This window comes from Schistocerca serialis, chromosome 12 (assembly GCF_023864345.2).
Source record: "Schistocerca serialis cubense isolate TAMUIC-IGC-003099 chromosome 12, iqSchSeri2.2, whole genome shotgun sequence".
Taxonomy (NCBI): Eukaryota; Metazoa; Arthropoda; class Insecta; order Orthoptera; family Acrididae; genus Schistocerca; species Schistocerca serialis.
The window spans coordinates 154,381,726-154,670,083 of record NC_064649.1 but is presented as its reverse complement, the minus strand read 5'-3'; the positions used below and the strand labels follow the sequence as shown (position 1 = coordinate 154,670,083).

The 288,358-nt window shown below is 43.3% G+C and overlaps 1 protein-coding gene across 1 annotated transcript; it reads left to right on the top strand.

Moving 5' to 3' along the window:
• The first annotated feature begins 85,192 nt into the window (after window positions 1-85,192).
• Window positions 85,193-212,979, top strand: LOC126428013 (uncharacterized). Its single transcript, XM_050089895.1, has 3 exons — window positions 85,193-85,259; window positions 94,406-94,821; window positions 212,764-212,979. The coding sequence occupies exons 1-3, from the start codon at window positions 85,193-85,195 to the stop codon at window positions 212,977-212,979; spliced, it is 699 nt and encodes a 232-aa protein (XP_049945852.1).
• The last annotated feature ends 75,379 nt before the right edge of the window (window positions 212,980-288,358 follow it).

Genomic DNA, 288,358 nt, shown 5'->3' with positions numbered 1-288,358 from the left:
CAGACAAAGCAGCAACTCCCCATACAAAGATCTGCACACATCAACAAAAGATTTACAAAGAAAATACATTCATTTTAAACAACTACCACTTCTTGCAGATGCAATCTAAGAACAATGACCAGGAAGACTGTATGAAGTGATGCTGCTCCATGATAACAGCCTCTATCATTCTGCTAGACTGACAAAAAATATTGTACAGGAGTTTATTTTAGAAGTCATTCCAGACCAATCTGGTTCACTTAATCCTGTGCACTCACTCAGATTATCACCTTTTTTGCTCTCTGCATAACAACCTTTGAGAAACTTACTTCCTTTCTTTCTGGATGAAAAGGCACTGTGAACATGGATTGGTGAGTTCTTTGCCTAAAAACCACACAATTTCTAGTCACAGAGTAGTAAAGTTGCCCCAGTTTTGGCAGACTGTTGTAAATAGTGAAGAAAAACACATTACTGGTGACTGAAATCTCTTATGTGTGTGTCTTGTGTTTATCAAAATTGGAAAAATGATATGAACATATACACCAACCCAGTAGTTGCTTTCTTACTGCCATGACTTTCATCAAGTTCACCATACACACTATCATTTTCTCTCTAACAGATGTAAGTGAATGTCAAGCTCAACACACGCAACATGTTAACAGTTCAATTTGGAGACTGTAAGATGCAGAAGTCCTAATCACATACGGAGGACAAGAAAAAAATCACACAATGAGATCTACACATTGGACTGAAAAACGTGGAGCACTTCAAATGGCCTAAGAGCATACCAGAATTGTGTTTCCAGAAGTCCCTGCACGAGTTTCAGTCCCCCTGCTGTCATGCACAAATGGAAATTGCATCTTTCATTCTGATATCGAAACTCCTGCTTTCTACACATTAGTTTGTGTGGTGTTTGTTTCCTTTTCTTTTGTTTTGTATTTGGGTGCAAAAGCAACTATAATGATATGCGCCCATATCAGAACTATACAACATGAAGACTAAGAGAGGAGGTAGAAATGACTACACTCTATTCACAATCGATGGAACAGAAGAATGCTAAAACAAAGATGTGGAGAAAAGTGTATAAAGTATGCCATAGAGTAATGGAGGTCCTGAAATAAAAATTACATGGTCTTCGCCATAATGCTTTTATGGATAAAAAGTAACACGCAGTCAACAGCTCGCTTGTCGTTCGCTAAAACGGGCGATAATTCCGATGGAAAACTCAAACAGGCACACAAACTATTAAAAAAAAAACTCCATTCTGCCAGGAAATGCCTGACATTTTAACATTGCACCCAATGTCCACAACATGCTGGGGGAGCGCCACTTAACAAATGGCAAAGGCTGAAAAGGCAGTGCAAAATACGCAGCCTAGATAAAATGACCTCATGAAGGGAGGGCTGACAGGAGTTTGTCCAAGCCACAGGGAGAATCTTAATAACCCAGAGCTTATTCCATTGAGTACCGAGCGAGGTGGCGCAGTGGTTAGACACTGGACTCGCATTCGGGAGGACGACGGTTCAATCCTGCGTCCGGCCATCCTGATTTAGGTTTTCCGTGATTTCCCTAAATCACTTCATGCAAATGCAGGGATGGTTTCTCTAAAAGGGCACGGCCGACTTCCTTCCGCATCCTTCCCTAATCCAATGAGACCGATGACCATGCTGTCTGGTCTCCTTCCCCAAACCAACCAACCATTATTCCATTGAATGGAGAACCAGTGAAGCTAAAGTGACACCACCTCCTGACAGATGGCAACACAGTAATCATTAGAGGGAATTTATGAACCAATGGGCTGAGGTAAAATCACTGCAGCCTTGGCACCAGTATCAGTAGCTTTGTTTCCTGCCACACTGACATGGGCGTGAACCCACACAAACATCTGAGGGGCTCTATCACGAGTGATCAAGTGACAGTTTTCCTGGAACGATTGCACTAAGGGATGGGTGGTGTACAGCCCACAGAGGCTTTGAAGGGTGCCGACAGTGTCTGACACATCTAAAAAGCCTGTGTCGCCAAATGTATTCAGTGGCCTGATACAGGGTGAAAAGCTACACTGTAAATACTGAGCAGTGCACCAGAAGCCAATAACTAAAGACGTTGGCACCAATGACAATGGTGTACCCAACACCATGGTCAATCCGAGAACCATCAGTATACACAAAGGTACAGTCACTGAGGAAGGAATACTTGGGAACACTATCTTCAGGAATAAAGGTGATTGACAAGAGAGAGGACACTTGGGCCTTGAAAACTCAGTCTTTGGAAAATTCCTCAAGGAAATAGTTCAGGCTGCCATGGAAGTCACCTGTGTAGAGAGTGCACAGGATACCAGTCACGGAGCAGGTGTCGTAGGTTTTCTCCAAATCATAAAACATGGTCATAATCTGGGATTTCTGCAGGAAACCATTCATAACACGGGTGGACATAGTGACGAGATGGTGATTTGCAGAACAGCGTCCTCGATATCCACACTGTGCAGTGGTTAGTAAATTGCGAGACTCGAGCCAACATACCACCCAGGCATAAATCATATGCTGCATCACCTTGCAAACAAATCTGGCAAGAGAAATTGGGTGATAACTAGAAAGAATGCGTTTGTCCTTACCGGGCTTAGGTATGGGTATGACAATGGCTTCCCACCAGTGACTGGGAAACGTGCATTCTGGTTGTCCACAAGAGAGTATTGCTCTCTCATATCATAGGCAGTACTGTGCCTCACAATTCAGAGAAGGGAAGGGTATCACTAGAGCCACCTCCATTCATTTCTGATGGAAGAAGGCCGGGTGACAGTGGGAAGAGCTTGAAATTTCCGCAAAATGATGACCTAAGGTGTTTGACATGCATTGTATAGACGAAGAGCAGGGAACAGAACGTTCTGCGGTGATACGGATAATGTTTGTAAGATATTCGACCTGGCATCACAATTGGGGAAATGTTGGTCATTGTAAGGACAATCACGATGAGGATAAAGGTCAAGGGGTTTCACCTCAGTGCTCTGGTGGCACGGAGGCTGGCCAGGTGAAGGTAGTACATGATGACACCATCGAAGAGTATCTCCGAGTCAGTTTAGGAGAAGACCGTTTGCCTTTGTTGGATTTCTTGAGCCTTTCCAGTTGGCAGAGGAAGTGTTAGATGTTGGTTGACTGAAAGGAGATAGGAAGTCTTCATGGGAGTATTTCATCTGTCCTTTCCAGCAGGTCGGTTGTGTATCTGGTGACTTCTCCCATTGTGGCGAGGGTTTGATGGCTTGTTGCACAGCTGGACAAGGGGCTGGTGATACTACCATGACAATGGGAGATTTCACAATCTCTGAGATGTATTTGAGGTCACATGTCTGCATGGCCATGTCCTTCATGGAGCAAGATGAAGCAAGAACCACATTATAAGTGCCTGACAGTAGGACACAGGGTTTTTAACTAGCCAGTAACTTGCGAGTGACCGGGTATGGAACTTTTTCCTTTACCCAGATCTCCTAGACAGCTGCTCATCAAAACATAACAGATAATTACGACAGGAGGTGGCATGATAACCATTGCAGTAGATGCAGCAGCAAGGTGGTGGCAGACAATAGGTCTGGTTACCTTCCCTACATCAAGTTACACAGTTGGCCGCTTGTCAACAAGACTATAAAGTGTATCTAAAAACAAAGATGATGTGACTTACTGAACGAAAGTGCTGGCAGGTCGATAGACACACAAACAAACACAAACACACACAAAAAATTCAAGCTTTCGCAACAAACTGTTGCCTCATCAGGAAAGAGGGAAGGAGAGGGAAAGACGAAAGGATGTGGGTTTTAAGGGAGAGGGTAAGGAGTCATTCCAATCCCGGGAGTGGAAAGACTTACCTTGGGGGGAAAAAAGGATGGGTACGCACACACACACACACACACACACACACACACACACACACACACACACACACACACACACACACACGCACGCGTCAATCCACACATATACAGACACAAGCAGACATCTCACAAGCAGACATATTTAAAAACAAAGAGTTTGGGCAGAGATGTCAGTCGAGGCGGAAGTGAAGAGAACAAGGAGATAGCCTCGACTGACATCTCTGCCCAAACTCTTTGTCTTTAAATATGTCTGCTTTTGAGATGTCTGCGTGTGGATGGACGTGTGTGTGTGTGTGTGTGTGTGTGTGTGTGTGTGTGTGTGTGTGTGTGTGCGTGCGCGAGTGTATACCCATCCTTTTTTCTCCCTAAGGTAAGTCTTTCCGCTCCCGGGATTGGAATGACTCCTTACCCTCTCCCTTAAAACCCACATCCTTTCGGCTTTGCCTCTCCTTCCCTCTTTCCTGATGAGGCAACAGTTTGTTACGAAAGCTTGAATTTTGTGTTTGTGTTTGTTTGTGTGTCTATCGACCTGCCAGCGCTTTTGTTCGGTAAGTCACATTATCTTTGCTTTTAGATATATTTTTCCCATGTGGAATGTTTCCCTCTATTATATAGCCTATAAAGTGTGGTTGAAATGATGACACTGGGAGCAGCACTTCAGGTTCATAATCTACAGTCAGACTGTGATAACTTCATAGCCTGCTTTGATCCTGGACAGATTCTCCCACTGTAACAAAGATGGGAAAAATAGTGCTTGTGGGCACTAAGGAGGCATCTACCTTTTTTTGTCACCCAATGGACTGCAATGCCACCCTGATCAGACATACATTTGGATTTAGGCCTCTGTTAGACTGTTGAGCAGCACTGTGATGCAGCTGGGAGGGTCTTTGAATTGGGAGCTTCATTCCATCTATGTTTGGTAGACGTGGACTGCAAAGATGATAATTGGCTCACTTTGAGGAAATCTCCCATGACTGCCAGCATGTCTGATGGCTTGCTCCTTCCAACTGGGTGCCCCTTTCAAATGGGCACACAGCAGCCTTAGGTGATTGGTCCCTGTGCCAGGTGCTTGGGGCATGTGACTTAGGAGTGAACAATCAGCAATTTAGGAAGGTAGCAGTTCAGGCAATCGCCCCTCTCTGGGCCTGGCCTGCACCAGGTGGTACATGCAAACATTACCGGTTGGCCCAAGGCTGGGAATTACATGTTACCCCGTCACCTACAACATTTTAGATGCATTGACTGGCCTTCGCGTGGACAAAGGGAGGAAGAAGGAAAAAGAGGAGCCTCAAATATTGAAGAGGGGGAAGGATAGGAGAAGGTGAACGAAGGAAGGAAAATAGGCATGAAAACCAGTGGTGAGACTGTTTGTATGTCAGCTATGGACAGTGTGCAACATTCCCAAAAAAAACACCAGACATGTTCTCCAAGGAAAGGGAAAAATGATACTAACATGATAGACATGCAGCACGAAAGGGAAAAGATGCTGCAAAGGCTGGGAGCCTGTGGTAGCCAAGCATGAACCCACCAAAGAGCGGCGAGTCCCCTGGAGGTTGTGAGCTCAAGGTTGAAGTGTAAGGTGGGCATTATGTTGTGAGCAGAGAGTACTGTTAATGGATGTGATAGGAGTTGTTAGTAAACAAAATGCACAGCACACATCTTCAGCATTGGCGGTGTTGTGATATTTTTAGTGCAATACAGATACTGAGCTAATCTGGCATGAAAGCAAATGGAATGCAATAACTCTGAAATGAGTTACTGGAGAGCGCAGACCCCTTATGCCAAAATACTGAAAAGGTAACCCTAAATAACCTCTGAAAGCTGGTTGGCGGAGGACTGTTTCACTGTACATGTGGAGTGCTGCTGGATCTGTCTTACGACAGATTTAAACTGGAGTCAGTCTGTCTGTCCTGTTCTGACTATCTTTCTTCATCTGTTTCTATGCACATCTTCTCCTATGTCGTCCATCACTTCAATTCTTTGTTATAGACAATTCCCACACAGTATACATCAGAGGAATACTACTAACTGAAGAAGTGAAATTGATGGATGGATGGATCAGTGAATAACTGCTGATGAGATGCAAGACAGTCAGAGTGGCAGCAGCTCTAACAGATGCAAGAGCTGGGAGACCCCGATGCTGTACATTAGCCACCCTTCCTTTCGCTGCCCCATTCAGCCACTGATTGATACAGGTGCGGTATGGTACATATGCGTGTTCGTGGGCTCAACCACAGGTGCTCAACCATATGAAAAAAATGTGGAAGTCGGGAGATGCTTAAAAACTGTCAATTAAAACATAACTGACAAGAAGAAAACTAGGAGTCACAGGGGTGTATGTGGCTGGCTGACCATTTACAATATACACTGAAAAAGTATTTATAGGTGAGAGGTCCTTGAGGAGCAGAAGTTGGTCATATAGTAATTTAATAAAGCAAGTCAATTTTGTAACTCCCCATGAAGGCTCTACAAGTTATTCATCCAAAGAATGATGAAGTCAGATTTTATTTGGGGGGGGGGTTTATGAAACAGTCTGGCTTCCAAGTATTCCGTAACCCCCTTGATGTTCACATGGATGTTTAAATCGTAATTCTTGTGTTCAAAGCGGTTTCTGGATGTTACAGTAAAATAGTCTGGGTATTACTGAGCTAACGAATAACATGGGGATTCTAGTAGCAGTCACAAGACATTTGTGTCGCAGGACCAACAGCAACAAAAGAAACTGGATTCTGATCAAATGGCTGTTAACTTAGTGGGGAATGGAAAATGCAATATTTTAAAGCTGCCACAATGTCCCTCGGATGACACTTTTGGTTGGCTAAGTCAGAGAAGGAGGCAGCAACAATGAAATTAGCATGTTGAACTATGTTACCAGCGAATCTCCACCTAATGTAATGTAATTAACTGTCAGAGATAAAGTTTATCTCATGCGAAAAGTACGATGCCCACAGTAGAGAGTTAAGGTAACTTCATTATGTTGCCATACAATGTGTTTAATTTATTTATTTATGAATATTTTCTTTTATGATAAATAATGGATTTGTTTGAGATGTTAAATGTTGTATATTTATATATATTTATTTATAAGTGTCTTTGGAGAGTATTAAGGTCAGAAGACCAAAGAATCTGGAATGCAGGAATGTCTGCAACTTCCGGGCACATGTTGGCTTGCCCGCCACTTCTTTGTCGGTATTGGAGGGAGATGGACGTGTTTAAGTGACCAGTACAGTATAATGCATTTTTAGAGTATCAATGTTCGTAGTGAAAATATTGTAGTGACTAAACAAAAAGTACGAATAAATATTATTTTTAGCCGAAAGTAATTCGTATCCGGTAGTGTTTATTTCAAACAAGAAGAAAACCCAGACCATGCTTGTTAGAGTAATGATTTTGCAGACAAAACTTCGAAAACCCCTAGACAAACGAGATCTGCAGTGTGTAATCTTTCAGCAGCTACTAATAAATAAGCCTTGCTGAATTTGTGCTGGAACTACTCGTACTATTCTCAATTACATACACGTGGTGCGAATGTGGTCCTACCACAATATACCGCGAAAGATTTCACATTATTCAGTTATCAAGAAACGAGATAGGTAACAACCAATACAATATGGTGGCGTCGTCCGGGATTATTGAAAATGTTACCGAAATAAACTACCACCAAGATTGCGAAGAAAACGACAGAATTCGTACATCCTGGCTGAAAATGTTAAAGGAAGTCGAATGCTGATACCTTCAAGACAAAGGAAGTCGAATGCTGATACCTTCAAGACAACGGGATGCAGTTACTGGAGCAAGAATAACGGCGCAATAAGTCACGAAAGAAGAAAAAAGTGTAAAGTGTTGTGCAACCAAAAAAGCAATATTCATATAAGTGTAGTGTTTCAGTGTTGTGAATTCCATCACGCACCAATCAACAAAGAAGACCTTATAAGAAAATAAGTAAACTGTGAGTAAAATAGTTTAGTATCCTTTAGAAAAGATAAATTTGTTGTGTTTTGTTTATTCCTGTGTAAAAAGATGACTATTGTAAAAGAGGAAAGTATTGACGACGGTGTCGCCAACGCTAGTACAGATGTAAATTTATCATACGAAACTGAATGCAACAGTAATAGTCCGAATCCTGTAGACAAAGTTGAAACTCATACGGAAAGACAGAATGAAGTTAAAGACATGCTATCAAAAATAATGAATTATATGGAGGGAAAATTTAAGGCAATTGATGACACTAACAGACAAAACGGACAGTGGTTAGGAAATATTAAAGACAGACTCGATGCTAATGAGATTCGTTTGGATCAAATGGAGCAAAACAATGCTGCTCAGTTAGACCAGACTCTTAAGCTCATGAGTGATAAATTTGAAAAACAGTTCAAAGAATATGAAAAGAAAAATGACGATCACTTTCAAAAAGTAGAAGCAAAAATTTCCAGTTTGAGTCGTAATATGGTCAAGATCACGGGTAAGGTCAATTATGTCAGGAGAAAAGTTAAAAATGTAGATGCAAAAGTAAAAAATCTGAAAACTGAAGTTAGTACAGGTAGAGAGAAAATCCATAATGCGTTTAAAGTTGTGCATTCAGATATCAAACATGTAGAAGAAACAGTATCTGAGCGTATTTCTCTTGTAGACGATAAATTGTTAAAGTAGAAAGCAAATTTGAACAAAAGATAGGAATTATTACTGAAAAAATAGATGTAAATAATCAGATAAACAAAAATGAAGTTAAGAGTTTAGAAAGTAGTATTAATGACATCACTAAGAAACTTGAAAGTGTTAGTAGCAATATGGTCACCAATAGTTTGCCGAACAATATTGGCACTTTGTGGTACAATATTCCAGTAAAAAACTTTTCAGATGAGAGCAGTATGCATCCGGTAGATTTCCTGCAGCATTGCAAGGATAACTTTTTTCCAAATATGAATGATAATTTGAAAATTAAATTTGTGAAAAGATTTCTAGAAGGTGAAGCATTGTCATGGACTAATCATTATTGTACTGAGGGAATGTCTTTTGCAGAGTTCGAGGAGAGGTTCTTAAGTAAATTCTGGTCAGAGACAGAACAAGCAAGAATAAAAAGCGAATTCTTGAATGGACCTGTTTATAAACATGAATTTGGTAGCATGAAGCAATTTTGCAGAAATCAGTTAAGGAAACTCACTCACCTAAGCAAACCTTTTGACGAACTCACTCAAATTGATGCCCTTAAAAGGAGGCTACCGTGTGAACTACAGTGGGAGTTAGCTTATGGCCCAGATGACACAATTGATCAGTTTTTGAAATATGTTGACAAATTAGACAGAATTATTGAGAAAACAGGTAAACCACCACACCATAGTCAAAACCATTTTCAAAAGACAGGGCATACAAATTGGGGAAACACACATGATAAAAAGGAACCACACAGTTTTGGAAGTAGTGATTCTCATCAGAGAAATCACCAGCACAACTTCAAGGGATCACAAGGACACAATTACCATTACAAGGGTCAATATGGAAATAGTCATAATCAATTTGGTAACAGGCACTTTGGAAATAAACCAAAGGTGTGGAATAGTCATAATGGTAAGGGGAGAACTGAACAAGAGTTAAAAAACTGAATAGGGCTCCATTGGCGGTCCGCAAGGTAGGAGCTACTTATACACAAATGGAAAGGGCCAACCCAAACTGTCTAACTAAACAGAAAGATACCTGTGACTTTATGAGTAATTATTTTAAAGAGACGTGTTATCCCATTAATGTAGTATCTGTTACAAATAATATATGTCATACAAATAAACCAGAAACAAAACGTAAGTTATTTAAAGACACTGATTGCTTAGAAAACTGTGAAGAAGTAAACTTAGATTCATTCTATGAGTGGGCTGAGAGGAGCACCTTGCTGGAAAATAGTTGTTCAAATGATCAAAGTGTATTAGGAATTAGAGAACTTATAGAAGAGTCTGGTGGGCTAGGAATGAAAAGAGCACCTAGTAAGGATGATTTAAATGTGTATCTGCATACTGAAGGTAAGAGTGCAGAGGATAAAGATGATAATTTTTGTGATGTTGATTGGGAAGAAAAGGAGATTGAGGGTAGTAGTGAAGGTAGATGTTTTATTGGTGTAAGTGAGGAGTTGGAAGCTTTAGGGATTACGAATATAAAAGAGGATAGTAATGAAATTAGCGAGGTACACATGAATACAGTTGACAATTTGAATGATAAGGATGCCAGAATTTCAGCCAATGAGTTATTTGATCTTGATACATGGAAGAAAAATGAGAAGGAATTGACAGCAGGTAATCTTAACAGCATTAGGGGAGTAGACGATGAAATGTCAGATAGTGAGCAATTTTTGTTTAACTTATGGATTAACAGTAGTTCCATTAAGGATGATGAAAATTTCAGAACGGTAACACTTGATATATATGTGAAACTTTGTATCCAGACTGGTGGCATAGAATTAAGTATCACATTGCACAAATGTTAAGAGAGAAATATAAAGGAGAGATACACAATAGCACAAATGAATGCAGTTGGATTAATGAAATATTCAGAAATAGTAATCAGGCCAAAGAAAATGCAATTAGGGTAATAACAGCATATAACTCTGGTAGTAATGATACAGGTAAGGATACTGGAAAGGGATATGGATTCAGTGAAATTGAAGATGACTTATTACATGAGAATATTAACAAAAAATTTGACTTTGATGTAAGCAGTCCGTTTATTGATGTGCAGATAGGATCATGGAAAGGAAAGTGTTTAGTGGACACAGGAAGTCAAGTATCTGGGATATCAGAATCATCAAGTAAAAAACTGAAAACTAATAAGGATTATGTCGAGTTACCTGTGGTAGGAATTAAAATAAGAGGTGCTACTGGGAACCACAGTAAATCAATAAGGAGTCAGGCTTTTATTACTTTTGAAATTGAAGGAGTATCATGGTCACATGGGTGTCTTGTCATCCCTGATCTCTCAGAGGATTTTATCCTAGGCATGTCTTGGATAACAAAAGTAAGTGCAGCATTTGATTGGGCAGGGCAGAAATTAATGATGACTCTACCAAGTGGTGAAGTCATCACTACGAAACTTCTTCAATCAAATTTGTTTTGTATAAGTAAGACTGTGAACAGTATTGAAGTTGCAAAAGAAGGTAAGTACATTGAAAGCCATGTCACAGATTTTGATACAGACGAGATAGAGTTTGAAAAGTTGGTAAATGAAAAAGTAGCTGAAGCTAGAGAACTAACTGAGAACCAAAAACAAGATTTGAAATTATTTTTGTGGGAATATAGTGATGTATTTAGCAATATACCAGGTAAAGTAATTGGATACCAATGTACTTTACAGTTGAAGCCACATGAACCTTTCTTTACAAAACCATACAGTATTCCAATCTCAAAAAGGATAGCAGTGGAGAAAGAATTGCAAAAGATGGAAGTGTGTGAAATCATTGAGAGGAGTATAAGCCCTTATAATAATCCCTTAGTCACTGTAAATAAACCTAATGGACAAGTCAGACTAGTACTAGATTCCAGACAGTTAAACAAATGTTTATACAGAGAAACTGACCACCCAGAGAACATCGATGAGTTGTTATATAAATTTAAAAATATCCAAATTATGTCAAGCCTTGACCTAACTTCAGGTTTTCATCAAGTACCTCTTGCAATTAGTTCCAGAAAGTACACTGCTTTCTTATACAATGGGAGATGTTACCAGTATTGTGGAGTGCCTTTCGGATTAAACTCATCAGTCGCCGAATTTATAAGGGCACTAGACTATGTACTTGGCCAAGAAGTTGTGTCAGAATTAACCATTTATGTAGATGATATATTAGTTTCAAATCAAAGTTGGGAGGATCATTTGAAGTTATTGAAAAAGGTGTGTGTGAAACTCAGAAGAGGTGGTATGACATTTAAACTGGAAAAATGTAAATTTGGTGTGTCAGAACTCAAATTTTTAGGTCATGTCATTACTAAGGAAGGGATAAGTGCAGATCCGGAGAAAATAAAATCTATCGTAAACTTTCCATCTCCTAGAAACCGGAAACAATTAAAGTCTTTCTACGGACTCTGTGGATTCTATCGAAAATATGTAAATGGACAATGCCTTAATGTAACATGTTTAAGCAACTTACTTAGAAAAAATACTCCATGGAATTGGTCTGAAGAGTGCCAGAAAGCATTTGATAAAATTAAGAATGAACTTTGTAAGAACAGTCATTTACACAGACCAGATTTTAGTTTGCCATTTTGTCTTCACACTGACAGTAGTGATTATGGACTAGGAGCAGAACTATTTCAGGAGAAAATTGTGAATGAAAAAAATCTTCATTGTACAATTGCATTTGCCAGCAGAATGTTACTTAAACATGAGAGAACGTACACTGTCACAGAAAAAGAATTACTCGCAGTACACTGGGCGTTTACAAAATTTAAAACATACCTGTTAGGACACAAGATAAAAGTCTATTCTGACCACAAAGCTTTAAGTTACTTGCAGGAGTGTAGACTATATCACAGTAGATCAACCAGGTGGGCAATGTTCATGCAACAGTTTGATTACGAAATTGTGTATATTAAGGGATCAGAAAATGTAGTAGCTGATGCTTTATCCAGGTTACCAGTAGGAGGAGATCAGGAAATGTTTGATCAAGAGGAAGAAAAGGAATTTAAAATAAGATACATGAAGGGATCCAGGATGAAAAGCTCATAAAGACACTTTGCAATAACATCAGGAGGGGACAGAATAACGATCCTAATTGGAAATTGGTTAAGGACTGTTTAGGCAAAAGAGGGTATGATAAACTTGACAAGTACTATAAGGTCTTTAAGGGAACACTCTTTAGAAGAACAGATGTGGACTCTGACAATTGGAAGCTATGTTGGCCAGAGTGTGAGGCAGACAAATTAATAAAGTACACCCATGAGAGTTATGGTCACTGTGGAATACAGAAATGTGGAAAAAAGTTACAAGAAAATATCTACTTTTATAACATGGTAAAGAAGGTGAGGAACGAAATATCAACATGTGACAAATGTCAAAGAGTAAAAGTAAGCAACAGAACATGTCAGGGAGAAATGCAGAACATCATTCCAGACAAACCATTAGATTTAGTAGCTGTAGACTTTTATGGACCTTTACCTAAAAGCAAAGGTGGCCATTGTTTTATATTCGTCATGGTTGATGTATTTTCCAAACTAATTAAACTTTATTCTGTGCGAAAAGCTACAAGTAAAGAGATCATTGCAAAAATTGAGAGAGATTACTCCAAGAGTGTAGGGAAACCTAAAGCTATACTATCGGATAACGGTTCACAATTTGTTTCAAAAAACTGGAAAGCATTCATGGAAAAAACTAACACAAAACATATCTTGATATACGTGTATAACCCATCTTCAAACCCAGCAGAAAGGTACATGAGAGAAATAGGGAGACTTTGTAGGACATATTGTAGTCACAAACATCCTAGTTGGTCCGACCATGTAAACAACTTCGAGGATATCATGAACAGCTTGCAGCATAGCTCTACTGGGTTTTTTCCATATGAAATTATGTTTCATCTCAGACCAGCAAATCTTATTTCTGAATTAATAGACTTTCCACAATGTAGCTTAATATCAATGAAAGAACGTGAAGAGATTGTAAAGAAAACCATGAAGAAACTAGGTGAAGCTAGGAAAAACAGACATGATAGGAAAATAAAGGCTACCACATTCAGAGTAGGTGACCATGTCTTAGTGAAATCCCACGAACGATCAAAGTTACTAACAGCAGAACTCAAGAAGTTCTTTGACATTTACATTGGGCCATTTGAGATTACTGAGAACCCCCATCCAAATGCGTACCGATTAGTATATCCCAAGTCGAGAAAGCTGTTTGGTCTTAGGAATGTTGTTTCTTTGAAGCCGTATATTGAGAAAAGAGCAAACAGCCTAAAAACATGCCTTTATCTGGAAAGAATTTTACTGGAAGGAAAAAAAAAAGAAAGAAATGCAGTCACCACACTATGCCATGTAACACATCTCATGCAAAATGATGTTGTATCTAGACTGATTGTCACATAATTCTATTATAAGATTAGATGTCATGATTCCTATGTGTTTTTTTTTAAGTAATTTTACAGTATTTAATGAATTGCAAAATATGTAAACTTGATAAATAAGAGATTTTATTTTACTGATGATGCTAGGAGACAAGACATGTCACCCACCCTCACAGTTTGAGAATAGCAAATCTCATAAATTTTGAAATCTTGTTCATTCACTTAAATAGACCATAATGCTTAAAAAATGTATAGTTAATAGAATATATTTTCTTGTATATGCAAGTGTGCTTTTGTTTTACATCATGTTCACCATAACTGTTTTTATTCAGCTCTGTTTATAACACAACACAGATAATTTGTTGGCTTATTTGGTCTCTTAATTTTGATATCACATAATTTACAAGGCTCATGAGAGAATAGTGTTGTTGAATTGAAATACTTTTGCAACCTCACTGATGATATAGGAGTTGGTACTATGTTTGTTCTAATATGAGAAAATGTTTTAACTTTAGTATTATTTTATAGTAAATTTCTGGGCTACAAATTGACATATGTATGTATGTAATCTATGTTGTGAGACAAAGGAGGAAGTCAAGGGTTGATGAAAGAATAAACAGTTTACTACAGTTGTGATAAAAAGTTGTATACAAGACAATGATGCAATTTCTGTATCGGACTGACAAGTGGACCAAGGTACACTTGTAAGTCCTGGTGGGCTATTGTAATGTAATTAACTGTCAGAGATCAAGTTTATCTCATGCGAAAAGAACGATGCCCACAGTAGAGAGTTAAGGTAACTTCATTATGTTGCCATACAATGTGTTTAATTTATTTATTTATGAATATTTTCTTTTATGATAAATAATGGATTTGTTTGAGATGTTAAATGTTGTATATTTATATATATTTATTTATAAGTGTCTTTGGAGTGTATTAAGGTCAGAAGACCAAAGAATCTGGAATGCAGGAATGTCTGCAACTTCCGGGCACATGTTGGCTTGCCCGCCACATCTTTGTCGGTATTGGAGGGAGATGGACGTGTTTAAGTGACCAGTACAGTATAATGCATTTTTAGAGTATCAATGTTCGTAGTCAAAATATTGTAGTGACTAAACAAAAAGTACGAATAAATATTGTTTTTAGCCGAAAGTAATTCAAATCCGGTAGTGTTTATTTCAAACAAGAAGAAAACCCAGACCATGCTTGTTAGAGTAATGATTTTGCAGACAAAACTTCGAAAACCCCTAGACAAACGAGATCTGCAGTGTGTAATCTTTCAGCAGCTACTCATAAATAAGCCTTGCTGAAATTGTGCTGGAACTACTCGTACTATTCTCAATTACATACACGTGGTGCGAATGTGGTCCTACCACAATATACCGCGAAAGATTCCACATCATTCAGTTATCAAGAAACGAGATAGGTAACAACCAGTACACTAAGCATTGAGGCTCTTATCCACAAGTAGGATTCATCATGTTCACTTAGTTAGACTCCCTTCTCACTGCACCTGTAGGATCCAGCCACTGGATAAAATGTTTATGGGACTGATGAAGACCTATTACAGTGAAGAAATGTGGCAATGACTGATGATGCAATATAACACTAGGACCGTACCAACTAATGTTGCAAAACTCTGGTCAAGCCTATATGAAAGTTCAGGATTACTTATTCCTGATTTGTAATAGGTGCTTCTGGATGCCATGGCGAACAGAGGTTTTTGCCAGTTGCAGATGGTGGCTCATGTTGGTACTGGCACTGATCTGATCCAAAGCAACACACACAGTGCATCTGCTATTTGGTGGCTAGCTGATATGGTAAAGATTGCCTGTCTTGCTATTTGAAGGTGGAGCTCACTATCAATAGCATTATGACAGAATTGACCACGGTCCTTTGAAACATACCACCAATTCAGCTCCGAGTGCGGGACTGTCGTAGCCCCTGACACGGTCGGCAGATTCTCTGACTTGCGCCTTACGGTGGTGTGTTTCCTGGGTTATGCTTAATATGTCAGGAGACCACTACACACAGGAGGTGCCTACTCGGATAGTGGGGGCTGCGTTGTGGTGAATGGCTGTCTTACTATATTAGAGGGTCTCAGTAAGCTACAGAATGGCTGACAGTTTAAAAGAGTGCAGGGCAAATACAGGATGAAGGTAGTTTTAGATGCAGTTGGTATTGTAACTGTAAATTATTGTAGCTGTGTTGGGAAAGATCCAGAACACCAATCGCTAATAGAAAGCACTGAAGCTTACATACCTTGTTTTACCAACCACCTGAATGAGTTGCTGAACAGCTCAAAGAAGAGCTTAGCCATTCCAAATAGGTACCCCAGTCATATAAACACAGTTGATGATGACTTCAATCTAGCCTCCATATGTCGGCTAAAATACATGTCGCAAGTCGATTTTAGGTATGTCATCGGACATCATACCAAAAGCTTTCTCAGAGAAGTATTTACAGCAATAATTATTAGTGCAGGTGCCCACATTAATTGTAAATTATTGCAAAAGCATTGTTGACTACTTAGCAACAAATAATAATGAGCAAATAGGGAGCATTACGATGGATACACGGGCTAGTGTCCACACGCTCATTGTAGCGAGACTAAATGTTGTAAGATCCATACACACAAAAATAAACGTAAAGTATACATATAGAAACGCAGTTAAAAATGCACTTGGCACCTTTTTTAGAGGCAGCCTGAACTCCATCCAATCTGACTATGTAGGCCTAGACCAGAGATCATGGATACAAATAAATTGAACCAGTGGCAGTTGAGAGCTATGTACAAAATAAATTAATAAGAGGTCCCACATAGTACACAAAACAGATTCGAACACTATTACAGAAGCTATGAAGAAATGAATGCCAAATGTAAAACTATGTAAAATCCCAGTGTGAGAGGCTTTTAGTAGGTTCCACAATGAAACTGGCCTTAAAACTAGAAGAATCAATAGAGATCTTGGTCGTATGTAAAGTACAACAACACCAACAAGGAATCAATACCTTCACTGTGCGATAACAATAGTGATGTTACTGATGAAGTGAGACTAAAGCTGAGTTACAGAAAGCATAGTTTGCTTTGCTGAAAGAATTTCAAAAACCAAGAATATATTCCAGTATTCAAATCAAGAATGAATGCGAACATGACTAACTTGGTAGCAGGTTTTCTCCATGTTGAGAAGCAGCTTACATTACTTAATAAAGAATGCTTCTGGTCAGGATTGTATGCCACTCAGGTTTGTTTCAGAGTATGCTTATACAATAACTCCATAATTAGACGAATGGAAAAACTGGTAGAAGCCGACGTCGGGGAATATCAGTTTGGATTCCGTAGAAATATTGGAACAAGTGAGGCAATACTGACCTTACGACTTATCTTAGAAGAAAGATTAAGGAAACACAAACCTACGTTTCTAGCATTTGTAGACTTTGAGAAAGCTTTTGACAATGTTGACAGGAATACTCTCTTTCAAATTCTAAAGGTAGCAGGGGTAAAACACTGGGAGCGAAAGGCTATTTACAATTTGTACAGAAACCAGATAGCAGTTATTAGAGTCGAGGTACATGAAAGGGAAGCAATGGTTGGGAAGGGAGTGAGACAGGGTTGTAGCCTCTCCCTAATGTTATTCAATCGGTATATTGAGAAAGCAGTCAAGGAAACAAAAGAAAAATTCGGAGTAGGTATTAAAATCCATGGAGAAGAAATAAAAATGTTGAGGTTCGCCGATGGCATTGTAATTCTGTCAGACACATCAAAGGACCTGGAAGAGCAGCTGAACGGAATGGATAGTGTCTTGAAAGGGGGATATAAGATGAACATCAACGAAAGCAAAACGAGGATAATGGAATGTAGTCGAATTAAGTCAGGTGATGCTGAGGGAATTAGATTAGGAAATGAGACACAAAGTAGTGAAAGAGTTTTGCTATTTGGGGAGCAAAATAACTGACGATGGCTGAAGTAGAGAGGATATAAAATGTAGACTAGCAATGGCAAGAAGAGAAATTTGTTAACATCGAGTATAGATTTAAGTGTCATGAAGTTGTTTCTGAATGTATTTGTATGGAGTGTAGCCATGTATGGAAGTGAAACATGGACGACAAATAGTTTGGACAGGAAGAGAATAGAAGCTTTCGAAATGTGGTGCTACACAAGAATGCTGAAGATTAGATGGGTAGATCACGTAACTAATGAATAGGTATTGAATAGAATTGGGGAGAAGAGGAGTTTGTGGCACAACTTGACGAGAAGAAGGGACTGTTGGTAGGACATGTTCTGTGGCATCAAGGGATCACAAATTTAGCTTTGGAGTGCAGCGTGGAGGGTAAAAATTGTAGAGGGAGACCAAGAGATGAATACACTAAGCAGATTCAGAAGGATTTAGGTTGCAGTAGGCACTGGGAGATGAAAAAGCTTGCACAGTATAAGGTAGCATGGAGAGCTGCATCAAACCAGACTCAAGACTGAAAACAACAACAACAACAACAACAACACACCCATTTGCTCCGGGAAAACAATCTGTTGATACACAGTCAGCATGGATTCAGAAAATGTTTTTCTCATTAAACAAGGCAACACATCCACACTTTAGTTCCACAATGTAACAATTGAGACTGACAGGGGGATCCAAAGTGGTGTCATATTTTTAGGCTTCCAGACGGCTTTCGACACTATTCCTTAGACACAACTAATAAAATTGCATAGTTATGTGTCAAATCTTAGTTATGCACTGGTTTCATGATTTCCTGTCAGAAAGGTCATAGGCCATAATAATTTATGGTGAGCCACTGGACTGTTATAGGCCCTCTGCTGTTCCTGATCTACACAAATGATTTAGGAAACAATCTGAGCAGTCCTCTTAGATTGTTAGCAGATGATGCTTTCATTTACCATCTAGCACAGTCGTCAGATGATCAATACAAATTGCAAAATGATTTATACAAGATATTTGTATGGTGTGAAGAGTGGCAATTGTCTCTCAATAAGGAGAAATGAGAACATCCACAAGAGTACAAGGGGATACCTGCTAAATTTCGGTTTCACAATATCTCAATCTAAAGGCTATCAATTAAGCTTAATTCCTAGAAATTACAATTTCAGACAAATTAAATTGGAATGATCATATAGGCATTGTTGTGAGAAAACCTAACCAACGACTGCAATTTATTGACAGTACACTTTGAGAGAACCACAGGTCTACAAGGAAGAGTGCATATAATCAAGATTGTCCGTCATTTGAAGTATTGCTGTGCTTTACGAGATCTGCATCAGATATTATTGACAGACTAAAACAATCAGTTCATAGCAGGGCCACTCAATTAGTATTATCCTGAACTAGGGGGAGACAGTGTCATGGATATAATAAGCGAATTTGTGTGGCGATCATTAAAACCAAGGTCTTCTTCATTGCAGTGAGATCTTCTGATGAAACTTCAATCACCAGTTTTCTCCTAGTGTGAAAATATTTTGTTGGCACCAACCTACATTGGTTGAAATGATGATGCCCACCACCACCACCACCACCACCACCACCACCACCACCACCAATTAAAGTAGAACTCACATGGTGTGACTAAAGTGTTCATTTTTCCCCATGCTGTCCGTGAGTGGAACAGAAAAGATAGCTTGAAGGTCAGTCAACGAACCCTCTGCCACGCACTTTATTCTGAATAGCAGATTAGTCATGTGGATGTAGATGGTGTCAAGCATCACAGTACCGATACTGTGTTTGAACATTAATGGCTTGTTTCTCCTACTCATCCAAATCCACTTACATTTTTTACATGTGGAACAAGCTGCCGTTCATCATACTAAATAGAAATTCAGTCCAAGTCAACATGTATCCTCCAAGAGTTCCTAAATGATGATACGTTCCTGTGTATTACAGTGTCATTAGCAGATGGTACTCTAGGTAAAGTGACCAAAAGGCAAAGCAGCTGAACATAATGCATGTAAGTGTAGATGAACATAAAGTTATCTTATTTGCTGAGGGTTTGATAGTTCTAATAAAAGTTGAAAACAATGAGAAGCTGCAACAGGTTGTTAACTGCTCCAGGAGTCAGATCAGCAGTCTGGCAGACCACATCCACCAATAAGACTGTGGCTTATGTGGGTTCTTCTGTTGTGTACTAACATTTACTGCAATTGTGTTTTCCTTAAGGGTAATAAATTGGAGAGTAGGCCTGTTACAAAATGCAGCGGTGTTTGACTGTGAGAGGCTATAAAAGTGCTTCCCACACGTACACTTATTACGTTTAATCCACCACAGAAAATCTTGTTCCTAGAGACTGCATCCTTGGTGACAGAACTCAGCAATTCACATGTGTGGCACTAAACTAAAGAATTATGTGCAGTGCCACTGCTGCAGAGAGATTCTGTATATGCTGCTGTAAAAATTTTCAACCTCCTTCCCATGGAGCTGAAAACCTTCTGTAGTTTTCTCATATTGCTCAGTTTTGAATAGTTATTTACTAATCCATAACTGTATTTTTAATGACTATTGTACAATGTGTTTATAAACTACTTATCCAACATAAGATATACCAAACAAGTTTTATTAACCTTTTGTCAGTTATGAAAGTATTTGAGGGGGCAATGCAGCTTCACATGTGCATGTGTCAACCTAAACGGACCCTACATGTGGTCTCTGTGTGTTACTAAAGAACCGACACAACTAGCTAACCTTACTACATGAGAAGTACATACCACTCAGGGAAGGAATGACTCATCATCACATCAAAAGCTCTTTACCAGGGCCTAACATCTACAGAAGTGAGACCAAGTATTAAAACATGTCAACTCAACAATGAAGGCATTAGTTGAACCAACCAAATTCTAGGGAAGATACTGTTTAAGCATGTTATCAACATGGTTGTCCAACAGCAAAGCCATACTAATAATGGAGATCAGCAACATACAAGAGGAACGTGGCTAGCAAGCATCAATGTGCAGTAGTGCGTGTGACAAGAAATATCTGTAGAGGTTGTAGGTGAGCAGCTGTAAATTGTGTAAAAGACAAAATTCACCGGAAATCCTCAGACTGTGACAAAGGATGAAAAGGAATAAATAAAGAGCTTCTACCACACAAAATTAATGCAGCATTAGACAAAATAGAGACTAACATTGACAATGCACCTCAAATAACCGCAGATAATGGAACTTTCAGGACAATCAAAAATGGGCACAGGGTGTTCACCTTGGTTGGGTTCAAACAGTTCAAACATTTCAGAAACATTAAACCAAACAGGGCAAAGTAGACATGTGTGTTAGCCAGATGTAATGTTAAGCAAATATCTGGGTCATTTGTTTAACAAAAATTTATTCCAATTCTGAAGAATTTAAATCACCTTCATAAACAAATTTTGGTTTTGTGAAAGAAAAGCAGGATTGAAAATAAAATACTTCCAACATATGCCAGAGAGAGTGCAAAACCAATGGCCAGATATTCCAAAGCTGAAGTCCTAATGCTGAAGCTGTAATATGTGAAGTTATGATACAGTAAACTAAATGAATTTTGGAAGTTGGCCACTCAGAAACTGAAATTGTCAGAAATGAGTCAGAACACAACCTAGTGCAAACCTGTCACGGTAGTGAGTTAGGGTTTATAGAGGAAGGAGAAATGGAAACATGAATACATTTTAATGCTTTTCATGCGAGGAAGATGGGAGCTATTACAGAACATCTACATCCTTGCATTTTGAATATTTCCTGTTGATCATTTCCATATTGCCATTGCTGTAAACAATCAATGCAATCCCACCAAAGGCCAGGCACTATTAAATTTCAGAATTCAGGAGAGTATGTACAAGCAGAGTGTATTCATTTGAGAACTAAACTGATGTCAAGTGATCCTAAGAGTTGGCTGATTCTGAATAGCTTTGTAAATGCATTCTCTTGCACTTCCTGCCACTAGTCAGACAGAAATGAACAGAAGAGGAGATAGTTTCAGGATTCATCAAGGGAGACAATTAGGGTGCTCCATTCATAAATATGAGCTTGGGAACTACATCTTCAAGTAAGTCTGATGAAATGCTGGTCTGCAGGAGAATAATAATGATTAAGATGCTGTGACTAGTACTCAAAATATGATTCAATCATTAGTGGACATGCCTGAAGGTAAATGGGAGGAACAGGTAAAAATAAAAGCGTGTTATGTCGATCTGTTCTAAAAACACCTGGTCCGATCAGATGATGCGCTTGTGAAACTCCAGTTAAGAATCATGGGTCATTCCATAGCAAATTTACCCAGTATCCTTGCCCTAGAAAGTAGTAGTTAATAAGGCAATTAAGAATATGTAGGAGAATCAGATAATTTACAACTCAGGTAGGGAAGGTTCTACTCCAATCCCCACTGTAACAAAAGAAGATGGCAGTGTGCATTTACTAACTGATGCTTATGGAGAAATGATTCAGTTTACTGTACAATGTGACCAACTGGAAGATGAAGGCATAGCAGGCAGAACACAGGCTTTCTGTGAAGTGGAAGGTATTACCAGTTTAAAAGAATGGCCTTTGGTCTGTCAGTATCATCAGTGGCCTTTATGACAGAACTTAATGAATTTCAAAGAGAATAATTATTGACACACTTAGTCCGCAGCTCGTGGTCGTGCAGTAGCGTTCTCGCTTCCCACGCTCGGGTTCCCGGGTTCGATTCCCGGCGGGGTCAGGGATTTTCTCTGCCTCGTGATGATTGGGTGTTCTGTGATGTCCTTAGGTTAGTTAGGTATAAGTAGTTCAAAGTTCTAGGGGACTGATGACCATAGATGTTAAGTCCCATAGTGCTCAGAGCCATTCGAACCATTGACACACTTAACATTATGTAGGCAGTATACAAATTAGTACTGCCTTTAGAAAGCACATTTAGACATTCTATGCCATGTAATTGAAGTGTTTAGTGGAGCAAGAGTCACATTAAAGATGGATAAATAAGAATTTACCAACTTGCAAAACAATTTCCCTGGGCATGTAATTTCTTTGTGTGGAATCGTATCTGATCTGATGAAAATGAAACCAGTGAGAAATTTTCCTGCACAAATATGCTGTAGACAACTGAAAAATCTCTCATTTCATGCAATTTCTATCACAGTATTCATCCTTGATTTTTTTTATCTTCACAAGTCCATCTCCATCTGGAAATGGAATAAGGAATATCAAGAAGCATTTGAGTTAATTAAAAACCAGCTGCATGAGGCACCAGTACTTCATCATCCTGATTTAAGAAGAAATTTCTGCATCGGTACTGATTCCATTTATTCCTACTGGTTGCTTAGTACATTTAATCCACCACAGGAAATGAATATGAGTATAGCAATCTCTCTAAATAGGCACATTAAAAGTATTTAGAAACATTCTAGAGCAATACTCCAGCTCTTTGCCTTCTATCCAATCGTAAAGTTACTGAATCACAGTAATAGAGAGGAACAGTGAAAGAATGGAAGTGTGCAAACATGTCTAACTTCCCCTACATTTCAAGTCAATGGGAGTAAACTGCTAAATCAAACCTACTGCAGCTCACTATCTTGGTAATGACCCGATCAGATCCCCCAACATAATTACAAGTAAATCATGGAGGAACAACTTATGGAAACAGCTGTCTCATGCTTTTGATGGTATTTGTGGGTCTTTGGATTGTGGTAGTCCACACTCACATGCTCCGAGTCCTGTATCCACTAACAGAAGTTCATATCCAAACAACAACAGTTAACAGACACTTTGTATACTTGGTCCCCTGTATTGCAGTGATCAGTATCAGAAGAAGAATGGAACATGTGTTTAAGTAAAGATATGACATAGGAGAATGAAGAACCTTCCACAGCTGTGAACTGCTTCTAACTTTAGCCATAAATTAATGGATTGAGTTAATGATTTATGACCACCCAACAACCATGTACACAAACAAGATCTACACTAATCAATGTTCATGTACCCAAAATTCTTACACATTAAGTAAGAAATGTGCATGGAGTGGACATGCATGGACACATGCATCTGACGGAGAAAAATCTGTAGCCAATGGCTAGTGTAATAAAAAACAGAGAAGAGCCCCAATGAAGATGCACTATATTGATAACAGGGCTTTTTTGACATAATAAGTCACTTTACAATCAGACAGTATTGCGAAACTAACTTTCTATGCACAGGATACACATAACGAATGACATCACTTATTAAACTAATGTTATTCCAGTAACTGACCTTCAAGTTAACTCTTACACTGTGGTACTGGAGATTCAGTTGTATATCCAGGAACCCAGTACCAGTCGCAAGTTGCCTAATTAAAGCCTTCCAGGAACTACAAAAATATTTTGCTTAATTATTGATGGACTTTAACACAACAAGACATTTTTAATGTTAGATTATACGTCTTAGCGAGTAGATATTGGCCAGTAGTACAGTGGGAAACTGTGTGCTTGTCACGGCAGTGTAACATTATTTGTTGAGTATTTCAGGATGAGTGCACTTACAGACTTCTGATGACTTCAAGCATGTAAGGAAGAAAACGTCAAGCAAATGTTTGCAATTTTGCTTTAAGTGAAACATTGAGCTCATTAACTTATTTGCAAACCAGTCAGACGATTAAACTCTTGTGTATGAAAGGGCATCAGAGTCTGTGAACAATTGGCAATTTGTTGATACCTGGATGGTAAGGTACTCAATTTTCACATATGAACAACAGGAACATGCAAATGTCACTATAATTTGTGTACATATGATTATCACAACAGGGATGATATTATGAATACAAAGACATTATTGCAGTAACCTGTGAACCACAAAAAAGTTTGTTGTAACAGAGTAAGTGTGCCATATATACATTCTTGCTGACAGCACATGCACTCAGAATATATTTATGAACGAACTATTGTAATATTACCTGTTGTGTTTCAGTCACATTCTACACCACTGTAATACTGAATTTAAAAGCGAAACATGGAAGTCGATAACTGACAACTCCAAACTGAGGTAATATTACTACAAAAGATATCTAAACTGAGAATCGTATGGACTTCACCAAATAATGATGTTTTTGTATTATTGCATATTTATATTGATTAGGTACGACTAAAGCAAAGCTTCTTAAATGCAAGATTTTTGTGACTATTGAGCCTCAGTAAGGCTACACTCAACACATGCCATCCACCTGCTCACTAATAATTCCAGAGTGTTTCACAATTCCTATTACAGAGAGGTTCTAGAGCAAACTTTATCCACCAGGTTTCATTAATGAACCCATGCCTGGAAACATACAAAGTCCCTTCTATAACTCTTATACACCTGTAATAGGAATTCTGACATGCCCTGGGTACAGCAAGAGGAATGTGTGGCAGTTTTACAACAGATTGCATATTTTACATTAAATGTATGTAACACCAATGAAAATATCCCCGAAGCATATGGCATTTAAGACTAAATAAATAAATGACCAAAATAGCGACTTTACCATTTCTATTATCCATTTAATTCTGAAGTTATGCGATCCTGCCTAACTACACCAGGTCTCACTGGATGTGTCTTAAACCATCTGGAAGGGAATTCCACATCTGAAGTGCTAGGTTAACACTGGAAACTTGCACAATATTTATTTTAAGCTGGCTCCTTCCACACCAGACAATAGTGATATCCACAACCACTTAACATCACTTTCTGACCAATATGAAGTGCTGTGAGTAGCTACAGTGTCAACACGTGATGGAGAATCCACAACTTGTAGTTGACGTAATACATCTGTGCTCTGGCTTTTATAATGCTGATGCACATTTTTGGGAAGATGAGGCATGTCAATGGCTGGAAAAAGTGTGATGCTCAGCAAGTAGGGCTTCTGATGTGAGACAGTTTGGTACCTTCCCCAAGTGATAGGCTGCAGGTAAAGGTACTTCAGGAATCTGACAATGCTAGCTGGACCTTGTGTCATCTTCCTGTTAGCAGCCTTGGAGAACATTCACCCATGATGACAATTATCTGTCTCGCAGTAATGGACCCCAAAATACAAATGATAGGAGCAGAGCAGACATCCACGAGGTCTGGGATGAGAGACATCACTCTGAACATAGTACCTTCTTGCTAAACAGGTTCCCAGATGCTACTCTCTTGTGAGGAGATACAGCAGTACCTCATACTTTCAACACTGCTCCATCACAAAGTCCGGTCCTCATTTCTATTTCAGTCTTCTCCAAACATCTGGCACCTCCAAATTACTTGTGTGTCCATCAGGGATGTCCAGTCTTTTGCACAATTTCACGGAAATTTAATAATGCTCCACCACGGCATGGTCATCACTCTGTTCTGATACAAGTATTGCTAAAGATTTCTCCAGACACTTTGAGGAGATACAATCTAGCATCACAACTGCTTCCTCTTCATCTTGTTCTTGTTCTTCAATACATGAGCATGTCCTCCTTCCATCAGAGAGAAGATTAAATAAAGAAAATGAAAGACACCCTCTGGCCTCGCAACCTAATACCATTGGGGTCGAAAAGATCAAGAGTTGGTCGAGTGAGACCGACAGGAAAGAAAACAGAATATGTCTGACACAAGTAAGTGGAAGTAATGTCAGACATTTCTAGAAAGGTGATAGTGAGACACATATGATTGTTCTGTTTATGGCAAGTGGTATTTGACCATATTTAAAACCAAAGATCATGTCAAATTTAATACTGTGAGATTTACATGTTTATGCTGAGCCAATAAGTTGACAATACCACATTTTCTAACATCGCATGTACATTAATTGGTCATGGTACAATTAACAATGGGTAAATATACAGAAGTGCAACATTAAATTATTCAAAAATGTAACAGCACTTTATGCACTGATGTATGCTGTTAGATATTCCTTCCAAGTAACTGGTACCTTGCTGATATTAAATTGTTTGAAATTTTATTTTTACAACACAGACACATTAATGAAATTTAACATCTAACAAACATCTGTAGTCAGTACAGGCTACACCTCAGCTAACATTAAATAATAAGTGTTAAAAGGAATTTCTTAGCACTTATTACAATTGAAATAACTATGCAGCTTGTTTGAGCTGGTCATAATACACAAAATAGTATGTCCTACATTACTAAATTGGAACATTGGACTGTCTAAAATGCTCAATTAATTGTATGAGGGATATACAGTAAGTAATGCAACAATTTTTCAGAAAGCAGGTTGGTTCTATTCAGGATTCCGTAACACCATATTCTTTCCTATCATCTTTGATACAAAACCTGAGTTTTCAACATAATTTCTGTTCAATTTGATGGCCTTATGCCACCTTTCTGGGAGGCCTTGTATACTTGTGTGACATCAATCTACTGATTGACATTGGTGCCATCTTGTTGCTTCAACAACTACCCTATCATCCACACACTGCTTTCTGTAGAGAGCGTCCTTCAATGGATAGTTCTTCCTTGTCCACACAACAGTCTGGATATCGCGCCTTCTGGCTTTCTTTTCTTTGTCCCAATGAAGTATGTGTGCTCCTCTAAAGTGCACAGACTTGGTGCAGTGTTGCTATGCCATGGAGAAGGAAAAGTTCATTTCAATTTCTGTGGTGGTCTACATGCTGAAGTCATTTTTCAACTTCCTGATGGTAGTGCAGAACACTACATTATGATGGAGGTAAGCACAAAGAATAACAACTTCAAAATTTCAGACCACCACCATGACTTCATTGGTTGAGGATGCAGCTTTGAACTTTTTCTTCAGAGGAGGTGATGTGGCACTACTCTGTGGATTGCTGTTTTGTTTCTCAGTTCAAAGTGTTTCACCGTCTGACAAATTCAACAAAAATTATCACTATAACCCTCCTAATGCACAGTCTGTTTGGCACAGATGGTTGTTCGTTGGTCTTTACCATCTCTAGTTTGCCGGAACAGAGCATGGAACATCTTTGATTACCCTAACTGGTGGACAACTGTGTCTGCACTAACAACAGACATGTCCAGCTGAGAAACAAGGTGTTCCATCCATTGTTATTGCCAGATCACCATCAGAGTGTTCGCATGTTCAAACACTGCAGAGTCGCAACTGTCTGCGAATGGCACACACCTTTATTCCACTACCAGGTCTCTGAAGATATTCTGCAAGTGCCTATGAATAACTGTGATGGTCTGCTTTTGCACTGAAAACTCAACAGGTCCCTGCTTGGAACATACCTCTGTTACAGACAATTTTTAAGGCACAATTAGTGCTGCCACTTAATGGAACTTTGTGGAATATTCCTACTTCAGCCCCTATAGTTTCATCATATCCAAAGATGTTTCGTGCACATTTTTTTGAACTGGAATAGAAACATGAATAGAAATATGTTCCATTACTTAGTGAATGCCCCTCCTACATTGGGTTACAAATGCAGACTGTCATTATATAGAAAAGCATCATACAGAAATATCAAAGTTGAGAGAAACTAGAATTTTAGGAAAACATACTGCTATTGTGGTAATAGTATGAACGTGCGCAGATAACAATTTAACCAACACAAAATATGGTAATTGCCTGTATACACAGGTTACCTAACACATGGTAAATAGAACATTCCACAAATTCCTCTGAGTTTCTAAATTATGCTAAAGTAAGTTTTCTATGAATAAATAACATTTAAAAACTAATAACAATCATATTTACAATGTCATTAACAAACTTCCATACCTTCTTGACCAGCAGTTATTGCAGCTACATTTAACAATTTTGATTATATGCACGTCCACAGCCTCCAAATATGATAATCATTTTGTAAAAGAAAACATCGTCCACTGTAGACTGTACTGAAAAATATGCACCATGTTCCATGAAATGTGATATACAGAGAATGCACAGCCCACACACACAGGCACACATGAACAACAGTATGTTCTGTATCAAATACAAAGGAAGGAGCAGTACAGTATGTGAAAATATCCATACCTAGTATAATTTAAGAATGAAGATCCTGTCCTTTCACCTCAGAACCATACTGGATCATGTGTAAACTACAACTAATCGAATCTACCAGTAACATCAACACACAGAATGAGGGATTAATCAGCTCTTCCAATTTCCACCACAGACACATTAAAAAACAATATACAAGTCTTCCGATACTGTATGCCAAGGCACATTACATAGTTTTCTGTTGTGCCAATTAGTGCCAGTTGAATCTTACATTCTAAAATAGACCAAAATGGTATAAATACTGTTACTGGAATGTTAGCAACAACTATATGCAGTGAGACGACTGATAATATCCAGTCACTCACAATTGCCATCTCATACTTTACTATACTAATATGATGCATATTTTATAATACTAAAGTGCTCTGTCAATCTTGAAAGATTGCTGCTTAGTAGAAATGTATGTACATCATGAACTGCTTTTTCAAGTTTTAATGCATGTATCCTTGTAGCAGACTACTAACATTCTGATTATTAGGACAATGGCACAATACATTTTAGCAAACACGTGTATCCATTAATTATCTGTGAAGTACAGTTAGAAGAGAAACCTATAACTTAAATTTCTAATAATACTTAGTAATCATTTAGGATATATACTATTGTTTCATCTGCATAAGAGAATTTCAGGCATGAGTGATGAGCCACATTATTGTAAAAATATGCTCAAATTATGATGCACAACAAGTATCTTCCATATAAAACATACTCAGTACGTTTAAGGAATCAAACTACAATGTATATAACAACTTCATACTTCTGACTGCTTTGCAAATGCACAAGTATGTTCTGACATTTAGCATTTAGGAGAGGTTTGAAATTATGTTTGAAGTTTTTGGAAATCACGAAGTGCTCTCATTATGAAACATTGGATATTTACAGTATGTATAAATAGCGCAACTCGAGCAACACTGCTGCAAGATGTGCATGGACAGTTTCTGGCTGTAATACTCGTCCTACAGGGTTAAACTTTTGTTGCAACATATAAGTACTAAATTATGGCAGGGGTTTAAATTCACTCTACATTTGTATTAAATACTGAAAATCAAAGAAAGCACTTATATAGGCTACATGCAACTGGTACTGTGTGTCATGAACCGGATAAGTCATCTAGTTGTACAGCCAGAACAGAGTTTGGGTAAAGAAACACCTTCTGTCCTTCCGAGTCCTTCAGCGTATCTGATTTATGGTAAGATCTGAATGCAGTAGTGAATGGTGTATAGTGGAAATTTACCATGTTTACATATAACAGAATATCTGTCAAACACAGTCTCCAATAACATTTCACAAAACTTCTGTAACAGGTTCATTAACTCCCTTCCTGCCAATATAAACATGTTAAATTTTATGCAATTTACATGAACTCACAAAAAGCCAGACAAAACACCCAGTGACACTGAATAACCAGCATATTATCAGTTGATACCATCTAGTTATTGGGCATTGACATCCACTGCAAATCATGCAAGTAATGTCACATTTATCAGACTGAGCAGAGAGTCAGATCAGCAGCTTCTGTTCTCTCATTCTGGATGAGGAAGGGGTCACACAGGTAGCTTATTCTGCTTCTGTTCTAGGAAAGATACTCTTTATCCATGTTATCAACATGGTTGTCCAACAATGAAGTCATACAAATAATAGAGATCAGCTATGTGCAAGAAAAAAGTGACTAGAAAGTGATGTCATAGTTACAAAGTACCACTGTAACTAATGAAGGGAGCAGTACCCATACATCTTTGAATCTAATATCCCCGACAACATTAATGTACAGTAGCACACATGGCAAAAAATGTCAATAGAGGTTGTGGGTGAGTGGTGGTGGATTTCAATTTCTCCAGTACACACTAAGAAGTCATACACTATGAGGAAGTGTCGATGGAATAAATAGAGGGCTTCTACTGCACAACATTAATGCAGCATTAAGCAAAGTAGAGACTAACATTGATAATGCAACTCAAATAATTGTATATAACGCAACTTTCAGGACAATCAGAAAAGGCCACAGGATGTATGCCATGGTTGGGTTCAAACAGTTCATACATTTATTTCAGAGACATTAAACGAAACAGGGCAAAATAGACACATGCATTAGCCACATGTAATGTTAAGCACATATCTGGGTCATTTGTGTAACCAAAAATTACTCCAAAGGTGAAGAATTTTAAGCCACATTCTTAAACAAATTTTGGTTTTGTGAAAAGCAACAGGACTAAAAACCAAAAATTCCAATATATGCCGGAGAAAGAGTGCAAAAACAATGGCTAGAATTTCCACAAGTCCAAGTCATAATATGAGAAGTCGTGATTCAGCAAACTAAATAAAGTTTTGGAAATGGATCACTCCAAAACTGAAGTAGTTGGAAATGGATCAGAAGTCACAATGAACACTACCAAGTGCAAACTTTCCACTGAAGTGAAAGAAGATTTATAGAGGGAGGAAACACAGCATCATAAACACATTTTAATGCCTTTTGTGGAGGTCCAAATATGCTGAATTATGGATGTAACAGCCATTTTGTTGGGCAGAATGGGAATTATTATGGAAAACCTACCTCATTGCATTTTCGGTATTTCCTGTTAATATATTGCCATTGCTGTAAACAAAGTAAACCCATTAAGGATACTGGGTTCTTTTAATTGGTGGAAAAACCTAAATTTTTTAATGACTTTATTAAATTCTATAGTCTTTCCCAATTACCTTGATATATGTACATTATAGGGTTTCAAATGAAAAATGACCTACATATAGCAAATTTTAAAGTTATGGACACGTATGCCACCACACCCCCTTTATTTCTGTTGCAAAAAACAGTATTATTTTAGGAAGAACAGTGGACTTTCTGTTTCCAGTGACTATTCGTATGATACATTGTATATGTTAGTAACAGCGCAGGTTTCTAGTGTCTGTAAATGATTATCTTTGTTAGTATTTACCACTGTTCTGCTGAAACAGTTCACCCACGTGTTACTGAATGTCTGTTGCCCAAGTGCTACATATATGACAAAGCAAGCCACACTGTTGAAAGTAACTTGTGTATCATTTCTTTGGGGAGAAATTCCCACCAGTGATTAAAATTTTTTGTTAACAATGATGCTGTCTGTAGTGGATTTGTTGTTGGTGATGAGGGCATTTTTTCTTCCTTGATAAAGGAAGTGGGGAAATGTAAGCAGTGTGATGGTGTAGGCTGTCTGGAAATAACTGAACAACAAGGTAGCAGGAAGGGTTTAGCATCAAAAGTAGCTGTTCTGTGTACATCCTCCAATAAATAACCTCAAAAATGACTTTGAACATTGTGCATAATACATATGGTGTGAATCTAAAGTTTGTGCCTGCATGTGTGCAATACAAAATGGGAAAAGGCTACTCAAACATTTTGTGGTTTGATGGACTTTCCTCTTCCTCAAACTAGGTTCAACAAGTACATAAAAATACTTTTAGGTGCCTTGACAGTTGCGCCTAAGGCATCTACAAAATGTGCAGTTAAAGAAACTGTAAATATTAGTGGAACCAGGGACATTGCCATGTCCCATCAAGTGCAACAGCAATGTCAAGGACATGGTTTCTTGAATGGTGTTTTAAGTGGTACTTCTCTGGAGAATGGAAAAGTTGTTGATGATGAGTGCTTATCTAAGAACTGCCACACCTATGATGGTAACACTGAAGTATGTATTGAACATCAGTGTTCTAAGAATTATGGTGGTTACAGTGGTGGTACGGAGTGTTATGGAGCTCTAAAAAATATTTCAGAGGTCGGTGCCCACTTATAAGGTTACATATACGAAGTACCTAGGCGGTGGGGACTCTAAAGCTTTCAACAAAATTAATGACTTCAGTGTCTATGGTGACACCTTAGTAACAAAACTGGAGTGTTGTGGAAATATGCAAAAGAGGATGGGTGCTGGATTGAGGAAGCTATGATGAGAAATGAAAGGAAAGTTGCTATCGGATGGAAAATCTCTGTCTGGCCAAAGCAGATTGACAGAAACTGAAATAGACCTTCATTCAGAGGTGCATGTCATCTAATGGTCAGTCCATAACAACTCTGAAGATGTTACAGCAATGAGAAAAGCAGTATGGGCTACCTACTTTTATGAGTTGCCCACAGATGACCACCCTGTTCACGAACTTTACCCTAGAGGAGCAGATTCTTGGTGTGGTTGCAATAAAGCAAAACAAAAAAAAAAAAAACAAAAAAAACAAAAAAAATGAAAAAAAATTTCAAATATATTATTATAAGCATTTTCTTCCTGAGCCTGTTATGAATAAAATAAAACCAATTTTTAGAGATGTGAGTGACCTTGTTTTGCTTAGTAAATGTCTTTATGGGGGCACTCAGAATAAAAATGAAAGTTTCAACCATTGCATATGGGAAAGATCACGCAACAATGTTTTTCTAAGACTAAATACATTAAAAATGGTGTACTAGATGCAGTGATATGTTTCAATGATGGAGTGATAGGAAGGTTGGAAGCTCTGAGAAATGTAGGCATAAAATGTGGATCTAATATGGAAGATCAATTGCTTGTGTGTGACGGACAATGGGTGCATGAAGCTGAAAGATTCAGCTCTTGAAGTTACCTAAGAAGCAAGAAGTGCTAAAAGGAGGGCCAAGAGGGAGCTTGAAGATGAAGAAATGCTGCAGGGTGAAGAATATGCTTCAGCAATGTTCTGAGGCACGATTTAATTGGACTCATCTTCATTCACAATTTCCCACAACCTGTATTTTTCAGATTTCAGGTACAAATATTTCCTGAAGTTATATACCATTGCTCTAATATTTTTCTTTAACTTGTAATAGTCAATAGTTAGGTAGTAGGTATAAGGTATATTGCAGAATCAACTAAATTATAGAAAATGTAACATTTTTATTAGGATAAAAATTGTAAAGGTTGAAATGTAAGATACAATGTTTTCATACTTGTAATATACATAATAGGTGGAATTAAATAGGTCTAGCACCTCAGCCATAATATCATGCATATCTGGTAAAAATTTGGTCTCCTTCAAATGTGCAACATTGGATTAAAATGGCATGTCAATTTGAGGAAGCATTTTGGGAAAAAAGCGTTGCATCAATTTCTATGTAATCTTTTTGAGTAACCCTAAGCAGGTTCAAAAATATTGAAAATACTTCTAATTTATTTACAAAGTGTGCTGCATTATCTGATATCAACAACAAAAAATCTGTGAAACATATACAATATAAACAGTGCCTGAAAGAAATAGGTGTTGATTTTCACATAATATGGAGCCAGAAAAGTACCCTGTATAATTGAAGACCAGGCACTGTTAAAATTCAGAATTCAGGAAAGTATGTGTGAGCAGAGGGTATTCAATTTTGGATCACTTAATATCAGTTTCTTTCTCAGAATTGACCGATTCTGAATAGCTTTGTAAATGCATTCCCCTACACTTCATTTCTGTCTGACTAGTGGAGGGAACAGAAGAGAAGAGTGTTTCAGGATTCAACAAGGGAGACGATTAGGGAGCTGCAATCATTAATATGAGCTTATTCATTTTTGACAAAAGGGGGAACTGCAACTTTAAGTAAGTCTGAGGAAGATGCTGAGTTCCAGGAGAATAATATTGATGAAGATGCTCTGACTAATCCTCACAGTATGATTCAAACATTAGTGGACATGCCTCTAGCCAAATGGAAGAAACAGGTAAAAATATTAAGGTGTTATGTCTATGTATTTTAAAAACACCTGGTCTGATCAGATGTTGCACTTGTAAAACTGTAGTTAAGAATCATGAGTCATTCCATAGCATACTGTATCCAGTACCCTTGCCCTAGAAAGCAGTAGTTAAAGTAATTAAGGGGCACTCGGAATAAGAATGAAAGTTGGAGAATCAGGTAATTTAACACTCAGATAGTGAATGTTCTAATCCGATCCACACTGTAGCACAAAGGGATGGCAGTGTGAATTTACTAACTGATGCTCATGGTGCAGTGATGTGGTTTACTGTGCAATGTGACCAACTGGAAGATGAAGGTATAGCTGGAAAAACACAGGCTTTCTGTTGAATGGAACATGTTACGTGTTTAAACGAATACCCTTCAGTCTGTCAGGATCATCAGTGGCCTTTATGACAGAACTCACAGACGTTCTAAGAGAAGAATTGACACACTCAGCATTATGTAGGTCATATTCTAATTAGTGCTGCCTTTAGGGAGAACATTTAGACACACTGTGCTATGTAATTTAAGCATTTAGTGGAGCATGAGTCACATTAAAGATGGATAAAAAAGAATTCGCCAAGTCACAAAACAAATTCCTTGGGCACATTTCTTTGTGCAGGATCATATCTGATCTGACAAAAATAGAACCAGAGGGAAAATTTCCTGCGCCAAAATACTGTAGACAACTGAAAGTCACACAGTATATGTAATTTCTATCACAGTTTTCAACCTCGAAGTTGTTCATCTTCACAAGTCGATATTCCTTATTCCATTTCCAAATGGAGATCAAGAAGCATTTAAGTTAATTAAAAAACCAGCTGTGTGAGGCACCGATACTTCATCATTCTAATTTAAGCAAAATTTCTACATTGGTTCTGATTTTGTTTATTTTTCCCTTGGTGCAGGAAAGTGTGAGGGTAACTGAGTCATTGAAAATTTCACTGTAGCATTCACAATTGGTGTACTCACAAACTCAATCACTCACTGGGAGACGTAGTACATAGTTACTGGAAGAGATGCACTTTCCATGGCAAAGTTTTGCTGTTACTGGGATGTCATATTGTCACATATAATAAAACACTTTGATTCTTACTAAATTGGTGACTACTATCCAGCAGACCAAACCAATTGAGAGTTAGATGTTGAAGGTTGTGATTTTTAAATTCAGTGTATAACAGTACAACAAAAATAATATCTCAGCAAAACCAAGTGATAATTCCTGTTGAGAGAAATTTAGGAGGTGAGCATCTTAGAGAAAATTTTGTATGTAATACCAGATGGGAGTAGGTGGTGGTTGAAATTCTTAAGAGGAATAATAAAAATATGGTGATCCTGATGCAGAAAATGGTTTTAATGGAAGCATTAGTTTCTTGTTGGGGAAAAAAAAGAAAGAAAAAAGGGGAAAAAAAGAAAAAAGGAAAAAAATAAAAAAATGAAAAAAAAAGAAAAAAGGGAAAAAAAGAAAAAAGGAAAAAAAAGAAGAAGGAAAAAAAAGAAAAAGAAAGCAAAAAAATTGTGCTCAATGATGGTAGAAGAGCAGGAGCTTTCAAAATGTAGCTGAACATTTTACAACAACTGCATTCACAATCACCCCCCCCCCCCCCCCAAAACGACGAAGTGTGGGAGCTTAATTAGCAAAAGTAAACCACAAAAAGTTTAGCTCTCACCTCCTCCTTTTATTTTGAAACCTGGAAGAAGTAGTAGCATTTATTTCCCATCTCTATCGTGTTTGACCTGTGTCACTACCGTGTTCAGGTCACTGGCAGTACCTCCATTATTTACAGAATTTAACCTGTTTTTGCTTTTGTATTCATTCAAACAGCAATTTGTGGATTAACATTTACAAGAAAGATAAATGAATAAAACAAGAGAAGAGTAAAAATGATCTATAGAGCAGCTATCACATTTTCAGTTCATGCAGAATATAAAATGTAATATGTACCTACAAATAATGGAGATACAAAAAGGTATCAGATTATATAATGGTAAGACAGAGATTTAGGAACCAGGTTTTAAATTGTAAGACATTTCCAGGGGCAGATGTGGATTCTGACCACAATCTATTGGTTATGAACTGCAGATTGAAACTGAAGAAACTACAAAAAGGTGGGAATTTAAGGAGATAGGACCTGGATAAACTGACTAAACCAGAGGTTGTACAGAGTTTCAGGAAGAGCATAAGGGAACAATTGACAGGAATGAGGGAAGGAAATACAGTAGAAGAAGAATGGGTAGCTTTGAGGGATGAAATAGTGAAAGCAGCAGAGGACCAAGTAGGTAAAAAGACGAAGGCTAGTAGAAATCCATGGATAACAGAAGAAATATTGAATTTAATTGATGAAAGGAGAAAATATAAAAATGCAGTAAATGAAGCAGGCAAAAAGGAATACAAACGTCTCATAAATGATATTGACAGGAAGTGCAAAATGGCTAAGAAGGGATGGCTAGTGGACAAATGTAAGGATGTAGAGGGTTATCTCACTAGGGGTAAGATAGATACTGCCTACAGGGAAATTAGAGAGACCTTTGGAGAAAGGAGAACCACTTGCATGAATATCAAGAGCTCAGATGGAAACCCAGTTCTAAGCAAAGAAGGGAAAGCAGAAAGGTGGAAGGAGTATATAGAGGGTCTATACAAGGGCGATGTACTTGAGGGCATTATTATGGAAATGGAAGAGGATGTAGATGAAGATGAAATGGGAGATATGATACTGCGTGAAGAGTTTGACAGAGCACTGAAAGATTTAAGTTGAAACAAGGACCCGTGAGTAGACAAAATTCCATTAGAACTACTGACAGTCTTGGGAGAGCCAGTCCTTACAAAACTCTACCATCTGGTGAGCAAGATGTATGAGACAGGCGAAATTCCCTCAGACTTCTAGATGAATATAATAATTCCAATCCCAAAGAAAGCAGACATCGACAGATGTGAAAATTACCGAACTCTCAGTTTAATTCGTCACAGCTGCAAATTACTAATGTGAATTCTTTACAAACAAATGGAAAAACTGATAGAAGCTGACCTCGATGAAGATCAGTTTGGATTCCGTAGAAATGTTGGAACATGTGAGGCAATACTGACCCTACGACTTATCTTAGAAGAAAGTTGAAAGAAAGGATAACCTACGTTTCGAGCATTTGTAGACTTAGAGAAAGCTTTTGATAATGTTGACTGGAATTCTCTCTTTCTAATTCTGAAGGTGGCAGGGGTAAAATACTGGGAGCGAAAGGCTATTTACAATTAGTACAGAAAGCAGATGGCAGATATAAGAGTCGAGGGGTATAAAAGGGAAGCAGTGGTTGGGAAGGGAGTGAGACGGGGTTGTAGCCTATCCCCGATGTTATTCAATCTGTATATTGAGCAAGCAATAAAGGAAACAAAAGAAAAGTTCAGAGTAGGTATTAAAATCCATGGAAAAGAAATAAAAACTTTGACAGAATTACAATGTCATCGGCGAACATCAGGGACAGCAAAAGGCTTGGAAGAGCAGTTGAACAGAATGGACAGTGTCTTGAAAGGAGGGTGTAAGATGAACATCAACAAAAGCAAAACGAGGATAATGGAACGTAGTCTAATTAAGTCGGGTGATGCTGAGGGAATTAGATTAGGAAATGAGACACTTAAAGTAGTTAAGGAGTTTTGCTATTTGGGGAGCAAAATAACTGATGATGGTCGAAGTAGAGAGGATATAAAATGTAGACTAGCAATGGCAAGGGAAGAGTTTCTGAAGAAGAGAAATTTGTTAACATCGAGTATAGATTTAAGTGTCAGGAAGTCGTTTCTGAAAGTATTTGTATGGAGTGTTGCCACATATGGAAGTGAAATGTGGGCGATAAATAGTTTGGACAAGTAGATAATAGAAGCTTTCAAAACGTGGTGCTACAGAAGAATGCTGAAGATTAGATTGGTAGATCACATAACTAATGAGGAGGTATTGAATAGAATTGGGGAGAAGAGGAGCTTGTGGCACAACTTGACTAGAAGAAGGGATCGGTTGGTAGGACATGTTCTGAGGCATCAAGGGATCACCAATTTAGTACTGGAGGGCAGCGTGGAGGGTAAAAACCGTAGAGGGAGACCAAGAGATGAATAGACTAAGCAGATTAAGAAGGATGTAGGTTGCAGTAAATATTTGGGAGATGATGAAGATTGCACAGGATAGAGTAGCATGGAGAGCTGCATCAAACCAATCTCAGGACTGCAGACAACAACAACAACAACAACAACAACAACAACAACAACAACTAATGGTGTTCAGTTACTACTATCTGAACAACTGTGTTCTTCACATTTGCGATATTTGAAAATCCATATAAAATTTGGAATGGTGGTCAGGCATGCGCTAACTGTGGATGAAGGATGTCATTGACAAGATAGTTGAGGAGGGAGCAGGTCGAGCATGTGTCGTCGTCTTTTGGTCACTGTTCTTGCCTGGGTAATGCATTAAGAGCCTCAGCGTATGATGCGTCATCTGTGTGCTGAAGTGGTCAGTGCATCGGTTTTGGAACTTGGTAATGTATATTCATTCTGAATACTGATTTTTGGTACTGAATAGCAATTCAGCAATAACTATTAAAAGTGATTAATTTTTCCTGTCAACATTGTGGCACACAGCACAAGGACACTAGCATATGTTCAATGCTGCCTGTACACGCTCTGCTTCTTCTGACTGCACTGCTATTTCAAATCACATTTATTACACTAACTATAATATTAACCTCTGTAGTTGTCAGTACATCCCTATCCTAATAGCCTGTTACCATATCATCCGGTTTAATATTTGACATTTATTGGTGTTTTGCAATTTAGTCATTGACTTTCCCTTGTGATTCTCATATTTCTTTAGGGCACAATGGAAGGTTACGCAACCAGACACCTACGTTAGTAGTGAAAACACTAAAGCAACATAATTTACTCGAGTGGAACTATATAGTTCCAGAGGCCTCAAACACCAATGATATATACATGGAGACTCAAAAGAATGAAAATTAATTGTGAAAGGCAGGATTTGAACCCAAGCCCCCTGCTCATTAGGCAGATGTGCTAACCACTATAGTTAATAAGATGGCAAAGTGGTTTTGCATAACCTCACCAATTATCCTGCATGCTTCACTCGTCAATCTGAACTCCGATTCATGCCACAGCCCACTCAGTATTCCCCAAAAACTAACAGCACTTCATAGAGTCTCAGTATGTAGGTTGTTACTATAAAACCACTGGAGAACACATACACTTCATTTGCTTATTTTCGCTTTACAATTTTGTTACTATGAACAAAAGCATTAGGTTGCACAGTAACCTGACAAATGCCAATAGATGAATGAGATATGGACAACAGGTCCCACAGCTGCTGGTTCCTTGTCAGATCCTACTGCTGCAGCAGGTAAGTCCTCTAATGCTCCAGTACTTTAATTACTTTAAAGAGTAGTAAAAGGAGTGACCTCAGGAGAATTCTACCCCATGATGATGCCAGGGGTGCCAGATCCCCCCATGCCATCAGACTCAGAACCCAATTTAATCAACATTCTTCTAGTTCAATTGATAGAGGTGGAACAAAATTTTGGTCATCAACAGAGGATAGTACAGTGGTAGCAAGCAATGATGGGTGCCGTAATGAACAACACGACTCCCAACATTATGACGAGCTCCTCTGAGTACGATCATTTTCAGAGGCAAAATATTCGTCGTACAATTCGATAGCTCACAAAAAACTTGCAGGTAAAAGACTTCAATGGCTCTCTTGTACCCTACCTGTCACAATATTAGGGTTGATATGCAGCTCCTCAGAAGTGGAATTGTGTATCAGCATGTGGCCTCTTCCTTATATGTCCTGTCATGTGTTACTTTCGACCTACTGATTACAACCAGTGTAAGCTGATACCAAACAACATCACACTCAGAAATTTCCAACAATCTGATTTTTTAGAAGTCTTGCCCATTTCCTCAGATACATGGTTCCAAAGAAATAATAGTTTCCGACAATCCATGTAGTCCTGCACAACTGGTTATCACATATTTGACTAAGTTACTTGTAAGTCTAAGACACATGATATCAGAAAACCATTGCATGGGTGATATTTAAGCATTCCATACCCTTCTACAAGAACCAGAATTTGTTAAATTTTTTTCCTGACTGATAACATCGAGTAGCTATGGAGGGCACTCAAATGTCTTGCTTCAGCGATACAGACCAAATAACTGAATTTCACTCGGTTATGATATTTATATACCATCCAACTGCCACACGCATTGGCTCTTGTACCCCCACAAAGGAATAAAAGCAATTATGTCAGTTAAGTTCAGCAAAAACAGCCATTACTAGCAGAGATCAGTGGCATATAATGATAAGATTGTTAAGGTTACATTCATGACCCCAGGAAATAATCATTCGAGAGAAAGTCTCTCCCAACAGTGACAAGCCAAGTGGTAATTGGCAACAGTGAGGACAGAGGGCAGAGATAATGAATAACTAGTTTCGCTCTTTTAGTGATACTGCATATGGTAGGTGCGAGAAAGATGGCATCTGGCCAAATCAATTACAACCAATAATGAAATTTAAGAGAACAATTGTGAGGGAGGAGGAAAGGTTGAATGTGAATTACTTTGAACTACATGTGGCAATGACCTAAGTTAGCAGCAACTTTTCTCACTATTGCACTCCTTACCCAACACACAATTTTAAGGGTAGATTATTTAAGTGAACATGAAGCCCTAATCAATTTCAGCGGTTCAAAAATAAAGCTCACAGTAAACGGTATCTGTGTGTTGTTAAAGAAAGCTGCATCAAACCATACTTTCGACTGAAGACAACATGGACAAAATCTGGAAACTGTGTTTTGTGACAAGATATCTCAATTATGGTCAGATTAAAATTAGGACAGCTTACATTTGTCACTTTCTGCTGCACAGCTATCACATTGTCAGCCTCCTGCTGCTCATTTATGGGCTGCACACAAAGATAGTGTGACACTTCACAAAGGCTGTTAATGTGTAACAAGAGCAATTTTCAAAATAGGCTCACGCATCTTAGGCTCATGGGCAGAAATTTGTATGTCGGTGCATGTACCTTGTAAGTAAATTTTTGAATGTCTCACCTACAGTTAAGGCACATTATACAAGCAAGCTATTGCAAAGATAATATTTAAGCATTTCAAAGGTTTCTACTAAAACTGGAGTATTACAACTTGAATTTTTGATCGTGATTCTTCCGTCACTGATGGATGCTAGAGGTGTTGCCACAGCCATACAGACCAAGTAACTGGAAATCAAAGACGAAGATTTCTAAATGAGTACGATTCAGAGATCAGTAGCCTCAGATGCCAAAAATGCACAATGACAACAATTATGGCAGTAGCTTCAGTAGAAATGGCTATGAGTAGAAAAAAATTGTCGATATTGGATCTGCAGGATGAGGAAATAATCCTATGGGAGACAGTACCTCACAACAACAAAAGCAGCAACACCAATGACAACAATTACAAAGATGGTGACACAGGTGATAGTTGAGTCAACAGTCAGTGTAGAACACATGATGATGATGATTTGTTTGTGTTGTGCTCAACTGGGCAGTTATCAGTGCCTGTACAAATCCTTAAATTTACTCAATCCAATCTCACCACTTTCATGAATGATGATGAAATGATGAAAACTATACAAACACAGTCCACATGTGGAGAAAATACCCAACCGGCCCAGGAATCGAACCCAGGACCCTGTAATCCAGAGGAAGCACCATTAGCCACTAGACGGGTTAAACAGAGCAGACTTTGTAGCAATCACTTTTTACATCATGATGATATATGGGGATGGTTTCTGATACACGTTGTTTCATTTTGTATACATCTACACCTACATACATACTCTGCAAGCCACGGTGTAGCGCATGGTTGAAAGTATCCCGTAACTCTAGTAGTCGTAACTATTTCTGTTCAACTTGGAAACAGAGGGAGGGGAAAACAATTATCTGAATTGCTCCATCCAAGCCCTAATTTCTCTCTATCTTACGTGAAATGTACGTTGCCAACAGTAGGATCGTTGTGGAGTCGGCTTCAAATAGTGGTTCTCTACATTTTTTCAACAGTGCTCCTAAAAAAGAAAGTTCCCTTTCTTCCAGGGAGTCTCATTTAACTTCCCAATCTCTATAATACTCACATGTTGTTCAAACCTATGGGCAAAATATCTTGCAGCATGCTTCTGAATCTTTCTTTAATCTGACTTTGTACAGAACCCGCAAAGTCATTCACCCTTTTATTATTTTTTTAGGTGAGGTCTTGCTGTTTTGCATGAAGTGGTGTTCAGCAATATCATGTGTCAAGATGAGAAACCTCACTATTTCAATCACAAAAAAAAATTGACGATTGAATTGTGGGAAGGAGAAAAATTCAGTGCTAATTAGGTTGGCCCAGACATACCGAGGACATAAGCTGTCACACACACACAGTTGTAGGAGAAGATCTTTAAAATTAACACCAAGCAGTATTGAATTTCAGTGGTGCAAAAACAGAGCTGAGTGTAAATGGAATTTTTGTGTTATTAAGAGCAGCTGCATCAAACACGTATTTGCACTGAAGCCCACAACAAGAAAATGGTTTGAAAACTGTGTTTTGGGAAAAGATATCGGAACAGATTGACTGATGTTTCTCACTCCATCTAGATCATGAACTGAACTAGGATTCTTTGAAGGGGGTACAGGTGAGATCGGAATGTCATCCGGTTGAAAGTTCTTCAGATTCAGGCAGACTGTAACTTGTTTATATTTTGTGATTCCAACGTCATGAGAAAGGAAGGTAGAGAAAGAACCGGCACTAAAAGGATGCAACGTATTGGCGGAGGCATCGAATTCCTTTGCCATGCAGTGCAACACTTTACAAATCCATCCAAAATTAAATGCCAACCTGGGACCCTCATAGATTTCTCGCATTTACCACTGGAGGGCATACCAGTAGGCTGGCACTGTGATGTTCATGAAATGTTTTCACTGTATCAAATATGAACAGCCATCAGTTGTATATTGGAATGACAATCATGAAAATTTCTGCCGGACCAGATTTCTCCTTATTGCACAAGGTAGTCTTACCATTATGCTATCGAAGCACAATTCATGGGCAAACCCAGACTTCAACTTATTGTCAACCATGTGTCTTCAACTCTCACTCTTACATTCACTAGGTACACTCCTGTATGGGTGAAATATTGTGATTGAAATGCACATTTTGATTCAAATGTCACTTACCTGGTGTCAGGGGAGAGACATGCTCTGTGTTGTTAAGAAGTACAGTCCAATGTTCCTTCGGACAGGCATGCATGTCCAAAGCAACAGTGCATCATACTTCTGAGCATCACTAGCACTGCGTTACCCCACTCCAGTGTTCAGATTGCCACGCTTCACACACTGTATAAGGAACCACAGATAATTGCAATTACTATACAGGTATGACTAGCAGCTTTATTCTGACTTCAATCAAGGCTGTCAAAGAATGTGCAACAATTTTTGTAGCTGTGACATAAAATATGGGTGTAAAAAGTATTCAGGTATGTGTTGATACAAATACAACAGTTTTTTAACCAAGACCACAGGCTTTTTGTTCAGTGTCACATCTGTGAAAGTTGTTGCAGAGCTATTTCACAGATAAAGGTATTGTGCTATGTAATGGACTGAAATTAAGAAGTTTCTGTACCATGTTCTTCATAACTAATCAAAAGAGTGGCCTAACATTAATAAACTGCATTACTGAGGTACAACTTTAGTCTAACTGGTTGAGCATGGCAGGATGTAAGGATGAAATCATGCCTATTTTCATGATGAATAGTCCAGTCCTTGAAGTACATTCTATGCAAACACACTAAGGGTTACTCTACTGGTGTCATTAATGACATACTTTATGTGCTGAACTACAGAATCCTGAAAGATAAAGGTTCACCTCTGTGCAACAGATTTGGAAACTGTATTACAATTCAGGAGAATACTATAAAAATTACTGTATGTCATATATTGAGAACATATCGACTGGTACATTGTTAAGCTGAAGGCTATTGGAAGTCAGCTTTGGAACTAGAGGATAGGAAATCAGACACAAAGCAGATAGCAGGCAGAGTGACAGTATTTAGAATACCAGAGGTAGATAGTATTGCCTCCAAATAGCAGGCACTAACAGTCCCAGGGTAGAATCTTCAGTTCAGAAAATTAAATGGCAACTCCATTCACTGCCTAAATGCTGCTGAACAGTGTCACTTTAGAAATAAGTGTCCAAGGAATAGAAAAGCAACTGGAATCACTCAATAGAGGAAAGTCCACTGGACCTGACGGGATACCAATTCGATTCTACACAGAGTACGCGAAAGAACTTGCCCCCCTTCTAACAGCCGTGTACCGCAAGTCTCTAGAGGAACGGAGGGTTCCAAATGATTGGAAAAGAGCACAGATAGTCCCAGTCTTCAAGAAGGGTCGTCGAGCAGATGCACAAAACTATAGACCTATATCTCTGACGTCGATCTCTTGTAGAATTTTAGAACATGTTTTTTGCTCGAGTATCATGTCATTTCTGGAAACCCAGAATCTACTATGTAGGAATCAACATGGATTCCGGAAACAGCGATCGTGTGAGACCCAACTCGCTTTATTTGTTCATGAGACCCAGAAAATATTAGATACAGGCTCCCAGGTAGATGCTATTTTTCTTGACTTCCGGAAGGCGTTCGATACAGTTCCGCACTGTCACCTGATAAACAAAGTAAGAGCCTACGGAATATCAGACCAGCTGTGTGGCTGGATTGAAGAGTTTTTAGCAAACAGAACACAGCATGTTGTTATCAATGGAGAGACGTCTACAGACGTTAAAGTAACCTCTGGCGTGCCACAGGGGAGTGTTATGGGACCATTGCTTTTCACAATATATATAAATGACCTAGTAGATAGTGTCGGAAGTTCCATGCGGCTTTTCGCGGATGATGCTGTAGTATACAGAGAAGTTGCAGCATTAGAAAATTGTAGCGAAATGCAGGAAGATCTGCAGCAGATAGTCACTTGGTGCAGGGAGTGGCAACTGACCCTTAACATTGACAAATGTAATGTATTGCGAATACATAGAAAGAAGGATCCTTTACTGTATGATTATATGATAGCGGAACAAATACTGGTAGCAGTTACTTCTGTAAAATATCTGGGAGTATGCGTGCGGAACGATTTGAAGTGGAATGATCATATAAAATTAATTGTTGGTAAGGCGGGTACCAGGTTGAGATTCATCGGGAGAGTGCTTAGAAAATGTAGTCCATCAACAAAGGAGGTGGCTTACAAAACACTCGTTCGACCTATACTTGAGTATTGCTCATCAGTGTGGGATCCGTACCAGATCGGTCTGACGGAGGAGATAGAGAAGATCCAAAGAAGAGCGGCGCATTTCGTCACAGGGTAATTTGGTAACCGTGATAGCGTTACGGAGATGTTTAATAAACTCAAGTGGCAGACTCTGCAAGAGAGGCGCTCTGCATCGCGGTGTAGCTTGCTCACCAGGTTTTGAGAGGGTGCGTTTCTGGATGAGGTATCGAATATATTGCTTCCCCCTACTTATACCTCCCGAGGAGATCACGAATGTAAAATTAGAGAGATTAGAGCGCGCACGGAGGCTTTCAGACAGTCGTTCTTCCCGCGAACCATACGCGACTGGAACAGAAAAGGGAGGTAATGACAGTGGCACGAAAAGTGCCCTCCACCACACACCGTTGGGTGGCTTGCGGAGTATCAGTATAGATGTAGATAGATAGATGTAGAAGATGGCTGCCCACACACCCACCCACTTACCGCCCACAAACACATAAAATGTCTTATTATGGGCAAGTATCAAGCCTGCTGCCTATGCTAACTGCAATTTAGTTTGTTTACACAGGTTAGAATCTGATGAGAAAGGGGAACAGTGCTGCAACATCACTCCCCACTCATGAGATGCCTCAGGGTAGTGCCAGGTGACATAGAACATGGTTGTTGCTAGTCGTAATACGAAGTGCAGTGACCTTCAGCATTCATTGCTACAAAACTTGGAGTTAATTTAATGGCCTACACAATAGGAGAAGAGAAACGATACAAAGTTGCTAGCCCAAGACACCAGGGAAGTACAAAGCCACAATGCACAATGCATGTGGTATGGGTGGATTGGTTGGCGAACTACAGATAAGGAGAATTAGTGTGCTGCCACTATCCCTTAAAAACCCATATTTTTTATTCAGGGCAAGTTTTCGATCTGACCATTGGGGCCCCAACTCCTTGTCATTTATAGCCAGCCTCTACTTCTACATTACCCCAGCAGATTGCCACAACTCTGGATCTCTTATTATATTGGCCACAGTAGTGGAGAGGAGATGGTCCACTTCACATACAAGTGGTGGAAACTAGGGTCTCCATACCTGTACTGAGGGATTGCCAATCAACACTTACGTTTACTGGAATAATTTTTCTCTTGTTTTTCAAGCACGTGAATTGTCTCAATTATGAACCTTGCATGAATGCCAGGATTCTTGGCTTATCCCAAGCAGACGATATCAAGTACTGATACTGCCTGGTCTCTATCATGACCTCTCTCTCCAGACATTGGAAACCTTTCATATGCACACTAACACACAGTGGAAATTACAATGGGTTTATTACTGAAGTTTAATGAGAATCAATCATATAACAAAGTAATTTCCACTGGAAAAACATCATATGCTGCCAGCTGACCCAATCTAACACTTCTACAAGCATAGTTGATAATGCACTGCCACTAAGTCTTATTTTTTCATCCTATGCAGTACCAGTTCATTCAACACAAGATGGTATGTGCAAACTTGCAACCAGTGAGATCTGAACTTATGCATATTTGACAGAGTTGTCAAGTCCTAATGGTCTGTCTTATATCTATGATGTGCATCTTAGGTGGCTTTCCGTACCTTCACTTCTGCAAGATACCAAACGGCAACCCTCCAGAATTATGGAGGGGTACAAAGTTTAACAGAAATTATCATTGTTCAGAGCCAATAACTCCACTGACACTATGATCTCAAATAATAAGGAGAACAAGGCTACATTATCACATCTCCTCCACACGGATCAGCCAAACAGTACAGGTACAAGGCTATAGACATTTTCAATACTGAAGTTGAACAACAGTTGCATTACCCCATATTTGGTTCTTAATAACTAATACCTCGAACAGATACTTCTCTGAAAATGCACCTGCTCTGGTGAGAGAATTTTTTTTTACCACCCAGTCTCACAAGCTATTAAAAAGATTTCTCTAATGAAATTTTTGTGTTTTTCAAGCTTTTTGGCACTACTATTGCAGATATGATAGTATCCCTTACTACCAAATATACTGACAACCTTGAAAAAAAGTAAAAATGTACAAGAGATTGTATAGCCATGGATAGTCATGAAATTATGCCAATATTTGGCATTTTGCATTTGACAAGTATAGAGAAAGGTCAGCATGTAAATGCAAAAGAATTTCGCGAGTCAGGCAGTACACATATGAATATCCTGAATGCCATAATGAGCTACGAGACATTTCTGCTTGTAATACATTGTATGAGATTTGGTGACATTTCCACTCCAAATGAAAGGAAAAAATTTGACAGCATAATTGACTGCAAAGGAATGTGGACATTTTCTGACAGCAACCTGAAGTGATTCTATAATCCTGCTGATTATGTTACAGTCCATGAAATGTTGACTGTTTAGAGGCTGCTACTCCTGGACCCTATATATACACCACACAAACCCACAAAATATTCAATTAAAATATGTGCCATGAGTGACTGAAAAAAGTTTCATACCAGTAATATTGAAGTATATGTAGGAAAGCAGCTAGATGGACCATTTCTAGTAACAAACAGCCCAGCAATAATTGTAGGAAGGCTTGTCAGTGACATCAAAGATACACACAGAAATGTCATCATTGACAATTGTCACACAAACTGCCAGTAGTGGAGGACACGGAGAAAAAATTGACCATTCTAAGCACTCTTCACAAGAAGGAAAGGGAGATACCTCTTGAATCTTGCATCTAAGAGACCAACCCGTGGAGTTTCAAAATGTTGCTTCCAAGCTAATAAATTCATTTTTTGTACCCAACCAAGAAGTAACTGTTTGCTGATACTTCTATCTACAATGCATGACATGGATGATATCAACCCCAAAACAGGGAAGCCAATTATCATTATTTTTTTACATTCACACTGAAGGAGGAGTGGATACTGTAGATAAAATGATTACAGGTTATTCTGTTTCCAAAATCAGAAAAAGTTGGCCTATGGTGTTATTTTATAGTAATCTAAACATATCAGGGATAAATTGCCAAATTTTGTATTCACTTTCAAAACCAATAGGAACCATAAAAATTTGATGTAATTTCCTGAAGAATTTAGCATTTCCATTAACAAATGAACACTTAAAAAATAGATTAGAAATCATATCACTCAGGAGTAAAATTCGGAGTAGGTATTAAAATCCATGGAGAAGAAATAAAAACTTTGAGGTTCGCCGATGACACTGTAATTCTGTCAGAGACAGCAAAGGACTTGGGAGAACAGTTGAACGGAATGGACAGTGTCTTGAAAGGAGGATATAAGATGAACATCAACAAAAGCAAAACGAGGATAATGGAATGTAGTCGAATTAAGTGGGGTGATGCTGAGGGAATTACATTAGGAAATGAGGCACTTACAGTAGTAAAGGAGTTTTGATATTTGAGGAGACAAATAACTGTTGATGGTCAAAGTAGAGAGGATATAAAATGTAGACTAGCAACGGCAAGGAAAGTGTTTCTGAAGAAGAGAAATTTGTTAACATTGAGTATGGATTTAAGTGTCAGGCAGTCATTTCTGAAAGTATTTGTATGGAGTGTAGCCATGTATGGAAGTGAAACATGAACGATAAATAATTTGGACAAGAAGAGAATAGAAGCTCTCAAAATGTTGTGCTACAGAAGAATGCTGAAGATTAGATGGGTAGATCACGTAACCAATGAATAGGTATTGAATAGAATTGGGCAGAAGAGGAGTTTGTGGCACAACTTGACAAGAAGAAGGGACTGGTTGGTAGGACATGTTCTGAGGCATCAAGGGATCACCAATTTAGTACTGGAGGGCAGCGTGGAGGGTAAAAACCGTAGAGGGAGACCAAGAGATGTATAGACTAAGCAGATTAAGAAGGATGTAGGTTGCAGTAAGTACTGGGAGATGATGAAGATTGCACAGGATAGAGTAGCATGGAGAGCTGCATCAAACCAGTCTCAGGACTGAAGGCCACAACAACAACAACAACAACAACAACAACAACAACAACAACGACAACGACGACAATCCTTTCAAATTAGGTTTTGACTTTAAGTTTTGGGAACTATTTATTAATAGAATGTATTATTTCCTTTGAAATTTTCATCCTAGTGGAAGGATGATTGTTGTATCTTCATTTCTACGAAAATGTACTCTTTGTGCCTCCTACCAGCAACGTGTGAACCCATTTGTTTAACTACTGTTGCATTTTTAGCAGTTACATGGAAGAATGATTTAGCCAACAAGATTGCAAAGCATACTCAATGTCAAGAAATAAAGAAATTCAAAAGCAGATTTCCATATCCACTCTGTGAGGAAATATACTGAAGATGCACATATATTCCATCAAAAATAGCTAGTATGGAATTTTCCCTTACAAATGAGAAAATATGAAAATCCAGTGCAAAAGAGAACAGTGCCAATATGAGCAATTTACGTACAATGCATTTAAATCTTGCAGTCCAAACACAGATTTCTGAGCAGGAACAGAAATACACGAGAACACAGATCATGTGGTGAAACCATATACGATTTCATTTCGTATGATACAGAATCTGAAGTCTGTAGAAACCCTTACACTGCTGCACCTCCACCACCACTATTGCTCATTAGAGTAGTGCACTGTTCACTTGCTCTGTGTCCCGTACAGAAGCCACTGATCTCAATCCTGCACCTCTACTGCCTGCAGCTGAAACAGAGATGTCCTTGGCAGGCAAATGTTTCTCATGTAGCTACCTACCTCATACTTATGCTGACACGTCCTTACTCACTAACTAGACCATTTCTAACAGCCACGCATTTTATTGGGTCCAGAGTTAGAAAACAAGTGTAACCAAGTATAACTTTCAAACACTCAGTTTGTGTGAATGTTTCTTCTTGTATCTTACCTACGAATGTGGTACCTCTACCACTTGTCTGGCACCAGCAATTTACTATAGCCACCTCGGAAAAACTAGGGGCTACATTGATGGTTCACGTTCCACCATCACAGGTGCTACCCACGATGGTTTATATCATACGACGACTCTGCTGAAGAAGTGAAACATGAAAACTGGCTACACCAACACCTCATTGCATTCAGGATAATTGACACATAAACTTAAGGGTTTGTTGGGGATTCCTGCCATGTGTCCAACAGTAGTTGTGCTTTAAATGAACTGGCCTCACACATTTGATGAAACGTGTAGTTTGTCATCACCTTATAGCCACAAGCGCATTCAAATCACTGTCACTTGGGTAGAGTTTTACCAGTAACGCAGGCAGTCACATCAGTCTTATCAGGATTAGTTAGCAGAGCTGAAGGGTTTTAGGGCCGTAAGTGTCACTTTGTTCCTAAAAGCTCCACAGAATCTAACGCAGACTTTGCAGTTGATGATATGATCATCTGCCTAGTGCCGAATAAGGATGTTCATCAGAGAACCCCTTGAAGTGAAGATCTGTCTTCAGAAAAAATTTTAATACTGGTCATTCTCTAAGTCCCCCATGCAGTAGCCTACCAAATCAAAGAACCAGGCAACGTCACCATCATTTACAGTGAACAACTTCTGCACATGGCACAAGATGATGAAGACATTGCTGCTCAAGCTGGGAAGCCTAGCTGAGATGGATAAACCCAATGATGATGCTGACAAGGAAACCGTGTGGCACTTGCAACAAATCCCTCTCACTTTGTGTGGCGTGAGGAGGCTGCTTGCCCCCCAGATGGTGAGAGTTGTGGGACAACAAAAACTACATGGCTTCAATTTGTCACACCCAGCCTTCCTCAATATGACTGGACCTTGACATTCATTCCATTTCATTATTGTCTACAGGTTAGAATGAACTTTTTATTTAAGTGTTGGCACTGAAGAAACCGTTATCTCCAAAAGTGAACAGCATATCAACTGTTTCACTCCTCTGCTCTCAGACTCTCACACAGATCAGCTCCCTCCGTCAGCAACCATCAAATGCCATGTGCTAAACTACAAACGAGCAGCATACTACAATTCTCACTCTGTTTCTGTCCACCACAGCTCATATGGTTGAACGGACTGCAGATGTGTATTTGGTTATTAATGAAACTGACACCAAAAATTTGTTTGGGTTCCATGCTTTTGTTACTTTTGAATTTTCTGTAAATTAAAATATGTATCTTTTGTCAGATCTGGTTCCTTATCAAGACCTAGATTAATTGTGTTCTGAATTTTTGGATTTGTTTTCTGTGGGATTATGGTGTGTGAACAACTTCACAGCACAAATCAATGTAATAATTTGGCTTGACTGCATTTTTTTCATGTCCTTACATGAGTGAGTACAACTGAATCTCTTGAGTCACCAGGCATAATTCAGTTGCTTTAGACAAGTGAGTGGGCTACATGATTATTTATTTATTTAATGATAAAAAAAAAAATAAACAGGTGTGTCACCTCCAACTTTGTGGAGACATGAAATTTATCACAGTCATGTTATCGGCACATATCAGCTCGTGGCAGAAGGTGAGTTACTTGCAAAATTTCACTAATCCTTTTCCCAAACTGACTGGGGTATGGTCTCCCTCCAGGTTCCATTAAAAGACCAGACACTGCAGCTTTCCAGTTCACAGTACCACTCTCATGGAGGAGGCCAGCAACTGTGCATCTCTGCACACACGACTTTCACTCCTACTCAGCAGTCCACACAAAATGCGAACTGTTGACACCTGTCATGACCGCTTCAAAACTATGGATGTGTCAACTTTAGTGCACCACAGAGGTGTTGGCATCTGGTCACTTTTCCCCCCGAAGCAATGAGAGTTTGTAGTAACATACACACTACTGTACCTTTGCCATCACTAATGTTCAGTGTGTTGGTATGTGTGCTGATTTGGGTAGCATGCTGTTCAGCTGTTGTGTGCCCCCACCCGAGAACCCTGACCTCTGTCCAACACCTTTATCACATGCAGACAAAAGCCTAGTGCATGGCATGTAGGAGCTCCAACTGGAAAACTTGTTTATGGTCTCTAAACACAAAGAAAATACATTCATTTTAAACAACTACCACTTCTTGCAGATGCAATCGAAGAACAATGACCAGGAAGACCGTATGAAGTGATGCTGCTCCATGATAACAGCCTCTATCATTCTGCTAGACTGACAAAAAATATTGTACAGGAGTTTATTTTAGAAGTCATTCCAGACCAATCTGGTTCACTTAATCCTGTGCACTCAGATTATCACCTTTTTTGCTCTCTGCATAACAACCTTTGAGAAACTTACTTCCTTTCTTTCTGGATGAAAAGGCACTGTGAACATGGATTGGTGAGTTCTTTGCCTCAAAAGCACACGATTTCTAGTCACAGAGTAGTAAAGTTGCCCCAGTTTTGGCAGACTGTTGTAAATAGTGAAGAAAAACACATTACTGGTGACTGAAATCTCTTATGTGTGTGTCTTGTGTTTATCAAAATTGGAAAAATGATATGAACATATACACCAACCCAGTAGTTGCTTTCTTACTGCCATGACTTTCATCAAGTTCACCATACACACTATCATTTTCTCTCTAACAGATGTAAGTGAATGTCAAGCTCAACACACGCAACATGTTAACAGTTCAATTTGGAGACTGTAAGATGCAGAAGTCCTTATCACATACGGAGGACAAGAAAAAAAATCACACAATGAGATCTACACATTGGACTGAAAAACGTGGAGCACTTCAAATGGCCTAAGAGCATACCAGAATTGTGTTTCCAGAAGTCCCTGCACGAGTTTCAGTCCCCCTGCTGTCATGCACAAATGGAAATTGCATCTTTCATTCTGATTTCGAAACTCCTTCTTTCTACACATTAGTTTGTGTGGTGTTTGTTTCCTTTTCTTTTGTTTTGTATTTAAGTGCGAAAGCAACTATAATGATATGTGCCCATATCAGAACTATACAACATGAAGACTAAGAGAGGAGGTAGAAATGACTACACTCTATTCACAATCGATGGAACAGAAGAATGCTAAAACAAAGATGTGGAGAAAAGTGTATAAAGTATGCCATAGAGTAATGGAGGTCCTGAAATAAAAATTACATGGTCTTCGCCATAATGCTTTTATGGATAAAAAGTAACACGCAGTCAACAGCTCGCTTGTCGTTCGCTAAAACGGGCGATAATTCCGATGGAAAACTCAAACAGGCACACAAACTATTAAAAAAAAAAAACACCATTCTGCCAGGAAATGCCTGACATTTTAACATTGCACCCAATGTCCACAACATGCTGGGGGAGCGCCACTTAACAAATGGCAAAGGCTGAAAAGACAGTGCAAAATACGCAGCCTAGATAAAATGACCTCATGAAGGGAGGGCTGACAGGAGTTTGTCCAAGCCACAGGGAGAATCTTAATAACCCAGAGCTTATTCCATTGAGTACCGAGCGAGGTGGCGCAGTGGTTAGACACTGGACTCGCATTAGGGAGGATGACGGTTCAATCCTGCGTCCGGACATCCTGATTTAGGTTTTCCGTGATTTTCCTAAATCACTTCAGGCAAATGCCGGGATGGTTTCTCTAAAAGGGCACGGCCGACTTCCTTCCCCATCCTTCCCTAATCCGATGAGACCGATGACCATGCTGTCTGGTCTCCTTCCCCAAACCAACCAACCATTATTCCATTGAATGGAGAACCAGTGAAGCTAAAGTGACACCACCTCCTGACAGATGGCAACACAGTAATCATTAGAGGGAATTTATGAACCAATGGGCTGAGGTAAAATTACTGCAGCCTTGGCACCAGTATCAGTAGCTTTGTTTCCTGCCACACTGACATGGGCGTGAACCCACACAAACATCTGAGGAGCTCTATCACGAGTGATCAAGTGACAGTTTTCCTGGAACGATTGCACTAAGGGATGGGTGGTGTACAGCCCACAGAGGCTTTGAAGGGTGCCGACAGTGTCTGACACATCTAAAAAGCCTGTGTCGCCAAATGTATTCAGTGGCCTGATACAGGGTGAAAAGCTACGCTGTAAATACTGAGCAGTGCACCAGAAGCCAATATATAAAGACGTTGGCACCAATGACAATGGTGTACCCAACACCATGGTCAATCCGAGAACCATCAGTATACACGAAGGTACAGTCACTGAGGAAGGAATACTTGGGAACACAATCTTCAGGAATAAAGGTGATTGACAAGGGAGAGGACACTTGGGCCTTGAAAACTCAGTCTTTGAAAAATTCCTCAAGGAAATAGCTCAGGCTGCCATGGAAGTCACCTGTGTAGAGAGTGCACAGGATACCACTCACGGAGCAGGTGTCGTAGGTTTTCTCCAAATCATAAAACATGGTCATAATCTGGGATTTCTGCAGGAAACCATTCATAACACGGGTGGACATAGTGACGAGATGGTGATTTGCAGAACAGCGTCCTCGATATCCACACTGTGCAGTGGTTAGTAAATTGCGAGACTCGAGCCAACATACCACCCAGGCATAAATCATATGCTGCATCACCTTGCAAACAAATCTGGCAAGAGAAATTGGGTGATAACTAGAAAGAATGCGTTTGTCCTTACCGGGCTTAGGTATGGGTATGACAATGGCTTCCCACCAGTGACTGGGAAACGTGCATTCTGGTTGTCCACAAGAGAGTATTGTTCTCTCATCTCTCATAGGCAGTACTGTGCCTCACAATTCAGAGAAGGGAAGGGTATCACTAGAGCCACCTCCATTCATTTCTGATGGAAGAAGGCCGGGTGACAGTGGGAAGAGCTTGAAATTTCCGCAAAATGATGACCTAAGGTGTTTGACATGCATTGTATAGACGAAGAGCAGGGAACAGAACGTTCTGCGGTGATACGGATAATGTTTGTAAGATATTCTACCTGGCATCACAATTGGGGAAATGTTGGTCATTGTAAGGACAATCACGATGAGGATAAAGGTCAAGGGGTTTCACCTCAGTGCTCTGGTGGCACGGAGGCTGGCTAGGTGAAGGTAGTACACGATGACACCATCGAAGAGTATCTCCGAGTCAGTTTAGGAGAAGACCGTTTGCCTTTGTTGGATTTCTTGAGCCTTTCCAGTTGGCAGAGGAAGTGTTAGATGTTGGTTGACTGAAAGGAGATAGGAAGTCTTCATGGGAGTATTTCATCTGTCCTTTCCAGCAGGTCGGTTGCGTATCTGGTGACTTCTCCCATTGTGGCGAGGGTTTGATGGCTTGTTGCACAGCTGGACAAGGGGATGGTGATACTACCATGACAATGGGAGATTTCACAATCTCTGAGATGTATTTGAGGTCACATGTCTGCATGGCCATGTCCTTCATGGAGCAAGATGAAGCAAGAACCACATTATAAGTGCCTGACAGTAGGACACAGGGTTTTTAACTAGCCAGTAACTTGCGAGTGACCGGGTAAGGAACTTTTTCCTTTACCCTGATCTCCTAGACAGCTGCTCATCAAAACATAACAGATAATTACGACAGGAGGTGGCATGATAACCATTGCAGTAGATGCAGCAGCAAGGTGGTGGCAGACAATAGGTCTGGTTAGCTTCCCTACATCAAGTTACACAGTTGGCCGCTTGTCAACAAGACTATAAAGTGTATCTAAAAACAAAGATGATGTGACTTACTGAACGAAAGCGCTGGCAGGTCGATAGACACACAAACAAACACAAACACACACAAAAAATTCAAGCTTTCGCAACAAACTGTTGCCTCATCAGGAAAGAGGGAAGGAGAGGGAAAGACGAAAGGATGTGGGTTTTAAGGGAGAGGGTAAGGAGTCATTCCAGTCCCGGGAGCGGAAAGACTTACCTTGGGGAGAAAAAAGGATGGGTACACACACGCACACACGCACACACGCACACACGCACACACGCACACATGTCAATCCACACATATACAGACACAAGCAGACATCTCACAAGCAGACATATTTAAAGACAAAGAGTTTGGGCAGAGATGTCAGTCGAGGCGGAAGTGAAGAGAACAAGGAGATAGCCTCGACTGACATCTCTGCCCAAACTCTTTGTCTTTAAATATGTCTGCTTGTGAGATGTCTGCTTGTGTCTGTATATGTGTGGATGGACGTGTGTGTGTGTGTGTGTGTGTGTGTGTGTGTGTGTGTGTGTGTGTGTGTGTGTGCGCGAGAGTGTATACCCATCCTTTTCTCCCCCCTAAGGTAAGTCTTTCCGCTCCCGGGATTGGAATGACTCCTTACCCTCTCCCTTAAAACCCACATCCTTTCGTCTTTCCCTCTCCTTCCCTCTTTCCTGATGAGGCAACAGTTTGTTGCGAAAGCTTGAATTTTGTGTTTGTGTGTCTATCGACCTGCCAGCGCTTTCGTTCGGTAAGTCACATTATCTTTGTTTTTAGATATATTTTTCCCACGTGGAATGTTTCCCTCTATTATATAGCCTATAAAGTGTGGTTGAAATGATGACACTGGGAGCAGCACTTCAGGTTCATAATGTACAGTCAGACTGTGATAACTTCATAGCCTGCTTTGATCCTGGACAGATTCTCCCACTGTAACAAAGATGAGAAAAATAGTGCTTGTGGGCACTAAGGAGGTATCTACCTTTTTTTGTCACCCAATGGACTGCAATGCCACCCTGATCAGACATACATTTGGATTTAGGCCTCTGTTAGACTGTTGAGCAGCACTGTGATGCAGCTGGGAGGGTCTTTGAATTGGGAGCTTCATTCCATCTATGTTTGGTAGACGTGGACTGCAAAGATGATAATTGGCTCACTTCGAGGAAATCTCCCATGACTGCCAGCATGTCTGATGGCTTGCTCCTTCCAACTGGGTGCCCCTTTCAAATGGGCACACAGCAGCCTTAGGTGATTGGTCCCTGTGCCAGGTGCTTGGGGCATGTGACTTAGGAGTGAACAATCAGCAATTTAGGAAGGTAGCAGTTCAGGCAATCGCCCCTCTCTGGGCCTGGCCTGCACCAGGTGGTACATGCAAACATTACCGGTTGGCCCAAGGCTGGGAATTACATGTTACCCCGTCACCTACAACATTTTAGATGCATTGACTGGCCTTCGCGTGGACAAAGGGAGGAAGAAGGAAAAAGAGGAGCCTCAAATATTGAAGAGGGGGAAGGATAGGAGAAGGTGAACGAAGGAAGGAAAATAGGCATGAAAACCAGTGGTGAGACTGTTTGTATGTCAGCTATGGACAGTGTGCAACATTCCCAAAAAAAACACCAGACATGTTCTCCAAGGAAAGGGAAAAATGATACTAACATGATAGACATGCAGCACGAAAGGGAAAAGATGCTGCAAAGGCTGGGAGCCTGTGGTAGCCAAGCATGAACCCACCAAAGAGCGGCGAGTCCCCTGGAGGTTGTGAGCTCAAGGTTGAAGTGTAAGGTGGGCATTATGTTGTGAGCAGAGAGTACTGTTAATGGATGTGATAGGAGTTGTTAGTAAACAAAATGCACAGCACACATCTTCAGCATTGGCGGTGTTGTGATATTTTTAGTGCAATACAGATACTGAGCTAATCTGGCATGAAAGCAAATGGAATGCAATAACTCTGAAATGAGTTACTGGAGAGCGCAGACCCCTTATGCCAAAATACTGAAAAGGTAACCCTAAATAACCTCTGAAAGCTGGTTGGCGGAGGACTGTTTCACTGTACATGTGGAGTGCTGCTGGATCTGTCTTACAACAGATTTAAACTGGAGTCAGTCTGTCTGTCCTGTTCTGACTATCTTTCTTCATCTGTTTCTATGCACATCTTCTCCTATGTCGTCCATCACTCCAATTCTTTGTTATAGACAATTCCCACACAGTATACATCAGAGGAATACTACTAACTGAAGAAGTGAAATTGATGGATGGATGGATCAGTGAATAACTGCTGATGAGATGCAAGACAGTCAGAGTGGCAGCAGCTCTAACAGATGCAAGATCTGGAAGACCCCGATGCTGTACATTAGCCACTCTTCCTTTCGCTGCCCCATTCAGCCACTGATTGATACAGGTGCGGTATGGTACATATGCGTGTTCGTGGGCTCAACCACAGGTGCTCAACCAAATGAAAAAAATGTGGAAGTCGGGAGATGTTTAAAAACTGTCAATTAAAACATAACTGACAAGAAGAAAACTAGGAGTCACAGGGGTGTATGTGGCTGGCTGACCATTTACAATATACACTGAAAAAGTATTTATAGGTGAGAGGTCCTTGAGGAGCAGAAGTTGGTCATATAGTAATTTAATAAAGCAAGTCAATTTTGTAACTCCCCATGAAGGCTCTACAAGTTATTCATCCAAAGAATGATGAAGTCAGATTTTATTTGAGGGGGGGGGGGGGGGGGGGGTTTATGAAACAGTCTGGCTTCCAAGTATTCCATAACCCCCTTGATGTTCACATGGATGTTTAAATCTTAATTCTTGTGTTCAAAGCGGTTTCTGGATGTTACAGTAAAATAGTCTGGGTATTACTGAGCTAACGAATAACATGGGGATTCTAGTAGCAGTCACAAGACATTTGTGTCGCAGGACCAACAGCAACAAAAGAAACTGGATTCTGATCAAATGGCTGTTAACTTAGTGGCGAATGGAAAATGCAATATTTTAAAGCTGCCACAATGTCCCTCGGATGACACTTTTGGTTGGCTAAGTCAGAGAAGGAGGCAGCAACAATGAAATTAGCATGTTGAACTGTGTTACCAGTGAATCTCCACCTAACCATTGAGGCTCTTATCCGCAAGTAGGATTCATCATGTTCACTTAGTTAGACTCCCTTCTCACTGCACCTGTAGGATCCAGCCACTGGATAAAATGTTTATGGGACTGATGAAGACCTATTACAGTGAAGAAATGTGGCAATGACTGAGGATGCAATATAACACTAGGACCGGACCAACTAATGTTGCAAAACTCTGGTCAAGCCTATATGAAAGTTCAGGATTACTTATTCCTGATTTGGAATAGGTGCTTCTGGATGCCATGGCGAACAGAGGTTTTAGCCAGTTGCAGATGGTGGCTCATGTTGGTACTAACACTGATCTGATCCAAAGCAACACACACAGTGCATCTGCTTTTTGGTGGCTAGCTGATATGGTAAAGATTGCCTGTCTTGCTATTTGAAGGTGGAGCCCACTATCAATAGCATTATGACAGAATTGACCACGGTCCTTTGAAACATACCACCAATTCAGCTCCGAGTGCGGGACTGTCGTAGCCCCTGACACGGTCGGCAGATTCTCTGACTTGCGCCTTACGGTGGTGTGTTTCCTGGGTTATGCTTAATATGTCAGGGGACCACTACACACAGGAGGTGCCTACTCGGATAGTGGGGGCTGCGTTGTGGTGAATGGCTGTCTTACTATATTAGAGGGTCTCAGTAAGCTACAGAATGGTTGACAGTTTAAAGGAGTGCAGGGCAAATACAGGATGAAGGTAGTTTTAGATGCAGTTGGTATTGTAACTGTAAATTATTGTAGCTGTGTTGGGAAAGATCCAGAACACCAATCGCTAATAGAAAGCACTGAAGCTTACATACCTTGTTTTACCAACCACCTGAATGAGTTGCTGAACAGCTCAAAGAAGAGCTTAGCCATTCCAAATAGGTACCCCACTCATATAAACACAGTTGATGATGACTTCAATCTAGCCTCCATATGTCGGCTAAAATACATGTCGCAAGTCGATTTTAGGTATGTCATCTGACATCATACCAAAAGCTTTCTCAGAGAAGTATTTACAGCAATAATTATTAGTGCAGGTGCCCACATTAATTGTAAATTATTGCAGAAGCATTGTTGACTACTTAGCAACAAATAATAATGAGCAAATAGGGAGCATTACGATGGATACACGGGCTAGTGTCCACACGCTCATTGTAGCGAGACTAAATGTTGTAAGATCCATACACACAAAAATAAACGTAAAGTATACATATAGAAACGCAGTTAAAAATGCACTTGGCACCTTTTTTAGAGGCAGCCTGAACTCCATCCGATCTGACTATGTAGGCCTAGACCAGAGATCATGGATACAAATAAATGGAACCAGTGGCAGGTGAGAGCTATGTACAAAATAAATTAATAAGAGGTCCCACATAGTACACAAAACAGATTCGAACACTATTACAGAAGCTATGAAGAAATGAATGCCAAATGTAAAACTATGTAAAATCCCAGTGCGAGAGGCTTTTCGTAGGTTCCACAATGAAACTGGCCTTAAAACTAGAAGAATCAATAGAGATCTTGGTCGTATGTAAAGTACAACAATACCAACAAGGAATCAATACCTTCACTGTGCGATAACAATAGTGATGTTACTGATGAAGTGAGACTAAAGCTGAGTTACAGAAAGCATAGTTTGCTTTGCTGAAAGAATTTCAAAAACCAAGAATATATTCCAGTATTCAAATCAAGAATGAATGCGAACATGACTAACATGGTAGCAGGTTTTCTCCATGTTGAGAAGCAGCTTACATTACTTAATAAAGAATGCTTCTGGTCGGGATTGTATGCCACTCAGGTTTGTTTCAGAGTATGCTTATACAATAAATCCATAATTAGACGAATGGAAAAACTTGTAGAAGCCGACGTCGGGGAAGATCAGTTTGGATTCCGTAGAAATATTGGAACACGTGAGGCAATACTGACCTTACGACTTATCTTAGAAGAAAGATTAAGGAAACACAAACCTACATTTCTAGAATTTGTAGACTTCGAGAAAGCTTGACAATGTTGACAGGAATACTCTCTTTCAAATTCTAAAGGTGGCAAGGGTAAAATACTGGGAGCGAAAGGCTATTTACAATTTGTACAGAAACCAGATAGCAGTTATTAGAGTCGAGGTACATGAAAGGGAAGCAATGGTTGGGAAGGGAGTGAGACAGGGTTGTAGCCTCTCCCTAATGTTATTCAATTGGTATATTGAGAAAGCAGTCAAGGAAACAAAAGAAAAATTCGGAGTAGGTATTAAAATCCATGGAGAAGAAATTAAAATGTTGAGGTTCGCCGATGACATTGTAATTCTGTCAGACACATCAAAGGACCTGGAAGAGCAGCTGAACGGAATGGACAGTGTCTTGAAAGGGGGATATAAGATGAACATCAACGAAAGCAAAACGAGGATAATGGAATGTAGTTGAATTAAGTCAGGGGATGCTGAGCGAATTAGATTAGGAAATGAGACACAAAGTAGTGAAAGAGTTTTGCTATTTGGGGAGCAAAATAACTGATGATGGCCGAAGTAGAGAAGATATAAAATGTAGACTGGCAATGGCAAGAAGAGAAATTTGTTAACATCGAGTATAGATTTAAGTGTCATGAAGTTGTTTCTGAAAGTATTTGTATGGAGTGTAGCCATGTATGGAAGTGAAACATGGACGATAAATAGTTTGGACAGGAAGAGAATAGAAGCCTTCGAAATGTGGTGCTACAGAAGAATGCTGAAGATTAGATGGGTAGATCACGTAACTAATGAATAGGTATTGAATAGAATTGGGGAGAAGAGGAGTTTGTGGCACAACTTGACGAGAAGAAGGGACTGTTGGTAGGACATGTTCTGTGGCATCAAGGGATCACAAATTTAGCTTTGGAGTGCAGCGTGGAGGGTAAAAATTGTAGAGGGAGACCAAGAGATGAATACACTAAGCAGATTCAGAAGGATATAGGTTGCAGTAGGCACTGGGAGATGAAAAAGCTTGCACAGTATAAGGTAGCATGGAGAGCTGCATCAAACCAGACTCAAGACTGAAGACAATAACAACAACAACAACAACAACAACAACACACCCATTTGCTCCGGGAAAACAATCTGTTGATACACAGTCAGCATGGATTCAGAAAATGTTTTTCTCGTTAAACAAGGCAACACATCCACACTTTAGTTCCACAATGTAACAATTGAGACCGACAGTGGGATCCAAAGTGGTGTTATATTTTTAGGCTTCCAGACAGCTTTCGACACTATTCCTTAGACACAACTAATAAAATTGCATAGATGTGTGTCATATCTTAGTTATGCACTGGTTTCATGATTTCCTGTCAGAAAGGTCATAGGCCATAATAATTTATGGTGAGCCACTGGACTGTTATAGGCCCTCTGCTGTTCCTGATCTACACAAATGATTCAGGAAACAATCTGAGCAGTCCTCTTAGATTGTTAGCAGATGATGCTTTCATTTACCATCTAGCACAGTCGTCAGATGATCAATACAAATTGCAAAATGATTTATACAAGATATTTGTATGGTGTGAAGAGTGGCAATTGTCTCTCAATAAGGAGAAATGAGAACATCCACAGCAGTACAAGGGGATACCTGCTAAATTTCGGTTTCACAATATCTCAATCTAAAGGCTATCAATTAAGCTTAATACCTAGAAATTACAATTTCAGACAAATTAAATTGGAATGATCATATAGGCATTGTTGTGAGAAAACCTAACCAACGACTGCAATTTATTGACAGTACACTTTGAGAGAACCACAGGTCTACAAGGAAGAGTGCATATAATCAAGATTGTCCGTCATTTGAAGTATTGCTGTGCTTTATGAGATCTGCATCAGATATTATTGACAGACTAAAACAATCAGTTCATAGCAGGGCAACTCAATTAGTATTATCCTGAACTAGGGGGAGACAGTGTCATGGATAGAATAAGCGAATTTGTGTGGCGATCATTAAAACCAAGGTCTTCTTCATTGCAGTGAGATCTTCTGATGAAACTTCAATCACCAGTTTTCTCCTAGTGTGAAAATATTTTGTTGGCACCAACCTACATAGGTTGAAATGATGATGCCCACCACCACCACCACCACCACCACCACCACCACCACCACCACCAATTAAAGTAGAACTCACATGGTGTGACTAAAGTGTTCATTTTTCCCCATGCTGTCCGTGGGTGGAACAGAAAAGGTAGCTTGATGGTCAGTCAACGAACCCTCTGCCACGCACTTTATTCTGAATAGCAGATTAGTCATGTGGATGTAGATGGTGTCAAGCATCACAGTACTGATACTGTGTTTGAACATTAATGGCTTGTTTCTCCTACTCATCCAAATCCACTTACATTTTTTACATGTGGAACAAGCTGCCGTTCATCATACTAAATAGAAATTCAGTCCAAGTCAACATGTATCCTCCAAGAGTTCCTAAATGATGATACGTTTCTGTGTATTACAGCGTCATTAGCAGATGGTACTCTAGGTAAAGTGACCAAAAGGCAAAGCAGCTGAACATAATGCATGTAAGTGTAGATGAACATAAAGTTATCTTATTTGCTGAGGGTTTGATAGTTCTAATAAAAGCTGAAAACAACGAGAAGCTGCAACAGGTTGTTAACTGCTCCACGAGTCAGATCAGCAGTCTGGCAGACCACATCCACCAATAAGACTGTGGCTTATGTGGGTTATTCTGTTGTGTACTAACATTTACTGCAATTGTGTTTTCCTTAAGGGTGATAAATTGGAGAGTAGGCCTGTTACAAAACGCAGCGGTGTTTGACTGTGAGAGGCTATAAAAGTGCTTCCCACAGGTACACTTATTACGTTTAATCCAGCACAGAAAATCTTGTTCCTAGAGACTGCATCCTTGGTGACAGAACTCAGCAATTCACATGTGTGGCACTAAACTAAAGAATTATGTGCAGTGCCACTGCTGCAGAGAGATTCTATATATGCTGCTGTAAAAATTTTCAACCTCCTTCCCATGGAGCTGAAAACCTTCTGTAGTTTTCTCATATTGCTCAGTTTTGAATAGTTATTTACTATTCCATAACTGTATCTTTAATGACTGTTGTACAATGTGTTTATAAACTACTTATCCAACATAAGATATACCTAACAAGTTTTATTAACCTTTTGTCAGTTATGAAAGTATTTGAGGGGGCAATGCAGCTTCACATGTGCACGTGTCAACCTAAACGGACCCTACACGATGTCTCTGCGTGTTACTAAAAACCCGACACAACTAGCTAACCTTACTACATGAGAAGTACATACCAGTCAGGGAAGGAATGACTCATCATCACATCAAAAGCTCTTTACCAGGGTCTAACATCTACAGAAGTGAGACCAAGTATTAAAACATGTCAACTCAACAATGAAGGCATTAGTTGAACCAACCAAATTCTAGGGAAGATACTGTTTAAGCATGTTATCAACATGGTTGTCCAACAGCAAAGCCATACTAATCATGGAGATCAGCTACATACAAGAGGAACGTGGCTGGCAAGCATCAATGTGCAGTAGTGCGTGTGACAAGAAATATCTGTAGAGGTTGTAGGTGAGCAGCTGTGCATTGCGTAAAAGACAAAATTCACCGGAAATCCTCAGACTGTGACAAAGGATGAAAAGGAATAAATAAAGAGCTTCTACTACACAAAATTAATGCAGCATTAGACAAAATAGAGACTAACATTGACAATGCACCTCAAATAACCGCAGATAATGGAACTTTCAGGACAATCAAAAATGGGCACAGGGTGTTCACCTTGGTTGGGTTCAAACAGTTCAAACATTTCAGAAACATTAAACCAAACAGGGCAAAGTAGACATGTGTGTTAGCCAGATGTAATGTTGAGCAAATATCTGGGTCATTTGTTTAACAAAAATTTATTCCAATTCTGAAGAATTTAAATCACCTTCATAAACAAATTTTGGTTTTGTGGAAAAAAAAGCAGGATTGAAAATAAAATACTTCCAACATATGCCAGAGAGAGTGCAAAACCAATGGCCAGATATTCCGAAGCTGAAGTCCTAATGCTGAATCTGTAATATGTGAAGTTATGATACAGTAAACTAAATGAATTTTGGAAGTTGGCCACTCAGAAACTGAAATTGTCAGAAATGAGTCAGAACACAACCTAGTGCAAACCTGTCACTGTAGTGAGTTAGGGTTTATAGAGGAAGGAGAAATGGAAACATGAATACATTTTAATGCTTTTCATGCGAGGAAGATGGGAGCTATTACAGAACATCTACATCCTTGCATTTTGAATATTTCCTGTTGATCATTTCCATATTGCCATTGCTGTAAACAATCAAAGCAATCCCACCGAAGGCCAGGCACTATTAAATTTCAGAATTCAGGAGAGTATGTACAAGCAGAGTGTATTCATTTTAGGATCACTTGACATCAGTTTAGTTCTCAGAGTTGGCTGATTCTGAATAGCTTTGTAAATGCATTCTCTTGCACTTCCTTCCACTAGTCAGACAGAAATGAACAGAAGAGGAGATAGTTTCAGGATTCATCAAGGGAGACAATTAGGGTGCTCCATTCATAAATATGAGCTTGGGAACTACATCTTCAAGTAAGTCTGATGAAATGCTGGTCTGCAGGAGAATAATAATGATTAAGATGCTGTGACTAGTACTCAAAATATGATTCAATCATTAGTGGACATGCCTGAAGTTAAATGGGAGGAACAGGTAAAAATAAAAGCGTGTTATGTCGATCTGTTCTAAAAACACCTGGTCCGATCAGATGATGCGCTTGTGAAACTCCAGTTAAGAATCATGGGTCATTCCATAGCAAATTTACCCAGTATCCTTGCCCTAGAAAGTAGTAGTTAATAAAGCAATTAAGAATATGTAGGAGAATCAGATAATTGATAACTCAGGTAGGGAAGGTTCTACTCCAATCCCCACTGTAACAAAAGAAGATGGCAGTGTGGATTTACTAACTGATGCTCATGGAGAAATGATTCAGTTTACTGTACAATGTGACCAACTGGAAGATGAAGGCATAGCAGGCAGAACACAGGCTTTCTGTGAAGTGGAAGGTATTACCAGTTTAAAAGAATGGCCTTTGGTCTGTCAGTATCATCAGTGGCCTTTATGACAGAACTTAATGAATTTCAAAGAGAATAATTATTGACACACTTAGTCCGCAGCTCGTGGTCGTGCGGTAGCGTTCTCGCTTCCCACGCCCGGGTTCCCGGGTTCGATTCCCGGTGGGGTCAGGGATTTTCTCTGCCTCGTGATGACTGGGTGTTCTGTGATGTCCTTAGGTTAGTTAGGTATAAGTAGTTCTAAGTTCTAGGGGACTGATGACCATAGATGTTAAGTCCCATAGTGCTCAGAGCCATTCGAACCATTGACACACTTAACATTATGTAGGCAGTATACAAATTAGTACTGCCTTTAGAAAGCACATTTAGACATTCTATGCCATGTAATTGAAGTGTTTAGTGGAGCAAGAGTCACATTAAGGATGGATAAATAAGAATTTACCAACTTGCAAAACAATTTCCCTGGGCATGTAATTTCTTTGTGTGGAATCGTATCTGATCTGATGAAAATGAAACCAGTGAGAAATTTTCCTGCACAAATATGCTGTAGACAACTGAAAAATCTCTCATTTCATGCAATTTCTATCACAGTATTCATCCTTGATTTTTTTATCTTCACAAGTCCATCTCCATCTGGAAATGGAATAAGGAATATCAAGAAGCATTTGAGTTAATTAAAAACCAGCTGCATGAGGCACCAGTACTTCATCATCCTGATTTATGAAGAAATTTCTACATCGGTACTGATTCCATTTATTCCTACTGGTTGCTTAGTACATTTAATCCACCACAGGAAATGAATATGAGTATAGCAATCTCTCTAAATAGGCACATTAAAAGTATTTAGAAACATTCTAGAGCAATACTCCAGCTCTTTGCCTTCTATCCAATCGTAAAGTTACTGAATCACAGTAATAGAGAGGAACAGTGAAAGAATGGAAGTGTGCAAACATGTCTAACTTCCCCTACATTGCAAGTCAATGGGAGTAAACTGCTAAATCAAACCTACTGCAGCTCACTATCTTGGTAATGACCCAATCAGATCCCCCAACATCAATACAAGTAAATCACGGAGGAACAACTTATGGAAACAGCTGTCTCATGCTTTTGATGGTATTTGTGGGTCTTTGGATTGTGGTAGTCCACACTCACATGCTCCGAGTCCTGTATCCACTAACAGAAGTTCATATTCAAACAACAACCGTTAACAGACACTTTGTATACTTGGTCCCCTGTATTGCAGTGAGCAGTATCAGAAGAAGAATGGAACATGTGTTTAAGTAAAGATATGACATAGGAGAATGAAGAACCTTCCACAGCTGGGAACTGCTTCTAACTTTAGCCATAAATTAATGGATTGAGTTAATGATTTATGACCACCCAACAACCATGTACACAAACAAGATCTACACTAATCAACGTTCATGTACCCAAAATTCTTACACATTAAGTAAGAAATGTGCATGGAGTGGACATGCATGGACACATGCATCTGATGGAGAAAAATCTGTAGCCAATGGCTAGTGTAATAAAAAACAGAGAAGAGCCCCAATGAAGATGCACTATATTGATAACAAGGCTTTTTTGACATAATAAGTCACTTTACAATCAGACAGTATTGCGAAACTAACTTTCTATGCACAGGATACACATAACGAATGACATCACTTATCAAACTAATGTTATTCCAGTAACTGACCTTCAAGTTAACTCTTACACTGTGGTACTGGAGATTCAGTTGTATATCCAGGAACCCAGTACCAGTCGCAAGTTGCCTAATTAAAGCCTTCCAGGAACTACAAAAATATTTTGCTTAATTATTGATGGACTTTAACACAACAAGACATTTTTAATGTTAGATTATATGTCTTAGCGAGTAGATATTGGCCAGTAGTACAGTGGGAAACTGTGTGCTTGTCAAGGCAGTGTAACATTATTTGTTGAGTATTTCAGGATGAGTGCACTTACAGACTTCTGATGACTTCAAGCATGTAAGGAAGAAAACGTCAAGCAAATGTTTGCAATTTTGCTTTAAGTGAAACATTGAGCTCATTAACTTATTTGCAAACCAGTCAGAAGATTAAACTCTTGTGTATGAAAGGGCATCAGAGTCTGTGAACAATTGGCAATTTGTTGATACCTGGATGGTAAGGTACTAAATTTTCACATATGAACAACAGGAACATGCAAATATCACTACAATTTGTGTACATATGATTATCACAACAGGGATGATATTATGAATACAAAGACATTATTGCAGTAACTTGTGAACCACAAAAAAGTTTGTTGTAACAGAGTAAGTGTGCCATATATACATTCTTGCTGACAGCACATGCACTCAGAATATATTTATGAACGAACTATTGTAATATTACCTGTTGTGTTTCAGTCACATTCTACACCACTGTAATACTGAATTTAAAAGGGAAACACGGAAGTCGATAACTGACAACTCCAAACTGAGGTAATACTACTACAAAAGATATCTAAACTGAGAATCGTATGGACTTCACCAAATAATGATGTTTTTGTATTATTGCATATTTATATTGATTAGGTACGACTAAAGCAAAGCTTCTTAAATGCAAGATTTTTGTGACTATTGAGCCTCAGTAAGGCTACACTCAACACATGCCATCCACCTGCTCACTAATAATTCCAGAGTGTTTCACAATTCCTATTACAGAGAGGTTCTAGAGCAAACTTTATCCACCAGGTTTCATTAATGAACCCATGCCTGGAAACATACAAAGTCCCTTCTATAACTCTTATACACCTGTAATAGGAATTCTGACATGCCCTGGGTACAGCAAGAGGAATGTGTGGCAGTTTTACAACAGATTGCATATTTTACATTAAATGTATGTAACACCAATGAAAATATCCCCGAAGCATATGGCATTTAAGACTAAATAAATAAATGACCAAAATAGCGACTTTACCATTTCTATTATCCATTTAATTCTGAAGTTATGCGATCCTGCCTAACTACACCAGGTCTCACTGGATGTGTCTTAAACCATCTGGAAGGGAATTCCACATCTGAAGTGCTAGGTTAACACTGGAAACTTGCACAATATTTATTTTAAGCTGGCTCCTTCCACACCAGACAATAGTGATATCCACAACCACTTAACATCACTTTCTGACCAATATGAAGTGCTGTGAGTAGCTACAGTGTCAACACGTGATGGAGAATCCACAACTTGTAGTTGACGTAATACATCTGTGCTCTGGCTTTTATAATGCTGATGCACATTTTTGGGAAGATGAGGCATGTCAATGGCTGGAAAAAGTGTGATGCTCAGCAAGTAGGGCTTCTGATGTGAGACAGTTTGGTACCTTCCCCAAGTGATAGGCTGCAGGTAAAGGTACTTCAGGAATCTGACAATGCTAGCTGGACCTTGTGTCATCTTCCTGTTAGCAGCCTTGGAGAACATTCACCCATGATGACAATTATCTGTCTCGCAGTAATGGACCCCAAAATACAAATGATAGGAGCAGAGCAGACATCCACGAGGTCTGGGATGAGAGACATCACTCTGAACATAGTACCTTCTTGCTAAACAGGTTCCCAGATGCTACTCTCTTGTGAGGAGATACAGCAGTACCTCATACTTTCAACACTGCTCCATCACAAAGTCCGGTCCTCATTTCTATTTCAGTCTTCTCCAAACATCTGGCACCTCCAAATTACTTGTGTGTCCATCAGGGATGTCCAGTCTTTTGCACAATTTCACGGAAATTTAATAATGCTCCACCACGGCATGGTCATCACTCTGTTCTGATACAAGTATTGCTAAAGATTTCTCCAGACACTTTGAGGAGATACAATCTAGCATCACAACTGCTTCCTCTTCATCTTGTTCTTGTTCTTCAATACATGAGCATGTCCTCCTTCCATCAGAGAGAAGATTAAATAAAGAAAATGAAAGACACCCTCTGGCCTCGCAACCTAATACCATTGGGGTCGAAAAGATCAAGAGTTGGTCGAGTGAGACCGACAGGAAAGAAAACAGAATATGTCTGACACAAGTAAGTGGAAGTAATGTCAGACATTTCTAGAAAGGTGATAGTGAGACACATATGATTGTTCTGTTTATGGCAAGTGGTATTTGACCATATTTAAAACCAAAGATCATGTCAAATTTAATACTGTGAGATTTACATGTTTATGCTGAGCCAATAAGTTGACAATACCACATTTTCTAACATCGCATGTACATTAATTGGTCATGGTACAATTAACAATGGGTAAATATACAGAAGTGCAACATTAAATTATTCAAAAATGTAACAGCACTTTATGCACTGATGTATGCTGTTAGATATTCCTTCCAAGTAACTGGTACCTTGCTGATATTAAATTGTTTGAAATTTTATTTTTACAACACAGACATGTTAATGAAATTTAACATCTAACAAGCATCTGTAGTCAGTACAGGCTACACCTCAGCTACCATTAAATAATAAGTGTTAAAAGGAATTTCTTAGCACCTATTACAATTGAAATAACTATGCAGCTTGTTTGAGCTGATCATAATACACAAAATAGTATGTCCTACATTACTAAATTGGAACATTGGACTGTCTAAAATGCTCAATTAATTGTATGAGGGATATACAGTAAGTAATGCAACAATTGTTCAGAAAGCAGGTTGGTTCTATTCAGGATTCCGTAACACCATATTATTTCCCATCATCTTTGATACAAAACCTGAGTTTTCAACATAATTTCTGTTCAATTTGATGGCCTTATGCCACCTTTCTGGGAGGCCTTGTATACCTGTGCAACACCAATCTACTGATTGACATTGGTGCCATCTTGTTGCTTCAACAACTACCCTATCATCCACACACTGCTTTCTGTAGAGAGCGTCCTTCAATGGATAGTTCTTCCTTGTCCACACAACAGTCTGGATATCGCACCTTCTGGCTTTCTTTTCTTTGTCCCAATGAAGTATGTGTGCTCCTCTAAAGTGCGCAGACTTGGTGCAGTGTTGCTATGCCATGGAGAAGGAAAAGTTCATTTCAATTTCTGTGGTGATCTACATGCTGAAGTCATTTTTCAACTTCCTGATGGTAGTGCAGAACACTACATTATGATGGAGGTAAGCACAAAGAACAACAACTTCAAAATTTCAGACCACCACCATGACTTCATTGATTGAGGATGCAGCTTTGAACTTTTTCTTCAGAGGAGGTGATGTGGCACTACTCTGTGGATTGCTGTTTTGTTTCTCAGTTCAAAGTGTTTCACCGTCTGACAAATTCAACAAAAATTATCACTATAACCCTCCTAATGCACAGTCTGTTTGGCACAGATGGTCGTTCGTTGGCCTTTCTTATCTCTAGTTTGCCGGAACAGAGCAAGGCACATCTTTGATTACCCTAACTGGTGGACAACTGTGTCTGCACTAACAACAGACATGTCCAGCTGAGAAACAAGGTGTTCCATCCATTGTTATTGGCAGATCACCATCAGAGTGTTCGCATGTTCCGACATTGCAGAGTCACAACTGTCTGCGAATGGCACACACCTTTTTTCCACTACCAGGTCTCTGAAGATATTCTGCAAGTGCCTATGAATAACTGTGATGGTCTGCTTTTGCACTGAAAACTCAACAGGTCCTTGCTTGGAACATACCTCTGTTACAGACAATTTTTAAGGCACAATTAGTGCTGCCACTTAATGGAACTTTGTGGAATATTCCTACTTTAGCCCCTATAGTTTCATCATATCCAAAGATGTTTCGTGCACATTGTTTTGAACTGGAATAGAAACATGAATAGAAATATGTTCCATTACTTAGTGAATGCCCCTCCTACATAGGGTTACAAATGCAGACTGTCATTATATAGAAAAGCATCATACAGAAATATCAAAGTTGAGAGAAACTAGAATTTTAGGAAAACATACTGCTATTGTGGTAATGGTATGAACGTGCGCAGATAACAATTTAACCAACACAAAATATGGTAATTGCCTGTATACACAGGTTACCTAACACATGGTAAATATAACATTCCACAAATTCCTCTGAGTTTCTAAATTATGCTAAAGTAAGTTTTCTATGAATAAATAAAATTTAAAAATTAATAACAATCATATTTACAATGTCATTAACAAACTTCCATACCTTCTTGACCAGCAGTTATTGTAGCTACATTTAACAAGTTTGATTGTATGCACGTCCGCAGCCTCCAAATATGATAATCATTTTGTAAAAGAAAACATCGTCCACTGTAGACTGTACTGAAAAATATGCACCATGTTCCATGAAATGTGATACACAGATAATGAACAGCCCACACACACAGGCACACATGAACAACAGTATGTTCTGTATCAAATACAAAGGAAGGAGCAGTACAGTATGTGAAAATATCCATACCTAGTATAATTTAAGAATGAAGATCCTGTCCTTTCACCTCAGAACCATACTGGATCATGTGTAAACTACAACTAATCGAATCTACCAGTAACATCAACACACAGAATGAGGGATTAATCAGCTCTTCCAATTTCCACCACAGACACATTAAAAAACAATATACAAGTCTTCCGATACTGTATGCCAAGGGACATTACATAGTTTTCTGTTGTGCCAATTAGTGTCAGTTGAATCTTACATTCTAAAATAGACCAAAATGGTATAAATACTGTTACTGGAATGTTAGCAACAACTATATGCAGTGAGACGACTGATAATATCCAGTCACTCACAATTGCCATCTCATACTTTACTATACTAATATGATGCATATTTTATAATACTAAAGTGCTCTGTCAATCTTGAAAGATTGCTGCTTAGTAGAAATGTATGTACATCATGAACTGCTTTTTCAAGTTTTAATGCATGTATCCTTGTAACAGACTACTAACATTCTGATTATTAGGACAATGGCACAATACATTTCAGCAAATACGTGTATCCATTAATTATCTGTGAAGTACAGTTAGAAGAGAAACCTATAACTGAAATTTCTAATAATACTTAGTAATCATTTAGGATATATACTATTGTTACATCTGCATACGAGAATTTCAGGCATGAGTGACGAGCCACATTATTGTAAAAATATGCTCAAATTATGATGCACAACAAGTATCTTCCATATAAAACATACTCAGTATGTTTAAGGAATCAAACTACAATGTATATAACAACTTCATACTTCTGACTGCTTTGCAAATGCACAAGTATGTTCTGACATTTAGCATTTAGGAGAGGTTTGAAATTATGTTTGAAGTTCTTGGAAATCACGAAGTGCTCTCATTATGAAACATTGGATATTTACAGTATGTATAAATAGCGCAACTCGAGCAACACCGCTGCAAGACGTGCATGCACAGTTTCTGACTGTAATACTCGTCCTACAGGGTTAAACTTTTGTTGCAACATATAAGTACTAAATTATGGCAGGAATTTAAATTCACTCTACATTTGTATTAAATACTGAAAATCAAAGAAAGCACTTATATAGGCTACATGCAACTGGTACTGTGTATCATGAACCTGGTAAGTCATCTAGTAGTACAGCCGGAACAGAGTTTGGGTAAAGAAACACCTTCTGTCCTTCTGAGTCCTTCAGCGTCTCTGAGTTATGCTAAGATCTGAATGCCGTAGTGAATGGTGTATAGTGGAAATTTACCATGTTTACAGATGACAGAATATCTGTCAAACACAGTCTCCAATAACATTTCACAAAACTTCTGTAACAGGTTCATTAACTCCCTTCCTGCCAATATAAACATGTTAAATTTTATGCAATTTACATGAACTCACAAAAAGCCAGACAAAACACCCAGTGACACTGAATAACCAGCATATTATCAGTTGATACCATCTAGTTATTGGGCATTGACATCCACTGCAAATCATGCAAGTAATGTCACATTTATCAGACTGAGCAGAGAGTCAGATCAGCAGCTTCTGTTCTCTCATTCTGGATGAGGAAGGGGTCACACAGGTAGCTTATTCTGCTTCTGTTCTAGGAAAGATACTCTTTATCCATGTTATCAACATGGTTGTCCAACAATGAAGTCATACAAATAATGGAGATCAGCTATGTGCAAGAAGAAAGTGACTAATGTACAGTAGCACACATGGCAAAAAATGTCAATAGAGGTTGTGGGTGAGTGGTAGTGTGTACTGGAGAAAATGAAATCCACCAAGAAGTCATACACTATGAGGAAGTGTCGATGGAATAAACAGATGGCTTCTACTGCACAACATTAATGCAGCTTTAAGCAAAGTAGAGACTAACATTGATAATGCAACTCAAATAATTGTATATAACGCAACTTTCAGGACAATCAAAAAAGGCCACAGGATGTATGCCATGGTTGGGTTCAAACAGTTCATACATTTATTTCAGAGACATTAAACGAAACAGGGCAAAATAGACACATGCATTAGCCACATGTAATGTTAAGCACATATCTGGGTCATTTGTGTAACCAAAAATTATTCCAAAGGTGAAGAATTTTAAGCCACATTCTTAAACAAATTTTGGTTTTGTGAAAAGCAACAGGACTAAAACCAAAAATTCCAACATATGCCGGAGAAAGAGTGCAAAAACAATGGCTAGAATTTCCACAAGTCCAAGTCATAATACGAGAAGTCGTGATTCAGCAAACTAAATAAAGTTTTGGAAATGGATCACTCCAAAACTGAAGTAACTGGAAATGGATCAGAAGCCACAATGAACACTACCAAGTGCAAACTTTCCACTGAAGTTAAAGAAGATTTATAGAGGGAGGAAACACAGCATCATAAATACATTTTAATGCCTTTTGTGGAGGTCCAAATATGCTGAATTATGGATGTAACAGCCATTTTGTTGGGCAGAATGGGAATTATTATGGAAAATCTACCTCATTGCATTTTCGGTATTTCCTGTTAATATATTGCCATTGCTGTAAACAATCAAAGTAAACCCATTAAGGATACTGGGTTCTTTTAATTGGTGGAAAAACCTAAATTTTTTAATGACTTTATTAAATTCTATAGTCTTTCCCAATTACATTGATATATGTACATTATAGGGTTTCAAATGAAAAATGACCTACATATAGCAAATTTTAAAGTTATGGACACGTATGCCACCTCACCCCCTTTATTTCTGTTGCAAAAAACAGTATTATTTTAGGAAGAACAGTGGACTTTCTGTTTCCAGTGACTATTCGTATGATACATTGTATATGTTAGTAACAGCGCAGGTTTCTAGTGTCTGTAAATGATTATCTTTGTTAGTATTTACCACTGTTCTGCTGAAACAGTTCACCCACGTGTTACTGAATGTCTGTTGCCCAAGTGCTACATATATGACAAAGCAAGCCACACTGTTGAAAGTAACTTATGTATCATTTCTTTGGGGAGAAATTCCCACCAGTGATTAAAATGTTTTGTTAACAATGATGCTGTCTGTAGTGGATTTGTTGTTGGTGATGAGGGCATTTTTTCTTCTTTGATAAAGGAAGTGGGGAAATGTAAGCAGTGTGATGGTGTAGGCTGTCTGGAAATAACTGAACAACAAGGTAGCAGGAAGGGTTTAGCATCAAAAGTAGCTGTTCTGTGTACATCCTCCAATAAATAACCTCAAAAATGACTTTGAACATTGTGCATAATACATATGGTGTGAATCTAAAGTTAGTGCCTGCATGTGTGCAATACAAAATGGGAAAAGGCTACTCAAACATTTTGTGGTTTGATGGACCTTCCTCTTCCTCAAACTAGGTTCAACAAGTACATAAAAATACTTTTAGGTGCCTTGACAGTTGCGCCTAAGGCATCTACAAAATGTGCAGTTAAAGAAACTGTAAATATTAGTGGAACCAGGGACATTGCCATGTCCCATCAAGTGCAACAGCAATGTCAAGGACATGGTTTCTTGAATGGTGTTTTAAGTGGTACTTCTCTGGAGAATGGAAAAGTTGTTGATGATGAGTGCTTATCTAAGAACTGCCACACCTGTGATGGTAACACTGAAGTATGTATTGAACATCAGTGTTCTAAGAATTATGGTGGTTACAGTGGTGGTACGGAGTGTGATGGAGCTCTAAAAAATATTTCAGAGGTCGGTGCCCACTTATAAGATTACATATACGAAGTACCTAGGCGATGGGGACTCTAAAGCTTTCAACAAAATTAATGACTTCAGTGTCTATGGTGACACCTTAGTAACAAAACTGGAGTGTTGTGGAAATATGCAAAAGAGGATGGGTGCTAGATTGAGGAAGCTATGATGAGAAACAAAAGGAAAGTTGCTATCGGATGGAAAATCTCTGTCTGGCCAAAGCAGATTGACAGAAACTGAAATAGACCTTCATTCAGAGGTGCATGTCATCTAATGGTCAGTCCATAACAACTCTGAAGATGTTACAGCAATGAGAAAAGCAGTATGGGCTACCTACTTTTATGAGTTGTCCACAGATGACCACCCTGTTCACGGACTTTGCCCTAGAGCAGCAGATTCTTGGTGTGGTTACAATAAGCCAAAAAAAAAAAAATAAAAATAAAAAAAAATAAAAATAAAAATAAAAATAAATTTTTTCAAACATATTGTTATAAGCATTCATTTTCTTCCTGAGCCTGTTATGAATAAAATAAAACCAATATTTAGAGATGTGAGTGACCTTGTTTTGCTTAGCAAATGTCTTCATGGGGGCACTCAGAATAGAAATGAAAGTTTCAACCATTGCATATGGGAAAGATTACGCAACAATGTTTTTCTAAGACTAAATACATTAAAAATGGTGTACTAGATGCAGTGATATGTTTCAATGATGGAGTGATAGGAAGGTTGGAAGCTCTGAGAAATTTAGGCATAAAATGTGGATCTAATATGGAAGATCAATTGCTTGTGTGTGACGGACAATGGGTGCATGAAGCTGAAAGATTCAGCTCTTGAAGTTACCTAAGAAGCAAGAAGTGCTAAAAGGAGGGCCAAGAGGGAGCTTGAAGATGAACAAATGCTGCAGGGTGAAGAATATGCTTCAGCAATGTTCTGAGGCACGATTTAATTGGACTCATCTTCATTCACAATTTCCCACAACCTGTATTTTTCAGATTTCAGGTACAAATATTTCCTGAAGTTATATACCATTGCTCTAATATTTTTCTTTAACTTGTAATAGTCGATAGTTGGGTAGTAGGTGTAAGGTATATTGCAGAATCAACTAAATTATAGAAAATGTAACATTTTTATTAGGATAAAAATTGTAAAGGTTAAAATGTAAGATACAAAGTTTTCATACTTGTAATATACATAATAGGTGGAATAAAGTAGGTCTAGCACCTCAGCCATAATATCATGCATATCTGGTAAAAATTTGGTCTCCTTCAAATGTGCAACATTGGATTAAAATGGCATGTCAATTTGAGGAAGCATTTTGGCAAAAAAGTGTTGCATCAATTTCTATGTAATCTTTTTGAGTAACCCTAAGCAGGTTCAAAAATATTGAAAATACTTCTAACTTATTTAGAAAGTGTGCTGCATTATCTGATATCAACAACAAAAAATCTGTGAAACATATACAATATAAACAGTGCCTGAAAGAAATAGGTGTTGATTTTCACATAATATGGAATCGGAAAAGTACCCTGTATAATTGAACACTAGGCACTGTTAAAATTCAGAATTCAGGAAAGTATGTGTGAGCAGAGGGTATTCATTTTTGGATCACTTAATATCAGTTTCTTTCTCAGAATTGACCGATTCTGAATAGCTTTGTAAATGCATTCCCCTACACTTCATTTCTGTCTGACTAGTGGAGGGAACAGAAGAGAAGAGTGTTTCAGGATTCAACAAGGGAGACGATTAGGGAGCTGCAATCATTAATATGAGCTTATTCATTTTTGACAAAAGGGGGAACTGCAACTTTAAGTAAGTCTGAGGAAGATGCTGAGTTCCAGGAGAATAATATTGATGAAGATGCTCTGACTAATCCTCACAGTATGATTCAAACATTAGTGGACATGCCTCTAGCCAAATGGAAGAAACAGGTAAAAATATTAAGGTGTTACGTCTATGTATTTTAAAAACACCTGGTCTGATCAGATGTTGCACTTGTAAAACTGTAGTTAAGAATCATGAGTCATTCCATAGCATACTGTATCCAGTATCCTTGCCCTAGAAAGCAGTAGTTAAAGTAATTAAGGGGCACTCAGAATAAAAATGAAAGTTGGAGAATCAGGTAATTTAACACTCAAATAGTGAATGTTCTAATCCGATCCACACTGTAGCACAAAGGGATGGCAGTGTGAATTTACTAACTGATGCTCATGGTGCAGTGATGTGGTTTACTGTGCAATGTGACCAACTGGAAGATGAAGGTATAGCTGGACAAACACAGGCTTTCTGTTGAATGGAACATGTTACGTGTTTAAACGAATACCCTTCAGTCTGTCAGGATCATCAGTGGCCTTTATGACAGAACTCACAGAAGTTCTAACAGAAGAATTGACACACTCAGCATTATGTAGGTCATATTCTAATTGGTGCTGCCTTTAGGGAGAACATTTAGACACACTGTGCTATGTAATTTAAGCATTTAGTGGAGCATGAGTCACATTAAAGATGGATAAAAAAGAATTCGCCAAGTCACAAAACAATTTCCTTGGGCACATTTCTCTGTGCAGGATCATATCTGATCTGACAAAAATAGAACCAGAGGGAAAATTTCCTGCGCCAAAATACTGTAGACAACTGAAAGTCACACAGTATATGTAATTTCTATCACTGTTTTCAACCTCAAAGTTGTTCATCTTCACAAGTCGATAGTCCTTATTCCATTTCCAAATGGAGATCAAGAAGCATTTAAGTTAATTAAAAAACCAGCTGTGTGAGGCACCGATACTTCATCATTCTAATTTAAGCAAAATTTCTACATTGGTTCTGATTTTGTTTATTTTACCCTTGGTGCAGGAAAGTGTGAGGGTAAATGAGTCATTGAAAATTTCACTGTAGCATTCACAATTAGTGTACTCACAAACTCAATCACTCACTGGGAGACGTAGTACATAGTTACTGGAAGAGATGCACTTTCCATGGCAAAGTTTTGCTGTTACTGGGATGTCATATTGTCACATGTAATAAAACACTTTGATTCTTACTAAATTGGTGACTACTATCCAGCAGACCAAACAAATTGAGAGTTAGAATTTGAAGGTTGTGTTTTTTAAATTCAGTGTATACCAGTACAACAAAAATAATATCTCAGCAAAACCAAGTGATAATTCTTGTTGAGAGAAATTTAGGAGGTGAGCATCTTAGAGAAAATTTTGTATGTAATACCAGATGGGAGTAGGTGGTGGTTGAAATTCTTAAGAGGAATAATAAAAATATGGTGATCCTGATGCAGAAAATAGTTTTAATGGAAGCATTATTTTCTTGTTGGGGAGAAAAAAAAGAAAAAAGGAAAAAAAAGAAAAACAAAAGAAAAAAGAAAAAAAAAGAAAAAAAGAAAAAAAAAGAAAAAGGAAAAAAAGAAAAAAGAAAGCAAAAAAAAATTGTGCTCAATGATGGTAGAAGAGCAGGAGCTTTCAAAATGTGGCTGAACATTTTACATCAACTGCATTCACAATCACCCCCCCCCCCCCCCCCCAAATGACGAAGTGTGGGAGCCTAATTAGCAAACGTAAACCACAAAAAGTTTAGCTCTCACCTCCTCCTCTTATTTTGAAACCTGGAAGAAGTAGTAGCATTTATTTCCCACCTCTATGGTGTTGACCTGTGTCACTACCGTGTTCAGGTCACTGGCAGTACCTCCATTATTTACAGAATTTAGCCTGTTTTTGCTTTTATATTCATTCAAACAGCAATTTGTGGATTAACATTTACAAGAAAGATAAATGAATAAAACAAGAGAAGAGTAAAAATGATCTATAGAGCAGCTATCACATTTTCTGTTCATGCAGAATATAAAACATAATATGTACCTACAAAGAACGGAGATACAAAAAGGTATCAGATTATACACTCCTGGAAATTGAAATAAGAACACCGTGAATTCATTGTCCCAGGAAGGGGAAACTTTACTGACACATTCCTGGGGTCAGATACATCACATGATCACACTGTCAGAACCACAGGCACATAGGCACAGGCAACAGAGCATGCACAATGTCGGCACTAGTACAGTGTATATCCACCTTTCGCAGCAATGCAGGCTGCTATTCTCCCATGGAGACGATCGTAGAGATGCTGGATGTAGTTCTGTGGAACGGCTTGCCATGCCATTTCCACCTGGCGCCTCAGTTGGACCAGCGTTCGTGCTGGACGTGCAGACCGCGTGAGACGACGCTTCATCCAGTCCCAAACATGCTCAATGGGGGACAGATCCGGAGATCTTGCTGGCCAGGGTAGTTGATTACACATTCTAGAGCACGTTGGGTGGCACGGGATACATGCGGACGTGCATTGTCCTGTTGGAACAGCAAGTTCCCTTGCCGGTCTAGGAATGGTAGAACGATGGGTTCGATGACGGTTTGGATGTACCGTGCACTATTCAGTGTCCCCTCGACGATCACCAGTGGTGTATGGCCAGTGTAGGAGATCGCTCCCCACACCATGATGCCGGGTGTTGGCCCTGTGTGCCTCAGTCGTATGCAGTCCTGATTGTGGCGCTCACCTGCACGGCGCCAAACACGCATACGACCATCATTGGCACCAAGGCAGAAGCGACTCTCATCGCTGAAGACGACACGTCTCCATTCGTCCCTCCATTCACGCCTGTCGCGACACCACTGGAGGCGGGCTGCACGATGTTGGGGCGTGAGCGGAAGACGGCCTAACGGTGTGCGGGACCGTAGCCCAGCTTCATGGAGACAGTTGCGAATGGTCCTCGCCGATACCCCAGGAGCAACAGTGTCCCTAATTTGCTGGGAAGTGGCGGTGCGGTCCCCTACGGCACTGCGTAGGATCCTACGGGCTTGGCGTGCATCCGTGCGTCACTGCGGTCCGGTCCCAGGTCGAGGGCACGTGCACCTTCCGCCGACCACTGGCGACAACATCGATGTACTGTGGAGACCTCACGCCCCACGTGTTTAGCAATTCGGCGGTACGTCCACCCGGCCTCCCGCATGCCCACTATACGCCCTCGCTCAAAGTCCGTCAACTGCACATACGGTTCACGTCCACGCTGTCGCGGCATGCTACCAGTGTTAAAGACTGCGATGGAGCTCCGTACGCCACGGCAAACTGGCTGACACTGACGGCGGCGGTGCACAAATGCTGCGCAGATAGCGCCATTCGACGGCCAACACCGCGGTTCCTGGTGTGTCCGCTGTGCCGTGCGTGTGATCATTGCTTGTACAGCCCTCTCGCAGAGTCCGGAGCAAGTATGGTGAGTCTGACACACTGGTGTCAGTGTGTTCTTTTTTCCATTTCCAGGAGTGTATAATGGTAAGACAGATATTTAGGACCCAGGTTTTATATTGTAAGACATTTCCAGGGGGCAGATGTGGACTCTAACCACAATCTATTGGTTATGAACTGCAGATTGAAACTGAAGAAACTGCAAAAAGGTGGGAATTTAGGGAGATAGGACCTGTATAAACTGACTAAACCAGAGGTTGTACAGAGTTTCAGGGAGAGCATAAGGGAACAATTGACAGGAATGGGGGAAGGAAATACAGTAGAAGAAGAATGGGTAGCTTTGAGGGATGAAATAGTGAAAGCAGCAGAGGATCAAGTAGGTAAAATGACGAGGGCTAGTAGAAATCCATGGATAACAGAAGAAATATTGAATTTAATTGATGAAAGGAGAAAATATAAAAATGCAGTAAATGAAGCAGGCAAAAAGGAATACAAACGTCTCATAAATGATATTGACAGGAAGTGCAAAATGGCTAAGAAGGGAGGGCTAGTGGGCAAATGTAAGGATGTAGAGGCTTATCTCACTAGGGGTAAGATAGGTACTGCCTACAGGGAAATTATAGAGATCTTTGAAGAAAGGAAAACCACTTGCATGAATATCAAGAGCTCAGATGGAAACCCAGTTCTAAGCAAAGAAGGGAAAGCAGAAAGGTGGAAGGAGTATATAGAGGGTCTATACAAGGGCGATGTACTTCAGGGCTTTATTATGGAAATGGAAGAGGATGTAGATGAAGATGAAATGGGAGATATGATACTGCGTGAAGAGTTTGACAGAGCACTGAAAGATTTAAGTTGAAACAAGGCCCCGTGAGTAGACAAAATTCCATTAGAACTACTGACAGTCTTGGGAGAGCCAGTCCTTACGAAACTCTACCATCTGGTGAGCAAGATGTATGAGACAGGCGAAATTCCCTCAGACTTCTAGATGAATATAATAATTCCAATCCCAAAGAAAGCAGACATCGACAGATGTGAAAATTACCGAACTCTCAGTTTAATTCGTCACAGCTGCAAATTACTAATGTGAATTCTTTACAAACAAATGGAAAAACTGATAGAAGCTGACCTCGATGAAGATCAGTTTGGATTCCGTAGAAATGTTGGAACATGTGAGGCAATACTGACCCTACGAATTATCTTAGAAGAAAGTTTAAAGAAAGGATAACCTACATTTCGAGCATTTGTAGACTTAGAGAAAGCTTTTGATACTGTTGACTGGAATTCTCTCTTTCTAATTCTGAAGGTGGCAGGGGTAAAATACTGGGAGCGAAAGGCTATTTACAATTAGTACAGAAAGCAGATGGCAGATATAAGAGTCGAGGGGTATAAAAGGGAGTGAGACAGGGTTGTAGCCTATCCCCGATGTTATTCAATCTGTATATTGAGCAAGCAATAAAGGAAACAAAAGAAAAGTTCAGAGTAGGTATTAAAATCCATGGAGAAGAAATAAAAACTCTGACAGAATTAAAATGTCATCTGCGAACATCAGGGACAGCAAAAGACTTGGAAGAGCAGTTGAACAGAATGGACAGTGTCTTGAAAGGAGGATATAAGATGAACATCAACAAAAGCAAAACGAGAATAATGGAATGTAGTCGAATTAAGTGGGGTGATGCTGAGGGAATTACATTAGGAAATGAGACACTTAAAGTAGTAAAGGAGTTTTCTATTTGGGGAGCAAAATAACTGATGAAGGTCGAAGTAGAGAGGATATAAAATGTAGACTAGCAATGGCAAGGGAAGAGTTTCTGAAGAGAAATTTGTTAACATCAAGTATAGATTTAAGTGTCAGGAAGTCGTTTCTGAAAGTATTTGTATGGAGTGTTGGCACATATGGAAGTGACATGTGGGCGATAAATAGTTTGGACAAGTAGATAATAGAATCTTTCGAAACATGGTGCTACAGAAGAATGCTGAAGATTAGATCGGTAGATCACATAACTAATGAGGAGGTATTGAATAGAATTGGGGAGAAGAGGAGCTTGTGGTACAACTTGACTAGAAGAAGGGATCGGTTGGTAGGACATGTTCTGAGACATCGAGGGATCACCAATTTAGTATGGGAGGACAGCGTGGAGGGTAAAAACTGTAGAGGGAGACCAAGAGATGAATACACTACGCAGATTCAGAAGAAGCTTGCACAGGATAGAGTAGCATGGAGAGCTGCATCAAACCAATCTCAGGAATGCAGACAAGAACAACAACAACAACAACAACAACGACAACAACAACTAATGGTGTTCAGTTACTACTATCTGAACAACTGTGTTCTTCACATTTGCAATATTTGAAAATCCATATGAAATTTGGAATGGTGGTCAGGCATGCGCTAACTGTGGATGAAGGATGTCATTGACAAGATAGTTGAGGAGGGAGCAGGTCGAGCATGTGTCGTCGTCTTTTGGTCGCTGTTCTTGCCTGGGTAATGCATTAAGAGCTTCAGCGTATGATGTGTCATCTGTGAGCTGAAGTGGTCAGTGCATCGTTTTGGAACTTGGTAATGTATATTCATTCTGAATACTGATTTTTGGTACTGAATAGGAATTCAGCAATAACTATTAAAAGTGATTAATTTTTCCTGTCAACGTTGTGGCACACAGCACAAGGACACTGGCATATGTTCAATGCTGCCTGTACACGCTCTGCTTCTTCTGACTGCACTGCTATTTCAAATCACATTTATTACACTAACTATAATATTAACCTCTGTAGTTGTCAGTACATCCCTCTCCTAATAGCCTGTTACCATATCATCCGGTTTAATATTTGACATTTATTGGTGTTTTGCAATTTAGTCATTGACTTTCCCTTGTGATTCTCATATTTCTTTAGGGCACAATGGAAGGTTACGCAACCAGACACCTACGTTAGTAGTGAAAACACTAAACCAACATAATTTACTCGAGTGGAACTATATAGTTCCAGAGGCCTCAAACACCAATGATATATACATGGAGACTCAAAAGAATGAAAATTAATTGTGAAAGGCAGGATCTGAACCCAAGGCCCCTGCTCATTAGGCAGATGTGCTAACCACTATAGTTAATAAGATGGCAAAGTGGTTTTGCATAACCTCACCAATTATCCTGCATGCTTCACTCGTCAATCTGAACTGCGATTCATGCCACAGCCCACTCAGTATTCCCCAAAAACTAACAGCACTTCATAGAGTCTCAGTATGTAGGTTGTTACTATAAAACCACTGGAGAACACTTACATTTTATTTGCTTATTTTCGCTTTACAATTTTGTTACTATGAACAAAAGCATTAGGTTGCACAGTAACCTGACAAATGCCAATAGATGAATGAGATATGGACAACAGGTCCCACAGCTGCTGGTTCCTTGTCAGATCCTACTGCTGCAGCAAGTAAGTCCTCTAATGCTCCAGTACTTTAATTACTTTAAAGAGTAGTAAAAGGAGTGACCTCAGGAGAATTCTACCCCATGATGATGCCAGGGGTGCCAGATCCCCCCATGCCATCAGACTCAGAACCCAATTTAATCAACATTCTTCTAGTTCAATTGATAGAGGTGGAACAAAATTCTGGTCATCAACAGAGGATAGTACAGTGGTAGCAAGCAATGATGGGTGCTGTAATGAACAACACGACTCCCAACATTACGACGAGCTCCTCTGAGTACGATCATTTTCAGAGGCAAAATATTCGTCGCACAATTTGATAGATCACAAAAAACTTGCAGGTAAAAGACTTCAATGGCTCTTGTGCCCTACCTGTCACAATATTAAGGTTGATGTGCAGCTCCTCAGATGTGGAATTGTGTATCAGCATGTGGCCTCTTCCTTATATATCCTGTCATGTGTTACTTTTGACCTACTGATTACAACCAGTGTAAGCTGATACCAAACAACATCACACTCAGAAATTTCCAACAATCTGAATTTTTAGAAGTCTTGCCCATTTCCTCAGATACATGGTTCCAAAGAAATAATAGTTACTGACAATCCATGTAGTCCTGCACAACTGGTTATCACATATTTGACTAAGTTACTTGTAAGTCTAAGACACATGATATCAGAATACCATTGCATGGGTGATATTTAAGCATTCCATACCCTTCTACAAGAACCAGAATTTGTTAAATTTGTTTCCTGACTGATAACATCGAGTAGCTATGGAGGGCACTCAAATGTCTTGCTTCAGCCATACAGACCAAATAACTGAATTTCACTCGGTTATGATATTTATATACCATCTAACTGCCACACGCATTGGCTCTTGTACCCCCACAAAGGAATAAAAGCAATTATGTCAGTTAAGTTCAGCAAAAACAGCCATTACTAGCAGAGATCAGTGGCATATAATGATAAGATTGTTAAGGTTACATTCATGACCCCAGGAAATAATCATTCGAGAGAAAGTCTCTCCCAACAGTGACAAGCCAAGTGGTAATTGGCAACAGTGAGGACAGAGGGCAGAGATAATGAATAACTAGTTTCGCTCTTTTAGTGATATTGCATATGGTAGGTGCGACAAAGATGGATTCTGGCCAAATCAATTACAACCAATAATGAAATTTAAGAGAACAATTGTGAGGGAGGAGGAAAGGTTGAATGTGAATTAGGTTGAATGTGAATTACTTTGAACTACATGTGGCAATGACCTAAGTTAGCAGCAACTTTTCTCACTATTGCACTCCTTACCCAACACACAATTTTAAGGGTAGATTATTTAAGTGAACAAGAAGCCCTAATCAATTTCAGCGGTTCAAAAATAAAGCTCACAGTAAACGGTATCTGCGTGTTGTTAAAGAAACCTGCATCAAACCATACTTTCGACTGAAGACAACATGGACAAAATCTGGAAACTGTGTTTTGTGACAAGATATCTCAATTATGGTCAGATTAAAATTAGGACAGCTTACATTTGTCACTTTCTGCTGCACTGCTGTCACATTGTCAGCCTGCTGCTGCTCATTTATGGGCTGCACACAAAGATAGTGTGACACTTCACAAAGGCTGTTAATGTGTAACAAGAGCAATTTTCAAAATAGGCTCACGCATCTTAGGCTCATGGGCAGAAATTTGTATGTCGGTGCATGTACCTTGTAAGTAAATTTTTGAATGTCTCACCTACAGTTAAGGCACATTATACAAGCAAGCTATTGCAAAGGTAATATTTAAGCATTTCAAAGGTTTCTACTAAAACTGGAGTATTACAACTTGAATTTTTGATCGTGATTCTTCTGTCACTGATGGAAGCTAGAGGTGTTGCCACAGCCATACAGACCAAGTAACTGGAAATCAAAGACAAAGATTTCTAAATGAGTACGATTCAGAGATCAGTAGCCTCAGATGCCAAAAATGCACAATGACAACAATTATGGCAGTAGCTTCAGTAGAAATGGCTATGAGTAGAAAAAAATTGTCGATATTGGATCTGCAGGATGAGGAAATAATCCTATGGGTGACAGTACCTCACAACAACAAAAGCAGCAACACCAATGACAACAATTACAAAGATGATGACACAGGTGATAGTTGAGTCAACAGTCAGTGTAGAACACATGATGATGATGATTTGTTTGTGTTGTGATCAACTGGGCAGTTATCAGTGCCTGTACAAATCCTTAAATTTACTCAATCCAATCTCACCACTTTCATGAATGATGATGAAATGATGAAAACTATACAAACACAGTCCACATGTGGAGAAAATACCCAACCGGCCCAGGAATCAAACCCAGGACCCTGTAATCCAGAGGAAGCACCATTAGCCACTAGACAGGTTAAACAGAGCAGACTTTGTAGCAATCACTTTTTACATCATGATGATATATGGGGATGGTATCTGATACACGTTGTTTCATTTTGTATACATCTACACCTACATACATACTCTGCAAGCCACGGTGTAGCGCATGGTTGAAAGTATCCCGTAACTCTAGTAGTCGTAACTATTTCTGTTCAACTTGGAAACAGAGCAAGGGGAAAACAATTATCTGAATTGCTCCATTCAAGCCCTAATTTCTCTCTATCTTATGTGAAATGTACGTTGCCAACAGTAGGATCGTTGTGCAGTCAGCTTCAAATAGTGGTTCTCTAAATTTTTTCAACAGTGCTCCTAAAAAAGAAAGTTCCCTTTCTTCCAGGGAGTCTCATTTAACTTCCCGATCTCCATAATACTCACATGTTGTTCAAACCTATGGGTAAAATATCTTGCAGCATGCTTCTGAATCTTTCTTTAATCTGACTTTGTACAGAACCCGCAAAGTCATTCACCCTTTTATTATTTTTTTAGGTGAGGTCTTGCTGTTTTGCATGAAGTGGTGTTCAGCAATATCATGTGTCAAGATGAGAAACCTCACTATTTCAATCACAAAAAGTAATTGACGTTTGAATTGTGGGAAGGAGAAAAATTCAGTGCTAATTAGCTTGGCCCAGACATACCGAGGACATAAGCTGTCACACACACACAGTTGTAGGAGAAGATCTTTAAAATTAACACCAAGCAGTATTGAATTTCAGTGGTGCAAAAACAGAGCTGAGTGTAAATGGAATTTTTGTGTTATTAAGAGCAGCTGCATCAAACACGTATTTGCACTGAAGCCCACAACAAGAAAATGGTTTGAAAACTGTGTTTTGGGAAAAGATATCGGAACAGATTGACTGATGTTTCTCACTCCATCTAGATCATGAACTGAACTAGGATTCTTTGAAGGGGGTACAGGCGAGATCGGAATGTCATCAGGTTGAAAGTTCTTCAGATTCAGGCAGACTGTAACTTTTTTATATTTTGGGATTCCAACGTCACGAGAAAGGGAGGTAGAGAAAGAACCGGCACTAAAAGGATGCAACGTATTGGCGGAGGCATCGAATTCCTTTGCCATGCAGTGCAACACTTTGCAAATCCATCCAAAATTAAATGCCAACCTGGGACCCTCATAGATTTCTCACATTTACCACTGGAGGGCATACCAGTAGGCTGGCATGTGATGTTCATGAAATGTTTTCACTGTGTCAAATATCAACAGCCATCAGTTGTATAATGGAATGACAATCACGAAAATTTCTGCTGGACCAGGACTCTCAGCCAGATTTCTCCTTATTGCACAAGGTAGTCTTACCATTATGCTATCGAAGCACAATTCATGGGCCAACCCAGACTTCCACTGATTGTCAACCATGTGTCTTCAACTCTCACTCTTACATTCACTAGGTACACTCCTGTATGGGTGAAATATTGTGATTGAAATGCACATTTTGATTCAAATGTCACTTACCTGGTGTCAGGGGAGAGACATGCTCTGTGTTGTTAAGAAGTACAGTCCAATGTTCCTTCGGACAGGCATGCATGTCCAAAGCAACAGTGCATCATACTTCTGAGCATCACTAGCACTGCGTTACCCCACTCCAGTGTTCAGATTGCCACGCTTCACACACTGTATAAGGAACCACAGATAATTGCAATTACTATACAGGTATGACTAGCAGCTTCATTCTGACTTCAATCAAGGCTGTCAAAGAATGTGCAACAATTTTTGTAGCTGTGACATAAAATATTGGTGTAAAAAGTATTCAGGTATGTGTTGATAGAAATACAACAATTTTTTAACCAAGACCAGAGGCTTTTTGTTCAATGTCACATCTGTGAAAGTTGTTGCAGAGCTATTTCACAGATAAAGGTATCGTGCTATGTAATGGACTGAAATTAAGAAGTTTCTGTACCATGTTCTTCATAACTAATCAAAAGAGTGGCCTAACATTAATAAACTGCATTACTGAGGTAAAACTTTAGTCTAACTGGCTGAGCAAGGCAGGATGTAAGGATTAAATCATGCCTATTTTCATGATGAATAGTCCAGTCCTTGAAGTACATTCTATGCAAACACACTAAGGGTTACTCTACTGGAGTCATTAATGACATACTTGATGTTATATCCTAGCCAGTAATGCCACCTGAGCCCGCTGCCAAAAGGTTGGCAGCATCAAAGTCCGGACGCCGTCCGCATAAGCAGCGCCAGCGATACAGGAAATCGCCGCAAGTCTGCGCGCGCCACCGCTGGCTTCTGGTTTCTTAAGCGCTGGAGTCGCGAGCGCTAGGACAGTTCTGTATTCGCCGCTCAGTTGTATACTCGCCACCGAATTGTGTACTTGCTAGTCAGTTGTGTGTTCATCGCAGCAGAGTTGTTGTTGGTCGTCAGCCGACGCTGACCTAGCCGCTCCGACTCGAACTAGACAGATTTCTGTAGACACGGAGTTCACTACTGTGTTTCTGTATCTTCGTTAATAAAGATAAGTACCGACTTTTATTTAATCAGAGTGTTTGGGTTTTCATCTTTCTGTTCACTGTTCCAGCGGACCGGTCGGCCCACTATTAAAAGTGTGGCGGTGACTTCGTAAGCCGTTTCTACAGCGAATTGTTTGTCGCTACGAACGCCGCCACAAAACTGGCGACGAGGGCTTCCGAACTCGTGTGCAGGGCTGGTTCAACTTGTTTCTGGTTATACTAATTATAGCGATAAAATTTTGGGGGCTGGTTTAATTTGTGTTCACTATGTCTGCCGAATTACAACAGTTGATCTTGTTACAGAGTCAGCAAATACAAAGTCTGGTGGAAGCAATCGCCAAACAAGTGGCTAATCCTCCAACACAAAAGGAACAAGCACAGGCAGCACCACCTTTCCGTGCTTTTGATGCATCAAGAGAAGAATGGCGAGAATATTTCGCGCAGTTGCAGGCGCACATGACAGTCTACAAAATCACGGGTACTGAGCGGCAGCTTTATTTAATTTCCACTGCAGGCGTGGAAGTCTATCGACTGCTTTGTAAGTTGTTCCCGGAATCCAAGCCAGAAGCTTTAGACTATGACGTTGTTGTTAACAAACTTGCTGAGTATTTCGAGTCGCGAGTTCATGTGGCAGCAGCCAGATTCAAGTTCTTCAGATTAAAGAAACTGCCACATCAATCTAATAAACAGTGGTTAACAGATTTACGGGGCCTCACCCGTCAGTGCCGATTTAATTGTGTGTGTGGAGCTTCCTACAGTGATGTCATGTTACGAGACGCTATTACTCAAAACATTGCAGATTGTCGTATTCGTGCTGCTATCTTAAAGTTGCCTGACCCGTCATTAGAGACTGTGATGAACATCATTGAAGCCCAAGATACTTTTGACTATGCTGAGTGTGAGTTAGATCAGCCATGTATTTCTCAAATTGCCTGTGCTAAGCAAGGTATGTCACGCCCGCGGCCCCACCGGCAGAGTCAGACTGTAAACACTAGCCGGCCGCGTCATGTTAAACACATTCGTCAGCCGCGTGTGCAAAATGATAGAGTTAAGTCTTGCCCTAAGTGTGTTCTTGCTCATCCTCGTGAACGTTGCCCGTTGAGAAACGCGGTTTGTCACTTTTGTCAAAGGAAAGGACACATCCAGACTGTTTGTTTGCGTAAACGCAAGAACAATTCTAGTGCTGCCCAGTCCATGGATATTCATGTTCTTCAAAGCCAGCCCGCCCAGAATGTCGCGTTTAAAGACTCTTCCACGGTTCGTGTGGGTAATAAACTTGTTCGCAATAAGCCACACACCCAGCCCTCTGCTATGCGACCCAGGCGTAATTCAAACGCTGTAAAAAGTAATGTACAGACTGCAAGTGAAGCGGGAGTAGTTGTTCCACCCGCCCAACCCACGAGTTGTCGTAAGCAGCGAACACGCACTAAACGCGCTGATTTTGTGTCTTCCGCCTCCACTGCACCGATCCAGAGACAGTGTAATAAACTATTTGTGAAGCTACGCATCCAGGATAAGACCTTCAATTTTCAATTAGACACTGGTGCGTCTGTGACTCTCATAAATAGTGCTACGTATGCGGCTATCGGCCGCCCTAAACTTTCAGCGGCAAAACATTCTTTGGCTACTTATAGTGGAGAATAAATTCCTGTGTTAGGTGTATGTAGCGTGGCAGCCACATTCCGTGGCAATACAAAAACAGTTTCATTCACAGTGCTCCGCGCTACAGACAGTGTAAACATTTTCGGATTAGACTGTTTTGACTTGTTTGGCCTGTCTATCCAAGACAATGTGTTGCAAATTAATTCTGTTGTTGTTCCTCAAGACAGCATAACCGATTTGTGTAAACAATACAGTGACATATTTAAAGACGAACTAGGTTGTGCTGCGAACTTTGCCGCTCATATTACGTTAAAAGATAATGCTCAGCCTCGATTTTAAGATAATACTCAGCCTCGATTTTTTCGTGCTCGTTCGTGCTCGTCCAGTGCCTCACGCCCTCCGGGCACCTGTAGCAGACGAACTTCGTCGTTGGCAAAACAACGGTATTATTCAACCCGTTTCAGCGAGCCAGTGGGCTTCTCCCTTAGTTCTTTCCTTTGCCTAGACCGGACGAGCTGATGGATAAGTTAGGGGAAGCTCGTTTCTTTTCCAAAATTGATCTCCGTGAAGTGGTTGTGCGTCAGCTCCAGCTGTTTTTCAACGTTTTTCAGCGTTTTTTGTCACAACTTCTGGCTAATGTGCCATCGTGTTGCAACTATTTAGACGATATTGTTGTGTCCGGTCGGACGCCTGCTGAACATTTCCGTAATTTGGAGTGTCTGTTTACAGTGTTGTCTCAGGCAGGCCTACGTTGCAACATCGATAAATGTTCATTTTTCCTTACGGAGATGGAGTATCTGGGACATGTTATTAATGCTAAAGGCATTCATCCCTCCCAGTCACATTTAGCAGCTATTCGTGATTTGCCCGCCCCTCGCAATCTGCAGGAATTGCAAGCAGTTCTTGGCAAATTGACATATTATATTAGGTTTATACCTAATGCCTCACAGATTGCTGCACCGTTGCATCGTCTCCGCCGTAAGAATGTTCCGTTTGTGTGGTCAGCTGATTGCCAATCAGCCTTTCAGCAGCTTAAGGAGGCTTTATTGAATGATCGTTGTCTGGTCCATTACGACCCTAACAAGCCTCTGGTGTTAGCTTGTGATGCCTCTTCTTTCGGCCTCGGTGCTGTGTTGCCTCACCGAGTCGGTAACACCGAACGTCCTATTACGTTCGCATCTAAATTGCTAAACAAAGCTCAGTGTAATTATAGCCAATTGGACAAGGAAGCGTTGGCTATTGTGTTCGGTGTCACAAAATTCCATCACTACCTCTATGGTAGACCATTCTATTTAGTAACAGATCACAAGCCCCTGACGTCACTGTTTCATCCGTCTAAACCAGTTCCTCAGTGGACAGCTCAGAGACTACAACGTTGGGCTCTTTTGTTATCACAATACTAGTATGAGATACTGTATCGCCCTACAGCTCAGCATGCAAACGCTGACGCGCTTTCTAGATTGATGATTGCTGCGGATGATGTCTTTGATTCCTCTGACGACTCTTGCCATCAGATTGACGACGATGAGCATCAATCCCTCCGGGATTTTCCGATTGATTATCGTCAGGTGGCACGTGAGACAGCTACGGATACTCATCTGAGTTTACTATGACGTTTTGTTCAACGTGGTTGGCCGTCCAAGGCAAACGACATATCGGATCCTGTGGTTCGTCGCTATTATCCGCAACGTCATCTGTTGTCTGTTTCGCACGGAGTTTTGCTGTTACGCACCGAGAATGACCAGCTTCGTGTAGTGGTTCCCCAAGTGCTCCAATCCAAGGTCCTCGACTTGTTGCATCAAGGTCATTGGGGAGTGGCCCGCACCAAGCAGCTTGCCTGCCGTCATTGTACATGGATCGGCATTGATAAGCAGATTACGCAGATGTCTACAGATTGTTCGACGTGTGCCGAACACCAAGCTGCTCCGCCTCAACGCTATTTTGAGTGGGCACGCCCTGCCGGTCCCTGGCAGCGAGTACATATTGATTTCGCTGGTCCATATTGGAATTCTCGTTGGCTCATCGTGATAGATGCATTTAGTAATTTTCCGTTTGTTGTGCCCATGCAGTCTACAACGTCTGCACAAACTATACGGGCGTTGACTTCAATTTTTTGTATTGAGGGTCTTCCAGAAGTTTTAGTGTCTGACAATGGTCCACAATTTACCTCTGCTGAATTTGAAAGTTTTTGTTCTGCCAATGGCATTCGCCACGTTCTTACTCCGCCGTTCCACCCTCAATCAAATGGTGCAGCGGAACGTTTTGTACGCACATTCAAGGATCATATGGACCGCCTTCGTGCTACGCACTCTCGTCAGCAGGCCCTCATCACGTTCCTGTCGTCGTACCGGACCACGCCACGCGACGCGACGGCCCTTCGCCTGCGGAGCTTCTCCACGGCCGTCGTCATCGCACCCTACTACAGTTGTTGCACCCCCCGGATCGACCCGCCGCTTCTGAGCATCACACGCGTTTTCAGCGCAACGACGCCTTTTTTTCAGAGTTTATCACGGTCGCCGTCGTTGGGAACGTGGTACCGTGATAAGTGTCCAGGGTCGCGGTTTTTATTCTGTTCAAGGTGCTACTGGGGTGCACAGGAGGCATCAGAACCAGTTGCGCCGCGCTGGCCGCCCGGATTCTGCCGCTCGTTCTTTGTCCACAGATTTGGTCCGCGGCGGGTTCCAGCCGCGCCTTCCGACTTCGCTGCCGCCCCCAGGGCAGCAGCAGCAGCCGTCGCCACTACCACGCCGACAGCCCGTCCCGTTGATGCCTTCCGCGCAGCTTCATCCGGGAGCGCCCCCGGTGCTCGCTCCGGCGCCTGCGGTCCCTCTTCAGTCGCCACCGCCTTCGGAGCTGATGGACGTCGACCCCTCAATTGGGCCGCCTTCCCAAGCAGTGGCTGTGCAGCCCATCCTGCAGCCGCTTTCCTTGGGCACCCCCAAGGAGTCTAACACCACAGCACCTTGTCCGGCGCCCACTCAGCAGCCGTCGACGCAGCGTCAGGAGACGCTGCCTCTCTTCGTGGGTCCCGACACCCCGTCGCGTCCAGTACCAGAAGCTGCGCCCGTGGTCACAGGCGTGCACCCTGACCTCGGTTTTCGGTCGGTGTTTCCCGAGGCCCCGCGCAGCCAATGCAGGGGTGCGGACCGGGGACTGCCACCGACAACAGTCTCCGCCCCGGTCTCTTCTGCTACGCCTGCAACCAGACCCCTCCCCCGCCGTCGACGCTCGCCACGTCATTATTCAACGACGGTGCGGCGATTTGGGGGGGAGGAGTGTTATATCCTAGCCAGTAATGCCACCCGAGCCCGCTGCCAAAAGGTTGGCAGCATCAAAGTCCGGACGCCGTCCGCATAAGCAGCGCCAGCGAGACAGGAAATCGCCACAGGTCTGTGCGCGCCACTGCTGGCTTCTGGTTTCTTAAGCGCTGGAGTCGCGAGCGCTAGGACAGTTCTGTATTCGCCGCTCAGTTGTATACACGCCACCGAATTGTGTACTTGCTAGTCAGTTGTGTGTTCATCGCAGCAGAGTAGTTGTTTGTCGTCAGCCGACGCTGACCTAGCCGCTCCGACTCGCACTAGACAGATTTCTGTAGACACGGAGTTCACTACTGTGTTTCTGTATCTTCGTTAATAAAGATAAGTACCGACTTTTATTTAATCAGAGTGTTTGGGTTTACATCTTTCTGTTCACTGTTCCAGCGGACCGGTCGGCCCGCTATTAAAAGTGTGGCGGTGACTTCGTAAGCCGTTTCTACAGCGAATTGTTTGTCGCTACGAACGCCGCCACAAAACTTTATGTGCTGAACTACAGAATCCCGAAAGATAAAGGTTCACCTCTATGCAACAGATTTGGAATCTGTATTACAATTCAGGAGAATACTATAAAAATTACTGTATGTCATATATTGAGAACATATCGACTGGTACATTGTTAAGCTGAAGGCTATTGGAAGTCAGCTTTGGAACTAGAGGATAGGAAATCAGACACAAAGCAGATAGCAGGCAGAGTGACAGTATTTAGAATACCAGAGGTAGATAGTATTGCCTCCAAATAGCAGGCACTAACAGTCCCAGGGTAGAATCTTCAGTTCAGAAAATTAAATGGCAGCTCCATCCACTGCCTAAATGCTGCTGAACAGTGTCACTTTAGAAGATGGCTGCCCACACACCCACCCACAAACACATAAAATGTCTTATTATGGGCAAGTATCAAGCCTGCTGCCTATGCTAACTGCAATTTAGTTTGTTTACACAGGTTAGAATCTGATGAGAAAGGGGAACAGTGCTGCAACATCACTCCCCACTCATGAGTTGCCTCAGGGTAGTGCCAGGTGACATAGAACATGGTTGTTGCTAGTCGTAATACGAAGTGCAGTGACCTTCAGCATTCGTTGCTACAAAACTTGGAGTTAATTTAATGGCCAGATCGTCACAACCTACACAATAGGAGAAGAGAAACGATACAAAGTTGCTAGCCCGAGACACCAGGGAAGTGCGAAGCCACAATGCACATTGCATGTGGTATGAGTGGATTGGTTGGCGAACTACAGATAAGGAGAATTAGTGTGCTGCCACTATCCCTTAAAAACCCATATTTTTTATTCAGGGCAAGTTTTCGATCTGACCATTGGGGCCCCAACTCCTTGTCATTTATAGCCAGCCTCTACTTCTACATTGCCCCAGCAGATTGCCACAACTCTGGATCTCTTATTATATTGGCCACAGTAGTGGAGAGGAGATGGTCCACTTCACATACAAGTGGTGGAAAGTAGGGTCTCCATACCTGTACTGAGGGATTGCCAATCAACACGTTTACTGGAATAATTTTTCTCTTGTTTTTCAAGCACGTGAATTGTCTCAATTATGAACCTTGCAAGAATGCCAGGATTCTTGGCTTATCCCAAGCAGACGATATCAAGTACTGATACTGCCTGGTCTCTATCATGACCCCTCTCTCCAGATATTGGAAACCTTTCATATGCACACTAACACACAGTGGAAATAACAACGGGTTTATTACTGAAGTTAAATGAGAATCAATCATATAACAAAGTAATTTCCACTAGAAAAACATCATATGCTGCCAGCTGACCCAATCTAACACTTCTACAAGCATAGTTAATAATGCACTGCCACTAAGTCTTATTTTTTCATCCTATGCAGTACCAGTTCATTCAACACAAGATGGTATGTGCAAACTTGCAACCAGTGAGATCTGAACTTATGCATATTTGACAGAGTTGTCAAGTCCTAATGGTCTGTCTTATATCTATGATGTGCATCTTAGGTGGCTTTCCGTACCTTCACTTCTGCAAGATACCAAACGGCAACCCTCCAGAATTATGGAGGGGTACAAAGTTTAACAGAAATTATCATTGTTCAGAGCCAATAACTCCACTGACACTATGATCTCAAATAATAAGGAGAACAAGGCTACATTATCACATCTCCTCCACACGGATCAGCCAAACAGTACAGGTACAAGGCTGTAGTCATTTCAAATACTGAAGTTGAACAACAGTTGCATTACCCCATATTTGGTTCTTAATAACTAATACCTGGAACAGATACTTCTCTGAAAATGCACCTGTTCTGGTGAGAGAATTTTTTTTTTTTTACCACCCAGTCTCACAAGCTATTAAAAAGATTTCTCTAATGAAATTTTTGTGTTTTTCAAGCTTTTTGGCACTAATATTGCAGATATGATAGTATCCCTTACTACCAAATATACTGACAACCTTGAAAAAAAGTAAAAATGTACAAGAGATTGTATAGCCATGGATAGTCATGAAATTATGCCAATATTTGGCATTTTGCATTTGACAAGTATAGAGAAAGGTCAGCATGTAAATGCAAAAGAATTTCGCGAGTCAGGCAGTACACATATGAATATCCTGAATGCCATAATGAGCTACGAGACATTTCTTCTTGTAATACATTGTATGAGATTTGATGACATTTCCACTCCAAATGAAAGGAAAAAACTTGACAGCATAATTGACTGCAAAGGAATGTGGACATTTTCTGACAGAAACCTGAAGTGATTCTATAATCCTGCTGATTATGTTACAGTCCATGAAATGTTGACTCTGTTTAGAGGCTGCTACTCCTGGACCCTATATATACACCACACAAACCCACAAAATATTCAATTAAAATATGTGCCATGAGTGACTGAAAAAAGTTTTATACCAGTAATATTGAAGTATATGTAGGAAAGCAGCTAGATGGACTATTTCTAGTATCTAACAGCCCAACAACAATTGTAGGAAGGCTTGTCAGTGACATCAAAGGTACACACAGAAATGTCATTAACAATTGGTACACAAGCTGCCAGTAGTGGATGATACGTTTGAGAAAAAATTGACAATTCTAGGCACTCTACACAAGGAGGAAAGGGAGATACCTCTTGAATTTTGCATCTAAGAGACCAACTTATGGAGTTTCAAAATTTTGCTTCCAAGCTAATAAATTTCTTATTTGTACCCAACGAAAATCAATTGTTCGCTGACACTCCCATCCACAATGTATGATATAGATTATATCGACCCCAAAACAGGGAAGCCAATTATCATTATTGATTACATTCACACTGAAGGAGTAGTGGATACCGTAGATAAAATGATTACAGGTTATTCTGTTTCCAAAATCAGAAAGGGTTGGCCTATGGTGTTATTATATAGTATGCTAAACCTATCCGGGATAAATTGGAGAATTTTGTATCCACTTTCAAAACCAAAAGGAACCGTAAAAATTTGATGTAATTTCCTGAAGAATTTAGCATTTGCATTGACAAATGAACTCTTTGCAAAATAAATAGAAAATCATATCACTGAGGACCAATGTCCTAATTTTTTTTTAGAAGGTAACTCCCTTCAGAAGTTGTCATTGACAAACCAGTGAAGATGATGAATGGGCATTACTGTGTGTGTGGAAGGAAAATCAAGGCAACTCCTTGATTAAGGTTTCTATGAAGTGCAGTAAGTTTACTTGTCAAGCACATTTAACTGCAGAGCCTTTGTGTGTCCATTTCACGAAATGAGACTGCCTGGATGTGTTGTGTCAGTTGTGCAACGACACTCTTGTCAGCGGTCATATGAATATTGTCACACCCATTGCATGGTTGGTTGGTTGGTTGGGGGAAGGGACGGAACAATGAGGTCATTGGTCCCACTGGATTAGCCAATGATGGGGAAGAAAATCAGCCATACCCAATCAGAGGAACCATCCCAACATTTACCTGAAGTGTTTTAGGGCAATCACGGAAAACCTAAATCAGGATGGCTGGATGCAGGTTTGAACCATCATCTCCTGAATGTGAGTCCAGTACACTGACCATTGCATCACCTCACTCGGATTGTCGCTCACATGAAAGACATCCTGGACCTACACACAACACAGACATCTGTCTAGACAGACATATGGTAAGGGCAACAGTGGCAGGTCTTACAGCTACCACACCACAGGTAAGAGGGCTTGCGAGCCAACACATGCCAACATGAACTGTTGAAAACTGGTTATTAGTAGTGGGGCTAGCCTATCTTCCACCCACGTCACAGCGTCAACTTGCACAGTTCATGCCATCAGAGGATCATTTGGAAGACAGAATGGCGCGTCATAGACTTCAACAATGAAAGCAGATTCTGCCTGTGAGCAAGTGATGCTCATTTGCATGTATGACATGTACTGGTGAGTGATGTCTCAAAGTCATTTCATTCAAGGCACACTGGTCTCAACACTGGCCTAATGGTCGGGGTTGCGATAGGCTACAACTCTCATTTATCTTTGCATTTCTGAAAGGGACATGAACCATTGCTCTGTATGGGCAAAATGTTGTTAGCCCAGTTGTTTTGCCATTCTTGCAGCTGGAAATTAGTGTGTCATCCCAACAGGGTAACACTAGCCGACACAGTGCCCGTGGAACTCAACATGTTCTGCAAGACATGCAGACTTCTCTGGCCAGCACTTTCTCCACACTTGTCCCCAATGGAGCTGAGCAGGAGACAATTGTTGTCAAATAGCAAGAGTCATTTCCTGTCTCAACAGCTCTTATAGAACTACAGTAACAGGTCTGGCAAGTGTAGCATAAAGAATCCCAGTACAATATACACCATCTGTACAATAGACTGGGTGCCAAAGTCAGTATCTGCATTGCCACATGTGGGGGCTGCAGCACATACTAAAATGGACATTTTGGCATGGGCCAGTATCTGATACCTCAGTACACTTCTGCTACCAACCTGTAAATTTAGTAATTACATGTACTCCATATGCACTGTCGCAACAATAAATCTTAAGTGATTTGGAAACTTCTGAAAGGGTGTACAAATTTCTTATTCCACGAGTATATTTTTACACGTCACTGTTCACTTTAATTATGAAAAAAATCTTTATAAATCTGAAGTAAATATGTGGATCATGACAAATGTATGGAAGAAACTGTAATGCTATTGTAAATATAATACTGCAATTAATCTGTATATTAAAAAATATTTTTTTGTCCCATAATAATTCTGAAAAATTAAGAAAATACTATAAATACTATAACGAGAGTGAGCTTTTGTTAAGTGTAGTTTATCTATTTAAAATAACCTCTTTCACATAGGTGGATAAATGTATTAAAAATATATTTCGTAAATAATTATGTAATATTTCAAGCTCAACTGTAATTAATTAGGTCAATTTTGTATGTATATGTTGTCATTCTACTGTAGATGGTTCATACTTAGGGTTTTTGTAAACAGAAGTGTGCATTCAAAAGGTGTAGTGATCATAGGTAGAGTGGAACTCGATTCTGTGGTGTAATGGAAAAGGTGGTGGGGCGCGCAAGTGGCTGATACAGTCGGTAGCTGCACAGCAAGTAGTAAACACGCATTATGTTGGTCAAGCACTAGAATCCCAAAATTTAACTGCAAGTCTGACATGTTCTACACGATTGGCACTGTACGGTAATAAATTAATAGCTCATAAATTTTCTATTTTATCGTCGCCACCAAGAAGACTGAGTATGTACATCAAGAGCCGTATATGTGCAAGGTTACTATGCAGCACCACCTCACGCCACCTTCGACATCAGCAACAGGCAAAGTACTTTATTTAGAAGTGTATCACAGTATGAACCATCCATCTTCAATCAGTGGAATTTAAGTGTTAAATGTACCTCTTGTGTTTAACAGTCATTTTCCTATCTCATTTACCTCAATAGGGTCCCTACCTAAAAGAATTTATTCTGAGTATCCTGATGTTTATTGAAGCTTGAATAATAGTAAATAACAGGCAATTTTACTGTTTTGGTAGTAAATTCTGATAATAATCATTAAATACTAAAGTTTGCACGTATCAATTTAAAGGCCACCACTTTGCGTGACCATGTGGATAAGTTTTCAATAGTATTTGTGAAAGTAAAGTAACATAAGTGTTTAACTGCAACAATCGTAACAGTAATTGGTCATGTTGCTTCTCTGTGTCAAAGAAAGCCAGACAAATACAGGTTTTAGTAAAACGTTAACAAATAACAGTCGTAATGAAATGAAATTTAGTCATGTTAAATAATAGTTTTGGTCATACGAATGATAGGTATAAGTTTAATTTTTTTTTGTATCCTTGTTGGAACATGTGTGTGTCTTCTTTAAATAATTACTGAAGTATAGTGATAAATTCCATAAGAGGAAGTGGGATTAATAGTACTTACTGCCAAGTGACCGCAGTAAGTGAAAGTTGTTATTTATTCAGTGTCGAAAATCACTTCATCTTTTTGTGTAGACACTGTGCCCGATTTGGGCTGGCGGCCATTTTATTAAGCAAAATAGTTTATTGTTATAACAGGCTTTGTCTGATAGAAGATTTCCAAAAGTAATTATTCTCACTGCTTTTCCCCAAACTGTATGATTAGGAGAAAAATAGTTGGATACTTTAGCATTGGGTTTTTTTCTTTTTTTTTTTTTTTTTTTTTTGTGGTTTTAGGGCGCACAACTTCAATGGTCATTAGCGCCCTGACTACTCTAAGAATACACCGCGAGGCACAAGTTGACCACAACAACTAAAAGGGAAAACACGATAAAAGACAGACTGACAGGCATAGGATTAAAAAACAGCATCATCAAATGTCCTTAGCGAGGTTTGTCAAATTGATAAAAAGAAGAACACGAGCAGCTGCTCGTGGGTCATCCGCTAAAATGGCATCGAAAGTATTTGGCAGGTTAAGATCGAGGCGCAGTGTGTTAAGATCTGGACAGGACATTAAAATGTGTGTAACCGTCAGCAAGTGCCCACATGGGCAGAACGGCGCCGGCGCAGCCGTCAGCAGATGGCGATGGCTGAACCGGCAGTGTCCAATTCTTAACCGGGCTAAAACGACCTCCTCCCGCCGAGAAGGGCGTGAGGAGGACGTCCAAGCCACGGGAAGAGGTTTTAAGGCCCGAAGCTTGTTGTCGGTAAGTGCAGCCCAATCGGCATGCCACAGAGATAAGATGCGCCGACAAATCACCCTGCTTAAATCGGACGAAGGGACGCAACAAAAAGCTGTCCGAGGCTGGAGGACCGCAGCCTTGGCCGCGGCATCTGCAGCTTCGTTCCCAGGGATACCGACATGGCCAGGAACCCACATAAAGCTAACTGGAGAACCGACGTCCACCAGCTGCTGAAGAGAGCGTTGGATCCGGTGTACGAAAGGGTGAACCGGGTACGGATCACTGAGGCTGTGGATGGCGCTCAGGGAATCTGAGCAGATGACATAAGCAGAATGTCGGTGGCGGCAGATGTAAAGAACAGCCTGGTAGAGGGCAAAGAGCTCAGCTGTGAAGACAGAACAATGGCCATGGAGCCGGTATTTGAAACTTTGTGCCTCGACAATAAAGGAACACCCTACCCTGTCATTGGTCTTAGAGCCATCTGTATAAATGAAAGTCATGTCGATGAACTTCGAACGAAGTTCCAAAAAACGGGAGTGGTAGACCGAACCGGGGGTGACCTCTTTTGGGAGCGAGCTGAGGTCAAGGTGAACGCGGACCTGAGCCTGGAGCCAAGGTGGCGTGCGGCTCTCGCCCACTCGAAAGGTTGCAGGGAGTGAAAAATTAAGGTGTTGAAGGAGGCGACGAAAGCGAACTCCAGGGGGTAGCAGGGCAGAGACATACAACCCGTATTGACGGTCAAGAGAGTCGTCAAAAAAGTAACGATAAGACGGATGGTCGGGCATTGACAGTAGCCGACAGGCATACCGACAAAGCAGTATATCGCGCCGGTAGGTGAGTGGCAATTCGCCAGCGTCAGCATGAAGACTCTCTACGGGACTGGTATAAAATGCTCCGATCGCAAGTCGTAAACCCCGATGTTGTATGGAGTTGAGGCGGCGTAAGATGGATGGCCGTGCAGAGGAGTATACGAAGCTCCCATAATCCAGCTTGGAGCGGACGATCGACAGATAGAGACGAAGTAGGATGGTTCGATCCGCTCCCCACGACAGACCACTGAGAACACGGAGGACATTTAAAGAACGGGTACAACGGGCGGCCAAATATGACACATGTGGAGACCAGCTAAGTGTCCTGTCAAATGTAAGGCCTAAAAATTTGGTTGTCTCCACGATTGGGAGAGCAACGGGACCGAGTCGTAAGGACGGTGGGAGAAACTCTTTGTAGCGCCAGAAGTTAATACAGACCGTCTTCTCGGCAGAAAAACGGAAGCCATTGGCGACACTCCAGGAGTAAAGACGGTCAAGAGAACGCTGAAGACAGCGCTCCAGGACACGTGTACACTGCGCGCTGCAATAGATGGTAAAATCGTCCACGAAAAGGGAGCCTGATACATCAGCTGGGAGGCAATCCATTATTGGATTGATCGCAATGGCGAAGAGAGCGACGCTCAAGACTGAGCCCTGTGGCACCCCATTCTCCTGGCGAAAGGTGTCGGACAGGACAGAACCCACACGTACCCTGAACTGTCGATCCATTAAAAAGGAACAAATAAAAAGAGGGAGACGACCGCGAAGGCCCCATGTATGCATGGTGCGGAGAATGCCCGCCTTCCAACAGGTGTCGTAAGCCTTCTCCAAATCAAAGAACACAGCCGCGGTCGGGCGCTTCCGCAAGAAGTTATTCATAATGAAGGTCGACAAGGTAACCAGATGGTCAACAGCAGAGCGGCGCCTACGAAATCCACATTGTACATTGGTAAGTAGGCGTCGAGACTCGAGCAGCCAAACCAATCGAGAGTTAACCATTCGCTCCATCACTTTACAGACACAGCTGGTAAGCGAGATAGGTCGATAACTGGAAGGATAGTGCTTGTCCTTCCCCGGCTTAGGAATCGGGACAACAACAGACTCGCGCCAGCATGCGGGAACATGTCCCTCAATCCAGATGCGATTGTATGTACGAAGAAGAAAACCTTTACCCGCAGGAGAAAGGTTCTTCAGCATCTGAATATGAATAGAATCTGGCCCTGGAGCAGAGGACCGTGATCGGCCAAGTGCGTTTTCGAGTTCCCGCATGGTGAATGGGGCATTATAACTTTCACAATTCGAGGAGCGGAAGTTAGGTGGCCTAGCCTCCTCTGCCTGTTTGCGGGGGAGGAAGGCAGGGTGGTAATGAGCGGAGCTCGAAACCTCTGCGAAAAAGCGGCCGAAGGCATTGGAGACAGCCTCAGGGGCTACAAGGACGTCATTCGCGACCTTCAAGCCAGAAACTGGTGAGTGGACCTTAGTGCCAGATAGCCGGCGCAGGCTACCCCAGACAACAGAAGAAGGAGTAAAACTGTTGAAGGTGCTTGTGAAAGCAGCCCAGCTGGCTTTCTTGCTTTCTTTGATAATACGACGACACTGAGCACGTAATCGTTTATAATTGATACAATTCGCCACTGTAGGGTGGTGTTTAAATGTGCGTAAAGCACGTCGACGAGCACGTAAAGCGTCTCTACATGCCGCGGTCCACCAGGGGACCGGTACGCGACGTGGAGAAGAAGGAGGGTGAGGGATGGAATATTCAGCAGCAGCGAGAATGACTTCCATGAGGTGAGCGACCTGACGATCGCAGCTTGTAAAGGTTTGATCCTGAAAGGTCGCCCTGGAAGAGAAGAGCCCCCAGTCTGCCTTGGAGATGGTCCAATTAGAGAAGCACGGAGAGGGGGTATGCTGCAGGAGATGGATAACACACGGGAAGTGGTCGCTCGAATATGTATCAGAAAGTGCATACCACTCAAACCGGCGTGCAAGTTGGGGAGTACATATAGAGAGGTCTAAATGGGAATAGGTGTGAGATGTGTCCGAAAGAAAAGTAGGGGCGCCAGTATTGAGGCAGACAAGATCGAGCTGGTTGAAAAGGTCTGCTAACAAGGAGCCCCTCGGGCAGGATGCTGGAGAGCCCCAAAGGGGATGGTGGGCATTGAAGTCTCCAGTTAACAAAAATGGTGCAGGTAGCTGAGCAATAAGTTGCATCGCGTCTGCCCTGGTAACGGCAGATGACGATGGAGTGTAAATGGTACAAAAGGAAAACGTAAAAGTGGGGAGAGTAATGCGGATGGCAACTGCCTGCAGGCCGGTGTGCAACGTGATGGGATCGTAGTAAATATCATCCCGGACCAGCAACATAACCCCTCCATGAGCTGGGATACCTACCACAGGGGGTAGGTCAAAACGCACAGAGGTGTAGTGTGCCAAGGCAATTTGATCGCATGGGCGTAGCTTCGTTTCCTGGAGGGCTACGACGAGCGGACGGTGCAAGCGGAGCAGCAACTTCAAGTCCTCTCGGTTGGAGCGAATGCTGCGAATATTCCAGTGAATAAGTGCTATCGTAAGAAAAGGAAGATGAGAGAAGTGGTCACCTCGAAGGCCGCTTAGGGCCTGGCTTCGAGCGAGCACTGCCGCCGCTATCAGTAGGCGGACAGTCATCGTCCATTGGGTCTATAGGGTCATCGGCCATCTCGGGAGGATGGCCGGGAGGGGGAGCCTCCTCCGCCAGTGAACGGCCAGATGTACGGCTACCAGCGGTGCGGCCAGGCGAAACAGATGACGGCCTGGGGCGGCAACCGCTGGGTGGCGCAGGAGAAGGAATGCGCCGTGGCGGAGAAGGAGAACTGTGCTTCCTATGCGCCTTTTTGGAAGGACGTGTAGTGGAAGTACCGGTCGAAGGCTGGGAGGTCGAGGTACGGAGGAAGTCTGCACGGGATGGTTCCTTCTTGAAGGCCCGTGCATCTGACTTCGATGTCTTCGTCTTAGCAGAAGCTGAGGAAGGTGCTCGTGTCTGTGGGGTGATGGGAGGAAGAGGAGACGTCGACCGCGCGATCTTAGCACTGGCCGAACGGACGACCGTGGTGCTGAAGGTCAGATCGCATGTCTGGGTTGCTACCTCCCGGGTAGTCCGAGGAGAGGCGAGGACAGTACTGTATTTCCCCGCTGGGAGCAGCGTGGGCTTCCTACTAGCCAATAGCTTGCGAGCAGCCGAGGTGGACACTTTCTCTTTGACCCGAATTTCTTGGATACAGCGTTCTTCCTTATAGACAGGACAGTCGCGGGAGGATGCGGCATGGTCACCCTGACAGTTCACACAATGAGGAGACGGAGGTGGACAGTCACCCTCATGGGCATCCCTGCCACAAGTAACACATTTAGCCGCATTGGAACAAGACTGTCTAGTGTGATTGAAACGCTGACACTGGTAGCAGCGCGTAGGTGTCGGGACATAGGGGCGAACAGAAATAACCTCGTAGCCCGCCTTGATGCGCGATGGCAGCTTAACACTATCGAAGGTCAAGAAAATTGTCCGGGTCGGTACAAGGTCATTGTTTACCTTTTTCATGACCCTATGGACAGCCGTCACGCCCTGCTCAGCGAGGAATGATTGAAGCTCCTCATCAGTCAATCCGTCGAGGGAGCTAGTGTAGACTACACCACGAGACGAGTTCAAAGTTCGGTGGGCCTCCACCCGGACAGGGAACGTGTACAGGAGGGTGGCCCGAAGCAGTTTTTGTGCCTGAAAGCCACTCTCAGTTTCTAGTAATAAGGTGCCGTTTCGCAACCTGGTACAAGATTTGACAGATCCGGCTATGGCATCTACGCCCTTCTGAATAACAAAAGGGTTGACAGAGGAAAAATCCTTTCCGTCCTCAGATCGAGAAACTACGAGGAACTGTGGGGCAGGCGGTAGTACTTTTGTCACTGTTGGCTGGTCACGTTTCCGTTTTTGGGTCGAAGTCGAAAGAGATGGAGTAGAATCCATTGCGGAGGAATCCCCCACGATTGCCAGCGTCTCCGATGGCGCGCTCCTTCCTTGTGGGGACCCTCTCAGAGGGCACTCCCGCCTTAGGTGAATGTTTACACCTCAGGTCACACATCCCGAGAAACAGACGGAGGGACCAATCGGCATGGTCAGAAGGTATCAGCTCAGGCAATCACCCCTCCCCGGGCCTGGCCTTTACCAGGGGGTACGCGCGTGCCTTACATGTCTACCCAGGGCGGGGAATTACGCGTTACCCCGTCACCGGCTACGCGTGCGAACGCGTGGGTCGGCCTTCAGGCACGCACAGGGAGGAAGGAAGAAGAGGAAAAAGAAGAGAGAGAGGGAGAAAGAGGACAGACTGTCTCAAACGCCGAGGCAGAGACCAGAGAAGGCAAGGAGAAGAAGGTAATGAGAAGGCAAGGAGAAAAAGGCAAGGAGAAGGCAAGGAGAAAAAGGCAAGGAGAAGGCAAGGAGAAAAAGGCAAGGAGAAGGCACGGAGAAAAAGGCAAGGAGAAAAAGGCAATGAGAAGGCAAGGAGAAGTCAAGGGAAAGAGTAAGGAAGACAGTGAGGTCGAGAAGAGCAAGGAAAGGAACCAACAAAAGGAAGGAAGAAACGAGAAGTGAAAAACCAAAAAGACCACGATTATAGGTCGTGGAACCGTCCGTCTCCGGACGCAGGCGCTAACTACCCCCGTGAGGGGGATGGACTCCTTTTAGTCGCCTCTTACGACAGGCAGGAATACCGCGGGCCTATTCTAATCCCCGGACCCGCAGGGGAGAGCATTGGGTTGAACATTGTTAAAATCTCTCTCCGAGAGTTGATGGTTTGGAGTGTTAGCACTGCGTGATTTTGTGGTGGTGTTCCTGCCGCTACTTACTGCACAGCTCTGACATTCCGAATCACGGATCTTCCATCTTTACAGTGGTAGAAGTTAAACGTTCTGTTACCGTACTGACAAGAATGCGAAAGTAACGTTGCAAAACCAACGCAGTTGCTCTCTCAGCAGCATAATACATAATACACATTTTACGTTTATGCAGCTATGTGTAGGGACAATAACACTTTCTCCCAAAACATTAACAGCATCATGTAAGACTGATATTAACAGGGACATTATGCAACTAATGCAGAAGTCCACATCTTTCCAGTGTTGAAGATGATGCTGGGAGGATGGTTAAATGAACTTACATTGCAAACTCTGAGAATCATAATAACCTGGTAGGGAAGTATGAGGAGGCCACCCCATATATGATTAGCGAACCAGAGGTTTAACCAGCTACCTATTACTTTACTCAACTGTCTTGCACCTGTATGTGATACTCTAGTGACAAATTGTCTACTGAATCTACCATGAAGGACCTGTTCCCACAGATTGGGGCTCCTGCATTAACTCAATGGAATAACAGTGCTTGCTCGACACAGATGACTGGATAATTCTAATGTAATTTGAGTCATGTGAGGAATTCTTAGAGGAGCAAAGCATCCACTTTCTGGATGAAAAGCCAATATTGGCTGAAGCTGGCAAAATTCCTCGGAAATCAGTGAAAGAACTATGCTAGAACAGTTTAGCCTGTTCAAAGAAAGTAAACCTCAAATTATTGCCTAATCAATATAATTTTAGTTTCAAATTCACCTAGTAAATGATAATGAGAAGTAAAATAATGGCATTTGTCAGAAGAAAACTATCAGGTTTGAAAGTATAATGTAACTGAATAGATAAAAGATCTACTCACCAACACTCATATAGAGGGTATTACAGTTTGCAAGCTTTGGGAGCCAGTGGCTTCTCTCTTGGCAGAGGGGTTGAAGGGGAAGGAAGAGAGGTGACAGAGAAGGCTGTTGAGGTGTACAAAAAGTGGTAGAATTTGCAAAAGTCGTCCGAAACAAGGCGGCCATTTGAGGAATAAGAGTCCCAACTTCTCCCAACTCCACTCCTTTTTTCTAAGCCTCACCAGTTCTTTTCCTCGACTTCTCTTTCTTCCCCTTCAACCTTTCTTCCACAAGGAAGGTCCACTGACTACTTAAGCTTGCCAACTTAAAGACCTATGTAGTAGATCTTTTTATGTATCTAATTGCACTAAACTATTAGAAGAGTAAGTCAAATGAGGACAGAAAATCGAGATGGACATTCAACACAGCGAAGATGGGACATTGGATGCATTCTGAGCATCATGCAACCAATAAATACCTTGGCACAATTAAATTATGGCTCCTCCTCTCTAACACTCTCCCCATTCTGTTGTTACCTTCTTATGAGACTATACAACCATGACATTAATTTATCCTGTTTCCTCTCTGTTTAAGTCAGCTCAACTCATCACCATTCCCTTACTCCAAAACGACCTGCTATTTCTCTGAAGTTCTACTCCAATTGCTCTCCTTGCCTCGTTATGCAGAATTTAACATGTTGGAATGCAGTTGCTCATAATTCATTTCAGACACTGATACCTTACTCCCAGAACAGTCTGGATTCCTCAACTAGTGTTTCACAGTCTACCAGCCCCCTGCGATCAGCAGAGTGGATCTGCACAGCAAAACATCAGTTATAGAGCATCAGCAGAGTGTTCCTCAATACAGAGAATGTCCAACTGTATTTCCTGTGGGACCTTAAATATTTAACTTATTTGTCATATGCCAGTGAGGCTATTTGCTCGTAATGACATTAGTTTCTTAAGATGAGGTGACTTTTTGGATGCCAAACATTGCAGCAGCATAAATCTGATTTACAGTTGTAATTGTGTAGGTTTCAGTTCAGGAACAAACTCACTGTAATATCTACAAAAAACACATCCCCAAGTATGTGGGAAGGGATATTGCCCAGGGATATATGCCACAAAACAGGAAATAAGTATGACAAATGCTGTACTTCAGAATGTACAAAATTAACTGCAACCCTTATGACAAGTTTTACAAGACACAAAAAGAGAAAAAAAATTCAAGACACTGTTTATGGAGCACTGCTACAACTGGAGAAAGAGTGCATAAAGATGCACTGACAAGTCAAGAATCTTAAGCTGTGTCATCTGAGAGCAAGCACAGAAGTGTTTTCTAGAGCCCCAATAGGACATATCCTATACATACAGGAGCACCTAGAAATGTTTACCCACAAAAACACAGCTCCACAAACCAAGTTGAATGAAAATAATGAATTTAGCCCTAATGGGTTTTCCAACACACAGTCTGTGGCATGCTCTGCTGCTGTTCACTGGGCCACACCTCACCCCACACCTGCTGGTGGTCACACAGCCAATGACATACCTGAGAAAGCGAGTTGTTGCCTCTTCTGCACAATCGAGGGACTTCAAAAATATTTGAATTTAATACTAGAGTTGTTCTGGTTTTTTATAACATTCTTACATGTCTGTATCTTTTAGTGTATTCTATGCTGAAGTTTTAGTTCATGAGGCACAGTGGTTTTTTTTCTACATACAAAATTGTAGCAGCAAAAACTACTTTCACAATCCAACTTCCCGTTAAAGTGAAAGGTATTTAATACCTAAGTTTCATGTGGGTACCATACAGGTATTATGGAATCTGCTAATAATATCTACAAAGCAATCTGCTAATAAGATCTTGTTGTCAAGTTTGGGTAAACTGCACATCGAATAAATAAACCATCCCAGGAGTTGCTGCAATTAGTATGCAATTTTAGTCATTTTAATTGTGCTTTATAACACAACCAAGCATTTTTAATTTGAACTGTGTGTGTCTTTTTATAATTAGAAATAACAGGGGGAAAATATAACATTAATAATAACAAGTAAAATCTAAAGACAGTGTTCCCCACTCCAGTTCCAAGTGTCAACTAAACCTACATCTTAGTGTAATTCTTAAATCCGTTTTCAGTTAACACCTCAATAAGATGTAAATTTCAACATGGACACTGAACCTCACTTCACAAGTACAAATTTTTTGACAACAGATTCTCTCAAATTAGGTTTCTTTTTTTAAATTTTGGGAACACGATTTATTAATAGAATTTATTATTTTCTTTAAAATTTTCATTGGAGTAGAAGCACGATTGTTGTACCTTCATTTCTACTAAAATGTACTCTTTGTGCCTCCTACCAGCAACGTGTGAACACATTTGTGTAACTACTGTTGCATTTTTCGCAGTTACATGGAAGAATGATTTAGCCAACGAGATTGAAAAGCATACTCAATGTCAAGAAGTAAAGAAATTCCAAAGCAGATTTCCATATCCACTCTGTGAGGAAATATACTGAATATGCACATATATTCCATCAAAAATAGCTAATATGGAATTTTATACTAACAAAGAGATAGAGGGTCTGGCCAGTACTTACCTCAGCTCAGTACAGCCGATAGATACACATAAAACGGAACTGAAAATTTACATTCCTAGCTTTCGGAACTTTGTTCCTTCATCAGGGAGGAGAGAGGGGAAGAAAGGAAAGTGGATTCAGTTACTCACAACCCAGGTTATGAAGCAACATGGAAAGGTAAACAGGGAGGGTAGCAAGGATGGAGGCATGGTTGTCAGAGGGAAGCCAAAGATATTCTACTTTAAGTACTGTGCCAGCTTCAAACCAAAGAGGATGCATACAGAAGTAAAGAGGTATATAGTATAAAGATAAACAGAACTATATAGGATGAAAAGATGCGTGAATGGCTAAAGAGGAAAGGGAAAGAGGAGAAGACTGAAGAGTGAATGGGAGTGAGGTTGTTTAACGTAGGTTCAGTCCAGGGGGATGGCGGGATGAAAGGATGTGTTGGAGTGCAAGTTCCCATCTCCGCAGTTCAGAGGGACTGGTGCTGGGCAGGAGAAGCCAAATGGCACATACGGTGTAGCAGGTTCCTAGGTCCCTAGAATTATGCTGGAGGGCATGCTCCGCTACTGGGTATTGGGCATCTCCTTGGCGGACAGTTCGTCTGTGTCCGTTCATGTGCTCAGCCAGTTTAGTTGCTGTCATACTGATGTAAAAGGCTGTGCAGTGCAGGCATGTCAGTTGATAAATGACATGTGTAGTTTCACACGTAGCCCTGCCTTGAATTGTGTATGTTTTACCAGTAGCGGGGCTGGAGTAGGTGGTTGTGGGGGATGCATGGGGCAGATTTTGCAGCGGGGTCGGTTACAGGGGTAGGAACCGCTGGGTAGAGAAGGTAGTCTGGGAATATTGTAGGGTTAAACAAGGATGTTACGGAGGTTAGGGGGGCGACGAAAGGCAACTCTGGGTGGTGTGGGGAGAATTTTGTCAAGGGATGATCTTATTTCAGGGGCTGACTTGAGAAAGTCATATCCCTGGCGGAGTAATTTGTTGATGTTTTCGAGGCCAGGATAATATTGGGTGACAAGGGGGATGCTTCTGTGTGGTCTGGGGGTAGGAACATTGTTGTTGGACGGGGAGGAATGTATTGCTCGGGAAATCTGTTTGTGGACAAGGTCTGCAGGATAGTTGCGGGAGAGGAAAGCACTGGTCAGGTTATTGGTGTAATTGTTGATAGCTGCCATCCTTTCCACATCAAACGCTCCCTTCCCTACAGCCTAGGTATTCGTGGCAAACGCCTCTGTCCATATCAAACCCACAAACAAACAACAGTACCTTCACTTTGATAGCTGCCATCCTTTCCACATCAAACACTCCCTTCCCTACAGCCTAGGTATTCGTGGCAAACACAGTGACAAATCCCTCAACAATTGAGAGTAACTGAATCCAGTTTCCCTTCTTCCCTTCTTCCCTTTTTCCCTTTTTTCCCCTCTCCCCTCCCTGATGAAGGAACAAAGTTCCGGAAGCTAGGAATGTAAATTTTCAGTTCTGTTTTATGTGTATCTATCGGCTGTACTGAGCTGAGGTAAGTACTGGCCAGTCCCTCTATCTCTTTGTTAGTATTTGTTTCACATCTTATATGAGATTTTCCATTAATCATTTTAATATGGAATTTTCCGTTACAAATGAGAAAATATGAAAATCCAATGCAAAAGAGAACAGTGTCAATACGAGCAAGTTACTTACAATGCATTTAAATCTTGCAGTCCAAACACAGATTTCTGAGCAGGAACAGAAATACATGCGTACACAGATCATGGGGTGAAACCAGATTGTGAATCATATGGAATGAAATCGTATATGGAGTCCATAGAAACCCAGGCATCCCTACACCTCCACCCCCACTATCACTCATTAGAGTAGTGCACTGTTCACCTGCTCTGGGTCCCAGACAGAGGCCACTGATCTCGAGCCTGCACCTCTATTTCCTGCAGCCGAAAGACAGCTCCCTCCGTTGGGCAAATGCTTCTCATACAGCCACCTACCTTGTACTTACGCTGACACATCCTTACTCACTAACTAGAATGTATCTAACAGCTGCGCCTTTTATTGTGTTCGGAGTTAGACAACAAGTGGAAACAAGTTGTTTCTGTGACTGTTTCTTCTTGTATCTTACCTATGAATGTGATACCTCTACCACTTGTCTGGCAACAGCAATTTACTGTACCCACCTCAGAAAAACTAGTGGCTACATTGATGGTTCAGGCTCCACCATCACAGGTGCACCGACCATGGTTTATGTCTGTCATACAATGACTCTGCTGAAGAAGCGAAATTTGTGAAAAATGACTACACCGACACCTCATTGCATTCAGGATAATGGACAAAGAATCTTAAGGGTTTGTTATTGTTGTAGATTCCTGCCATGTGTTCAACAATGGCTGTGCTTTAAATGAACTGGCCTCACACTTTTGATGAAACGTGTAGTTTGTCATCACCTTATAGCCACGAGCGCATTCAAATCAGTGTCACTTGTGTAGAGTTTTACCAGTAACGCAGGCAGTCACATTAGTCTCATCAGGATTAGGTAGCAGAGCTGAAGGGTTTGAGGGCCATAAGTGTCACTTTGTTCCTAAAAGCTCCACAGAATCTTATGCAGACTTTAACAGTTCGTGACGTGAATGTCTCCCTAGTGCCTGATACGGAAATTCATCAGAAAACCCTGTGATGTGAGGACTTGTCCTCAGAAAAAGTTTTATCATTAGTCACTCTCTTTAAGTACCCTCCCAAATAGAAGCACCAGGCGACATCACCATCATACACAGTGAACTGCTTCAGCACGTGGCACCAATTCACCAGATGTTGTGGAAGTCACAGCCCCTCAAACCGAAAGCCTAGCTGAGATGGATAAACCTGATGACGATGAGAAGGAGACCCTGTGGCACTATGGACAAATCCCTCTCACTTTGTGCAGCATGAGGAGGTTCCATGCCCCAATTGGTGAGTTGCGGCATAACAAAATCCACATGGCTTCTCTTTGTCACACACAGCCTTCCTTGATATAAATGGACATTGACATTCATTCTATTTCATTATTGTCTGCAGGTTAGAATGAATTTTTTATTGGAGTGTTTGTGCTGCAGAAACCGTTATCTCCAAAAGTGAACACCAGATTAACCGTTTCACTCCTCTGCTATCAGACCCGCACAAAGATCGGCTCCCACCATCAGCAAACATCAAATGCCATAATGAGATTTTCACTCTGCAGCGGAGTGTGCGCTGATATGAAACTTCCTGGCAGATTAAAACTGTGTGCCCGACCGAGACTCGAACTCGGGACCTTTGCCTTTCGCGGGCAAGTGCTCTACCAACTGAGCTACCGAAGCACGACTCACGCCCGGTACTCACAGCTTCACTTTTGCCAGTACCTCGTCTCCTACCTTCCAAACTTTACAGAAGCTCTCCTGCGAACCTTGCAGAACTAGCACTCCTGAAAGAAAGGATATTGCGGAGACATGGCTTAGCCACAGCCTGGGGGATGTTTCCAGAATGAGATTTTCACTCTGCAGCGGAGTGTGCGCTGATATGAAACTTCCTGGCAGATTAAAACTGTGTGCCCGACCGAGACTCGAACTCGGGACCGAGTTCGAGTCTCGGTCGGGCACACAGTTTTAATCTGCCAGGAAGTTTCATATCAGCGCACACTCCGCTGCAGAGTGAAAATCTCATTCTGGAAACATCCCCCAGGCTGTGGCTAAGCCATGTCTCCGCAATATCCTTTCTTTCAGGAGTGCTAGTTCTGCAAGGTTCGCAGGAGAGCTTCTGTAAAGTTTGGAAGGTAGGAGACGAGGTACTGGCAGAAGTGAAGCTGTGAGTACCGGGCGTGAGTCGTGCTTCGGTAGCTCAGTTGGTAGAGCACTTGCCCGCGAAAGGCAAAGGTCCCGAGTTCGAGTCTCGGTCGGGCACACAGTTTTAATCTGCCAGGAAGTTTCATCAAATGCCATGTTGTAAGCTACGAACAAACAGCATATTCCAATTCTCACTCAGTTTCTGTCCACCAGAGCTTACGTGGTTGAAGGGACTGCAGATGTTTATTTGGTTGTTAAAGGTACTGACACTGAAAATTTAATTGGGTTGCATGCTTTTGTTACCTTTGAATTTTTTATTTATGAAGATATGTATCTTTTGTCAGATTTTGTTCCGTATCAAGACCTAGATTAATTGCGTTCTGATTCTTCAGATTTGTTTTCTGTGGGATTACGGTGTGTGAACAACTTCACAGCACATATCAATCTAACCATTTGGCTTGGCTGCATTTTTTCACGTCCTTAGATGAATGAGTACAACTGAATCTTTTGAGTCACCAGGCTTAATTCGACTTCTTTAGACAAATGAGTGGGCTACACCATTAATGATCATCAAAAACACAGATATGGCACCTCCAAATTTGTGGAGACATCAAATTTATGAGTCCTGTTATTGACACATACCTTCTTCCATTAACTGACGATTACTTGCAAAATTGCACTAATCCTATTCCCAAACTGACTGGTGTACAGTCGCCCTGCAGGTTCCATTAAAGGACGCAGTGAAACAATTTCTCAAAGTAAGCACACATTTTGGTCTTAGTTGATATGAACATTAAATGTTTGGAGTGGCTAGCCCACAGCAAAATTTAAATGCTCACCAGAGCAGCATATGGCCGATGTTGCTCGCTGCATCATCTGTTCCCACAATATTGCAGTAACAGGCACTTCAACTAAAGAACAGTTACATGAGCTTCATTGTCTCTTTAACATTTTGAACAGCATCTGAAGTGTAATCCAACTGACCCACATTTTCCCCTTCCTCTGCTGTTTATCTTGGACACAAAATTTCCATGAACAGTGTCCAAGCCCGTAACAGCATGACACCGCTCTACAGTTCTGACCAATTTGCGAGAACTACAGGCATTCCTCAGAAGCAAAGCATTCTATCACCAGTTTACTTCAGGTGCAGGCACACTGGGACACCCTCTGCACCAGTTCCTTTATAAAGTTTTTCCTTTTGAGCAGTCTCTCACCTGCAAGCACACCTTTTTGGAACTTTAAAACACATTATGCTCTAATCATAACATGTAAGCTTTCACGACCAGCTTCTTCATTAATTAAAACTTCCGGGCCGAATTGCCGTGGTCGATATACAAAACTACTTCTTCCTGACATTTCGTTGCCTACTGCGGGCAACATCTTCTGAGGTGAGTCACCTCAGAAGATGTTGCTCACAGTAGGCAACGAAATGTCAGGAAGGTGAAGCAGTTTTATATACAGGCCACGGCAATTCAGCCCGAAAGTTTTAATTAATGACATTATGCCCTGTTCCTCATGTTGCGACTTTCCATCCTGGTAAATCTTTAGTCTTGCCCACAGGCACATCTTACTATGGGGAGGTGGCTGTTCTGCCCTATTGTGATGCAGACGGCTCTGAGCAACCCATCATTTAAGCATCCAAAACACTTAACATAGCACAGCTTCACTATTCACAACTCAAAAAAGATGCCTTTATAGTAGTTTATGCACCAAAAAATGTCAACATATTATAATATGGCAATGAAGTTCCACTTAGCCACATGTCAATCTTTCAGTTTCCTTGTTTAATCCATCATCTGCTTTATCTGACAAATCCACTCATCGCCTTTCAGTATCAGGGATTACTTTTGTGAAGAAAAAATTTCCACCTCACATCACAGGATGCAAATGCTGATACATTGCCTTGAGTGCCCATTAGGGCTCCATACATCCTTTGATTGGCAAGATCTGTTGGGTTTCCAGCTATAGACAGATGCACGATAGTTTCCCCTGTACGAGCTTCAGGACCACACCTGCAGTAGCTGCGGAGCCAGGGCTTAAATGAGATGTGTGCACGTTTGACAAGGGCAGATTGACTGTCTGCCAGGACACCTGTCTGGCCGTTTTTGGATCTTGTACAATTTCAATCATCATCTTTCTCTGTTAGATCGTGTCATTCTCTTCTCAATAGAAAAGGGTACTACCCTCGACGTGATTCTTACAACGTTACTTAGGGAGGGTCTCAACCTGTTACTTAGAGGTCATCAGAAAGGCCACCAAACTAAACACTTGGCACATCTGCACATGTTCTGGACAGGTATCAATTATGAAGTAGAGTACCCAGTCACGGCATGACGGAAGTGTTCAAATTGACAGAAAGCACCGTGAACTGCCATCTATATTTCAGATTTTATTTTACTTATGTGACCAGTCTTGCCATTTCAGTACACCAGTTTCAAGCCCCCTGATCAACATGTAAGAAGAATCCAACCTCTGGTACAATCGAAACAGGGGACACCATTCAGCAACTGGTATCCCCTGACTACCTTTGTAACATTTTGATTGTCTATCAATGTGTAATTGACTATTGTGCATGAATCTGTGATTGACCAATGAAGGGATAACATTGTTAAAAAGTAGTCTACAGATACCAGTTACTTAATGCTGGCCTCTCTTTCAATTGCACATGAGGTCAGATTCTTCACACGCGTCAGCCAGGCGGCACGTATATGGTATAGTGAAATGCCGGAACTGATTGCATAATTAAAATATAATCTGAAATATAGACAGCTGAAGGTTTTTTCAGTCTGACACTTTATACTAAACAGGTACAGGGAGGTTGATTCTGGTATCGGAATTTGGGATGAAACTAAGACCTTGAGGAGCTGCAAGAGTTCCTCAGCAAACCTGTATAAAGATGGACTTGAGACAGTTTGAAAGTTTGCTTCACGTGGTCCACCTCAAATCACAGCCCCACCATCCAAGATGTGGATCTCGACCTCCCACTCTGCTCCATAATTAAGTCCATCAGTATCTAGTGCACCAACCACTAACACCTTCTCCAATTTGACAGCTGCCAACCATTCAATGTTGAAAACCTCTTTTCTGCAGCCCCATCATCTGTCAATGCCACATCAGTAATGGGACAGGGCCATGTGTGAAAGCAGCCACTTACATGGGCACAACAGGTCTACTCACAACTGTCTACTTATATGGATGGCTGTGGCTACCACCAAACTGTGGCATACTGCATATTGATCATCCAGCTCGCAAATGTTCACATTGCGACACAAGTGACTTCGACAACTGCTTCATTATATGGGCCTTTTGAATACTCCCTTGCAGCACACATTTCTCTGAACTATTCAGTTGTACAGTGAATGGGTGCTCAAAAGGAGTGTAGAGTGTAGAGAATAAACAACAATTCTTGACTTATTGACTGTTAGGAACAATTAGGAGGTGAACATACAAGTTCCCACCCTTGGGAGGTGAGCTAGAGGTGGGAATTTTTTTTCTTTTTTGTCTTACAAACAGTGTACTGTAAAAAAGTGTTCAAACATGAAAGCTAATTAAATTTACTATGAGATATATGTGTTTGTCAGATTCCCAATAGTTTCTGACATATATGTTACTGAAAATCTATTTTCAAAAGAAATCATTTTTACCTTTTTCTTTTTGTCAATCATTTGTTTGTAGTGCCTCCCAAGATGGTTTCTCAGAAAGATTGTCATGGACGAAGTATTAGAGCATAAAATTTCATTCAATTTCATATAAACATTTGCAATTTTGTCTTCAACAAATCCAAATTACTGAAATTCCATGCTGTAAGCTCAAGTTCGATGCCCCTCTGCAAGCGAGCATGTTTAGAGTCTGTAGCATTTTAACTGCTGTAACTTGTTATCATGATGAATAACATCACTTTAACATTGGACAAAATGTTATTCCACTTCAAACAACTTTTTTTAAATTTATAGCTTTTATTATATCATTAGGAATCATATACTGAAAGTGACTTTTCATAGAATGGACCAATAGTAATTCACAAATGGAAGAAAATATCCATTCAAGACAACATATTGGTTTTTTGAGGTGCAAGATTCAAGGCCATTGCTTTTCCATCAGCAATGGAGATGCCGTCAAAGTTGCCCATACCTCAAGCACAGGAATGCATTAACAATGGGGAGGCCCTTCAAGGAACAACAAATGCCAACCACATGGCTTCTTCTGAGAGACTGTGAGAAGGAGAGTGGGGATCTCACTCACTCCATTTATCTTCAGTTCACTTCAAACGTTCATTGTTGAGAGCTGAGAATTTCTGTTTCGTTCAAGTGTCATACATCTGTTCTATAAATATTTTAATTTATGCAAATGTTGACAGTGTAGAGCATGTTACAGTTACTAGGTTCTTTTTGTATAATGAAACAATTTATGGAGCAGGTAATGGTGTTTCCACAGTGACAAAGAAGGAATATTAACACTCATTGAAGCAAATAGAGTAAGAAGAGAGAGTAACGCCCTTCTCATTCATACTCAATGTGTGTGTGTGTGTGTGTGTGTGTGTGTGTGTGTGTGTGTGTGTGTGTGTGTGTGTGTAAATAAAAATATAAAACTTCACACCAGACCACAAACCATCAATGCCCATTTGAACAGACAGGCTCCTTCAATGTTCTCTGAATCATCTTAGCCTTCAAGTTTGAGAGCCAAACAATTAAAATTCAGTTCCAAAACAAAGTGTGTCTTTTGCACCAAAGGTGCTAATCTACGTCTACATTGATACTCCGCAAGCCACCCAACGGTGTGTGGCGGAGGGCACTTTACGTGCCACTGTCATTACCTCCCTTTCCTGTTCCAGTCGCGTATGGTTCGCGGGAAGAACGACTGTCTGAAAGCCTCCGTGCGCGCTCTAATCTCTCTAATTTTACATTCGTGATCTCCTCGGGAGGTATAAGTAGGGGGAAGCAATATATTCGATACCTCATCCAGAAACGCACCCTCTCGAAACCTGGACAGCAAGCTACACCGCGATGCAGAGCGCCTCTCTTGCAGAGTCTGCCACTTGAGTTTATTAAACATCCCCGTAACGCTATCACGGTTACCAAATAACCCGGTGACGAAACGCGGCGCTCTTCTTTGGATCTTTTCTATCTCCTCCGTCAACCCGACCTGGTACGGATCCCACACTGATGAGCAATACTCAAGTATAGGTCGAACGAGTGTTTTGTAAGCCACCTCCTTTGTTGATGGACTACATTTTCTAAGCACTCTCCCAATGAATCTCAACCTGGTACCCGCCTTACCAACAATTAATTTTATATGATCATTCCACTTCAAATCGTTCCGTACGCATACTCCCAGATATTTTACAGAACTAACTGCTACCAGTGTTTGTTCCGCTATCATATAATCATACAATACAGGATCCTTCTTTCTATGTATTCGCAATACATTACATTTGTCTATGTTAAGGGTCAGTTGCCACTCCCTGCACCAAGTGCCTATCCGCTGCAGATCTTCCTGTATTTCGCTACAATTTTCTAATGCAGCAACTTCTCTGTATACTACAGCATCATCCGCGAAAAGCCGCATGGAACTTCCGACACTATCTACTAAGTCATTTATATATATTGTGAAAAGCAATGGTCCCATAACACTCCCCTGTGGCACGCCAGAGGTTACTTTAACGTCTGTAGACGTCTCTCCATTGATAACAACATGCTGTGTTCTGTTTGCTAAAAACTCTTCAATCCAGCCACACAGCTGGTCTGATATTCCGTAGGCTCTTACTTTGTTTATCAGGCGATAGTGCGGAACTGTATCGAACGCCTTCCGGAAGTCAAGAAAAATAGCATCTACCTGGGGGCCTGTATCTAATATTTTCTGGGTCTCATGAACAAATAAGGCGAGTTGGGTCTCACACGATCGCTGTTTCCGGAATCCATGTTGATTCCTACATAGTAGATTCTGGGTTTCCAGAAATGACATGATACGCGAGCAAAAAACATGTTCTAAAATTCTACAAGAGATCGACGTCAGAGATATAGGTCTATAGTTTTGTGCATCTGCTCGACGACCCTTCTTGAAGACTGGGACTATCTGTGCTCTTTTCCAATCATTTGGAACCCTCCGTTCCTCTAGAGACTTGCGGTACACGGCTGTTAGAAGGGGGGCAAGTTCTTTCGCGTACTCTGTGTAGAATCGAATTGGTATCCCGTCAGGTCCAGTGGACTTTCCTCTATTGAGTGATTCCAGTTGCTTTTCTATTCCTTGGACACTTATTTCGATGTCAGCCATTTTTTCGTTTGTGCGAGGATTTAGAGAAGGAACTGCAGCACGGTCTTCCTCTGTGAAACAGCTTTGGAAAAAGGTGTTTAGTATTTCAGCTTTACGCGTGTCATCCTCTGTTTCAGTGCCATCATCATCCCATAGTGTCTGGATATGCTGTTTCGAGCCACTTACTGATTTAACGTAAGACCAGAACTTCCTAGGATTTTCTGTCAAGTCGGTACATAGAATTTTACTTTCGAATTCAATGAACGCTTCACGCATAGCCCTCCTTACGCTAACTTTGACATCGTTTAGCTTCTGTTTGTCTGAGAGGTTTTGGCTGCGTTTAAACTTGGAGTGGAGCTCTCTTTGCTTTCGCAGTAGTTTCCTAACTTTGTTGTTGTACCACGGTGGGTTTTTCCCGTCCCTCATAGTTTTACTCGGCACGTACCTGTCTAAAACGCATTTTACGATTGCCTTGAACTTTTTCCATAAACACTCAACATTGTCAGTGTCGGAACAGAAATTTTCGTTTTGATCTGTTAGGTAGTCTGAAATCTGCCTTCTATTACTCTTGCTAAACAGATAAACCTTCCTCCCTTTTTTTATATTCCTATTAACTTCCATATTCAGGGATGCTGCAACGGCCTTATGATCACCGATTCCCTGTTCTGTACATACAGAGTCGAAAAGTTCGGGTCTGTTTGTTATCAGTAGGTCCAAGATGTTATCTCCACGAGTCGGTTCTCTGTTTAATTGCTCGAGGTAATTTTCGGATAGTGCACTCAGTATAATGTCACTCGATGCTCTGTCCCTACCACCCGTCCTAAACATCTGAGTGTCCCAGTCTATATCTGGTAAATTGAAATCTCCACCTAAGACTATAACATGCTGAGAAAATTTATGTGAAATGTATTCCAAATTTTCTCTCAGTTGTTCTGCCACTAATGCTGCTGAGTCGGGAGGTCGGTAAAAGGAGCCAATTATTAACCTAGTTCGGTTGTTTAGTGTAACCTCCACCCATAATAATTCACAGGAACTATCCACTTCTACTTCACTACAGGATAAACTACTACTAACAGCGACGAACACTCCACCACCGGTTGCATGCAATCTATCCTTTCTAAACACCGTCTGTACCTTTGTAAAAATTTCGGCAGAATTTATCTCTGGCTTAAGCCAGCTTTCTGTACCTATAACGATTTCAGCTTCGGTGCTTTCTATCAGCGCTTGAAGTTCCGGTACTTTACCAACGCAGCTTCGACAGTTGACAATTACAATACCGATTGCTGCTTGGTCCCCGCATGTCCTGACTTTGCCCCACACCCGTTGAGGCTGTTGCCCTTTCTGTACTTGCCCAAGGCCATCTAACCTAAAAAAACCGCCCAGCCCATGCCACACAACCCCTGCTACCCGTGTAGCCGCTTGTTGCGTGTAGTGGACTCCTGACCTATCCAGCCGAACCCGAAACCCCACCACCCTATGGCGCAAGTCGAAGAATCTGCAGCCCACACGGTCGCAGAACCGTCTCAGCCTCTGATTCAGACCCTCCACTCGGCTCTGTACCAAAGGTCCGCAGTCAGTCCTGTCGACGATGCTGCAGATGGTGAGCTCTGCTTTCATCCCGCTAGCGAGACTGGCAGTCTTCACCAAATCAGATAGCCGCCGGAAGCCAGAGAGGATTTCCTCCGATCCATAGCGACACACATCATTGGTGCCGACATGAGCGACCACCTGCAGATGGGTGCACCCTGTACCCTCCATGGCATCCGGAAGGACCCTTTCCACATCTGGAATGACTCCCCCCGGTATGCACACGGAGTGCACATTGGTTTTCTTCCCCTCTCTTGCTGCCATTTCCCTAAGGGGCCCCATTACGCGCCTGCTAATGGTGAGCAAAAAAGCTCAAAGAGAGGCATAAGAGATATTTTTGGTAACTAACATAACAGGACACAACAAAGCCGACATATAAGTAATGAATATGGATGCTGCTGAAGCTAGACACAGTCAATGGGGAAATGAAATGATTGTCTTTTCTCCCAAAATTTTTTAGTTGCAGAATGAGGCTGCATGTCATGATGAACGCAAGTCAGACTTTCTGAAGCCATTATACCAGAAACTGTAAACATTCACAAATGAAGACTGTGTTTCAAATGCAATTGAAGTGGTTGGTTAGTTACTGGAGGTGAATACTGACACTCAGTTCACAGTAAACGAAATTATGTGCACCATTACTGACCTGAGTGGAGAGATATCTTAACTGAACTGTTGAGGAGATATGAGGATATCACTCACTATCACAGGGTTCAACAGATTCAAGGTAGCAATGATTTGATGTAGAAACACTGGGTACATATTGTTAACCAACATTTTATATGATAAGGAAAATGATGAAGCAGTGCATGTCAAGATCAACTGAAAAGCTGCCAAGACAATATGGCAAGGTATTCAGAATGAAGAGTCTAATTATAACACTTAGCCACCAAAAGAACTTCTTGAAGAATGTAGATTCTCTCCCCCAATCCCTCCAAAACTTTCTCAAGGTGATAATGTGGGGGCAGGGGGTGGGGACTTGGTGATCAAGGAAGAAGTCTTGTTTCATGTATATACTTGGGTAAGAAGAAAAATTTCCTGGACTTCCCAGGTGAAAATACACTACTTCCAGTGTGAAAGCACACTTTCTGTGTTAAATGACAGTATATTTCCCCCAGAGATGTAGAACTCACCAATCCTTTCAATGATGGACATCTTATACACTGTCAAAGAACTTCCTGGCACTTTAGGAAATGAAACAGGGAAAAAATGTGTTTTGGGAAGATCTTTGATGCACAGCATCATGTACATTGTGTATTTTCTTATTGGCTCTGAGCACTGTCTGACTTCTGAGGTCATCAGTCCCCTGATTTTCTTTTTATGAAAAGATAAATACACATTCTGCCACATACAGCACATTAGTTTGCAAATCACTGAAATCGAGATTGCAATGTGCTTTCATCAGCCAATCATAGCTCATGTTATGTGATCTCGCCAGCCTATGACAGCAGATATAAAGAGCATAGGATATGTGATGTAGTTAGCCAGTAGCAACATCACTGTTAGGTAATGCTAACACACAAAAAGGTGAAACTAATTGTTTAAATTTATACACATACAGCATAGCTGAAAGCATAGCTAAGCTTTTCCACAGAATATTGGCCGTTTTTCATGTGTGTTACCCTTTAAAATGTATCAAACACAAATGTGCCGGTAAAATATTAAATAATGACAGAAATGATTGGCACTCTGGGCCTCAAATTTTTCTAAGTGATAGGTCCTCAAAGTGAATAAGAGGCAAATGAGATTTAAGAAATTCATCCCACATTCTCACATGTAACATGGTTCATCTTGCATAAAAGGCAATTTACTTTGAAAGTAATGCTCCTCAAATCACAATTAGCGATATTTTGCCACAACCTGTCAGAAATAGGTCCATCTGAACAGTTGCCAGAGTGTACTGGAAGACAAGCATTACCATGCATGCACAGTTATGGTCATGTAGGGAGGCCTGCTTGGTGTTTTCTGTGCTCGTACACCTTACATCACATTTCAGTCATATGACTTGGCCAAGTTTGCATTCACACAGCACAGTAAAAACCTAATTAAAAGGAATTCAAATTTCTTTGGGGGGCAGGGGAGGGTAGGGATGGGTGGGGGCATGGGGGGCAGAGACAGTTTACATTCTACTCCAGGAGTAAATATAAAGCCTTGTGGGAAATTACAATGACAAAACATGGTGTGCTGCCATTCTATAAGCCTAGAGGTGGTACAAGACAAGTGTTGTAACATTTGTGGTCAAAAAACAGTGTGCTTCACAGAAGGCTGATTTCTAAAATTCTGCTAAAGCTGTCAATATATTTAAAACCCAAAATTTTATTTAATACTACTGACCAATTCCACCTGCTTAGTGATCTTCACAAGAACATTTACGTATGTAACTAACAGATCTTACAGTACATCATAACGGAATAAGGACATCAGAAAACTCCAAAAGCATCAGAATTTTGTAAACCATACTGAAGAGCATAATTTGGCTTAAAGTGCAAATTTGTATGTCCAGTTTCATATGAAGTAGGCTCCAACCTAGCATTTAAGTTCTCAGTGCAGTTGTAGGGATGCGTGTTGTTGGAGTACCAGTACTGTATTTCCTAAGGGTTAGACCTTTATTATGGCATTATGCCATACTTGACAGAAAATGGAAACATTCACTTGAACTTCAACAAATAGTTCAAACTAGGCAACAGTGAGGGATGAAACACTTCATTACAAATAAACTGACTGCCTCTGCAGAAAGGTTCATGAAAGGTACATTTCTTTATCAAATCAACAAAAAGGTTCGTTGTCCTGCAAGATAATGATCAGAAAGAAAAAAATAATCAGGAACTGAAAACAACATATTTTAGTCTTCCATGACTACGTGAATGTGTTTTAATTCACATGATATCTACAAGCCAATGTGAGAGCTGCCAACAAAAAGAAAACAGCAAGAATCATGAAAAATAAACAGAAGTCATGTTGAGATTATGCACACCCCTCCACCCTTGCCAACACCACCCCTTCACTCACCCATAACAACTCTGACTGTGTTGTAACCGAGACCATTCCAGTTGCTGTGTTGCCACGAATGGAAGCACGGTGGGACTGAATGGGAGTGGCCCGCGAACAAACAAGATGGACAAATGGGAAAGTGATGTGTGCACATCGACCTAGCGGATATCGATCCCATCTGGCATAAAGTTTGCCTATATAGCATGTGGCTCAGACAAGGAACAAAGAGAGAGTGAACATGGAGCTGCTAGGAGGCATGAGTCTTGCATCCACTGTGTTTGGAAGCACACTGGGTGGCAGTATAAGCTGGCAACGCATAGAACTGAGACTGTTGGTGATTCTGACATTCATTGGTGGATGGGACTGAGTGGACAGCCTTGTTTCTGCTCATGATGGTACTGGAACCACTTTTTTTTTCCTGGGGGGTGGAGGGGGGGGGGGGGGGGGGCGGCAGGTGAGCAAAATTTCAGCCCATGAACTGTGGAAACAATGTGATTTATGTTTTGCTTCCTGTTGTCTCATTTGAAATTCTCGTCAGTTACTTCACTCTCTGCTACGGATAGTTGCGAACAGCCAGTCCTGAATGATTTCCTTAGTAGTGAAATGCAATGTTTTGATGGTTTATCAAGTGTGGTTAATTTTTTTTAATTTTATTTACTGTACCAATTGGTTGCTTGAAGTTTTCAGGTCATTGTCATTATCGTCTCACCTGTATTCCCTGAAGCACATACGGACATGTTTTTGATGCTTGTTGAATTAACACCATCTGCTTTGTGTGTTTTAGGATCTTGTCTGTGTTCTCCCCCATGTGTACAATGACCTGCCTGAGGAGACGGCAGAGGTGGGCCTGTTGATTGTTGTAGAGTAAAAGGGCTCATACCAAGAGAGGCAGTTCATGTGTAATGAAGGGAAAGATGTGTAACCCTGCTTTGAGTACACGACTCCAATTATAATCACTGTCTCTTGATGAATTTGTGGTTGCATGAGTGGTGGCTTAATTTTAAAACCTGCAATTTGCTTATTGTTATTTAATGATCCTGTGTTGAACTATTCCAGAAGTTAACTCTTAAGTCATTTACTTGTCATCTTTAATTTCTTTTAGAGATTTCTGTATTTAACTACAGTAACGTTTTTATGAGAATCTTTGAAACTTTTTATGCTCTGTGTTTTATTTTTGTTTTTAATTGTGAGCTCATTGGTAGATGCTGGCTTGGAGTAAGACCAAAACTTATATTCTGACCTAGTTATTTTTCTAGTTTAAGTATCAGGCTTATTGGAGTCTGATTGCTTTGGTAGTGGTTGTTTAAATATTACTGCTTGGTAAAATATATTTTAGTCTCATTATTTTAATAGCTTACCTAAAATTTGGGCATGTGCTGAAGCACATAGGGGCTTGCTTGTGCAAACTAAAGCAGACATAAGGATCCCAGAAGCTTAGTGACAGTAAGACCCTTGGAGGAAGCAATTGATAGATTGCAAAGGTACTATGGGTGTGCAATTAGGCAAAAGACAAGAAGCATTGAGCATATGAGGAGCAGTATGGGCATAATTTTTCATACTGCATCAACAAATGAGCACCCACAACATGCACTGTGCTCCACAGGTGATGGCTCATGGTGTAAGTACCAATCAGGAAAGGAATATGCCCATAAAAACTGTTTGCCAAATGCTGTAATTGATGTAATTAAGTCCATATTTAGAGATTTATCACAGCCAAATTTATTGTAAGAGTGCTTATATGGGAAAACACAAAATCCAAATGGAAGTGTAAATAATTTTATTTGGATTACGATTCCCAAAGGATGTTTGCACAGATACAAACATTGCACTTTGGAGTGTATGATACAGTGGAAACATACAATGAAGCAAACATTATCAAATGTGATGTTCTGAAACTTTTAGGTTTACAACCAGGACACTACACCATTTCCACAATGCACCTAATTGATGAAGAAATACTAAGAGGTGCAGGAAGAAGAGACAAAAGCCTACAACATGCAGCCAAAGGGAAGAAAAGACCAGTGAAAAGGAAACACTGCAAAAGGAAGAGGATGCTGATAATCCATCATATGGGGCAGGAATGAATTAAAGACTTCGGAAGCAATTTCCCGTAAATTTAAAATTTTCATCTTTGAGGAACATTTTCTCAGAAACTGCCAACAGTATATCAATTAAATTTATACACAATATTGTTTACTTCTTTTCCTTCATTCGTATAACAAATTGTAAAAAAATTGTATAATTCAAAAGTTAAGAAAGAAAAAGTGCAAAATTTTAGAGAAAAAAATAAGCATCTGATTAAAAAATTTTAAAACAAAAACCAGTAAGTATTTTGTAACATGGGATTATAACTTTGTAGAGAAATATTCACTGAACATGTAGTCCAAATTTCAGAGCAATATGTTTATTCGTTTCAGAAAAAATGTTCCTTGTATTTGCTAAAATTAACATGGAGGAGATGGATCCTTCTGGCTCCCCTTAAGAAGTTAAAATTAAGTGATTATTGGTCCAGAGATACACATTTGAACACACCAGTTTTCAGCAAAATTACGTCCCAGGACCGTTTTTGTCTACTTGTGGGTATGTTACACTTCAGTGATAACTCTGTGAGTACTAGAGATGACAGTCTATATACACTCCTGGAAATTGAAATAAGAACACCGTGAATTCATTGTCCCAGGAAGGGGAAACTTTATTGACACATTCCTGGGGTCAGATACATCACATGATCACACTGACAGAACCACAGGCACATAGACACAGGCAACAGAGCATGCACAATGTCGGCACTAGTACAGTGTATATCCACCTTTCGCAGCAATGCAGGCTGCTATTCTCCCATGGAGACGATCGTAGAGATGCTGGATGTAGTCCTGTGGAACGGCTTGCCATGCCATTTCCACCTGGCGCCTCAGTTGGACCACCATTTGTGCTGGACGTGCAGACCGTGTGAGACGACGCTTCATCCAGTCCCAAACATGCTCAATGGGGGACAGATCCGGAGATCTTGCTGGCCAGGGTAGTTAACTTACACCTTCTAGAGCACGTTGGGTGGCACGGGATACATGCGGACGTGCATTGTCCTGTTGGAACAGCAAGTTCCCTTGCCGGTCTAGGAATGGCAGAACGATGGGTTCGATGACGGTTTGGATGTACCGTGCACTATTCAGTGTCCCCTCGACGATCACCAGTGGTGTACGGCCAGTGTAGGAGATCGCTCCCCACACCATGATGCTGGGTGTTGGCCCTGTGTGCCTCGGTCGTATGCAGTCCTGATTGTGGCGCTCACCTGCACGGCGCCAAACACGCATACGACCATCATTGGCACCAAGGCAGAAGCGACTCTCATCGCTGAAGACGACACGTCTCCATTCGTCCCTCCATTCACGCCTGCCACGACACCACTGGAGGCGGGCTGCACGATGTTGGGGCGTGAGCGGAAGACGGCCTAACGGTGTGCGGGACCGTAGCCCAGCCTCATGGAGACTGTTGCGAATGGTCCTCGCCGATACCCCAGGAGCAACAGTGTCCCTAATTTGCTGGGAAGTGGCGGTGCGGTCCCCTACGGCACTGCGTAGGATCCTACGGTCTTGGCGTGCATCCGTGCGTCGCTGCGGTCCGGTCCCAGGTCGACGGGCACGTGCGCCTTCCGCCGACCACTGGCGACAACATCGATGTACTGTGGAGACCTCACGCCCCACGTGTTGAGCAATTCGGCGGTACGTCCACCCGGCCTCCCGCATGCCCACTATACGCCCTCGCTCAAAGTCCGTCAACTGCACATACGGTTCACGTCCACGCTGTCGCGGCATGCTACCAGTGTTAAAGACTGCGATGGAGCTCCGTATGCCACGGCAAACTGGCTGACACTGACGGCGGCGGTGCACAAATGCTGCGCAGCTAGCGCCATTCGACGGCCAACACCGCGGTTCCTGGTGTGTCCGCTGTGCCGTGCGTGTGATCATTGCTTGTACAGCCCTCTCGCAGTTTCCGGAGCAAGTATGGTGGGTCTGACACACCGGTGTCAATGTGTTCTTTTTTCCATTTCCAGGAGTGTAAAATTAAAACAACTGTTGAGAAAGTTCGTAAAACGTTTCATAATTCATTTCACCCACATCACAAACTTTATAGAGATGAAAGTCTGTTGAAAGAAATTTGTACTGTATGACTGTCAGATTGGGTATATTTTAGATTTTATTGTATATGCAGGCGCAAAAACGGAAATTGGGTTCCACAATTTGGGAAAAACTGGCAACGTAGTGGCAACTCTTATGGGACCATGTTTGGAACAGAGTCATACACTGTATGTCAATAACCAGTACTGCAGCCCAGACCTGTTCCTCTGACTTCACAACCATGGAATAGCCACATGTGGCACTGTTCGCAAAAATAGGCTCAACATGCCAAAACTGCAGAAGAAATTAAAACGAGGAGAAACCGAGTTTAGGTCCACTGAAAGGTTCTTTCTATCAAGTGGTGTGATAAGAGAGAGGTGTAGATGTTTACCACAAGTCACACAACACAAATGGTTGAAACAGAGAAGACTGACAGAAATACTGGCAAAAAAATAAAGAAACCACAATGTATTGTGGATTACAATTCATGTACAGGTGCAGTTGACCGTTGTGACATGTTACTGAGCTCAGTGGGATCAGTGCATAAGACTGTGAAATGGGATAAGAAATTTTTTTTTTCACATTCTGGATTTGTGCATTCTAAATGCTCATGCTCTCCACCAGTCGGTAACAGAGCAAAAATGGCACTCGCAGAGTTTTACCTTTCTCTTGTAAGGGAGACTGTAGAAAAATATACTACAGTACGGAGGAAAGATGGTAGGCAAAGGCACTACAATGACAAGAATCCTCTGTGATTCACAGGGAGACATTTTTTGGCTGTTATTGTGAGTAAACATTCACAGAATAGTACGCTAATGCACAGATGCATGGTTTGCACAAAACAAAGTGCGCCAGGAAACTAGATACCAATGTAAAACCTTGCAATGTTCCATTATGTGTTGCACCCTGCTTTGAGACATATACAAATAACCATTACTAATCACTAGGAACTAAATCTGAGAAAATTTATACACACACACACACACACACACACACACACACACACACACACACACACACACACACCCATCCACACATATACAGACACAAGCAGACATATTTAAAGACAAAGAGTTTGGGCAGAGATGTCAGTCGAGGCGGAAGTGCAGAGGCAAAGATGATGTTGAATGACAGGTGAGGTATGAGTGGCGGCAACTTGAAATTAGCGGAGATTGAGGCCTGGTGGGAAATGGGAAGAGAGGACATATTGAAGAGCAAGTTCCCATCTACAGAGTTTGGATAGGTTGGTGTTGGTGGGAAGTATCCAGATAACCCGGACGGTGTAACACTGTGCCAAGATGTGCTGGCCGTGAACCAAGGCATGTTTAGCCACAGGGTAATACTCATTACCAACAAACACTGTCTGCCTGTGGCCATTCATGCGAATGGACAGTTTGTTGCTGGTCATTCCCACATAGAATGCATCACAGTGTAGGCAGGTCAGTTGGTAAATGTAGATCAACACCTTCAACCCATTATATGCAGTCTCCCATCCTTCATCAAAGACACCAACCACTTTCTCGAACGCCTCGAATCCTTACGCAATCTATTACCCCCAGAAACCATCCTTGTAACCATTGATGCCACTTCCTTATACACAAATATTCCGCACGTCCAGGGTCTCGCTGCGATGGAGCATTTCCTTTCACGCCGATCACCTGCCACCCTACCTAAAACCTCTTTCCTCATCACCTTATCCAGCTTCATCCTGACCCACAACTTCTTCACTTTTGAAGGCCAGACATACCAACAAAGGGAACAGCCATGGGTACCAGGATGGCCCCCTCGTACGCCAACCTATTCATGGGTCGCTTAGAGGAAGCCTTCTTGGTTACCCAGGCCTGCCAACCCAAAGTTTGGTACAGATTTATTGATGACATCTTCATGATCTGGACTCACAGTGAAGAACTCCAGAATTTCCTCTCCAACCTCAACTCCTTTGGTTCCATCAGCTTCACCTGGTCCTACTCCAAATCCCACACCACTTTCCTTGACGTTGACCTCCATCTGTCCAATGGCCAGCTTCACACGTCCGTCCACATCAAACCCACCAACAAGCAGAAGTACCTCCATTATGACAGCTGCCACTCATTCCACATCAAACGGTCCCTTCCCTACAGCCTAGGTCTTCGTGGCAAACGAATCTGCTCCAGTCCGGAATCCCTGAACCATTACACCAACAACCTGACAACAGCTTTCGCATCCCGGAACTACCCTCCCGACCTGGTACAGAAGCAAATAACCAGAGCCACTTCATCATCCCCTCAAACCCAGAACCTCCCACAGAAGAACCACAAAAGTGCCCCACTTGTGACAGGATACTTTCTGGGACTGGATCAGACTCTGAATGTGGCTCTCCAGCAAGGATACGACTTCCTCAAATCCTGCCCTGAAATGAGATCCATCCTTCACGAAATCCTCCCCACTCCACCAAGAGTGTCTTTCCGCCGTCCACCTAACCTTCGTAACCTGTTAGTTCATCCCTATGAAATCCCCAAACTACCTTCCCTACCCTCTGGCTCCTATCCTTGTAACTGCCCCCGGTGTAAAACCTGTCCCATGCACCCTCCAACCACCACCTACTCCAGTCCTGTAACCCGGAAGGTGTACACGATCAAAGGCAGAGCCACGTGTGAAAGTACCCACGTGATTTACCAACTGACCTGCCTACACTGTGATGCATTCTATGTGGGAATGACCAGCAACAAACTGTCCATTCGCATGAATGGACACAGGCAGACAGTGTTTGTTGGTAATGAGGATCACCCTGTGGCTTAACATGCCTTGGTGCACAGCCAGCACATCTTGGCACAGTGTTACACCGTCCGGGTTATCTGGATACTTCCCACCAACACCAACCTATCCGAACTCCGGAGATGGGAACTTGCTCTTCAATATGTCCTCTCTTCCCGTTACCCACCAGGCCTCACACCTCACCTGTCATTCAACAACATCTTTGCCTCTGCACTTCCGCCTCGACTGACATATCTGCCGAAACTCTTTGTCTTTAAATGTGTCTGCTAGTGTCTGTATATGTGTGGATGGATGTGTGCGCGTGTGCGAGTGAGCGAGCGAGTGTATAGCTGTCCTTTTTTCCCCCCTAAGGTAAGTCTTTCCACTCCCGGGATTGGAGTGACTGTTTACCATCTCCCTTAAAACCAACATCCTTTCGTCTTTCCCTCTCCTTCCCTCTTTCCTGACTAAGCAACCGTTGGTTGCGAAAGCTAGAATTGTGTGTGTATATTTGTGTTTGTTTGTGCGTCTATCGGCATGCCAGGGCTTTCGTTTGGTACATCACATCATATTTGTTTTTAGATATATTTTTCCCCACATTGAATATATATAAAAACAAAGATGATATGACTTAGAAACGAAAGTGCTGGCAGGTCGATAGACACACAAACATACAGACAAAATTCAAGCTTCAACAAACGGTTGCTTCATCAGGAAACAGGGAAGGAGAGGGAAAGAGGAAAGGATGTGGGTTTCAAGGAAGAGGGTAAGGAGTCATTCCAATCCCGGGAGGGGAAAGACTTACCTTAGGGAGAAAAAAGGACAGGTATACACTCGCGCACATAGACACACATCCATCCGCACGTACACAGACACAAGCAGACATTTTAGATAAATTTTTCCCGCGTGGAATAAATCTATTTTTAACTTCACCAGTGTCTTTCCAAAGCCCAGATCGAAGGGGAGGATGGGAAATAGATGCAACAGATGTAAAATTGAATGAAGAAAGCCTGACTACTTCATATGTAGCAGTTTACTGGCAAATGAACAGATTGGTGATTGAGATGGCACAATATCTGTACTGTGGCAAGTGTAATTACGCGAAGCACATTGCTCCAGTATAACAAAACCCATACATTAATCTGCATAAGATACATTTAAACTATTAACACATAACATGAACAGTTATATTCTTTTATCCTTAGTAGTACAATTCTAGACCACACTCCATCGAATTGTATGAAATATGTTTTCCACAACTGATTTAAACGCCAAAGTTAAAACTCTCTTGTGATTTTTCTTGCTACTTTGCTCTGTTGTTAGCCAATATTGAAAATTGAACTCATTGTGGGAAGGGTGTGGGGGCTTAAAATCTGTTGTTCAAATGAGACCGGCTTTGAAGCATTAATAGAAAACGGTATTTGAAAAAGAAATATTTAATACACCCTGGTTTAATCTTTTCTTAAAAATCAGCATCTTCTGAACCAATTTGTAGATTATTGAAAAAATAGTAGGGGAATAAAATTTTTTATTCCTTATAGTTATGCAGTCAATCTAATGCACTCTAAATTTCATTTTCATCATGCGTACACACTATTACACATGCTAACCCAAAGTTTACATTGTTTTCAGGCCCGAGTTTTGTGCCCAACTTCCACTCCAGTTGTACAGCTTGGTATGTTTCATGGATCATAGTTTTTTAGCAAAATCAGAACAAAAATACCACATTTTTTATGTTTTTACAAAATCTTCAATTTTGTGCTTAATCCATTCAATACTGGAAAGTGCTATGGAAATGAAACATTATATTTAAGACCCTTGTGTTGTTAGGTTACTACACGCCAAGTTTTATGATTGTCATAGCATTAATTCAGGAGACGGAAGAAGCCAAAGTTCAAAATTTTTTTTGGCGCCTATTTTTTGGCTGATTTACCTACAATTTTCTGGCTCAATATGGCCCGTAAAATTATTTTCATTATTATACTTAAGAAAATGCATGAAGTTGCACAATTTAATTCTTTACAAAAGTTATTGCCCACGATATTACAGCTCAAAGCTGCCAAAAATTCATGCTGGCTCTGCGCGAGTCGTATTCAGCCAAGAAATATTCAGCACAGGGTGGGTTGAGCAATGTGGGCCAATCCAGTCCCAGTGGTGGCTCCAAGAGACAGTCATGCAGCGCAGGTTGACGGACTATGCCGCAGTTCATTGCGACTCAGAGAGATATGCAGGTGGTGCGCCTTCAGCAGTCAAAAGATTAAATGTGCGGACAATCCTCCCCACTCCGCCAGAGGAGGAAGGGTGGAAAGGTGGGCTATAGATATGTTTGATACCGTTGGCCTGACAGAAGTTGTGGAAGGAGGATGCCTTGAATTGGGGGTGATTATCAGAGACCAATGTGTGAGGCAGGCCCTCAATTGCAAGAAACTGTGCCAGGTCCGTGAGTATGGTCTCCGTGGTCGTGGACACCATGCAGACGACATGGGTGTTCGGAATAGGCATCAAGGATAAGTAGCCACATCGACCCCAAAAACGGGCCTGCAAAATTGAGATGGATGCAATCCCAGGGCCCCGAGGCATGAGCCAAGGTGCAAATGACTGAGGGCGTCCTGCCTGGTGACACGCTCACACATTGCACCCACAGACCAGGCGGTCAAAATCGCCATTGATGTCGGGCAATACACATGCCAGTGAGCCAAAACCTTCATGTTGGACATAATGTAACAAAGTGCCTGTAATGTAACAAACTGAGCACTTGATGCCTCAAATCCAGAGGGATGACCACCCGATGGGCATCTGACTCCATGGCCAAGAGAAGGCGTCATCGACCACAGAGAGCCTGTGGGACAGGTGGTGCCAGGGGCTGAAGTCAGTCCGCATCCGCCGAGTAATATGAGGCCCACCCGTGGACCCTGTAGTGGAGAACCTGCCGCAAGATAGGTTCTCGGTGTGTAGCCATGACAATGTGAGCAGCCATAAGAAACAGACCGTCCAGCGCATCCCAGCGGGCAGAATCAATGTGAGAACGAAGGACCTCCTGTGGTCAAATGCAGGATCAGAGCCTGCTGGGAGATGTGACAAAGCGTCCGTGTTAGCATGGTGGCTGGTGGTCTAAATCCGGATGGTTTAATTTATTCCGTAAAAATAATGCCCGTGACGGAGACATTGAACCGTCTGCTCTGGAAGGTGAGAGTTGGGTCCAAAAAGTGTAACTAAGGATTTATGGTCTGTCAGAAGGGTGAACTTTGCCCCACAGAGATAGGTGTGACATTACAGCACAACAAGTGCAGAGGCCTCTAGTGGTAATCAAGGTCCATGCCATCTGGTGCAGATTCGAAACCCATGGCGCTTGGTACCAGAGATTGCTCTACGCATACACAAATCTGGCAGCCTGAACACACTACAGAAATTTTTTTAGATAGCATCTGACTGCTTGCTGCTACTGCTTATAAATTAACAGCCACACTTAAAACTAATGTAAACAATTGTGACATCACACTCATCAGAAGCAATTTGTTGTTATTAAATTACATTGGAGAGCCAGGGATATTGGTGCAGCTGCCACAAATACATCATACTCTGAGCTCTCTAATTGTGTTACATGTCTCTGCAGATTTCATCTGCTATTATCAATTGTAGGTTGTGTCGGGTACCTGATGATTCGAGCTGGTTGGAACGATGCTCTATCCGCTACTGGTATATATGCTCCATTATGAGTGGACAATTGCTGAAAGGGCACATCTTTGCCAGAGTAGTGTGGGGTTATTTTCTTCTTGAAAATATCTTCTCAAACACGATATTAGACAATGCCAAACTATCTGAGGAAGAGCAAATATACATCAAAATCTCCACATCACATATCCTCTCCATGCTTCACTTACTAAATTCTTTGAACAAAAACAAACTACTTGAGTAACTTACTTCCAAATTTGGAAAAGTGATGTACATGGCCAGGAACATGGACCCACTGCAATGTTATGAATCCAATAATTCAGAATAGTGAATATGATAAAGAGGTACATCCATGCAGAGTTCCTCGCTCATCTGAACTTCTGGAAGTGAATGATAACCTATTTTCATGCTGCTGGAGGTTTCCTGTGTATCAAGTCTTCACATTTGTATGTTCAGGATACAGAAAGCCTCTGTGTTCTACTTATAACAGAGGAGTATGAGAAGTTTGTGAACAAATGCTACTTCACTATGAAAAGTAATGACAAGCTCTGGTCAGGTATGTGGCCAGACATTACATTGAGACAATTTTGATCTGGCCATTCTCAAGCCAAGGTGTTGGTATGACAGATAGTTCTCCCAGTAAATGGGTAACTGGGATGACTGCAGCTCAAGATGTATGTGCTTCACATTAAGAATATTGCAGTGTATTGTTTTCATCAAGTGGGCAGCACAAGAATTTGAGAATCTCACCAAAGTTAAGATGAAAATGACATTGACAAGCTTACACATTAATTTCATAACCACCCTCATTTTCTGAGTACCAATAAAATCATGTTAATAGTGACGAGAGTAATGGGAGATGATACAATCTTATGCCATGATGCACTTACAATTGCCAAAACAAGCAATGACAAAAATGGAAAACCAGCCATTCACAAGTATCAGACTGTCACAGAAAGCTCTCACACTTCTGCTCTCCCAAGCAAATTCAACAATAGAGATTGACAATGAAACAGTTATCAATTCTTGCTCTTTCACAAATCTCCATTATCAAGAAATCAGATGAGTATTTGAAGAATGACATGCAATATGAACTGGCTCCCTAGCCACAGCTTTCTTTAACGAAACTGGAATGAGGAAGTTCAAAAACTCAGCACTACACACATGGGTTAAGCAAACTGACGAGGACATTCCTTTGACTTTATTGTTTATAGGGGATTACTAGTCCACAAAGAGAGAACTGTATCAATCTTTTGTGATGCTTACATTAGGTTTTTGAAGACTCGTTATTAAGGGAGAGGTGAGAGGTTGTACAGCAGTTTTTGGTGGGTACACTGGCAGTTCAGTAAGCACAAAAACACCTGAACAATGTTGACAGTATTGACTCCGGGAGATGAGGACATGAATGCCCAGTTTGGAAGGTGAAATTAAAGGTAAACACAATTATTTGTTTTCCAACTTTCATCATAGGAGTCAGCTGATAAATTCACTTCAAGCTTCAGCTGATGCTGATGTTGATGTTGCAAGGACAGCTATGAAAACAGATCACAAAATTCCTTCATTGCTATTATTGGAGTGGATGTCAACCCATCTCTTCTCTTGGCAGCCAATGCATTGTGATATTCTTCCAGTAAAAGCTGAAAGAGTGAAGGTCAAGATGAGCATGTGTTCCTCACAACAACTGTTCCAGGAGTCGAAAATTAAGGACAATGCACATCTGCTATTCATAGGTGCATTTACAGGCTGAGACACTACATCACTACATCCATGGCATATTGCAGGAGTAAAGTGGGTTTTGTCAAAATATACCAAAATCCAAAATCTTACTACATGCAGCTGAAGTATTTGCTAGCTGTTGCTCTTCCTCAGAATTCATTGAGACAGCTGGCATCATGAGTACTTTCTCATGGTATTGATCTCCAGCTACAGAGAAATCCCTTAAAAAGCTTTGCTTAGAAATCATTTAACAAAGAAGCTGGAAACATTTTGCCTGATCTGTCAGCTATCCATCCAACTGAAGGATGTTGTGAAGCAGCATGCATTCCTGATGCACCACGAAGTACACCTGTGGTTAGGAGAGGAACCTAATGGTGAGGTACTGAACTGCAATTGGAAGAGGAGGAATGACCAACAAGTTCTGTAACACTCACAGTTGGATGCTGCCTGTGATGAAATTTTTAAGCTTATTTTTTGCCAATGTATGAAACTATGACAGTGGCAGATGTCTTAGCTAAAGGCATCACTAAATTGCTTTCTCACTGATCTGAATTAAAAGGGCAATATTGCAATATTAAGTCAAGAAGCAGGTGTCAGTGATGATATATATACTCCAGGACAACGTCTTTACTGCTTATGAAGATGAATGACCCTCAACTGTTATGCCTTAAAACCCAAGGCGTTCCTTTGAAAGCATTTTTCTTATATTATTTTATTACTATCAATCCGTGTAAACACTTTCATTACATGATTTCTAATGATATAATGAAATCTACAATCATAAAGAAATTATCATATTTCAATTGCAGTTACCTGATGTCCATTGTTGAAGTGGTCTTATTCATCATGACAGTAAGTTACAGCAGTTGAAATGCTACAAGTTCTCAATACATTCACTTCTAGACGAACATCAGAATTGAGCATACATCATGAAAGTTCTGTAACTTTCAATTGGTTGGAGATAAAGTGGCAAAAGTCTACCTCAAAAAAAAAATCTAATTTAATGACCTACCAACTTTTTCCCTGACAATTCTTCTGAGAAACTATGTTGGGATGCACTACAAGCAAATATTTGACACTGTCAGGTAAAAATTATTTTTTTTAAAAATCATCAACTTTCTATAATGTGTATCTCTGAAACAACTGGGAATCCAACAAATACGTATTGCAACAATTTCATATTTATTCAGAACACTTTTTCTACAGTGCACTCTTTCTGAGATGTAAGCGAAAAGCCAAAAAATGGGTCCTTTCCACCCTCTCCCACCTTTGGCTTACCTCCCGGGGTGGGGAATTTTAGAACATTTATCTCCTAACCACTAACAATGTCCTGAAATCCATTATTGTTGCATACTTCATGCACGGTACAAGGCGTTCATTGACTGGAATATTGGCAGTTGTCTGTCAAACAACTCCTGCACTCTCGCAATCCCTGTGCCCTAAGCATGCGCTAACCTGTCTCCTCTGCCTCATCTTGCATTTTCCCTTCCCTCTTCTGTCACCACTACTCTTTCTTGGTCCAGATCATGCACTGCCTTACCCACCACTGTTCTCCCTCCTCCCTCTCCCGTAACCCCCCCACCCCCCTAAATATCTTTTCAACACTTCCCTCTTCTCTCCACCCTCCCTTTATCTCTCTACATCTTCAGGTTTCTCTCCTTTACCCTGTCCCTCTGGAAGGTTAGTCAGAAGTAAGGTTTTATAAGACTGTGGCGACTATCGACTCTACGAGTGAGATATCTCCGCCATAGCAGGCTCTCTGACCCATGTGGACTTATTGTGCGCCGCCGTATTGCTTCCCATTCTGTTGTGTGCTGCCGACTGTATAAGACATTGTAAATATTCTCGCATAATAAAGTTGTATTGGTGCATGTTGGTGTGTTATTTAACTATCGCCGCTGCTCCGCACATCAGGAATAACCACATTGGTGACCCTGATCTATTTTAGTTCAATTCGCGAGTGCTATTAACAGTGATTTGTATTGTGCTACGAACAATGTTTCAACAACCGTTCAGTCCCTGTGATGAGACTTCTCAGACGCAGTTTTTCAAAGCGGAAAATGAATCCATTCCGGAAATCATGCTGCAGTTTCAGTGCCAAAGTGAACTCCGCTGTCAACCGGATTTTTACCTACGTGGCCCCGAGATAAACTCTACGGTTCCCGCTTGGCCGCCACAGCACGTTCCCGCACCTACGGCTGCCTCACGACTGTCGGACTGCATTCTGCTTATCGACGCCCCAGCACTGCCAGCGCCTGCCGTTCCTGCTCATCTGCTGCACCCACACATGACACCTGCTCCACAGCCGCAGACTACGCGACTCTCCACGGACATCTTACAACCTCTCAGGTATGATGCAGCCACGTCTCCCGCACCGCGCGCCATCCCGGCTCCTGTTCGTCTTCCGCACGTTTTCCCGACGGTTTCGTCCGTCTCTGCTGCGTAGGTTTCAACCACGCCCGCTACACTCCCGAACCCGTTGTTAACAGCTCCGGCATGCCTACCGCCCACGCCCGCGGTGGCACCGGCCGCCCCACCCGCGCCGGTCCACCATGTTTTATTGACTTCCGCGCTGGGTTCTTTCGCTTGGCCAACACCGGTAATGTGCTCACCAGTCCGAACTGCACCTGTTTCCACGGTACTGGAGAGTTTTCCGCACCCAACCGTCCCCCCACCAGCCGGGGCCCCAGCAACTGTACCTGCCTACACTATGCAACCGAACTCACATGTCAAGACTGAACTCTCTTCTTGCACTCCTGCTGCTTGTAAATCGTGTGGTTTTGTCCCTAATAACCAGATTAGTACAGCTACTGTGTGCCAGTCTCCTGGTGCCTACAGTCCCGATTTGGCACCACTCTACACAGCTACACCGTCTGCACCGACCATTCCTCAGAACCTCGCGACTAGCATATTTCCAAAACTGCCAGCCCTACAAACAGAGAACCCTAAGACATGGTTTGCATTAGTGGATAAAATATTGAGCATTCACGGCGTGCTAGACGATGGAGCCCGATTTGTGTGCCTTCTTAGTCACCTGCACGATCACACAGATCTTATTAGTGACCTGCTGCTTTCGCCTCCCATGCAGAATAAATACGAATTTGCTAAAGCTTGTATCATTGAACGCTTATCCCATCCCCCTGCTGAGTCGATCCAACGCATCATCCATGAGGAACACACCGATGACCGTACCCCATCACACCTGTGGCGCCACTTACGCACCCTTGTGGACACAGACTTTCTACCAGACGTCGCACTTTGGACAATTTGGCTGCTTAAACTCCCTTCTGAGCTACAACTGCAGTTATTGTCCCAAGTCTCTGAGCCCCTCGAAGCATTTTTTTTTGTTTTGGTTTTAGGGCGCAAAACTGCTATGGTCATTAGCGCCCAGCCCGTGACTTAGGAAACAGTAAAAAACCGAAATTGAAAACCAGCAGCAATGGGAACAAAGTCATAAAATTGGAGAAACTAAAAGCAGAAGGAAGGCTTAAAAATCCACTACAGAAAGGGGTTGGTGGTCCCCAAAAAAAGCTTCAAATGACTGACGTCATTTCACTGGCACTAATAAACTGGAGAACGCGGTCGGCTGTGCGCGTGTCATCTGCTAAAATAGACGATAGATCAGGCGATAGCTGTAGACGGGAGCGTAACGGATTAAAATAGGGGCATTCAATTAAAAGGTGTCTTACCGTCCACAGCTGAGAGCAGTGGGGACAGAGTGGGGGAGGATCGCCACTTAAAAGATGTCGATGGCTAAAAAGAAAGTGCCCTATCCAGAGTCTAGTTAATATTACCTCCTCCCGACGACGCGTTCGGGAGGAAGAGGTCGAAGCGCAAGGAAGAGCTTTCACTTCCCGCAATTTATTATGGGGAAGTGTTGACCAATGCACGTGCCATAAATGAACAACATGACGACATAAAACGCTCCGTAGATCGCCAAAAGGAATCGATGGAATAGCTGGCCGAGGAAGAGAGACTGCAGCCTTGGCTGCAATATCGGCCGCCTCATTTCCACAGATACCAACGTGTCCCGGGAGCCAGAGGAACGCCACCGAGACGCCCCCCAGGTGGAGCAAGCGCAGAATTCGGTGGACCAGAGGGTGCACAGGATAAAGAGCTTGGAGACTGAGGAGACAGCTGAGAGAATCTGAGCAGATAACGTACTGTATCCGCTGATGGCGGCGGATGTAGTGGACAGCCTGGAGAACAGCATAAAGCTCCGCAGTATAAACCGAACACTGGTCGGGAAGCCGAAAGTGATTTGGGGTGTCGCCAACAATATAGGCACTCCCTACACCTAACGATGTTTTCGAGCCAAGGGTGTAAATAAATGTGGCGTCCATCATTTGTGCATATAGAGCAGCAAATGCCCGACGATAAACAAGTGTAGGGGTACCATCCTTGGGAAATCGACAAAGGTCACGGAGCAGGCAGATCCGGGGTCGGAGCCAAGGCGGTGCTGTACCCCAAGTTGTCAAGAAGGTTTTAGGAAAGCGGAAGGAAAGAGAATGGAGCAGTTGACGGAAGCGGACTCCTGGGGGTAGTAGGGAGGAGGAGCGGCCTGCATACCCTACATCAAAGGAGGCGTCGAAAAAAAGGTCATGGGCTGGATTAGCAGGCATGGAAGACAGATGGCTAGCATAAGTACTCAGAAGGACTGCTCGCCAATTGGACAGCGGAGGTTCAGCAGTCTCAGCATAAAGGCTTTCAACAGGGCTAGTGTAAAAAGCTCCAGAAACTAAACGTAATCCACGGTGGTGGATAGAGTCGAGACGCCGAAGAATAGACGGCCGAGCAGAGGAGTAGACTATGCTTCCATAATCCAATTTGGAGCATACTAAGGCGCGATAGAGGCGGAGAAGGACCACTCGGTCCGCTCCCCAGGAGGTACCATTCAGGACACGGAGGGTGTTAAGCGATCGCAGACAGCGAGGCGAAAGATAGGAAACGTGGGAGGATCAGCACAGTTTTCTGTCAAACGTAAGACCCAAGAATTTAGCGACGTCTGAAAACGGAAGGTTGACAGGACCTAGATGTAAGGAGGGCGGAAGAAACTCCTTACGTCGCCAAAAATTAACACAAACGGTCTTACTGGGAGAGAAACGGAAGCCGGTTTCGATGCTCCAAGCGTAGAGGCGATCGAGACATCCTTGAAGACGTCGTTCAAGTAGGCTGGTCCGTTGAGAGCTGTAGTAGATCGCAAAATCGTCCACAAAGAGGGAGCCCGAGACATCAGGAAGGAGACAATCCATAATTGGATTTATGGCAATGGCAAACAGTACAACACTCAGCACGGAGCCCTGGGGTACCCCGTTTTCTTGGGAGAAAGTACGGGAGAGAGTAGTGTTCACCCGCACCCTAAATGTGCGCTCTGCCATAAATTCGCGAAGAAAAAGGGGTAGCCGACCTTGAAAGCGCCAAGAGAACAGTGTGCGGAGGATGCCTGTCCTCCAACAGGTATCGTATGCTCTCTCCAGATCAAAAAATATTGCTACCGTTTGGCGTTTCCGGAGAAAATTGTTCATGATATAAGTGGAGAGAGCAACAAGATGGTCAACTGCAGAACAATGCTTTCGGAATCCCCATTGGGCAGGTGTTAAAAGACTGCGGGATTCCAGCCACCAAGCTAAACGGTAATTCACCATATGCTCCAAAACCTTACAGACACTACTCGTGAGAGAAATGGGGCGATAGCTAGAGGGGAGATGTTTGTCCTTTCCAGGTTTCGGAACGGGAACGACGATAGCTTCCCGCCATCGTCTGGGAGAAGTACTGTCGGTCCAAATTCGATTATAAAGGCGAAGGAGGTAACACAGACTATGGGTTGATAATTGCAGCAACATTTGGACATGGATACCATCCGGTCCTGGGGCGGAGAAGCGAGAAGAAGAGAGGGCATGTTGGAGTTCCCGCATGGAGAAAACATTATTGTAGCTTTCGTGATTTTGAGAGGAGAAAGCAAGATGTCGCACTTCCGCTGCACGTTTCTTCGGGAGAAACGCTGGTGGGTAATTTGAAGAGCTCGAAATATCAGCAAAGTGCTGACCCAATGAGTTAGAAATTGCGACGGGGTCCACTAATGTATCATGCGCGACAGTGAGCCCAGAGACCGGGCAGAAACTAGGCGCGCCTGAGAACGGTCGAAGCCGACTCCAAACTTCCGAGGAGGGAGTGAAGGTGTTAAATGAGCTAATAAAGTATTTCCAGCTTGCCTTCTTGCTATCGCGGATGACGCGACAGCATCGCGCATGGAGCTGCTTATAGCGGATACAGTTGGCCAAAGTAGGATGGTGACGGAAAATGCGAAGAGCACGACGCCGCTCACGTATTGCGTCACGGCATGCCTCGTTCCACCAAGGAACTGGCGGGCGCTGGGGCAATTCGGAGGTGCGTGGTATTGAATGTTCCGCAGCTGTAAGAATAACGTCGGTAATATGGGTGACCTCATCGTCGACGCTGGGAAAGTGACGGTCATCGAATGTCGCTAGAGACGAAAAAAGTGTCCAATCGGCTTGGGCAAACTTCCAGCGTCGCGAGCGCATATATGGCAGTTGAGTCTGTAGTCTAAGGACACATGGAAAGTGGTCACTCGAGTGTGTATCATCAAGGGCGAACCATTCGAAGCGCCGAGCTAGCGGAACAGTACCGACCGCAAAGTCCAAATGAGAGAAATTTGTCGTGGAGGCAGACAAAAATGTGGGGACCCCAGTGTTGAGGCAAACTAGATCCGCTTGGTGGAAGACGTCTAGCAATAGTGAGCCATGTGGACAAGGATGTGGAGATCCCCAAAGCGGGTGGTGGGCATTGAAGTCCCCAACCAGCAAATAGGGGGGTGGAAGCTGACCAAGAAGATGAAGGAGATCAGCTCGTGCCATTGGTGTGGACGATGGAATGTATACAGTACAAAGAGAGAAGGTATATCCAGAAAGGGAAAGACGGACGGCGACAGCTTGGAAGGAACTGTTTAAGGGGATTGGGTAATAATGGAGTGTTTCATGGAGAACAATCATGAGTCCTCCATGGGCTGGAGTGGCTTCAACAGAGGGGAGGTCATATCGGACAAACTGAAAATGATGGAGAACAAAGCGGTCATGGGAACGCAGCTTTGTTTCCTGAAGACAGAAGATGACCGGCGAGTAGGATCGTAAGAGGATCGACAATTCTTCCCGATTTGCTCGAATGCCGCGGATATTCCAGTGGATAATGGACATAGGGTGAACAGAAAATGGAGGAATGTGACAAAGAGTGCTGTCAACTCAAAGACTGCTCAGAGCTTGCGACCGACAGCATGGAATGGCATTCAGCCGAAGGCAGAAGATCCTGATCCATAGGTTGGTCAGGAGCAGCTCCTGCCACCAGCGATCGGCCGGTTGACCGGCCACCAGCAGTGCGCCTCGGCGACACAGAAGACGGCCGAGGGCGATTTCCGCCAGGTGCTGCTGTAGATGGGACACGCCTTGGCGGAGAAGGAGAGGAACTGGGTTTCTTTGTAGCCTTCTTGGAAGTATGATGTTTAGATGAAGGAGGAACCGATGGTTGTGAAGTTGCGGTACGTAAAAACTCTTCACAAGTATGCTCTTTCTTCGAAGACTTGGCGTCTGACTTTTGGGCTCGAGATTTAGCAGAACCCGACAAAGGGTGAGCCATAGAGTGGGCAGGCGAAAGTGGTGAAGTTGAACGGGCGATCTTTGCGCTGGCCGATCTGACGACCGTGGCACTAAAGGTGAGGTCGGAAGTCTGCGTGGCCGCCTCCTTTGTTGGCCGAGGAGAAGCAAGGACAGCGCTGTATTTACCTTTCTGAGGCACGGTGGGCTGTCGACTGGCGAATAATTTTCGAGCAGCAAAGGTTGACACCTTTTCCTTCACTCTTATTTCCTGGATGAGCTTTTCGTCCTTAAAAATGGGGCAATCTCGAGAGGAAGCAGCGTGGTCACCCATACACTTGAGCCCCTCGAAGCATGCCTGCGCATTGCCGATCGTGCCTATAGTATCATTCAACACCGTTACCTCCAGCATTCGAGTCCGGCATCCGCCGCCCCCACGCATTATGCAGTAACAGAAGCCAAGCCTGGCCGCGGCAGGACACGCGCCACGCTGTCAGCGCAAGCCTCCCCGTGGTCGCCCGACTGCACCACCTACTTTTACGTTGCCGCCCCAAAAGTCACTGGAGACGGCCGAGTGAGCACCGGAGTACACTCTGGCCGCCTCACCGCCCAGCCATGCTCCTGCACCGCAAGCTGGCTCTCCTTATTGCTGGTTCCACGGTAAATTTGGTGATGCGGCTCGCAATTGCAAACCCCCGCGCGCTTTCCCAAACGCTTATGGCGGGCACGTCTAGGCGCCACGTCCCACCGCGCTGCCTCACGGCGCCTACCGGCATCTCGTGCAACTCCTGCTGCACTGTCTTCTGCTTCGCGCCTCTTGGTTGAGGACACCGACACCGAACTCCGTTTTCTAGTGGACACTGGAGCCGACATTAGTGTTATCCCACCCTCCCTCGCCCCTAACATAGATCCCTTATGTGCACCGCCACTGATAGCTGCTAACAATTCCCCGATTCCGGTGCTAGGTTCCTCACATCTCCTGCTTAAATTTGCCCCAGATCAGGTTTTCCCCTGGACATTTTACGTTGCGGAAGTTGATGCACCTGTACTGGGCCTCGAGTTTCTGCACCACTATGCCCTCTCCCCTAATCTGCAAGCCGGCTGTCTGACTCACGTCTCCAGTTCGAGTGTTCCTGGTGCGTCACAACATTCCTCCCCTCAGCCCGAAGTTCCTACTGACTGTTCACACTCTGTCCTTTCAGAGTGTATGTCACTTGCTGCAAACCTTTCTTCTGTTCTCTCAGCTTTCTTACGCGAGTGTTCAGACGTCGATGCATTGCGTACTCAGAATGTCTACCTGCGTGTTGCAGACACAAGAGCAGCTTCTACAACTCCGTACACCCTCTCTTGCAATCGTGGACAAGCCTCAGCAGCCTGGTCATTGTGCCGCAGCTGTGATCCCATTAACGGTTCAGCCAGCCCCTGCCTCTACCCCCCCCCAACTGCCCTTACCCCCCCTGCCCCCACCCCCCCCCTGCCCCTACCACCCCTGCTTCTCCCACATTTTTGCGTGCAATTGCCAATGGCACGTGCCACAGAATAAACACAACTGAAGGACCCCCTGTGCAGCATAAGGCGCGCTGCCTAAACACGCAGAAACTTCGCCGTGCTAAAGACATTGTTAAAGATCTTTTGGATTCCAACATTCTCCGTCAGTCTGATAGTAACTGGTAGTCACCAATCGATCTCGTTCCAAAGAAGGACGGTACTTTCCGCCTCTGTGGTGACTACCGTGCCCTTAACGCACGCACTACCATCGATAACTACCCTATCCCCCACATTCAAGATTTCACCCAGATGTTGCATGGTTCCCAGATCTTCTCCATTCTCGATTGTAGCAAAGCATATCATCAGATTCCCATGTTCCCCGACGACATCCCCAACACAGCCATAATCACTCCATTTGGCCTCTTTGAGTACTGTTCCATGCCATATGGTCTCAAAAACGCCGCACAGACATGGCAACACTTCATCGACGCTCTGTTGTTTGACCTCCCTTTCGCCTATGCCTACTTAGACGATATTTTGATTTTCTCTCCCTCACCTGAGGAACACACTCTCCATCTTTCCAGAGTGCTTGCACTGCTCGCTGCTAATGGAGTGGAGATCAACCACGAGAAGTCTCAGCTTAACAGTCATGAGGTCACCTTCTTAGGTCACACAGTCACGGCCGAGGGTGTCTGCCCTACCTCCTCTCGGGTTGAACTCATACTTAGCCGCCCTTCCCCAGAGGACTTCGCTGAACTTCGCCGTTTTCTAGGCATGGTGAACTTCTACAGGCGCCACCTGCCCCATGCTGCATCTATCCAGATCCGTCTGACCGACGCTCTGGCGGGTAAGGATACTAAAAGCAAACCCAAACTCATTTGGACACTGGAGATGGCCGATTCATTCAAAAATCTCAAAACCGCCCTCTCTAAAGCTGTCACACTCGCTCACCCCGCTCCCGACGCACCAATTTCTATTACAGCTGATGCGAGTGACACTGCAATTGGTGCGGTCCTTCAGCAACATGTATTGGATACCCCCCAACCCCTCCGTTTCTTCTCCAAGAAATTAACCAAATCCCAGTCCAAATGGTCCGCTTTCGACCGTGAACTCCTCGCCTTGTACGAGGCGGTCAAATATTTCAGAGCCGTTGTTGAGGGTCACCCGTTCACGATTTATACAGATCGCAGACCCTTGGCAGATGCAATCTGTGACCCCTCACGCGATCTCCCCCCACGACGCTTCCGCCAAATGGATTTCATATCCCAATATTCCACTGATGCACAATACGTCCGAGGCGCTGACAATGTAGTCGCTGACTACCTGTCTCGCGTCAACATCATCACTACCCCACTTGACCTTACTGACCTGGCCCGCCGGCAAACTGAAGACCCTGATATTCGTGCCTTGCAACAAGACACTACCTCTTCCCTCAAACTGGAACAACGTGCATTCCCCGGAACCACAGAACTAGTCTGGTGCGATGTTTCCACTGGTAGCCCCCGCCCTCTCGTACCCGCAGCTCTCCGCCACTCTGTTTTTGATGCACTCCACAACCTAGCTCAGCCAGGCATCAAAGCGTCCACCAGATTAGTCACAGAAAGGTACGTCTGGCCCGGTGTTAAACATGATTGTAGGATGTGGGCTCGCGCCTGCATACCATGTCAGAGAGCTAAAGTGGGCCGCCATGCACTTCCTCCGCCAGGCACTTTCGACATACCTAAAGGACGTCTGCGACATGCCCATATTGATATTGTAGGTCCCCTCCCTCCTACCAAGGGCTTTCGATATATCCTGTCCGTTATTGATAGGGTCACTAGATGGGTCGAGGCAGTCCCTTTGGAAGATATTTCGGCTGAGTCTGTGGCTCGGGCCTTCATTGCCACTTGGATTTCCCGATTCGGAAGCCCTACCTCACTGACCACCGACCAAGGTAGGCAGTTTGAATCACAGCTGTTTGCCTCCCTCTGTTCATACTGTGGCGTCGCAAAGTTGCGCACAACCACTTATCACCCCCAGCCCACGCTTAAAGCCGCACTTATGTGCCACGTTGGCCAGTGGTCTGAATCTCTCCCCTGGGTTTTGCTAGGCCTCCACACCGCATACAAAGAGGACTTGCAAGCCTCCCTCGCCGAGATCCTTTACGGGGAGGCTCTGGTTTTACCAGCCGAATTCGTCGAGGATACACCGCTACCAAGCTCTTCTGAGCTCCCAGCACTCGTCGAGAGCGTCCGAGGGCACATTGTGCTCATCAAACCTCCCTTGCCATCTGCCCACTGTAGGCCTCGTGTGTTCGTGCATAAGGAACTGGCCACATGTGAATTTATCATGCTACGTGACGACACAGTACAGACAACCCTGCAGCCTCCCTACACTCGTCCATTTAAAGTCCTGTCCCGAGGCCCTTCCACATTGTCGATACTCAACAACGGCAAACAAGTAACTGTTTCACTCCACCGGGTGAAACCTGCGTGGACCTTGCAAGAGCACTCTGCAAGTGACCCCGACGTACACGACGCCTGCCCTCCTTCCCAGGAACCCCATCATGATTTGGACGGGCCCACCACCCCTCCCCCCCTTCCTCCCCCCTTCCTCCCCCCTTGCAGCCTACATCACGGGCTGGACGACCTGTGGTTCCACCCCGATGGCACAGGGATTATGTCCTAGCTTCAGTCGAGCTTGCTACACCTACCCCTAAGTGTTGTGCGTGTGATTTCACCAGGGACAAGTGCTTTTGTGACCAAGTGTCCCACCCCCACCGGGCTGGCACAGGACTTGGTGCACCACCGTCCTCTGCACTGCAAGGGGGGGGGGGGGGGGCGGCTCTGTGGCGACTATCGACTCTACGAGTGAGATATCTCTGCCATAGCAGGCTCTCTGATCCATGTGGACTTATTGTGCGCCGCCATATTGCTTCCCATTCTGTTGTGCTGCCGACTGTATAAGACGTTAATATTCTCGCATAATAAAGTTGTATTAGCGCACGTTGGTGTGTTATTTAATGATCGCCACCACTCCGCACATCAGGAACAACCACAAGACACTCAGTATAACAGTTGTGTACACCTGTTAGCATATTCTCTTTTGTTACAACTGATCCAAGGATTGTCAGATTTGAGACCAAACATTGTCTGTAATAAAAATAAAGAAGCACAGTTATGTATTACACTGTACGATTTTCAACCTTTAATAATGTAGTCCAGCACTGCCTGCACAAAGTATGTCAAATAAGAAATATGTACGTGCTGTTCAAACCATGACACAAAATCTAATTCTGCTACTGAACTTATCTATGAATCATCATCTCACTTTCAATACCTGGGATCAAATAAATCCTGGTGGATGGACCATGTTCGCCAAAGGAAATTCCCAATGACTTACAACCATCAGTGATTTTCTTCCCTGAGCTTACTGTATACACCACAATAGTTATCAGATTTGCAGATCCTGTTTTTATATTTGTGAGTAAAGAAAATTCTGGATGTAACACATACTTTACAAAAAGCATTCTCTGAAACTTGTCTGTGCTCATGTGGCCAATGTTCTTTTTCTTGGGACTTCCAAGACTTGCTCAGTTTCCAAAACATGTTTGTACTCCCAAAAGGCATCATCACTTACAATCACATTTGATAAGAAGTTGCTTCAACTTTGGAGATGTTGCTGTGGGAAACATTATCATTTTGTATCAAAAGCCCACAAGAGGACAGCCAGCTACTTTGCTGATGAATAACGTGAAAAATTGCTCTAACATGGTGGCACAGTATCCTAACAGATTTTGGAGCCAATTGTTTAACCACAGAAGAGGTCATCAAATAGAATAATGCCTTCACAGACCCAGTTGGTTGTAGCCATCACTTCACCAGATGAAAGTACTCTCTTGAAATACTACTTCTAAAGAATCATGTTGTACCATAAAGTGGACTGCCATTTTGTTTCATGCTGAAGGTGGTAACTGCCTCAGCAGTGACACTGACACTCGCTGTCCATAATGGATCGAATCCAATCCACTCACTCCAAATTGAGGCAAACATGATAACCACCTCTTTTTCCCCACATGCTCCATCTTAAAACATAAAGAAAGTGATGTTCTCCCTTAAATACTTACACGAGAAGAAAGTTTTGTTTTTGACATCCTTAAACATACATTCATTCATGTATCATCTCTATTTCCACCAACTCCCACCAGATAGCAGCATGTAACTGGTCCTCCAAATGGTGCACTGGAACTGAGGTACATTCCAAGCAAACAGCAGTTTTCAAATTTCTTTCTGCAAAAAACCAGATTGTCACAAACATTCACAGCCATCTACAGACACCAGGCATTGGATAAAAAGAGTGGTAAGTTGCTGAGAAAATTCATCGAAAGACCACGAAAAAGGACATCTTTGTTATCTCCCATGGAATGACTGGCTATACAAAACTTTGTGCAGACACACTTATTCAAGGTAATCAATGAGCAACTATCAAACAACTTGGTGCTCACCTTTCATCTCTGCCAGTAGAGCTGACAACTGTCCACCAGTTACTAAGCTCTGTGGCCACCATGTTCCTCAATGCCAAACCGAAGAACGTCAACATGAACGCTCATTATGAGGCTGACTGTGACTTGTGAAACATTGTCAATAATGTCAAAATGTGAATTCGTGATGTTCAACCAAAAACAAAATGTCAATCCACATTCTGGTACAATGCAACGCCTTCAAAGAAGTACTTCAAAAGAGTACGCTCAGCTGGTGAAGTCATAGCTACTGTCAACTGGGAGGCAGAAGGCATTATTCTGTTCAACAACCTCCTCCACAGTTAATGAATAAATTACTGCACTGTGCTTGTGGCCACAAAGATGCAAACCCAATTCTCCTTTTCCCTGTAACATGTGGCGAGACAAAAGTCTGTGCACCTGAGAGGAGACCATAAAACTTTGGTGACTGTTCTCTCCCATCTGCCATACAGGCCAGAATTCACACCTTCATACTTTGACCTCTTTGGTCCACTGAAGGATGAATTCCCTGGAAGCACTACAGTAATGATCAGAAAGTTATTGATGCAAGAAAAACTCTACCCAGACGGACTAGTAGAGGGCTACCATTACAGCATATGGACTCACATTAAGGTCGTGTAATGCCACAGAACTAAACAGAGGCTATGTTGGGAAGCACAGTTTTATAGCCAAAGAGTTGGGAATGAATATGGGTTATTGAAATCACGATTAAAACCATCACACATTATTCATGAAATGATCCTTGCATAAAATACATTAGGATATATGAAAATTGGTATTGGACCTCACGACGCTAAATTTTTGTCATACGCAATAGTTTCCCAAAACTTTTTCATCGAATTTGGAAGCATTAATAACAACTGAAAAAACTGCTGTCACGCAAAGTATCTTGGTCTACATGCAGCCCCTTTCCCAATATATGTTGTTAGTGACTGGAGTTTGTGGTAAACTACTTTTCTTAGGTTGCCTTCCACATGGCAAAACTGATGCAAACTCATGACAAGTCAATTTGAAATGAACTTAGTACCTCTCTATCATATTGTTGATCAATATGTTTAATACATCCTTATCCCCTCAGTTCAAAAGTTTATAATATATTGCTAGCTACTTTCCTGCCCTCAGTGATGGATTGGGAGAGGGTTTTAAGGTGAAGCATTAGAATGGCTACTATGGTTTCTGGAGAGATAAATAAATGAACTAAACCAACTGCAGTGTAAGCTATAGCTTACATTATGTTTTATTAGTAATAGCTAACTAGAAACACTTATGTGCATTTCTGTCCATTTTACAAACTTTGAATACATAATGCCTGCTACACCAAGAAGAAATGCAGATGATAAATGGGTATTCATTGGGCAAATATATTATACTAGAACTGACATGTGATTACATTTTCACACAATTTGGGTACATAGATCGTGAGAAATTAGTTCTCAGTACAACCACCTCTGGCCATAATAATGGCGTTGATATGCTTGGGCTTTGGGTCAAACAGAGCTTGGATTGCATGTACAGGTACAGCTGCCCATGCAGCTTCAACACAATACCACAGTTCATCAAGAGTAGTAACTGGCGTATTGTGATGAGTCAGTCGCTCGGCCATCATTGACCAGACGTTTTCAGTTGGTGGGAGATCTGGAGAATGTGCTGGCCAGGGCAGCAGTCTAACATTTTATGTATCCAGAAAGGTCCGTACAGGACCTGCAACATGCGGTCGTGCATTATCATGCCGAAATATAGGGTTTCACAGGGTTCGAATGAAGGGTAAAGCCATGGATCTTAACACATCTGAAATGTGATGTCCACTGGTCAAAGTGCCATCAATGCAAACAAGAGGTCACCGAGATGTGTAACCAATGGCACCCCATACCATCACGCCGGGTGATACGCCAGTATGGTGATGCAAAAAACACACTTCCAATGTGCATTCACCGCGATGTCGCTGAACACGGATGCGACCATCATGATGCTGCAAACAGAATCTGGATTCATCCGAAAAAAATTAGGTTTTGCCATTCGTGCACCCAGTTGCTCCTGTCTGTGATTCAGTGTCAAGGGTAACTGGAGCCATGGTCTCCGAGCTGATAGTCCATGCTGCTGCAAACGTCATCGAACTGTTCATGCAGATAGTTGTTGTCTTGCAAACGTCCCCATCTCTTGACTCAGGGTTCCAGACGTGGCTGCACAATCCATTACAGCCATACGGATACGATGCATGTCATTTTGACTGCTAGTGATACAAGGCCATTGGGATACAGTACGGCATTCTGTATTACCCTCCTGAATACACCGATTCCATATTCTGTTAACAGTCATTGCATCTCTACCAACGTGAGCAGCAATGTAGCAATACGATAAACCACAGTCATGATAGGCTACAATCCGACCTTTATCAAAGTCGGAAACGTGTTGGTATGCTTTTCTCCTCCTTACACGAGGCATCATCACAACAATGTTTCACCAGTCAACTGCTGTTTGTGTATGAGAAATTGGTTGGAAACTTTGCTCATGTCAACACGTTGTAGGTGTCGCCACCTGTGCCAACCTTGTGTGAATGCTCTGTAAAACTAATCATTTGCATATCACAGCATCTTCTTCCTCTCGGTTAAATTTCACGTCTGTAGCACATCATCTTCGTGGTGTAGCAATTTTAATAGTCAGTAATGTTGTTATTGTACATGTGTAACTTTCACAAAAATGTCGCACACTTCTAGTAACAAATGTGGTATCATCCACATAGTTTTAACAAAAGTTATTTGTGGTACAAGAAGATGACCATTGATTAAAAGTGAAACAAACATACAGCTTTTATTTCAGGTGTAGAGTTGGAAAGCAAGGTAAATTGTGGCCTCCACACCTATGTTGCACCTCAATTTGTCTAAACTGAATGCCTGGATGCATGGTAAAGGCTTTTCCATTAAGTTTACTATGCCAATGAAGTGAACCCACAAATCATACACAAGTTTGCTATTTTTGCATGGTGCCTCCCTCGAGGAAAGGGGTCAGTCAACTTTAAGAGGAACCGGAATATTCAATACCACGATATTCCACCTGTCATTCATGTTGTGGTTCATTGCAAAGTATTGCCAGTTCCAGTTCCCTGACATGCACCACCATCGAGCATTCATAACAATGACTCTGAACTGACATACAGCCAAAAAAGTGTGATCATCCACCAATGACACAGACCCTATATTTACACCAACCCTTGTCACCAGGAAACCACACAAAATCCTGTAGTGTGACCTCAATGATCTGATTAGGGATTTAGATCTTCCAAAGCATAATGCTGAACTGTTGGCGTTATGACTGCATCAGTGGAATCTCCTTGCTGACGTGGGAAGGCAAGCCAACATTACATTCTGCAGTGACTGAATTTGTTTGATGTCCTGAACATCACATATAAATAGGAAAAGTGGAGACCTTTTTTATAGACAAACCTGAAGGCACTGCTGTTACCCAATATTAACAAAAGGCCATCCACCAATGTTCATTATAAGCTACATTAATAACAATAAGCACTAACTCTGTAAGTGGGACAGTCAGACACGATAAAAACAACATACAAGGCCTAGAACAAAGTCTGACAGTTTTGTGGTGAATGTCAAAAATAAGTTTGACCTGTTGCTTCAGTTAGAAACTGATGAGCCTCAAGCAGAGGTAGGTGTAGACAGGACAACAAACTTTCAATGGGAAATTGAAAAAGAATGTAGGAAAGTCATCGAAAAGGAAGAAAGTTTTGTTGTTAGGCAGTTCTCATGCCAGAGGTGTAGGCCAACTTCTGCAGGAGGAATTAGGACCAGAATGCCAGGTCACAAATTTTTTCAAACCAAGTGCTAGTCTGGATCAGGTGACAGAGGATTTAGGTTCACTCTGTAAAGGATTTACCAGGGAAGACACCATGGTTATTGTGGGAGGGCCAGGGAACAGCATCGACAGAGATCCTGGGTACAGTATAGAGTGTGACCTGGTAAAGATTGAGTCGGCATCGAGACACACCAATGTTGAATTTGTATCTGTCCTGAGACGCCATGACCGGCCTCATTTGAACTCTTCTGTTGGGAGAGTTAATTTGGAGTTGGAACGGCTGCTTGGGTCGGGTGCGGGGGCTCATATTGGTGTGGTTCCTGTTGATTATCTCAGTAGGTGGGACTATACCAGGCACGGCCTACATCTCAACAGGAAAGGGAAGGGGAAACTGGCTGGGGTAATAGCAGGAAATTTAAGGGGGGGGGGGGGGGGGGGGAGGCACTGCCATGAATGGTAAAATACCAGTGGTTACAGGTGTTGGAGCAGCACCTTTTTTAGGATAGGTAAGACAGAAAGATGTCAAGTTCTACGAGAGGTCAGGATTGATACAAATCTTCAGTTTAGGAAAGAAATTAAACAGCACAATTCTAGCACATTGGATCACCAATCACAGCTGTCAATTATAAATTTTCACCAATCACCAGAAATTTTATCTCCACCAAGTTGTATCTCAGTCCCAGGTAATTGCATTGATGAATTAAAGTCACCCAACCCAGTTGACATAATCTGCCTCTCTGAACACCATGTGACTACTGGTATAGGAACTAGGCCTAAGCACAATGAGAAACTCAGACAGGAGAGTACTGCAAATGTTAGAATAAGGAAAGGTTCTCATAAAAGTATAATTAAAAATAATGTAAGTACGAGGGTTATTCCAAAAGTAAGGTCCGATTCGCCGTAACTATTGAAATTTGGCGCCAATGACAAAACACGCATGCGCGCCGACTCCCGGCAAGTCTTGCGCGTCAAACGCCGCCATTCGCTTTGTTACTGTTGCTGAGTGTAGTTCACAGTGTCACTTTACAATGTTTAAGACAATTGATCAGCCCGCCGATTGTGAAGTAAGGGCAGTGATACGGTTTTTGTCTGCAAGAAACAATTCAGCGGCGGAAATCCATCGGCAGATTACTGAAGTGTATGGTCCTAACATAATGAGCGACAGTAAAGTGCGCAAGTGGGTGCGAGCTTTTAATGAAGGACGGGATAATGTGCACAATGAACCACGGTGTGGCCGACCATCAGTGATTTCAGACGATTTGGTCAATGCGGTTGACAAAAAAATTCGTGAAGATCGCCGATTCACTATTACAGACGTAGACATGCATTTTCCGAATGTGAGTAGAACAACTTTGTACAGAATTGTGTCTGAACATTTGAAGTTTCACAAATTGTGTGCCCGTTGGGTTCCCAGGCTGCTTACTGAGCCCCAACGAATGAAAAGAATGGCTTTTGCTCTTGATTTTTTGGAGCGATATCATAAGGAAGGTGACAGTCTTTTAGACAATGTTGTCACAGGGGATGAGACATGGGTTTCTCACATCACTCCAGAGTCTAAACGTCAGTCAATGCAATGGCGTCACACGTCATCGCCAGTCAAGGTCAAGGCAAAGCAGACAATCTCAACACGTAAGGTTATGGCGACTGTGTTCTGGGATAGACGTGGAGTATTGTTAGTCGACTTTATGGAGAGAGGAACAATGATTAATAAAGCCGCCTACTGCGCTACCCTGACTAAACTTCGACGTGCAATCCAGAATAAGCGACGTGGTCTTTTGTCGTCTGGAATCTTGTTGTTGCATGACAATGCCAGACCCCACACTGCAAATGAAACGTAAGCTCTGATCAAGAAATTTGGATGGGAACAGATGGACCATCCTCCTTACAGTCCGGACCTGGCGCCAAATGATTTCCACCTGTTCCGTTACTTAAAGGAGTTTCTCGGCGGCAAGCGCTTTGACACAGATGATGAAGTGAAAGAAGCAGTTAAGGACTGGTTATCGTCACAGGCGGCCGATTTCTATAACATGGGCATTCAAAAGCTTGTTGAACGATGTGACAAATGTTTAAATAAGTATGGAAGTTATGTAGAAAAATAGATAAAGATGTAAGGAATGTAAATAAAACAATTGTTTTGAAAAAACATTTTAGTTTTGATTTTTTTTTTATAACCGGACCTTACTTTTGGAATAACCCTCGCATATTTCATCAAAATATTGGGAGTTTAAAGAATAAAGTAGATGAGCTTCTGGTTTGTTTAGAAGATTTAGAAGCTGAGAATGAAATAGATATACTATGCCTGTCTGAGCATCACATTGTTACTGATATGGATAAGGCAAATGTGAGTGGATATAAGCTCTCTGCACATGTAATGAGAGAAAATATGGAGAAAGGAGGAGTTGCCATATATGTCAAAAGTTATCATTGTGCAAAAAGTATAGAAACAAAAAAGTTTTGTTTAGAGAAACATATAAATGCATGTGCCTGTGAGCTTAAATTAAATAAAGGCACATTTATAATTGTAACTGTATATAGGTCCCCATCAGGAAATTTTCATCTGTTTCTGAAAAATTTGGACTCCTTGTTGTGCTATCTGTCAGACAGGGGGAAGCAAATAATTATTTGTGGGGACTTCAATGTAGATTCTCTGAAAGAGGGTAATAGGAAAAATGAACTTGAAGTATTACTCGGTTCTTTCAATTTGACACCCGTTATTGATTTTCCTACTCGGGTGGTAAAGGATAGCAGCTCACTGATAGATAAGTTCTTTATAGACCAAGATAAGTTTAACCAGATAAATGCTCAGCCTGTTGAGAATGGTCTTTCTGATCATGGTGCACAGCTAGTTACAATAGATGACATAGCTCCATTCAGCAATACTAAACAGTCCTCCAAAGTAGTACGTTCAGTCAACGATTTAACAATTGCAAATTTCAGGGAAAGCCTACAGCAGTTAGACTGGGATGAGGTGTACCATGAACCTGATGCCAATTTAAAATATAATTTATTTCATGACATTTTTGTAAATGCATTTGAAAACTGCTTCCCCAAGAAAATAGTTAAATATACTCTTAAGAAACCTTGTAACAAACCATGGCTTACTAAGGGTATAAAAATATCTTGTAATCGGAAAAGGGAAATGTATCTGACAGCAAGAAAGAGTAGTGACCCAGAAACTATCAAAAATTATAAAAACTACTGTTATTAAAAAATCCAGGAGTATGTGTATGATGTCTGAAATCAGCAACTCTGATGATAAAATTAAAACAATTTGGAATATTATTAAAAGTCAGAAGTTGAAAATATTTTTAATAATCATTTTCTAAATGTTGTGGATATAGTAGGATCCAGGTGTTCATTAGAAGATGCTAGGCTGTTAATGGAAGAGGGCATACCTATGCAATTTGATACAATTGAAATCTCACCCACTTCTCCCTCTGAAATTAGGAAAATAATAAACTTGCTTAAAGGCAAAAACTCATATGGAATTGATGGCATTTCCAGCAAAATACTAAAAGCTTGTTCTCAACAGATAAGTAAGATTCTCAGCCACCTGTGTAATAGCTCTCTGGAACAGGGCATTTTCCCTGATAGACTGAAATATGCTATTGTCATACCTTTGCATAAAAAGGGGGATAGATCTGATGTCAACAATTACCGTCCAATCTCCCTTCTAACAGCTTTATCCAAAATTTTGGAGAAAGTAATGTATTCAAGAGTAGCTTCACATATCTGTAAAAATGAAGTACTAACAAAATGTCAGTTTGACTGGTGAAAGCATATATGGCATTTTCTGTTGAAAAACCTTTCTGGAAATCAAATTTTGAATGATCTGAATAACCGAACACCACCCATTGGGATTTTTTGTCATCTCTCAAAGGCTTTTGATTGTGTAAATCATGAAATTCTGCTAGACAAGCTGAAGTATTGTGGCATGAGTGAGACAGTGCACAAATGGTTGAATTCGTACCTAACTGGAAGAGTGCAGAAAGTTGAAATAAGTAGTTCTCATAACATGCAAAGATCAGCACATTTCTCAAACTGGGGAACTATCAAGAATGGGGTTCCACAAGGGTCAGTCTTGGGTCCTTTGTTGTTATTATATATTAATGACTTGCCATTCTATATTCATGAAGAGGCAAAGTTAGTTCTCTTTGCTGATGATACAAGTATAGTAATCACACCTGACAAACAAGAATTAACTGATGAAATTGTCAATACTGTCTTTCGGAAAATTACTAAGTGGTTCCTTGTAAATGGACTCTCCCTGAATTTTGATAAGACACAGTACATACAGTTCCGTACAGTGAATGGTATGACACCATTAATAAATATAGACCTTAATCAGAAGCATATAGCTAAGGTAGAATATTCCAAATTTTTAGGTGTGTCCATTGATGAGAGATTAAATTGGAAGAAACACATTGATGATCTGCTGAAACGTTTGAGTTCAGCTACTTATGCAATAAGGGTCATTGCAAATTTTGGAGATAAACATCTTAGTAAATTAGCTTACTACGCCTATTTTCACTCATTGCTTTCATATGGCATCATATTTTGGGGTAATTCATCACTGAGGAATAAAGTATTTATTGCACAAAAGCGTATAATCAGAATAATAGCTGGAGTCCACCCAAGATCATCCTGCAGACATTTATTCAAGGATCTAGGGATATTCACAGTAGCTTCTCAGTATATATACTCTTATGAAATTTGTTATTAACAACCAAACCCAATTCAAAAGTAATAGCAGTGTGCATAACTACAATACTAGGAGAAAGGATGATTTTCACTATTCAAGATCACATCTAACTTTGGCACAGAAAGGGGTGAATTATACTGGCACTAAAGTCTTTGGTCACTCACCAAATAGTATCAAAAGTCTGACAGATAACCAACAAGCATTTAAGAAGAAATTAAAAGACTTTCTGAATGACAACTCCTCCTACTCCATAGAGGAATTTTTAGATATAAATTAAGAAAAATATATATATATTAAAAAAATAAAAGAAAAATAAAAAACACAAAAAATAAAGTAGTTATATTAACTTAAGTATGTTGTTAAATTAACCTAATTATGTCATGTATTGGAAAATTTGACTCGTTCCACATCATTACAAAATATCGTATTCATGATCCATGGAACTAGTATTAATCTAATCTAATCTAATACAGGGAATGGCCTTCATGAGCAGTTCTGGTGCCTTGGTCAAAAAAATATTGGCAAAGAAGCTCTAGTGAATCCAAACAATATTGTTCTCCAATCACTGAACATTACACGGACTTGACAGCATTCATTAAGGCTGTGCACAGGAATGAAGCAGGATTTCAGCACTTGTGTAAGAAGTTTCCATGACTCAGAACAGAAAATATCTGAAAGTGGATATTCATTGGTTCACAGATATGCCAGCTGTTGAGGGTAACACACTGAGTCCACTACCCCCGATCAGCTCCACGAATGGCATTGCTCTTGGCAAACAGGAGACCTAAAAATTATGTGGTCATTATGGATGAACTCATTCATGCTTTAAAGTCAGTGGCTGCAACATGGCACTGGAGATGCACTTCCTTTACTCCAACTTTGATGTGTTCCTAGAGAACTGTGGTGTATTAACTGATGAGCACAGTGAAAAGTACTATCACAACTTTTCTCTCATGGAACAGCAGTACACTGGATTGTGGGCTATGGCTATGTTTGCCACTACTAACAAGGGGAAGGCAAAGAAGCGGCACACATAAACTAGGTAAGTTCAATTAATGTAGACACTAATCAGCGAGAGCACTATGCCCTCCTACCAAATAACTGGTATGTCCATCTTTGGCACAGATAACCACAGCTATGCATCGTGACGTGGAAGCAATGTGGCCTTAGACGGTTGCTGGAGGGAGTTGGCACCACATCTGCATGAACAAGTCACCTAATTCCTGTAAATTAGGAGGTGAGGAGGGGCACGAACTCTGACACCACGTCCTTTCACCTCCCAGATGTGTTCAGTTGGGTTCAGTTCTGTTGAGTTGTGGGCCCAGTGCATGAATTGGAACTCACCAATGTGTTCCTCTAGCCATTCCATCATATTCCTGCCATTGTGACATGGCACACTGTCTTACTGGAAAATACCACTCCCACTGGCAAACTTCACTGTCATGAAGTAGTGCACATGGTCTGCAATAAGTGTGTGATACTCCTTGGCTGTCATGGTACCTTGCATGAAAGCAAAGGCAAAACTGAACCAAACTTGAGTGATTCCCTTAAAGAAGGGAGGAAACCGTCAAAAGACTAGTTTTGTAAACAGCTTCCTAATGGACAAAAGGTGTGCTGATTTTGGTTAGCATAGAGTAAATTAAAAAATTTAAAAAATTAAAAATGGTTTATTTTGCAAATCATGCAAAATATTTAACAATAACTTATTTGAGCAAACTCACTCTTATGGTTAAGGAAGTGTTGAAGGTTAAACAAAACAATTCCAGAGTACAAAAACGAATTGAGCCCCAAAAAATAGTTTTGCTCATGGTGAACATTAGAGGCATCTCTATGTACATGTGGCATTGATAAACAGTTGCAAGAACAAATATCAGATAAGAAGGATTGTAAATCAGTTTTAGTTGTCACTGCCAGTATGATTCTGTATTTGGCATAACAGGGCACCCATATTAAAGCTTTAGATGAAAGACCTTGACACTGGTGCTCCAAGTTAAAGGAAGTTCTTGAGCACCATCAACATTGTCTCATTATCACACCAAACTGAGGGAGCTGAAAGGTTGTCACAAAAAATGTCAAGTCAACTACTTTTCATATGGCATCCAAGATGAGTTTTTGGAAACAATTCTACGCAAAATAAGGAATAAATAGTAAGTAATATAAACAAAATACTTTTCAATCATGTTTGTTTGGACTCCCGATGGAAGTAATGTTTAGCACATATCACAAATTATCAGATATGTGAGATTCAATGGAACAGGTGCAGAGATTTGGAAAAGTGTCATTGACATTTTTTTAGCAATTTCTGAAGAGCCAGGGCAGGCTCTCTCTGAAGTAATATTGTAGAAAATCAGGAATGATGGGCCAGGATTAAAAAACTATCAAGGCCCAATCTCATAACAAGGGGGCTAATACTACTGGAAAGTGCAAAGGTATTCAGCCTCATTGACACGCAGATAAGTGCATCATGTGAGGTAGAAACTTATTTTGGAATACTAAACATCTTCCATTTGCTCTTTGTATCATCTATTAACTATTGGGAGAGTTATCTCTGATGATACAATATTTAGAAGAATGTTTTAAAAATTTAAAATACATATTAACTATTTCTTTGTTGCTGTGTGGGTGTATTTTTATTTGTTTATCACTAGTTGAATGATCCACCCAAAGACAAGTTCACACCATTTATTTTTAGGAATTTGTAGGAATTTAACTAAGGCTCAAGTCTAACTTCAAGCATTACTTTTTTCCTTCGATAATGGAATGCTTATGTACAGACAATATTGGTATTTGAAAATTAGTGCTTACTATGTTCCTCAGTATTTATTCTTTTATTTTACATCAAATATTTTGCATTGTTTAAAAAATGCAGATCAGGAAAGTTGATTTGTAAGTTAAGCCGAGGTATGTTTTTCTTTTATTTATTTTTTTGCTTTATAATTACTTTCTATATATTTACATCTATGTCTCTGTGTTACAAACGATGGCATCAAGCAAAATACCAGGTAAAAATCCAATACAGAAAACAACTAATGATTTGAAGCTCCTGTATACAAACCATCACAGTACAACAGTGGAAAATAATGCCTATAATGGCCAGAAGTGTGTTAATAATTCAAACACAGTTCCAAGTGAAAATACTGATAAAAAATGTGTACACCATTCAAACATTTTCCCTGTTTCTCAAGAATTGCCTACCAAAGCGAGTAAAAAAATAACATCTCAACAAAATTCATCAAAAAAAAAAAAAAAAAAAACAGTATTGTATGCACAAATAAGTCCAGTGTTTTATCAGAAGACCGCAACAATTTTGTTAACATTGAAAATGAACATTACATCCAACAGGAAAATCAAATTAAAAGGGTAAAATGGCAAACAGTAAAATCAAAATCACTGGCAATCACAGGCAGCAGGCAAAGAAATGCAATGTGCTTTTTCTAGCAGACAATGACAGGAGAAAGCTAGCTACTATTTTACAGGAAGTGAATACAGATTTGTGTGCAACTGGCATTCTGAAACCCGGCACGATGACCAAAAATGTTACTGAAGGTGTCTCAGAACACAGGAACACTCTGAGAAAGAGTGACATCTTTGTTTGCACGACAGGTATCAACGACGTAGCTCATAATGAAGCCGGAAAGTGCATAACAGGTTTGAGGGATTTTTTAAACGTAAATATGATGAAAAACACTGTTGTTGTTGTTGTGATACCTCAGACACAACCTCATGTATAATGCATGTGTGAATAAAGTAATTTGCAAAACCAACACTAGAATAAAACAATTATGCTCGACTTCCCCAAAATGCAATGTAGTAGATATTAACAGACTGGTGAGAAATCTGCACAGTGAGCGTGGTGAGCATCTGAATTGCCATGGTAAAAAACTTCACTGGCACGAGATAAGCAAAATTATAAATGAAATTCAAGAACACAACTGTAGTTTTAAAAGACACTATTTCTGGGGATACTTATGGACCTCCTTTTTTAGGCAATACAATGTTACAGGGGACGGAAGGGTAGAAACCACTTTAGAGGAAAACTGTTGTTTTAGATCAATCAATGGAAATTAATGAACATGCAAGACTTTGTGACATCAAAATACCTTTCTGTGCAGATAACAATGTTCTCCTTCTACATATAAATGTACAATCTCTTCGTGATAAAATCAATGAACTGCAGTACTGGCTTGATAAAATTGACTGCAGTATATTGTGTATCAGTGAACACTGGATGAAAGAGTCTGAAATAGACTTGTGTGTTCCTCTGGGATATTTGCTAGTTACTAGCAATTGCAGAAGGATCACTTCACATGATGGAGTCTCCATCTACGTTAAAAGAAAATTAGATTTAGATTATTCAGTAGTAGATCTTAGCAAAATGTGCCTTGAAGGCATATTTGAAGTAGCAGGTATGGTAATACACACACAAAAAATTGTAATTGTGTCAGTGTATCGAACTCCAAGATCTGATGAAATAATGTAGTAGATACTCTTGAATGTGATGTAATAGAATCAGCAATATCAGATCATGCAGGACTGTCTTCAAATCGAAAATTCAAAACAACACTAAAGAAATACAAGAGACAAACTTCTAGGAGAATCCAATGTAAACAACATGATTAATGGGTTACCGGAAATTGACTGGTCTCATAAAATTAATAATAATAAGGCAACTGATAAATGCTTTACTATTTTCCTCACAGAAATTAAGCACATTGTAGGAAAGTCATGCCCCATTGTAACCAAAAGACAATATCCTAATAACACACATAAGCAATGTCCTAACAAGTGGCTCACTTCAAAACTTACCAAACTTAGGATACTACTTCTAATTCTGAAGGATAAGTCTAATAAAAGTGATCGAGACAAGACAAATTACATAAATATGAGAAAGCTTACAAATCAGAAATAAAAGGGGCTAAGTGCAACGCAAATGATGAATACAAGTTCAAATATAAATGTAAAGCAGCCAGGAATGTCATAAAACAGGAAAATAATAACATCAATAAAGAAAACATCCCAATAGACTGTGATACACTCAATCATTATTTTGTTAATTGTGCCATTACCACTCCACTCAATAATTCTACCATAGATGCAAAAGCACTACTCATCCATATGAAACAGATTAGTGAGAAATTTACTTGGACCCCTATCACCGTAAATGACATTTGCAAATCAATAAACAAACAATTCCAAAACAGAAGACTATTATAGGCTCAGTAATTTCATCATAAAGCATATAGTAAAGGAAATCAGCATCCTGTTTTTTCCCCTTTTTGACGTGAACTGAAATTTGTTTTCTCATCTTTCCACTGTAGTTTTTCCTGTCTTATTTTTCCCAAGAATGAGCACCTCTCTCCCTCTGTGTGTGTGTGTGTGTGTGTGTGTGTGTGTGTGTGTGTGTGTGTAGGTAGACATCGTGATATGTTGTGCAGTCGGTGCTACTGTTCTACAGTGGGGCCACCAACCGAATTGAAAATATTACGTTATAATTGAAAAGTGAATAACTGTAGGTCTCTTCTATAATTTACTCAATTTCCTACGAATCGTGAACAAGGGAAGACCGACATAACCAGGTGCGAAACATGGTACCATTCGCTTCTACGACGTGTGGTCAAAAAGTAACGGTAATTTTTGGTTTCCTTAAAGAATGTTTATTTTTTGATCAACTCAACCTTGTGCCCTTCAGAATACATATGCGCCAGCCCTTCTTCCAATCTTGGAAACCTTCTTTAGAAGTTTTGTATCGTCGACTTCTTTCACCAACTCCTGAGCGATGTCAAAGCGGCGTTGCTTTTGGCCGAAGTTCAACAATTTTGGAAAAGCTTTGCTGCTAGACGTTTCATGCCTAAAACACCCGGAAAAAAAAGAAGGCATGAGCCGAAGGATATGCCGACGTCGTTAGAAACCTCTCTGATCGTAATTCGACTGTTTTCCAGAACCATTTTCTTTACTTCTTCCACATGTCTAATTTATGTGCTAGGTAGTCCAACACTGTCTTCGTCTTCATTGTCTTCTCGACGCTCTTTGACCTTTGTAACACTTATCCCACTCGTAAACTCCTGTCTTACTCATGGGCGACTCGCAGTCAATATTTCGAATGCGGTGCTGCACTTTATTCCTCTTTTCAAGCAAAATTTAATTCAAATTCTGTGATACATCTTCAAAAGCAAAAATTCGCCCAGCACTCGATTGTCATCAAACTAAACATTCAAAACAGCTGAAAATAGTGACATACATCAGGATCATGTGTAACAACAAGACAACAGAGTTTGAAAACCGTATGTCTACAGCCAGCGAAATTAAAAAATTCGTTATTTTTATCACACCTCATATAGGGGGCTAATTCTTCGAAGGTAGAAAATACATTAGCACAACTCTCTGAACATGAGAATAAATATGGCCATGTGCTTAGAAAAAAGAAAGCCATTTGCCGCTGGTTTGGGTAAATTAACCATTTACGTTAGCTCGGTTACGAGGCAGCAGATGTAACACAGAACGGCCTTTCGGAGGTTGTCTCGAATCCCTATGCAGCATCATTTTTTTATTTTGCAGATAGGCCGAAATAATGCTCACTGCATCATATTTACGAGTATTGATATTTTGATCAAGGCATGAAAAGCAAGGGCAAAGGAAAATTAGAAATTGGAAATAAACTTCCAGGAAGGTATATGCAATTAGATACTTTTATCATTTTACAGTTTATTTACACGTGATCTGGTGATGTTTGTTGTTGTGGCCTTCAGTCCTGAGACTGGTTTGATGCAGCTCTCCATGCTACTCTATCCTGTGCAAGCTTCATCTCCCAGTACCTACTGCAACCTACATCCTTCTGAATCTGCTTAGTGTATTCATCTCTTGGTCTCCCTCTAAGATTTTTACCCTCCACGCTGCCCTCCAGTGCTAAATTTGTGATCCCTTGATGCCTCAAAACATGTCCTACCAACCGATCCCTTCTTCTAGTCAAGTTGTGCCACAAACTTCTCTTCTCCCCAATCCTATTCAATACCTCCTCATTAGTTACATGATCTACCCACCTTATCTTCAGCATTCTTCTGTAGCACCACATTTCGAAAGCTTCTATTCTCTTCTTGTCCAAACTGGTTATCGTCCATGTTTCACTTCCATACATGGCTACACTCCATGCAAATACTTTCAGAAACGACTTCCTGACACTTAAATCTATACTTGATGTTAACAAATTTCTCTTCTTCAGAAACGATTTCCTTGCCATTGCCAGTCTACATTTAATATCCTCTCTACTTCGACAATCATCAGTTATTTTACTCCCTAAATAGCAAAACTCCTTTACTACTTTAAGTGTCTCATTTCCGAATCTCATTCCCTCAGCATCACCCGATTTAATTTGACTACATTCCATTATCCTCGTTTTGCTTTTGTTGATGTTCATCTTATATCCTTTCAAGACACTGTCCATTCCGTTCAACTGCTCTTCCAAGTCCTTTGCTGTCTCTGACAGAATTACAATGTCATCGGCGAACCTCAAAGTTTTTACTTCTTCTCCATGAATTTTAGTACCTACTCCAAATTTTTCTTTTGTTTCCTTTACTGCTTGCTCAATATACAGATTGAATAACAACGGGGATAGGCTACAACCCTGTCTCACTCCTTTCCCAACCACTGCTTCACTTTCATGCCCCTCGACTCTTTATAACTGCCATCTGGTTTCTGTACAAATTGTAAATAGCCTTTCGCTCCCTGTATTTTACCCCTGCCACCTTCAGAATTTGAAAGAGAGTATTCCAGTTAACGTTGTCAAAAGCTTTCTCTAAGTCTACAAATGCTAGAAACGTAGGTTTGCCTTTTCTTAATCTTTCTTCTAAGATAAGTCGTAAGGTTAGTATTGCCTCACGTGTTCCAACATTTCTACGGAATCCAAACTGATCTTCCCCGAGGTCCGCTTCTACCAGTTTTTCCATTCGTCTGTAAAGAATTCGCGTTAGTATTTTGCAGCTGTGACTTATTAAACTGATAGTTCGGTAATTTTCACATCTGTCAACACCTGCTTTCTTTGGGATTGGAATTATTATATTCTTGAAGTCTGAGGGTATTTCACCTGTCTCTCACATCTTGCTCACCAGATGGTAGAGTTTTGTCAGGACTGGCTGTCCCAAGGCCGTCAGTAGTTCTAATGGAATGTTGTCTACTCCCGGGGCCTTGTTTCGACTCAGGTCTTTCAGTGCTCTGTCAAACTTTTCACGCAGTATCGTATCTCACATTTCATCTTCATCTACATCCTCTTCCATTTTCATAGTATTGTCCTTAAGTACATCGCCCTTGTATAAACCCTCTATATACTCCTTCCACCTTTCTGCCTTCCCTTCTTTGCTTAGAACTGGGTTGCCATCTGAGCTCTTGATATTCATACAAGTGGTTCTCTTCTCTCCAAAGGTCTCTTTAATTTTCCTGTAGGCAGTATCTATCTTACCCCTAGTGAGACAAGCCTCTACATCCTTACATTTGTCCTCTAGCCATCCCGGCTTAGCCATTTTGCACTTCCTGTCGATCTCATTTTTGAGACGTTTGTATTCCTTTTTGCCTGCTTCATTTACTGCGATTTTATATTTTCTCCTTTCATCAATTAAATTCAATATTTCTTCTGTTACCCAAGGATTTCTACTAGCCCTCGTCTTTTTACCTACTTGATCCTCTGCTGCCTTCACTACTTCATCCCTCAGAGCTACCCATTCTTCTTCTACTGTATTTCTTTCCCCCATTCCTGTCAATTGTTCCCTTACGCTCTCCCTGAAACTCTGTACAACCTCTGGTTCTTTCAGTTTATCCAGGTCCCATCTCCTTAAATTCCCGCCTTTTTGCAGTTTCTTCAGTTTCAATCTGCAGCTCATAACCAATAGATTGTGGTCAGAATCCACATCTGCCCCTGGAAATGTCTTACAATTTAAAACCTGGTTCCTAAATCTCTGTCTTACCATTATATAATCTATCTGATACCTTTTAGTATCTCCAGGATTCTTCCAGGTATACAACCTTCTTTCATGATTCTTGAACCAAGTGTTAGCTATGATTAAGTTATGCTCTGTGCAAAATTCTATAAGGCGGCTTCCTCTTTCATTTCTTCCCCCCAATCCATATTCACCTACTATGTTTCCTTCTCTCCCTTTTCCTACTCTCGAATTCCAGTCACCCATGACTATTAAATTTTCGTCTCCCTTCACTATCTGAATAATTTCTTTTCTCTCATCACACATTTCATCAATTTCTTCATCATCTGCAGAGCTAGTTGGCATATAAACTTGTACTACTGTAGTAGGCATGGGCTTTGTGTCTATCTTGGCCACAATAATGCATTCACTATGCTGTTTGTAGTAGCTAACCCGCCTTCCTATTTTCCTATTCATTATTAAACCTACTCCTGCATTACCCCTATTTGATTTTGTATTTATAACCCTGTAATCACCTGACCACAAGTCTTTTTTCCTCCTGCCACTGAACTTCACTAATTCCCACTATATCTAACTTTAACCTATCCATTTCCCTTTTTAAATTTTCTAGCCTACCTGCCCGATTAAGGGATCTGACATTCCACGCTCCGATCTGTAGAATGCCAGTTTTCTTTCTCCTGATAACGACGTCCTCTTGAGTAGTCCCCACCCGGAGATCCGAATGGGAGACTATTTTACCTCCGGAATATTTTACCCAAGAGGAGGCCATCATCATTTAATCATACAGTAAAGCTGCATGTCTTCAGGAGAAATTATGGCTGTAGTTTCCCCTTGCTTTCAGCCGTTCGCAGAACCAGCACAGCAAGGCCGTTTTGGTTAGTGTTACAAGGCCAGATCAGTCAATCATCCAGACTGTTGCCCCTGCAACTACTGAAAAGGCTGCTGCCCCTCTTCAGAAACCACACGTTTGTCTGGCCTCTCAACAGATACCCCTCCGTTGTGGTTGCACCTACGGTACGGCCATCTGTATCGCTGAGGCACGCAAGCCTCCCCACCAACGGCACGGTCCATGGTTCATAGTGGGGGGGGGGGGGGGTTTCTAGTGATATTCAACGTGAAAAGAGGGATGCAGTAATTGTCTCGGTATCTTCTACGCGTCATACACGCCACATTTTTTACAAATTGGGCTACATGGTTGCCTAAAAGTTTCTACAGACACACGAACTTTTACATTCATCGCACAGTGTGCCAACAAAGTGTTACCAATTATTTCGCCCAATTTTGATGAAGATAGTTCGTGATGTGGAATTTTGTTTTAGGATTTGTTTGAGGGCGCAGAAACAACTGAGGTCATAAGAGCCCGTGATGTTGAATGAAACATATTTTGATGTAGCCTTCTCGGTCTACGATTTCTTTTTCACTCTGGATTGGCCGATTTTAGCTCACTGGGAACACAGTGAGCGTGTGCATTTGCTGAGCGCTGTTAAATGCCAAACTTAAACTAATGGAGTACTAAGTCCTGTAGACTTTAACTACGATTCTTTCTTGGAAAGTAATTTGCAGTGCCAAATTTTCCTTTGTCTCCTTTTCATGCCTTCCATGATAATATTAATAAACAAGATACATTGTGCATTATTCCGGTTGTTTTGCAGTGCCAGTAACTTTTCATATGAAGACTCGACCCTGCGACTCTCTGATTACCTTCCGCTATGCCAATCGTTACATGAAACGTACGTTAACAGACGGCCGATGCATCGGCCGACCTGCGCTACAAATTCAATTTCTTCTGAACACTTGGCCATAGGGAGATCCTCCCCCTGTGTTTCATTGATTGAGCACCGTATATACCATAAATTTGGGAGGAATCTAATGACTAGGGGCGGTCCCCTGATATTGTATTACAGTCAGATTACGTCATCTGAACAAATATAAACCCTCGAAGCAAACGAACAACAAAAATTGAGATTTAGCGAACAGAATAAAGGGAAAATTTTAGTTGCGTCTTCACTGTTGATACGCTTTATTATTCCAAGAACCGTACAAAAAATTTCAAGAATGTATAGTCTATGGTTTATTATTGAGATCCACCTGAATTAGTGTATCGACTGCAACTGAAAACAGAGAAATCAGTTTCGTGTTGATACCAAACATTTTTATTTGAAGGGTTGACTGCCCCAAAAATCAAAACAGATTGTGCACTGCAATTTAGAACGGCTTACTTTTGGATTAATAAATTTAAACGCGGTCAGACAAACACCGTAGACGTCGTGCGCTCCCTCATCGAACTGTCACCACAGAGTAAGCCCCCCCACAAATATCCACGATACGGTAATGCAAGGCTGTCGAATAAGAATTGCTGACTGATTGATAGATATCTGAACTGAGCGAGTGCGTAGTATTCTGCACTGCGAGCTGACTACGAAGGAACTGTAAGAGATGGGTGGCTCGATTTGCTCACTGTTGAACAAAAGCACATCCGGCACAACATTTCAACATAATGTCTGGCGATATCTTATCAGAATCCGCGAGGCTTTTACGCAGATTTGTGACTATTGATCAAACATGAAACTATCAGACCATTATACTCCAGAGTGGAAACATTGGAAATAGGCTAAGGTGTTGGCCGGTGTTATTTGTGAATCCCAAGGAATAATCTTCATAGGTTACTTCGTGAAAGAATCTAGGCTGGACCCTATTACGGTTCATTGCTGGATCGTTTGAAACTTCTGTTGGCTGAATAAAGATCAAGGTTGGCAGGCAAAACGTGTTGTTTCACCAGGCCAGTGCACCATTCCCAAGTACCGGTGCTAAATATGCTGGAAGTGCACGAATTGGGGCAAAGTCTGGTGACTAAATCCAGTTCGAAGTCCAATTGACTTCTTCCTGTTCCCAAACTTCAAACTCTGGCTTGCTCGGAAGAAATTTTAATCAAATGAAGTGACAGTTGCAGTCGACGAGTATTTTGAACAGTTTGACAGAATATATCTTTCCGCTGAGATCAATAAGTTGGAGGATCGCTGGACCAAGTGCACATCTCTCACAGGAAACTATGTCGAGAAGTAAGGTGAACTGTTTACGAAAAAAACAGTTTTTGTTTTCTTTGCCAGACCGATCAAACCACTATCATATACAACAATACACTGCGTGTAAGCGATGATCTTTTACAACGTGCTATCACTGAACAAAAATCTGCAGCTACACCAATAATTTCTAATACTCAATATTTTTTGGTCTTCATTGACAGAATGGTTGTTATGCACCGGCTTGCCTGTGTACTTCAAAATGTACAAGAGATGTTTATGTAAATTTCGTCTCGCAAGATCGCTCAAGGCAAACAAACATAGCCTTCGACGTTTTGTGCTCTAAACTCAAGTAGACATTTGTTTCATCACCTTAACACGGTTCAAACCGAACGAATAGTTCGCACTCCAGGGCTACTTGTCATTAGAGAAGACAGACGACGCGGTGCAGCGTGGTTCGTAAAACAAGACAGCCACTTTTGCGTTGCCAATACGGGAACTCGGCATGACCCATTGCAAACGGTGGGTATCCCTCTGCCGACCAACTATCTCCCTCTGAATTTGATGTCTGTATTCGAAGCACCTAATGAAAGGCTCTCCAGACAGCAGTTAACAACGACCACTGGCTCGCTCGGAAAACACCTTCTGTAACGGCCACCGTGCACTGTGGCGCTGCAGAAATGCCAACGTAACGGGGAAAAATGCTAGTGGATGTACTGGACTGGGAAAACCTTGCCGCACTAAATGACGGCTCACCCAGACGAACAGTCCGACCAAATGAAGTTCGGCCGGCAGTGGCCTTCAGCACGGCATCAACTGCACTGTGTACCACGACGACAGGCCCGGATCCATTGCCTATTCAGATTATGACAAACGCACAATCTATGGAGACTGTAAACCTCGCAATCACCCGGAAATTGAACACACGAAGTCAATTGGAACTTACTCTAAGCACTACTGGAAGAAAACGTGGGATCTATCACTTCTACTGGGAATCGTGAAAGATACTATGATGTCTTTGCGTCGCTTATCGATGAAGCAGGGGTAGTCTCGGCACCTGGAAAACTACATATGCCGGCAACTAGTCACCCGTCACCCCGATTGCGTTCCTTAAGAACTGCGTCAGATTCCGAATCGCACAAAGAGGCATTAAGAAAATACAAAAATATCTCTAATGATAAAAGCTTCTTGTCCTTAAGAAAGCACAAGCTGCAGCCAAGAAAATATTCACGTACAAAAACCGAAAATCGAGACAATTTCTGCACTCCATCCGCATTAACCTGGATCTGCAATGTAACACAGAACATTAAAACCTGTCAGACAACAGACATCCGACTTTAAGAATCGTTCCTGTGTACGACAGCTAGTTTTCGGACGCAAAAGATTAAAATCCCCTTACTGAAAACATGTAGTGTGTCCCCATCAACAAGTCGGGAAAAAGATCTGATGAAAACGAGTCATATCTGCCTTTCATCATCATACTGTGTTCGACGAAGGTAATGGAAAAGATTAATACGGCGCTTAGAATGGCGGTGTGAAAACAAGCTATTACCGGAAATAAACTTTGATTTCGAAAAGGAAAGGGGACAACTGAAACCCTTTTACTGTTCTTGACATACAGCTAAATTTCTCTCTGGCTGATTATATGATATTGCGTTGATAGGTTTCATTAGAGCATACGACAACGTCTTCTTAACACTTGGAGAAAAAACTGTAGAAACTCCAGATTCCAAAACCACTCGTGCATAACGTATGCTTTCTGAGCAATAGGAAGGCAATCATTTTGCAACACAGAATTACAATGGTACCCACAAAACTAGCAGAAGGCTCCCCTTTTACTGTCTATACCGCAGACCTTCACGACCGCTCTGCCAGTCTCTTACAGTATTACTGTACGCAGGTGACGTATGCATATATTTCGAGGCCAGTACTCTTCAGTCCTGCCATCCGAAAATGCAGGCCGCGATCGTACGTCTACACGAGTGAAGTGCAGGAAGTGGCTTCGGAATCTGATAGCAAGTCCTCTCTTTCGATCTCTACTCATCACAGGATTCCACTCCCCGTAATGGTGCAACTGCGACGACACACTTTTCCAGTTGCGAAAGCAACTAAATATCTTGGGACGATTGATGATAAGCTTATATGGGCTCTTCGTAACTGACACGTAATTACCAGAGGAGAAAACGCCTACGACTGGACTACGGTGGGGCTGTGATCGGTCCCTACTGAGGACACAGTTTGATTCGACACCTGTGCCACGGATCAGCATCAGGCAGCACGCTTCGAAGACTAGACACTGTCGAGTATAAAGCCTTGCGTACAGTTAATGGGGCGTTCATGTCAACCACGACCAACGTATTACTGGTTGAAACTAACGAACCGCCGTTAAGGAATGGTCGCAGACATCTAAAATCAAAGGTGACCACTACACGTTAGTTCATGCGACACTTCCGAGAGTTCCGTGGTATCATAGAAAACATATCAATGAGCTTCACAACTATTACAGTACGGCTGCAATTTAATCATTGGAAGTTCAACAAACACTTGTATCGGCTCGACATAAGAGTCATCCAACCACGTAATTCTAGAATGTCCTCGGGGCACTTGTCACATCAACGTCCTTTCAAGTAATTTTCGGGGTCTTTGTCATGTGTTCCCAAGCAGCCTCCGAACATCGGTAACATCTAACGTTGTAGCAACGTATAAACTACCGCACGAGTTCGACAGCAGTGCCGACACGAAGATTCAGCTCCCAGCTGCTAATTAATGATTCGTGTACTTAGAATGCCAGAGGAAGACGAAAGCTCAATTAACTGACGGTATCCCCGTGTGCTACTCTGCAGGACCTATGTGTACTTTCTATGTGTACTTTCTATGTGTACTTTCTATGTGTACTTTCTATGTGTACTTTCTATGTGTACTTTCTATGTGTACTTTCTATGTGTACTTTCTATGTGTACTTTCTATGTGTACTTTCTATGTGTACTTTCTATGTGTACTTTCTATGTGTACTTTCTATGTGTACTTTCTATGTGTACTTTCTATGTGTACTTTCTATGTGTACTTTCTATGTGTACTTGTCTGAATACTGGTGTATATGCGTGTAGCTGTAACACACAACTCTAATTCTTGTGGACTGTTTTGTTCTGTGTAGATTGTACTTACAGACCTGTACAAACATTCAGTTCTCTATCCGAAGCTTCTAAAACAATTCGAGGACAGACAAAGAAAATTTTACTGTTAATTTAGATATATAGTCATTAATGGGAACTGACCTTGGAATATCTCAAATGTGTACCATAGGCGATTTATCATTTCTTGTGTTACCAGTAGGATTTTTATAGTATACTAGCACCATGTGTCTAGTCTTCCATTTTCGTCCTGTTCACTTGTTTTCGTGTATTGATTGTAAATCTCCTTTTATGTCGAATCCTACCTCTGTTAATCCCATGTTATATCGTACTCGACACGAATTCAAATAATGTCCAGCACCAATTGTCGAAACTAACTGTAATACCATTTCCTGTACTTGGTTGGGTGTATGGGCACGTTCCGAAAGCCAAGAAATTAGAAAAAAAAATAATAATAAAGTTACGGCTGTTGTACTTTCTGTTTATTCAATTCATACACTTGCTGCGGGAACATGCAGGGATCAGGTGATGTGCTATCATCCTGCAATGCACTTGTATGGGCCTAAGACCTCCACTCGTCTGCTGGTCATCTGTGAACGGTGGAAAACTCCCGGCAAACGCCAAATCCAACGTAACGCAATTTTATTGCACTTTCAAGGTTTTCATTTCAGTCAGTTCCGTGTAACATGACCTTTACAAAAGATGTTCCGCAGATTTATGGTGTAATGCAGGTATAAGGGTGGCACACAATGCGAGAGTAACCTAACCACAGTGTGTGAAACCGTGAGCGACGAGCTGAGTCTCCTCCCTCTCTCTCTCTCTCTCTCTCTCTCTCTCTCTCTCTCTCTCTCTCTCTCTCTCTCTCTCGGTACGTCATTCGCAGCGATTACAGGCTAATACACATTTATTTAAATGGAGACTGTATTTTCCAGAAAACATTCATTCACTGAGGTCACATTTTACATTGACGACGAAGCAATTGTGGAGCAAGTAGTACACTTAAGGAATAGAAAGGCAGTTTCAAGTTGAGACGCTTTTGAGTATGTCGCAAAAGCAACTGGTGCGAGGACTGGCGACACCAGCACGGAGGCACGTGGCTGTGTGCCAGTCCACAAGCGGGCTGCTGGTTATCCATCGGCACTTGGCTACAGACGGTTCATACACAACTCTGATGCACCGCTAGTCAACAGTACGTACGAAACGTTTGCAACACTCGTGCAAGGGCTCGGGCAATTTATTAGTTTAGTTTGAAATGCCAATCAAATATCTATGTAGATATTTTTTGCAGAGCAAAAGTACAGTGAGAGAACTACGACTTCATATATGCGATTCATTTAAAATATTTCTGGGACACGAAGAGTAATTACAAAACGCCCGGAATAAAAGAACAGTTGACAAGCTGGTGTATATAAAGGAGGAAACATGTGAAGACGCTTCAGGAAAGTTCAGAAATGTAATAAATCTACGCTACATACATTTACGGTTCACTGCTGCAGTTAAGCAGAAAATTGTAGCACCCGGACTGTCCTCTGTCAGCTGGAAAGCTTCAGGTACAATACAACCTGTGTACCCGGCCGGAGATGCACCTACCACACTTATGAAATTTGTTCATCTCTCTCTCGTGCGCCCCCTTCTACGTTCCGGAACGTCAACAAATCGCGTCTGTCTCGAACACGCGCCATTTTTTCTGCCTGACACGAAACACAGCGCTCCGGCCAGCCGGCTCGCACCGGCCGTTCTCCGGCGTCGTCGGGTGACGGCGGCAACACCTCGGGAACCGCCCGCGTCGTCCCCCTCACGCGGAAATGTTGCCGAGCCATACCGCAAAAAGGCCGCGTGTTGCATCCACATTGCTGCACTCTTACCGGAAACACGGTTTCGGACGAACACACTGCCGTGAAATACGGGCCGTGGAAGCTTCCTCTGAACACCGAACGCTGCCCAGGGATAGTCCCGATACAAACTATCACGACAGTGATGCGTCCGCAACTGTGTACTCATTCGCACTACAGAAGTCGGCAAATGTTACAACAATCTCTTTATAACTAGGTTTAAACGGCAAGTATCAAACAGTAACGACGACGCTAAGATATTTTATATGCGCCCAAGAAAATATTAATTTACTTAATACGTGTACGCGTAATTGATAGTCGAAATTAGAAATGATACCAGCGAGTACATAGATAATTCCTATTTCTCATCAGAGTACACGTGAAAGGTTGTGAGTGGAACTGGATGAATGGGACAGGTCGCAAGCCCATACGCTAGTAAGGGAACTACAGGCTGAAGGTGAGAAGCGAGCCGGGACATTTCTCCGACTGACGAGCGGCGAGTGCGGTTTCTTTTAGACTCAGTTCGTAACGAGACAAAAGTGAGACGAGCAGTGACGGTTACCTGCCGCTTCATTGCGAAAGCTGGGACAACCTCACCTTACAATATTTAATCACTTCACAAGAACCGTCCATTTAAATGTACTGCTTTCCACTAACAATTAGCACGTTTCACGGGATTCGTGCGGCTAGCTACAGTACCCCTGTTTGCACAATCGGTAGGATGATCAAAGAAGCAGCTGCGGGGATCTGAAAGCCGAGTGTCTGCACACAGTAATGTCAACATCTAAGCAAGCCATTTGACTGGAGAAGAAATAAAGCTCCTTATTTATAATGATATTCGAACGCCGGTAATTCCTCATCGTCATTTTTGAAAGTTACTGTTCTATATTCGCTTTGTCGAGTAATACGTGTTCATTACTTTTTCAGCTACGATCAAAATACAAAAAATTTACGGCTAAACATGCATAACAGATTTCTGAAAACGCAGTTGCACTACATGAACTTCCTGAAAATAATTAAATCTTACTGAGAGTTCTTTCTCATCGAGAATGGCGGTTTGTTACTTTTCCAACAAAGCACATAGGACTGGCCACAAAGAGACGGCGCCTACTCGTCACCACAGATTTCGTCTAAATTTATGGAGTATGCAGCGCTTGGCCTGAAAGGAAGAGCACAGAAGGGCGAGATCGAGATGGTCAAGCGTTTAGAAAAAAAAAAAAAAACAGGATGCACTCTGCTACTGCAACTCTGTGACGTCTTTCTTATTGCAAGGTAAAGAATTTGATCAAAAAGCTAAAAAACTGCTCTTACCTCACCGAGTGACAAAAATACATCACGTTCCGAGAATGTTGCATCTTTGCGCATCACCAGCTATACTCGCCAATATTTGGCGAAATGATACGTTACGCGCCAAACTGTGCGGTGAGAGAACCTTTCACGAATGTAAACCGAGTCTGCTTCGCTGTAGAAACTTTAAAGTAACTGTGTGGCGTTAAAATGAGGCGTTCGTAACGTGTGCAAGATACTGAGAAAATTAGTGCTACCTCGTTTTTACGACGAGTATCACCTCAGCAGGGGTCAATCAGTAACTGTACAGTAATGAAGTATTCAGTTTTTTATACCGAGTTCTCGTGTACACCTTATAATCCTTTCCTGGAAGCGTGCTTGCAGTGCCACATGGTACACTGCTTTCCCTTGTCACGCCTTTCATGGAGATATTAAATACAATATATTGACCTACACTTCGGTTTATTTGCAGTGCAAGTAACGTAAAATTTAAAGGAAAAATACTGTTTCACATACGAACCCAACCCCGCGACCCTACGATTACCGTTCTGTACTACATACATCGTCCGACCCGCACCAAAAATACTGTTTTTTCTGAACGTTCGGTGATCTGGACCTCCCATCTTCGTCACTTTAATTTCTGGCCACGTTCTGCATACGTCACGTATCTGAACGAAATCTGTGATGTCTCTGTCGGTCCATTACGGCCGGGAGACAGTTCAATAAACTTTACCTACAGCCGTATACTTTACGTTATTTTATTTACTTTCAAACAACCAGTTTCGGCAATTCATTTTGCCATCTTCAGGCCCTATACGCATTTTTCGAATGAACGAGCTTATCGTATAGCGCTATAAAACTGGAGACCGTGAATCCCAATCGTCGTGCAACAGGTTCGACGAAAGCGTGACACCGACAACTGAAGTATACGGCTGTCAGTGAAGTTTATCGAATTGGAAAGTCAGTGAGCAGCCGGCATGGTGCCCTTGTCATTGCGGCGGCAGATTTCGAGAGAAGCTGGAATTTCCCCCTCCGTCTCGGCACGCTGCGCGGAAAAGCACGATGAGATAACAAGCTCGACAAACAGTGCGAGCTTTTTATAAATGTAAACAGTGGCGTAGAACTGTTCTTTTCGAAATGGCAGATTCAAACTACGAATATATTTGCGTTGACTTTGGTTGCAATGGGTGAATATCTGGCACAGGGGTCTTTTCTAACAGTCCTTTGTTTAAGGAGCTTCAACACTGAACTATTCTCCTGTCAAACGCCTCAGGAGTATTCCAGTTCCATGGATTATAGTCAGGGAAGATACTTCCGCAGTTAAGTCTTTCTTGCTAAAGCCAGGCCCTTCTAGACGTCAGCCAGTGCCAGAGCGCGTTTTCAACTGCCGGCTCTAGTGAAAACAGCTTTGGCACCTTAGTTATCAGGTTAAGGGTATTCAGAATGCCATTGCACTTTGATGCTGTGTCTGGGTTAAACACTCCTGACTACATACGCAGTTCATAACTCCTTACTGGTTCGAAACGAGTCCTCTTGTATGGCTAAGGGGATGCGTGACTGACGATTCGATAAACAGAGATCTCGTGCCAAATCCCCAGCGTGATGAAGGTAATACAGAAAAGTTTGTTTTCCTCTGCAACGAGGGAAACTAAGTAACGCGGCAGCATCCCGAAAAGATGGGAGAGGGCGCTTTCAGTAACTGTTTCATTGCTATTAAAAGTGAACAGTGTTGTCAGCCAGCCAGCCAAGAGCTGCAAGCTTTCTGGCAATAATGGCTTTCGGGAGACAAACAACGCGAAATCCTCCTGTGATTTTCGTCTTGTGTTTATCTAATTTCTCGGTTTCTCATATTATTCAGTTCATCATCGGTCTCACAATGGGAGCAAAATGAGGGTTAGCGTGTTTACTACCAATCCCGTGCCTGCTTTCAGTGTAGTTTAAATAAAATGAAATGCGATAATTCGCGAACTGTGTAGCTGTCTCTGAAATGCCCTGTAGAAAACAAAAATTCTTCTCCAGCTACCTCCTGAGCTTCATTTCCTTCCTTCTGCAGAGTCAATAAAAGAACCGCAAACTAACGCAAAACAATTATGGACTTATCAGCGTACCATATAGAGCAATACAAATTTTTACGCCATTGTTATGCTATATGCTGAAAGTTTAAGCTATCCTCTGATTTATTTCCAAACATGTTATAGTTTCTTAAGGAAAGTCGTTGTCCTGCGTACGCTATTTTTAGTTTTGAAACAAGCGCGATTAATCGCTATTAGCTAATTTTGCCACATTCGTCAATTTCTAGCTACCTGGTTGTCACACGACGGAAGTTCTGCAGCTTCAAGAAGAGAAATGAGCTAGAAATGTATGTAAAACCTTCTACGAACCGCCATGACGGCGAGAAACTGTGGTCACATATCTTGGACACATTTGTGTGAAGGAAGCTCGGTCTAACCGCATCTTTAACTCACCTACGAAAGCGGTGGTGACTGGCACAACCTGCCGGCCGCTGGTGGCCGAGCGGTTCTGGCGCTACAGTCTGGAACCGCGCGACCGCTACGGGCATGGATGTGTGTGTTGTCCTTAGGTTAGTTAGGTTTAAGTAGTTCCAAGTTCTAGGGGACTTATGACCTCAGCAGTTGAGTCCCATAGTGCTCAGAGCCATTTGAACTGGCACAACCTGCAGATAGATCACTATATAGCACACTCCACATAAGAATATGTAAAAATATTAATTGAATGTGATATCACCGTCAACTGAAGTTACAAATTTCACAGATGTTAAATCCGTGTGTGAAGTGATGGACTGCAGCCCAGCCCTTATACGGGTCTGCCGCTGTTCCACCACACACCGCATTAAAATCCATTGGCTCGCACTTCAAACAGACCGTCCTACCAGTAATACGCAATTTTACAAATCTTCGTGCCACATGCATTATACGATTCCCAGACGCGTGGGAATTCCTCTCTTTACAATGTGTCCGTACCTCCATCTGTAGTTTACCAAAGTATTTTGTCTTTTAGTTTCGCATATCTCTTATATAAACACTTTAATTACGAGATTTTCTGCGTAACTAAGTTCAGGCATACGTAGTAATAAGCCTTTCTTTTGTTTAAGCTTTTGTATATCTCTCACGACACACTCGTGCATTTAAATTCGCTGAAATGGGTCATTTAATTTTCAGACATTGACAGTGTCATGTGCAATTTTATTTGAAGGAGTTTAATGTGCTTTTGACTGGCACAGCGACAAATACCAGTCGTTCCGACGTGAAACCCCAGTTTTACTAATTTTTAAGTACCAGTAGCTTTGGCAAGAAATCACCGATGCTGTGGCAAGACAGACCTTGTACAGATGCAATCCATTTTATCTACAGGTTCGATGACATGATTAAGCAGACTGGTTCCAATGACAATGTACTTTGAGACTAACATTGATATCAGCTCCAGCAAATTACCTATCACGAAACTCAGCTTTATTAACTTGATACAGTCGTTACAATATGCCTTCCTTGAACACCAGGGTCTCAGCTTCTAGATCTACCTGCATGCCTTACGCAATAATTATCAAGATTGCTTGTAACACTTGTTAAATAATGTGGACTTCCCATTACTTAACAGGTATACAGAACAGCTCCTACAAAATAACAAGAACTTTTGAAATGTAACAAGCATTTGAATAACAGTAAGATCAACTCTCTCTCTCTCTCTCTCTAACATTAAGATAGCTAAGGAGGGGTTGGATACACTCTCCCACGCGGAAGTGTAAGATAGACGAGATGAGCTTTACACCGCCGCGCGGTTTGAGACGCTATGTCACTGATTGCGAGGCTCCTCCCGCCGGAGGATCGAGTTCTCCCTCGAGTACGGGTGTGTGTGTTGTTCTTAGCGTAAGTGAAAGTAGTGTGTCAGCCTAGAAATTCACACACTTTAACATTTTCTGAGCTTTACGCCATCCCTCTGACATACTGATTCGTGATGCACATTAAAGAAGTGCCGACAGAGCCGACACACACTGAGTAGAAGGAATGACAAATTCAGACTTCCAGCCAACCTTGTTAACTATGGGCAGAATAGTCATGACCTAGACGTCCTGTACAAAACAATAAAACTGCATAATATCTACTAAAAATTTAACAGTGCAAAACGCTTAAAGCAGAAGTTTCCAACCTTGGGAAACAACGCCAACATTAACGAAATACTGGAATCCACTAACGCAAGCGAACCGTTGTGAAAACTGATTGGGAATCTGGAGGCAGCAAACTATTATGCCTAGTACAGTACGGCAGTATCATAAAAGAAGCAATATGTACCCATTTTGATAAGCATTTCATATCACGAACAGGAAATGCAACACCGGCTATTGACATCCACCAAGATTACCACATCGTATCACTCAAAACCGTGAAGTTTAAATTTGACGAGGTCAAGGAGAAATAAATAAGCAAGGTACTCTTAACATTAAAAAACAAATACTTGGATGGTATGTCGAGGCCTGAAGAAAATGCAATGAAGGAACCACCAATTTACCTCGAATTGTATTAAGGAAAACATCTTAGTAGCCTAAAAGTAAGCAGGTAAACCAGTGCAGAAGAGGCAAGTAACCTACAACAAGGCTTCAAACTACAGCCCATTATCATTGTTCCCTACCTTGGGCTTTCAGCTCATAAAAAAAAAAAAAATGCAGCAGCCACTAATTTAGTCAGTCGTGGGCTGCTCATGAACAAATTTAAGGTATACAACATCGAAGACTCGTCTATGCAGTCGCTGCCTACTACTACCACTACTACTACCACTACCACTACCACTACTACTACAATAATGTTTTTTTTTTTTTTTTTTTTTTTTTTTTTTTTTTTTTTTTTGTTTGTGGTTTTAGGGCGCAAAACTTCTATGGTCATTAGCGCCCAGCCCGTGACGTAGAAAACAGGAAAAAAACGGAATTTAAAATCAGCAGCAATGGGAACAAGGTCAGAAAATTTGAGAAACTGAGGGCAGAAGGAATGCTTAAAAATCCACTATAGAAAGGGGTTGGTTGTCCCCCAAAAAAAGCTTCAAATGACTGACGTCATTTCACTGTCACTAATAAACTGTAGAACGCGGTCAGCTGAGCGCGTGTCATCTGCTAAAATCGACGATAGATCAGGCGATAGCTGTAGACGGGAGCGTAACGGATTAAAATAGGGGCATTCAATTAAAAGGTGTCTGACCGTCCACAGCTGAGAGCAGTGGGGACAGAGTGGGGGAGGATCACCGCTTAAAAGATGTCGATGACTAAAAAGACAGTGCCCTATCCGGAGTCGAGCTAAAATTACCTCCTCCCGACGACGCGTTCGGGAGGAAGAGGTCCAAGCGCAAGGAACGGCTTTCACTTCCCGCAATTTATTGTGGGGAAGCGTTGACCAATGCGCATGCCATAAATGAGTAACTTGGCGACATAAACCGCTCCGTAGATCGGTAAACGGAAGAGACTGAAGAGCTGGCCGAGGAAGAGAGACTGCAGCCTTGGCCGCTATATCGGCCGCCTCATTTCCACAGAGACCAGCGTGTCCCGGGAGCCAGAGGAACGCCACTGAGACGCCCCCCAGGTGGAGCAAGCGCAGACAGTCCTGAATCCGGTGGACCAGAGGGTGCACAGGGTACAGAGCTTGGAGACTTAGGAGAGAGCTGAGAGAATCTGAGCAGATTACGTACTGTATCCGCTGATGGCGGCGGATGTAGTGGACAGCCTGGAGAACAGCGTAAAGCTCTGCAGTATAAACCGAACACTGGTCGGGAAGCCGAAAGTGATTTGGGGTGTCGCCAACAATATAGGCACTCCCTACACCTAACGATGTTTTCGAGCCATCGGTGTAAATAAATGTGGCTTCCGTCATTTGTGCACATAGAGCAGCAAATGCCCGACGGTAAACAAGTGTAGGGGTACCATCTTTGGGAAATTGACATAGGTCTCTGAGCAAGTCGATCCGGGGACGGTGCCAAGGCGGTGCTGTACCCCAAGTTGTCAAGAAGGTTTTAGGAAAGCGGAAGGAAAGAGAATGGAGCAGTTGACGGAAGCGGACTCCCGGGGGTAGTAGGGAGGAGGAGCGGCCTGCATACCCGACATCAAAGGAGGCGTCGAAAAAAAGGTGATGGGCTGGATTAGCAGGCATGGAAGACAGATGGCTAGCATAACGACTCAGAAGGACTGCCCGCCGATTGGACAGCGGAGGTTCAGCAGTCTCAGCATAAAGGCTTTCCACAGGGCTGGTGTAAAAAGCTCCAGACACTAAACGTAATCCACGGTGGTGGATAGAGTCGAGACGCCGAAGAATAGACGGCCGAGCAGAGGAGTAGACTATGCTTCCATAATCCAATTTCGAGCGCACTAAGGCGCGATAGAGGCGGAGAAGGACCACCCGGTCCGCTCCCCAAGAGGTACCATTCAGGACACGGAGGGTGTTAAGGGAACGCAGACAGCGAGCCGAAAGATAGGAAACGTGGGAGGACCAGCACAGTTTTCTGTCAAACATAAGACCCAAGAATTTAGCGACGTCGGAAAACGGAAGGTTGACAGGACCTAGATGTAAGGAGGGCGGAAGAAACTCCTTACGTCGCCAAAAATTAACACAAACGGTCTTACTGGGTGAGAAACGGAAGCCGGTTTCGATGCTCCACGAGTAGAGGCGCTCGAGACATCCTTGAAGACGTCTTTCAAGAAGGCTGGTCCTTTGAGAACTGTAGTAGATCGCAAAATCGTCCACAAAGAGGGAGCCCGAGACATCAGGAAGGAGACAATCCATAATTGGATTAATGGCGATGGCAAACAGTACAACACTCAGCACGGAGCCCTGGGGTACCCCGTTTTCTTGGGAGAAAGTACGGGAGAGAGTAGTGTTCACCCGCACCCTAAATGTGCGCTCTGCCATAAATTCGCGAAGAAAAAGGGGCAGCCGGCCTCGAAAGCCCCAAGAGAACAGTGTGCGGAGGATGCCTGTCCTCCAACAGGTATCGTACGCTCTCTCCAGATCAAAAAATATTGCTACCGTTTGGCGTTTCCGGAGAAAATTGTTCATGATATAAGTGGAGAGAGCAACAAGATGGTCAACAGCAGAACGATGCTTTCGGAATCCGCATTGGGCTGGCGTTAAAAGACTGCGGGACTCCAGCCACCAAGCTAAACGGTAATTCACCATACGCTCCAAAACCTTACAGACACTACTCGTGAGAGAAATGGGGCGATAGCTAGAGGGGAGATGTTTGTCCTTTCCAGGTTTCGGAACGGGAACGACAATAGCTTCCCGCCATCGCCTGGGAAAGGTACTGTCGGTCCAAATTCGATTATAAAGGCGAAGGAGGTGACGCAGGCTATGGGTTGATAAATGCAGCAACATTTGGACATGGATACCATCCGGTCCTGGGGCGGAGGAGCGAGAAGTAGAGAGTGCATGTTGGAGTTCCCGCATGGAGAATACAGTATTGTAGCTTTCGCGATTTTGAGAGGAGAAAGCAAGATGCCGCACTTCTGCTGCACGTTTCTTCGGGAGAAACGCCGGCGGGTAGTTTGAAGAGCTCGAAATCTCAGCAAAGTGCTGACCCAATGAGTTAGAAATTGCGACGGGGTCCACTAAGGTATCATGCGCGACAGTGAGCCCAGAGACCGGGGAGAAACTAGGCGCGCCTGAGAACCGTCGAAGCCGACTCCAAACTTCCGAGGAGGGAGTGAAGTTGTTAAATGAGCTAGTAAAGAATTTCCAGCTTGCCTTCTTGCTATCGCGGATGACGCGACGGCATCGCGCACGGAGCTGCTTATATCGGATACAGTTGGCCAAAGTTGGATGGTGACGGAAAATGCGAAGAGCACGTCGCCGCTCACGTATTGCGTCACGGCAGGCCTCGTTCCACCAAGGAACTGGAGGGCGCCGGGGCAATTCGGAGGTGCGTGGTATTGAACGTTCCGCAGCTGTGAGAATAACGTCGGTAAAATGTGTGACCTCATCGTCGACGGTGGGAAAGCGTCGGTCATCGAATGTCGCTAGAGACGAAAAAAGTGTCCAATCGGCTTGGGCAAACTTCCAGCGTCGCGAGCGCATATATGGCAGTTGAGGCTGCAGTCGAAGAACACATGGAAAGTGGTCACTCGAGTGTGTATCATCAAGGGCGAACCATTCGAAGCGCCGAGCTAGCGGAACAGTACCGACCGCAAGGTCCAAATGGGATAAATTTGCCGTGGAGGCAGACAAAAATGTAGGGACCCCAGTGTTGAGGCAGACTAGATCCGCTTGGTGGAAGACGTCTAGCAATAGTGAGCCACGTGGACAAGGATGTGGAGATCCCCAAAGCGGGTGGTGGGCATTGAAGTCCCCAACCAGCAAATAGGGGGGTGGAAGCTGATCAAGAAGATGAAGGAGATCAGCTCGTGCCATTGGTGTAGACGATGGAATGTATACCGTACAAAGAGAGAACGTGTATCCAGAAAGGGAAAGACGGACGGCGACAGCTTGGAAGGAAGTGTTTAAGGGGATTGGGTGATAATGGAGAGTATCATGGAGCAGAATCATGAGTCCTCCATGGGCTGGAGTGCCTTCAACTGAGGGGAGGTCATATCGGACGGACTGAAAATGAGGGAGAACAAAGCGGTCATGGGGACGCAGCTTTGTTTCCTGAAGACAGAAGATGACCGGCGAGTAGGATCGTAAGAGGATCGACAATTCCTCCCGATTGGCGCGAATGCCGCGGATATTCCAGTGGATAATGGACATAGGGTGAACAGAAAATGTAGGAACGGCACCAAGGGTGCTGTCAACTCAACGACTGCTCAGAGCTTGCGACCGACAGCATGGAATGGCATTCAGTCGAAGGCAGAAGATCCTGATCCATAGGTTGGTCAGGAGCAGCTCCTGCCACCGACGATCGGCCAGTTGACCGGCCACCAACAGTGCGCCTCGGCGACACAGAAGATGGCCGAGGGCGATTTCCGCCAGGTGGTGCTGTAGATGGGACACGCCTTGGCGGAGAAGGAGAGGAACTGTGTTTCTTCGTAGCCTTCTTGGAGGTATGTTTAGATGAAGGAGGAACCGATGGTTGTGAAGTTGCAGTACGTAAAAACTCTTCACGAGAATGCTCTTTTTTTGTAGACTTGGCGTCTGACTTTTGGGCTCGAGATTTAGCAGAACCCGACGAAGGGTGAGCCATAGAGTGGGCAGGCGAAAGAGGTGAGGTTGAACGGGCGATCTTTGCGCTGGCCGATCTGACGACCGTGGTACTAAATGTGAGGTCGCAAGTCTGCGTGGCCGCCTCCTTTGTTGGCCGAGAAGAAGCAAGGACAGCGCTGTATTTTCCTTTCTGAGGCACGGTGGGCTGTCGACTGGCGAGTAACTTTCGAGCAGCAAAGGTCGACACCTTTTCCTTCACTCTTATTTCCTGGATCAGCTTTTCGTCCTTAAAAACAGGGCAATCTCGAGAGGAAGCAGCGTGGTCACCCATACAGTTGATGCAGCGAGGGGATGGAGGCGGACAAGCACCCTCATGGGCATCCCTGCCACACGTAACACATTTGGCCGGATTGGAACAGGACTGGCTGGTGTGATTAAACCGCTGACATCGATAGCAACGCGTAGGGTTTGGGACATAAGGGCGAACGGAAATTATCTCATAGCCTGCTTTGATTTTTGATGGGAGTTGAACTTTGTCAAAAGTCAAGAAGACAGTGCGGGTTGGAATGATGTTCGAGTCAACCCTTTTCATAACCCGATGAACAGCGGTGACGCCCTGGTCAGACAGGTAGTGCTGAATTTCTTCGTCAGACAATCCATCGAGGGAGCGTGTATAAACGACTCCACGCGAGGAATTTAAGGTACGGTGCGGTTCCACCCGGACAGGGAAGGTGTGGAGCAGAGAAGTACGCAGCAATTTTTGAGCCTGGAGGGCACTGTGTGTTTCTAACAACAGGGTACCATTCCGTAATCTGGAACAAGACTTTACAGGACCCGCAATTGCGTCGACACCTTTCTGAATAATGAAAGGGTTGACCGTGGAAAAGTCGTGACCTTCGTCAGACCGAGAAACAACAAGGAACTGTGGCAACGATGGAAGAACCGTCTGTGGCTGAGACTCAGTGAACTTACGTTTGTGAGCAGACATAGTGGAAGGTGAGGAAACCATTGCGGAAGAATCCCCCATGATTACCGGCGTCTCCGATGGCGCGCTCCTCCCTTGTGGGGGCCCTCACCGAGGGCACACCCGCCTTAGGTGATTGTTCACACCTCAGGTCACACCTCCCGACATACGGACGGAGGGACCAATCGGCACTTTCGGAAGGTATCAGCTCGGGTAATCACCCCTCCCTGGGCCTGGCCTTTACCAGGGGGTACGTACGTGTCCTACCTGTCTACCCGGGGCGGGGAATTACGCGTTACCCCGTCACCGGCTACGCATGGAAGTGCGTGGGTCGGCCTTCAGACACGCACAGGGAGGAAGAAAGAGAAAGGGAAAGGAAAGAAGAGGGGGTCTCAAACGCCGCAGCGGAGAAAAGGGTAAAGAGAAGAGGTAAGGAAAGGAGATGGACAAAGGAAGGAAGAAGACATACAAGCAAGGAAGAAGAAGAATGCGGTACATTTACAAGCGTCCGTCTCCGGACGTAGGCGCAAACCATACTCCCAGAGGGGGAGAAAGTGAAGGAAAGAGCAAGAGGTGAGGGGGGGGGGGTGAAGACAGGGGATGGGGAAGGATGCGGAAAGGGAAGGTATGCAGCCCGGAAAGGAAGGAAGGCCACATTAGCTCGGGGCCCCGTGCTCGCTACGCACGTATCCACAAAAGAGTTGTGGATCCCCTGGGGGGGCTACAATAATGTGAGAGTTCTTCCGCTCACATCTGGTAAGCTACGCTGATGACACCACCTTTTTACTTTACCAGCAAAGCTGAAATATTACAGTCGCTTGAAACTGAAGGAGTGACAGAAGCAATCACGTATTTTCTACATTGAAGCCTGAATCCTGAAGTCAGTCAAACTCTGCTACTAACATTAAAATAACTTGCTCCGATGAGGATGAAATAATGTATGTGATATTACATAAGAAGACAAAGGTAACTAATTTCTTTGAGTCCATCTGAACAAAAATCTTCGCAAGGTAAACCACATTTATTCTGTATGCGGGAAAATTAGCAGTAGCTTCCATCTAATAAGCGAATTGGCAAAAGCAGTTCCAGCTCAAACCTGAAACATGGAATCATTTCTTAATTACGGTATTTAAGCGTGGGGCTGCGTAGCAGTCTTACACCTGAACACAATGTTGGTATTTTAGAGAAGAGCAAAGAGGTTAATGCACATACCAGGGTCCGGAGAATCCACGTGGGAAATCGTTGTCTGCCAAATATTTAACAATGTATTCCTTATACCTGTGTTAAGTTACTATAGTTCTTTGTAAATAGTAAAAACAGAGCACGCAAGTTCAGTTATATTCATAATTACGACACTAGAAGTAAGGATGGCAAGTTCATGCAGATGAGAAAATTAAATGTAACAACACACTATACATTAATGCGTATGAATGGTTCAACAAGCTGCCACACACTTCAAAAACCTGTGAAACAAACATGTTCCACAGGGAGTTAGCTTTCTTAGTAAACAGGCGTCTGCACTCAGTGAATTCTAAGCTGTAGGCCCTCGACTGCAATATGTAATTTAAAAAGATGAATGTATTATGTATCGGTACCGTATTTAAGTACTATTTATAAAAATTGATCCCTCAACTAACGCATGACGTTTCGAAAAGTGACCAGCTTAATGACGCTAACAGCACTTACTCTAACCAATACCACATCGACAGTAGTTTAGAAGAGTGATTTCAGAACCATTCCGGCTTCAGACTAAGTGACAGCTGTTACTCTTCAAATGTGCACTGGAGTATGTTACGGGCGAATGGTACAAAGATAATCAAAAGAAAATAAGAATTGCATGCGCAACAAATTCAGTAAGTCTAAGCTGCTTGGGACTTGGTAATGCTCTTGCTCACCTAACCAACAATACTCAAGAAACCATACAAGTTAAATCGCTACGAGAAACAGCACAGAAAATTGGTCTTAGAGCATCATTTGAAAAACAACGTTAGGCTGACTTATCTGAATTACAAATAAAATTACAATATAATAACAGGGAATCGAAACTAGGTTAAAGTTACGTATTGGACACCTTCCCTCCCCTGAAATCGTGGCCGTGGTGACAAGGATTTGTAGCACAGTCCTTAGTCTGGGTTACGTTCTAAGATGGCAAAGCAAAGTAATGTGGAAGTAGAAAATATGGTTGTGGTAACACATTGACATGACGCAAAGACTAATATATACATCTGTGCCATATAAAAAATGGATGGACGGGTCCAATACGCACCTTTTACGCAAAACTGTAGATAAATTTGAATATTTAGATGAAATCTTAATACACAATTAAATGAGAACGGAAAATGACAAAATAGAATAACTGAAGAAAGAAAAATACACTTCTAAAAAAACAATAAAAGACCTGTCTATATATGCGAAACTAAAACGTTATGAAACAGTTTCACAACCAGAAATAACATATGCAGCTGAAAAAAATTCAGAGCTAACAGCAGAAATGGACCGAGGACACAAAGAATAATTAGTAAACACACAAACAATAGCAAGTAAATGGGCAATCAAAAATACACATACACCACACACAAAATCATTGGAGAACAGATCCAAATGAAACCATATAAAAAAAATGGAGCCAACAATGAGCACAATCAGGAAGAACCGCGTATCATTTTCTGGACATCTCACGAGAACACCAGAGAACAATTTGTACAAAAGTAATAGAAAAGTCGAGGAACAGTAAGAGTAATATTAAATTGCTCACATAAATTAAGGAAGATACAAGAATTCCAAATTTTAGAATTAAAAAAAAAATACGGGAAGACAGGCAAAGCAGACTGCAAACTAAGATCATAAGAAGAACTACGGCAAGACTCATCTCACAAGAAGAAAAAGTATCCGAAAGAATGGAGAAATATTGACCACACGGGTGACTAAAACATCGTTTGTGTAACAAATTATAACACACTTTGTACAACCACTGTGTTATTAATCGCGTTGTTGAATTATTACTGAACAGTTGTATTGCAGAAGGCCGACAAATTCTATAAACCTTTGTAAATTTAATGGGGGCAGTTCAATGAAGTCTAAAATAATAGTAATAAAAACGAAATAGCCGATGAAGCCGGTCGAATATGGAAATAATTCGTGTAATCTCAAATTTTTGTGCAGTGGCAGAAGGGAGTGCCATGAGCAATGTACTAAACATTCTGACAGGGGGGAGGATGGAGGGGCGAGCGTGAGGAAGGGAGTGTAGTCAGCCTTTCTGTAACAACTCGAGAACAGACCACTAGCAGAAATGCGTACCATTAAAAAATTAAACAGCATGAAATACACTACAAAAATGTTGTATTCATTTTTCTTGTTTCTGTTTGCACGGAAAGAGCGAGAGAATGTTGGCCCATCTGACTGAGGTTAAAGCGCGGTATTGCCGGCACACTCCTCTACCCCCCCCCCCCCCCCCCCCCCCCCCCCCATATCTTCGTTGTGTGGTGACAGACCGATCCGTTTCACAAAACGAGCTGTAGGTTAGGTTCCAAGGTCACAATTTGATTGAGAGCTGGCGTAATCGACGAATTTGAAAGGCAGATAGAGGTTGTGGTAAAAAATGACCGGTAGCGAAACCCAGTGTTTATATCCGCTCCATACTGAAAAATGTAACAGGTTGCAGTAAGTAAGATTTACCGGTAAAGAGGCATTTCCCGTGCTTGGCTCACCGGAAGTCTAATTGTTCGTCTCGACTTTACGTACACCACTGTAGTACGTTGTGAAAGCTACCTTTTACAGTTTACACCCTGCGGACCCCGCAATATGCTAGGCGTCCGCGAAAGGGAGGAGCGGTTACGGGAGAGGCATTACAGAATTCTCACTTACGTTTACCACTGACTGACTGCGCTTGAGAGGCTTAACAAAATCCAAATTAAGTCACTGCTTAAGCCGTAATATTTCCCATCACGGACGACAATGCCACAACTACGTTGTAGTAAGGATGTTCCTAACCTGACTGTAATTATCCGCTCAGGCGTAAGATTAAATTTTTTGATGGGTAGAAAATAAAGGTTCTGCCATATCTAATTCACGAAAATAAATTACTACTATTAATGTTGCTATTATCGTAAATACAGCAAGATTCTAATACTGAGTACCTGTATTTCCAACACATTTTTTTCAAATACTAGCATTAATGAATGACATCATACTGGTAGTTATTAGTTTAATAAAGCACTTACAAAAATGAAATACAATTTAGCTTTCGTGATTTTAAACAAAATTTTTCAAAGAAAATTTGTATGGTTAGACTCTAATGTGGCTGCTGATGTATGAGGTGGGGGGAGAGGAGTTACTAACATCAGTTTGCATTCGTGGGTAACATAGTTCTGAGATGAATTCTTTGCTGAATAGAAAGTCTGCACCCCAGATTCTAGTAACTACTCGAGACGGTGACATTTTCCTATCACTGGGTAATTCAGGTTATGGGGGCGATGATCAACATCAGTGGAACATTGCGGCACCTCTCAGAATATCCACGTCCAAACAAGTTGCGTTATACAACCAATGGCCACACAGTTGTCCAAGCAAGTTACGATAGGTAATCAAAGTCCACGGAAGCACTCAAACGAGCGAGGTGGCGCAGTTGTTAGCACGCTGGACTCTCATTCAGGAGGACAACGGTTCAAACCCGCGTCCTGCCAACAAGTTTTAGGTTATCCGTTGTTTCCCTACATTGCTCCAGGCAAATGCCGGCACGATTCCTTTGAAAGGGCACGGCCGATTTCCTTCCCCATCCTTGACACAATCCGAGCTTGTGCTCCGTCTCTAATGATCTCTATGTCGGTGGGCCACTAAACCTAATCTTCCTTCCTTCCTTCCTTCCTTCCTTCCAGAAGAACTATTGCACCTCTGTCGCATACTTCGGGCAGAAAAACAGTGAATGAATGGAAGAAGCATGTTCAAGGCGGTAGGGCCGCTTGAAGTCTCCCAGTTTGCTGGCGCAACATTGCCAACCCCGTTGTAGTGGAAGAAGGGAACGAGAACCGTCAAAGAGAAGATAGGATTTCGGATGGCACTGCAACAGAAATGAACCATAGTCCTCCTTCGCTCTTATTTATTAGTGGCAAGACCGCGAAATTCGTAAGGGCAGTTAACATTTTTTTCCGCGCTTGCGCTGTGATAAATTCGTTCGCCTTCCACGTCGACACTACCCAGCGCATACTGCCTCCTGCGATACCCCTGCCCACCGGCCGTTGTGGCCGCGCGGTTCTAGGCGCTACAGTCTGGAACCGCGCGACCGCTACGGTCGCAGGTTCGAATCCTGCCTCGGGCATGGATGTGTGTGGTGTCCTTAGGTTAGTTAGGTTTAAGTACTTCTAAGTTCTAGGGGACCGGTGACCACAGCAGTTGAGTCCCATAGTGCTCAGAGCCATTTGATACCCCTCCCCCCTTCGCCGCGTTCGATCCACCACTACATTTCATTGCGCTATAATGCCCTACAATAAACATTAGTTTAATGAAACATTTACAAAAATGAAATGCGATTTAGCTTTCGCGATTCTTCATCACAAACAACGAAATTGATGTCCGTTCCCAGCCTTCTTCCCGAAAAGCTGAAAAAATATTGAGCCACGTTTACTCTGTTTCCAAACTTCCCTTCTCACAGCCTTCAACACAGACCTTTGGAGTTGGATGGTTAAGAAATTGGAAGTCGAATGACGGAAAGAAAATCTCTAAACCAAAAATAAACAGCGCAGCCACTGCCAACTAAACAAACAAAAATATCAACCATTATCGAATCTGAACTGTCAAAAGAATATCTTAAAATGTACTTTGGTTCTGATACTAACTGTCCAAGAAAACGTTCGCAATGAACACGCTATTAAGCGTCTCAGAAGGAAGTTTTAATGAGTGAGGAATCGAGACATTGCTCCATTTCCTTTTTTCTATTCATCACACGTTCAAAACAATATCAACTAAAATGTGTACTCTGTCACTTGGGCTAAGAAATTTAGCTATTCCCAGAATTCCCATATTCCATTGGGAACTTGACAACAGTGCAGACGACAATTTACAAGAAATATAAGTGAGTTCACTTACTATGGCTGCTAGCACCACCACCACCAGCAACAACAATAACAACATTCACTCCAAACACCACACTCCAAAGAAAAAAAAAACTTCAGCAGCGAAACCAAGCACTTCTATACTCCGGCACCTGAGTAAAGCAAGAAGAATGAGTCACAGCTGTTCCTTCCGTTGGTCGTAGCCGTCAGCCTGATCACGTGACTCGCCAGCAGCGCCTCACTCACCGACCGTCCGACAAGTTGGCCGTGTGTCGGTGTTGTGACCGACCGACCGACTGGCGAACTTTCACTGTGGGGCGCGTCCCACCACTCGACAGCCGACCCAACAGATTGTCGAGTGTAGCGCGATCGTGCCAACCGCCCTACTAAAAGGGCGCGAAATAGAATACTGTTCCAATATACGTGTCGATGTCCCCGGCGGATCAAAGTTTAAGGACAGAGTTTTTAAAGAAATTTGCTGATGTATGCGCGGTACGTCGTGCGAGGAGTATAGCAATGAAATGAAGCACTTGTTTAATTTTTTAACGAATACATAATGGGTTCTCTATGTGCAACACGAGGTTAAGTCTGTCGACCATCTTTATTTCTATTTTTAGGTTTTATTTCCGATATTTATAGGAAATGGAATCTAAAAACCGAAATATCGACATTCCTTGGACCTTAATTCATAAAATGTACTTGCTTCATTGTTGTCAGTATTGAAAAAGTCGAGCCTATATCCACGCCATCTGCTATGTAGAGCAGAGGGTGGGATTTTTTTTTTTTTTTTTACAATTCTAACAGTTGCTAAATGCTTCATTTCTTACGCATTTGTTGTACTTATTAGATGACGCGCGCCGCCACCATGTGTACTCTTTCTTCTTCCAATATAAAATTAGTCTCTGAGATTTGCAGGTTATCTTGTTTTAATTGATAATGTTTTTACGAACGCCTTTTGTTTTATTTATATTGCTGTACCACGATGTGTTTTCTCAGTCAATTATAAGTGACGTTGCACATTTCAGAAATAATTTTAGTTAATAACTGTGGCGATAGAAAAGCACTGAATCTTACGTCTGCTGCCATTGGCGAGAAATCGTAATATACGTAGCTAAGTCTCTCCTCGGAGTTTACAACCTCTCTCAGAACTGCATTATTTTTCCTTAAGAATGGTTTTGAGATGTTCAGCAGTTCCGAAATGCACGATTCACCCATTCATAAATAATACGAAAACTATCGGCTCCCAGCCTAAAGGTAGGTGGGTGAATTTCTGCCCTTGTGTTCGCCACTTTTTTTCCTTTTTACCTTTAAAACTGCGAAAGCAAACCCCGTTTTTGTTTGTGTGAAAAACCGAGCGGGATCTCGTAGGACATAAACACAATGAGCTAAAGATAAAATAAATTTCGACAATAGGCCCGCAATAGAATCGCTGAGTGCAGTCGGTCGGGACGCGTGTAGGCTGTCACGGAACTGGTCGTCTGTCAGCCGACAACTTGGCGCGTGTGTTGGGGCCTCGTATACGCCTTAATCTACGCAAATATTGTTCTTTTTGTTGTGGCGTAACAAGCTAGTTACGCCACACTGAGAAGGGAGCCGAAAGGCACGCGTACACACACGCCGACTGGCGTCAAGTCTGGAACAAGATACGTTATGACTGCTATAAAGAAAATACGTAGCTTTGGAATATACTTAACTTTATTCTTTGTTGGTTTACAACGGTCTTCTTGAGACATTTATACGATAACTCTCAAACTACGTAAGGCTAATGGCGCCTTGCTAGGTCGTAGCCATGGACTTAGCAGAAGGCTATTCTAACTGTCTCTCGGCAAATGAGAGGAAGGCTTCGTTCGTATTGTCGCTAGCAATGTCGTCCGTACAACTGGGGCGAGTGCTATATCGTATCTCGAGACCTGCCTTGTGGTGGCGCTCGGTCTGCGATCACACAGTGGCGACACGCGGGTCCGACATGTACTAAATGGACCGCGGCCGATTTACGCTACCACCTAGCAAGTGTGGTGTCTGGCGGTGACACCACACTTTTATACTTAAATCAATGACAAATGCGACTTGCCTGCTTTCCGACGCTGAGCTGCCTCTGTTTCCTTTGCCGGCTCGTTGATGATAGCCGGATAAATGTTTTCGTCCTGGCACAAATTTTAATTACTTCTGGATGAACAGTGGAGAACCGTTCGGAAAGCATGACGCACAGGTTCTTAGTGACACCAAGTTCCGTGGGCAAATTGTGGTATCCATAGATCTGGGCAAATATTAATTCCATTTTCGTAGTTGGAGGAGTAGGAGGTTAAAGTTCAACGTCCTGTCTACATCGACGCATAGCACAAGCTCAGACTATGGAAGGATGGCGTAGGATAGTCGGCTGTGCCCTATCAAAGGAACCATCCATTTGCAGTAAGCAATTTAGGCAAATCATGGAAAACCAATATCTGAATGGCTGGGCGCAGGTTTGAACTGTCAACCTACCGAATGCGAGTTCAGTTACCTCGCACGATAATTTCGTAGTAGTTTCAAGGAACGGTTCTGTGGCTACAAGCAAACCGCGAGAAATCGTGCTCAGCTGCCCAACCGAGCTTGTCTCAAACATTGCCAGTAATTCTCCAGTGGGTGTGGCCAGTGAGCTGTCGTAATGTCTCCATCGGTATACTACATACTTGGCAAGGTACAGTATCCAAATCCTTCAACGCTGCAGTCAGAAGCCCGTTATGAGATATCGGAATCTGCTGCTGCGAAATCTTGTTTTTCGAGCCCTTTCTCTCATTCAATTATTGTCAGAGTCTCATTGTCAGTAAAGGACCCTACACATGCTCCGGTTTATCGTCCGGCCGATAAACTGTGCGTGTGCAGATTGTTGGCCGACCGACCAATTGTATGCGAGTAGGCTTGTCGGTCATAAGACCGACCGATGTTTCGTTGCGGTCGGTTGGTTAGGTAAAACCAGCGAATAGCAACAAGGCCCGCCCCACGGCCGCATTCCGCCTACAAGTTATGTGGTGTGTAGTCTGTCGTGCAAACCGCTCGACAACAGTTCCTTTGCAGTCACTACGCGCGGGATTTAATGCCGTCCAAATGCGGCTAACGTGACAGTGTGCGAGGCACACGAAATTTTGATAACACAGTTTCTGGAAAGTTTTCAAATGGCTCTGAGCACTATAGGACTTGACATCTGAGGTCATCAGTCCTCTAGAACTTAGAACTACTTAAACCTAACTAACCTAAGAACATCACACACATCCATGCCCGAGGCAGGATTCGAAACTGCGACCGTAGCAGTCGCGCGGCTCCGGACTGCGCGCCTAGAACCGCGAGACCACCGCGGCCGGCAAAATTTTTCAAGACGTCTGTGGGACACGTCGTGCGAGGAGTACAGCAATAGAGATGCAAGAAGTGAAGCGATTCTTTCAATTTTAACGAATCCATAATGGTCTGATGTATCAACCAGAGAAAATAAAAGATACAGACGACTGACAGTTATTCACAAAGGTGTGTCTGTTTGAAATTAAGTCTGAAAACCAAAATAAAGACAGATCAGATTTTTATTTCATTCCCGATACGTATCGAAAATAGAACCAAAAATTCGAATTATAGACAATCGGCGGACTTTTATTCATGAAATACCCTCGGTTCGAAGTGTTACAAAAATCCAACATATCGCCATCCCTCCTGCTTTGACGAGCAAACTGAAGGGCTTTCCCCAAGTTCTAACAGCTGCTGAGTGCTTCATTTTTTATAAATACGTTGCTTAATTTATTACATAATGTGCGCCGCTCCTATTTGCAGTGTACCTTCTTCAAATTCGAAATGAGTTTCTTGGACTTACAGGGGATATCATTAATATTACATAAGTACATAAGTTCATAAAGTTCCCACGAACATAATTTATATAATTTTCGTTTTGCTTTTGGTTTATCACGACATTTGTTCTCAGGCAACTATGAATCACCTTGCAGGATTCCAGAATCGTTTCATATAATAACTGTGGGGGCCACTCGCGCTGCATCTGAGGTCCACGTAACTTCCGCCAGTGGCCAGAAATCGTGATGTACCTATCGTTTGACGACAGCTCCGAAAAGCATTTTTCATCCATTCTTAAATAACTCCGAAAATCTTCGGGTCCCAGCTCCATAAGTAACACAGCGTAGGTGCGTTTCATGGATTGCATTATCCATTTGTTTGCCCACAGCTTTTATTATGGCTTTTTTCTGGTCTTGTTAGTTCGAAAACAGCCAAGCCACATCCGAATTCTATTCCTGTGGGACACGTCACAACCAGCGCTAGGAGCCGGGCGGCGCACAAGTAATTGAGTGTAGTCGGTCAGAACGTGCGTTGTGTAGACCACCCTGAAATCTGTCTGTCGGTCGATAAAGTGTGTGTGTGTGTGTGTGTGGAGAAAAACGTTTAAAGAACTGTGGCTCAGGTTTAAAAGAAAAGTTGACCATGCATTTGATCGATATGTAGGTAGTAGAACATTTGATGATCGGGCAGGCTCGTCCTGCATGGCCGAGTAATCGAGCACAGAATGCGAGCCGTGCTGAGCACAGCCTAGCCGCACATCCTGCCCGCACTATTTACAGTGGTCGAGCGTAGAGGCCGTGGCCGAGTCCTGGATAATGTTTGACTCCAGAAATGTTAAACGTGTCTTTATCCCTGCGCGACTACATCCAGCACAGGCTTCTCATTCGTGGTGTGTTTGTAATCACGCAGAGTGAGGAAGGAAGTGCAGTAACAAGCAATACTGAAACCAATGCGTAAACGTAGAAGAAATGGGAGAGTCTAAAAAGCGAAGTAAGGAATAAATATCTGTTGTAAACTGAAACAGAAAGTCTACAGCATATGTGTCGTGCGTAAACTGATCGACGTTTCTGTGTTTCTAGTCGAGAACAACTCATTTAAACAAATACAGTTGTAAGAAATCCCACACTGACACACCTTCAGAAATGTAGGTAGTAGTAAAAAACAACAGCGAAGTTCGTTGCAATGTGTGCTAAAGAGATGACACCTTTTACGTCAGAGGTGTTTCTGATGAAGGTTTCAAACAAATAGACCAAGAATTAATTCATATGAGTGCACTTTATCGAGAAGTCATCGTTTCAGATGTTATGTCAAATATTTCTGCTGTAAATAGACAAGTCAACGAAGAGGTTTCTTGCAGTCGGAATCCGAATAAGGCCTTCTGCTATTAAGTAAGTTATTAATAAGAAATTGTCTACGACAGTTGATATGCGGATTGGTTCGTATAAAAGGTGCATTACTTGACACAGAATATTACATAAACACAGATTGGTCTCTTTTGAATAACGTTTTATTTATAACCGAATTCCCGGACGTTAAACTGACGGACGTTAATACTACGAAAGACGCGCAAGAGAGGGTGACTGATACGAAAATTTCGCCAGACATGTTGCACAGTTTTGTTTTTGTCTCCGACCAGGGTTCCAATACAATAACAGCTTTGGAAAATCACGAAAGCCTCCTCTGTGGTGCTCATTGTACAACAGCTCTCAGCCACATTTGCGATGTTAAACGATATGAAGAAAAGTGGCTTCTGATCGTGCTTGGAGCCTAAGTTCCGCACACGCTGGAACACTTTGTGCACTATGCTAGAGTCCGTGCACACACTGTGTAATGAATTTGCTGCTATAGTGAAGGATAAGAATTCCACTTACAGATTACAGGGGTATGAGAATGGAGCCCCTCGTGAACCATGGACCTTGCCGTCGGTGGGGAGGCTTGCGTACCTCAGCGATACAGATGACCGAACCGTACGTGTAACCACAACGGATGGGTATCTGTTGAGAAGCCAGACAAACGTGTGGTTCCTGAAAGGGGCAGCAGCCTTTTCAGTAGTTGCAAGGGCAACAGTTTGGATGATTGACTGATCTGGCCTTGTAACACTAACCAAAACGGCCTTGCTGTGTTGGTACTGCGTACGGCTGAAAGCAAGGGGAAACTACAGCCGTAATTTTTCCCGAGGACATGCAGCTGTACTGTATGGTTAAATGATGATGGCGTCCTCTAGGGTAAAATATTCCGGAGATAAAATAGTCCCCCATTCGGATCTCCGGGCGGGGACTACTCAAGAGGATGTCGTTATCAGGAGGAAGAAAACTGGCGTTCTACGGATCGGAGCGTGGAATGTCAGATCCCTTAATAGGACAGGTAGGTTAGAAAATTTAAAAAGGAAAATGGACAGGTTAAAGTTAGATAAAGTGGGAATTAGTGATGTTCGGTAGCAGGAGGAACAAGACTTTTGGTCAGATGAATACAAGGTTATAAATACAAAATCAAATAGGGGTAATGAAGGATTAGGTTTAATAATGAATAAAAAATAGGAGTGCGGGTAAGCTACTACAAACAGCATAGTGAAGGCATTATTGTGGCCAAGATACACGAAGCCCACACCTACTACAGTAGTACAAGTTTATAAGCCAACTAGCTCTGCAGATGATCAAGAACTTGATGGTTGACTGGAATTCGATAGTAGGAAACGTAGTAAGTGAATATGGATTGGGGGTAAGAAATGAAAGAGGAAGCCGCCTGGTGGAATTTTGCACAGAGCATAACACAATCATAGCTAACACTTGATTCACGAATCATAAAAGAAGGTTGTATACATGGAAGAATCCTGGAGATACTAGAAGGTATCAGATAGATTATGTAATGGTAAGGCAGAGATTTAGGAACCAGGTTTTAAACTGTAAAACATTTCCAGGGGCAGATGTGGATTCTGCCCACAATCCATTGGTTATGAACTTTATATTAAAACTGAAGAAACTGCAACAAGGTGGGAATCTAAGGAGCTGGGACCTGGATAAACAGTTTCAGGAAGAGCATTGACAGGAATGGGTCAAGGAAATTCAGTAGAAGAAGAATGGGTAGATTTGAGAGATGAAGTAGTGAATGCAGCAGAGGATCAAATAGGTAAAAAGACGAGGGCTAGCAGAATTCCTTGCGTAACAGAAGAAATATGGAATTTAATTGATGAAAGGAGAAAATATAAAAATACAGTAAGTGAAGCAGGCAAAAAGGAATACAAACGTCTCAAAAATGAGATTGACATGAAGTGCAAAATGGCTAAGCAGGGATGGTTAGAGGACAAATGTAAAGATGTAGAGGCTTATCTCACTAGGGGTAAGATAGATACTGCCTACAGGAAAATTAGAGAGACCTTTGGAGAAAAGAGAACCGCTTGTATGAATATCAAGAGCTCAGATGGAAACCCAGTTCTAAGCAAAGAAGGGAAAGCAGAAAGGTGGAAGGAGTATATAGAGGGCCTATACAAGGGCGATGTACTTCAGGGCAATATTATGGAAATGGAAGAGGATGTAGACGAAGCTGAAATGGGAGATATGATACTGCGTGAAGAGTTCGACAGAGCAGTGAAAGACCTGAGCCGAAACAAGGCACCGATAGTCGACAACATTCCATTAGAACTACTGACAGCCTTGGGAGAGCCAGTCCTGACAAAACTCTACCGTCTGGTGAGCAAGATGTATGAGACAGGCGAAATACCCTCAGACTTCAAGAAGAATATAATAATTCCAATCCCAAAGAAAGCAGGTGTTGACAGATGTGAAAATTACCGACTATCAGTTTAATCGGTCACAGCTGCAAAATACAAACACAAATTCCTTACAGACGAATGGAAAACCTGCTAGATGCCGACCTCGGGAAAGACAGTTTGAATTCCGTAGAAATATTGCAATACGTGAGGCAATACTGACCTTACGACTTATCTTAGAAGAAAGATTAAGGAAAGGCAAACCTACGTTTCTAGCATTTGTAGACTTAGAGAAAGCTTTTGACAATGTTGTCTGGAATACTCTCTTTCAAATTCTAAAGGTGGCTGGGGTAAAATAAAGGGAGCGAAAGGCTATTTACAATTTGTACAGAAACCAGATGGCAGTTATAAGAGTCGAGGGGCATGAAAGGGAGGCAGTGGTTGGAAAGGGAGTGAGACAGAGTTGTAGCCTCTCCCCAATGCTATTCAATCTCTATAATGAGCAAGCAGTAAAGGAAACAAAAGAAAAGTTCGGAGGAGGTATTAAAATCCATGGAGAAGAAATAAAAACTTTGAGGTTCGCTGATGACATTATAATTCTGTCAGAGACAGCCAAGGACTTGGAAGAGCAGTTGAACGGAATGGACAGTATCTTGAAAGGAGGGTATAAGATGAACACCAACAAAAGCAAAACGAGGATAAAGGAATGTAGCCGAATGAAATCGGGTGATGCTGAGGGAATTAGTTTAGGAAATGAGATGCTTAAAGTAGTAAATGAGTTTTGCTATTTGGGGAGCAAAACGATGGTCGAAGTAGAGAGGATATAAAACGTAGACTGGCAATGGCAAGGAAAGGATTGCTGAAGAAGAAAAATTTATTAACATCAAGTATAGATTTAAGTGTCAGGAAGTCTTTTCTCAAAGTACTTGTATGGAGTTTAGCCATGTATGGAAGTGAAACATGGACGATAAATAGTTTGGACAAGATGAGAATAGAAGCTTTCGAAATGTGGTGCTATAGAAGATTGCTTAACATTATATGGGTAGATCACATAACTAATGAAGAGGTATTGAATAAAATTGGGGAGAAGAGGAGTTTGTGGCACAACTTGACAAGAAGAAGGGACCGGTTGGTAGGACATGTTCTGATACATCAAGGGATCACAAATTTAGCATCGGAGGGCAGCGTGGAGGGTAAAAATCGTAGACGGAGACCAAGAGATGAATACACTAAGAAGATTCAGAAGGGTGTAGGTTGCAGAAGGTACTGGGAGATGAAGAAGCTTGCACAGGATAGAGCATGGAGAGCTGCATCAAACCAGTCTCAGGACTGAAGACCACAACAACAACAACGAGAATCAATTTGCAGGAAGTATTGCAGGAGGCACATATGAATTAGAAGGCAAAAAGTAACCTACAATCCAGTTAGTTCTTCTTTGCTTCTACAAACTGCAGAAAATCTGCAGCGTCAAAGAAGTGATTGTGAGGTTGCTGAATTAGTGCAGTTACAAGTTCTGTTTCATCACGATATGACGAAAAAATAGATTCGTAATTAACTAGTGCAGCTGATTATTTGGCAGAAATGTATTTCTTAAGAAGAGGAACAAGGGATTAAAAATAAGGTCCTGACTTTTCACGTCCAACCGTAAAATTGCTACATTCGTTTTGCTGTGTTATGTCGTCTCAATATGTTTGACACAAATGAATAATACGAACTTCTTGGCACTGTGTGACGAATGTGTGGAAGCAGTTCAGGTGCAACATGCAACAATAAACGTAGTCATTTTGTGTAGTTGGTGTATAGTCTCTCGTAGCGAAACGAAGAACAGGGCGTAAATTAATGTACAGATACTCCCAAGTCACAGAGTCAGGCAGCAGTAGCCGTTTGCGAAACAAGCAGCGAATTTTATATCATCTGTGTGTTTTAATAGTTTACTTTCTTGTGTTTCTGGGTGTTTATCTAATATCTAATAGGCACAGTTCTCGTGTTTTCGTCTGCATCGGAAAGCAAATCGATTTTGTGATATTTTACAAGTTCCTAATCGGGGGCGAATTACTTAGTTTCACCTGGGTGCATCGGTAATTATGTTTTTGAATCTCTGCGTGTTAATCTAATTTATTAGACAGAGTTCCTGCGTTTTCGTGAGGGTCTACAGTAAAGTTGCGCAGCATGTGCCGATAGTCCGTTTATCTGCATACTTAAATTTTCCAGTCTTTAGTATGGACAGGGACTACAATTGTTCTGTGCGGATGTGAGCCGATTTGGCGACACTTGGCTCTGTGACGGCTCTTCGGTTACACAGCTTGAGGCTGCAGTGGATGGGCACCACTGTTGCAGGCCGGCCGTGGGGATCCGACGGACGTCCAGGCGAGTCCTCCGATCGGTCCTCCCCGGAGGACAGCCCAGTTACTGCTCGCACTGAGGTCGACCCCTCACCAGCGGTCGAGTGGGAGGTCGCCCCGGGCTAGCAGGCCTCACGTAAGGCCTGCCCGGTCTGTCTGACAAACAGGTTCCACGTGCTGTCTGTCGCTGAGCCACATGCTGTCGCCTGTCCTGTTTCAGAGGAAACCTCTCGGCCTGCAAGATCTGGTGGGATTGTTGGTAGTTGCGAGCTCCGACGGTAGGCGCGTTATGGGGCTGCCATGCAGGGAAAGAAAACCAATGTGCACTCAGTGTGCAAACCGCGTGGAGTCATTCCAGATGTGGAATGGGTCCTCCTGGATGTACAGGGTGCAGCCAACTGCAGGTGGTGGCTCACATCGGTACCAATGATGTGTGCCACTTTGGATCAGAAGAGATTCTCTCTTGTTTCAGCTAACAAAAATGGTAAAGGCTGCCAGTCTTGCTTACAAGATGAAAGCAGAGCTGACCATCTGCAGCATAGTCGATAGGACAGATTGCAGACATCTGGTACAGAGCCGAGTGAAGGGTCTCAATCAGAGGCTCAGACGGTTCTGCGACGGTTCATCGACTTGCGCCAGATGGTGATTGAGTTTCGGGTTCTACTTGAGGTGTCCGCTACACGCAGGAGGCGGCTACACAGGTAGCAGGGGCTGTGTGGCGTGGACTGGGCGGTTTTTTCGGCTAGAGGGTCTCCGGAAAACACAAGACGGCTTCATTCACAAAGGGTGCAGGCCGAACACAGGAGGAATGTAGATGCAGGAACCATCAGTGTAACAGTTGTAATTTGTTGGGAAAGTACCAGAGCTCCAAGCACTAATAGAAAGCACTGATGCTCAAATCGTTATAGGCACTGAAAGCTGGCTAAAGCCGGAGGTAAGCTAGGCCGAAATTTTTGCGAAGAACCTAACGGTGATCCGAAAGGATAGGATAAACACGGTTGGCGATGGCGTGTTTGTTACTGTTAGAAGTAGTTTATCTTGTCTCGAAATTGAAGTAGATACTTCCTCTGAGTTAGTATGGGCGGAGGTCATTGTTGGCAACCGGAATTAAATAGTAATTGGGTTCTTTTGCCGACCTCCCAATTCAGATGATACAGTTGCTGAAAGGTTCACAGAAAACTTGAGTCTGATTTCAAACACGTAACTGACTCTACGACCACAGTCGGTGGTGACTTTAATTTACCATCGATATGTTGGCGGAAATACATGTTTCATTCCGGAGGTACGCATAAAACATCATCCGAAATTGTGCTAAACGCATTCTCTGAAAATTATCTCGAGCAGTTAGTTCATGAGCCCTCGCGAATAGTAAACGGTTGTGAAAACACACTTGACATTTTAGCAACAAATCATCCTGAGTTAATAACGAGCATCAAAACTGATACACGGATTAGTGAACACAGGGTTGTCGTAGCGAGACTGAATATTGTAACCCCCAAAACCTTCAGAAATAAAGAAAGATAACCTATTCAGAAAAGCAGATATAAATTCACTTGTCGCCTTTATGAGGGACAATCTCCACTCCTTCCAAATTAATGATGGAAGTGTAGACTAGGTGTGGCTTAAATTCAAAGAAATTGTATCGGCAGCAATTGAGAGATTTATACCAAATAAATTAACAAACGTCGGAGCTGATCCTCCTTGGTACACTAAACGGGTCAGAACATTGTTGCAGAAGCAACGAAACAAACATGCCAAATTTAAACAGATGCAAAATCCCCAAGACCGGCGACCTTTTACAGAAGCTCGAAATTTAGCGCGGACATCAATGCCTATAACGAAACTTTGTCTCGAAACCTGGCAGAAAATCCAAAGGGATTCTGGTCATATGTGAAATATGTTAGCGGCAAGAAACAATCAATGCCTTCTCTGCGCGATAGCAATGGAGATACTATCGAAGACAGTGCTGCGAAAGCAGAGTTACTAAACACTGCCTTCACAAAAGAAGACGAAGTAAATATTCCAGGATTCGAATCAGGAACAGCTGCCAACGTGAGTAACGTAGAAGTAAATATCCTCGGAGTAATGAAGGAACTTAAATCACTTAGTAAAAGCAAGTCTTCTGGTCCTGACTGTATATCAATTAGGTTCCTTTCAGAGACTGCTGATGCATTAGCTTCACCAATATTCAAGAAAGGTAGTAGGAGCAACACATTAGATCACAGGCCCATTTCGTTAACGTCGATATGCAGGACGATTTTGAAACATATATTGTGTTCAAACACTATGAATTACCTCTAAGAAAACAGTGTATTGACACACAGTCAAGACGGGTTTAGAAAACACCGATCTTGTGAAACACAGCGAAACACATGCGAATAGCATGAAGTGTTGAGTGCTACTGACAAGGGATTTCAAATCGATTCCGTATTTCTGGATTTCCAGAAGGCTTTTGACACTGTACCACACAAGCGGCTTACGGTGATATTGCCTGCTTATGGAATATCGTCTCAATTATGTGACTGCATTGGTGACTTGGTGTGAGAGAGGTCACAGTACATAGTAACTGACGGAAAGTCATCGAGTAAAACAGAAGTGATTTCTGGCGTTCCCTAAGGTAGTGTTATATGCCCTTTGCTATTCCTTATCTGTATAAACGATTTTTGAGACAATCTGAGCAGCCGTCTTCGGTTGTTGCAGGTGACGCTGTCGTTCATCGACTAATAAAGTCATCATCAGATCAAAACAAACTGCAAAATGATTTACAAAATTTATCTGAATGCTGCGAAAATTGGCAGTTGTCCCTAAATAACGGAGTGTGAGGTCATCCACATGAGGTCTAAAAGGAATCCATTAAACTTTGATTACACGGTAGACCAGTCAAATATAAAGGCCGTAAATTCAACTAAATACCTAAGAATTACAACTACAAACAACTGAAATTGGAAGGAACACATAGAAAATGTTGTGGGGAAGGCTAACCAAAGACTGCGTTTTATTGGCAGGACACTTGGAAAATTTAACAGATCTACTAAGGAGACTGCCTGCACTACGCTTGTCCGTCCTCTTTTAGAATAGTGCTGCTTGCATCACTCATATAAAATGTTCGTTAGTAACGGAGAACGCCTCTTACAGGGAAACCAACACATATCAGCCGTGTTTGAGATGCGAAATTATGCCGTCACTAACTCTATAAATAGGACATCTGTCTATCAGATGTATACATGGGGATTCAGTACCTCACAAATACGTGTCTCTAACTTTACAATCACCGTAGTTACGAAACTGAAGACTCGATTTTATGCCCAAGATGTGGCAGATGAATTGAGTACGTCGCACATGTCTTGGTTCGTCTAGAGGAAAGTGCCGAAACAGGATGGGCGTCATGCACGACGTGCACTGCTAGCCACTACCACTCAACTAGAAGTTTACTCTGCAGCAGACGTCTGCTTGGCATAAATCCCACTAGGCACACTGCACAGATACGCCAATTCACTCATTATAGTAACATTAGATTGGTAATCAGTTTATTTTAAAGTTCTACTCATAAAAAACCTATTTTGTGGAGTTCTGAGTGAGATATAGTATATTAAATTTTGGATTTTATCACACAATAATCCATTAGAGGTGCTGAGAACCATAAAGCACATCATCGTCAACTGGAGACTAGCGTTTACTCACGCTATGGTGGGTCAGGTTTACCTGTTCTGTAGGCCCACATTACACTGTATCTGAACATCCGCTAAAACCTGTCTCACTGGTTCCTCTGATATTCACTTAAATTTGGAGGCCGAGGACATTGTGCTTTTAGCCCCCGTGGCTTTCAGCGCCTCATTTGTATTCTGGTGTAGTGACCTTGCTGGTAGGTAGCACTTCTTGACTTTAATAATTTCCGCAAACGGTTCTTTGTATTTGGTTGTTTACTGTGCAGGAATCGGCTTTCCTGTGCAGTGTCAACATTAACTCTTTGATGAAACAGTATTAAGCGCTAACAGAAAAAAAAATTACCAGGAAAAGTTAGCCGCAAAGGAAGTGGGGCCTCTCTGACCACATTAGGGATCTAGTACAATTTTACGAAAAAATAAGAAAAGAACGACAACTCCTACTCACAGAAAATGGCGGAATGGAGAGTAGCGAAAGCCTAAACATTATTTCGTTCTTATCAGAAACTGTACTTGATTGCGTACAAAACAACAAAATTCCACAGAAACTGTTCTTTCTTTTTTTCAGACAAGTTATGCACAATATTATTATTATTATTAATAATATTATTATTATTGTCAGCAACGGAAGTTGTATAGATATGTTGATAAGCATTACTGTTGTACAGCAGGCACTATTAATTTCGCGCTGGTCCCGGCGGAGGTTCGAGTCCTTCCTCGGGCATGGGTGTGTGTGTTTGTCCTTAGGATAATTTAGGTTAAGTAGTGTGTAAGCTTAGGGACTGATAACCTTAGCAGTTAAGTCCCATATCGTTTCACACACACATTCATTTCGCACTCTCATATTTCTCTGAATTTCAAAATTTGTGAACTTCCAGAATGTACACCAACGAGCCGAAACTGATCAAGAGATTCCGGTACTATGATATAATGAAGATACAGATATTCGAGGAGAACTTTGTGGTTATTTTAAATCGCGCATGCAAGAAAGATGAATTAGTTGGGGCAGCACTGGATGGTGCAGTGGGAAGCGTACCCACGACAGTTGTGTTGGACACAGGTGCAGGTGTTAACGTCCATGACGCGCATTGTTTTAAAATTGTAATCAGTGAAACTCGTGTACGGGCAATGCCACTCCAAAACTGTACAGTCTCATGTGCTATTGGCGCCAAGGGGCAATTAGTTGGGTGACTGTGGAATGTGAGGGCGGAAGAGTAGCATGTACAGCCCGCGCACAATACGGTAGCCGAAGCGCGGTGACCAGTTTTCGTCCAAAGTGGCGGGCAAGTTCATTCGTTAGTTCCGAAGGGGGTGTCGACTGTCTTTGTCTCTTTACGTCGGCGAAACAGAATAGAGGCGTACCGATTTTACTTAAGCTATTCGGTAAAAAAGTTCATTTTTGCGTTACTTACAGCTTATAAATGTGTCAGCTTCATGATAATGTGCACATCATTCGTTGATGGTCATAGTTATGGTGATATTTGCACGGAAGTAAGACACTGCGCGAAAGTCGCTACGATTTTACATTTGGTAGAAATTACGTTATATGTTTCGCTGTATTAAATTTAGCTAAAGTACTGAATTTGTCTTTAGACTTAGGAGTTGGTCTCCATCTCTCATTGATCTCGAAAAAGTTGATCTTACATAGCACACTCACTTACGACCCGCCAGAAATAAAGCCAGGGCATAATATGGACAGCATTCCTCATATTTCCTAAACGGTTTGAGATATCGAAATGAGATTTTGGCAAATGACAGCACGCGAAGAGGAGACTATTTTTCCATACGGTTGTCAGCCAGAACTGCATCATTTACCGTGTTATTCCACTAACCACAGACGCAATTTTTAAGGGCCATCGATAGCTGGTGAAAGGAGAAATGCTACAGGTTTTGAAATAATATATTTTTGTACCGAGGATGTGTTTTTTCATCAGCTACTGACTTTCCTGTTCCTCACTTCCTTAACAAACTTCGTAAAACTCTGTTTCAGAACACAGGGTAGCGAGATGAAACTGTAAGCTCTGCCGCGTTTTAGGAAAAGAAGCAAAAGTTAAATGTGTCAGTTTTACTCAAAATTCGCCACTCGTGACGCTTCTCTGAATGTTACAAATGGTTAACAAGCCAGGCGAAAACAACAAATTCAGCGGAGTTCTTTTTAACTACCAACGAAAGCAGTGGTGACAGATCTTCTTGAATGGTCGCCATACAAGTGTGGGCTCCACTGAATACTTGACAAAAGTTACGGCCGTACCCTTCAGTGTAGAAGGGCGCTACCCCTCCAGCGCCTTCCACCACCACCACTCACTCTCCCCACACGTTATTATTCTGCGCGGACTCGACGTTTCTCGCTGTAAAGAATTTGTCTCCTGTCTCTTAGGCTCGGAATTTCTGGTTGGAGGTTACGCAAAGATCGACTATCCAAACGGAACTTGGCATTTAGTAGTAGGTGGTAGGAAATTAGTTTTAAGTTCATTAAGGATCTCGTGGCACATGGTGCGAGAAAGTGAAGGTCAAAGTCTCAAAGAGATAGGAACTAAGGCGCAGTAGGGCAGTACTGTGTTCGTAATGCAATGGAACGTCAGAACATAGAGGCTCGCATGGGTATTTTTTCCTGTATTCAAACGAAAATGACACAATCCTAGCATTTAACAGAACAACAAAAGGCTCAACTACCTAATTTGCTAAATAATATTCGAATGTCTTCTCAAATGATTCTCGCATTATTAAGGAGTACCAATATCACTTGCAGGTGGTTCCATATCAAATGTATTATTCGCGCAAACTGAATTGACATCTGGCGCAGTAGCGACTTTAAATGGGAAATGCCTTTAGGTCACTCACCGCGCGCCATATTAGTCTGTACACACTGTATCGTCGTGCGAGCTGTTCCATTCCCTGGGCCTGACGGGCGGTGGTGAAAGAAATGCACGAGGAATATCTAGTATTTGTATATAATTTCACTTCATACGTTACTTGCTATGATTGGACTTATTAGGAATTAAGTCTGACGAATTCTTCTTTTAAGAATGAAAGTGCTTCTGTAATTTTTAAGTATGCTTCTTCAAGGATGAATGAATTTTTCGTAATTAAGTATGGAATCTAAATCTTTGTGTACAATTCTTGACCGTCACAGACAGATCCAGCTGTGCTAATCTCACGGACTAACGTACATATGCAAATATATTTGTATAAGAACTGATTAAGATTTGGTCACAAGCTTTGAAGCGGTAAAAGTGTTTTGTTTCATAGACTACACAGTGGCATGTAAAGCTACGATCTGCAGACATGTCCTGAACAGTAGGCTACAATGGTTAATCCCAAATAATTTGGAAAGTACTAATTTATGACAGGGATACGTGGTATGTGAATGAACATTAAAACGTGTAAAACATAAAATGATAATTTCCCTGTAAGCGCAGCCAGCATGAGTAGGATATACTGCCAAGCACAGAGAAGTAAAAAAGCGTTTGCTACGCAAGCAATGCACAAACCTATAGATATTTATGGCTTAAGTTTAGTTTATTATGACAAACGCTTTGTGCAGGAACAAGTAATTAAGTACGTTTCTAGTGAATTGTTCTATTTGAATGAAGCAAGATCATAGTACTAGTTGAAAAATCTAGCAATGCGTTGCTTATCGCCATGTCTTGTCAATCTCTTAACTAGGCAAAATTTCTCTTTGTGTATCGCTGGATGCACATTATTCATTCGCGTACGCGGTGGACCACGTTTTGCTCTGGTAATTTTAGCTTCTTTCGTAGACACCATAATTTCTACGCAAGTAAAGTGCGAAAAGTGGCGCCATGAACGACGGAAAACACGACTTTATTTTATGAGAGACATCTCACAGGTAAACGTCAGGCCACTGAACGGAGCAACTAAGTACATGACCCATTATTATGAGAGTATAAAAATCTTGTACATACAACTCCACTGCTAATATCGCAAAAGAGAGATATTAAATGTGTAAATAATTTTAGAGTTGTATCAAGTTTCACGTACTGTGTTAACAAAATATTTGAACAGTAACTATTTGATTGGCAAGGTACATAGAAGCTCCTAAGAAAAGAGACGTAGTGATTCTATATGTACTGCAGTTTAAAACCCACTATGAAGCTCACGACACTCATTTAAGTAATGCTGAAAGACTCCACAAGCATAAGCAGATAACACATTTGAAAGCCCGCAGTAGTACGTGAATTTGTACTCACCTCTGCTGCGTCGGATTGTGGAAGTAATCGGCTGAAGTATCCGCGAACGCTTTTCGTCCAGTGTGTCTTCATAACTTTTGTTGCGCGAAACCACAAATAAACACATGTGATGAAGGTGGTACCGCGGAAACCAACTGACGTCTGCCGTTTTGTTATTCGGTAACAGTGCTTAATGTGCCGACTATTGTTGTCAGGTACGACTGTGTTCGTTTAATGTCAAAAAACTTTAAAGACCAAACATACGTGTGTCGTACAAGAACGCTCAACTCCTGTTTGTGGGGGACACTTTCGTAATATGCTTCGCTGAGTACTGAACTACAAGCAACACGCTGACAGGTTGTTTAGTGGGAGCCATGCGGAGCTCTGACAGGTGACAGTGATGCCAACGTACACGTAACAAGAAAACGGAAGTTCTCACTTCACGAAATGAATGAACAGGAGTAACTACATATAACCTACATTAAACTTTTGACAAGACAAGTACACTAAGCAAAATTCTTTTCAGGGCCGCAAGCGCGTAACGAATGTGTTTCGTCTCCCTGATGCTGCCCTTAATTTGCTTCGTATAAACGATGCTGAGCTGCGAAGCAGAGCGCAGCCCCCGACACGCCGTGGCAGCCCTGGTGCGAGCAGCAGGCGTTTGTTCGTATCAAGCAGCTGGTGTGCAGGCGGAGCTGCAACAGATGACAGAGGTCGGCGACTGCCTGATCTCCGTAGATAGAGCAGAAGACTTAATTGCTGACGAGAGTCACATTGGTCTAAAGTTTAAGAACTTTATTGCAGTTTGTAAACTGTGGAACCAAAAATAGCTCAGATTTCAAAACAATCAACACGATAACTTTGATAACACAAAGCGAAAAAATTAAGTACGAACTTCTGTTTTTTGTAACGGTACCTTTCGATAAAATTGTAAATATGGAGCAATTTTTTTTATGTTAAACTGAGTAAACTGGATGGAGATTTTATCCCTCGCTGCGTTTCTTTTTTTAGAGGTGGGGTGGTGGGAGGGAACGGGGGCTTTTTCCCGTCTGATGCGCCCACGGGCGAGGGATGGAATCAGACAAAATGAAACGCCACATAAACACAACTGTTCACTTGTGCCTCATAAAGTCGAAAGTAAATATGGTAAAAAGGTCTAATCCAAGGTAAACCTTCTAATAAAGACTGATAATTTACCGATCAGCACACAGATACCAAATAATTCGTACTTTATTATATGATTAAAGCAAAACGAAAATATTTCTTAATATAGTTTGCTATCAGAAAATCAAAACTAAATCGTTCTAAAAGAACAAAATTCTTTGGCCAAATATTTAAGCGAAACTGTGTCTACTAGTTGGTAACTGTTTGAATGCCCGAACTATGTTCTGTTCGTTACATAACTTCGTGCACACAAGGGGCCCCTAAAACGTTATACATGATTGTTATTTACGAAGGACATTTATGCATCGCCCCCACAGTGATTTCAAAACCATATTTATAGAAATCTATTAATACTGTATTTTATAGTAAAATAGTGTTTTTTTCTTTTTCACATAAAGAAATGAGATTTTTAATTAAAATCATTTGGCTAGAGGCATTTGCTAAGTGATCGAAGCGGAAATGAAAAATGTATAGTGTCGGTAAACAAATAAGCGATCATTATGTACTTCATGTATTCTGGCACGACGGTGGCGCTTATGTCTGTCGGGTATCTCATAGTGTAAGCATCTGCTCGTATGTTCCTCTGTATTTACTTAAACATGTGGTATTTACCGGAAATCTGTGAGTCGAGTTTATTTAAAAAGCAAACCTCTCTGATTTTTGTGATACAACTATTACTATGTATGAATTACTATTACTATGTATTTCTGTTGACAGCCAGTAAAGAAAGGACTATGACGAATTGATCGAGGGTAGAACCAAGGTATATAGAAAAAGCAGGTAGGCCATTCCGGCCCAAAGCAAGTAAAAAACTCCCAGACGCGCCTTGACGTCACGGAGAGGACGCTGCATTGCTATGAATTCAGTGGAACACGGAAGTGGCAGAGTGCATCCCAAAGAGTAATTTGTTTTGAGAAAGTCACTGTAACCGTGCCATGGCACGTTGCATTAATACTGCTCGAACGACGACGGACGTTATTTATCACGTTTTTCGCAAGGATGAGCACTTGCAACGTGAATGGACAGTTCGATGCAAACGCAAGGACAAAGTGAACGTGAAAACTGCACGTGTGCGTTCAGCTCATTTTCGACTTGAAGATTGTGAACGGGATCTGAGAAATGAGCTTCTAGTGTTACCTTCAAGAAAGAAGTTATTACCAACAGCAATCCCCTGCATAAACATTCCGAAATGACATGGAGAAGAAATTGCGGAAAGCGGTGATGCAAACGAAAGGATAAGACGTCTGCACATACATAACACTTTAAATAATTGAAACTGAAAAATTACCGTAATGCAAATGAATTAACATAAATGCAACGCTTTTTGACACATTACTGTACTGCTTTACTGGAGGGAATGATTATATTGTACAGGCAATAAATAATGTTGCTCAGGTGTATTTGCTTTTCCTCCTGGATATAATAGCTTCATTTGTCGTAGAAATGGCCTTATTTTTACGTATTCTCGATATGTTAGCTATTTTAGAGCTAGTATATAGTTCAAATGACAAAATCAGCATATTTCGCGTAACTTGTTTAGCTTTACTTCTGTAAGAATATGTGATAGTGACCAGTTGACTTCGTAGTGTAGTGGTATGCTTTGTGATTCCTGTGTCGGAGGTTATTGGTTCGTATGACTGTATATCCTCAAAAAATTTTATTTTTACATTTTATCAAATTAAGCTATTGTAGCCGCTTATGCCACTGATATTTTATCACTTTTGTCAATTTATCTGATTTTTAGTGAGAAATAATGCAGTTGCATAGTACTCAGTAGAATCTTTTAAGGAATAGTAGGCCTTCTCGGTAAATAATTTTAGGAATAATAAAATGAAAATTAAATTCATTCGTTAGGGATGCGCAAGTGGAGCAAGAAGTTTGCAAAAGCGAGCTTTGACGACTTTAGAAACTGTGTCACCGAAAAAAAAGAAAGTCGACCGAACCACATGTACAGATTGCGCTGATGAGCTCACTGAAGTAGTGAAGAAGAATTTGGAAATTAAGGAACTGAGGGCCGATATTGAACTTTAAAAAAAAACTGAATGCACAGAAAGAAGTGGCACTAAAAAAATGTGATGCAACCTCACGAAGTAAAACGAACGATCTCTGACGTGTTCTTTCGTTGAAGCGGACAGAAAGTCATCTGGCGCGAAAGAAAAAGTCAAATTTCTCAAAAGTGTAAATAGTGTATTGTCAAAGTGTTTTACACCGGCGCAAATAAGATACCTATTAAATGAAAACAAAGGGTAAAGTGGAATTCAGAGGACATTGCCTATGCATTGACTTTAAGAGTCACACACCGTTGGGTGGCCTGCGGAGTATAAATGTAGATGTAGATGAAGAGCTCTGTCACCTAAAGCATACACTTGATCTGCGAAAGCGAAAAATTCCTTTGCCGTGCAGGGCAACCCTTCAGAAATGGACGAAGGAATTTAAATGCAGACCGGGTATTCTTGAAGATATCCTGTGTTTATTGAAAGCCAAGTCACACACTTTTCCTACTCAAGAGAGACTAGCAGCTCTGATATTTGACGAAATGAATGTTGATGGCCGCATATGTTTTCGTCTGAGGACGTAGTAGTCGGACCACATTCCAATGTACAAGTTTGCATGATATGTGAGTTGCGTAAACAGTGGAAACAACCAGTTTACTATGATTTCGACACTGCGATGACTAGTAATTTGCTTCAGAGCATCATTAAGGCAGTTCCTGTGACGTGTTATATGGGCGGGAAAAATATAAAAGTTTGGAAGGAGCTGTCTGTCGATGCAGAGAACTTATTTCGTAAATCCAGCAGACGACACAAGGAATGTATGGGTTTTCTTCGATGTACCACATATGTTAAAGTTATTACGGAACCATTTCTTGGATACAGGCATTACGCTACCTGATGGATACAAAACATCTAAGGCAGGAGTTTTTAAAACATCAAAAGAGTGACTCGACGATAACACGCCACATTACTGAAGCGCACTTAAACGTAACTGGAAGAGCAAGGCAGAATGTACGGATCGCAGCGCGCCTATTTTCACGACAAACAGCTCAGGCTTTGAAGTATGTTCTTCATAAAGACGTTGAAAGTAATTTGATTGAACTCGTTAACGACATCTTTGATGTCTTGAACCCTAGAGTTGCAAAAGATGAATGCTCACCCCTGCGTAGTGGGTTTGGAATGAATGTCACAATTCAAGAAAATACTTTGAAGAGATTCTTAGATATCTGTTCAGCAATGCGCGTTGGTGACAAAGAAAGAATGTTGCCTTTCCAAAAAGGTTTCATAACTTCAGTAAAATCTCTCTTTGGTCTTTTCGAGAGTCTGAAAAGTATGAAAGTTAGGTATATATTGACTTGTAGACTGAATCACGATTGCCTGCAAAACTTTTTCTTGGGTACGAGGATTAGGTACATTTTATAACAGTCCTACGCCTTTTGACGTAAGGAACAGGATACGTCTTCTTATACTGACGGATAATCCAAGTGATATTTCTTTCTCTGGGAACAGGCCAGTTACTAAAGAATTAAACACAGAGTCTTCCCAGCCCGCATCTCGTGGTCGTGCGGTAGCGTTCTCGCTTCCCACGCCCGGGTTCCCGGGTTCGATTCCCGGCGGGGTCAGGGATTTTCTCTGCCTCGTGATGGCTGGGTGTTGTGTACTGTCCTTAGGTTAGTTAGGTTTAAGTAGTTCTAAGTTCTAGGGGACTGATGACCTTAGATGTTAAGTCCCATAGTGCTCAGAGCCATTTGAACCATTTTTTAGAGTCTTCCCAGTGTGACGTCGACCCGGATTCTGCATCCCTAAGCTTCATTGCCAGTGAGGTGTGTGTAAATGTTGTTGACGAAGCGCCGCTACGAGAAATCCCAGAAACTGTGAATGTTGAAGAAAATTTACTGACAGATGTGGTAACAATGGGGGATGACTCTGTAGTCTCAGATGTTCTTCCAGGTGCGGTAAAATACATTGTAGGCTATATTGCATTTAAGTGCCACAACACTGATAAATCACTAAGCCTTGCAGCAGCAAAAAGTGAAGGAGATGATGCTGCAGAATGGATATCATTATATCTCGTGGTGGTCTTTACACTCCAACGCCAGGATGGCAAAACAGAGTGTTGCAGTTTGAAGAAGAATTTGCTGCTTTTCACAGAAATGGTGTGTGTAAACAAAAAAAGTCTTAAAGTCTCTGTGGTCTATTTTAAAACAAAAGTTTCCCGCAGTTCGTGAAGCATTTATTACTCTTTACGTAAAAACGAGAACATTTACAAGGATTAGGCATCTCAGTCGAGGAGCAAAGTCGGAAGCAATGAAGAAATGTGCCGCAAAGAGGAAGCAGTTACGGATTGCATCGTCGTCTGGTAAACGGAAGTAGAAACAGACAGGATTTGCTTCTTCATCGAACGAGTGAGTTATTCTTCATGTTAATTATCATTTATTTACTCTTAATGTGTACAAAACCTGTCAGGCCCCTCGTTTTTACTTGTACAGGTGCGTATCGAACGAAACCGAAAGTAAAACGAACGAGTAACACGGCACGGAGTCTGCGGTGCGGCGCATTTGCGCGTAAGCGTACGGCTGCGCTGCGCTAGGGTCCTCGTCGTGACGTGACGGCACTCCACCCAATAGCGAGCGTTTTCGCCCGAGTGACCCTTCCCGGTTAGAACGACCAGATGCATTACGCGTTCTTCCTTCACTTATATGGATGTCCCTAGGTCGAACCACTGCGAGATCAAATTGACATTCATTTCCTTCATTTATTGCGTGTACCTGTGCATCAGAATAATGTCAAGCAGATCGGTCCACTATCGTCGAACAATGACGTTGGCAGTCGTTTGAGAGACCTCTGGCTGAGGATATTATGGGAGGGTGACACAAACAGACGCTCAGTTGGGATCTTTTATCAGAAACAATTAATTTCTTTTGTGTCGTCTCGTTGTCACCGTAGACTCGTACTGTGGCGAGCGAGGAGAGGATGTTACTGGTGGCCAGTAACCTCTTTCTATAAAACAACTGCACACAGGTGTTAGCAGGGTTCGTTATTTATCAGAACAGAAAATTACTCAGGAACGTTGTCGCGTTACGAGCTCTTCCGTAACGGCCCACGTTAGCCTCACTGCTGACGGAGCACACGTCCCGCTGCGCACACTACTCCGGTCGCCAGGTGCCGACTGAGCTACGGGCCGAGCTGGCTGCGACTGCGACTGCCACCGGGCTGCGACCGACCACTCGACTCGTCGACTCACCGGACGACCGAACGGGATCGACCGGGCCCTCCGGTCCGCGGCAGCGATCTGACTACCGGGGGCGAGAGGGCATCGGCCTCCCTTCTGATAGGCTCGCTTGCCCCGGCGTCTATTATCTGTCTTCCCACTACGTCTTTCCCGCTCGGAGTGCTGGCGCCAGATTATGCTAGCACATTCCCCCCCCCTCCCCCTTCCCCACGAGATGGCGCACCGTTGTCGTGTAGTGTGGCTGCGAATGAAAAGTGGAGAAATGTAAAAGTGACTTTACTTCTGTTAACTACAACCATCACCTCAACCTTTAACTAATTCAGCACAAAAAAATTTCCCAAAGACAACACGAGACTATGTGGCACCTGACAAGAGTTAAAGTTTGACTAACAAACATATACATCTCACAAATGGAATAATATGACACTGAAATAGCACATTTCATATTCATTCCACAGTGGTAATGTTTCAGATTCGTGAGCAAAAAACCAGATTCAAATTAACTTTCTCCTGCTGGCAAAAAATAAAGTGGGGGCCCTTATACCGTACCTTCCTTTATCGTGAACTATGCGCATCTTACAGAAACACTTTTCATTACAATAATACTGACTGCCCATCCCACTTGATATTAATTATCTTGCAGTGCTTTCTAACCATTTGCACTGACAATATACCTAATTAACTTCAAAATAATTTCAAGTTAGAGGTAAATTTCAAATAGGATGAAAATTAAGTGCTTTACAACGACACTTGTGCAGCAAGTGATTTTAACTGACCGCATTTATGTTCATTAGTCCTAACACTTTGGCATTTTCAAAGTAAAATCAGTTCATAGCAAATTAAAGGTTTCGCCAGTTTAATATTATGTGCCTCTTTTACTACTTGTGAAGCAAACGATTTTAACTGACAACATTTATGCTCTTTAGCACTGAAACTTTGGCACATTTAAATTAAAAACAAATTATTAGTTCTTCACAAACAAGATAGTCGATCTTTAGCACTTATACGTAGCATAGGACTCTACTTGGTGTCATGAAGTGGACAATTTCAATGGTGAAACACAAGTTTTTCAACATTTGAATTATTACGGCAAAAAAAAAAAGACCACTGGTTCACAGCGGTATACATATGTTTTCCGAAGCGGTTGAAGCAGTGGCGCAATAGTGGTGGCAAGCAAGTGACAAGTATCTGGTCTCTTCTCTGGCGGTTTAATGCTCTTATTTCATTTCTTCTTGGCGGCGAGTTAATCATTTTTAGAGCAATTCCAAACACGAGAGCACCATTTTACAGCCGGAACCACACCCGAGGCCGTTCCATCACAGATTTGGTTTCAGCGTGCCTCCCTCGCCACCTGCAGTGTTGACCGTGCGACTGCTGGCCGCTGACTGCCTGCCGTGCTCTCTCACTCGCCGCCCTAACTGACCTACACTTCCACCTTTTCTTGCGCGCCAAGGCCCTTCCGTAATGGAGGGGGCTCCCTACGCCTTGTAAGTTACATAATATAATTTCCCTAAGTACGAGCCAGTTATTGACATAATAATATTATTAAATATGTCTGTTGGTTAAAACAAAGTTTCATTATTTAAGCACACTGTTAAGTTAAATAAAAATATACATCACAAATTTCCATTTACCTCCAACAATTCAAAGAAGTTAATGCCTAAAGAATAAACAGTTCATAGTTACCTGCACATAATTACTCTGTACCAATTACAATCGATAATGGTGTTACAAAAGTACTGAGTTAATGCAGCAGTTACTTTGTCATAGCTGAGTTCATCGAGATGCAGTTGTAAATGGTTTGTTAACCTCGCAGTTGGAAGAAAGTATTGTAGTTTCAGAGTACCTGCGACATGGTGAACTTGACAATGTGCTTGGAACTGTGTGAGGTATTCGAGCCATTCCTCTTCGGTGTCGTTACATTGCCACAATGTTGACATGCCCGTTGGCCGGTTGTCGTTGTGCGGCTGACACGGCTCTTGCAGCGAGAAGTCGTTGTACCGTCGTCGGCAAAGCAGCAATTTGTCGGTTCTGAAACTGAAAAGCCTGTGTTAGATCCGTCACATTGGCCATCTGCGGCTGAGGCGCGGGGGCTGGGGGTGGAGGGGGCAGGGTAGCCATTGTTTACACAGATACGTTATAGCAAAAAAGCAAGGAAAGCCTCTGAAAAGAGAAATTTGATTAGTTCTGCTGATCCCCTCCTGGAATACATGCAAGAAGACAACAACAAATTAGCAATGTGAAATGAGCACCCTTGCAAGCTATAACACGAGAGAAGCAAGCAAGATCTGGACCGAATTATTCCCATCACCAGTTTTTGTGTCGTCTTGTTGTCACTGTGGGGTTGTTCCAGGGGAAGCGAGGAGAGGATGTTGCTGGTGGCTGGTATTTACTTTCTGTAACACAACTGCACACAGGTATCAACAGTGTTCTTTATTCTTGAGAACAAGAAGTTACTTAAGATGGACCACGTGTTGTGGTATAATATATTTCGTAACAGTCCACATTAGCCTCACTGCTGGTGAAGTACACTGCTCTGGTCGCTACGTGCTGCCAGTCTCAGAGCCGGAGGCCGAGCTAAGTGCGGCTGCCGCTGCCACCGGGCTGCGACTGGCGGCTCAGCGGATGACGGGCTGACCGGCCGCACCGTTCCGCGGCGGCCATCTGAGTACTGGGGGCCGAGAGGGCGTCGGTGGTGCATTTCCTGCGAGTCTGTCTTTGGCCTCCCTTCTGATAGGCTCCCTCGCTCTGGCGTCTGTTATTATTCTCGCAACCTCTTTGCCGCCTGGAGTGCTGGCGCCTTCTTACGCAAGCAGAATTTAATTTTCTCATATATTTTGCTCAAGTTTCTCGTCTACGGACGTTTGTCCCGCCCGTCACGTAAGTGTACGGCAGTGACTAATTTTCTTTGCTGTGACATACTGGGAAAGCTTTGCTTAATAGTTACCTCCTACAATATTTTCGTGCACTATAAATTCATAGAAAGAGTGTGTGTGAGAGAGAAAAGCTTCAATTCCTTCAGTCTTTTCATCATCTGTGGAGGGAACGCTTATGTGTGTTGAAAGCAGGAAGGGTTGCACGTGACGGAGGGGGTATCGCGTTAGGCCTGCGAGGAAGACTGCGAAAATAACGCAGAATAACGTCGAATGCAAACAGATTCTGTTAGGGCAAGAATTTCCGTGCATACGAGCAGAGGGATACAGTAAACCGCACTGGTGCATCGGAATCTAATACTGGTCTACCAGGAGCCGCTCAAAGCACAAACTCTTAGAAGATTCACTCTTCTTGTACTTAAGTCGGCATTGTGTATTTTGTATTCAATCCCGATGCAATTTCTGTGTTTCATGGTCAATGCGAAGGTCCAAGGGATAAAGTAAACCTGCACTGGTGCATCGGAATCTAATACTGGTCTCCCAGGAGCCTCTCAAAGCACAAACTCTTTGAAGATTCACTATTCTTGTACTTAAGTCGGCATTGTGCCTTTTGTATACAATCCCGATGCAATTTCTGTGTTTCATGGTCAATGTGAAGGGCCAAGGGTTACAGTAAACCAGCACTGGTCATCGGAATCTAATACTGGTCTCCCAGGAGCCGCTCAAGACACAAACTCTTAGAAGATTCACTTTTCTTGTACTTAAGTCGGCACTGTGCCTTTTGTATTCAATCCCGATGCATTTTTTGTGTTTCATGGTCAATGTGAAGGTCCAAGGGATACAGTAAACCTGCACTGGTGGATCGGAATCTAATATTGGTCTCCCAGGAGCCGCTCAAAGTACAAACTCATATCGAGAATGTGAGCGTTAACTGTTTCTTGGACAATACACAATTTCAGCAAGGTCGACTCGGTTCTTATTTTTACATAGTCATGCCACATCAGTATAATGTTGACAACATTGTTTGATACGCTTCCAATGATCACCCCCGTCTGTGCTTAGACAGTGATCTATTTCCAAACACGGAGAATGCCGATTAAGGGTGTTTTGGCAAGCGTGCACATGTGCACGGGCCAGCTTGCAGCGTCTGTGCTTTGAAAATAGGGCTTCGCACCCGTACGATGGCATCATCAAATGCGCCTAGGTGATGACGTATTTGGAGGGGAATTTCTCAGGTGTGTCAAGTATGATGGGGATGCCGCCACCTCGTGCGTGCAGGACCCGAACGGACGTCTGCGTGCGGTCTGACAGCTGACAGCCACGCCGCTTCGGCGGGAGTGCCCGGCTGCGGCCGGGGTGGCGTCGGGTCCGGGGGGGCAGCGGCGCCCACGTGTTCTGTTTAATTGCAGCCAGATTTCTGTTGCACAGTCTGTGTCGTCAGTACGAGCTTGAACCTGTGACGTCAGTAGCGCATGTCGGACGTGTTCCGTTAGAATGGCGACAGAGACGAAGCGGTTGAACAGGTGACGTCAGGGGCGACAGCGCCCTCTGGTGCCAGTACTGTATACTAAGTCAGTTGGAGTCTAGGTCTCGTGGTGGAGACACTGCCTGCAAAATAAAAAGCACAGGCAGAGTCGTTTTATCACCATTTACCCCCACCATCTAGGGTTACGTCATGCGTTGTGCACGTTAGTACACGTCAGTGCACATTAGTGTACATTAGCCTGACAACATAGGTGGGTAAGCGTAAGTGGTGTCCTGGCGAACACACTGGGTGGTGCAGCTGTCTATAATTGTTTAAATAAAGACTGGTGCATGATTTCGATAGTTGATGATTAGGAAGCATGTTTGCAGAGCGATTTAGATGGATTATCATTTGGACAATTTGCGAGTTGTTTGGCTATCTGGACGTAAATTATTGCATTATTTACGAGTGATTTGTATGTCTGTAGGCTGTGAATGCGTTATTTTGACGGTTTACAATTAGCAGGCGTGTGTGTAGAGCATTATACCTGAGTTACTTAGTAGTTTACAGGTCTCGAAGAAGTGGAGCATGTCAGAGCGTGTGTTCTGTATCAATGTGATAAATATACTCCATCACTAAGTAAATTGCTCCAAAGTAAATAAAGTACACTGCTTCCTCTTTCCGCCAGCCCAGTGCAGGCTGAGTCCTTTTCCCACCAATCCGTAGGGAGAGATGGTGGTCGGGTGACTAAGGTCAGTGGAGGTGAGCTTTGTTTCCCGCAGTTTTCTTAGGTTGGCAGCGAAACCGCAAGTCAACTCTCTTTACTGCCAAAATTCAAACTTGGCGCCAGTTTGTAGGAGTAGGTGGCGGTCGGGTGACTGAGGTTAGTACAAGTGTCTTTCTTTCTCGCGATTTTCTTAGCTTAGTAGAGATAACCGTGGTGTGGTGCATGATCCTGTTGTAATTTGAACTTGCCGCCATTTTCTGGAGAAGGGGAGTTAGGTTAGTAGAGGTAGGTGAATTGATCTTCTTCCTGCCAATGTTCAAACTTCCTGCCAAAATCCGCCATATTGAATGACGTCATGACCACCATCTTGGATACATCTGTCAACAATGCAGGGTGGCAAAGAATGAACTTTATTCCAATACTGTGGTTTCCATTGCCTTCTGCATCCTCATGCCATTGATCATTGCTGATTCTTCCGCCTTTAGGGGTAGTTCTCACCCCAATGACAAGAGTGCCTCGAACCTCTTCCTCTTTCCGCCATCTTTTACAAAGTCGTTGGTTGAATGAGGGGTGACTTCCCGTGCAGGAAGTCTTTGGCCACCACTGATGATAATTTTTATTCAAAATTTAAGCGTTGTCTGGGTTCGAGCCCTAATCGAAGATGTCGTCATTGCCAAGCAGAGACGTTACCCACTTCAAATTTTAACAGAATGCGAGTTATATCAAAACAGAGAGTTGCAACCGTCGTGCCAGCTGCTCTGTCCTCTGTTTCAGGAGACAATGAATCAGTGCGGTTCCTGTGTTAAGATTTTGTGCGACCGTTTACTTAGTTCCTTACAAGTTTTAAAAGCGTTTTGACAACCTTCAAAAAATATCCCTACTGGAATGTAATCGCAGTTCTGAATACAAAAAACCATCAGCTACGAATGCGACCAGCGCTCGAACCTTAACCGCTTCTTTTTCCACGAGCGGTCGTCTAACCAGCTTAGAAGTAAGAAAGTTGTTTTTTATTTACAATCCTTGCACTGCTTCATTTATTTTATTATTTTAATACAACGAAATGGAATGGCAAGTGGCTATCGTCGTCAGGGGCGGGAGTCAAAAGACATCAATCACCTGTGTCACACTTCCAGCAGCACGCGGTGATGTATCGTTAAATCTTGCGTCCAGCCGGGTAATCTTAATTATCCCTCCTAGTGGGGCTGCACCCCTATTTCGGGTGGCGACTATTTGGTGGAACTTTACGTGTGTCGATATATCTGCCTACCATCGTTCGTAGGATTCGCAAGCATTATCCAGTCGTCTCATTCGTGGGACACCCTAGCTGTCGGGTGGATTGTGGAACAGTCTTCCCAGATAGTTGACAAAGTAAGTTCTACATTTCGTGTGACAATTATAAGCTCCTGATGTTGTAGGTATATCCAATAAGCCATCACGGACAATACATCTGGCGCAAACACGTATTGCATCGAATGTCCAGCGATGCAGTTGACTACGTGCGTCTTACGTTTCGGAATGAACGTCGTGTCTGGTAAAAACAAAAAGAAAGAAAGAAAGTAAGAAAACGCGTCAGCATCCAAACGTCCTCCGACACTGAGGCCATACGAATGGCGCACAGCCGGTCCTGTCTCACAGTGTTTCGGCTGATGAGGATACACGTATGGCGACGACGCAGCCGTTGACAGTAGCGGCGGACACACTGCGCGCCAGGTATGCTGCCAGGCTCCAGTTGGGTGTCTGATATCCATGACGTCGCGCCCGTGGAGACTCATCCGGTAGCGATAGATCTCCTGAGTCGTGGGCGTTCCAGATGAACATTACTGTAATCCACAAAATGTGTGAAATTGCAGCCGAGATTTTGTCCACCTCTATGGCAGGTTCGAACGACGGGGGAAGAAATTCGTGTACCAGAGATGACGTAATGGTGTCTTTTCGCTGTTGCCAATTCCGAAGTACTACTCGCAGATTAAGCGCCAAAGCTTTGATGTGCACTTTCGTAAGTTTGAGGCCACCGTTCCGGAACGGTAGTGAAACGTGTCGTAACTGATCTTAAATAACATCCCAGTGCTGACATATTACACAAAGGAAGCCGTGCGGCAGTACGCGATACCCTTCGGTATCGGCAGGATCTGCCCTAAATGTGGCGGCCGCGACGCGAGGCGAACGGCTGTCAACGAAGCGTTACGTATGGACAATCGGACATTATGAAACTGCCGCCGACAACTCGCCTCCGCTGACCGGCGAAAAGAACGAGTAAATGTGATCCTTAGGTATAGCAGCGTTTCCACCGTGCGCAACGGTCGCGGTACGTCTTCCGTGCCTCGTACAGTGTGTAGTATTCAGCAGATTGTCACGTTAACGTCACCACCTGCCGCCATCCCGTAAGTTGTGAGATGCCCGACAGCCTGTCGCACTTCGTGTCCTGAGCGGACGAGGAGTATCAGGTGGTGTGCGTAGACACGACAGGCGAATGAGCTCTCGTGCACCGTTGTTCCAGTGAGACAGAGTCGCATAACGTGCGTCGGCGGCTCCAGTGCTATCGCAGGGAGCACCACTGAAAGCGGCCGTCGTAGTCGGACTGAGTTGTCAATCTGAGACGAGCCTGCTTCGCGACAGTTTACCATCATCTTTGATGCAACTCCTAACTACGGAGATGAAGACTGATGGAACCACCATTTGGCTCACAACTGACGATAAAATACAGTGTAGTAAAATGTAACACCTACAGCCGTCGTTACGATGTCATTTATTTTGTGGCTACCAGTTTCGGTGCTTCAGAGGACCTTCTTCAGGACTTAGCTGACTCTAACGGGGTTAACACCATCCGTACACACGATGCATCGGCGTCCGACGTCTATAACTGGTTATCTCAGACTACCTTTAACAGCAATGTCGTCTCCACGACCATCAACTATGAACCCCGTGAGCCTTCGGTGAGTCGGCAAAGAGGTGGCAGAAATGCTCAAAAAAATCCAACCGCAATGTCATCAATTGAGGTCCCTCTGACTCAGGAAGATCTGTGACTAATGATCGGCGGTAGCGTTTGTGTTCTCGCGACACATGGTACGTCGAGGCGCGTTCCCCAGCGATGTTGCCTAGACACCTTGCCCGGATCACGCTGACTTGGCAGTCGTCGCCACGCGAGGACGCGTGCCCTGGCGCGACGAACGTCTGCACGATATTCTGAAGAGGGATCCTCAAATGACAACTCACGAAGCATTGTGCAATAATAATCAAGAGTCTCCTGCATCCCCCTCGTCTTATCCTGATCGTACTGTATAAGAACTCGTCGTATCATATGTTTAACACATTCTGACCACAACAGAAGCACCGAGGGGTATGCTGGAACCCGGTGTTGGCACGTCGCCCACACATCCTCGACTTCCTGACGACATTCGGTGTCCGCCAACAGTGACCAACTGAGCTTTAGTGTGCCGCGGCTTCTCCACACGTGTTGTTGAGGATGGGAGATGATACACAGATAAACTAGATAGTCAATACAGGCAGTGGCTATCGTTCAGCATTGACCTCCTTATCGCGTAGCCCAACAGAAACATCGAGTCGACTCGCGGAGTGAATAGTAAAAATCTTATATCCCTCGCGAGTCTCACGGGTTCTGCCCCTAGTGCTGTACAAGTCCATTTCCCTTTACATTGCTCGAATTTTGGCGCCAATACACAACTGAAGTCCCCCTCCACCAGTAAATGATCGAATTCGCCAGTAAAGAAGGACACGATAATATTTCGCACGTGCTCGTCTGTTTTCTGTGCCGGATGGGCGTAAACGTTGACAATACGGATACCACGTGCTGTTATCGCCAATCCTTGTTCCGATGGTGTATAAGCCAGGATCCCCTCTCGGACATCGCCCTTCCAGTCTCGCTGTCGAGTTCGGCACTGTGTAGGAGACGTAGCCGTCTACTTCCTGGAACGCGGTAGTACAGATTTGCTGCACCGTCACCATATCCACATCTGACGCATACAGAATGTCCCGGAAAAGCTGTTGTTTCACAGTCTAACTAATAGTATTAACGTTATCTGTCGCTAATTGGTGTTCCTGGGTCCGAGCATCTGTCACCCTTGCACAATACTGGAGAGGGGAAAGTTCCAAAGCCCGTCGTCTCAGTACAGGTACTCAGAAGACTGCCCCTCCGACGTCTTCCCGGGCCGTCAGTTGCGCTCAGTGGTGGAAGAGGAATGCGAGTGTCCACCAGGGGGAGCAGCCACGTCGGTGACCTCGTCGTCCAGCTCAGCCCAGTCAGTCTCCACTGCCGTGGCGGCCCTACCGGTATGCGGCGTCCGTGCACTTTCCACAGCACCGTCCTGCGCTGCCGGAGAATCGACGGACACCCGAGAGGACGCCTCGTCCGAACGAGACGGCACCTTTTCACTGCCCGAATGCGACGTCCGGTGTCTAGTGATGAGGACCTGTCTGACACGGACCAGCACAGTTATCTGGTGTCTCAGTACGAGGAGGGGCCGAACCTCCAGCGTGGAGGCGGCGCTTCTTACGACGCTCCGGCGCGTTCGAATCCTGCAGCTCCTCTCGCATCACCGTTGCCACAGCGTCCGTCGACCCCTCCACTTCAGTTTCCGCGTGTTTCGTCGCGTGGCCGTCCTCGCGGTCTGTCAGCGGCAGCGTCTGGGGCCGGAGTGCAGTAGGAACCACCTCGGCAACACTGTGCCCTGAGCGCCCCTCAGTCGCCTGCGGCGTTGACCCGAGCTCGGCTGACCTCGTCGCGGGGCGCAGTCGTAGTGTCAGCGGTGGTGAGGCGGCTCGGCGGGCGTCGGTAGGCTTCCGCTGGATAGTTGCTCGACACTCCTCTTTGTGCACTCAGATCGAAGATGTCCTTCCCCACCACGTCCAGAGCACGTCAGGGGTTGGCCATTGTAGATAACCTACAAACGCCTATATTTCATTAGGAGGGCACATGCTCCGTAAAGATGATCGCACCTGTTCAACATTGTTGAGCACTGGATACGTGCAAAACCTTGCCCAACGTTCGGCTGTATGACTAGATTCTCTGCCATATGTTTGTAATCAGTGATTCAGGTACTTCGATGGGCACTTCTAACATTCGAATACTGTGCGTGCCAGGTTCCACACTAGCCACTAAAAGAACATTAATATGACCATCGACAGTCTCGAAACTGGAATCCTCCTTTGGCAGCTTCTCTAATCGTTGGACACGCTGTGTCGTCCACCATTTTTACATAAACAGTGCTGTACACGATTAATACATAAATTCCAATGAGTTCCGTGTAATTAATATGCACCTCATCTCTCGAGAAAAGTTCTATTTCAAATGCTTACGGTCTTGCGTATTCATTAGAGAACGTAAACTTTACCGTGATTTTTCGAAACTTACCTGCCAATTGTATTGTTCAGACAAGTAACACACACGTGTACCACTGGTGTAAACGTCGCCGCTTCCTGGAGCGCTTTGCAACCGCGACGTAAACACGTCCCAGCTGCTCCGCTGCTAAAGGCAGATTGTCGCTGAGCTCACAGTAACTCTCTCTCTCTCTCTGCCCTACCTTCCTATTCGTAATGCATCCTACTCAGTTATACCGTCTTCTCATGCTGTCGATATTACTCTATATTCATCTGACCAGAAATTCTTGTCTTCTCTCCATTTCACTTCACTGGCGCAGTCTATATCTAGACCCAGCCTTACCATCTAGCTTTTCAGATTTTATTACTTCCCTGCCACGTCCAAAACTCGTGACATCCCACGCCCCGACGCGTAGAACGTTATCTTTCCGTCGGTTACTTAATTTTTTCTCATGGTCACATTCCCCTCGGCAGTGCCCCACCGCAGATCTGAATAGGGGAATAGTCCGGGACCTTTTACCAGTGGAGAGATCATCATGACACTTAGCAATTACAGGCCACGTGTCCTGTGGATACACGTTATGTATCTTAATGCAGTGGTTTCCATTGCCTCTGACATCCGCATACCGTTGATCATTCTATCTCTTTCGCTTTTAGGGTCAGTTTCTCACACTGAGCCCAAGAGAATGCCCATAAACTCTGTCCGCTTCTCCACCCTCTTTGACAAGATCATTGGCTAAATGAGGACGTCTTCTTATGCTGGAAGTCTTCGGCCGCCATTGCCGATTACTGATGTTCAACGGTTAAGGTGTGGATGGCTTCGAACCCGGTATCTAGCATGTTTTGATTACCAACCGTAGACGCTAACCCGACACCGAGGTTGTACAGGTTGAAAAATGTGTGAGATAAATAGCGGTATCATTTGATTGAATTGGACTTAGAAGCTTAAAATTTGTACACTGCCAAGGGATTATAGACCTTGATATGTGACATAAATTTGAACTTGATTCATCTAGTGATTCCTGAGAAAAAGGGTTGTTAAGAGTCGGAATGGTAGACAGACAGAGAGACGCAGATGGACAGCTAAGCGATCCTCTAAGCGTTCAGTTTTTGCAGATTGAGGCACGGAAACATAGCTATAAATGTTCATCATGTAGCTACGTCCCGTTTAGAAATCAGTCAGCGGCGTGAATGAAAAATGACTCGTTCAAAATCGTTACGATTTGTCTTACAAAATGACCCTTGCAATTTCCAACTAACTAACCTTCTTGCAGATTAAGTTTGGGAGCTAGGAGTGGAGGAAGGGAATCTAGCAGCCGTAGTATCGCAACAACTCGCAAGAGTAAAAATTAGAAGACGTGCATTATGGTACTTGTGATTGATGGGCACTTAAAATAAGTGCACCTGCTCGGTATCTTCACCCAGTCGTAAGTCGGGCTAGGCACAAATTAGCTTGTCACTTTTCAGAACGCTAATGAGGGACAAGCTGTATCCTGGTACGAAGTGGCATAGGCGTACACTTGTACACTTGTCATGTAACGCCATGCAGGTGATTTTCGTGTCGGTTATGACGTTATGAGAGTAAGGGCATTTATTTATTCGTCAAGTAAAGGCGTGTTGCCTTTGTTAATAGCAGGTCGTACATTATGTCACCTTATATTTTATACATTGCAAATTCAGTATTATTTCTACTACAGTTTTTCTTTTTTGAAAATTTCACGACAGTATAAAATATTATTACATTATTCGACTCACAAACAGCGCGAGGGAAAAGCGAGCACTTAAATATTTCTATATGAACTCCAATTTCTCTCATTTTATTACGCTGCTCATTTCTTCCTACGTAGATGGGCGCCAATAAAATAGTTTCCAATTCGAAGGAGAAAGTTGCTGACGGAAATTTCATGAAAAGATCCTGCGGCAACGAAAAAAAGCTTTGTTTTAATGATATCCTTCCCAATTCGCATATCATGTACCCGTGGAACTCTCGCCCCTGTTTCGCGGCAATGCAAAACAAGCTGCCTTTCTTTGAACTTTCTCGAGGTCCTCCGTTAATCCGATCTGATGCGGATCCCGCGCTGCACGGCAGTACTCAAGAAGAGGGCGTATAGGCGCAGTGCAAGCGGTCTCTTTAATATATCTGTTGCATTTTCTAAGTGTTTTGCCAACTAATAGCAGTTTTTTTCTTGCTTTCTCTCTCACAACATGATCTATCTGATCGTTCCAGTTTAAGTTATTCGTAATTGTAATCCTTAAGTATTTACTTGAGTTTATAGTCTTTAGATTTGAGTGATTTAACGTGTAACGGGAATTTAGAGGATATCTTTTACTACTCATCTCAGTTTTTTCCTTCAATAAAACAACAAATTAGACCGTTTTGCACACGAGGCCAGATTCGATGTTACATTGACAGTTTCTTGGGTCCAGTCTCTGAGAAACTTCTTCCTGATTCAGATTATATCACTCGCGATGACAGCACCTCCGTAATCTCCAGGGATGGGCTCACTTCCCCTTCAGTTGACTGGTTCAATAAAATAATCAGGTTTGAAGTGATATTTTGCAGTTTTCATGGGCGACATGGGACGGAGTGATGCAAAAGATAATTTCTACAATACCTTGAAAGTTTCCAGAATAGCGTCACGAAGTCGTTTCCCTCTTCGTCAGGCCAACAACCTTCGCCAGAAAAAGGCACATGTGCACACAAGTTAAAACAGGGAACGTGTAAAATTCCCTGTGAAGAAACATCTTTAGTGCTCTTCCTGTTGTTACAGCGAGTATTTATGAATGCAGCAGTATGTTACAGCTCTTAATATTACGTCTTTGAAGGTGGTTTTTATTGTAACATACAGCTGTTTATTTATTATAATTTTACATTTAAGAAATGCTTAATAATGGGCATCAGCACTTAACAACATACAATTAATGAGGCTGGTGTTAAAACTCTCCCGTACCGCGGTAGAACAATATACATCAAGAAAACCTATTCAAAAGTTAATTCTTCTTATCCTGCAACTAAAAATACTAAAATCATTCTTTGTCTTTTTACAAAGCGAGCACTTATTCCACGGCGCTTTTCAGCTGCAAAATGTACCAGCTACTGAAAGTCATGAATCAAAAACATTGAAAGTAAAAAAGTCTAAAGATTGGTGTTTTTAAGACCGGTTTTCTCAACACGAGTCCAAATTGGTGAGAAAACCAAACTATCAGTCCGGACCAAGGACAAAATATTTCCACACTTCTGGAACGAATCACTAAATGCACAAACGTTTTGCGCTCAATAGTCAGTTTTTGTTAACTTGTCCGTATGTGTGAACGAAGGAACCTGTGCGTAATCTAGTCAAGTAGTCACCCCGATTTCAGCCTAATGCTAGAAGAGAGATGTTGTTATACGGTAGCTTCCTGAATTCAGAAGGTCACTGAAGGGTATCTTATAGAAGGAAACTTCCAAAATCTTAAAAACTCTTGTACAGGGTGTTACAAAAAGGTACGGCCAAACTTTCAGGAAACATTCCTCACACACAAATAAAGAAAAGATGTTATGTGGACATGTGTCCGGAAACGCTTAATTTCCTTGTTAGAGCTCATTTTAGTTTCGTCAGTATGTACTGTACTTCCTCGATTCACCGCCAGTTGGCCCAATTGAAGGAAGGTAATGTTGACTTCGGTGCAATCACGTCATCAACACGGATTTTCTGTGAACGTTTGGGCAGGCATTGTTAGTGATGTCTTGATTGGGCCCCATGTTCTTCCACCTACGCTGAATGGAGCACGTTATCATGATTTCATACGGGAAACTCTACCTGTGCTGCTAGAACATATGCCTTTCCAAGTACGACACAACATGTGGTTCATGCACGATGGAGCTCCTGCACATTTCATTCGAAGTGTTCGTACGCTTCTCAACAACAGACTCTCTGACCGATGGATTGGTAGAGGCGGACCAAATCTGTGGCCTCCACGCTCTCCTGACCTCAACCCTCTTGACTTTCATTTATGGGGGCATTTGAAAGCTCTTGTCTACGCAACCCCGGTACCAAATGTAGAGACTCTTCGTGCTCGTATTGTGGACGGCTGTGATACAATACGCCATTCTCCAGGGCTGCATCAGCGCATCAGGGATTCCATTTGACGGAGGGTGGATGCATGTATCCTCGCTAACGGAGGACATTTTGAACATTTCCTGTAACAAAGTATTTGAAGTCACGCTGGTAGGTTCTGTTGCTGTGTGTTTCCATTCCATGATTAATGTGATTTGAAGAGAAGTAATAAAATGAGGTCTAACACGGAAAGTAAGCGTTTCCGGACACATGTCCACATAACATATTTTCTTTATTTGTGTGTGAGGAATGTTTCGTGAAAGTTTGGCAGTACCTTTTTGTAACACCCTGTATATAATGTCAATGATTAAGTAACGGATGTTAATGAAAAACTCAGAGCCTATATGTATGAAACGTTGGAGGAAACCTCTGTAGGGAAAACAAAATTAATATTTCGTAAAAACCAGGTGGCTTTATAAAGAAACGGAGACTTTGTCTTGTTATGATTCACTTCTGTTTTGACATTCGATGTACTAAGAGGTAGGTTGCCGAAATCACTATGCTATATATTGTTTATGGAATAATAAGATTATTATTGATAAATATCGGCGTCTGCATTTATTGTAGTGAAGCTTTTAATATTACCACATTAAATTTCTTTAATGATTTTATGTTTTTGAGGTAGATGTATCACGAAATGGCGGTCACGTTATTTGAAAGCAAAATGAACGACTGCTTATCGCGTTGTGGCTGTTAAGTATGTTGTTCTCCACAGGTCGGACCTGGAGATCCGTTTTTATAAAGACCGGTCGATAATTCACAGTAGTGTTTTACAGTCAACGAACCTTCAGACAGTGGTTGTCGACAGTGTTCAATAACAACTGGGGTCTCATACATCGAAAGAATGTAACAGCGTTGGCCTGAAAGTTAAAATATAGTAATTGTCCAGTATACTAAAAGGATTATTTAGATGTATGTAGATGTGCGTAAGGATACTAACCACACCGTGGCATCGTATTCGTAACGTGTCCTTCCCGTGGAAAACTAATAATAATTCGCAGAATATTTTTTTTTTACTAATTTGAATATTTCTTTCACTTTTAACTACCCATAAGAAGAGAAACGTTACAGTGGACGCTAGTCTGCCATCTTCCCTGCTCAAGTGGAATATCGCGTTGATGAAATTGCCTTCACAGGTTAACTGAAACTGTTTTCCATAGCCCAGGGAATTGCTACACCTAACACCTCATTCATAACTTAATAAGCTGCACAGTGCCAGAAACTAAGACTCTTCATATTAAAATGTAGTCTGCCCTGAGAGTTCCCTACCGACATGTAGGTTGCGAGTCTGTCTGATATCGAGAAGTGGTCCGTGTCGATTGCTGGTACGGAGTCGATACACGCGGTATCTGTCACACGGTGTTACCCCATTAACTCTCGTATCACTGAGTGCCTCACTTCGGGCTTGTGGCGTGAGGCTTTAGTTTCAGTTGGGAGTGAAAGCGGCAGTACTACAGTTTACGGTCAAAAGTGCGTATTTTGGATGGGAGTTCCATTTCCGGGTGTTGGGCCGCCATCTGCGGATCATTTCATTCGACCGCGATCCGGCGACTTGCGCGTAGGTGACAACGAAATGGAGGCAACGGCGACAGCTACGGAGGCGGCTGTCCGTGTTGTGCGGGCGGCGCCCTGGGTTCGTATCTCGCCGCTGTAGACTGCCTGACGGCTCAGCTGGTAAGTACGGAACACTCTTTGGCGATACCCCGCATAGTGCTGTTAAAGAGTACTGACTTTTTAACAGGCGCGCTACGAAAAAGCTAATCCGGGATGTCAGTACATGCTGTGTGTAGCGAACTTTGGGCCACTTTAATTGCTTAAAGAATTTTCACTTAGTTGGAAAAAGATGAAAAGTCAGTTGCTTCAGTGTGCTCTGAGTACCTAAATGAAAATGGTTAGAACAAATGTTAATTAGGGATTTCTGGCGGTTTGTGTAGTAACTGCCTAGGGAGACTTAGCTTCGTAGTTCAGCTCTGTAGTCAAATTTCGTAGAATTTGCTCACGGGAAAGATCGACCACAACTGGCAAGTGTTGGAAGTCGGGCGCAAAGGGTGTTCCATTACTGGAAGTAGGTAACGATGTACAACATGTTGACTGTTACAGCTTTCACCAATAGCTATCACGTGTCAGTTTGTGACGGGATAGTGGTTAGACTACGGTAGCGTAAAGACGCCGCGAGACCCCCCCCCCCCCCCCCCCCCCCCGTGCGGTAGCAGCGGATGTCAGACTTTACGATATCTAATAGACGTAAAGTGTATTTTTACGGTCTTGTCCAACTTTAAGCATATATCGTGTTTTGAAAATTTTTTGACGAAAAGCTAGACAAGATGCCGGATGTTGAAGTTTCGCCACATATGTTAAGTGAAATAGTTTCATTAGAATTCATCTCACTGTATCGTGAGTGTCCACAAGTATGGAAACTACAAACAAGGGTAGAAACGAAGTAGCACTGTCAATTACCAAAGTGGCAGTGCTGTATCTTTTAGGAATGGGTTAAGATGGGAGTATATATTGTACCCATAGTAGAGGCGGAAGCGCAACGAAATAAAAAGTAATAAAAGTTCACGGGTTCTTCAACGCGCGACGTGGGCTACATATTCCAACGTTTAAGCAACTGTCATAAAAGGACGAAATGAGCATAAATCTTCGCATCCCTGTGCCTGTTCCACTGAGAGCGAAGTAACATTAATAGTTATTACATGTTTCATTGACAATCGGAATAAAGTTCGTGTAATCAGATTTGGAGAGACATTTCCTTTCGAGGAGTTTCGTAGGTAAATCACTCGCATTGTAAGCCATTCCCTGAACCAGCGTCTTTTTGTCATCGATAGACGGCGTCGAAATCGAACCCACAGCTGCTTTATCTGCATTAGTGGCCTCTGTCAAAATACGAGCAGGGTACGCTTCAAAGAGAGACAAGTGATAAACTTGTACCTGTTCGTGTTGGTTAAACTTGCCCTTGACTAGTTTCGGATTCGTCAAAGTTTGGTCGTTTATGGGGGTGTCAACTATCGGCACAAGGGATCAGAGCTACCTGTGACAGTGATTCATTCTGCCTTCGGAGAGCCACCGCACCTGTAGGAAGGATTAAATTCACATTTCCGCTCGCGACGAACTGCTATTTTTGTCGTCGGCACTATGGGTGGGATTCGTGGTTTCTGTGAGTCATTTGAAATTGTGACCACGTATGAAGTGCAGAGTGAGATTTTGCGACCCCCCCCCCCTCTGCCTCGGCCCCTGGAATCTTGGTTGTGTGACAGATCGGTCTGCAGCAGGGCTACAGGTTTCAATTAGGTTGAAAGGTGAATTGGCGTAGCTAATGGATGTGAGTAAATGCCAAAGGTTGTGGTAAGACCGCTGCACGCGCGCCGACAAGTCGACGTATAGAACGTGTGTAGGCGTCTTGACCGACAGACAAACTTTCCTTGTCAGGATATTGGGCGGTTGTGCCAACCGCCTGCTAGACGTTTGTCTTCAGTCAGTGTTGTTGGAGAAATCTGCACATGTTTGTGGGGCACGTCGACGAGTGTATGAATATAGATGCAATAAATTAAGCTCTTTTCTCAGTTATCAACGAATCAATAGTGACTTCGTCTAGAACAGAGCAAGTCGGCCGACCTTCCGTGTTTGTTTTTGTCATTTATTTCAGATTCTTCGTTTATGTATGTTCTATTTATATTTGCTGCACCGCTGTGTAGTGTTTTCCAAATGACTCTTAAACTTGGCTGCGTACATGAATTCAATGGTGGCGAAGCGTCCATTAAGGTTGAGGCCGAGCCTACCCAAAAAAAAAAAAATCAAAATAATTCTCAGATACTGAATTTGGGACTAGTGTAGCAGGGGATACAACCCGTCGGCTTTGGACAATGTCACAAGTGGCCAATCGAGAAGCGATTCTTCTTACTGTTGTAGCTCCCTTCAGTGGCTGGTAAGTGTTTTTTGGCTTTTTAAAAAAAAATCTCACGAGGTAGAATAAACAGATCCACTTTATTAAGCAATCAGTAAAAAAACGAAACTGAAACATAACAGCAAAAGCGAAAATGGTAAACTGCTCTCTGGCGGCTTGTGACGTCCTTGTCCAAAGCCGACGGGTTGTATCCCCTGCTACACTAGACCCCTGAATTTAAATGTTTTCAAATATTTTACGTTAGAACTTCGTATATACACCTGCGAGTAGAATGCATCACTCGCAACAGTGTAGCCAATAGCAGCTCGAAATTCTGTGCTTCATATAAACATGCGCAATAAACCAGTTTCTTTTCCGTGATGGACTGGAGCTTCTGCAGCGTGGATACGGTTTTTAAAAGCTGACGTCATATTTTTCTGCTTCTCGCGAGCAGATGGATACACGCCTGTGTAACGTCTTTTACGAGTTCTCTAACAGAGCACTACTTGGACCGGAATACACTATCATATACCTTTGTCAAAAATATGTCAAAGAAATTTGATGGTGTAATAAAGAATTTTGTCAAAACACGCGTGTCGTCAAATATGATCAGATCTAGGGCCTCACCGTAGATTTGGTCATAGAAGTCGTTCATATTCTGTTCACTGCGATGTTAAATGTGATCGCTTCGTCGCTGGCGTCGCCACAGCTATTTGACGTCTCTTTAGTGTTTGTAAACATTGCTTCGAAGTCAGTTTCTTAGACTTTTTAAACAAACTAGCTTCGGCTGTAGAGGAGGAGGGGGGGGGGGGGGTGGGGGGGGGGGGGGGGGGAGGAGACATAGCCATAGTGGATGCTATCGATTGTGTGTTGATGGGAGGTGGAATACGCTGCAGGCGACTTCATGTCCACAAACACAGCTACAGCCGTCCAACTCTGCATCTGGAAACATACATGCAGCAAGCCGGAATAGAGGATGTGGTCACTTAAAAATTCTTGTTTATCTTTCCTTTCTACTTCGTCCATTTTTGATTTCTGGATGCGACAAGTTAAAAAGCACTTCATCTCTTTCGTACTATTATTTTGTAGTTGTGGGTACACTAATTCCAGTAATTAAATTATTCAAAATTGGAAATAGTTCTCATAGTCCATAAAGTGTACTAACCGTTTTTTACCTTCACATATCCCCCTTCATTGCTTTATAAATCGCTTCACTCGTTTCTGGAATTACTTTGATTGTTGCAATGTGGTATTAGTGTGCTGCGTTGTTAACGAGAGTAGCTCGCGTGTATCAGTGACACAGTTTGTCTTCTGGACGTATAGCATTTCTAAGAGTATTCTCTTTTGAAACATGAGAAGCCACTTCACTGAGGAAATACTGAAATACTCTCATCCATTTGTAAGTAATTTATATGTTAAGACTTGACTTCATACACTTGCAGCTCTCATAAGCAATTTTGCTGAATGATTTCACTATCTAGACGTAAAACGTAGGGCTTCATTCAAGTGTTTACTCTTTCTCTACCGCTTTTCTTCCAAATACACACACACAATGTAATTGCGGTACCAGCAGCTGCAGCGCGTGAGTTACCGTCTGCCATCTTGAAATTTGACGAAAAATGACAGTGTAATCCCCTTTTTAGCGCCACGTACAAGATCTTTGACGAATATTTGATATTCCTTTGTCAAAGAAATGTTGTTGTCTTCAGTCCTGAGACTGGTTTGATGCAGCTCTCCATACTACTCTATCCTGTGCAAGCTTCTTCATCTCCCAGTACTTACTGCAACCTACATCCTTCTGAATCTGCTTAGTGTATTCATCTCTTGGTCTCCCTCTAAGATTTTTACCCTCCACGCTGCCCTCCAATGCTACATTTGTGATCCCTTGATGCCTCAAAACATGTCCTACCAATCGATCCCTTCTTCTAGTCAAGTTGTGCCACAAACAACTCTTCTCCCCAATTCTATTCAATACCTCCTCATTAGTTACGTGATCTACCCACCTTATCTTCAGCATTCTTCTGTAGCACCACGTTTCGAAAGCTTCTATTACCTACTTGTCTAAACTATTTATCGCCCACATTTCACTTCCATATGTGGCAACACTCCATACAAATACTTTCAGAAACGACTTCCTGACACTTAAATCTATACTCGATGTTAACAAATTTCTCTTCTTCAGAAACGATTTCCTTGCCATTGCCAGTCTACATTTAATATCCTCTCTACTTCGACAATCATCAGTTATTTTACTCCCTAAATAGCAAAACTCCTACTTTAAGTGTCTCATTTCCGAATCTAATTCCCTCAGCATCACCCGATTTAATTTGACTACATTCCATTATCCTCGTTTTGCTTTTGTTGATGTTCATCTTATATCCTCCTTTCAAGACACTGTCCATTCCGTTCAACTGCTCTTCCAAGTCCTTTGCTGTCTCTGACAGAATTACAATGTCATCGGCGAACCTCAAAGTTTATACTTCTCCATGAATTTTAATACCTACTCCGAATTTTTCTGTTTCCTTTACAGCTTGCTCAATATACAGATTGAATAACATCGGGGATAGGCTACAACCCTGTCTCACTCCTTTCCCAACCACTGCTTCCCTTTCATGCCCCTCGACTCTTTATAACTGCCATCTGGTTTCTGTACAAACTGTAAATAGCCTTTCGCTCCCTGTATTTTACCCCTGCCACCTTTATAATGTGAAAGAGTATTCCAGTCAAAATTGTCAAAAGGTTTCTCTAAGTCTACAAATGCTAGACACTCAGGTTTGCCTTTTCTTAATCTTTCTTCTAAGATAAGTCCTAAAGTTAGTATTGCCTCACGTGTTCCAACATTTCTACGGAATCCAAACTGATCTTCCCCGAGGTCGTCTTCTACCAGTTTTTCCATTCGTCTGTAAAGAATTCGCGTTAGTATTTTTCAGCTGTGACTTATTAAACTGATAGTTCGGTAATTTTCACATCTGTCAACACCTGCTTTCTTTGGGATTGGAATTATTATATTCTTCTTGAAGTCTGAGGGTATTTCACTTGTCTCATACATCTTGCTCACCAGATGGTAGAGTTTTGTCAGGACTGGCTGTCCCAAGGCCGTCAGTAGTTCTAATGGAATGTTGTCTACTCCCGGGGCCTTGTTTGACTCAGGTCTTTCAGTGCTCTGTCAAACTTTTCACGCAGTATCGTATTATAATGAATTCAACTCTGTAAATGATGAAAGTCTATATGAATGCAGCTTGCCGCTAACTTGGTGTAATGTTTTGTCTGTACAGAAGTGTATCTGTCGCCTTTATCGCTCTTTCACCCTCACACATAAATCGGTACAATAAAGTCAGGGCTTCGTGTTTTCTTATTAGGCTGACCCGTGAAAAGACAAACAATTATGCTAATGGAGGATTCTGAGTAATTTCTCGAATTTCATTCTCTCTCTCTCTCTCTCTCTCTCTCTCTCTCTCTCTCTCTCTCTCTCTCTCTCTGTCCTTTATCTGTTTACAATTTAACTATATTACTTACGTGAAATCAGCCTAGTAGAATCTCTGGTGGAGCCCTTCGTCTTAATGTTCAGCGGCTGGCTTGCTGGAAAAGATCTTTACATTTGTTATTATTATTAAGCGCTGCATTCAGTTGGGAAAATCGATCGTTTGAACAATTCGTTCAGTTTACGACAGATCTAAAATTTCAGATGTGGACGAAGCCTTTTTGGACGATTTGTAAAAACTCAGAGATTGCAGGCTCTCTTCGTCAAACCTGAAACTTCCCAATTAATTACAGGGCCCAGACAATCATCAGTGATTCAGACAGGGAACTCATTCATCATTCACTATAGAATAAAATGGTCACAAACCTTATTTCTGAGGAAAATTGTATATTGAATCCATTTCCGTACATGTTCCGTTTTCTGTTGGTTCCAAGTCTCATGTAATTTTCTTTTACAGGTTTTTCATTCTCTTAATCTATCACGCTAGCGGCACAAACTTTCCTAGCTCGCTTTAGCGCGAAGAAGAGTAAATAAATCTCCTTTAGCAATCCGACAATCTTCCAACCGATACTTCCGAAGCTGTTCCTCTCTCTCTCTCTCTCTCTCTCTCTCTCTATAATAACCATGGAGCATACATTTCTCTACCTCTGTTGTTCCAAAGAATAAACGTACTAGAAAAATACCTTAGCGTCGACGAGCTGTCGGCGCATATATTACTAGAAAATCTGATCAGATACTTTTCAAACGTAAATAAATGTGGATGATTTGATTGACCATTATTAATTATTGCGTGGTAGAGGGTAATTTTCCGTGGGGAGATTACAATGCCCCTCGCAGCGAGCGAAGTTTGTGAGCTCAATTTTTATTTACCGAACACACTTCGCGAGCTATCTATTATCGTGGATAACCCGGAAGTGATGATTGTCAGTCCTCCGACTGGAAAAGAATCTTATGTTTGAGACAGACGAAGAAAAGAAATGTTGAAGACAGAAGAAATGAAGAGACAGGTACCGCGGCTGTATTGCTTTTACGTGCATCTAGGTGTTATGTTTGCTGTGCACAACCAAGGAAGATTATCTTTCATGAAACTGTTATCAGGGTCTACCCATTTGGGAACTTTCTTAAGCAGGGAAACCTTGGAAAACCTCTTAAGCCTAGACCCCCAGCCTACGGTACATAGAAGATAGGAAAGCCTATAGAAGAACAAAAATAATTTTGAAATTCATCTCTAAAGGAAAAACAGGGATCAATTTGTATCACTATTTGGAGAAGAGTGGTTTGTGCCTCTAGCAAAAAAAAAAACGTTTTTCAATAAATAACGTGAATTCTCGTTTTACAATCTTGTTTCTCGGACAATATCTTGCGGTGCTAAACTCCCCCGGGTCTTGCATGTCCCCGACGTCCCCTTTGTAGTTGATCTTCTACGCGGCCCACAATGGGAAGAGTAGAAGGGACAGGGATACTCGAATTCACATGCAACATTCATTCCAAAAGAATTAGCAATGACCAAAAGGGAAACTCTTCCTGTAAGAGAACTGATTAGGTTGCACCGTCCAAGATTCTCCTTTTTGAAAGCAAAATCCTTATGGCTTCATGGATCCTTTTTGTTACGACGTACTTCAAGGAATTCAACCATTACTTAATGGTGTTGCCAAAAGCATCATCCGATTTACTCTCGTTTGAATACACCTTTTGATTTTGCCTCCCCACTTGTGCTTGTAAGTCCAAAAGTTTTAATACATTTTCTATCACTGATTTGTTCTTCGTAATTTAAAGGATTCATGTAACTTACTATAGATTTTGGATTCAAATCATCGAATAATGGAAAGTGTAGTTCATTTTATACCAAGGCAACATCCATATTTCCTTGATAAGTCATATAATTTAGCTATACTCAAAACTTTTTATTCTAAATACATATATTTTTACGCTTGAGTGCTGAAATGTAAAATTTATTAGCATTGAGGAATGCGGATTCACTTCTTTCATTTACTGTGATTCATACGGCGTTCATCCATGCTCATATATGGAAATGGATTTTTCACACAAAATTCCCAAACGAACACGAACCATTAAATTACTACTGAATCTATGAATATTACTTTCTTTAATCATTCGTTAATAAATTAAAACTCTTAACTTCTAATTATAACACCTATTCCTTTTAAAGTTCAACATGAATCAGTTTATCCTCGCGCTTGGTGCGAGTCTCTTACAAAGCATATCTGTGTCGTCTATATCGATTTTAATTCTCGCGCCGACGTCAACTGTTTTGCGCAGGAAATTATCTTTGCGGCGTTAACCGTCACTCACAATTCACTGCCACAACACATCCCTTCACTCGTTTACACATCTCAGCGTTCACATGAGATTATATATGAATATTCACTCGGAACCTCTTTTGATTATTCAACGTCATTTGCGGGAAACATTTCATTCTTCTTGACGGTCAGTTAGATCTTTAATCATTCTTAATGACATTAGCAATGCTAACGTTCTATGTTCACCCAAACCACAGGTGAAGCCTATCTCCACTATCTTCTTTACAACACTTGATATTAATAGTTAGTCACTATTTCTATACTCTGTCACTGATTAACTATTTCAATTTAAAGGTTTCTATCACTACACACACACAGTTTATTATTATGTTTTTTACGAGCGTTCATTTCTGTCACTCGGAACACCATTCCTCACTATCTTCTAATCTTCATTATATTTTTTTAAGTCGTTATGAGAAAATAACCCTTTTATTTTATTCGATCCTGGGTATGCTAACAAATAAGCCCCCGGATTCGGAATTTGTAGGATAATGTATGGTCTAGTATATAGTAACTCCCATTTCTTGATACTTTTCTTTATTACGGATGATTTGGTATGTCGTTTAACTAGTACCTTCTCTCCGACATGGTATGTCTGTACCCTTTTGATTAATTTGTCATATCGTTTTTTTCTTTGATCAGCCTTTTTCGTCATATTTATAATAGCTTGTGTTATTTTTTCTTCCCAAGGCATCTCAGTTTCCTGAGTTTTGGGGATATGGTCAGTCCAGAAGTTTTCCTCTTTTGTTTCGAACATCAATTCACGAGGTGTATATCCCGTTCAGGAGTGGGGCATGTTATTGTATATTTGCTCAAACTCTTCCACATAATTTGCCCACGCAGTTTGCTTATTATGGCAATACGTCCTCATTAATCGATTGAATTCTCTAAAAATCGTCTCAACCAAATTGCCTTGTGGGTGGTAAAATGATGTTAGTATGTGTTTCACACCGATTTGAGACAGTCTGCTTCCATCGGAGTCCCGTGAATATTTTAGCATTGTCTGTTATGATCACCTTAGGTGTACCCACATGTGGAAGATAATCCTTTATCAATCTTAATACAATTACTTTGGCTGTAGCCGCCTTTATCGGGTATAGCTTCACATATTTCGTACACACATCGAGAAATGCCAACACATATTTAACACCACGTCCTGACGTCGGTAACGGTCCACACAGATCGCACGAAATTCTTTTGGTTTTTGTACTAATATAGAGCATAATGGATGCTTAGTCCCTTTCGAATCCGGCTTTGTTTTTTGACAGATTATGCATCTCTTAAAGACCTCATGCACTCTGCGCTTCATGTTGGGAAAATAACAGTACACACTTATCTTGTCTGCACATTTTGTCGCACCGAAATGTCCCCACGTTAAATGAGTGAACCATACAAGTTTCTCTATTTGCGCCTCAGGTATACAAACACACCAACGGACTTTGTTTGGCCTTCCACAGCGGAAAAATAATACGCCATTTACCAGCTTGTAATAATTTGCCATCTGATCTGAAGGTTGCTGTTGTAACCTTTAAATGACACTTCCACATTGAGCATCTTTTTTCTGTAACTGGGCCATATGCACACACAAATTGACGTAGTACGTCTTAAATGGATTTTCCTGCAGCAGCAATACAGGGAATTCTGAGGAATTATTTACTTCAATCTCTTTTGTTAAACCCTGCGGTGACCTTGATAGAGCGTCAGCAATAATGTTTTGCTGCCCTGAGACATGTACGATCTTAAACTGGTATTGTTGCAGAGCGAGAGTCCATCTAGCCAGCCTGGGGTGTAACAGTTTACACGTTTGTAAAAACGTTAATGATTGGTGATCGCAATATACGATAGTCTTCGACCCATATAAATAATAATGAAATTTTCTAAATCCCCAGACGACCGCAAGAGCCTCTAATTCTGTCGTCGTGTACGTTCGTTCACAGTTGGACAAAACACGACTAGCAAAAGCAATAGGACAAAAGGCAAGCTGTCCATTTATCTTGCGTACTTGGAAAAGGCACGCTCCAAGACCCACATTTGACGAATCTGTTGACAAGTAAAATTCCTCTTGCATGTCCAGATGGTACAAAAGCGGTGTATTTACTAGTTGCTTCTTTATCTCTTAGAATGCTTCTTGACACTCTAATGTCCAGAGCCAGGGCACATCCTTCTTCAGCAAACTATTCAGAGCTGCTGCATTCATGGCCTGATTCGTTATAAATCTTCTAAAAAATGAGACAAGACCCATAAACCCTTTTAATTGCCTCCTATTTCTCGGTGTTGGAAACTTACTAATCGCAATTAGCTTCTCCTTGGTCGGTAAAATTCCTTTGCGTCAACTATATACCCCAGGAACTTGATTCTGTTTAGTGCAAAATGGGATTTCTGTAGGTTAGCAGTTATTCCCATGGTTTTGAACACGTCCAACACCCGACTCAGTAAGGTAATATGCTCCTCCCAAGTCTTAGATGCAATAAGCATATCATCAACAAATACTGTTATCCTGCTTCTTAGCTCTGGGCCTAGAGCATGATCTAGAGCTGGTATAAAGATTCCAGCACTAATGTTGAGTCCGAAAGGAACTACAGTAAATTGGTAACTTCTTTCGGCATAAATGAAAGCTGTATATTTCCTTGATAACTCGTCCAGCTTGACCTGCCAATAAGAACTCCGCAAATCGATGCTCGTCAAATATTGGACATCCTGGAACCGTTGTATCAGCTCGTCTATGTTTTCCGGATGTGTTCTCACTGGAATTATGATTTTATTTATTTCCCTGGCGTCGAGTACCAGTCTCACAGTTCCATTTGCTTTTGGCACGACCAACAATAGGGAGCAGTATGGGCTTGTAGAGGGTTCGATCAAACCCCATTTCAACATGCGATCTATTTCTTTTTGAACTTGAGCCTTTAACCTCCAGGGAACAGGATAGAAAGTTCTACAATACGTTTCGTGCGGCTTAACGTAGAGATGGCATATGTATCCCTTAATCACTCCTGGCCTTTCGTCAAACACGTTTTCATACACTAATAATAATTCTTTGAGCTGCTTCTTCTGCTCTTCAATAATGCAGTCGGATTCATTTAACTTCTCATACACTAATTGACCGAAGTCTCCTTTGACTTGGAACTCATTATTTACGTGCTGTTCAGAATTTTGTGCAGTCCTGATTACTTGCACACTTATCCCACTATTATATTTTCTGGTAAGGCTTTCCTTTTTCAACAAGTCCAACTCAATTTCTTGTTTATTTACATTTAACCAAATTTTTCCTGTTTTAAAATCTATTCTGCATCTGTATTGACGTAGGCTGTCGACTCCTATAATGCAGTCTACCACCAAATTTTTTACAACAAGGAATGTGCTTAATATTGCTACATTTCCGACTTCTACACTAAGTAGTGACTGCACTTTTACATTAGGCGATCTAGCCCCAACGGCGCCTATTATTCTACAATTTTGAACTGGAAAAATTGGTGCTCGTCTTATATTTCTGATCTTGTTGAATAGAGCCTCCGAAATAACATTTGTGGTTGCAGCTGTGTCTAAAACCGCCACTATAGGTACAGTCTCCAAAATGACTTGCACTTCGGCTACTGCCACCTGTTCCTTATCCTCATCTTGGAATTCTAAGTCCTCGGTCAATTCATCTGTCATTAATCGTCCATCATTATACGTTAGCATTGGTACACATATCCTGTTGCCCCTCAACCAATTGTTGACCGCTCCTCCGGGGCACGAGTGGGTCCTTAAAAGTTTGTTGGATTTTGATTCGCCTGGTGGTTGACATCGTCCGTCACTTCGGTAATTACCGGTTGATTCGTGGATGTCCGTCCCCACTGATGTTGGTTATTTGAGTTTATTCCCCCCCGGTTGATTCCACTTTCTATTATCGTTATTGTTCCAGGCTTGCGGTCTGAAATTCCTTTCGTTCCCCCATACGGGATTGTATCGTTTCCCATTCCTGTTGTTCCTTGGATAGCCCTTCGCAAGACTATTGCCGGTATTATTATTGAGATTTTGAGGGGTTTCTCCACTGTTTATCGATCTCTGTGCGTTCCCTTGCCAACCATTTGGCGGAGGTTCTATCTCCCTATATTGGAATCTGTTGTTACGGGCTTTCTGGTTGCTCTCTTCTATAATGTCTATACGATCTAACGTCGTGAGGAACGACTCCAGGTCTATATCGTTCCCGTAAATAAATTGATTCCGGATGTTAGTTAGTAATCTTGCCTTAAGTATGTTTATTATGTCTGGCAAAGGCATAGGTCTGTCCCAATATCTAGTTTTATTTATATATTTTTCAAAATACTTCCTAAGGCTTCCTTTTGAAAAAGAGAATGGCTCTGGGTAGAGCACCTCCTGCCTTAGGCGTTCCTGTACCCCTTCTGACCAGAACTTTGCTAAAAACGCTTTCTCAAAATCGTCATATGTCGAGCATACAGAAGTAATGTCCGAGGCCCAGATCGCCCCCGAACCTTGTATATACCCCGTAACGAAACTGATCTTCTGCCACTCCGACCGATTTCTGGGTAGCACTCCTCTAAAACTTCGAATAAAAACAATCGGATGAACCCCCCTTTTGTCAGTGTTAAAAATCTGAAATTGCCGATGCTTTATCATTTTTTCTTCAGCATGGCAAAGACTTTCGTAATCTCCGTCAGATAAAACTTCACGCGAACAACTAGCTCGTGGCAATTTAATATTCGAGTTACTCACACAAGTCGGTATCGTGTGCGAATGTGCAGTAACTGGCTCTATCGTCGCTGCCGACTTCGGCTGCTGGCCTGTATTCATTTGTTCTGAGCCTTGTTGTGAAACGCGTATCGACTCTGCTATCGTTTGTTTCCAATGCTCGAAATCAGCCCCTAACTGCTGTCGCACTTCCTCAAGTCCTTTCGCAAACAAATTCTCTTCCTGTTTGCCACATAGACTCTGGAATGCTGCTTTAACATTTTGCTCAACGTTTTCACACATTAGCCTTTTGTTTTCTAATGTGATTTCGGATAATTTACCCGTTAATACATTAATCTGGTGATCTATAACGTCTTGACGTTCTGTCAGATGTTCCACACTTTCCTTTAGGTTCGTCTGCGTACGTGCCAATTCAGGAAGTTGCGCAATTGCACATGACATGGCATCTTGCTTTTGTACTAACTGCGGAACCATTCCCATCTGTTCGCGTACGGTATCTATCTTAATCACCACATACTCCTTCATTTCTACACGTACGCGGTGAGTAGATTCCTCACATTTGAGCTTTCACCAATTCTATTTGTGCAGTTAATTTTCGTTCCGTCTCTTCGGCCTGATCTTTAAGTTCCTTTGTCTTCGCCTCTATCCGCTGCTCTAATTCGGAAAAACTGTCGTGTAACTGGTGCTTAATCTCAGCTTTCAGATTTTCCTGCCCCTCATTAACTGAGGCGAACTTCGCGTTAATGTCAATTTTTAGATTTTCTTGCCCCTCAGTAACTGAGGCTAATTTCGTATTCATATTATTCATGGTCTCAGTTAACATCTGCATCTGCCTCATGATAATGACCAATGGATCTAATCCATGTTGCGTACTTGCTGTTACATCTCCAGCCGTGTCTACAGGGCGTTCTATCGCGCTATCTGTAGCGATCGGTTCTACAACACTTCTTACTGCATCACTATTATCCGTGCTAACAGCTGAAGGCTGTTGCGTGTTGCTCTGCTCTGCTTGACTCATCTTAAACATTGCCCTAGTTAAAACCATATAAATGTTCTATCGTCAATATGTATATGTCTCCCTTCACACAAGAATACTTCTGTGGCTACTTTCTTATAGTATATACAGGTAATTGCGAATAAGGCAGGTCAATCAAACTACGTCTGGCATGAACACAATTAGTAAATGTTCAAATCTACGTCTACTTCCTCAATACTAGCAAGCTTTAATAAAAATTTTTTCTGCGCCCAGCGTGCTGCTTTTATTTGTAGATGCACTTAATTTGGTTGCGAGTATTTCTTCTCTTTTCCAAGTTAAGTTGTCTCGTCGTAGTTGACATGAAACAGAGAACAAAATTATTTTAACAACGTCCAAAAACGTGTCCTGTCACGGATTGGCCATTATAATGAATTCTACTCTGTAAATGAAGAAAGTCTATATGAATGCAGCTTGCCGCTAACTTGGTGTAATGTTTTGTCTGTACAGAAGTGTATCTGTCGCCTTTATCGCTCTTTCACCCTCACACATAAATCGGTACAATAGTCAGGGCTTCGTGTTTTCTTATTAGGCTGACCCGTGAAAAGACAGACAATCAATTATGCTAATGGAGGATTCTGAGTAATTTCTCGAATTTCATTCGCTCTCTCTCTGTCCTTTATCTGTGTACAGTTTAACTATATTATTTACGTGAAATCAGCCTAGTAGAATCTCTGGTGGAGCCCTTAGTCTTAATGTTCAGCGGCTGGCTTGCTGGAAAGGATCTTTACATTTGTTATTATTATTAAGCGCTGCATTCAGTTGGGAAAATCGATCGTTTGAACAATTCGTTCAGTTTACGACAGATCTAAAATTTCAGATGTGGACGAAGCCTTTTTGGACGATTTGTAAAAACTCAGAGATTGCAGGCTCTCTTCGTCAAACCTGAAACTTCCCAATTAATTACAGGGCCCAGACAATCATCAGTGATTCAGACAGGGAACTCATTCATCATTCACTCTAGAATAAAATGGTCACAAACCTTATTTCTGAGGAAAATTGTATATTGAATCCATTTCCGTACATGTTCCGTTTTCTGTTGGTTCCAAGTCTCATGTAATTTTCTTTTACAGGTTTTTCTTTCTCTTAATCTATCACGCTAGCGGCACAAACTTTCCTAGCTCGCTTTAGCGCGAAGAAGAGTAAATAAATCTCCTTTAGCAATCCGACAATCTTCCAACCGATACTTCCGAAGCTGTTTCTCTCTCTCTCTCTCTCTCTCTCTCTCTCTCTCTCTCTCTCTCTCTCTCTCTCTCTCTCTATAATAACCATGGAGCATACATTTCTGTACCTCTGTTGTTCCAAAGAATAAACGTACTAGAAAAATACCTTGGCGTCGATGAGCTGTCGGCGCATATATTACTGGAAAATCTGATCAGATACTTTTCAAACGTAAATAAATGTGGATGATTTGATTGACCATTATTAATTATTGCGTGGTAGAGGGTAATTTTCCGTGGGGAGATTACAGTATCTCCCATTCCATCTTCATCTACATCCTCTTCCATTTCCATAATATTGTCCTCAAGTACATCGCCCTTGTATAAACCCTCTATATACTCCCCCCTGCGGGTTCGGGGGTTAGAATAGGCCCGCGGTATTCCTGCCTGTCGTAAGAGGCGACTAAAAGGAGTCTCCCATGTTTCGGCCTTATGTGATGGTCCCCTCTCGGGTTTGACCTCCATCTTTCTAAATTTATCCGAAGAGCGAGCCAATTGGGGAAGGGCGCCTTACATGGTGCACTGTATCCGTCGTGCAATTAGACCTTTAGCCGGATTTCTCGTCGTTGCAATGGTGTTCCGCTCGTTTTCGATCTCTTGGGCGAGGATACGTCCCTGGGTGCGATTACCACGCTGCCCTCTGCAGTGTTTCTTTTCACTGCGACGACGACCTTGGACATTTTTGCACCTAAGATCAGCACGGTAGCCAGCCCGTTGTGGTAGGGGCCGCCATGTACCCTCTTGGTTGTAGCCCCCTGACAACACAGGGATCGCTCTACTGATGCCTGCGCCGTTAACTCCCCACGTATGCCAAGGAGTAGATGCCCATCTCCCAGGGGCATCAGGACTCCCGGCAATGGCCATCCTGCCAGGTGGCCCTTGCTGTGGCTGGGTGGCGCCCATGGGGAGGGCCTTTGGTCAGAGTAGGTGGCACCAGGGCCGATGACCCGCAATGAAGCGTGGTACATCATCTCTCGCTGGCGGCCAGCCGCCAGCAGTCTCCAAGCGTTCTCGGGCTCAATTTAATGCTCAGAAGTACGATCCGAAAACGTTCCCCTCCCTGGCCACGCCGTGGGAAGAGCGTAAGTCTCAGGATGGAGGTAACAGTTATTCGCCCCGATTCTTAGTTTGTACGAGAGCTGATGGGGAGTCTTTTCTCTCCACAAAGCCTCAGTTCTTCGTCGAGCATTTAGAGGACAAGTTTGGGGAGGTGGAGGGCTTGTCTAAAATGCGCTCTGGGTCAGTACTGATACAAACGGCATCCTCCGCCCAGTCACGCAGGTTACTTGCTTGTGACAAGTTGGGGGATGTTAACGTTACTATTACACCACATAAGAGTTTAAATATGGTCCAGGGTGTTATTTTCCATAGGGACCTCCTTTTGCAGTCTGATGACGAGCTGCGCGCCAACTTAGAATGTAGAGGTGTTCATTTCGTCCGGCGCGTTCATCGGGGTCCGAGGGACAATCAGGTTGCTACCGGTGCCTTAATCTTGGCCTTCGAGGGTGATACGTTACTGGAAAAGCCCCCCAGGGGGTCCACAACTCTTTTGTGGACACATGCGTAGCGAGCACGGGACCCCGAGCTAATGTGGCCCTCCTTCCTTTCCGGGCTGCATACCTTCCCTTCCCTTTCCGCATCCCTCCCCGTCCCCAATCTTCGCCCCCCCCCCCTCACCTCTGTCTCTTTCCTTCCTTTCTCCCCCTCTGGGAGTATGGTTTGTGCCTACGTCCGGAGACGGACGCTCGAAACTGTTCCAAATTCCTTGCTCTTACACTTGCCAGTCCTCGTCCTTCCTCTGTCCTTCTCTTTTCCTTCCCTCTTCTCCTTGCCCTTTTCTCCGCTACGGCGTTTGAGACCCCCTCTTCTTTCCTTTCCCTTTCTCTTCTTTCCTCCCTGTGCGTGTCTGAAGGCCGACCCACGCACTTCCATGCGTAGCCGGTGACGGGGTAACGCGTAATTCCCCGCCCCGGGTAGACAGGTAGGACACGTACGTACCCCCTGGTAACGGCCAGGCCCAGGGAGGGGTGATTACCCGAGCTGATACCTTCCGAAAGTGCCGATTGGTCCCTCCGTCCGTTTGTCGGGAGGTGTGACCTGAGGTGTGAACAATCACCTAAGGCGGGTGTGCCCTCGGCGAGGGCCCCCACAAGGGAGGAGCGCGCCATCGGAGACGCCGGTAATCATGGGGGATTCTTCCGCAATGGTTTCCTCACCTTCCACTATGTCTGCTCACAAACGTAAGTTCACTGAGTCTCAGCCACAGACTGTTCTTCCATCGTTGCCACAGTTCCTTGTTGTTTCTCGGTCTGACGAAGGTCACGACTTTTCCACGGTCAACCCTTTCATTATACAGAAAGGTGTCGACGCAATTGCGGGTCCTGTAAAGTCTTGTTCCAGATTACGGAACGGCACCCTGTTGTTAGAAACACACAGTGCCCTCCAGGCTCAAAAATTGCTGCGTACTTCTCTGCTCCACACCTTCCCTGTCCGGGTGGAACCGCACCGTACCTTAAATTCCTCGCGTGGAGTCGTTTATACGCGCTCCCTCGATGGATTGTCTGACGAAGAAATTCAGCATTACCTGTCTGACCAGGGCGTCACAGCTGTTCATCGGGTTATGAAAAGGGTTGATTCGAACATCATTCCAACCTGCACTGTCTTCTTGACATTTGACAAAGTTCAACTCCCATCAAAAATCAAAGCAGGCTATGAGATAATTTCCGTTCGCCCTTATGTCCCAAACCCTACGCGTTGCTATCGATGTCAGCGGTTCAATCATACCAGCCAGTCCTGTTCCAATCCGGCCAAATGTGTTACTTGTGGCAGGGATGCCCATGAGGGTGCTTGTCCACCTCCATCCCCTCGCTGCATCAACTGTATGGGTGACCACGCTGCCTCCTCTCGAGATTGCCCCGTTTTTAAGGATGAAAAGCTCATCCAGGAAATAAGAGTGAAGGAAAAGGTGTCGACCTTTGCTGCTCGAAAGTTACTCGCCAGTCGACAGCCCACCGTGCCTCAGAAAGGTAAATACAGCGCTGTCCTTGCTTCTCCTCGACCAACAAAGGAGGCGGCCACGCAGACTTGCGACTTCACCTTTAGTACCACGGTCGTCAGATCGGCCAGCGCAAAGATCGCCCGTTCAACCTCACCCCTTTCGCCTGCCCACTCTATGGCTCACCCTTCATCGGGTTCTGTTAAATCTCGAGCCCAAAAGTCAGACGCCAAGTCTTCGAAAAAAGAGCATTCTCGTGAAGAGTTTTTACGTACCGCAACTTCACAACCATCGGTTCCTCCTTCATCTAAACATCATACTTCTAAGAAGGCTACGAAGAAACACAGTTCCTCTCCTTCTCCGCCAAGGCGTGTCCCATCTACAGCACCACCTGGCGGAAATCGCCCTCGGCCATCTTCTGTGTCGCCGAGGCGCACTGCTGGTGGCCGGTCAACTGGCCGATCGTTGGTGGCAGGAGCTGCTCCTGACCAACCTATGGATCAGGATCTTCTGCCTTCGACTGAATGCCATTCCATGCTGTCGGTCGCAAGCTCTGAGCAGTCGTTGAGTTGACAGCACCCTTGGTCACGTTCCTCCATTTTCTGTTCACCCTATGTCCATTATCCACTGGAATATCCGCGGCATTCGCGCCAATCGGGAGGAATTGTCGATCCTTTTACGATCCTACTCGCCGGTCATCTTCTGTCTTCAGGAAACAAAGCTGCGTCCCCATGACCGCTTTGTTCTCCCTCATTTTCAGTCCGTCCGATATGACCTCCCCTCTGTTGAAGGCACTCCAGCCCATGGAGGACTCATGATTCTGCTCCATGATACTCTCCATTATCACCCAATCCCCTTAAACACTTCCTTCCAAGCTGTCGCCGTCCGTCTTTCCCTTTCTGGATACACGTTCTCTCTTTGTACGGTATACATTCCATCGTCTACACCAATGGCACGAGCTGATCTCCTTCATCTTCTTGATCAGCTTCCACCCCCCTATTTGCTGGTTGGGGACTTCAATGCCCACCACCCGCTTTGGGGATCTCCACATCCTTGTCCACGTGGCTCACTATTGCTAGACGTCTTCCACCAAGCGGATCTAGTCTGCCTCAACACTGGGGTCCCCACATTTTTGTCTGCCTCCACGGCAAATTTATCTCATTTGGACCTTGCGGTCGGTACTGTTCCGCTAGCTCGGCGCTTCGAATGGTTCGCCCTTGATGATACACACTCGAGTGACCACTTTCCATGTGTTCTTCGACTGCAGCCTCAACTGCCATATATGCGCTCGCGTCGCTGGAAGTTTGCCCAAGCCGATTGGACACTTTTTTCGTCTCTAGCGACATTCGATGACCGTCGCTTTCCCAGCGTCGACGATGAGGTCACACATTTTACCGACGTTATTCTCACAGCTGCGGAACGTTCAATACCACGCACCTCCGAATTGCCCCGGCGCCCTCCAGTTCCTTGGTGGAACGAGGCATGCCGTGACGCAATACGTGAGCGGCGACGTGCTCTTCGCATTTTCCGTCACCATCCAACTTTGGCCAACTGTATCCGATATAAGCAGCTCCGTGCGCGATGCCGTCGCGTCATCCGCGATAGCAAGAAGGCAAGCTGGAAATACTTTATTCGCTCATTTAACACCTTCACTCCCTCCTCGGAAGTTTGGAGTCGGCTTCGACGGTTCTCAGGCGCGCCTAGTTTCTCCCCGGTCTCTGGGCTCACTGTCGCGTATGATACCTTAGTGGACCCCGTCGCAATTTCTAACTCATTGGGTCAGCACTTTGCTGAGATTTCGAGCTCTTCAAATTACCCGCCAGCGTTTCTCCCGAAGAAACGTGCAGCGGAAGTGCGACATCTTGCTTTCTCCTCTCAAAATCGCGAAAGCTACAATACTGTTTTCTCCATGCGCGAACTCCAACATGCACTCTCTTCTTCTCGCTCCTCCGCCCCAGGACCGGATGGTATCCATGTCCAAATGTTGCTGCATTTATCAACCCATAGCCTGCGTTACCTCCTTCGCCTTTATAATCGAATTTGGACCGACAGTACCTTTCCCAGGCGATGGCGGGAAGCTATTGTCGTTCCCGTTCCGAAACCTGGAAAGGACAAACATCTCCCCTCTAGCTATCGCCCCATTTCTCTCACGAGTAGTGTCTGTAAGGTTTTGGAGCGTATGGTGAATTACCGTTTAGCTTGGTGGCTGGAGTCCCGCAGTCTTTTAACACCAGCCCAATGCGGATTCCGAAAGCATCGTTCTGCTGTTGACCATCTTGTTGCTCTCTCCACTTATATCATGAACAATTTTCTCCGGAAACGCCAAACGGTAGCAATCTTTTTTGATCTGGAGAGAGCGTACGATACCTGTTGGAGGACAGGCATCCTCCGCACACTGTTCTCTTGGGGCTTTAGAGGCCGGCTGCCCCTTTTTCTTCGCGAATTTATGGCAGAGCGCACATTTAGGGTGCGGGTGAACACTACTCTCTCCCGTACTTTCTCCCAAGAAAACGGGGTACCCCAGGGCTCCGTGCTGAGTGTTGTACTGTTTGCCATCGCCATTAATCCAATTATGGATTGTCTCCTTCCTGATGTCTCGGGCTCCCTCTTTGTGGACGATTTTGCGATCTACTACAGCTCTCAACGGACCAGCCTTCTTGAAAGACGTCTTCAAGGATGTCTCGATCGCCTCCACTCGTGGAGCATCGAAACCGGCTTCCGTTTCTCACCCAGTAAGACCGTTTGTGTTAATTTTTGGCGACGTAAGGAGTTTCTTCCGCCCTCCTTACATCTAGGCCCTGTCAACCTTCCGTTTTCCGACGTCGCTAAATTCTTGGGTCTTATGTTTGACAGAAAACTGTGCTGGTCCTCCCACGTTTCCTATCTTTCGGCTCGCTGTCTGCGTTCCCTTAACACCCTCCGTGTCCTGAATGGTACCTCTTGGGGAGCGGACCGAGTGGTCCTTCTCCGCCTCTATCGCGCCTTAGTGCGCTCGAAATTGGATTATGGAAGCATAGTCTACTCCTCTGCTCGGCCGTCAATTCTTCGGCGACTCGACTCTATCCACCACCGTGGATTACGTTTAGTGTCTGGAGCTTTTTACACCAGCCCTGTGGAAAGCCTTTATGCTGAGACTGCTGAACCTCCGCTGTCCAATCGGCGGGCAATCCTTCTGAGTCGTTATGCTAGCCATCTGTCTTCCATGCCTGCTAATCCAGCCCATAACCTTTTTTTCGACGCCTCCTTTGATGTCTGGTATTCAGGCCGCTCCTCCTCCCTACTACCCCCGGGAGTCCGCTTCCGTCAACTGCTCCATTCTCTTTCCTTCCGCTTTCCTAAAACCTTCTTGACAACTTGGGGTACAGCACCGCCTTGGCACCGTCCCCGGATCGACTTGCTCAGAGACCTATGTCAATTTCCCAAGGATGGTACCCCTACACTTGTTTACCGTCGGGCATTTGCTGCTCTATGTGCACAAATGACGGAAGCCACATTTATTTACACCGATGGCTCGAAAACATCGTTAGGTGTAGGGAGTGCCTATATTGTTGGCGACACCCCAAATCACTTTCGGCTTCCCGACCAGTGTTCGGTCTATACTGCAGAGCTTTACGCTGTTCTCCAGGCTGTCCACTACATCCGCCGCCATCAGCGGATACAGTACGTAATCTGCTCCGATTCTCTCAGCTCTCTCCTAAGTCTCCAAGCTCTTTACCCTGTGCACCCTCTGGTCCACCGGATTCAGGACTGTCTGCGCTTGCTCCACCTGGGGGGCGTCTCAGTGGCGTTCCTCTGGCTCCCGGGACACGCTGGTATCTGTGGAAATGAGGCGGCCGATATAGCGGCCAAGGCTGCAGTCTCTCTTCCTCGGCCAGCTCTTCAGTCTCTTCCGTTTACCGATCTACGGAGCGGTTTATGTCGCCAAGTCACTCATTTATGGCATGCGCATTGGTCAACACTTCCCCACAATAAATTGCGGGAAGTGAAAGCCCTTCCTTGCGCTTGGACCTCTTCCTCCCGAACGCGTCGTCGGGAGGAGGTAATTTTAGCTCGACTCCGGATAGGGCACTGTCTTTTTAGTCATCGACATCTTTTAAGTGGTGATCCTCCCCCACTCTGTCCCCACTGCTCTCAGCTGTGGACGGTCAGACACCTTTTAATTGAATGCCCCTATTTTAATCCGTTACGCTCCCGTCTACAGCTATCGCCTGATCTATCGTCGATTTTAGCAGATGACACGCGCTCAGCTGACCGCGTTCTACAGTTTATTAGTGACAGTGAAATGACGTCAGTCATTTGAAGCTTTTTTTTGGGGGACAACCTACCCCTTTCTATAGTGGACTTTTAAGCATTCCTTCTGCCTTTAGTTTCTCAAATTTTCTGACTTTGTTTCCATTGCTGCTGATTTTAAATTTCGTTTTTTTCCTGTTTTCTACGTCACGGGCTGGGCGCTAATGACCATAGAAGTTTTGCGCCCTAAAACCACAAACAAAAAAAAAAAAACCCTTGGTCACGTTCCTCCATTTTCTGTTCACCCTATGTCCATTATCCACTGGAATATCCGCGGCATTCGCGCCAATCGGGAGGAATTGTCGATCCTTTTACGATCCTACTCGCCGGTCATCTTCTGTCTTCAGGAAACAAAGCTGCGTCCCCATGACCGCTTTGTTCTCCCTCATTTTCAGTCCGTCCGATATGACCTCCCCTCTGTTGAAGGCACTCCAGCCCATGGAGGACTCATGATTCTGCTCCATGATACTCTCCATTATCACCCAATCCCCTTAAACACTTCCTTCCAAGCTGTCGCCGTCCGTCTTTCCCTTTCTGGATACACGTTCTCTCTTTGTACGGTATACATTCCATCGTCTACACCAATGGCACGAGCTGATCTCCTTCATCTTCTTGATCAGCTTCCACCCCCCTATTTGCTGGTTGGGGACTTCAATGCCCACCACCCGCTTTGGGGATCTCCACATCCTTGTCCACGTGGCTCACTATTGCTAGACGTCTTCCACCAAGCGGATCTAGTCTGCCTCAACACTGGGGTCCCCACATTTTTGTCTGCCTCCACGGCAAATTTATCTCATTTGGACCTTGCGGTCGGTACTGTTCCGCTAGCTCGGCGCTTCGAATGGTTCGCCCTTGATGATACACACTCGAGTGACCACTTTCCATGTGTTCTTCGACTGCAGCCTCAACTGCCATATATGCGCTCGCGTCGCTGGAAGTTTGCCCAAGCCGATTGGACACTTTTTTCGTCTCTAGCGACATTCGATGACCGTCGCTTTCCCAGCGTCGACGATGAGGTCACACATTTTACCGACGTTATTCTCACAGCTGCGGAACGTTCAATACCACGCACCTCCGAATTGCCCCGGCGCCCTCCAGTTCCTTGGTGGAACGAGGCATGCCGTGACGCAATACGTGAGCGGCGACGTGCTCTTCGCATTTTCCGTCACCATCCAACTTTGGCCAACTGTATCCGATATAAGCAGCTCCGTGCGCGATGCCGTCGCGTCATCCGCGATAGCAAGAAGGCAAGCTGGAAATACTTTATTCGCTCATTTAACACCTTCACTCCCTCCTCGGAAGTTTGGAGTCGGCTTCGACGGTTCTCAGGCGCGCCTAGTTTCTCCCCGGTCTCTGGGCTCACTGTCGCGTATGATACCTTAGTGGACCCCGTCGCAATTTCTAACTCATTGGGTCAGCACTTTGCTGAGATTTCGAGCTCTTCAAATTACCCGCCAGCGTTTCTCCCGAAGAAACGTGCAGCGGAAGTGCGACATCTTGCTTTCTCCTCTCAAAATCGCGAAAGCTACAATACTGTTTTCTCCATGCGCGAACTCCAACATGCACTCTCTTCTTCTCGCTCCTCCGCCCCAGGACCGGATGGTATCCATGTCCAAATGTTGCTGCATTTATCAACCCATAGCCTGCGTTACCTCCTTCGCCTTTATAATCGAATTTGGACCGACAGTACCTTTCCCAGGCGATGGCGGGAAGCTATTGTCGTTCCCGTTCCGAAACCTGGAAAGGACAAACATCTCCCCTCTAGCTACCGCCCCATTTCTCTCACGAGTAGTGTCTGTAAGGTTTTGGAGCGTATGGTGAATTACCATTTAGCTTGGTGGCTGGAGTCCCGCAGTCTTTTAACACCAGCCCAATGCGGATTCCGAAAGCATCGTTCTGCCGTTGACCATCTTGTTGCTCTCTCCACTTATATCATGAACAATTTTCTCCGGAAACGCCAAACGGTAGCAATATTTTTTGATCTGGAGAGAGCATACGATACCTGTTGGAGGACAGGCATTCTCCGCACACTGTTCTCTTGGGGCTTTCGAGGCCGGCTGCCCCTTTTTCTTCGCGAATTTATGGCAGAGCGCACATTTAGGGTGCGGGTGAACACTACTCTCTCCCGTACTTTCTCCCAAGAAAACGGGGTACCCCAGGGCTCCGTGCTGAGTGTTGTACTGTTTGCCATCGCCATTAATCCAATTATGGATTGTCTCCTTCCTGATGTCTCGGGCTCCCTCTTTGTGGACGATTTTGCGATCTACTACAGCTCTCAACGGACCAGCCTTCTTGAAAGACGTCTTCAAGGATGTCTCGATCGCCTCCACTCGTGGAGCATCGAAACCGGCTTCCGTTTCTCACCCAGTAAGACCGTTTGTGTAAATTTTTGGCGACGTAAGGAGTTTCTTCCGCCCTCCTTACGTCTAGGTCCTGTCAACCTTCCGTTTTCCGACGTCGCTAAATTCTTGGGTCTTATGTTTGACAGAAAACTGTGCTGGTCCTCCCACGTTTCCTATCTTTCGGCTCGCTGTCTGCGTTCGCTTAACGCCCTCCGTGTCCTGAATGGTACCTCTTGGGGAGCGGACCGAGTGGTCCTTCTCCGCCTCTATCGCGCCTTAGTGCGCTCGAAATTGGATTATGGAAGCATAGTCTACTCCTCTGCTCGGCCGTCTATTCTTCGGCGTCTCGACTCTATCCACCACCGTGGATTACGTTTAGTATCTGGAGCTTTTTACACCAGCCCTGTGGAAAGCCTTTATGCTGAGACTGCTGAACCTCCGCTGTCCAATCGGCGGGCAGTCCTTCTGAGTCGTTATGCTAGCCATCTGTCTTCCATGCCTGCTAATCCAGCGCATGACCTTTTTTTCGACGCCTCCTTTGATGTAGGGTATGCAGGCCGCTCCTCCTCCCTACTACCCCCGGGAGTCCGCTTCCGTCAACTGCTCCATTCTCTTTCCTTCCGCTTTCCTAAAACCTTCTTGACAACTTGGGGTACAGCACCGCCTTGGCTCCGTCCCCGGATCAACTTGCTCAGAGACCTATGTCAATTTCCCAAGGATGGTACCCCTACACTTGTTTACCGTCGGGCATTTGCTGCTCTATGTGCACAAATGACGGATGCCACATTTATTTACACCGATGGCTCGAAAACATCGTTAGGTGTAGGGAGTGCCTATATTGTTGGCGACACCCCAAATAACTTTCGGCTTCCCGACCAGTGTTCGGTTTATACTGCGGAGCTTTACGCTGTTCTCCAGGCTGTCCACTACATCCGCCGCCATCAGCGGATACAGTACGTAATCTGCTCAGATTCTCTCAGCTCTCTCCTAAGTCTCCAAGCTCTTTACCCTGTGCACCCTCTGGTCCACCGGATTCAGGACTGTCTGCGCTTGCTCCACCTGGGGGGCGTCTCAGTGGCGTTCCTCTGGCTCCCGGGACACGCTGGTATCTGTGGAAATGAGGCGGCCGATATAGCGGCCAAGGCTGCAGTCTCTCTTCCTCGGCCAGCTATTCAGTCTCTTCCGTTTACCGATCTACGGAGCGTTTTATGCCGCCAAGCTGCTCATTTATGGCATGCGCATTGGTCAACACTTCCCCACAATAAATTGCGGGAAGTGAAAGCCCTTCCTTGCGCTTGGACCTCTTCCTCCCGAACGCGTCGTCGGGAGGAGGTAGTTTTAGCTCGACTCCGGATAGGGCACTGTCTTTTTAGTCATCGACATCTTTTAAGCGGTGATCCTCCCCCACTCTGTCCCCACTGCTCTCAGCTGTGGACGGTCAGACACCTTTTAATTGAATGCCCCTATTTTAATCCATTACGCTCCCGTCTACAGCTATCGCCTGATCTATCGTCGATTTTAGCAGATGACACGCGCTCAGCTGACCGCGTTCTACAGTTTATTAGTGACAGTGAAATGACGTCAGTCATTTGAAGTTTTTTTTTGGGGGACAACCAACCCCTTTCTATAGTGGATTTTTAAGCGTTCCTTCTGCCTTTAGTTACTCAAATTTTATGATTTTGTTCCCATTGCTGCTGATTTTAAATTTCGTTTTTTTCCTGTTTTCTATGTCACGGGCTGGGCGCCAATGACCATAGAAGTTTTGCGCCCTAAAACCACAAAAAAAAAAAAAAAAAAAAAAGTTACTGGAAAAGGTCAAGGTGATGGTCTACCGATGTGACGTCAAACCCTATATCCCTCCCCCGATGCGGTGCTTCAAGTGCTGGAAGTTCGGCCATATGTCTTCCCGCTGCACTTCCAGCCTCACATGTCGAGATTGCGGACGCCCATCTCATCCCGATACTCCATGTGCCCCGCCTCCCATCTGCGTCAACTGCGGGGAGCATCATTCACCTTGCTCGCCAGACTGCAAAGTCTTTCAGAAAGAGCGCAAAATCATGGAATATAAGACCCTGGACCGGCTGACATATACTGAGGCCAAGAGGAAATATGACAGACTCCATCCTGTGAGAATGACATCTTCTTATGCAGCTGCTACAACACGTGTGCTAGCCCCATCAGTTTCGAGACTTCCAGCCAGCTCGATAAGCAGTAAGACTCCTCCTGCCCCCTTGCCAGTGGGGGGCTCTACCCACCGGGTTGCTCCTGCGCCACCTACCTCAGGGGCAACACCATCCCCCCCATCAGGGACGTCCGTCCCTGCTTCTAAGCCGGAGAAGTGTCCAACTTCTTCGGCTTCTCACGCTCGCAAGGGGTCCCTCGGGTCCCTCCCTTCCCAGGTTTCCACCAGTGGGAAGGCTGACGACCGACAGTGGCGTAAGTGCCAGCAATCAGCTGGTCGACGGGCTTCACGATCCTCCTCAGTCCTGGAGACTGAATCGGTGAAGCCCTCCCAGCCAGTTAAACCCAAGGAGCAGCTTGAGAAATCAAAGAAGAGCTCTAAGCCCAAGGAACTCGCGGTGGCAGCCACCCCACCGCCACCTTCCAGATCTGTGTCCGAGGACGAGGTGGAGATCCTGGCGTCCGCTGAGGACCTCGATCTCGCCGGTCCCTCAGACGCCATGGATAGTGCTAGCACGGGTGCTCAATCGGAGGCAGCAGGTGACCCAGCGGCGTAATCTGCTTTCCCAGTCCCAACACGCCTTTCTCCGCAATGGACAACACCATCCTCCTGTGGAACTGCAGCGGTTTCTTCCACCATCTAGCTGAGCTCCGCCAACTTATCTTCTGCATTGCTCTTCAGGAAACTTGGTTTCCAGCGATGCGAACCCCCACCCTCCGTGGCTATCGGGGTTATTATAAGAACCGGGCAGCATATGAAATGAAATGGTGTCTGGTGGCGTCTGCCTCTATGTCCTTCACACTCTGCACAGCGAGTCTGTCCCTCTCCAGACGCCTTTAGAGGCTGTCGCTGTACGCGTATGGACGCCACAGGCTGTTACCGTCTGCAGTCTTTACCTTCCACCGGATGGTGATGTCTCGCAGCCTGTCCTGGCTGCACTGGTCGCCCAATTGCCGCCACCTTTCTTGCTATTGGGCGACTTCAACGCCCATAACCCTCTGTGGGGTGGGTCAGTGGCCACAGGTCGGGGCGTCATCGTTGAGCATTTATTGTCGCAGCTCGATCTCTCGCTGTTAAATGATGGTGCCTTCACACACTTCAGTGTGGCGCATGGCACCTACTCTGCCATTGACCTTTCCATCTGTAGCCATAGCCTCTTAACATCTGTCCAATGGAGTGTGCATGACGACCTGTGTGGTAGTGACCACTTTCCGCTCTTTTTGTCACTACCACAGCGTCACTCTTCTCATAGCCCTAGCAGATGGGCTATGAATAAGGCTGACTGGGACTTGTTCTCCCCCACTGCCGCTATTGGGCCTCTCTCTAATGATGACATTGATGCGGTGGTTCAATCGGTCACCACCGGCATCGTTATTGCTGCCGAGTCTGCCATTCCCCGTTCCGCTGCGTCGCCTCGGCGGCGGACTGTGCCTTGGTGGTCGCCTGAGATCGCTGCAGCGATTACAGATCGCCGGCGGGCGCTACAGCGTCACAAGCGACATCCCTGCATTGAACACCTCATCACCTTCAAACGACTGCGTGCGCGGGCCCGCCGCCTTATCCGCCAAAGCAAGCAGGAGTGTTGGGAGCGGTATGTTTCCACCATTGGCCTCCATGTCTCTCCATCGCAGGTCTGGGCCAAGATCCGACGCCTCTATGGCTATCGGACCCCTGTCAGCATCCCTTCGCTCTCACTGAATGGGGCAGTTTGTACAGACTCCCACGAAATTGCCAACAGCTTGGCAGAGCATTTTGCTCTTAGTTCCGCTTCTTCCAGTTACCCACTGGCCTTCCGCTCCATTAAAGAGCGGATGGAACGTCGGAGCCTTTCGTTTCGCACCCATCACCCAGAATCTTACAATGCTGCATTCAGTGAGTGGAAATTTCGCAGTGCCCTAGCCGCTTGCCCTGATACCGCTCCTGGGCCAGATGGCATCCACTGTCAGATGCTGAAACACCTTTCAGTGGACTGCCAGCGGCGCCTTCTCGATCTTTACAACCGTCTTTGGGTCGAGGGGGAGTTTCCGTCGCAATGGCGGGAAGGCATTGTCATCCCCGTTTTGAAACCTGGACAGACCCCTCTGGAGGTGGACAGCTACCGTCCCATTAGCCTCACCAACGTTCTTTGTAAGTTGCTTGAACGGATGGTGAGCCGGCGCTTGCATTGGGTACTGGAGTCTCAGGGCCTTCTGGCTCCGTCTCAGGGTGGGTTCCGTAAAGGCCGCTCCGCCACCGACAATCTGGTGAGCCTGGAGTCGGCCATCCATACTGCTTTTGCCCGCCGTCAGCACCTGGTCGCTGTCTTTTTCGACATGCGGAAAGCGTACGATACGACATGGCGTCATCACATTCTTTCTACGCTTCATGGATGGGGTCTTTGGGGTCCTCTGCCGCTTTTTCTCCGCAATTTTCTGTCGTGTCGTACCTTACGCGTGCAAGTCGCGGCCTCGTATAGTTCCTCCCACGTCCAGGAGAACGGTGTGCCACAAGGCTCTGTTTTAAGTGTCCGTCTGTTTGTAAAAGCCATTAACGGGCTTGCTGCGGCCGTGGGAAATTCTGTCTCCGCTTCCCTGTACGCTGACGACTTCTGCCTTTACTACAGCTCTACTGGCGTTGCAGCTGTTGAACGTCAGCTACAGGGCGCTATCCGTAAGGCGCAGTCGTGGGCTGTAGCGCATGGGTTTCAGTTTTTGGCAGCCAACACCCGCGTTATGCATTTCTGCCGGCGCCGAACAGTCCATACTGAGCCGCGGCTTTATCTTGCCGACGAACTCCTTGCTGTGGTGGAGACCCACAGGTTTTTGGGGGTGGTTTTCGATGCCCGGTTGACTTGGCTGCCTCATATCCGGCAGCTGAAACAGACGTGTTGGCGGCATCTAAACGCTCTGAGATGCTTGAGCCACACCTGCTGGGGCGCCGACCGCTCTACCCTGTTGCGGCTCTACCAGGCGTTAATCCAGTGCCGTCTGGATTATGGGAGCCTGGCTTACGGCTCAGCATCCCCATCTGCGTTACGGGTGCTGGACAACTCTTTTGTGGATACGTGCGTGGCGAGCACGGGGCCCCGAGCCATTGCAGCCTTCTTTCTCTCCCGGGCTGCATTTCCTTTCCTTTCCCTTCCCCTCCTTTCCCCTCCATGCTCCTTTCCCCTCACCCTCTCCTCTCTCTCTATTGGTGTCCTTGCTTATGTTGGCCCCCGCTATCCTCCTGGTTCTGTTGGTTCTACACTCCGGCTTTTTTTTGCGTAATCATCTCCTCCTTTTGGCGTTCCTTGGTCCCCCTCTGGGGTTTGACCTCCATTCCAAAATTTCTCTTCCGTAGTGTGAGCCATTTGGGGAAGAGCACCTTACCTAGTGTCTCCAACGTGTGCCCTCATAGTACATTCCACCTTTTCTTTTACGTCGTTGTCTGATGCTAGGGTGCATAGCCAGCACGGTAGCCAGCCCGTGTGGTGGGGTCGCTATGTACCCTTTTGGTTGAGCCCCCTGAACACACAGGGATCACACTTCTGATACCTGAGCTGTGACCTCCTCATGCATGCCTTGGAGTGGTTGCTCGTCATCCTGGAGCATCGGAACTCCCGGCAATGGCCGCCGTGCCAGACGGCCCTTGCTGTGGCTGGGTGGCGCCCGTGAGGAGAGCCCCTGATCGGAGTGGGTGGTATCAGGGCGGACGCTATGCAGATGAAACGCATACGGGTCCAAAACTCTGGCCGCTCTTCTGCGGCCGTCTCTCTGCGTGGTACTGATTCCTCAAGTGCTGCTTCTCTTGCCCCTTCGGCCTTCCCTTCCGTGGCTACCCCCTGGGAGGAGGGTCAGGCGCGTCGTCTAGGGGCAAAACCTTTCCCCCGTTATCTAGTTTGCACCAGGACTGATGGAGATACTTTCACCAGTGTCAAACCTTTATTCTTTGTGGAACACATTGAAGACAAGTTCGGCGAAGTGGACTCCCTGAGCAAGATGCGGTCGGGTTCGTTACTGATAAAAACTGCTTCGGCCGCCCAATCTGCGGCCCTTCGTGCCTGTACCCATCTTGGCACAATTCCCGTGTCCATTACCCCTCACCAGTCTCTAAATATGGTACAAGGTGTGATTTTTCACAGAGACCTCATCCTTCAAACTGATGAGGAACTTCGGGACAATCTCGGACGGCGGGGTGTTCACTTTGTTCGGCGTGTTCAGAAGGGTCCTAAAGATAATCGTATTGACACTGGTGCCTTTATCCTGGCCTTTGAAGGGGATACCCTTCCTGAGAAAGTTAAGATTATGGTCTATCGCTGTGATGTGAAGCCGTACATCCCACCTCCTATGCGGTGTTTTAAGTGCTTGCGTTTTGGCCACATGTCTTCTCGCTGTACCCAGGACCCTCTCTGTGGTGACTGTGGACGTCCACTCCATGAGGGGAGTCCCTGTGTTCCCCCTCCTGTATGTGTAAATTGTCGTGGTAGTCATTCTCCTCGTTCAGCAGATTGCCCCGTCTATAAGAAAGAAAAAAAGATACAGGAGTATAAGTCTCTTGATCGTTTAAGCTACACAGAGGCCCGTAAGAAATACGCACGATTGCACCCTGTGTCCATGACATCTAGTTACGCCTTGGTTACATCTTCATCCCTTCCTCCCCCTTCCTTACCCCCATCCCGGACCCCTCTCCTTCCCCCCTCCCCTGCGGCTCCCACACCTTCTCCTCTGGGCGCTGCTCCCCCTCCCCAGCCGGAGAAGTGTCCCACTCCTTCGGCGTCTGCCGGTCAAGGGCGCCTCTCCCGGGATGCCCCTTCCCGGCACCTTCCAGGTCAAAGGTCTGCTGCAGCGCGGCGACCGCGAGAGCCGCGGTCTATCGGCCCCCCGGTCGCCCGGTCTCTTTCTGTTCCTGATCTTGCTGCAGCTGGCTCCATTATGCCACACAGCCCTCCTCGATCTCAGCCTGAAAAGAAGAAGAAACATAAGTCCCGGGACAAGGAGCCTCTGGTGTCACCAGAGGTCCCTTCCCCGGCTTCACAACCGGATTCTGACCTGTCGTTTATGGATGTCGCCCCCTCCTTGTCGGTGACGGGTGGGGACCCGGCGGTATGACTGGATTTAGCGTGTTCAGCCCTCATTTAAACCAACGTTCTGTGGTTCTCCAGTGGAATTGTAATGGCTACTATCGTCACCTTCCGGAATTGAAATCCCTTCTTTCGTCCTACTCAGCAGCTTGTGTGGTTCTCCAGGAATCTCATTTTACTGATGCTCACTCACCGACCCTCCGTGGGTTCCGTGTTTTCTGTCGAAATCGGGTCGGACCCTTGCGGGCTTCTGGTGGCGTTTGTACGTTAGTCCGTACAGACATTGCTAGCACGTGGATTCCTCTCCACACTACATTGGAAGCGGTTGCTGTTAGGGTCCACTTAGACTCTGCAGTCACAGTATGCAATCTATCTCCCTCCTGACAGGACTCTTACACCTGCTGCCTTAACCACCCTTCTTCAGCAACTTCCTCCTCCCTTCCTCCTCCTTGGGGATTTTAATGCTCATCATCCTTTGTGGGGCAGTGCCTTTCCATCTAGACGAGGTCTTCTTATAGACCAATTTATTGCAGACCACGACCTATGCCTTCTTAATGATGGCTCCCCTACTCATTTCAGTGCTGGTCATGGTACCTTTTCTGCCATTGATCTTTCTCTTTCTTCTCCCTCTCTCCTCCCTTCATTACACTGGTCGCCACACGACGACCTTTGTGATAGTGACCATTTCCCGTTGATTATCACGCTCCCTTCCCGCTCCCCGATGGACAGGTTACCTCGTTGGTCTTTCCACCGCGCCGATTGGCCTCTATATACTGCACAGGTCGAGTTTTCTCCCTCTTTGTTGGGTTGTATTGATGACGTCCTACGTGACGTGTCTGCCGCGATTGTTCGCGCTGCTAACCTTGCTGTCCCGCGCTCATCTGGACAATTTCGTCGTCGGCAAGTCCCGTGGTGGAGTACGGCCATTGCCATTGCCATCCGTGATCGCCGTCGAGCTTTGCAACACTTTAAGAGGCACCCATCTGTAGCCAGCCTTTCTACCTTTAAGCGCCTTCGCGCTAAAGCCCGTTATTTAATTAAACAGAGCAAACGGATATGTTGGGAACGATTCGTTTCTTCCCTTGGTTCCACTGTCCCTCTGTCACGGGTATGGGCTACACTTCGCTCTCTCCAAGGTTGCCATCGGCAGTCCACCCTCCCAGGCCTTCACCTCCCAGATGGCATTTGTACGGACCCATTAGTTCTCGCAGAACATCTTGCGACCCATTTTGCAGTGGCATCAGCGTCGGCCTCCTATCCAGCTGCTTTCCTTCATCAAAAACAGCAGGCTGAAGCTGTCACCTTATGTTTCACCACTTGTGAGTCAGAATCTTACAACGAACCTTTCACTGAATGGGAATTTCTTTCTGCTCTATCTTCTTCTCATGATACGGCCCCTGGCCCAGATTCCATTCATAACCAGCTGCTTCAACATCTCAGTGCTCCACAACGGCACCATCTTCTTCGGGTGTTTAACCGTATCTGGCTCCAGGGTGACTTCCCTTCTCAGTGGAGGGATAGCATTGTGGTTCCTGTCCTTAAGCCTGGTCAGAACCCCCTATCTGTTGACAGCTATCGGCCAATTAGTTTGACCAATGTTGGTTGTAAGTTACTTGAACGGCTGGTAGCCCGTCGGCTCACTTGGGTCCTCGAATCTCGGGATCTATTGTCCCCTTACCAGTGTGGCTTTCGAGAGGGACGATCTCCAATCGATCATTTGCTTCGCTTGGAATCCGCAGTTCGGCAGGCTTTTTCCCAGCGCCGCCATTTGGTTGCAGTGTTTTTTGACCTTCGCAAGGCCTATGACACGGCCTGGCGCCATCACATCTTACTAACCCTTCATCAGTGGGGTCTTCGGGGCCCACTCCCGATTTTTATCCGCCAGTTCCTGATCCATCGGTCATTTAGAGTTCGAGTTGGTACTGCTTTTAGTTCTCCACGGACCCAGGAGACGGGCATCCCACAGGGTTCTGTCTTGAGTGTCCTTCTTTTCCTCATTGCTATCGATGGACTTGTGGCCTCTGTCGGTCCCTTGGTCGCCCCTGCCCTGTATGTGGATGATTTCTGCATTTGGGTTAGTTCCTCCTCGATGCCATCTGCAGAACGGCAGCTCCAGGTGGCTATACGGCGTGCCTCTGCATGGACCCTCTCACACGGGTTTCAATTCTCTCCTTTAAAATCGCGGGTGGTCCACTTCTGTCGCCGTACTACGGTCCACCCTGATCCAGAGCTCTATCTCGCTGCACAAAGATTGCCTGTGGTTCCACAGTTTCGTTTCCTAGGTCTTCTTTTCGACAACAAGCTCACTTGGCTGCCCCATATCAGACTCCTGAAGGTAGGATGTTTCCGAAAACTCAATGTCCTTCGCTTCCTTGCCCACTCCTCTTGGGGTGCGGACCGTTCCCTCCTCCTCCGTCTTTATCGTGCTCTAGTTCTGTCACGTTTGGACTATGGTTGTCAAGTTTATGGTTCAGCTGCTCCTTCCACGCTGCACGTGCTGGATCCAGTCCACCATCGTGGTATCCGTTTGGCCACCGGTGCATTCCCTACGAGCCCTGTTGATAGTCTCTTGGTTGAAGCTGGGATCCCCCCCCTTTCTGTTCGGCGGTCCCAGCTTCTGGTGTCTTATGCCCTTACTATCCGTTCTTCTCCCGCTCATCCTTCCTATTCTATCCTATTCCCAGACCATGGACGTCGCCCGCCTGACTCCCGCCCTCGGGCGGGTTTACTGGTTGGGCTGCGCCTTGCGTCTCTTTCCCGTGATTTTCGGCTTCCTTCTTTGTCCTGTCTTCCTCGCTCCCTCCCCTCCACCCCTCCTTGGTTAGTTCCTCGGCCTCGAATTCGGATGGATCTCCGCCGCGGTCCGAAAGATTCCACCCCCCCGGTGGTGTTCCGTTCCTTTTTCCGCCAAATTTTATGGGAGTTTCGGGATGCTGTTGTTTTTTACACTGATGGCTCTAAATCTGCTGATCATGTTGGGTATGCCTTCACGTCCTTTGTTGGAACGGAAAATCATCTACTGCCACCCTCATGTGGGGTGTTTACTGCGGAATTGATGGCAATTTCCCGGGCCCTTACCTTTATTAAACAATCCCAACACAACCGCGTTTTGTTATGTACGGACTCGTTGAGTGGCCTTGTTGCTATTGACCGGTGTTTTTCGCGCCATCCCTTGGTCTCTGCCATCCATGACCATCTCGCTGATCTTCACCGTGCTGCTTGTTCCATTGATTTCCTATGGGTCCCGGGCCATATGGGTATCCCGGGTAATGAGCTCGCTGATCGTTTGGCTGGGGGAGCAGTTACTTACCCCCCGTTTTCTGTAACCCCTCCTGCAGCGGATTTACGGCTTCACATCAAATCCCACTTTGCACAGTCATGGGCCAATTCTTGGGAGGCTACTCCACTGTCTACTAAACTTCGTGCCATTAAGGTGAATCCAGGCCCATGGCGTTCTTCCTTTAGCCTCTCCCGCAAGGACTCGACCACACTGTGTCGTCTCCGCATTGGCCATACCAGGCTGACCCATGGTTTCCTTTTGCGTGATGAGCCACCCCCGCTATGTGGTTGTGGAGCCTTCCAGTCAGTGGCCCACATTTTGGTTGAATGCCCCCTTCTTTTGGCTCTGCGTGCTAAGTACAGACTCCCCCACACTTTACCTTTGATGTTGGCTGACGATTCCCGGATGGTCTCTCTGGTTCTAGGTTTCCTCCGGGAGAGTGGTTTTTATTCTCAGTTTTAAAGGTTTTAATCTCCCTCTGGTGTTGGGGCGGGGCGGTGAGTGTTTGGGTGTCTCCCACTGTAGGCAGTGTTCAGAGATTCCCGATTCACCTCCCTGACCGGAATCCTCTTTTCTTTCCCTTTTACTCTGTTTTTACCCCTTCTTTTTAAGGCTTGGTTAGTTTTTCTATTCCCATCCGTACTTTCTGCATTATAGCAGTTGTACCTTTTAAGACACAGGTGGTCTTGCTTATGCTGCTTCAGCATAGTGTTGGGTCCGTTCTCTTGCCAACTTCCTTCATTTGTTTTTACTAATGACAACGTGACTGCCCTTTTACGTTTCCCCTTTTTCTGTTTTATTTTTCTGACTATACTGAGATGTCCCGTTAGCAGAATGGAGTCTATTTGAAACAAGGGACTGATGACCTTGCTGTTTGGTCCCTTTACCCTCAAACAACCAACCAACCAACCAACGGGTGCTGGACCCAATTCTCCACAGTGGGATACGCCTTGCCACTGGTGCTTTCCGCACCAGCCCTGTGGACAGCATACTAGTGGAGGCAGGTGTACCTCCACTGTGGGTACGATGCCAACAATTACTGGCTGCTTATGCTGCCCATGTTTTTAGTTTGCCCGGGCATCCCAATTACCGTGTCCTGTTCCCGCAGTCGGTTGTCCATCTGCCGGACCGTCAGCCCCGGTCGGGTTGTCCGATCGCTGTACGCGTCAAGGAGCTTCTCTGCGGGCTTGGGTTTTTCCCTGTTCCGCCTCCTTTCCAGGCGCCTCTGCGTACACCCCCGTGGTGTGTTCCTCGCCCTTGCCTTCGGCTCGACTTGGCACAGGGCTCGAAGGCCTCCAGAGGCCTTCTGCCGCCGCTTTTATTCCATCCTTGCCACGTATCAGGGCTCTGGTATTGTTTACACCGATGGTTCGATGGTTGCTGGTCGTGTCGGGTATGCGCTAACTCTAGGGGACCATTCCGAACAACGGTCCTTGGCGGCTGGCTGCAGCGTTTACACTGCTGAGCTAGTCGCCATCTTTCAAGCCCTAGAGTATATCTGCTCCTGCTCAGGTGAGTCCTTCGTGATCTGTAGCGATTCCCTGAGCGGTTTATGAGCTCTCGACCAGTGTTTTCCTCGTTCTCGTCTGGTGATGGCTATCCATGAGTCCCTGCATACTCTTGCGCGTTGCGGCCGCTCTGTGGTCTTTGTGTGGACCCCCGGTCATGTCGGTATCCCGGGCAATGAACATGTTGACCGCCTGGCGAAAGAGGCCACGTGTAAACCATCTCTGCATGTTGGCCTCCCAGAGACTGATTTGCGGGCAGTCCTCCGCCGAAAAGTTTTTGCGCTTTGGGACGCTGAATGGCGCGATCGGATTACACCCAATAAACTCCGTGCCATTAAGGAGACGACGACTGTGTGGCGGTCATCCATGCGAGCCAACCGCAGGGACTCAGTCGTCCTTTGTCGGCTCCGCATTGGCAACTCCTGGCTAACACAGTTATTTACTGCGCCGGGAGGACCCTCCTCTGTGTCGCTGTGGGGCAGCTTTGACAGTGGCCCACATTCTGTTGGCCTGCCCCCTTTTAGCTGTGGTCAGGCAGACATTTGCGCTGCCTGATACACTCTCTGCCCTTTTAACGGACAACTGCACTATGGCTGACTTAGTTTTACGTTTTATTCGGGCAGGGGGATTTTATCATTTAATCTGAGTGTTTCTGTTTTATTTTATTGTTTTGTGTTGATTCTGGCCTTTGGCCTATGATTTTAAACTGATTTTTTAATGTGTTTCTAAGTGGTTGGCTTTTCCTTTTTTATTTCTATGGTCGGCCAACCACCGTCACACTCTGTGTGGTTTTAGTTCGTTTTGTCTTGTCCTTGTTTCAGTTTCTCTTCTTCTGTATCGTCTGTGATCTCTTCTGTTCCTCGTTTTTATTCTCTGTGGGTGTTCTTTGTCTTTGGAAAAAGGGACCGATGACCATAGCAGTCTGGTCCCTTTAATCCACCAAACCAAACCAAACTCTATATACTCCTTCCACCTTTAAGCCTTCCCTTCTTTGCTTAGAACTGGGTTGCCATCTGAGCTCTTGATATTCATACAAGAGGTTCTCTTCTCTCCAAAGGTCTCTTTAATTGTCCTGTAGGCAGTATCTATCTTACCCCTAGTGAGATAAGCCTTTACATCCTTACATTTGTCCTCTAGCCATCCCTGCTTAGCCATTTTGCACTTCCTGTCGATCTCATTTTTGAGACGTTTGTATTCCTTTTTGCCTGCTTCACTTACTGCATTTTTATATGTTCTCCTTTCATCAATTAAATTCAATATTTCTTCTGTTACCCAAGGATTTCTATTAGCCCTCGTCTTTTTACCTACTTGATCCTCTGCTGCCTTCACTACTTCATCCCTCAGAGCTACCCATTCTTCTTCTACTGTATTTCTTTGCCCCATTCCTGTCAATTGTTCCCTTATGCTCTCCCTGAAACACTCTAAAACCTCTGGTTCTTTCAGTTTATCCAGCTCCCATCTCCTTAAATTCCCGCATTTTTGCCGTTTCTTCAGTTTCAATCTGCAGTTCATAACCAAGAGATTGTGGTCAGAATCCATATCTGCCCCTGGAAATGTCTTACAATTTAAAACCTGGTTCCTAAATCTGTCTTACCATTATATAATCTATCTGATACCTTTTAGTATCTCCAGGATTCTTCCAGGTATACAACCTTCTTTTATGATTAGTGAACCAAGTGTTAGCTATGATTAAGTTATGCTCTGTGCAAAATTCTGCAAGGTGGCTTCCTCTTTAATTTCTTCCCCCAATCCATATTCACCTACTGTGTTTCCTTCTCTCCCTTTTCCTACTGACGAATTCCAGTCGCCCATGACTATTAAATTTTCGTCTCCCTTCACTAACTGAATAATTTCTTTTATCTCCTCATACATTTCATCAATTTCTTCATCTGCAGAGCTAGTTGGCATATAAACTTGTACTACTGTAGTAGGCATGGGCTTTGTGTCTATCTTGGCCACAATAATGCATTCACTATGCTGTTTGTAGTAGCTAACCCGCACTCCTATTTTTTATTCATTATTAAACCTACTCCTGCATTACCTCTATTTGATTTTGTATTTATGACCCTGTAATCACCTGACCAAAAGTCTTGTTCCTCCTGCCACCGAACTTCACTAATTCCCACTATATCTAACTTTAACCTATCCATTTCCCTTTTTAAATTTTCTAAACTACCTGCCCGATTAAGGGATCTGACATTCCACGCTCCGATCCGTAGAACGCCAGTTTTCTTTCTCTTGATAACGACGTCCTCTTGAGTATTCCCTGCCCGGAAATCCGAATGGGGGACTATTTTACCTCCAGAATATTTTACCCAAGAGGACACCTTCATCATTTAATCATACAGTAAAGCTGCATGTCCTCGGGAAAAATTACGGCTGTAGTTTCCCCTTGCTTTCAGCCGTTCGCAGTACCAGCACAGCAAGGCCGTTTTGGTTAGTGTTACAAGGCCAGATCAGTCAATCATCCAGACTGTTGCCCCTGCAACTACTGAAAAGGCTGCTGCCCCTCTTCAGGAACCACATGTTTGTCTGGCCTCTCAACAGATGGTCTAATACTGGACTTAACAGCGTCTTGCACGCCAGCAGCAAGCAGAAAATAATGCGAAACACAAAGAACAAAAACACATTCATAATTCGTCTAAAATGTGAATTCATCATTGGATGTTGCTGCAAGATGACAGGGAACAGCTCGTGTTTTCATTGTTCCTCAGATTAAAATTTAGTAGCCTTACATATACCATACGTTAGTAGTACTGCAGAGTGTTCGTAGTTTCTCAAATCAACATAGGCATGGTTACGGTGAAATCTCTAACATGAATTAAGCAGTAAGCAGTGGTGGTGATAAACAGACTAGTGAAGTATGCTTCGGCGTGTCCTGTCAGGTGTCATCAACAAATTCTTGACACAGTTGTCGAAAGAAAAACGATAAAATGTGTAATATTTAAATCATTGTTGCAAAGCATGCTATTGCCGTCTACGTCAATCTTCCATGGACGCGTTTATTTCATCACAAGACGCGCAAAAGTTTTTAGTTGAAAACCATGCATTCTTTACTTTTATCTCTGGATGAGTGTAAAAAGAAAGCTGAAGCAGTTTCTCTTAAATTTTAGGGAAAATTTGTAAGATGATTCCACACAATAGTAAAATTCAAAACGATGGTTAGGTGGCAGCGTTGTAAGGAATTACTTGTTTTGTTCGTACTGTGTGATGTTTGGAATGATTGACAGTTAATGGAATGAGTGGGGACTAGGCGAAGGGGCATTCAAAATTTTATTTCGCATGCTAAAAAGTACCAAGGTTCAAATTGACATGCCATCTGTTAAATAAGAATTGCCCATGCTCTTTCAGAAGTAGCACGACCTATGAAACACGAGGTGGTTACCGAAACAGAAGTATAATATATGCATTACGACTATCTGCTTTTCAGCATGGCAAAAGTTGTCTTCTGATCACCAGATTCGCCTTTTTCTACTGCAGCTGTAGAAATAGATTTTCCAGCATACAAGTATCTTGTTCGACATCCTGCAAGGTAAAACTTTGGACTTACGGAGCTGTATGACTGAAACAGAAAACTGCATTAAGCCTAGCGAGACTGTGTGAAACGCGAAGTGGAAGGTTAGAACCTTATAAATTCTGCAGGAGAATGTATTCAGAAATGAAGGCTAGTATTAGAGGTAATTGACACAGTAGTAGTAAACATGGAAACTAGATTACAGGACAACCGTGAAACAATTTCCCTATACGTAATGTAAAAAACTACTTAAATATATCCTTTGACAATGAAAAACTGAAGACAACAGTTTATGTACAGCAGTTAGGATAAACGTCTGGAGCTTCAGGACCTCCTTCAATCCATTATAAACAATTAAAGAAAGCGTTCTCTGGATGAGTGAAATGACTGTCGTTGGTTCTTGCAATTCCACGAACCACCGCGTCTTGAAGAAGTAAATAAGCGTGAACGCTGAAACGCGTTAAAGCATACGTTCACAACACATTGGCAAGTGACATTGTCCAACTTGACTGTGTTGGCTGTAGAGAAGGGAACTTTGAAATAAAATCGGCAGGATTTCATATCTCTCGTCACCGGTTTACGCCCAGGAAAAAGGGCTGGATGGCAGAACAACTTTATACAAAGGTTTAACTCTGCATTACTAAGTATTACATCTTGATGAATGTGTACGTGTTCAGTATTTCTTGCGTTTATTTATAAAAAAATTTGTAGTTTGTCTTAGTGGAAATGACTTATTTTTAGTGTTTAAGAATAGTTCAGATGCGTTCGAATTAGTGATTCTCAACCTAATCTACCAAAAATGTCACGTTTCACCATTGGAATTAAAACGTTTGTCAACGTCTTTTATTTTGCTTAACCGTGCTGTATTTCCTCAGTCAAGTGTAAATCGCTTTGCAGGGAAATGAATCATTTAGTCAATAATTGTGTGCATACAACAGCACTGAATTTGAAGTCCGGTTAAATCCTGCCAGTGGTTAGAAATCGTAATGTAGCGAGACGCTTCTCCTCGCAGCTTACAACCTACGATGTATTTATTTTTCGTTAAGAACGGTTTGATGTTCAGCAGTTCTCAGATATTACGAAAATCATAAGCTACCGTCTAAGTAACAAAGTAAGTTAACTATTCCTTCTGTTAGCCACTTCTTTGCCAGCATTTATCTTGGCTTGTCTGGCCTTGTTACTCTTCAGACAGCCAAGGCAGACTCCCGTTTCTGTTCCTGCGTAAAACCAACAGGAATCGCGTAGACATTTATCATATCAACAAATCACAACACGGGGCACTGTGATCGCGTACTGCAGTCGGTTACGAAATTAGTTCGTTGGTCGACCGATACAACAGTGCGTGAGGACCTAGATCTCGCCTTAACACCGAGTGAAGTGGCGCAGTGGCTAGCACACTGGACTCGCATTCGGGAGGACGACGGTTCAATCCCGTGTCCGGCCATCCTGATTTAGGTTTTCCGTGATTTCCCTAAATCGCTCCAGGCAAATGCCAGGATTGTTTCTTCGAAAGGGCCCGGCCGACTTCCTTTCCTAACCCGTTGAGACCGATGACCTCGCTGTGTGGTCTGCTCCCCCGAAACAACCCAACCCACCTCGCCTTAACAGAACGACTCACAGTGCAGCCCAGTGTTTCCGTTCGCGCCATATTTACACGTCTTTCGCCGTAGTTGCCACACCAAGCATAACCCCCCAGGGGGTCCACAACTCTTTTGTGGACACGTGCGTAGCGAGCACGGGACCCCGAGCTAATGTGGCTCTCCTTCCTTTCCGGGCTGCATACCTTCCCTTCCCTTTCCGCATTCCTCCCCGTCCCCCATCTTCGCCCCCCCCCCTCACCTCTGACTATTTCCTTCCCTTTCTCCCCCTCTGGGAGTATGGTTTGTGCCTACGTCCGGAGACGGACGCTCGAAACTTTTCCAACTTACTTGCTTTCTACACTACAAGTCCTCGTCCTTCCTCTGTCCTTCTCTTTTCCTTCCCTCTTCTCCTTGCCCTTTTCTCCGCTGCGGCGTTTGAGACCCCCTCTTCTTTCCTTTCCCTTTCCCTTTTTTTCCTCCCTGTGCGTGTCTGAAGGCCGACCCACGCACTTCCATGCGTAGCCGGTGACGGGGTAACGCGTAATTCCCCGCCCCGGGTAGACAGGTAGGACACGTACGTACCCCCTGGTAACGGCCAGGCCCAGGGAGGGGTGATTACCCGAGCTGATACCTTCCGAAAGTGCCGATTGGTCCCTCCGTCCGTTTGTCGGGAGGTGTGACCTGAGGTGTGAACAATCACCTAAGGCGGGTGTGCCCTCGGTGAGGGCCCCCACAAGGGAGGAGCGCGCCATCGGAGACGCCGGTAATCATGGGGGATTCTTCCGCAATGGTTTCCTCACCTTCCACTATGTCTGCTCACAAACGTAAGCTCACTGAGTCTCAGCCACAGACGGTTCTTCCATCGTTGCCACAGTTCCTTGTTGTTTCTCGGTCTGACGAAGGTCACGACTTTTCCACGGTCAACCCTTTCATTATTCAGAAAGGTGTCGACGCAATTGCGGGTCCCGTAAAGTCTTGTTCCAGATTACGGAACGGCACCCTGTTGTTAGAAACACACAGTGCCCTCCAGGCTCAAAAATTGCTGCGTACTTCTCTGCTCCACACCTTCCCTGTCCGGGTGGAACCGCACCGTACCTTAAATTCCTCGCGTGGAGTCGTTTATACACGCTCCCTCGATGGATTGTCTGACGAAGAAATTCAGCACTACCTGTCTGACCAGGGCGTCACCGCTGTTCATCGGGTTATGAAAAGGGTTGACTCGAACATCATTCCGACCCGCACTGTCTTCTTGACATTTGACAAAGTTCAACTCCCATCAAAAATTAAAGCAGGCTATGAGATAATTTCCGTTCGCCCTTATGTCCCAAACCCTACGCGTTGCTATCGATGTCAGCGGTTCAATCACACCAGCCAGTCCTGTTCCAATCCGGCCAAATGTGTTACGTGTGGCAAGGATGCCCATGAGGGTGCTTGTCCACCTCCATCCCCTCACTGCATCAACTGTTTGGGTGACCACGCTGCTTCCTCTCGAGATTGCCCCGTTTTTAAGGACGAAAAGCTGATCCAGGAAATAAGAGTGAAGGAAAAGGTGTCGACCTTTGCTGCTCGAAAGTTACTCGCCAGTCGACAGCCCACCGTGCCTCAGAAAGGAAAATACAGCGCTGTCCTTGCTTCTCCTCGGTCAACAAAGGAGGCGGCCACGCAGACTTGCGACCTCACATTTAGTACCACGGTCGTCAGATCGGCCAGCGCAAAGATCGCCCGTTCAACCTCACCTCTTTCGCCTGCCCACTCTCTGGCTCACCCTTCGTCGGGTTCTGCTAAATCTCGAGCCCAAAAGTCAGACGCCAAGTCTTCAAAAAAAGAGCATTCTCGTGACGAGTTTTTACGTACCGCAACTTCACAACCATCGGTTCCTCCTTCATCTAAACATACCTCCAAGAAGGCTACGAAGAAACACAGTTCCTCTCCTTCTCCGCCAAGGCGTGTCCCATCTACAGCGCCACCTGGCGGAAATCGCCCTCGGCCATCTTCTGTGTCGCCGAGGCGCACTGTTGGTGGCCGGTCAACTGGCCGATCGTTGGTGGCAGGAGCTGCTCCTGACCAACCTATGGATCAGGATCTTCTGCCTTCGACTGAATGCCATTCCATGCTGTCGGTCGCAAGCTCTGAGCAGTCGTTGAGTTGACAGCACCCTTGGTCACGTTCCTCCCTTTTCTGTTCACCCAATGTCCATTATCCACTGGAATATCCGCGGCATTCGCGCCAATCGGGAGGAATTGTCGATCCTCTTACGATCCTACTCGCCGGTCATCTTCTGTCTTCAGGAAACAAAGCTGCGTCCCCATGACCGCTTTGTTCTCCCTCATTTTCAGTCCGTCCGATATGACCTCCCCTCTGTTGAAGGCACTCCAGCCCATGGAGGACTCATGATTCTGCTCCATGATACTCTCCATTATCACCCAATCCCCTTAAACACTTCCTTCCAAGCTGTCGCCGTCCGTCTTTCCCTTTCTGGGTACACGTTCTCTCTTTGTACGGTATACATTCCATCGTCTACACCAATGGCACGAGCTGATCTCCTTCATCTTCTTGATCAGCTTCCACCCCCCTATTTGTTGGTTGGGGACTTCAATGCCCACCACCCGCTTTGGGGATCTCCACATCCTTGTCCACGTGGCTCACTATTGCTAGACGTCTTCCACCAAGCGGATCTAGTCTGCCTCAACACTGGGGTCCCCACATTTTTATCTGCCTCCACGGCAAATTTATCCCATTTGGACCTTGCGGTTGGTGCTGTTCCGCTAGCTCGGCGCTTCGAATGGTTCGCCATTGATGATACACACTCGAGTGACCACTTTCCATGTGTTCTTCGACTGCAGCCTCAACTGCCATATATGCGCTCGCGACGCTGGAAGTTTGCCCAAGCCGATTGGACACTTTTTTCGTCTCTAGCGACATTCGATGACCGTCGCTTTCCCAGCGTCGACGATGAGGTCACACATTTTACCGACGTTATTCTCACAGCTGCGGAACGTTCAATACCACGCACCTCCGAATTGCCCCGGCGCCCTCCAGTTCCTTGGTGGAACGAGGCATGCCGTGACGCAATACGTGAGCGGCGACGTGCTCTTCGCATTTTCCGTCACCATCCAACTTTGGCCAACTGTATCCGATATAAGCAGCTCCGTGCGCGATGCCGTCGCGTCATCCGCGATAGCAAGAAGGCAAGCTGGAAATTCTTTATTAGCTCATTTAACACCTTCACTCCCTCCTCGGAAGTTTGGAGTCGGCTTCGACGGTTCTCAGGCGCGCCTAGTTTCTCCCCGGTCTCTGGGCTCACTGTCGCGCATGATACCTAAGTGGACCCCGTCGCAATTTCTAACTCATTGGGTCAGCACTTTGCTGAGATTTCGAGCTCTTCAAATTACCCGCCAGCGTTTCTCCCGAAGAAACGTGCAGCGGAAGTGCGACATCTTGCTTTCTCCTCTCAAAATCGCGAAAGCTACAATACTGTTTTCTCCATGCGCGAACTCCAACATGCACTCTCTTCTTCTCGCTCCTCCGCCCCAGGACCGGATGGTATCCATGTCCAAATGTTGCTGCATTTATCGACCCATAGCCTGCGTTACCTCCTTCGCCTTTATAATCGAATTTGGACCGACAGTACCTTTCCCAGGCGATGGCGGGAAGCTATTGTCGTTCCCGTTCCGAAACCTGGAAAGGACAAACATCTCCCCTCTAGCTATCGCCCCATTTCTCTCACGAGTAGTGTCTGTAAGGTTTTGGAGCGTATGGTGAATTACCGTTTAGCTTGGTGGCTGGAGTCCCGCAGTCTTTTAACACCAGCCCAATGCGGATTCCGAAAGCATCGTTCTGCTGTTGACCATCTTGTTGCTCTCTCCACTTATATCATGAACAATTTTCTCCGGAAACGCCAAACGGTAGCAATATTTTTTGATCTGGAGAGAGCGTACGATACCTGTTGGAGGACAGGCATCCTCCGCACACTGTTCTCTTGGGGCTTTAGGGGCCGGCTGCCCCTTTTTCTTCGCGAATTTATGGCAGAGCGCACATTTAGGGTGCGGGTGAACACTACTCTCTCCCGTACTTTCTCCCAAGAAAACGGGGTACCCCAGGGCTCCGTGCTGAGTGTTGTACTGTTTGCCATCGCCATAAATCCAATTATGGATTGTCTCCTTCCTGATGTCTCGGGCTCCCTCTTTGTGGACGATTTTGCGATCTACTACAGCTCTCAACGGACCAGCCTTCTTGAAAGACGTCTTCAAGGATGTCTCGATCGCCTCCACTCGTGGAGCATCGAAACCGGCTTCCGTTTCTCACCCAGTAAGATCGTTTGTGTTAAATTTTGGCGACGTAAGGAGTTTCTTTCGCCCTCCTTACATCTAGGTCCTGTCAACCTTCCGTTTTCCGACGTCGCTAAATTCTTGGGTCTTATGTTTGACAGAAAACTGTGCTGGTCCTCCCACGTTTCTTATCTTTCGGCTCGCTGTCTGCGTTCCCTTAACACCCTCCGTGTCCTGAATGGTACCTCTTGGGGAGCGGACCGAGTGGTCCTTCTCCGCCTCTATCGCGCCTTAGTGCGCTCGAAATTGGATTATGGAAGCATAGTCTACTCCTCTGCTCGGCCGTCTATTCTTCGGCGTCTCGACTCTATCCACCACCGTGGATTACGTTTAGTGTCTGGAGCTTTTTACACCAGCCCTGTGGAAAGCCTTTATGCTGAGACTGCTGAACCTCCGCTGTCCAATCGGCGGGCAGTCCTTCTGAGTCGTTATGCTAGCCATCTGTCTTCCATGCCTGCTAATCCAGCCCATAACCTTTTTTTCGACGCCTCCTTTGATGTCTGGTATGCAGGCCGCTCCTCCTCCCTACTACCCCCGGGAGTCCGCTTCCGTCAACTGCTCCATTCTCTTTCCTTCCGCTTTCCTAAAGCCTTCTTGACAACTTGGGGTACAGCACCGCCTTGGCTCCGTCCCCGGATCGACTTGCTCAGAGACCTATGTCAATTTCCCAAGGATGGTACCCCTACACTTGTTTACCGTCGGGCATTTGCTGCTCTATGTGCACAAATGACGGAAGCCACATTTATTTACACCGATGGCTCGAAAACATCGTTAGGTGTAGGGAGTGCCTATATTGTGGGCGACACCCCAAATCACTTTCGGCTTCCCGACCAGTGTTCGGTTTATACTGCGGAGCTTTACGCTGTTCTCCAGGCTGTCCACTACATCCGCCGCCATCAGCGGATACAGTACGTAATCTGCTCAGATTCTCTCAGCTCTCTCCTAAGTCTCCAAGCTCTTTACCCTGTGCACCCTCTGGTCCACCGGATTCAGGACTGTCTGCGCTTGCTCCACCTGGGGGGCGTCTCAGTGGCGTTCCTCTGGCTCCCGGGACACGCTGGTATCTGTGGAAATGAGGCGGCCGATATAGCGGCCAAGGCTGCAGTCTCTCTTCCTCGGCCAGCTCTTCAGTCTCTTCCGTTTACCGATCTACGGAGCGGTTTATGTCGCCAAGTTATTCATTTATGGCATACGCATTGGTCAACACTTCCCCACAATAAATTGTGGGAAGTGAAAGCCCTTCCTTGCGCCTGGACCTCTTCCTCCCGAACGCGTCGTCGGGAGGAGGTAATTTTAGCTCGACTCCGGATAGGGCACTGTCTTTTTAGTCATCGACATCTTTTAAGCGGTGATCCTCCCCCACTCTGTCCCCACTGCTCTCAGCTGTGGACGGTCAGACACCTTTTAATTGAATGCCCCTATTTTAATCCGTTACGATCCCGTCTACAGCTATCGCCTGATCTATCGTCGATTTTAGCAGATGACACGCGCTCAGCTGACCGCGTTCTACAGTTTATTAGTGACAGTGAAATGACGTCAGTCATTTGAAGCTTTTTTTTTGGGGGACAACCAACCCCTTCCTATAGTGGATTTTTAAGCATTCCTTCTGCCTTTAGTTTCTCAAATTTTATGATTTTGTTCCCATTGCTGCTGATTTTAAATTTCGTTTTTTTCCTGTTTTCTATGTCACGGGCTGGGCGCTAATGACCATAGAAGTTTTGCGCCCTAAAACCACAAACAAAAAAAAAAAAAAAAAAAAAAACACCAAGCATAAAAACCAAAGCCGCAAGGCAACCGGAAACCCCTGCGGGTCCGGGGATTAAAATGGACCCGAGGTATTCCTGCCTGTTGTGAGACTCCTTTTAGTCGCCTCTTACGTTTCAGCCTATATTTGATGTTTCCCTGTAGGGTTTGATCTCCATTTTTGAAAACTTTCGCGAAGAGCGAACCAATTTGGGAAAGACGCCTTACATGGTGCATAGTGTCAATGTCCTGAGACACCTCGCATCGTTCATTGATGTAGATCGGCACTTCTGCTCATTCTCCAACTGTTGGGTGAGGTCACCCAACTGGGTAGGTATTTTTCCATAATCTTTGCTGTATGTTTTCTCCACTGACGATGCTAATGGACTTCTTTGCTTGGTTGCACCTGATATCCACCACAGTAGCCAGTCTGTTGTGGTGAGGCCACCATGTACCCTGTTGGTTGTTGCACCCTGACCACACAGGGTTTGCCAGCCACGGTGGTCTCGCGGTTCTAGGCGCTCAGTCCGGAACCCTGGGACTGCTACAGTCGCAGGTTCGAATCCTGCCTTGGGCATGGATGTGTGTGATATCCTTAGGTTAGTTAGGTTTAAGTAGTTCTAAGTTCTACGGGACTGATGACCTAAGATGTTAACTTCCATAGTGCTCAGAGCCATTTGAACCACACAGGGTTCGGTCTGCTGATGCCTGCGCCGATAACTCTCCATGTATGCCATGGGGTAGATGCCCATCCCTCTGAGGCATTGGAACTTCGGCAATGGCCATCTTGCCAGGCGGCCTTTGCTGAGGCTGGGTGGCGCCCGTGGGGAGGGCCGCTGTTGGGAGTGGGCAGATGACATGTGATAAAGCGTAGTCCATCTCTTGATGGTGGTTAAACACCACCAGTCTCTAAGTGTTCACGAGCTGAATTCAATGCAAAGAAGTATGAACACCAAATCGTTCCTTCCCTGGTCATACCATGGGAGGAATGTCATGAGGATGGTAGCGAATCTTACTCGCCCCAGTACCTTGTATGTTCGAGAGCTGATGGGGAATCTTTCGTGACGATGAAGCCTCAATTTTTTGTTGAGCATTTCGAGAACAAGTTTGGGGAGGTGGAGGACTTGTCCAAAGGTGTACACTTCGTCTTGCGTGTCCACTGGGGTCCAAGGGATAATCAGGTTGCCACCAGTGCTTTCATCTTGGCCTTTTAGGGTGATACATTGCCCGAGGACGTCAAGGAGATAGTTTACCACTGTGATGTAAACCCCTATATCGCTCCCCCGCTGCAGTGCTTTAAGTGCTGTAACTTTGGCCATATGTCTACCCACGGTACTTCCAGCATCATTGCAGATGCCAATCACATCCCAATACTGCATGTGCCCCACCTCCCATCTGTGTCAACTGCAGAGAGCACCATTTGCCTTGCTCACCTGACTGCAGGATTTTCCAGAAAGAAAGGAAAATCATGGAGTAAAAGACCCTGGACCAACTCACCTACACTGACTCTAAGAGAAAATTTGAACACTTGCAGTGGCATAAGACGATGACATACACACAGGATGCAACAACAGTTCCGGCACCATCAGCTCCACCAATCCATGGCACATCTCGGAGCTGGAAGACTATACCTGCCCCCTTGATGGTCGGGTGAATTTCCCTACCTGTTGCTCCTGCACCTCCCACTTTGGGAGTAACACCCACCAACCATAGGGGACATCCATCCCCACTTCTAAGCTGGAGGAGTGAAAGTCTTCTTTGCTTCTCCCACTAGGAAGGGGTCTCTTGGGTCGCTCCCTTCCCAGGTTTCTTCTAGTTGGAAAGAAGACACCTGCCAGTGGCTGAAGAGCCCAAGAGCAGCTGGTGGTAGAGCTCCATGCTCATCCTGAGTCCTGGTGACTGAGCTAGTGAAGTCCTCCCAGCCAGAGAAACCCAAGAAGCAACGAGAGAAATCAAAAAAGAAAACCCCCTAAGACCAAGGAAATTGCTACATACAAGCTCTGCAGCTGAGGATGTGGCGGAGATTTTGGCATCCTCTGAGGACCTAGATCTCGCCAGACCTTCGTACACAATGGGTACAGACTGCTCAGGCAATGAAGCGGTGGCAGCAGGTGACTGAGGCGTAACCTCCCTCATTGAACGTTCCATACCTTCCCAGTCTCAAGATGTCAGCCTGCAGAGGAAGTGAGGCGTTTTTTTTCCACCGCCAGGCTGAGTTACAGCTACTGTTAAGCTTTACACGTTTGCTCTCCAGGGAACCTGGTTCCCAGTAATGCGGTCCCTGACCTTGGTGGATATAAGGGATATTACAGGAACTGTAGCAACTATAATCAAGAGTCAGCTGGAATTGCATTTATATCCTAAATGGTCAGTAGTGAACACGTACCACTTAAAACCCCTCTTGAAGTTGTGGCTGTCAGAATGACGTGGCAAATAACTGTCTGCAATGTATATCTTCCTCCAGATGGTGCAGTACCCCTGAATATATTAGCTGCACTGATTGATAAACTCCGTAAACCTTTACTACTTCTGGGAGATTTTAATTCTCATAACTCTGTGTGAACTGGTACCATGATTACTTGCTGAGGCAGAGATGAAGAAACTTTACTTTTGCAATTCAACCTGTGCCTCTTAAATACTTGGGTCGCCACACATTTCATTGTGGCTCATGGTAGTTACTCGGCCATTGATTTATCAAATTGCAGCCCAGGACTTCCCCCACTCTCCACTGGAGTGCACATTACGACCTGTGTGGTAGTGACCCTTCCCCATTTTCCTGTCACAGCCCCAGCATCAGGCACCTGGACGCCTTCCCCCTGCAGGTCCGGGGATTAGAATAGGCCCGCGGTATTCCTGCCTGTCGTAAGAGGCGACTAAAAGGAGTCCATCCCCCTCACGGGGGTAGTTAGCGCCTGCGTCCGGAGACGGACGGTTCCACGACCTATCATCGTGGTCTTTTTGGTTTTTCACTTCTCGTTTCTTCCTTCCTTTTGTTGGTTCCTTTCTTTGCTCTTCTCCACCTCACTGTCTTCCTTACTCTTTCCCTTGACTTCTCCTTGCCTTCTCATTGCCTTTTTCTCCTTGCCTTCTCATTGCCTTTTTCTCCTTGCCTTCTCATTGCCTTTTTCTCCTTGCCTTCTCATTGCCTTTTTCTCCTTGCCTTCTCATTGCCTTTTTCTCCTTGCCTTCTCATTGCCTTTTTCTCCTTGCCTTCTCATTGCCTTTTTCTCCTTGCCTTCTCATTGCCTTTTTCTCCTTGCCTTCTCATTGCCTTTTTCTCCTTGCCTTCTCATTGCCTTTTTCTCCTTGCCTTCTCATTGCCTTTTTCTCCTTGCCTTCTCATTGCCTTTTTCTCCTTGCCTTCTCATTGCCTTTTTCTCCTTGCCTTCTCATTGCCTTTTTCTCCTTGCCTTCTCTGGTCTCCGCCTCGGCGTTTGAGACAGTCTGTCCTCTTTCTCCCTCTCTCTCTTCTTTTTCCTCTTCTTCCTTCCTCCCTGTGCGTGCCTGAAGGCCGACCCACGCGTTCGCACGCGTAGCCGGTGACGGGGTAACGCGTAAGTCCCCGCCCTGGGTAGACATGTAAGGCACGCGCGTACCCCCTGGTAAAGGCCAGGCCCGGGGAGGGGTGATTGCCTGAGCTGATACCTTCTGACCATGCCGATTGGTCCCTCCGTCTGTTTCTCGGGATGTGTGACCTGAGGTGTAAACATTCACCTAAGGCGGGAGTGCCCTCTGAGAGGGTCCCCACAAGGAAGGAGCGCGCCATCGGAGACGCTGGCAATCATGGGGGATTCCTCCACAATGGATTCTACTCCATCTCTTTCGACTTCGACCCAAAAACGGAAACGTGACCAGCCAACAGTGACAAAAGTACTACCGCCTGCCCCACAGTTCCTCGTAGTTTCTCGATCTGAGGACGGAAAGGATTTTTCCTCTGTCAACCCTTTCGTTATTCAGAAGGGCGCAGATGCCATAGCCGGATCTGTCAAATCTTGTACCAGGTTGCGTAACGGCACCTTATTACTAGAAACTGAGAGTGCCTTTCAAGCACAAAAACTGCTTCGGGCCACCCTCCTGTACACGTTCCCTGTCCGGGTGGAGGCCCCCCGAACTTTGAATTCGTCTCGTGGTGTAGTCTATACTAGCTCCCTCGACGGATTGACTGACGAGGAGCTTCAATCATTCCTCGCTGAGCAGGGCGTGACGGCTGTCCATAGGGTCATGAAAAAGGTCAACAATGACCTTGTACCGACCCGGACAATTTTCTTGACCTTCGATAGTGTTAAGCTGCCATCGCGCATCAAGGCGGGCTACGAGGTTATTTCTGTTCGCCCCTATGTCCCGACACCTACGCGCTGCTACCAGTGTCAGCGTTTCAATCACACTCGACAGTCTTGTTCCAATGCGGCTAAATGTGTCACTTGTGGCAGGGATGCCCATGAGGGTGACTGTCCACCTCCGTCTCCTCGTTGTGTGAACTGTGAGGGTGACCATGCCGCATCCTCCCGCGACTGTCCTGTCTATAAGGAAGAACGCTGTATCCAAGAAATTCGGGTCAAAGAGAAAGTGTCCACCTCGGCTGCTCGCAAGCTATTGGCTAGTAGGAAGCCCACGCTGCTCCCAGCGGGGAAATACAGTACTGTCCTCGCCTCTCCTCGGACTACCCGGGAGGTAGCAACCCAGACATGCGATCTGACCTTCAGCACCACGGTCGTCCGTTCGTACAGTGCTAAGATCGCGCGGTCGACGTCTCCTCTTCCTCCCATCACCCCACAGACACGAGCACCTTCCTCAGCTTCTGCTAAGACGAAGACATCGAAGTCAGATGCACGGGCCTTCAAGAAGGAACCATCCCGTGCAGACTTCCTCCGTACTTCGACCTCCCAGCCTTCGACCGGTACTTCCACTACACGTCCTTCCAAAAAGGCGCATAGGAAGCACAGTTCTCCTTCTCCGCCACGGCGCTTTTCTTCTCCTGCGCCACCCAGCGGTTGTCGCCCCAGGCCGTCATCCGTTTCGCCTGGCCGCACCGCTGGTAGCCGTACATCTGGCCGTTCACTGGCGGAGGAAGCTCCCCCTCTCGGCCATCCTCCCGAGATGGCCGATGACCCTATAGACCCAATGGACGATGACTGTCCGCCTACTGATAGCGGCGGCAGTGCTCGCTCGAAGCCAGGCCCTAAGCGGCCTTCGAGGTGACCACTTCTCTCATCTTCCTTTTCTTACGATGGCACTTATTCACTGGAATATTCGCAGCATTCGCTCCAACCGAGAGGACTTGAAGTTGCTGCTCCGCTTGCACCGTCCGCTCGTCGTAGCCCTCCAGGAAACGAAGCTACGCCCATGCGACCAAATTGCCTTGGCACACTACACCTCTGTGCGTTTTGACCTACCCCCTGTGGTAGGTATCCCAGCTCATGGAGGGGTTATGTTGCTGGTCCGGGATGATATTTACTACGATCCCATCACGTTGCACACCGGCCTGCAGGCAGTTGCCATCCGCATTACTCTCCCCACTTTTACGTTTTCCTTTTGTACCGTTTACACTCCATCGTCATCTGCCGTTACCAGGGCAGACGTGATGCAACTTATTGCTCAGCTACCTGCACCATTTTTGTTAACTGGAGACTTCAATGCCCACCATCCCCTTTGGGGCTCTCCAGCATGTTGCCCGAGGGGCTCCTTGTTAGCAGACCTTTTCAACCAGCTCGATCTTGTCTGCCTCAATACTGGCGCCCCTACTTTTCTTTCGGACACATCTCACACCTATTCCCATTTAGACCTATCTATATGTACTCCCCAACT

Excerpts from the sequence above, each read along its gene's own strand:
- LOC126428013 (XM_050089895.1), top strand. The coding sequence starts at position 85,193 with ATGAATGAGATATGGACAACAGGTCCCACAGCTGCTGGTTCCTTGTCA. Across the intron at positions 85,260-94,405 it reads AGATCCTACTGCTGCAGCAA|ATTTGGTCCGCGGCGGGTTC; the intron begins GTAAGTCCTCTA and ends CTTTGTCCACAG. Across the intron at positions 94,822-212,763 it reads CTGCGCCCGTGGTCACAGGC|GGCCGCAAGCGCGTAACGAA; the intron begins GTGCACCCTGAC and ends AATTCTTTTCAG.